We start from the raw sequence: 255,551 nt of genomic DNA, 5'->3' as shown, positions 1-255,551 counted from the left end.
CGATGTGTAACCAACGAAGAGGCAGATTACATCATGAGGGAGATACATGAAGGGATCTGTGGTAATCACTTCGCCACACGATCTCTCGCCAACGAAGTTGTTCGTCAAGGGTACTACTGGCCCCTAATCCAAGAAGACACCCACAACTTTGTCAAAAGGTGTGACAAGTGCCAACGGTTTGCGAACATACCGTGAGCTCCTTCCCACTAGCTGATAACCATGACCAGGCCCTAACCATTCTCCATGTGGGGAATCGATCTCATTGGTCCCATGTAAGTTGGTAAAAGAGGAGTCCAGTATGCCGTGGTCGAGGTGGATTACTTCACCAAGTGGGTTAAAGCAGAACCGTTAGCCGCGATCACGACCAAAAAGCTCAAGGACTTCGTTTTCAAAAATATTGTGTATCGCTATGGGATTCCTCATACTCTCATCTCAGACAATGGTAAGCAGTTCGACAATGAGGAGTTCAAGCAGTTTTGCGATGAGCTGGGTATTCACAAAAAAATTGTCTCAATCGCAAGACTGTAAGCAAATGGCCAAGTTGAAGCTATCAACAAAACCATCAAGCACACTCTTAAGGCCAAACTTGGCGCAGCCAAGGGGAATTAGGCCGACGACCTCCCCGAAGTCCTATGGGCATACATGACAACTTTGAGAACCTCTATCTCAGAAACCCCTTTTTCGCTAGCATATGGCTGCGAAGAGATGATCCCTGTGGAGGTAGGAACCAGTTCACTTCGGAGGGACCTGTATAGCGAAGCTAACAATGAAGCGCTTATGCGCGCAAGTCTGGATCTAGTTGAAGAACATCGCAGCAAGGCTCAGCTAAGAATAGTAGCCTATCAGCAATGCATGAGAAGGTTCTTCGACTCTAAGGTCAGAAGAAGAAACTTCTAGGTCGGCGACCTTGTTTTGAAGGAAGTTCTTCTCGGTGCTAGAGAACCAAGTGCGGGAGTTTTGAGACCGAACTGGGAAGGCCCATACTGCATCGCCAAAGTAATAAGACCAGGGACTTACCATCTCAAAATGCTGAATGGTTCTAAAGTACCCTGAGCTTGGAATACTTAGCATCTCCGACCATATTATCAGTAATTCCGAACTCAATTATTTCCTTGTAAAGGTCGATCTTAATTTTTGCAATCTTTGTAATAGCAAGTGTACAATTCTGTTCGTATAAACTTGTACCAAAATTATTGTAAATAGTTAGAATGCGATCTCATTTGTAAAGAATGCGGAAATTGTAAATACTCATGAAAGATTGTTAAAAAAAAAAAAAAAAAAAAAAGCAATATATTTATTTATGAAAAGGGAAATTACATAAGACTAAAGTGAGAAAACAAGAGAAGCGGATCACTGATCCTCATCCCCAGGTTGGTCGCCGGTCACCTGATCGGATGCGAGCTCCTCTGGAACGAACTTAGGTTGTTCCTCTTCCAGGTCAGGTCCCCAAGCCGCTTCCTCAGCTTCGGCCTGCGCTATGGAAGCAAGCTCGTTCCGACACTCGTCAGGGAGGTCAGACAGATTCATCTCAGGATTCCTCGAAAGAAGGGCAAAGATGGACTGAATCGTCCACTCTGCAGCCCTATTCTCGATCTCTGCCTCTTGCTGCTGCATTTTCGCAGTTAGTGAAGTGACGCGACCTCGAGTATAGTGGAGCTCGGCCTCAAGCGCTGACCGCTGCTTCTCAGTATTCTCCCATAGCTCGCCTCTTTCCTTCTCTATTCGCATGGCCCACTCAGAGGTCTTTTGCAACGATTGGTCTTTCTCGCCAACCTCCCTGGTGAGTCTGGCCACGGTCCTCTGGAGGTCCTTCACCTCCTCGCTGCACTTCTCCATCTCGGACTTCTGAAAGTCTATCGCACGAAGTGTAGCATCCCTTTCGGACAAATGTTGCTCCGCTTGAATGATGGACGAGTCCCTATCTGTTCGGGCGGCCTCTAGCTCCCGCTTAAGTTGTGCATTTTCTTCCCTCATCTCCACCAATCCCTTAACAGCCCCCAGCTGGACCTTCTGCAGGGACAGGTGCATGGAGAGCAGTGCTTGCATAGCGAAGAGAATAAAGTTATTTATATCACATAAGAAAATGTCATCGCTAAGGGTAGCTCGTTTACCTGGCTCAGGTGGTGGAAGGACGTGGTCATCAAGTCCATGGTACTGGAGGCCACGAACTGCTCGAAGGCCTTCACAAGCCCGCATTCGAGCAATGCAAAGACCATCGGCTGCAGATAGTCCGATAGCTGTCCTATTGACTTCAGGACGTGGGTGTCAATGCCCGTAGCGAGTAGGGTCCCCCTTGCCGGCTCTTTTCTCGACCTCCTCCCGGGGACTGCGGTAACCTGTTGACCCACGGGAGTGACGGAGATGCCGATCGAGCCCTTAGCTGGCCCTCCTGAGCGGAATGCTTGGTAAGCTTGCGATCTCTTGGGCTGAACGCCCAAACCTTTGGTTCGGACTCCGACTCTTCGGTCTGAATCTGCCTCCTTTTTGTAGGCCTCTGGGCCTTGGTTTTCTACTTAAGGGGAGCAGCGCCCTCAAGTCGGGCGAATCTACTGTCGGTGTGCCCCCGCCGAAGGGACCGCTGGGAGCCGCTCCAGCTGGTCTGGTGGTACCCCTTCGGGGGAAGGAAAATTACCTTGGTTGTGGTGACTTGGGCACTCTAGGAGGCATGGTCGTTGCACGTGAACGTCGTTAGTAAAACAGCTCACTGCATGTGAAGTCAAAAAAGATAAGGTCAAGAGGGTTACTCGGTATGGTCTCTAGGGTCGCCTCTGAATTGAAGAAACCGTATTTTCACAAATTCGCGGTTGTCACGAGCAACCTCACGTCACTACTTGCTTCGGGCAGAAAACCGAAGGTTGTGATTCTATCCAGGTTTACGAGCAGCTCTAAATTGGTCGTTTTGTTAACTGCCAAAAAAAAAAAAAAAAAAAAAATAGCTCGTTAGCGAAAGACAAAAATCAAGTCCACAAATTCGAAAGGAAAAAGAACCTACTTGGCTCCTAGAAGCGGCAAATGCCGTCATGACAAAAGAAAAAGAATTTCGTCTCATATGGTCCTACATTACTTGGGTAACTGTGTATCCCCGCTTCTATGGTAGTTCGCTTGGACGAGTAGTAGGAATCCTTGTCTTTGCTCTTTTTCAGAATATATGAGCAACCGAGCTCTACCGCGGTAAGCTCGGCTAGTCCGTTCTCATAGCAAGCGATGTACATGGCAACGACAATCATGTACGCGTTCGGTGTGAGCTACATTGGCGCGATCCCGAAATGATCAAGGACAGACCTGACAAAGGGGTGGAAAGGGTTCAACCCCCCACCCTTGAAAATGTCCTCGGAGATCACAGCCAATCCTCGTGGTGGATACCGAGCTGTGTGCGTCCTATCACGGAAGACCTCCATGCTGATAGCGTACTAGACTACCACCTTTTCAAGCTCTTCCTCGATAAGTACCGAGAAGATCTCTTGAGTGGGACCCGTAAGAGCATCCTGCATGGACGAGCTGGTCCCTTCCTCGGCTCTGGTCGTTGGGGGATCCATTCTCCTACGGTCTGCAAAAGCGACAAGCAGGGAACCATTCAGTCCTCGTACACTGTCTCGTACGATGATGTGGAGGAGAAAATAAATATTTCCTCCCTAAACCCTAGAAAAGCCCTAACAGAATACTTAAAGGGCCACCATCAATGGATCTAACCCAACGGAGGATATTTCATCTTCAATGAGCTACCGACGGATAGTCACCATGCGGCGACTGTCGAGATCAAAATCAAGCCAAAAATAGGAGATGGGAATCGTTTTTACCTCTTGAAATTAGAAAGATTGACTCTTTTGCTCCGAATATTAGACAAACACCACTCTGGAAGACAAAGAACCAAGATTCGCAAAAGTTTCTTGCTCTCTCTGAGAATGAAAGTACTATGACTTTGCCTGAAGAGAGCTTGGGGTTTATATAGTTGAGGAAGTGGCGCTTTGGTTTCCCCAAGTCAAACGACGTTTGGGCGAAAAACACATCTGACGGTTGGTCACGACCACGTGTCACGAATCAGTGAGGAAGAGTGACCGTCACGCCTCGAGAAATCAGATCGTCATCCCCTTCAGTTGAAACACTAAAACGAGTTTTCCCTCCTCCATATTTAATACGCCCACGTCCGCATTTAATGCTCTGATAAGGAATGTCATTTCAGCATGACTCACATTTAATGCGCATGGCTGGCACTTATTACGCTCAAGACACATCTGTCAGAGCAAAAGGTACTTCATTTAATGTATCCGCTGCAAAAGTGCAACGGATAATATCTTAAGAGGTCGCTATGAAAAACACTCTTTGTTTTTTAAGTAGCGAAGTAACGTAACTCTTCAATCTCGTCTCATGTCGGTTGTGTGATCCTTCAACCTCGACGGACATCAATTGCAAAGTAGCGACCGTTTATCCTCTTGAAAGCTGCTAAGTGTAAACAGGTCGAGGATTCTATCCAGGTCGGAATCATCATTATAGCACTAGATACCCAAATCCAGGTCGCTGATTGTAAGGGTAAAGATCACCCCAGGTCGCATGCGAGGAAATGTCCTTTCGACCTCCTTCGCAATCAGGTCGCTTCGACTAACATCTGTTCAAACAAGTCAGATCAAGACATTTATAATTTCCAAGGTTCGATTCTCAAACCTTAAAAATTAGGGGACTTCTGTTATGCCTGAAAAAGTAGGGCTGATGCAGAGCCCAGTCAGCATAAATGGTCAGAGTCTAGGCAGATCCTATAGCCATTCAGGCGCAGCCACATTGCATGCTGGCGTGAGCAGCATGTTGCTACCAGTGCAGTGGGTGCGCGCCAGACTGATGAGAGGCTAGAGGACATCCACGTGTCCAATCCCTACATGAATTGAGGAAATCACTCGAGTAGGTGAACAACGGGATGCAAAGAAGGATTCGCACGGTACCTGACCCCTTTTTATGGATTTAGTAATCATTACCTCAATGTATCCCACTATAAATAGAGAGCTTCTCTCCCGTTTGTGGGATTCGTTCATTTTTACCCTTGATTAGCTATCTTCTCTCTGTAATAGCTTAGTCTTTCTCTCATTTGTATTCTCAATACTCTAAAAGTCAGCTCGCTAAGTCGCGACCTAATCCTTCAAATATAAATAGGATTCGCTTGTTTAAGCATCCGAACCACTTTAAACATTGTCTTTCCACCATTTACATTCTCAATCCCTCATTCATGTGTATCTCCTGAGTCAGCTCAGCGTTTCCCACGTGCGAGTTGTTGGTGTCAAAATCAAGCATCAACACGTTTAAAGGTTTTTTTTAATAAAATCTTTCCGTTATTGTTAAATTCATTCACAACTTCTTGTATAGGGTGGCCCATTTATGGAAAATTCATCAATATTCCCAGTTTTGATTAGGGTAATAGTTAATGGTCAGAATCAACCATAGAAACAAAATCCCCATAGAAAAAAATATAAGAAGAATATTATTAAAGTTTCAATGAATATTAGGAAAAAAAAAATTAACATGTAATCCTTTTTTTAGAGTAAAATAAAATGTAGTGGAGGTTGAATCCTTATTTTAGAAAGGGATTAAAATGTAGTGGAGGTTGAATCCAAATACTCTCATAATCTGATTCTGATATTTTGATCAAACCATAAGGTTGTGGACACAAGTGATCAAACCATAAACAACATTTTCTTCTCCAAAATTTCAAATTCAACCATCTTCTTCTCTGAAAAATCAACCCGAAAAACAACACAACTTTCATCATATTCATAATTATATGTTAATAAAACATTCCCATCCGACTCAATTAGTCTACAACGTTAGAATATTTTCCATGAGGGAATTGCAAAAGAGAGAACATCAATTGGATCAAGAACGATTTTTTGCTCTTTTGCTATAACCTCAATGGAAATTAACCAAATGTTTTCACCTTCAAATATACGGCTAATACTAGCACAATATAAGACTCCATCCACACAAGCCAAACTAAGAATATCTCCTCCAAAATCTTCTAAACAATAATCAAGAGTCCACCTTGTATCTCCAGCCCTATATGTGTATATTTTCATGCATTCCTAATATTTATCTCTCAATACCACAAATATCACACACTCTCTGGAAGTTGGATTGCCTGAGAATATTACCTGACTACTCCCAATGTATAGATGAATTTCCAATGCTGAGAGTTTTATTGTTTCATCAGTAAAATGATTATAGAAGAAGAAGAGTAAACTACCAGGACGATACAAATAAACATTCTCTTCTAGTTTGGATATAAGAATCCAACCATATTTTGAATCATGAAAATTTGATCCAAATGGTAACTTCTTTTTAATCTCATACTTTGTTTTGTTAGAAGGGTTGTAGAGATAACAAAAGCTACTAACCTTATCATATCGATTGTACTCGTAAGCAAACATCCAAGGCAATTGATCTGCAGATTTGATAGCATAAGTATTCTATCGCCAACTTTTGTAGACGGCCCAAAAATGGATTTGATCGTTGAAATATAGATGTCTCATTATCTCGCTTTGTATATCAATTGGAAGATAAGACCATGACTTGATGCCACTGTCATGGTTCATGTTGGATGTAATTATGTGAAGAACTTTGTTAAAGACAAGTGGCAATGGGAGTATATTGAAAGAAAAACAATTCAATCTAATAATATTCAACTATATATATATATATATATATATAAGGATTAATTATTAAGGAGAGTTGTTATTGAATTGGAAAACTGAAATAAAAAGAATGATGTAAGTAATACAAAATTAGGGTTTGCAATTCATCACCTTATTTTCCTAGTATTCTAATGATGTATATACAGCTAAGAGTTAGAGTTAGAGTTAAAATATGTTAACTAATGTGACTTGTTGATAATTGAAAATTGTATTGTAATTTGATGTAAAAACTAAAAACTAATAAATGAGTATTAGGAAAATAAACTGAAATACGATTCAAAATTTTGAATTGTATCATATAATATTTAAAATTGTTTTCAGATTAAAATCTATAGAAAACAGTTTTTACCCATTACACAAGTTTTTGTGATTGCATTCCAAAACCGTTTTTGAAAACAATTCAACTCATTCCTTGTATCTTTTTTTTTTTTTTTTTGAAAACAAAATCTAATTGTAAATTCTATATCAAACATGTGTTTTCTTTTTTAAAGAAAAAGAATAAGAGTTTACAGTTATAGAGTTGTTTTTAAATTAGAAAAATAAATAGAAAGAATGTTGTGAAAAAAAATTAGGATTTTTTATAAAAAAAGTATGAGTTATTTTCTTAATATTATTACTAAATCTTACAACCTCGACATGACAGCTTGTAATTGGTTAGCTGCAATTTATCAGGTAGGACCTATTACGAGTTGACCAATTGCGAGCTATCACGTCGAGATTTTGAGAGGAAATTTGTGAGAAGAGGTTGTGGGTATAACATTTTCCTTCCCGAATATAGAAAACTTAGAATGTAAAACAGTCAACAGTTTGTTAACTAACCTCCTGACTATAGAGTTTGTCGGGTTTGGGCTTTTTATTTTGGACTCCTTTGTCTGAGTCTTGAAGCTCTCTTTATTGGGCTTTTATCGGTATCCAACAACAAGTATTTGAGGTATTTTATAGTTATTTGCTGATTAAAAGGGCTTTTCCAATGCGTTTTTAGTTGTAGGTACTAGGTTGATTAGGGAGGGGCACAAAACCTGGTCCTGCAGGGACCTGTCCTGAACGGGTCAGATTTTCCCTGAATCATTCGGGCTTTGGGCCAGATCGGGCCCAAAAGTAGTCCCGAAATTCGGGGATGGGCTAGGGCCAAGATAGGTCTTGCCTTGGCCCACCCCAACCTCGTTTTGTTCCCGCCCCAAAATCCCGGGCCCAGCCCATATATTTTATATATTAAAAAGTCAATCATATATATCAATATATCATATATACCTATGTTAATTTTAATAATTAAAAATCAATCATATATACCTATATTAATTTTAATATTTGAAAATCAATCATATATTATACAATGACAAATTATAATTGTGTAAGTATTTTAGGAAACCATATACAAATAGGTAGTAAATAAAACTAAATTAAATATAATAAATCATTATAAATATTTGTAGTATATCATTTGGTGTTTTGATTGATTATAATAAATCAATAAATCATTATAATTTTTTTTTGTCTCTCATTGAATCATTATTTCAATTCTATTACCTAATTGCCCTTGTTATATTACGATAGCTATTTATTTAGAATTTATTATAATATATATGTATAATGTACCATATGTAATACATTATATATTAAAGAGACATTAAAATATATATGGTAATCTCTATATAGAATTTATTATAATACATTATACAAAATGTGTTATAAAACAAAAATTATACATTATATATAATATGCTATTATCCGTAATCATAATATCATATGTTAATACTTATTACTTAATACAATAATACATAATATTCCCCGAACAGGCTTCGGGCCGGGATCGGGGAATCCCCGAATGGGTTTTGGGTTGGGATCGGGGAATCCCCTTAGGCTTCCTGCTCTGGCCCCCGCCCCCGCCCGTGCCCATCCCTAAGGTTGATACATAAGAGGTGCATTTATTTTCTGAAGTACAATTGTTTTCTATTTTTGTGATCATTTTAATATTGTGTTATCTGTTCTAGATTAGTAGATTATGAACTTATGAGGTAATTTCAGGTTTATCTGCTTGAAACCATGCTCTTTAATTGATTAACTTTGAATGTTTTTTTTTTTTGTTACCGAAGGTGTCCAAGCCAGTTTACGTGCACCTTGACTAGTCCTCAGACCCATAACAAGGCTTCCAAAACAAGGTAAGCTCTGCGGTCTGTGGCCAACAATATTAACAACCGTTCTTGTGATTTGAACCTAAGACCATAGGGAGAGCAAATCCCTTGGCCCCAAGCCTTTACCACTCGGCTAACCCATTGTTGGTTATTGACTTTGAATGTTGTCGTAGCTGTGTCACTTTGGGATGCTATAGTACGCTATAGTACCTACCAAAGAATCTGCCAAGTTTTCCATTCACACCTCTAACAAGTACCGTTTCATTGATCAGGTATGCCATCCTAATGAATTGTGTTTACCATTCTGTCTAACCAATATTCATAAGTGAATTTGATTCTCATATTTCCCGTTTCCTTTTCCAATGCAGGGACACAATCTCTGGGGTAAAGAATTCAACTTGACATTGCACTGGCATGTCATGTCGAAGACAAACAAGATGTTTGCCGATAAAATAGTCATGTCTGGATACCGCTTGCCAAATGAGAAATATCTTGAGTGTATGATCTTGCTATAACTTAGTCTTTCTGTAAGGGGATATTGAGGATCAGCTTAACTAGAAAACTAGAAACAGGAAACATTTCTTGTCATTGTTTTGCTCTCAATAACTTTAAATCTCTGTTGCAAAATCATGGATTATGATTCTTTACTTGGAAGAAATTTTTGGCCCTTCTTTTTTCACCAGATTTGCCTGAAACCATGACCATGATCTTTATAAATGTTGTTTACGCTTAAGATTTATGGCCAAACTAGTTGAGAAAACGTTGCAACCAAGAAACAGATGTATGGCTATTCTCTACTTGAGTAGAAGAACCTTAATGCCTTATCGAGTGTTTGTTATTCAATAAGAGGTGTTGATTTTCTTCTTATTTTATCAATTTGAGACCGAGTTGGAAGAGAGATTCGTGAAACTCTGAACCCAAAGTACTGTAACTAGCAGAACCTACACGGTGGCCTTGGGTTCAGCAGTAGAGGAAGCACAACTGAAGGTTTCAAAATTTACTAAGACTTCCTTCAACAACTGTCCTTAATTGTTGATCTGCATTGCTTAGTTACTTACGTCTATATTCATTTCAACATGCATTCAACTTCGTATATAAACCTAAATATTTTTATATCTATATTTTAAAAAATTAAATTCAACAACTGAAGGTTGTTTTTTTTTTTTTTTNAACGGTAACTTCTTTTTAATCTCATACTTTGTTTTGTTAGAAGGGTTGTAGAGATAACAAAAGCTACTAATCTTATCATATCGATTGTACTCGTAAGCAAACATCCAAGGCAATTGATCTACAGATTTGATAGCATAAGTATTATATCGCCAACTTTTGTAGACGGCCTGAAAACAAATTTGATCATTGAAATATAAATGTTCCATTATCACGCGTAGTATATCAACTGGAAGATCGGACTATGACTTGATGGCACTGTCATGGCTCATGGATGTGATTATGTGAAGAACTTTGTTAAAGACAAGTGGGAATTGGAGTATTTTATTTATTTATTTTCAAAGAATAAGAGTTTACAGCTATAGAGTTGTTTTTAAATTAGAAAAATAAATAGAAAGAATGTTATAAAAAAAATTAGGATTTTTTATAAAAAAAGTATGAGTTATTTTCGTAATATTATTAATAAATTTTATTTATTTTAAAAATATTAGTATTTGTGTTTATAATGACACTTGTTTATAGTTCATACTAATTAATAAATATGGTTCCGACCTAGTAATGTTACACCCATATCATTTTCTTACAACCTCGACATGGCAGTTCGTAATTGATGAATCGCAATTTATCAGCTAGGACCCAAGTAAGATCCATTATGAGTTGACCAATTACAAGCTATCACGTCGAGATTGTGAGAAGAAGTTGTGGGTATAACATTTTCCTTCCCGAATATAGAAAAAAATATAAAATCTTTATGTAATGGTAATGTAAAATAATGATTATAAAAATATCAATTATAATATTTAATTCATTAACTAACGACTTCTTGTAATATAGGGTTGCCTAAATTATGGAAAATTCATCAATTTTCCTAGTTTTAATTAAATAGGGCAATAGCGTACGGGTCAAAATCAACCATAGAAATAAAATCCCACAAATATTATTAAAGTTTCAATGAATATTGAAAAAAAAAAAAAACAATTAACATATAATCCCTTTTTTTAAAATAACAACCTTCTCAATATAATGATAATAAAATAAAATAAAATAAAAACTGAAATAACCAAACTTGGTGAAGGAGGTTGAATCCTTATTGAAACTCTGATAGATCCGATCATAACGCTGTTAACAGGAGTAGTGATTTTTCTGAAACCTTGTAACATGTAATGGAGGTTGAATCCAATTACTCTCATACTCTGATTTCTCTGGTTTCTTAATCCAGTCATAAGGTTGTGGAGTACAAAAGTGAGTTTTTGGTGCCTTATAAAAATGAGAGTCAAACTTGATGAAGCAATTATGATGTACAGTATTGGCTAATTCAATTGCAGCCTCCATTAACGGAACTAATGTATATTTTCCCGAACCTTTACACAACATTTTCTTCTCCAAATTTCCGAATTCAACCAACTTCTTCTCTGAAAAATCAACCCTAAAAACAACACAAGAATCATCATCATCTTCAGGATATGTTAATAAAAGATTCCCATCTGACTCTATTAGTTTACAACGGTAGATTGCCCTTGAGGGAATTGCAAAAGAGAGAACGTCAATTGGATCAAAAACGATTTTCTGCTGTTTTGCTATAATCTTAAAGGAACTCAACCAAATTTTTTCACCTCCAAATCTACTAGCACTATAAGCACAATATAAGACTCCATCAACACAAGCCAAACTAAGAATATCTCGTCCAAAATATTCTAAACAATAATGGCGAGTCCATCTTGTATCTCCAGGCCTACATGTGTAGAGTTCCATCGATATCCCATGACCAAATATCACACACTCTTTGGAAGTTGGATTGCCTGAGAATATTAACCAAGAATCATGAATGTCAAGAGGACGTTCCGGTACCGGGAGTTTTATTGTTTCATCAGTAAAAGGATTATAGAAGACGAAGAGTAATCTATGAGCAGAGTAACAATGAACATTCTTGTTTACTTTGGATATAAGAATCCAACCATATTTTGAATCATGAAACCTTGATCCAAACGGTAACTTCTTTTTAATCTCATACTTTGTTTTCTTAGAAGGATTGTAGAGATAACAAAAGCCACTAACCTTATCATCTTGGTTGTAATCGTAAGTAAATAACCAAGGCAATTGATCTGCAGATTTGATAGCATAAGTATTACATTGCCAACTTTTGCAGACGGCCCGAAAACGGATTTGATCATCGAAATATAGATGTTCCATTATCACGCTTTGTATATCAACTGGAAAATCGGACCATGACTTGATGGCACTTTCATGGTTCATGTTGGATGTGATTATGTGAAGGGCTTTGTTATAGACAAGTGACAATAGTAGTATATTGAAAGAATAACAATTCAATGTAATAATATTTGACTATATATATATTACGTTTATGATGAATCCTATTTGTAAAAGGATTAATTAATAAGGAAAGTTGTTATTGAATTAGAAAACTGAAAAAAGAAAAAGATCTAAGTAATACAAAATTAGGGTTTCTAATCCATCACCTTATTTTCCTATTACAAAAAAAAAAAAATAAAATAAAATAAAATAAAATAAAATATTCCTAATTTCGGAAATGTTCCTGCATTATTGCTTTTCATCACAATTTTACAATTTTAGAATATAATTTCTAAATTATAAACAAAAATACTAATGTTCGTATTTNTTCTCAATATATGATAATAAAATAAAATAAAAACTGAAATAACCAAACTTAGTGAAGGAGGTTGAATCCTTATTGGAGCTTTGATAGATCCGATCATAATGCTGTTAACAGGAGTAGTGATTTTTCTGAAACCTTGTAAAATGTAGTGGAGGTTGAATCCAATACTCTCGTAATCTGATTTCTCTGGTTTCTTGATCCAGTCATAAGTTTGTGGAGTACAAAAGTGAATTTTTGGTGCCTTATAAAAATAAGAGTCAAACTTAATGAAGCAATTATGATGCACAGTATTGGCTAATTCAATTGCAGCCTCCACTAACGGAACTATTGTACATTTTCCCGAACCTTTACACAACATTTTCTTCTCCAAATTTTCAAATTCAACCAACTTCTTCTCTGAAAAATCAACCCTAAAAACAACACAAGAATCATCATCATCATCTTCAGGATATGTTAATAAAAGATTCCCATCTGACTCTATTAGTTTACAACGGTAGATTGCCCTTGAGGGAATTGCAAATGAGAGAACGTCAATTGGATCAAAAACGATTTTCTGCTGTTTTGCTATAATCTTAAAGGAACTTAACCAAATTTTTTCACCTCCAAATCTACTAGCACTATAAGCACAATATAAGACTCCATCAACACAAGCCAAACTAAGAATATCTCGTCCAAAATATTCTAAACAATAATGGCAAGTCCATCTTGTATCTCCAGGCCTACATGTGTAGAGTTCCATCGATATCCCATGACCAAATATCACACACTCTTTTGAAGTTGGATTGCCTGAGAATATTAACCGAGAGTCATGAATGTCAAGAGGACGTTCCGGTACCGGGAGTTTTATTGTTTCATCAGTAAAAGGATTATAGAAGACGAAGAGTAATCTATGAGCAGGGTAACAATGAACATTCTTGTCTACTTTGGATATAAGAATCCAACCATATTTTGAATCATGAAACCTTGATCCAAATGGTAACTTCTTTTTAATCTCATACTTTGTTTTGTTAGAAGGATTGTAGAGATAACAAAAGCCACTGACCTTATCATCTTGGTTGTACTTGTAAGCAAATAACCAAGGCAATTGATATGCAAATTTGATAGCATAAGTATTCCATCGCCAACTTTTGCAGACGGCCCGAAAACGGATTTGATCGTCGAAATATAGATGTTCCATTATCACGCTTTGTATATCAATTGAAAGATCGGACCATGACTTGATGGCACTGTCATGGTTCATGTTGGATGTGTTTATGTGAAGGGCTTTGTTATAGACAAGTGATAATAGTAGCATATTGAAAGAATAACAATTCAATGTAATAATATTCGACTATATATATATATATTAGGTTTATGATGAATCCTATTTGTAAAAGGATAAATTAATAAGGAAAGTTGTTATTGAATTAGAAAACTGAAAAAAGAAAAAGACGTAAGTAATACAAAATTAGGGTTTCTAATCCATCACCTTATTTTCCTATTACAAAAAAAAAAAAATAAAATAAAATAAAATAAAATAAAATATTCCTAATTTCGGAAATGTTCCTGCATTATTGCTTTTCATCACAATTTTACAATTTTAGAATATAATTTCTAAATTATAAACAAAAATACTAATGTTCGTATTTTCTTAATAAATTAAAATTTCTTAATATTATTACTAAATTTTGTTTAGTTTAAGAATATTAGAAAACTTACCATGCAAAATATAGTTTGTTGACAAACCTCCAGGCTATAGAGTTTACCGGGTTTGGGCTTTTTATTTTGGACTCCTTGTCTGACTCTTTGGGCTTTTATGGTTTTGTCCATATCCAACAACAAGTATTTGAGGTATTTTACAGGTAGGGTTACTTATGTAAACCTAGTGTGTTTGACATTTTTCTGTGAGCACCTGATGGATACATAAATATGACATTAATCCTGAGTGTTTGGTCTTTTTTTGTATTGAGAACCTGTTCGTTACATAAATGCGACTTTAATCCTGTGTTTTTCACATTTTTTGTGGTGAACGTGTGCCGGTTTTGGTTTTGGAAATACGACCTTAACCTTTATTATTGACGGATCGTTAGGTTATTCTTTTTAAATTTGAAGGAAATTATGTTTTACTATTCACCCAAATTCAATTATTCTAAAATGCTTTATATGTCAATAATATTGAGAGGTTTGTATACGTTATGGAGGTTAAATTAATAAAATTGTTGATAAATTTAAAAAATGTATTAATGACATTTTTGAAACTAGCCGAGCACTAATTAAAAAAGGCTAACACTTAGGAGTAGGTTGTATTTTTTAAATAGTCTCTCCTTAATGTGCACCATCGCTTCTCTTTCTAACAACCTTGACATTCCTTTTCCGACTACTAAAATCTAGGTCAACTTATGACATTTTTTTAAGATCCGTCTTTGATTCGTGTTAGAATTAAGAGAACCCAATTATTATTATTTTTTTATTTTTTTTGTGATTTTGACTGGTTTTTGTTTCTGGGTTTGTGTTTTTTGTGAGTGTAGGTATTGAATATTTTGGCTTTAGAAGCGGACGCATGGAAACGATGAGGTAATTCTTCAATATTTGTGATTTTTAGTATTGATTGTTTTTGTAGTTTGTAGAAGCTTTGTTAGATTTATGGGGTTTTGATTATAAAATTATGTGTATGATTAATTTATTAGTTTGATAAGTAGAAGCTTTAATTGATGATTGTATTGTTTTGTTTATGCTAGTTTAATTGTTTGAGAGTTATAGTTTAATACATGATAAGGTTTTTGCTTTGGTATATACATGATAAGGTTTATCTATTTGAAAGAGATTTTTAGCCATTTTTTCTTAAATTAAAAATAAAAGCTTTCGGCAATGGTAATATAAAACAATGATTATAAAAATATCAATTATATAATTAAATTCATTAACGAAGCCCATATAGGGTTGCCAAATTTATGGAAAATTCATCAATTTCCAAGTTTTAAATAGGGCAATAACCTAAGGATCAGAATCAACCACAGAAATAAAATCCTTACAGAAAACATATATGAAGAATATTATTAAAGTTTTAATGAATATTATTGGGTTAAAAAAAAAACAATTAACATATAATCCCTTTTTTAAAATAACAACCTTCTCAAAGTATAAAAATAATTAAAAATAAAAAACAAAAAAAATGAAGTAAAATTACCAACTTGGTTGAGGAGGTTGAATCCTTATTGGAACTCTGATAGATCCGATCATAATGCTGTGGACAGGAGTAGTGATTTTCTGATACCTTGTAAAATGTAGTGGAGGTTGAATCCAAATACTCTCATAATTTGGTATCTCTGATTTATTGATCCAGCCACAAGGTCGTAGACACAACCAAAAATGAGTTTCTGGTGGCTTATAAAAATAAGGGTTAAACTTCATGAGACGATTCTGACGTACAATATTGGCTACTTCACTTGCTGCAACCTTCTCTGGCGGAACTAATATACATTTTCCCCCAGGCATACACAATATTTTCTTCTCCGAATTTTCAAATGCAACCAACTTCTTCTCTGAAAAATTAACCTTAAAAGCAACATAACAATGATCATATTCAGGATATGTTAATAAAACATTCCCATCTGACTCAATTAGTCTACAAGCGTAGATTGCCCTTGAGGGAATTGTAAACGAGAGAACGTCAGTTGGGTCGAGAACGATTTTCTTTTCTTTTGCTATAATCTGAAAGGAACTTAACAAAATTTTTCCACCTTCTAATCTACTAGCACAATATAAGACTCCATCCATACAAGCCAAACTAAAAATATCTCGTCCAAAATCTTCTAAACAGCAATGAAGAGACCATTTTGTATCTCCAGGCCTACATGTGTAAATCCTCATCGATTCCCATTCATTCCAACCATGATCTATCAATACTACAAATATCACACACTCTTTAGAAGTTGGATCGCCTGAGAATATTACCTGACTCCTAACAAAGTATAGAGGAATTTCCAATACCGAGAGTTTTATTGTTTCATCAGTAAAAGGATTATAGAAGAAGAGTAAACTACGAGCATAATCATTCTCTTCTACTTTGGATATAAGAATCCAACCATATCTTGAATCATGAAACCTTGATTCAAATGGTAACTTCTGTTTAATCTTATACTTTGTTTTGTTAGAAGGGTTGTAGAGATAACAAAAGCCACTTACCCAATCATATCGGTTGTACTCATAAGCAAATAACCAAGGCAATTGATCTGCAGATTTGAAAGCATAAGTATTCTGTCGCCAACCTTTACAGACAGCCCGAAAACGGATTTGATCGTTGAAATATAGATGTCTCGTTATCTCGCTTTGTATATCAATTGGAAGATCAGACCATGACTTGATGTCACTGTCATGGTTCATGTTGGATGTAATTATGTGAAGAACTTTGTTAAAGACAAGTGGCAATGGGAGTATATTGAAAGAAAAACAATTTTAAATCTAATAATATTCAAGTATATATATGATGAATCCTGTTTGTAAAAGGATTGATTATTAAGGAGAGTTGTTATTGAATTGGAAAACTGAAATAAAAAGAATGATGTAAATAATACAAAATTAGCCAAGAGTTAGAGTTAGAGTTAAAATATATTAATTAATGTGACTTGAAGATAATTGAAAATTGTATGGTAATTTGACGTAAAAACTAAAAACAGTAAATGAGCATTACGAAAATAAAAAAATCTGAATAATAATATTAATCCCTTTCTAAAGTAATAATCTTCTTAATTATTATAGTAATTTAAAAAAAAAAAAAAAAGAGTAGGAGCAAACAAAATCAATGAAGGGAACTTTTAGGTTATTTGTGGTGTGTTCTATTATTTCGTTCGTAGTAGTTTGAAGTATGAAACCTTGATCCAAGTAGAAACTCATTTTTTATTTGTGATTCAAAAATATCTTTCAAGAACTAAAATAGGATTCAAAATTTTGAATTGTATAACGTAGTATTTTAAATTGTTTTCAAATTAAAATCTATAGAAAAAACAAATTTTACCTGTTTTCTATTTTTACACAAGTTTTTACGGTTTGTATTCAAAAACCGTTTTTGAAAACAATTCAACTCATTCGTTGTATCTTTTGTTTAAAAAAAAAAAAAAAACCAATTTTAAATTTTATATAAAACATGCATTTAAGAAAAGAAAAAGAATAAGAGTTTGCAGCTATAGAGTCCTTATTTAAATTAGAAAACTAAATAGAAAGAATAATGTCCTACAAAATTAGGATTATTTTCTTAATATTATTACTAAATTTTGTTTAGTTTAAGAAGTATTTGATAAATGGTCCGAAAATAGAAAACTTACCTACAGGGTATAGAGTTTACCGGGTTTGGGCTTTTTATTTTGGAGTCCTTTTTCTGAGTCTTTGGGCTCTCTTTATTGGGCTTTTCCTCCATGTCCAGCAACAAGAATTTGAGGTATTTTACAAGTAGGGTTATTTATGTAAATCCAATGTGTTTGACATTTTTCTGTGAGCACTGTTGGTTACACAATTATGCCCCTGATCCTGGGTGTTTGGTCTTTTCCGTAGTAAGCACTTATTGGCTACCTTGTGTGTTTGATATTTTCCAACTCGTTAGATTATTCAATTAATCCAATATCCAAAATATATGAACAATGTTGAGAGGTTAGTATACCTTTTGGAGGTCACATTAATGAAGTTGTTAATAAACTTAAAAGGATGAATTAATGACATTTTCGAAACTAGCGAATGTCAATTACAAAAAAGAAACGAGGAAGAAGTAAACGCATGCCGCGATACAAACGTGTCTTAATGAAAAAAAGAAAGAAAGAAAACTGCAGCAAAATGATGAAGAAGGCAAGACGACCGATCGTTGCAGCGAGCGCTGAGAAGCAGCACTGAACGTGAAGAAGAATGACAGCTGCGGCGATGGAGATGGTGGCCGCGGCGAGCGTCCTGGACCGCAAAGTTTCAGCTTTATTCTTTTTCTGGTTTTCTAGTATTCTAGTTTTAGAATAACTCTTATTCATAAGAGATTTGGTTGAGTCAAATTAGGGAAATAGAACTTGATTAGGAATATTAGTTCATAAGAGTTTTGCTTGTATCTAATTAGGAAAGTAGAATCTGTTTTGAAGTAGAAGTAGTATTTCCTTTGTTGTATAAAATTAGTTAAACATTAATGAAAAATTATGAGAGTTCGTTGTTTCCTACAGTAAAAGTGTTAACGTTTATTGCTTCCAATTCCAACAAACTTAACTAGGAAACTAGAAATAGGGAACGTTTCTTGTCATTGTTTTGCCATCAAAAACTTTAAATCTCTATTGCAAAATCAGGGATTATAATTCTTTCCTTGGAGGAATTTTTTTTTTACTAGTTTTGCCTGCAATCCTCATTGAGTCTCTACTCACAAAAACTGAAACCATGACCATGATTTTTATAAATGTTTTTTTTCATTTGAGATTTATGGATGGCGTTGGGAAAACTCTGCAACTAAGAAAAAAGAAGTATGGCTATTCTCTACTTGAGCGGAAGAACCTTGATGCCTCATGGGTAGTGTTTTTTAATAATCACTAGTACCTTGATTCTCGTATTTTTTATCTATTTGAGACTGAGTTTGAAGAGAGATATGTGAAACTCAGAACCCAAATACTGTAACTGGCAAAACCTGCACGGTGGTCTTGGCTTCAGCAGCGAAGGGAGCACAACTAAAGGACGTCTAATTAATTTATATCAATATGCATTCAACTTCATATTAGAAGGATAATAATCTTAATAGAAAACCTAAATAGTTTTATATCTATATTTTAAAAAAAAGCTATTACCTTTATTTTAATTCTTGCTTAAAGTTTTTTTTTTTAAATAAAAATAAAGCTTTCCGTAATGCTAATAAAAATAAGTATATATTATTAAATTCTTAACGACTTCTTGTAATATAGGGTTGCCAAATTTATGAAAATTAAAATTCATCAATTTCCCAATTTTAAATAGGGTAATAGCTAGGATCAGAATCACCATAATGAAAAAAATATATGAAGATTATTTAAAGTTCTAATGAATATCATATAATTCCTTTTTCAAAATACACACCTTCTCAAAGTATCAAATTTAAAATAAAAAAATTAAATAAAATTACTGACTTGGTGGAGGAAGTTGAATCCTATTGGAACTCTGATAGATCCGATCATAAAGCTGTGGACAGAAGAGTATTTTCTGATGCCTTGTAAATGTATGTAGGTTGAATCCAAATACTCTGATAAACTGATGTATTTGCTTCCTTGATCCAGCCATAGGTTGTGGACACAAGTGGTTTTTGGTGCCTTATAAAAACAGAGAGTCAAACGCCATGAAGCATTACGATGTACATTGCGCTAATTCACTTGCAGCCCCCACCGCCGGAGCTAATATCCATTTTTCAAACTCTAAACAACATTTTCTTCTCCAAATTTTCAATTTCAACCAACTTCTTCCCTGAAAAATCAACCCTAAAACAACGCAACTTTCATCATATTCATAATTATACGTTAATAAACATTCCCATCTGACTCAATTAGTCTACAATGTTAGAGCTTTTCCATGGGGGAATTGCAAGAGAGACACAATTGATCAAGAACGATTTTCTGCTCTTTTATATAACTGAAAGGAACATAAAGAAATTTTTTATCTTCAGATATACCGTCACGACTAACGTAGCACAATATAAGACCCATCCCACACAGCCAAACTAAGAATATCTCGTCCAAAATCTTCTAAACAATAATGACTATCCATCTTGTATCTCCAGGCCTACATGTGTAGATTATTTTCCTTATCATCCCCAACCATTCGCAACATGAAAAATATCACACACTCGTTGGAAGTTGGATTGCCTGAGAATATTACCTGAGAACTATCAATGTATAGAGGATTGGTTCAATTTGAGGATCTTCCAATACCAGGAGTTTTATTGTTTCATCAGTACCGGATTATAGAAGTAGAGTAAGTTACAGCAGGTGAAAGAAACATTCTCTTCTGGTTTGGATATAAGAATCCAACCAATTTTGAATCATAAACCTTGATCCAAATGGTAACTTCTTTTTAATCTCATACTTTTTTTTGTTAGAAGGGTTGTAGAGATAAGAAAAGCCATGTCATCTGTTTGTACTTGTAAGCAATATCCAAGGCAATTGATCTGCAGATTTAATAGCATAAGTTATCCACCGCCAACTTTTGCAGACGCTCGAAAACGATTAGATCATCGAATATAGATGCTCCATTATCACGCTTTGTATATCAACTGGAAGATCGGACCATGACTTGACGATAGTATCATGGCTCATATTGGTGTGAAGGATGTTGCTAACGAAAAGTGATAAGGGATTATATGTGAAGAAGAAAAATTCAATGTTATTATTTCAACTACATTATATATTATAATATATATATTATATATATATTATATATAATATATATATATATTATATATTATAATATTTGCATTTACGAGAATCTTGTTTTAAAAGGATTAATTATAGAAGTTGTTATTGAATTTAAAACTAATAAAGAAATGATAATCCTGTTTCCGATTCATCACCTTATTTTCCTAGTATTCTATTAACGTATATAGAGTTAGTGTTAGATACTTTGATTTACATATAATTTAGAGCCCAGTTAAATATATTAATTAATGTGACTTTATGATAATTGAAAATTGTATTTTAATTGCTATAAAAACAGAAATGAGTTATACCAAGAGGCAAAATTTACTATGCATTACGTATTTGACGATTCACTATTGAAGTCAAATCCCACCGAAAAATTATTATACAAGAAGAATATATTTATATAAAATGGCGAAAAATCTCTTTCAAACAGATAACCTTATCATGTATATACCAAAGCAAAACCTTATCATGTATTAACTGACCTAATCTCGGAACAAAATAAATGAGGGATTAATAGTCGAGTCATAAAAATAAAAAAAAAAAATTATTCCTAATCTCAGATTAACAATTTTTAATAATTATTTTTATGCATTTTATTTATGATAATAAATTACAATTTTTATGCTTTTATTTATGATTTATCTCTCCTATTATGTTTTCTTCTTGAAAAAATATATCTCTCTCCTAAATTAAAAAGTCTATTGGATTTGAATAAAAAATTATTTTTATATTTAAAAATCAATGAAGATACTCTTTATTTATAGGAAAATGCTCTTTAAAATAAACACCATTAGAGATACTCTAACCTTTGTGTTTGACGTTTTTCTGTGAGCACCTGATGGTTACTAATTTGACATTGATCCTGGGTGTTTGGTCTTTTTCTGTATTGAGCACCTGCTCGTAACATAAATGCGACTCTAATCCTGTGTTTTTGACATTTTCTGTGGTGAACACCTGCTGCTTTAAATACCACCCTAACCTTCATTGTTGACGGATCATTAGGTTATTCTTTTTAAATTTGAAGAAATTATGTTTTACTATTCACCCAAATTCAATTAATCTAAAATGCAATATATGTCAATAATGTTAGAAGTTTATATACGTTTAGGAGGTTAAATTAAAAGATTGTTGATAAATTTAAAAAATGTATTAATGACATTTTCGAAACTAGCCGAGCACTAATTAAAAAAAAGGCTAACACTTGGGAGCAGATCGTATTTTTTAATAGTCTCGCCTAATGTGCGCCATCGCTTCTCTTTCTAACGACCTTGACACTCATTTTCTGACTGCTAAAATCTAGGTCAACTTACGATGTCTTTCGTTGCATTTTTTTAAGATCCGTCTTTGATTCGTGTTAAATTAAGAGAACCCAGTTGTGTTTTTTTTTGGGTAATTTTGATTGGTTTTTTGTTTTTGGGTTTGTGTTTTTTATGAGTGTAGGTATTGAATATTTTGGCTTTAGAAGCGACGCATGGAACGATGAATAATTTCTTCAATTTTGTGATTTTTAGGATTGATTGTTTTTGTATATTTGTAGAAGCTTTATTAGATTTATGGGGTTTTAATTATAAATTACGTGTATGATTAATTTATTAGTTTGATAAGTAGAAGCTTTAATTGATGATTGTTTATTTCTGTTTATGCTAGTTTAATTGTTTGAGAGTTCAGTTTAATACATGATAAGGTTTTGCTTTGGTATATACAGATAAGGTTTATCTATTTGAAAGAGATTTTTAGCCATTTTTTCTTAAATTAAAAATAAAGCTTTCGGCAATGGTAATATAAAACAATGATTATAAAATATCAATTATATAATTAATTCATTAACGAAGCCCTATAGGATTGCCAAATTTATGGAAAATTCATCATTTCCAAGTTTTAAAAAGGGCAATATCAAAGGATCAGAATCAACCACAGAAATAAAATCCTTACGAGAACATATGAAGAATATTATTAACGTTTTAATGAATATTAGGGGAAAAAAAAAACAATTAACATATAATCCCTTTTTTAAAATAAACCATCTCAAAGTATAATAATTAAACAAAAAAATGAAGTAAATTACCAACTTGGTGGAGAGGTTGAATCCTTATTGGAACTCTGATAGATCCGATCATAATGCTGTGGATAGAAGTAGTGATTTTCTGATACCTTGTAAAATGTAGTGGAGGTTGAATCCAAACTCTCATAATTTGGTATCTCTGATTTATTGATCCAGCCACAAGGTCGTAGACACAACCAAAAATGAGTTTCTGGTGGCTTATAAAAATAAGGGTTAAACTTCATGAGGCATTTTGACGTACAATATTGGCTACTTCACTTGCTGCAACCTTCTCTGGCGGAACTAATATACATTTTCCCCCAGGCGTACACATATTTTCTTCTCCAAATTTTCAAATGCAACCAACTTCTTCTCTGAAAAATCAACCTTAAAAGCACATAACAATGATCATATTCAGGATAGTTAATAACATTCCCATCTGACTCATTAGTCTACTCGTAGATTGCCCTTGAGGAATTGTAAACGAGAGAACGTCAGTTGGGTCGGAACGATTTTCTTTTCTTTTGCTATAATCTGAAGGAACTTACACAAATTTTTCCACCTTCTAATCTACTAGCACAATATAACTCCATCCATACAAGCCAAACTAAAATACTCGTCCAAAATCTTCTAAACAACAATGAAGAGTCCATCTTGTATCTCTAGGCCTACATGTGTAATCCTCATCGATTCCCATTCATTCCAACCATGATCTGTCAATACTCAAATTCACACACTCTTTAGAAGTTGGATCGCCTGAGAATATTACCTGACTCCTAACAAAGTATAGAGGAATTTCCAATACCGAGAGTTTTATTGTTTCATCGGTAAAAGGATTTAGAAGAAGATTAAACTACAGCATAATCATTCTCTTATACTTTGGATATAAAATCCAACCATATCTTGAATCATGAAACCTTGATTCAAATGGTAACTTCTTTTAATCTTATACTTTTTTTTGTTAGAAGGGTTATAGAGATACAAAAGCCACTTACCCAATCATATCGGTTGTACTCATAAGCAAATAACCAAGGCAATTGATCTGCAGATTTGAAAGCATAAGTATTCAATCGCCAACCTTTGCAGACAGCCCGAAAACGGATTTGATCGTTGAAATATAGATGTCTCTTATCTCGCTTTGTATATCAATTGGAAGATCAGACCATGACTTGATGTCACTGTCATGGTTCATGTTGGATGTAATTAGTGAAGAACTTTGTTAAAGACAAGTCGCAATGGGAGTATATTGAAGAAAAACAATTAAATCTAATAATAATCAACTATATATATGTGAATCCTGTTTGTAAAGGATTGATTATTAAGGAGAGTTGTTATTGAATTGGAAAACTGAAATAAAAAGAATGATGTAAAATGCAAAATTAGCCAAGAGTTAGTTAGAGTTAAAATATATTAATTAATGTGACTTAAAGATAATTGAAAATTGTATTGTAATTTGATGTAAAAACTAAAAACAGTAAATGAGCATTACGAAATAAAAAATCTGAATAATAATATTAATCCCTTTCTAAAGTAATAATCTTCTTAATTATTATAGTAATTTAAAAAAAAAAAAAAAAGTAGGAGCAACAAATCAATGAAGGAACTTTTAGGTTATTTGTGGTGTGTTCTATTGTTCGTTGGTAGTATTTTGAAGTATGAAACCTTGATCCAAATAGAACCTCCTTTTTTATTTGTGATTCAATATCTTTCGGAACTAAAATAGGATTCAAAATTTTGAATTGTATAACGTAGTATTTTAAATTGTTTTCAAATTAAAATCTATAGAAAAAACAAATTTTACCTGTTTTCTATTTTTACACAGTTTTTCGGTTGTATTCAAAACCGTTTTTGAAAACAATTCAACTCATTCGTTGTATCTTTTGTTTAAAAATTACAAAAAAAAAAACCAATTAAATTTATATAAAACATGCATTTAAAAAAAAGAAAAAGAATAAGAGTTTGCACCTATACGTCCTTATTAAAATTAGAAAACTAAATAGAAAGAATATGTCCTCCAAAATTAGGATGGCTTCGTTTGATTCAAAATTTTGGGTTTTTGGGAAAAGTTTTTTGAAAAAAGTTAAAAAAAAGTTGAATTGGGGCGGTATTACGATGTAAGATTTATAAATTAATAAATATCCTCTATGTTTATTTTTTTACAAAACACCCCCTATAATAAAACATTAAAAGTTAACAAAAATACCTCCAACCCACCTTCAATACGGACAGCCGCCCACCACGCCGAGGGTGGCCGGAGTCGCTGTAACAAAAACATTAAAAATATTAGGGGTATTTAATTAAATTAACAAATTTAGGGGGTTTAAAAAATTTAATAAGTTGAATAATATTGAGTTTTTGGGTATTTTACTGTTTAACTTTTTTGGGAATACTAAAAAGTATTCCCAAATCCAACCAAACGAGCCGATTATTTTCTTAATATTTACTAAATTTTGTTTAGTTAGAAGTATTTGATAAATGGTCCGAAAGAAACTTACCTACAGGTATAGAGTTTACCGGGTTTGGGCTTTTTATTTTGGAGTCCTTTTTCTGAGTCTTTGGGCTCTCTTTATTGGCTTTTCCTCCATGTCCAGCAACAAGAATTTGAGGTATTTTACAAGTAGGTTTATTTATGTAAATCCAATGTGTTTGACATTTTTCTGTGACACTGTTGTTACACAATTATGCCCCTGATCCTGGGTGTTTGGTCTTTTCGCGTAGTAAGCACTTATTGGCTACCTTGTGTGTTTGATATTTCCAACTCGTTAGATTATTAAATTAATCCAATATCCAAAATATATGAACAATGTTGAGAGTTTAGTATACCTTTGGAGGTCACATTAATGAGTTGTAATAACCTTAAAAGGATGAATTAATGACATTTTCGAAACTAGCGAATGTCAATTACAAAAAGAAACGAGGAAGAAGTAACGCATGCCGCGACACAAACGTGTCTTAATGAAAAAAGAAAGAAAGAAAACTGCAGCAAATGATGAAGAAGCAAGATGACCGATCGCTGCAGCGAGCGCTGAGAACAGCACTTAACGTGAAGAAGAACGACAGCTGCGGCGAGCGTCCTGGATCGCAAAGTTTCAGCTTTATTTTTTTTTCTATTTTCTAGTATTCTATTTTAGAATAACTCTTATTCATAAGAATTTGGTTGAGTCAAATTAGGGAAGTAGACTTGATTAGGGATATTAGTTTCATAAGAGTTTTGCTTGCATCTAACTAGGAAAGTAAAGAGTGTAAACATTAATGAAAAATTATGAGAGTTCATTGTTTCCTACAGTAAAAGTGTTAACGTTTATTGCTTCCAATTCCAACAAACTTAACTAGAAACTAGAAATAGGGAACGTTTCTTGTCATTGTTTGTGCCATCAAAACTTTAAATCTCATATGCAAAATCAGGGATTATAATTCTTCCCTTGGAGGAATTTTTTTTTTACTAGTTTTGCCTGCAATCCTCATTGAGTCTCTACTCACAAAACTGAAACCATGACCATGATTTTTATAAATGTTTTTTTCATTTGAGATTTATGGATGGCGTTGGGAAAACTCTGCAACTAAGAAAAAGAAGTATGGCTATTCTCTACTTGAGCGGAAGAACCTTGATGCCTCATGGGTAGTGTTTTATAATCACTAGTACCTTGATTCTCGTATTTTTTATCTATTTGAGACTGAGTTTGAAGAGAGATATGTGAAACTCAGAACCCAATACTGTAACTGGCAAAACCTGCACGGTGGTCTTGGTTTCAGCAGCGAAGGGAGCACAACTAAAGGACGTCTAATTATTTTATATCAATAGCATTCAACTTCATATTAGAAGGATAATAATCTAATAGAAAACCTAAATAGTTTTATATCTATATTTTAAAAAAAGCATATTCTTTTTTTAATTCTTGCCTTTAAAGTTTTTTTTTTTTAATAAAATAAAAGCTTTCCGTAATGCTAATAAAATAATGATATATTATTAAATTCATTACGACTTCTTGTAATATAGGGTTGCCAAATTTATGAAAATTAAATTCATCATTTCCCAATTTTAATAGGGTACTAGCTTAAGGATCAGAATCAACCATAGATGAAAAAAATATAAGAATATATTAAAGTTCTAATGAATATCATATATTCCTTTTTCAAAATAACAACCTTCTCAAAGTATCAAAATTTAAAAAAAATAATAAATAAAATTACTGACTTGGTGGAGGAAGTTGAATCCTTATTGGAACTCTGATAGATCCGATCATAAAGCTGTGGACAGGAGTGATTTTCTGATGCCTGTAAAATGTAGTGGAGGTTGAATCCAAATACTCTGATAAACGAGTATTTGCTTCCTTGATCCACATAGGTTGTGGACACAAGTGAGTTTTTGGTGCCTTATAAAAACAAGAGTCAAACGCATGAAGCAATTACATGTACGTATGTCTAATTCACTTGCAGCCCCCACCGCCGGAGCTAATATCCATTTTTCCAAACCTCTAAACAACATTTTCTTCTCCAAATTTTCAATTTCAACCAACTTCTTCCTCTGAAAAATCAACCCTAAAACACACGCAACTTTCATCATATTCTAATATACGTTAATAAAACATTCCCATCTGACTCAATTAGTCTACATGTATAGAGCATTTTCCATGGGGGAATTGCAAAAGAGAGAACATCAATTGGATCAAGAACGATTTTCTGCTCTTTTACTATAATCTGAAAGGAACTAAAGAAAAATTTTATCTTCAGATATACCGTCACGACAACAGTAGCACAATATAAGACTCATCCACACAAGCCAAACTAAGAATACTCGTCCAAAATCTTCTACAATAATGACTAGTCCATCTGTATCTCCAGCCTACATGTGTAGATTATTTTCTTATAAATCCCCAACCATTCGCAACAGGAAGAATCACACACTCGTTGGAAGTTGGATGCCTGGAATATTACCTGAGAACTATCAAGTATAGAGGATGTTGTTCAATGTGAGGATCTTCCAATACCGAAGTTTTTTTTGTTTCATCAGTAAAAGGATTATAGAAGTAGAGTAAGTTACAAGCAAGTGAAAAGAAACATTCTCTTCTGGTTTGGATATAAGATAAACCATATTTTGAATCATGAAACCTTGATCCAATGGTAACTTCTTTTTAATCTCATACTTTTTTTGTTAGAAGGGTTGTAGATAAGAAAAGCCACTGTCACTTGTTTGTACTTGTAAGCAAATATCCAAGGCATTGATCTGCAGATTTAATAGCTAAGTATTCCACCGCCAACTTTTGCAGACAGCTCGAAAGCGGATTTGATCATCAAATATAGATTCCATTATCACGCTTTGTATCAACTGGAAGATCGGACCATGACTTGACGATAGTATCATGGCTCATATTGGATGTGAAGGATGTTGCACAAAAGTGATAGGAGATTATTTGAAAGAAGAAAAATTTAATGTTATTATATTCAACTACATTTATATATATATATTGCATTTACGAAGAATCTTGTTTTTAAAAGGATTAATTAATAGGAAGAGTTGTTTATGATTAAAAAACTAAATAAAGAGAATGATAATCCTGTTTCTGATTCATCACCTTATTTCCTAGTATTCTATTAACGTATATAGAGTTAGTGTTAGATACTTGATCTACATATAATTTAGAGCCCAATAAATATATTAATTAATGTGACTTATGATAATTGAAATTGTATTTTAATTTGCTATAAAAACAGTAAATGAGTTACCCAAGAGGCAAATTTCTATGCATTGGTAATTTGACGATTCACTATTGAAGTCAAATCCACCGAAAAAAATATTTATAAAGAAGAATATATTTAATATAAAAGGCGAAAATCTCTTTCAAACAGTAAACCTTATCATGTATAACCAAAGCAAAACCTTATCATGTATTAAACTGACCTAATCTCGGAACAAATAAATGAAGGGAATTAATAAGTCGAGTCATAAAAAAAAATAAAAAATTATTCCTAATCTCGAAATGTTCCGCATTATGCTTTTCATCCCAATTTTACAATTTTAGATATAATTTCTAAATTATAACACAAAAACTAATGTTCGTATTTTTTTAATAAATTAAATTTCTTAATATTATTACTAAATTTTTGTTTCGTTAAGATATTAGAAAACTTACCATGAAAAATAGTCAATGTTTGCACTGACCTCCACGCTATAGAGTTTCCGGGTTTGGGCTTTTTTGTTTGGACTCAGAAGGCTCTCTTTTAGGCCTTTTATGATTTTGTCCATATCAAACAAGTATTTGAGGTATTTTACAGGTGGTTTTTTATGTAAAATATCCCCGAATGACTATTTTATGACTTGAACTCTTTATTATAAAGAGTTTATCTATAAAACAGAGTCCACAGAATCTTTATTCTTTAAATAAAATAAAGACTGAGTTTAACTCTCCACATTTAGAGAGTTAAATTTCACTCTCTATCCTAATTTTAATAATAAATTACAAATGTTGAAGGGTTATAGAGATACAAAAGCCACTTACCCAATCATATCGGTTGTACTCATAAGCAATAACCAAGGCAATTGATCTGCAGATTTGAAAGCATAAGTATTCAATTGCCAACCTTTGCAGACAGCACGAAAACGGATTTGATCGTTGAAATATAGATGTCTCATTATCTCGCTTTGTATATCATTGGAAGATCAGACCATGACTTGATGTCACTGTCATGGTTCATGTTGGATGTAATTATGTGAGAACTTTGTTAAAGACAAGTGGCAATGGGAGTATATTGAAAGAAAACAATTTTAAATCTAATAATATTCAACTATACTATGATGATCCTGTTTGAAAAGATTAATATTAAGGGGAGTTGTTATTGAATTGGAAAGAAATAAAAAGAATGATGTAATAATCAAAATTAGCCAAGAGTTAGAGTTATAGTTAAAATATATAATAATGTGACTTGAAGATAATTGTATTGTAATTTGATGTAAAACTGAAACAGTAAATGAGCATTACGAAAATAAAAAATCTGAATAATAATATTAATCCCTTTCTAAAATAATAATTCTTCATTATTATAGTAATTAAAAAAAAAAAAAAAAGAGTAGGAGCAAACAAAATCAATAAAGGGAACTTTTGGTTATTTGTTGTGTGTTCTATTATTTCGTTTGTAGTATTTGAAGTATGAAACCTTGATCCAACTAAAACTCATTTTTTATTTGTGATTCAAATATCTTTCAAGAACTAAAATAGGATTCAAATTTTGAATTGTATAACGTAGTATTTTAATTTGTTTTCAAATTAAAATCTATAGAAAAAACAATTTTACCTGTTTTCATTTTTACACAAGTTTTTACGGTTTGTATTCAAAACCGTTTTTGAAACAATTCAACTCATTCGTTGTATCTTTGTTTAAAAAATTAAAAAAACCAATTTTAAATTTTATATAAAACATGCATTTAGAAAAAGAAAATGAATAAGGGTTTGCAACTATAGAGTCCTTATTAAAATTATAAAACTAAATAGAAAGAATGATGTCCTACAAAATTAGGATTTTTTTATTTTTAATATTATTACTAAATTTTGTTTACTTTAAGAAGTATTTAATAAATGTTCCGAAAATAGAAAACTTACCATGCAAAACGGGTCAACAGTTTGTTAACAAACCTACCGGGTATGGAGTTTACCGGGTTTGGGTTTTATTTTGGACTCCTTTTTCTGAGTCTTTGGGCTCTCTTTATTGGGCTTTTCCTCCATGTTCAGCAACAAGAATTTGAGGTATTTTACAAGTAGGGTTATTTATGTAAATCCAATGTGTTTGACATTTTTCTGTGAGGACTGTTGGTTACACAATTATGCCCCTGACCCTGGGTGTTTGGTCTTTTCCGTAGTAAGCACTTATTGGTTACCTTGTGTGTTTGGTCTTTTCCAAATCGTTAGATTATTTAATTAATCCAATATCCAAAATATATGAATAATGTTGAGAAGTTAGTATATCTTTTGGAGGTCACATTAATGAAATTGTTAATAAACTTAAAAGGACGATTTAATGACATTAAAGGCTAAATACACAAGATTTATTATTTATATCAATATGCATTCAACTTCATATTAGAAGGATAATAATCTTAATAGAAAACCTAAATAGTTTTATATCTATATTTTAAAAAACCATATTCTTTTTTTAATTCTTGCCTTTAAAGTTTTTTTTTTTTTTAAATAAAAATAAAAGCTTTCCGTAATGCTAATATAAAATAATGATATATTATTAAATTCATTAACGACTTTTTGTAATATAGGGTTGCCAAATTTATGAAAATTAAAATTCATCAATTTCCCAATTTTAAATAGGGTAATAGCTTAAGGATCAGAATCAACCATAGATGAAAAAAATATATGAAGAATGTTATTAAAGTTTTAATGAATATCATATAATCCCTTTTTCAAAATAACAACCTTCTCAAAGTATCAAAATTTAAAAAAAATAAAAAAAATTAAATAAAATTACTGAGTTGGTGGAGGAAGTTGAATCCTTATTGGAACTCTGATAGATCCGATCATAAAGCTCTGGACAGAAGGAGTGATTTTCTGATACCTTGTAAAATGTCGTGGAGGTTGAATCCAAATACTCTGATAAACTGATGTATCTGTTTCCTTGATCCAGCCATAAGGTTGTGGACACAAGTGAGTTTTTGGTGCCTTATAAAAACAAGAGTCAAACTCCATGAAGCAATTACGATGTACAGTATTGGCTAATTCACTTGCAGGCCCCACCGCCGGAGCTAATATCCATTTTTCCAAACCTCTAAACAACATTTTCTTCTCCAAATTTTCAATTTCAACCAACTTCTTCTCTGAAAAATCAACCCTAAAAACAACACAACTTTCATCATATTCATAATTATACGTTAATAAAACATTCCCATCTGACTCAATTAGTCTACAATGGTAGAGCATTTTCCATGGGGGAATTGCAAAAGAGAGAACATCAACTGGATCAAGAATGATTTTCTGCTCTTTTACTATAATCTGAAAGGAACATAAAGAAAAATTTTTATCTTCAGATATATCGTCACGACTAACAGTAGCACAATATAAGACTCCATCCACACAAGCCAAACTAAGAATATCTCGTCCAAAATCTTCTAAACAATAATGACTAGTCCATCTTGTATCTCCAGGCCTACATGTGTAGATTATTTTCCTTATCAATCCCCAACCATTCGCAACATGAAGAAATATCACACACTCGTTGGAAGTTGGATTGCCTGAGAATATTACCTGAGAACTATCAATGTATAGAGGATGTTGTTCAATGTGAGGATCTTCCAATACCGAGAGTTTTATTGTTTCATCAGTAAAAGGATTATAGAAGTAGAGTAAATTACAAGCAAGGTGAAAAGAAACATTCTCTTCTGGTTTGGATATAAGAATCCAACCATATTTTGAATCATGAAACCTTGATCCAAATGGTAACTTCTTTTTAATCTCATACTTCTTTTTGTTAGAAGGGTTGTAGAGATAACAAAAGCCACTGTCATCTTGTTTGTACTTGTAAGCAAATATCCAAGGCAATTGATCTGCAGATTTAATAGCATAAGTATTCCACCGCCAACTTTTGCAGACAGCTCGAAAATGTATTTGATCATTGAAATATAGATGCTCCATTATCATGCTTTGTATCTCAACTGGAAGATCGGACCATGACTTGACAGCACTGTCATGGCTCATATTGGATGTGAAGGAGGAGAGTTTATTGAAAGAAGAATAATTCAATGTTATTATATTCATATATATATATATATATATATATATATATATATTGCATTTATGAAGAATCCTGTTTTTAAAAGGATTAATTAATAGGAAGAGTTGTTATTGAATTAGAAAACTAAATAAAGAGAATGATAATCCTGTTTCCGATTCATCACCTTATTTTCCTAGTATTCTAATTAACGTATATAGAGTTAGTGTTAGATACTTTGGTCTACAATATAATTTAGAGCCCAGTTAAATATATTAATTAATGTGACTTTATGATAATTGAAAATTGTATTTTAATTTGCTATAAAAACAGTAAATGAGTTGCACCGAGAGGCAAAATTTACTATGCGTTACGTAATTTGACGATTCACTATTGAAGTCAAATCCCACCGAAAAAAAATATTTATACAAGAAGAATATATCTAATATAAAATCGCAAAAAATCTCTTTCAAACAGATAAACCTTATCATGTATATACCAAAGCAAAAACCTTATCATGTATTAAACTCACCTAATCTGGGAAACAAAATAAATGAAGGGAATTAATAAGCCGAGTCATAAAAAAAAAAAAAATTATTCCTAATCTCGGAAATGTTCCTGCATTATTGCTTTTCATCACAATTTTACAATTTTAGAATATAATTTCTAAATTATAAACACAAATACTAATGTTCGTATTTTCTTAATAAATTAAAATTTCTTAATATTATTACTAAATTTTGTTTAGTTTAAGAATATTAGAAAACTTACCATGCAAAATAGTCAATTGTTTGCTAACTGACCTCCACGCTATAGAGTTTTCCGGGTTTGGGCTTTTTATTTTGGACTCAGAAGGCTCTCTTTTTGGCCTTTTATGATTTTGTCCATATCCAACAAGTATTTGAGGTATTTTACAGGTAGGGTTATTTATGTAAGAGTATCTCCGAATGACTCTTTATATGATTCCAACTCTTTATTATAAAGAGTGTATCCATAGAAATAAGAGTTCAACGGACTCTTTATTCTTTAAATATAAATTAAAGAGTGAGTTTAACTCTCCACATTTAGAGAGTCAAATTTCACTCGCTATCCTAATTTTAAATAATAAATTGCAAGTTTCTATGCATTTTATTTATGATTTATATCTCCTATTAAGTTTTCTTCTTGAAAAAATATATTCTCTCTCCTAAAATTTAAAGAGCCTATTGGATTTAAATAAAAATTTTGTTCTTCATATTTAAAAATCAATGAAGATACTCTTTATTTATATGAAAGATGTTCTTTAAAATAAAAAACACCATTAATTAGAGATCCTCTAAACCCTGCGTGTTTGACATTTTTCTGTGAGCACCTGATGGTTACATAAATATGACATTAATCCTGGGTGTTTGGTCTTTTTCTGTATTGAGCACCTGCTCGTAACATAAATGCGACTCTAATCCTGTGTTTTTGACATTTTTTGTGGTGAACGCGTGCTGGTTTTGGTTTTGGAAATGCGACCTTAACCTTCATTATTGACAGATCGTTAGGTTATTCTTTTTAAATTTGAAGGAAATTATGTTTTACTATTCACCCAAATTCAATTATTCTAAACTACAGTATATGTCAATAATGTTGAGAGGTTTGTATACGCTGTGGAGGTTAAATTAATAAAATTGTTGATAAATTTAAAAAAATGTATTAATGACATTTTCGAAACTAGCTGAGCACTAATTAAAAAAAAAAGCTAACACTCGAGAGTAGGTCGTATTTTTTAAATAGCCTCGCCTTAATGTGCGCCATCGCTTCTCTTTCTAACGACTTTAGCACTCCTTTTCCGACAGCTAAAATCCAGGTCAACTTATGAGTGTCTTTCGTTGCATTTTTTTCAGATCCGTCTTTGATTTCTGTTAAACTTGAGAGAACCCAGTTGTGTTTTTTTTCTTTTTTGTGATTTTGATTGGTTTTTGTTTTTGGGTTTGTGGTTTTTGTGAGTGTAGGTATTGAATATCTTGGCTTTAGAAGCAGATGCATGGAAACGATGAGGTAATTCTTCAATATTTGTGATTTTTAGTATTGATTGTTGTTGATGCGTGATTTTGACACCAACGAAACGCACGTGTGAAATGTTGAGTTGGCCCAAAAGACACACACGAATGGAAAGGAAAATGACAGTAAATGCTGTGAGAAATGAGTTTTAAAGTGGTTCAGATGCTAACGAAGCAAATCCTATATCCACTGATGTTTTTATTAATGATAAAGGTGAGGTCGTGTTAGACGACTGACTTTACACTAGTGATATAAGGTATCAAAGGCTGTCTATTCTAGAGTGAGAGAGAGATTGGTCAAGAGTAAATGTGCGAATCCCTTTAATGAGAGAGGAGCTCTCAACTTATAGTGGGATGCCTTGAGGTAATGATCGCTGAATCTATAAGTTGGTGGGATGATCCGTGCAAATCCTTCTTTTAGAGTAATTCACATGATTTGCTGCAGGGATTGGACACGCGGGATCATCACAACTCCTGGCTGGCCTGACGTGTACCCATTATTCTGACGGAAGCAAGCTGTGGGTGTAACCATGATCACACGACGCGGCTGTGCCAGAATGCCAGTAAACTCTTCCCGAGGTCTGACCTTTCGCACTTAACTGGGCACCACGTCAGCCCTATTTTGCCAGGCATAATAGAAGTCCCCTAGTTTTTAAGGTTTGAGAATCGAACCTTGGAAACTACAAGTCATGCCGCAATTGGATGATTCCTGGAAATTTTGGAAATTCTGGTGATTCCGACCTATCTGAAAGTAGGTCGGAGAGACACTTTTTTGCAAATACGACCTCGCATGATCATTGTTTGCAGAGGACGAGCGACCTGATTTCGTCAGACGTCACTTGTTGTGCTTTTGATATGGGCGCATTTAATGAAACATTCTTTGCGCTGATAGATGTGCCTTGTGCGTGATAAGTGCCAGCCAGATGCATTAAATGCGTTGTACGCTGACACAGTACGCCTTATGAGGACATTAAATGCATTATACGTTGGAACGACGCCCCTTATTAGAGCATTAAATGTGGATTTGAGACGCAATTAATGCTCTGAGAAAGAGAAATGGCCGTCGTTTGAGCTTTTAACTAAAAAGATGAAGGTTTGACTTTATCTAGTCGTGACGCTCACTCTTCCCCGTTGATGCATGACACGTGGCCGTAATCAACGGTGAGAAACCTTTGTTGCCCAAACGTCGTTTCGATTCTAAGAAATCCAAACCCCGATTCATACGCTATAAAAACCTTGAGTCTTTCTCAGGCAATGTCACCAGAGCCTTTTTCTTAGAGAGTAAAAGATTTTCGTAAACCTGGAACATCTGCCTTTCAAACCAGCATTTTTCCAGTATTCGAAGCCGAGAGGTAAGAGTTTCTCCCTGTTTTTGTTTCATTATTTTCCATGGTTGAATGGCGTCTGTCTTCCGGGAGCCTATCGGAGACGAGATGCTTAGGTTGGGTTCGAGCCATGAATGACGGATCGAATCATGCCGTTAGGGTTTCCTTTGGGATTTAGGGAGTTTGTTTCCTCCCACGTCATCGTACAAAATAGCGTACGGCGGCTAAATGACGTTTCTGTTTGTCGCTTTTGCAGACCAGCGAAATGGACCCCTTTACAACCAGATCCGAACAGGGAACCGGTTCATCTCCACAGGGTGCTCCAAGCATCCCTATCGAGGTTTTCTTGATACTTACCAGGGATGAGCTCGAGAGGGTAATAAAATAGTACAGTATCGAGGTAGACGCTTTCCTTGACGTAGCACACTCATCGCGATACCCGCGAAGTGGTCTGGTCGCAGTCTTCGAGGAGATCATCAAGGGTGGGGGACTGATCCCCTTCCACCCTTTCATCAGGTCGCTTTTGGACCACTTCGAGGTCACGCTGATGCAGCTGACTTCGAATGCCTATGTCATTGCCGTTGCAATATACATCGCGTGCCATGAAAATGGGCTGGGCGAGCTGACCGTGATGGAGGTCGGCTGCTCGTATTTTTTGAAAAAGAGCAAGGACAATGACTCTTACTACTTGTCCAAACGACCTATTATCACTGATGGGAGACACAGTTACCCGAGCAACGCAGGGCCTATGAAACGAAGTTTTTCTTCTTTCATTATGACGGCCATTGCCGCTTCCAGGAGCCAAGTAGGCCTCTCTTCTTGTTTTTTTTTTTTTTTTTTGATAAATTCATTACATTCGAAATGTGTTCTTTCTAACGACTTGATTCCTTTCTGAAAGTTAACAAGACGACCGACTTAGGGCTGCTCTTTGATAGAAGTAGGATTGTGCACTTCGACTCCCTACCCGAGGACAAGCGCGACGCAAAGAAACTCGTGACGACCGCGAATTTGTGGAAATACGGTTTCTTCAACGCAAACGCATCGTTAGAGCCCCTATTGAGTAAGTCCTGCTAACTGGTCCCTTTTTGGTCATGAAATGAGATATCTTTGCTAATGATGCTTTGCATGCAGCGATCATGCCTCCGAAGGAGTCAGAGTAATCGCGACGAAGGCCGCTCAATTTCCCTCAGACAAGAAAAGCCAAAGCGACCGATGTTGCTCCGACCATTCCCCCAGCTGAAGGCGCAACATCGGGCCCACTGGCGCGACCTTCCAGAACTTCTCAGGCACAACCATCAGAGGACGTACCAATATGAACCACGAAGGTCTCCTAGCTGTCGGCTGGTCGCCCGATGCTGAAGACAACGGCCCAGCGAAAGAAGAAGAGACAGATTCAGGTCGAAGAGTCAGAGACTGAATCTGAGGGCGATCAATTAAAGAGGTCGCGGCCAGACATGAGGAGGTCAGGTAAGGAACCGATGGATGACACAACCACTGCTGAAGCCGCAAAGAAGGATACTCCAGTGTTGGACTCGCTAGGGAATCTGTCGGAGTACCTGCAGCTAGTGGTCTACGCCTTATTGGAATACGGGCTCTCGGAATCATTTGAGAAGTTTGTAGATTCCAACGACGTGGACCTGATGTCCACATCGGTCCAACACTTAAGCAAGGTGAACGAACTGTCCTCGGCGAGGACTACCCTTAGCTTCTTTTGATTAGCTAACTCTATCTTTCTTTGTTCTCAGGCTCTTCTTTCCATGTGAATGTCCCTGGAGAAGGTTTAGCTGGGAGCCGCAAAGGGAGGCGTTGCTCTGAAGGAAGAGAACACAACGCTCAAGCGAAGCTTAGAAGCCGTCGAAACAGAGAGAAACCTGTCTTCTGAGTCGGTGAATTAGTACCTGAACGAAAGAGATGCGACTCTTCGTATGGTGGACTTCCAAAAAGCGCAGCTCGAGAAGCATGAAGAGGAAATAAAGGAGCTACAAAGGACCATAGCCAGACTTTCCAAGGAGGCCGGGGAGAAGGACCAGGAGCTCAAAGCGACCTTTCTGTAGGCCTCGTGAATAGAACAAGAGAGGGACGCCTTTGAGAAGCGAAGGCAAGCTCTCGAAGTTGAACTTCAAGCAACTCAAGGAAAAGTGGCTTCCTTGACACAAGAGATGCAGAATCAGGCAACGGAGGTCGAGGAGAAGGCTGCCGAATGGGCGATCGAATCTATTTATGCCTTGCGACTGAAGAATCCTCGACTTGATATGTCCGACCTCCCGGAAGACTGGCAAGATACACTTATGTCCATGGCACAGGAGGATGATGAAGCGGCGGCCTCCCGAGTAGGAGGTTCGGGACACGCCTCGGATAAACCCTTAGCCGACCAGCCCTAGGATGATGAGGTCGGTCATCTAGGAGCCGTATTAGGGCTTATAGTCATGTCATTTTGCTTGTTGTACTCCACATTAATGAAATACATTTCTGCTTTTACAATTTCTGTTCGCTTTATTATTTATGAGTACTTCCTGATTGCTTATATTTACTGGAACAAGTGTGATAACATAACCCATTCACATGAATTAGATTACATGCGAAGATTGTTACAAGCGCACAAAATGACACTTTACAAGGAAATTATTTACATAAATCGCAAGTTAATTTACAAGGAAAACTGAGTTCGGAATTACTGATAGTATGGTCGAAGGTGCTTAACATTCCAAGCTCGGGGTACTTTGGAACCGTTCAGCCTTTTGAGATAATAAGTCCCCGGTCTTATCACTTTGTCGATGCGGTATGGACCTTCCCAGTTTGGTCCTAACACTCCTGCACTTGGTCCTTGGTACCGAGAAGAACTTTCTTTAAACAAGGTCGCTGACCTGGAAGTCTCTTCGCCTGACCTTTGAATCGAAGAACCTCTTTGCGCATTGCTGATAGGCTGCTATCCTTAGCGAAGCCTTGCTGCGATGTTCTTTAACAAGGTCTAGGCTTGCTCTCATAAGTGCTTCGTTGTCGGCCTTATTGTACAAGTCCCTCTGAAGTGAACCAGTTCCCGCCTCTACAGGGATCATCGCTACGCATCCGTATGCTAGCAAAAAAAGGTGTTTCTGAGGTGGAGGTTCTTGGAGTAGTTCTATACGCCCATAGGACTTCGGGGAGGTCGTCGACCCAATTCCCTTTGGCTGCGCTAAGTTTGGCCTTCAGAGGGTGCTTAATGGTCTTGTTGATAGCTTCAACTTGGTCATTTGCTTGTAACCTTGCGACCGAGGTGAATTTTTTATGGATGCCAAGCTCGTCGCAAAACTTTTTGAATTCCTCGTTGTCGAACTGTTTCCCATTATCCAAGATGAGGGTATGAGGAATTCCGTAGTGGCACACAATATTCTTAAAAACGAAGTCTTTGAGCTTCTTGGTCGTGATCCCGGCTAGCGGTTCGGCTTTCACCCATTTGGTGACGTAATCTACCACGACCACGACATATTTGACTCCCCCTTTATCGACTGGCATGGGGCCGATGAGATCGATCCCCCACATGGAAAAAGGCTAGGGGCTAGTCATGGTTATCAGTTCGTGGGAGGGAGCTCGCGGTATATTCATGAACCGCTGGCACTTGTCACACCTTTTGACAAAGTTGTAGGCGTCATCTTGGATTCGGGGCCAGTAGTACCCCTGACGAACAACCTTGTTGCAAGAGATCGTGGGGCAGTGTGATTACCACAGATCCCTTCATGTATCTTCCTTATGATGTAATCCCGTTTTCTCGCTGGTTACACACTGGAGGAGAGGGGCACTAAACCCTCGCTTGTACAGCTGGTCACCGATGAGGGTGTAGCGAGCAGATTTTGTTCGCAGAACCCTCGCCTCGACCTTATCTCCAGGCAAGATCCCGTCCTTGAGATATCGAGTAATGGGGGTCATCCATGAGTCTGGACCCGTTACATTCACGACTTGTTCGATTAGGCTGATACTGGGGATTTCGATGAATCAAACATGAATGTTCTCCAGTGCATCCGAGTCTAATGATGAGGCTACCTTGCCAAGGCGTCCGCCACAGAATTGTTTTCTCTGGGGATCTGAGTAACCGTGAAGTGTTTGAACGGCTCGAGTGCGGCCTTCGCTTTCTTCAGATAATTGATCATGTTATCTTCCTTGGCTTGATACTCTCCCAAAATCTGGTTAACGACCAGCATGGAGTCACTGTGGACGCTGATCGCGGTTGCGCCCATTTCCTTGACCAACCTAAGTCTAGCGAGCAGAGCTTCATACTCAACCTCATTATTAGTTGCTTTGAAACCGAACCGGAGAATGCCATGAATGTGGGCCCCTTCGGGACTCAACAAGAGAAGGCCTGCTCCGGCCCTCTTTCTATTCGATGAACCATCGACGTAGAGGGTCCAGGTCGAGAGATTTTGAATAGTTTCCTAGATGACTTCGTTGGGCTATTCCGACTCGCTCACTGGATGATGTGAGAACTCTGATATGAAGTCAGCAACATCCTGTCCTTTAATAGTTGCTCTTGGCTTGTAATGGAGATCGAACTGGCTGAGTTCCATGGTCCATTTGAGCAATTTTCCCGATGCCTCCGGTTTTTGGAGGACCTGCCTGAGCAGGTAATTAGTCAATACGTGAACTGTATGGGCATGGAAGTAAGGTCGAACTTTTGGGAAGCAATCAACAGAGCATAGGTCAATCGCTCCATTGCCGGATACCGCATCTTGGCATCCAACAGATGCTTGCTCGTGTAATATACTGGCCATTGCATTCTGTTCTCTTCCCGAACTAGAGCGGCACTGACCGCGAACTGCGAGACGGACAGGTACAAAAGGAGGATCTCTTGTGGGAGAGGTTTGGACAGAAGCGGTGGCTTCTCGAGGTGTTTCTTTATTCTCTGGAAGGCTTGTTCGCACTTGGGAGTCCATTCGAACTTCTTATTGGCCCTGAGTACATTGAAGAATGGCAAGCAGCGATCTGTTAGCCTCGATATCAAGCGACTTAGCGCCGCTATACGCCTGTTCAGGCTCATAACCTGTTTTTTGTTGGTCAGGCTCTTCATATCGAGGAGAGCTTGGATTTTTTTGGGGTTGATCTCAATTCCCCACTGGTTAACCATGTACCCTAGAAATTTTCATGAGGATACTCCGAATGAACATTTGAGGGGGTTCAACTTCATTCGGTACTGCTGGAGGATGCCGAACATCTCAGCGAGATGTGTTACATGATCTGAAGCGACATGCGACTTCACCAGCATGTCGTCTACGTAGACCTCCATTGATCTGCCTATCTGTTCGGAGAACATCCAGTTAACCAGTCGCTGGTAAGTTGCACCAACATTCTTGAGGCCGAAGGGCATAACTTTGTAGTAGTACAATCCCCAATCTGTAATAAAAGATGTATGCTCTTTGTCTAGCCCGTACATCAGAATTTGATTATATCCCGAGTATGCGTCCATAAAAATTACTAGTTCGTGCCCCGAGGTGGCATCCACCAGCTGGTCAATTCTTAGCAGGGGAAAACCATCTTTCAAACATGCCTTGTTGAGGTCGGTGAAGTCGACGCAGGTCCGTCATTTGCCGTTAGGCTTCTTTACTAGAATCAGGTTGGCAACTCAGGTCGGATAAAGTGCTTCTCGGATGGATCCATTTCGGAAGAGGTTATCCACCTCAAGCTTCAAGGCAGCATATCGCTCTAGGTCCATCGCTCTCCTCTTTTGGTAAACTGGCTTGGCTTCACTATCGATGTTTAATGAATGGCAAATAATATTCGGGCTGATCCCGACTGTATTTGCTTGCGACCATGCGAACACATCAATGTTTTCCCTGAGGAAGCTAGTCAGTTCGGTAGCGAGCTGGGGATTGAGATTTTTACTGATCCTTAGCACCCTGCTTGCTTCGGTCTGGTCGACTAGTACTTCAGTCAGGTCCTCAACTGGCCCACTGGAAGGGCAGTCCTGAATGCGAGGATCTATATTATCCTCAGGTAAGCCATACTATAGCTCAATCCAGCTAATCGCCATTTTCTAGTTGTGATCGCCGCGTGAGGTGCCTTTGCCTTTGCACGCCATCTGTATTGCTTTTACATAGCAGTCCCGAGCTGTGTGCTGAGACCCGCTAACTTCCCCAATCCCCGTCGGGGTGGGAAACTTCATCTTCAAATGGTATATTGAAGTGACCACCTTGAAGTGTCTCAGTAGAGGTCGCCCCAGGATTCCATTAAAGGCGGATGGACAATCCACTACCAAGAACTCAATTACTCTGGTCACCTCGTCGAAGTCACCCAATGTGACTGGGAGTGAGATCATGCCTTTGGGGAGCAGGTGGTCCCCTGTAAAGCCATATAAAGGGAACGAGGCAGGCTTCAGGTCTGTATCATCCAAATTCATTCTTTCGAAAGTTGAAGCGAATAGGATGTTCACAGCACTTTTGTTATCCACTAACATTCTCTGGATATTATGGCGCCCTATGAGGGGCGTGATCACAAGAGCATCATCATGCAGGTGATACAGCTGGGCAGCATCTTTTTCGGAGAAGGAAATTTCCTCCTCTCGGCGAACCTTCTGTGGTCGCTGTGCCACGCTCATCACTCTGATGGGCTCGTGATGTGTCTCGCGAGCATTCCTTTCTTGGGCACCTCGTGAGCATACCTTTCTTGGGCACCTCGTGAGTTTCCCGTGAAATGCAGTCCCCTGAAAACTAAATTGAGGGTGCACACTCCTTTCTGATCGCAACACTTCTTACCTGGCTCCCCTTGATTTTTATCTTGTGAGGGAGCAGAGTCATCAATATACTTCTTGAAATGTCCTTGCTTGATAAGGTTTTCGATTGCCTGCCTGAGAGCTCGGCATTCATCGGTATGGTGCCCATTGTCCCGATGATAGCGACAATATTTTTTATTATTTCTGGCTATCGCGGGAGTTTTCATAGGCTCGGGCTCTCCGAGTAGGCTAGCCTCCTCGGATTTATCGAGAATAGCCGATACAGATACGTTCAGTGGAGTATATTGGTTTTTGTCTCGATCGCGATGAGGGACGGGAGCATAGGACTTTTTGGGCTCATAACGAGGTTTCTTCCCTCTTTGTGGATCGTCTGCGTCCCCCCTACGATTAGCTCTTCTACCATCCCGCCGACCAGGTGTACTGCCCGAAGCGCCGTGGTCGCGACGGCGGAGTGCCGCCAATGAATTTTCTATCTGAAGGTACTTCTCCACAAGATTATAGAATCCGGTGAGGGAAACATCGTCCTCAGCCTGTAATTCTTTCCACAGGTTGGTCTATGGACGGACTCCGATTATGATGAGAGTCCGAACAGACTCTTCGGGAGTATGAGCCACCTTGTTGAGTTCTCTGTGGAAACGGTCAATGTAGGACTGGAGGGATTCATCCATTTCTTGCCTTATATTGCTGAGGTAGCTCAAAGGCATCGAGAACTTCTGATTTGCTTGAAAATGCCTTAGGAACATTGCGCTCATCTGAGGCCATGAACTGATCGATCCCGCTGGGAGTGACCTGAACCACCGTTTGGCATGAGAGGTCAAAGTCACTACCAAACAACGACATTTTGCTAGATCTGAGACCTGCTAAAGCTCCATCAGGTCATTAAATTCATACAATTGATCCTGTGGATCGGAGTTCTCATCAAACGCTCGCATGTCAGGCATCCTGAATCCTGGAGGGAGTGGAGTGGCCAACACTTCGGTAGAGAAGGGGGACGTAGATGCGACCTACCCCTGCTCGTTTTGCTGAGCTAGTATTCTGTCTAGAGCTTGCTGCAGCTCCTCAATTTGTAGCAATGGAGTCGCTTTGGGGATTGCTTTCACCCATGCGAGTTAGACCCTCGCGATTACGATTGAGGAAAGTCTAGAGGTCGGGTTCCTCTTCGGCTAGGCTGGCGATTCCGGCCATTCTCGACACACGCTAGCTAGAGGTGTGTGATGTCGATAAAAGGTGCGAGGTATTTTCACGACCTTCATAGTGGTAAGAACCGCCCCGCGAAGTGTGAGACCCTCTCGCACGATGATGATCAGGATCGTTTTGCTGGCGGTGATAGGAATTGCCCCGTCCAGCACTTTTATGGGTGTGCACTTGCGACGTGGCATGGGACAGCTCGGGCTGCGTCCTTTCACCGAGTCTCAACAAGATTGGTATTCTGTTTGGGACGCGGTCGGAGTTTGTTGGCCTTTTGGAGCCCGTGGGCTTGTTTTTTGCCACTTGCTTACCCTTTCGTCTACGCGCTACAGTGCTCGCGGCACGGGCTATTTCCTTTTGCCACGCTTCGCCCGACCTGTAGGCGTTTTTGACAGTTGCACAGCTGCAGCTGACTTGGATGACGCGCTTTGGTCCAACTTTCGATTGACCGTCTGGAGAGTATTGTCAAACCTTTCCAGGTAGCTTTTAATAACGGGTCAAGCTGTGAACTTGACGGGATATCTCCTGCAGCATTTTGTAGAGCTAAAGGTTTTTTTGGAAGAAGTGTCCCCCTAAACTTGGGGGAACCCCTCATCGCCCTGGTTGGTTTGCTCAGGCTCTGGTTGGCGGGCCATTTGTTGCTATAGGATTGGTAGGTTAGAGATTCTCTTGATGAAGGATGAACACTAAATCAGCACTCCTTCTAGCGTTAAACTGTTGATGCGTGATTTTGACACCAACGAAACACACGTGTGAAATGTTGAGTTGACCCAAAAGACACACGCGAATGGAAAGGAAAATGACAGTAAATGCAGTGAGAAAGGAGTTTTAAAGTGGTTTGGATGCTAAGAAAGCAAATCCTATGTCCACTGATGTTTTTATTAATGATAAGAGTTAGGTTGTTTTAGACGACTGACTTTACACTGGTGATACAAGGTATCAAAGGCTGTCTATTCTAGAGTGAGAGAGAGATTGGTCAAGAGTAAATGTGCAAATCCCTTTAATGAGAGAGGAACTCTCAACTTATAGTGGGATGCCTTGAGGTAATAATCACTGAATCTGTAAGTTGGAGTAATTCACGTGATTTGCTGCACGGATTGGACACGCGGGATCATCACAACTCCTGGCTAGCCTGACGTGCACCCATTATTCTGACGGAAGCAAGCTGTGGGTGTAACCATGATCACACGACGCGGCTGCGCCAGAATGCCAGTAAACTCTTCCTGAGGTCTGATCTTTCGCACTTAACTGGGTGCCACGTCAGCCCTATTTTCCCATGCATAACAATTGTTTTTGTAATTTGTAGAAGCTTTGTTAGATTTATGGGATTTTGATTATAAAATTATCCGTATGATTAATTTATTAGTTTGATAACTAGAAGCTTTAATTGATGATTGTATTATTCTGTTCATGCTAGTTTAATTGTTTGAGAGTTACAGTTTAATACATGATAAGGTTTTTGCTTTGGTATATACATGATAAGGTTTATCTATTTGAAAGAGATTTTTATCCATTTTTAACCTAAATAGTTTGTAACTATATTTTTAAAAGGCAAATTCTTTTTTTTCATTCTTGATTTTAATTTTTTTTTTCTTAAATTAAAAATAAAAGCTTTCGGCAATGGTAATTTAAAACAATGATTATAAAAATATCAATTATATAATTAAATTCAATAACGAAGCCCATATAGGGTTGCCAAGTTTATGGAAAATTCATCAATTTCCCAGTTTTAAATAGGGCGATAGCCTAAGGATAAGAATCAACCACAAAAATACAATCCCCACAGAAAACATATATGAAGAATATTATTAAAGTTTTAATGAATATTAGGGGAAAAAAACAATAATCCCTTTTTTAAAATAACAACCTTCTCAAAGTATTAAAAAAAAAAAAAAAGAAGTAAAATTACCAACTTGGTGGAGGAGGTTGAATCCTTATTGGAACTCTGATAGATCCGATCATAATGTTGTGGACAAGAGTAGTGATTTTCTGATACCTTGTAAAATGTAGTGGAGGTTGAATCCAAATACTCTCATAATTTGGTATCTCTGATTTATTGTTCCAGCCACAAGGTCGTAGACACAACCAAAAATGAGTTTCTGGTGGCTTATAAAAATAAGAGTTAAACTTCATGAAGCGATTCTGACGTATAATATTGGCTACTTAACTTGCTGTAGCCTTCTCTGGTGAAACTAATATACATTTTCCCCCAAGCGTACACAATATTTTCTTCTCCAAATTTTCAAATTCGACCAACTTCTTCTCTGAAAAATCAACCTTAAAAGCAACATAACAATGATCATATTCAGGATATGTTAATAAAACATTCCCATCTGACTCAATTAGTCTACAACCGTAGATTGCCCTCGAGGGAATTGTAAAGGAGAGAACATCAGTTGGGTCGAGAACGATTTTCTTCTCTTTTGCCATAATTTGAAAGGAACTTAACAAAAAAATTTCACCTTCTAATCTACTAGCGCAATATAAGACTTCATCCATACAAGCCAAACTAAAAATATCTCGTCCAAAATCTTCTAAACAACAATGAAGAGTCCATCTTGTATCTCCAAGCCTACATGTGTAGATCCTTATTGATTCCCATTCATTCCAACCATGATCTAACAATACTACAAATATCACATACTCGTTGGAAGTTGGATCGCCTAAGAATATTACCTAACTCCTAACAAAGTATAGAGGAATTTCCAATACCGAGAGTTTTATTGTTTCATCAGTAAAAGGATTATAAAAGAAGAGTAAACTACGAGCATAATCATTCTCTTCTACTTTGGATATAAGAATCCAACCATATCTTGAATCATGAAACCTTGATTCAAATGGTAAGTTCTGTTTAATCTTATACTTTTTTTTGTTAGAAGGGTTGTAGAGATAACAAAAGCCACTTACCCAATCATATCGGTTGTACTCATAAGCAAATAACCAAGGCAATTGATCTACAGATTTGAAAGCATAAGTATTCTGTCGCCAACCTTTACAGACAGCTCAGAAACAGATTTGATCATTGAAATATAGATATCTCATTATCTCGCTTTATATATCAATTGGAAGATCAGACCATGACTTGATGTCACTGTCATGGTAAGAATATCAATTCAATTTAATAATATTCAACTATATACATATTGCATTTATGAAGAATCCTGTTTTTAAAAGGATTAATTAATAGGAAGAGTTGTTATTGAATTAGAAAACTAAATAGAAAGAATAATGTCCTACAAAATTAGGATTATTTTCTTAATATTATTACTAAATTTTGTTTAGTTTAAGAAGTATTTGATAAATGGTCCGAAAATAGAAAACTTACCTACAGGGTATAGAGTTTACCGGGTTTGGGCTTTTTATTTTGGAGTCCTTTTTCTGAGTCTTTGGGCTCTCTTTATTGGGCTTTTCCTCCATGTCCAGCAACAAGAANGATGCTTGATTTTGGATGCCAACGACTCGCATGTGGGAAACGCTGAGCTGACTCAGGAGACACACGTGAATGGATTCAAGAGATTTGAATATGGAGTTAAGATTATATATGTTGCAGAAAAATAAATAAAAGATTGGCAAAAGGGGGTTTTTATAGTGGTTCAGATGCTCAACAAGCGACTCCTACATCCACCGTTATTTTATTTATATTTGACTATTTCTATGATTTTGCCCGTAAGGCATACAAAGATGAAGAAATACAATGTTTACAGATAGAGAATGAAATAAAGTTCAAATCTCAGCCCAGCCCCCTTCTTCGGGAAGAGGAGTGCCCATTTATTCACCTTTACACTCAATGTAATGAGTGTTTTGCAAGTTGCCTTGACACATGGAAGACTCTCGTCCATTCATCTCTTTGAAATGAGATAAAGTTGGTGAGAATATCTTTGGAGATATGGGCTTAGCAGCTGGTACAAGAAGACATTAAATGAGCTGACATAGGCGTGACTTTTTAGGCATAACAGAAGCCCTCTAGTTTTTGGAGTGCGTAATCACGCTTTAGAAACTAAGGTCTTTGATCTGAATGATTGCAGTCTCGAACTAAAGAGCTCGAACTGAAATCTATTAGGAGCTCGACTTGAAATCTGTACGAGCTCAATTGTAGCTAAACGAGCTCAACTTGAGAGCAAAACGAGCTCAACTTGAGAGCAAAATGAGCTCAATCTGAGATCATAACGAGCTCAATCTGGGCTTGACCTGAGCACGTAACGAGCATGACCTGAGCACATAACGAGCTCAACTTGGGCTTGACCTGAACTAGTATGTCCTGAGCACATAACGAGCTCAACTTGGGCTCAACCTGAACGAGCACGACCTGAGCATGTGATCAGCGATCTGGCCATGTGATCTGGGAGATCTGAACACGTGATCTAAACGGTCTTGAACGTGCGATTTGAGCGTGCGATCAGCGATCTGACCACGCAATTGGAGAATTCTAACATGTGCGATTTGCGATTTGGCCACGCGATCGGAGAACTCTGACGCATGTGATCTGCGATCTGGCCATGCGATTGGAGAGCTGATGCATGCGATCTACGACCTGGCCATGTGATCAGAGAACTCAGGCGCAGGTTTGAGAATCGGACCTGCATAGGCCACCAAACTGTTGACGCTTGATTTTGGACGCCAATGACTCGCACGTGAGAAATGCTAAGTTGACTCAGAAGACACACGTGAATGGATTCAAGAGATTTGAATATGGAGCTGAGATTATATATGTTGCAGAAAAATAAATAAAAGATTGGCAAGATAGGGTTTTTATAATGGTTCGGATGCTCAACAAGCAACTCCTACATCCACCGTTATTTTATTGATCTTTGACTATTTCTATGATTTTGCCTGTAAGACATACAAAGATGAAGAAATACAATGTTTACAGATAGAGAATGAAATGAAGTTCAAATCTCAGCCCAGGCCCCTTCTTCGAGAAAAGGAGTGTCCATTTATTCACCTTTGCACTCAATGTAATGAGTGTTTTGCAAGTTACCTTGACATATGGAAAGCTCTCGTCCATTCATCTCTTTGAAATGAGATAAAGTTAGTGAGAATATCTTTGGAGATATGGGTTTGGCAGCTGGTACAAGAAGACATTAAATGAACTAACATAGGCGTGACTTTTTAGGCATAACAATTATTAAGGAGAGTTGTTATTGAATTAGAAAACTGAAATAAAAAGAATGATGCAAGTAATACAAAATTAGGGTTTCCAATTCATCACCTTATTTTCATAGTATTCTAATGACATATATACAGCTAAGAGTTAGAGTTAGAGTTAAAATATATTAATTAATATGACTTGTTGATAATTGAAAATTGTATTGTAATTTGATGTAAAAACTAAAAACAGTAAATGAGCATCAGGAAAATAAAAAAAAATCTAAATAATAATATTAAATCCCTTTCTAAATTAATAATCTTCTTAATTATTATAGTAATTAAAAAAAAAGAGTAGGAGCAAACAAAATCAATGAAGGGAACTTTTAGGTTATTTGTGGTGTGTTCTATTATTTCGTTAATAGTGGTTTGAAGTAGAGGTGGGCAAGGGACCGGTCCCTTGCGGACATTGGCCTGGGCCTGTTTGGGACTGGTCCCAAATGGGACCAGTCACTTATCCCAGGCCCATGTGAAAAACCAGGACCCGGACCAGATCCTAAGCCTGGTCGGGACTGGTCCCATGGGCCCAGGACCGGTCCTATGGGTCTTGGATAATTTTATTTCCCCCTCTCAATTTTTTTATATTTCAGGGGCAAAACGAAATTTTATAGGGGGTTTTTAGTATTTTTTAGGGGTAAAATTTATAAAATTTATACATTTTTTAGACCTGGAAGGTTTTTGTTTTTATAAATTTTGTAAAATTTTATTTTAGCTCTCGTAATTTATATTTATTTTAAAATTAATAGGGGGTTTTATGTAATTTGGCAGGGGACTACATTGAAAAAATACAAAAAAAATTTGTCCCAGGCCCGGGCCTTGGAGGAGGGCCCAGTGGAGGGCCCGGGCCCTCCTCCTTAGGCCTGGTCCCAAAGGTCCGGTCCTCTCAAGGACCAGTGCTAGGACCGGGTTTTAGAGTTGGGCTTTTGGGTCCGATCCCAAATGCCCAGCTCTAGTTTGAAGTATGAAACCTTGGTCCAACTAGAAACTCTTTTTTTATTTGTGATTCAAAAATATCTTTCGGGAACTAAAATACGATTCAAAATTTTGAATTGTATAACGTAGTATTTTAAATTGTTTTCAAATTAAAATTTATAGAAAAAACAAATTTTACATGTTTTCTATTTTTACACAAGTTTTTACGGTTTGTATTCAAAAACCGTTTTTGAAAACAATTCAACTCATTCGTTGTATCTTTTGTTTAAAAAATTAAAAAAAAAAAACCAATTTTAAATTTTATATAAAACATGCATTTAAAAAAAGAAAAAGAATAAGAGTTTGCAGCTATAGAGTCCTTATTTAAATTAGAAAACTAAATAGAAAGAATGATGTCCTACAAAATTAGGATTATTTTCTTAATATTATTACTAAATTTTGTTTAGTTTAAGAACTATTTGATAAATGGTCCGAAAATAGAAAACTTACCTACAGGGTATAGAGTTTACCGGGTTTGGGCTTTTTATTTTGGACTCCTTCTTCTGAGTCTTTGGGCTCTCTTTTTTGGGCTTTTCCTCCATGTCCAGCAACAAGAATTTGAGGTATTTTACAAGTAGGGTTATTTATGTAAATCCAATGTGTTTGACATTTTTCTGTAAGCACTGTTGGTTACACAATTATGCCCCTGATCCTGGGTGTTTGGTCTTTTCCGTAGTAAGCACTTATTGGTTACCTTGTGTGTTTGATATTTTCCAACTCGTAGATTTTTCAATTAATCCAATATCCAAAATATATGAATAATGTTGAAAGGTTAGTATACCTTTTGGAGGTCACATTAATGAAGTTGTTAATAAACTTAAAAGGATGAATTAATGACATTTTCGAAACTAGCGAATGTCAATTACAAAAAAGGCTAACACACTAGGGACGTATTTTTTTAAATAGTTGATTTTTATTATAAAAAAGGCTAAATGCACAAGATTTATTATTTAAAAAAAAAAATACATAAGGTTTACTACGCCTCTAGAGATGTTGGGTATGAAACTTCGTGTAATTGGTAATTCCCAAAAAACTGATAAAATAGTTATGTCTGGATACTGCTTGCTAGAGGAATACAGATGAGAAATATTTTGAGTGTATGATCTTGCTGTAACTTAGTATTTCCATAAGGGGATATTAAGGATCAACTTAACTAGGAAACTAGAAATAGAGAACGTTTCTTGTCATTGTTTTGCTATCAACAACTTTAAATCTCTATTGCAAAATCAGGGATTATGATTCTTTCCTCGGAGGAAATTTTTGCCCCTTTTTTTTAGCAGTTTTGCCTGCAAGCGTAAGGATCAAAATCAACCATAGAAATAAAATCCCCACAGAAAACATATATGAAGAATATTATTAAAGTTTTAATGAATATCATATAATCCCTTTTCAAAATAACAACCTTCTCAAAGTATCAAAATTTAAAAATAAAAAAAATAAAATAAAATTATTGACTTGGTGGAGGAAGTTGAATCCTTATTGGAACTCTGATAGATCCGATCATAAAGCTGTGGACAGAAGGAGTGATTTTCTGATACCTTGTAAAATGTAGTGGAGGTTGAATCCAAATACTCTGATAAACTGATATATCTGCTTTCTTGATCCAGCCATAAGGTTGTGGACACAAGTGAGTTTCTGGTGCCTTATAAAAACAAGAGTCAAACTCCATGAAGCAATTACGATGTACGATATTGGCTAATTCAATTGCAACCCCTATTGCCGGAGCTAATATCCATTTTTCCAAACCTCTAAACAATATTTTCTTCTCCAAATTTTCAATTTCAACCAACTTCTTCCCTGAAAAATCAACCCTAAAAACAACGCAACTTTCATCATATTCATAATTATATGTTAATAAAACATTCCCATCTGACTCAATTAGTCTACAATGGTAGAGCATTTTCCATGGGGGAATTGCAAAAGAGAGAACATCAACTGGATCAAGAACGATTTTCTGCTCTTTTACTATAATCTGAAAGGAACATAAAGAAAATTTATTATCTTCAGATATACCGTCACAACTAATAGTAGCACAATATAAGACTCCATCCACACAAGCCAAACTAAGAGTATCTCGTTCAAAATCTTCTAAACAATAATGACTAGTCCATCTTGTATCTCTAGGCCTACATGTGTAGATTATTTTCCTTATCAATCCCCAACCATTCGCAACATGAAGAAATATCACACACTCGTTGGAAGTTGGATTGCCTGAGAATATTACCTGAGAACTATCAATGTATAGAGGATGTTGTTCAATGTGAGGATCTTCCAATACCGAGAGTTTTATTGTTTCATCAGTAAAAGGATTATAGAAGTAGAGTAAATTACAAGCAAGGTGAAAAGAAACATTCTCTTCTGGTTTGGATATAAGAATCCAACCATATTTTGAATCATGAAACCTTGATCCAAATGGTAACTTCTTTTTAATCTCATACTTTTTTTTGTTAGAAGGGTTGTAGAGATAAGAAAAGCCACTGTCATCTTGTTTGTACTTGTAAGCAAATATCCAAGGCAATTGATCTGCAGATTTAATAGCATAAGTATTCCACCGCCAACTTTTGCAGACAGCTTGAAAGCGGATTTGATCATCGAAATATAGATGTTCCATTATCACGCTTTGTATATCAACTGGAAGATCGGACCATGACTTGACGATAGTATCATGGCTCATAGTGGATGTGAAGGATGTTGCTAACGAAAAGTGATAAGGAGATTATATTGAAAGAAGAAAAATTTAATGTTATTATATTCAACTACATTTATATATATATATTGCATTTACGAAGAATCTTGTTTTTAAAAGGATTAATTAATAGGAAGAGTTGTTATTGAATTAAAAAACTAAATAAAGAGAATGATAATCCTGTTTCTGATTCATCACCTTATTTTCCTAGTATTCTATTAACGTATATAGAGTTAGTGTTAGATACTTTGATCTACAATATAATTTAGAGCCCAATAAAATATATTAATTAATGTGACTTTATGATAATTGAAAATTGTATTTTAATTTGCTATAAAAACAGTAAATGAGTTACACCAAGAGGCAAATTTTACTATGCATTAGGTAATTTGACGATTCACTATTGAAGTCAAATCCCACCGAAAAAATTATTTATACAAGAAGAATATATTTAATATAAAATGGCGAAAAATCTCTTTCAAACAGATAAACCTTATCATGTATATACCAAAGCAAAATCCTTATCATGTATTAAACTGACCTAATCTCGGAAACAAAATAAATGAAGGGAATTAATAAGTCGAGTCATAAAAATAAAAATAAAAAAAATTATTCCTAATCTCAGATTAACAATTTTTAAATAATTATTTTTATGCATTTTATTTATGATAATAAATTAACAATTTTTATGCATTTTATTTATGATTTATCTCTCCTATTATGTTTTCTTCTTGAAAAAATATATTCTCTCTCCTAAAATTTAAAAAGTCTATTGGATTTGAATAAAAAAATTATTTTTTATATTTAAAAATCAATGAAGATACTCTTTATTTATATGGAAAATGCTCTTTAAAATAAAGAGCACCATTAGAGATACTCTAAACCTTGTGTGTTTGACGTTTTTCTGTGAGCACCTGATGGTTACATAATTATGACATTGATCCTGGGTGTTTGGTCTTTTTCTGTATTGAGCACCTGCTCGTAACATAAATGCGACTCTAATCCTGTGTTTTTGACATTTTCTGTGGTGAACACCTGCTGCTTTAAATACCACCCTAACCTTCATTGTTGACGGATCATTAGGTTATTCTTTTTAAATTTGAAGAAAATTATGTTTTACTATTCACCCAAATTCAATTAATCTAAAATGCAATATATGTCAATAATGTTGAGAAGTTTATATACGTTTAGGAGGTTAAATTAATAAGATTGTTGATAAATTTAAAAAATGTATTAATGACATTTTCGAAACTAGCCGAGCACTAATTAAAAAAAAGGCTAACACTTGGGAGCAGATCGTATTTTTTAAATAGTCTCGCCTTAATGTGCGCCATCGCTTCTCTTTCTAACGACCTTGACACTCATTTTCTGACTGCTAAAATCTAGGTCAACTTACGAGTGTCTTTCGTTGCATTTTTTTAAGATCCGTCTTTGATTCGTGTTAGAATTAAGAGAACCCAGTTGTGTTTTTTTTTGGGTAATTTTGATTGGTTTTTGTTTTTGGGTTTGTGTTTTTTATGAGTGTAGGTATTGAATATTTTGGCTTTAGAAGCAGACGCATGGAAACGATGAGATAATATTCTTCAATTTTTGTGATTTTTAGGATTGATTGTTTTTGTAATTTGTAGAAGCTTTATTAGATTTATGGGGTTTTAATTATAAATTACGTGTATGATTAATTTATTAGTTTGATAAGTAGAAGCTTTAATTGATGATTGTATTATTCTGTTTATGCTAGTTTAATTGTTTGAGAGTTACAGTTTAATACATGATAAGGTTTTTGCTTTGGTATATACATGATAAGGTTTATCTATTTGAAAGAGATTTTTGAAGAGCCATTTTTTTCTTAAATTAAAATAAAGCTTTCGGCAATGGTAATATAAACAATGATTTATAAATATCAATTATATAATTAATTCATTAACGAAGCCCATATAGGATTGCCAACTTTATGGAAAATTCATCAATTTCCAGTTTAAAAAAGGGCAATAATCAAAGGAATCAGAATCACCACAGAATAAAATCCTTACCGAGACATAATGAAGAATATTATTACGTTTTAATGAATATTAGGGGAAAAAAAAATTAACATATAATCCCTTTTTTAAATAACAACCATCTCAAAGTATAAACATCAATAAAACAAAAATGAGTAAAATTACCAACTTGGTGGAGGAGGTTGAATCCTTATTGGAACTCTGATAGATCCGATCATAATGCTGTGGATAGAGTAGTGATTTTCTGATACCTTGTAAATGTTAGTGAGGTTGAATCCAAATACTCTCATAATTTGGTACTCTGATTTATTGATCCCGCCACAAGGTCGTAGACACAACCAAAAAGTGAGTTTCTGGTGCTTTATAAAAATAAGGGTTAACTTCATGAGGCGATTTTGACGTACAATTGGCTACTTCACTTGCTGCAACCTTCCTCTCTCGGCGGAACTAATAACATTTCCCCCAGGCTATACACAATATTTTCTTCTCCAAATTTTCAATGCAACCAACTTCTTCCGAAAAACTCAACCTTAAAAGCAACATAACAAGATCATATTCAGATAGTTATAAAACTTCCATCTGACTCAATTAGTCTACAAGCGTGATTGCCCTTGAGGGAATTGTAAACAGAGAACGTCAGTTGGGTCGAGAACGATTTTCTTTTTCTTTTGCTATAATCTGAAAGGAACTAACAAAATTTTTCCACCTTCTAATCTACTAGCACAATATAAGACTCCATCCATACAAGCCAAACTAAAAATATCTCTCGTCCAAAATCTTCTAAACAACAATGAAGGTCCATCTTGTATCTCTAGGCCTACATGTGTAGATCCTCATCGATTCCCATTCATTCCAACCATATCTGTCAATACTACAAAATCACACACTCTTAGAAGTTGGATCGCCTGAGAATATTACCTGACTCCTAACAAAGTATAGAGGAATTTCCAATACCGAGAGTTTTTATTGTTTCACATCGGTAAAAGGATTAGAAGAAGAGTAAACTACGAGCATAATCATCTCTATACTTTGGATATAAGAATCCAACCATACTTGAATCATGAAACCTTGATTCAAATGGTAACTACTTCTTTTTAATCTTATCTTTTTTTGTTAGAAGGGTTAAGAGATACACCAAAGCCACTTACCCAATCATATCGGTTGTACTCATAAGCAATAACCAAGGCATTGATCTGCAGATTTGAAAGCATAAGTATTCAATCGCCAACCTTTGCAGACAGCCCGAAAACGGATTTGATCGTTGAAATATAGATGTCTCTATATCTCGCTTGTATATCAATTGGAAGATCAGACCATGACTTGATGTCACTGTCATGGTTCATGTTGGATGTAATTATGTGAAGAACTTGTTAAAGACAAGTCGCAATGGGAGTATTGAAAGAAAAACAATTAAATCTAAATATATCAACTATATATATGATGATCCTGTTGTAAAGGATTGATTATAAGGAGAGTTGTTATTGAATTGGAAAACTGAAATAAAGAATGATGTAAATAATGCAAAATTAGCCAAGAGTTAGAGTTAGAGTTAAATATATTAATTAATGTGACTTAAGATAATTGAAAATTGATTGTAATTTGATGTAAAACTAAAAACAGTAAATGAGCATTACGAAAATAAAAAAATCTGAATAATAATATTAATCCTCTTTCTAAAGTAATAATCTTCTTAATTATATAGTAATTTAAAAAAAAAAAAAAAAAAGAGTAGAGCAAACAAATCAATGAAGGAACTTTTAGGTTATTTGTGGTGTGTTCTATTGTTTCGTTGTAGTATTTTGAAGTATGAAACCTGATCCAAATAGAAACTCCTTTTTTATTTGTGATTCAAAATATCTTTCAGGAACTAAAATAGGATTCAAAATTTTGAATTGTATACGTAGTATTTTAAATTGTTTTCAAATTAAATCTATAGAAAAACAAATTTTAACCTGTTTTCTATTTTTACACAAGTTTTTACGGTTGTATTCAAAACCGTTTTTTGAAAACAATTCAACTCATTCGTTGTATCTTTTGTTTAAAAAATTACAAAAAAAAAAACCAAATTTAAATTTTATATAAAACATGCATTTAAAAAAGAAAAAGAATAAAGTTTGCACCTATACAGTCCTTATTAAAATTAGAAAACTAAATAGAAAGAATAATGTCCTACAAAATTAGGATGGCTTCGTTTGATTCAAAATTTTGGTTTTTGGGAAAAGTTTTTTTGAAAAAAGTTAAAAAAAGTTGAATTGGCGGGTATTACGATGTAAATTTATAAATTAAAAATATCCTCTATGTTTATTTTTTTTACAAAACACCCCCTATAATAAAACATTAAAAGTAACAAAAATCCCTCCAACCACCTTCAAATACGGACAGCCGACCACACCCGCCGGAGGGTGGCCGGAGTCGCTGTAACAAAAACATTAAAAATATTTAGGGGTATTTATTAAATTAACAAATTTAGGGGTTTAAAAAGTTTAATAAGTGAATATATTATGAGTTTTTGGGTATTTTACTGTTTAACTTTTTTGGGAATACTAAATTAGTATTCCCAAAATCCAACCAAACGAAGCCGATTATTTTCTTATATTATTACTAAATTTTGTTTAGTTTAAGATATTTGATAAATGGTCCGAAAAATAGAAAACTTACCTACAGGGTATAGAGTTTACCGGGTTTGGGCTTTTTATTTTGAGTCCTTTTCTGAGTCTTTGGGCTCTCTTATTGGGCTTTTCCTCCATGTCCAGCAACAAGAATTTGAGGTATTTTACAAGTAGGGTTATTATGTAAATCCAATGTGTTGACATTTTCTGTGAGCACTGTTGGTTACACAATTATGCCCCTGATCCTGGGTGTGGTCTTTTCCGTAGTAAGCACTTATTGGCTACCTTGTGTGTTTGATATTTTCCAACTCTTAGATTATTCATTTAATCCAATATCCAAAATATGAACATGTTGAGAGGTTAGTATACCTTTTGGAGGTCACATTAATGAAGTTGTTAATAAACTTAAAAGGATGAATTAATGACATTTTCGAAACTAGCGAATGTCAATTACAAAAAAGAAACGAAAGAAGTAAACGCATGCCGCGACACAAACGTGTCTTAATGAAAAAAGAAAGAAAGAAAACTGCAGCAAATGATGAAGAAGCAAGATGACCGATCGCTGCAGCGAGCGCTGAGAAGCAGCACTTAACGTGAAGAAGAACGACAGCTGCGGCGAGCGTCCTGGATCGCAAAGTTTCAGCTTTATTTTTTTTTCTATTTTCTAGTATTCTAGTTTTAGAATAACTCTTATTCATAAGAGATTGGTTGAGTCAAATTAGGGAAGTAGAACTTGATTAGGGATTTAGTTCATAGAGTTTTGCTTGCATCTAACTAGGAAGTAGAAGTAGTTAAACATTAATGAAAAATTATGAGAGTTCTTGTTTCCTACAGTAAAAGTGTTAACGTTTATTGCTTCCAATTCCACAAACTTAACTAGGAAACATAAATAGGGAACGTTTCTTGTCATTGTTTGGCCATCAAAAACTTTAAATCTCTATTGCAAAATCAGGGATTATAATTCTTTCCTTGGAGGAATTTTTTTTTTACTAGTTTTGCCTGCAATCCTCTTGAGTCTCTACTCACAAAAACTGAAACCATGACCATGATTTTTATAAATGTTTTTTTCATTTGAGATTTATGGATGGCTTGGGAAAACTCTGCAACTAAAAAAAGAAGTATGGCTATGTCTCTACTTGAGCGGAAGAACCTGATGCCTCATGGTTAGTGTTTTTTAATAATCACTAGTACCTGATTTCGCGTATTTTTTATCTATTTGAGACTGAGTTTGAAGAGAGATATGTAAACTCAGAACCCAATACTGTAACTGGCAAACACCTGCACGGTGGTCTTGGCTTCACAGCCGAAGGGAGCACAACTAAAGGACGTCTATTATTATATCAATATGCATCAACTTCATATTAGAAGGATAATAATCTTTAGAAACCTAATAGTTTTTATCTATATTTTAAAAAAGCATATTCTTTTTTTAATTCTTGCCTTTAAGTTTTTTTTTTTTTTAATTAAAAATAAACTTTCCGTAATGCTAATATAAAAATATGATATATTATTAAATTCATTAACGACTTCTTGTATATGGGTTGCCAAATTTATGAAATTAAAATTCATCAATTTCCCAATTTTAAATAGGGTACTACTTAAGATCAGAATCAACCATAGATAAAAAAATATCGAAGATATTATTAAAGTTCTAATGAATATCATATAATTCCTTTTTCAAAATAACAACCTTCTCAAGTATCAAAATTTAAAATAAATAAATAAAATAAAATTACTGACTTGGTGGAGGAAGTTGAATCCTTTGGAACTCTGATAGATCCGTCATAAGCTGTGGACAGAAGAGGTGATTTTCTGATGCCTTGTAAAAGTAGTGGAGGTTGAATCCAATATACTCTGATAAACTGATGTTTTGCTTCCATTAGATCCGCCATACAGGTTTTTGTTGGCAAGTGACTTGGCTTATAAAAACAAGAGTCAAACGCTGAAGCAATTACGTTAGTTGTCAATTCATGATTAGCGCCCCTCAACTTGCGCGCCGGAGCTAATATCCATTTTTCCAAACCTCTAAACAACATTTTCTTCTCCAAATTTTCAATTTCAACCAACTTCTTCCCTGAAAAATCAACCCTAAAACAACGCAACTTTCATCATATTCATATTATACGTTAATAAAACATTCGCATCTGACTCAATTAGTCTACAATGATAGAGCATTTTCCATGGGGGAATTGCAAAAGAGAGAACATCAATTGGATCAAGAACGATTTTCTGCTCTTTAACTATAATCTGAAAGGAACATAAAGAAAAAATTTATCTTCAGATATACCGTCACGACTAACAGTAGCACATATAAGACTCCATCCACCCAAGCCAAACTAAGAATATCTCGTCCAAAATCTTCTAAACAATAATGACTAGTCCATCTTGTATCTCCAGGCCTACTTTGTAGATTATTTTCTTTATCATCCCAACCATTCGCAACATGAAGAATATCACACACTCGTTGGAAGTTGGATTGCCTGAGAATATTACCTGAGAACTATCAATGTATAGAGGATGTTGTTCAATGTGAGGATCTTCCATACCGAGAGTTTTTTGTTTCATCAGTAAGATTATAGAAGTAGAGTAGTTACAAGCAAGGTGAAAAGAAACATTCTCTTCTGGTTTGGATATAAGAATCCCATATTTTGAATCATGAAACCTTGATCCAAATGGTAACTTCTTTTTAATCTCATACTTTTTTTGTTAGAAGGGTTGTAATAAAAAAGCCACTGTCATCTTGTTTGTACTTGTAAGCAAATATCCAAGGCAATTGATCTGCAGATTTAATAGCATAAGTATTCCACCGCCAACTTTTGCAGACAGCTTGAAAGCGGATTTGATCATCGAATATAGATGTTCCATTATCACGCTTTGTATATCAACTGGAAGATCGGACCATGACTTGACGATAGTATGGCTCATAGTGGATGTGAGGATGTGCTAACGAAAGTGATAAGGAGATTATATTGAAAGAAGAAAATATTAATGTTATTATATTCAACTACATTTATATATATATATTGCATTTACGAAGAATCTTGTTTTTAAAAGGATTAATTAATAGGAGAGTGTTTTATTGAATTAAAAAACTAAATAAAGAGAATGATAATCCTGTTTCTGATTCATCACCTTATTTTCCTAGTATTCTATTAACGTATTAGAGTTAGTGTTAGATACTTTGATCTACAATATAATTTAGAGCCCAGTAAATATATTAATTATGTGACTTTATGATAATTGAAAATTGTATTTTAATTTGCTATAAAAACAGTAAATGAGTTACACCAAGAGGCAAATTTTACTATATTAGGTAATTTGACGATTCACTATTGAAGTCAAATCCCACCGAAAAATTATTTATATAAAGAATATATTAATATAAAATGCGAAAAATCTCTTTCAAACAGATAAACCTTATCATGTATATACCAAAGCAAAATTCTATCATGTATTAAACTGACCTAATCTCGGAAACAAAAAAATGAAGGGAATTAATAAGTCGGTCATAAAATAAAATAAAAAAAATTATTCCTAATCTCAGAAATGTTCCTGCATTATTGCTTTCATCCCAATTTTACAATTTTAGATATAATTTCTAAATAATAAACAAAACACTAATGTTCGTATTTTTTTAATAAATTAAAATTTCTTAATATTATTACTAATTTTGTTTCGTTTAAGAATATTAGAAAACTTACCATGAAAAATAGTCATAGTTTGCTAACTGACCTCACGCTATAGAGTTTACCGGGTTTGGGCTTTTTGTTTTGGACTCAGAAGGCTCTCTTTTAGGCCTTTTATGATTTTGTCCATATCCAACGTATTTGAGGTATTTTACAGGTGGGGTTTTTTTGTAAAAATATCCCCGAATGACTATTTATATACTTGAACTCTTTATTATAAAGAGTTTATCTATAGAACAAGAGTCAACAGACTTTATTTCTTTAAATATAAATTAAAGACTGAGTTTAACTCTCCACATTTAGAGATTAAATTTCACTCTCTATCACTAATTTTAAAATAATAATACAAATTGTTAGAAGGGTTTAGAGATAACAAAGCCACTTACCCAATCATATCGGTTGTACTCATAAGCAAATAACCAGGCAATTGATCTGCAGATTTGAAGCATAAGTATTCAATTGCCAACCTTTGCAGACAGCACGAAAACGGTTTGATCGTTGAAATATAGATGTCTCATTATCTCGCTTTGTATATCAATTGGAAGATCAGACCATGACTTGATGTCATGTCATGGTTCATGTTGGATGTAATTATGTGAAGAACTTTGTTAAGACAAGTGGCAATGGAGTATATTGAAAGAAAAACAATTTTAAATCTTAATATTCAACTATACATATGATGAATCCTGTTTGTAAAAGGATTAATTATTAAGGGGAGTTGTTATTGAATTGGAAAACTGAAATAAAAAGAATGATGTAAATAATACAAATTAGCCAAGAGTTAGAGTTATAGTTAAATATATTAATTATGTGACTTGAAGATAATTGTATTGTAATTTGATGTAAAACTGAAAACATAAATGAGCATTACGAAATAAAAAAATCTGAATAATAATATTAATCCCTTTCTAAAATAATAATCTTCTTAATTATTATAGTAATTAAAAAAAAAAAAAGAGTAGGAGCAAACAAAATCAATAAAGGGAACTTTTAGGTTATTTGTTGTGTGTTCTTTATTTTCGTTGTAGTATTTTGAAGTATGAAACCTTGATCCAACTAAAAACTCATTTTTTATTTGTGATTCAAAAATATCTTTCAAGAACTAAAATAGGATTCAAAATTTTGAATTTTAACGTAGTATTTTAAATTGTTTTCAAATATAAATCTATAGAAAAAACAAATTTTACCTGTTTTCTATTTTTACACAGTTTTTACGTGTTGTATCAAAAACCGTTTTGAAAACAATTCAACTCATTGTTGTATCTTTTGTTTAAAAAATTAAAAAAAAAAAACCAATTTTAATTTTATATAAAACATGCATTTAAAAAAGAAAAAGAATAGAGTTTGCAGCTATAGAGTCCTTATTTAAATTAGAAAACTAAATAGAAAGAATGATGTCCACTAAAAATAGGATTATTTTCTTATATTATTACTAAATTTTGTTTAGTTTAAGACTATTTGATAAATGGTCCGAAAATAGAAAACTTACCTACAGGGTATAGAGTTACCGGGTTTGGGCTTTTTATTTTGGACTCCTTCTTCTGAGTCTTTGGGCTCTCTTTTTTGGGCTTTTCCCTCATGTCCAGCACAAGAATTTGAGGTATTTTACAAGTGTTATTTATGAAATCCAATGTGTTTGACATTTTTCTGTAAGCACTGTTGGTTACACAATTATGCCCCTGATCCTGGGTGTTTGGTCTTTTCCGTAGTAAGCACTTATTGGTTACCTTGTGTGTTTGATATTTTCCAACTCGTAGATTTTTCAATTAATCCAATATCCAAAATATATGAATAATGTTGAAAGGTTAGTATACCTTTGGAGGTCACATTAATGAAGTTTGTAATAAACTTAAAAGGATGAATTAATGACATTTTCGAAACTAGCGAATGTCAATTCAAAAAAGGCTACACACTAGGGACGTATTTTTTAAATAGTTGATTTTTATTATAAAAAAGGCTAAATGCACAAGATTTATTATTTAAAAAAAAAATACATAAGGTTTACTACGCCTCTAGAGATGTTGGTATGAAACTTCGTGTAATTGGTAATTCCCAAAAAACTGATAAAATAGTTATGTCTGGATACTGCTTGCTAGAGGAATACAGATGAGAATATTTTGAGTGTATGATCTTGCTGTAACTTAGTATTTCCATAAGGGGTATTAAGGATCAACTTAACTAGGAAACTAGAAATAGAGAACGTTTCTTGTCATTGTTTTGCTATCAACAACTTTAAATCTCTATTGCAAAATCAGGGATTATGATTCTTTCCTCGAGGAAATTTTTGCCCCTTTTTTTTAGCAGTTTTGCCTGCAAGCGTAAGGATCAAAATCAACCATAGAAATAAAATCCCCACAGAAAACATATATGAAGAATATTATTAAAGTTTTAATGAATATCATATAATCCCTTTTCAAAATACAACCTTCTCAAAGTATCAAAATTTAAATAAAAAAAATAAAATAAAATTATTGACTTGGTGGAGAAGTTGATCCTTATTGGAACTCTGATAGATCCGATCATAAAGCTGTGGACAAGGAGTGATTTTCTGATACCTTTGTAAAAGTGAATGTGTATGAGTGATTAATCCAAATACCTGATAAACTGATATATCTGCTTCTTGATCCAGCCATAAGGTTGTGACACAAGTGAGTTTCTGGTGCTTATAAAAACAAGAGTCAAACTCCATGAAGCAATTCGATGTACGATATTGGCTAATTCTTGCACACCCCTATTGCCGAGCTAATATCCATTTTTCCAAACCTCTAAACAATATTTTCTTCTCCAAATTTTCAATTTCAACCAACTTTCTTCCTGAAAAATCAACCCTAAAAACAATGCACTTTCATCATATTCATATTATATTTAAAAAACATTCCATCTGACTCATTAGTCTACAATGGTAGAGCATTTTCCATGGGAGAATTGCAAAGAGAGAACATCAACGATCAAGAACGATTTTCGCTCTTTATACATATCTGAAAGGAACAAAAGAAAATTTATTATCTTCAGATATACCGTCACAACTAATAGTAGCACAATATAGACTACCATCCACACAAGCCAAATAAGAGTATCTCGTTCAAAATCTTCTAAACATAATGACTAGTCCATTTGTATCTCTAGGCCTACATGTGTAGATTATTTTCCTCACCAATCCCCAACCATTCGAAACATGAAGAAATATCACACACCGTTGGAAGTTGGATTGCCTGAGAATATTACATGAGAACTATCAATGTATAGAGGATGTTGTTCAATGTGAGGATCTTCCAAACCGAGAGTTTTATTGTTTCATCAGTAAAAGGATTATAGAAGTAGAGTAAATTACAAGCAAGGTGAAAAGAAACATTCTCTTCTAGTTTGGATATAAGAATCCAACCATATTTTGAATCATGAAACCTTGATCCAAATGGTAACAACTTTTTATCTCATACTTTTTTTGGTTAGAAGGTTTGTAGAGATACAAAAGCCACTGTCATCTTGTTGTACTTGTAAGCAAATATCCAAGGCAATTGATCTGCAGATTTATAGCATAAGTATTCCATTGCTAACTTTTGCATATAGCTCGAAAACGGTTTGATCATCGAATTAGATGTTCCTTCACGTCTCTTGTATATCAACTGGAGGATCGGACCATGACTTGATGGCATTGTCATGGCTCATATTGATGTGAAGGAGGAGAGTAATTGAAGAAGAACAATTCAATGTTATTATATTCAACTACATTAATATATATTGCATTTACGAAGAATCTGTTTTTAAAAGGATTAATTAATAGGAAGAGTTGTATTGAATTAGAAAACTAAATAAAGAGAATGATAATCCTGTTTCCGATTCATCACCTTATTTTCCTAGTATTCTATTGAGTATATAGAGTCGTGTTAGATACTTTGATCTACAATATAATTAGAGCCCAGTTAAATATATTAATTAATGTGACTTTTATAATTGAAAATATGTTTTAATTTGATATAAAAGCAGTAAATGAGTTACACCAAGAGGCAAAATTTACCATGCATTACGTAATTTGACAATTCACTATGAAGTAAAATCCCACCGAAAAATAATATATATACATAAGAATATATTTATTGAGTTTAAATGTACATTAGGAAAATGAAATAAAAATTTAAAATCTGAATAACAATATATCCCTTTCTAAAAGAATCTTCTTTATTCTTATAGTAATTAAAATAAATAAAAAAGTAAAAGGAACCAAAATCAATGAAAGACTATTGAGTATATTATTCAAGAGTCCTGAATTCAAGTCACTTGGTTGCTAACAGGATGACCATGGAGGTTATACTCGATTTTTAACTTCAGGGTCCCGAGAGATTAATCGAGGTGTACGCAAGCTAGCCCCACAAAAAAAAAAAAAAAAAAAAAAAAATCAATAAAGGGAGTTAATATGTCAAGTCATAAGAAAAAATAAATAAATTTATTCCTAATTCGAAAATACTCCTGCATTATTGCTTTTCATCACAATTTTACCTAGCCAGCAACAAAAATATAAATATAAATAAATCTTGTTTGTTTGGCCTTTTCTGTAGTGACCACCAGCTGGTTTTGGTTTTAGAAATACGACCCTAATCCTCATTGTTGACGGATCGTTAGGTCATACTTCTTAAGTTTGAAGGAAATTAATTTTTTTCTATTCACCCAAATTCACTTAATCTAACATGCGATATATGTCAATAATGTTGAGAGGTTTGTGTATATTTTGTTTAGGTTAAATTAATAAAATTGTTAAGAAATTTGAATGATGAATTAATGTCATTTCTGAAACTAGTGGGTGCTAATTATAGAAAAGACTAACATACATGGGTTAGGGTTGTATTTTTTAAATAGTGGATTCTTATTATAAAAAAGTAAAATATCACATTTTAAAAACCAACTGAGTGCTTAATATAAAAAGCCCGGACAAATAGGATTTATTAATTATTTTTATATTATTCTTTAATCTTTTAATTTTTGTGGTGAGAAACTTGGAGATATAAAGTAATTGCTTTCATCGTTTAACCATTCCTTTGGATCCTTGCTGGACCTTATAGTGGCACGTGTTCTTAACCATTCCTTTGGACCTTACAGTGACACGTGTTCTTAACCATTCCTTTGGACCTTATAGTGACACGTGTTCTTAACTTTTACTTTTTCATAGATATTTAATTGGATAAAAATTGGCTCACATAATAATTATACAAATTCTTTCACACAATCCCAACAACAATTTATAATTGGTTAGTTTCTAATCGGATAAACAGAACCTTTAACGTGTAGGTAAAACCCATTTATAAGCTGACCAATTACAAAATATCACATTAAAGTTATGAGTAAAAGTTTATGAGATTGGATTATAAGTATAGTGTTACTCATAAAGGATAATAAAGTTATAATTTTATTATTTAAAGAGTAATACTACACTCATAATCTCTTCTCATAAACTTTTTTTTACAACCTCGACGTGGCACGGTGACAACTCATAATTAGTTAATCGTAATTTATCAGGTGAGATCTAGATGATAACCATTACAAGCTAAATAATTGTGAGCTACCACGTTGTGTTGGAAGAGAAAGTCTGTAAAAAAAAGTTGTGGGTGTAACATTTTTCTTATTTAAATTTAGAATAAAGATAGATTATCAAACACTTCTCATAATTTTTTTTCTTAAACTTTAACGTAGCAGTTCGCAATTAGTCAGATGAAACCTATTGTTGGGTAACAAGACTCATTACGAGCTAATACATCGTGTTTGTGAGAGAAAGTTAGTGAAAATGGTTGGTTGGCGTAGTATTATTATTAAATTTAAAAAAAAGTAAGGATAATGACGTCATTTACCTACATTATGTCGTTCCAACAGTACGATAAAACACGCGTCGAGTTGTCGACTTATTAGCTAAATCTCTTGCGTACATTATTGATCTTGGCAGGAGATTCGCGGGATAATTTTTAGTCCCCATGGTTTCCCCTGCCTACCAACCAAGGACAGTCTTTTCAAATATTATAGTTTAATCCATACCCTTAGCAAAAATTCAAAGTAGGTGTCAAAAGACAATGTACTTCAACCCAAGGGGTTGGCTAGCTGTCAAGGAGGTTTGCTCTCTTCATTAAATTCCTGGGTTCGAACCTTATGGTCACTTATCATATTGTAACTTACCTAGTATTTTGGATTTGTAGGGTGTTCAATGGACCCCAAAGATTAGTTAAGGTGCACGCAAACTAGCCCGGATACTTCGGTTATAAAAAAAAAAAAAAATTATATGCTTTAAGGAAATTATTGTCTTTTAACACCTGTTTTTAAAGTGTGGGGACTAAAATGTAGTAATTCAAAATAAATGTCCTTATGAGGCAGGAGAAACTACAAGGACGAAATATACATATTCTCTCAAAGATTTGCCACTATTTAGCTTCACTTCACGCTTCACTTGACAGCTCTCTTCAACAAGCAATCACCTGAAGTTCCCTTAAACTATCTCCTACGGTTACCAGCACCGGAGCTGTAACCCTCACCGGCTAGGGGTAACATTATCCAACTTCTTTATTTCTTTGTCGAATTTTATCATTTTTTTTTTGAAGCTCAAACCGTTTATTATTACTTTCATTTGACTAAAATTATACATGAAATGTGAATGGTAGATGTAGGCTCTGTTCACTCTTTCTGATACGTTGTGTTAAGTGTGAGTTGTTAAAGTTTCAGTTGTTTTGAGGCATATATATACTTGGTGTTCTACTCATTGGATTGTCCGGGCCAGCTTATGAAATAGTCTTAAAGTTATCATAGACTGTTTCAAGTTCTTGCTATTCTTTACTTATGAATGTTTTTGCTTTTCAACAAGTATAGAAGGCTAAATATCTTTGGAGATGTATATAATCAGCTCTTCGTGGGGTTATATAAAGAAATAATTGTGTTTTTGGTGAGTCATTTTGCTTAGGGTTTTATTCTTTTTAGTTTGTATGTCTTTAAGTGGGAGGGTCTTTGGACTAACTTTGTATAGTTCCCCGTAATTTGGTTCAGGGAAGGGAAGATTAACTTGCAATGATGAGCGGGTGGAAGGGGAAAGAGACCAAGAGGCGGTCATGGGCTGTTCTTCATGTTGATATACTTGGGTTAATCATGAATCGTCTCTATTACTTGGATCAGAGGAATTTCCTGTTGGTATGCAAGAACTGGCGAAAAGTTAACACAGACAATGTTAAATCTGTTGATATACCGTGGATTATGGCCTTTAATCGGTGCCTCTTTTACCTTTACAACCCTTTATCCAGACGAATATACACCATTTTAAGTGCAAGAGAAAGAGGAATTCTTTTAACTGGAAGGCCTCTTGATACAAAACATGGTTGGGGGCTTTTCTTTAATTCAACAGAAGATCTTCGTAAAAACTATTGGAGGATGCTAACTGCTCTGTTCTTGTATAGTCCTTTTACTGATGAACTCATTGACCTACCAGATTTTTCTCATAAGCTCGGACAGTTGTCATCGTTCTCTTGCGTTAAAGGAACATTCTCCACAGCTCCAGCTTCATCAGATTGTATGATATTCTTGGTGATGTCATATACTGATAAGTATTGTATAGGAATATGTAGACCTGGAGACAGGAAGTGGACCGAGTTCTGGTTTGATTGTTCTAATCTAATGGTGTCGGATGTGGAGTATATGGATGGAGTGTTTTATGCTTCTTTTCCTGCAGAAGCAATAGGTGCATTCAACATTGAGCAGAAGGAGTGGAAAACGTACTCTTATCCTTTGATAAAGGATCAATGTGGTGAATACAATTGTGATTTCTTAACTGAGTCTGATGGAAAACTCTTACTTTCGGTTTATCTTTCTCAAGATTTTTGGCGTTTTCTCAGGCTCGATCAGTCACAGATGAACTGGTGTCCAATTGAGAGGTTTGATAATAAAGCACTGTTCTTGGGGGATGCATCCATGATGGTTCCAGTGGAGGAGGAGACCAAAGAATTGGCAAATACAGTAAGTTATTTTGAAGATGAGTATATCTCGCCATCGCAACTCCCACGGATGTACCAGTGCAATTGGGGCAGGACAATTTTGGAGCAGGTTTGGATTCGACCTCCATAATCAAAATGATGGTTTTTCTCTTTTTAATATCATTAGCTTAATGCTCTTAACTGTTATGTTTTAATCTTGTATTTGGTATGTACTTAAGTTTCCCATGTAATATAAGTACAGTACTAGTACTTTTGTGAATCCTTTGTTTCTAGTTCAGACTTGTTTCAAAACAAAATTACTTCATGCTTGTTGGAGTTGTCGACCACTTTATCAAATCTTAAGGTAAATTACTTTCATTTAGACAAGAGAAATGAGGTAATATTGTAATAATATTGACTCTATTGGATGTAGTCTGTTAATTGGGTGAACCAAGTTAAATCGCTCGTATATCTTTTTTCTCTTTCCTGTTTGTGGTTTGTGCGTGTTTACTATTTTTGATTTCGTATTACTCTCTATTCGTTCAATGCTAACATGAAACAAGGTGATATATAAATGCATTGATCATGAAAGAAATCAATATCAGATACAAATGTAACTTATTTGTTAAAAATCTATGACAAAATTGTATGATATAATTGTGAAAAATCTTGGGTGGAAGAAGATTAGTGCTTGCAGAAGAACAATGGAAGGGCAGGCTATTACAACCAGAGAATGTGATCCTTGCACTCATCAATGGAGTTTGATGTTTTCATTTCTTTAATTGGCTCAACGGAAAAAGCCAAAATCTTCATTTTCAATTTCTTTTCTTCATCAAGTTTATTAATTATATCTGAGCTTGATCCGGCACCTAGACAAAATACAAGTAAATTAATATTTCTGAATGGTATGAAACATGTTGATGAGGTCTTAATAAATTGTTATATGTACGTACTTAATTTAAGAGTAATACTATGCACACAACCCAATCTCACAATCTTATCTTATAACTCCAATGTGATCATTGTCAACATGTGACAGTTGAGTTGACAACGATCACGTCAGCTCTTTCTACACCCAAGGCACTAAATCACTTTAACAAGAGACAAACGACCGTTCTTTTATAAGGAATGACTGTTCCTTGTGAATGGAACAACAATTCCTTATGAATGAAACAATCATTCCTTATGAATAAATAGTTATTTTTCACAAAGGAATGACCGTTCGTCTCTAAGAAACGACCATTCATCTCTAAAGAATGATGGTTCATGTTTAGTCAAAGTCGTTAATTGACGTAATAGTACCAACTCTGTTGGTTGTAAGATTGAGTTGTAAACGTAGTATTTACGTAATCAATCCAATAAAGATTGACTCACAACCCAATTTCACAAACTCTCTCTTACAACTCTGACGTGACAGCTTGCAATTGGTTAGTTTGCAATTGGTCAGACAAGAAAATTTACCATAAACTAATTATTGAGGATATGAGCGAAAATTTGTGAGATTATGTTGTAAGTATAGTATTACCCTAATTAATCTGGTATATAACATTATCCTTAAAATTTGCCCTAAATTTTATTTTATTTATGTTAACGATAGGAGTTTTGAGCATTATATACACATCCACAATCTTACATTAATCTGATATATCTTCTAATTTTCTACTTTTATAAAACATAACCAAAATCATATAATATAACATGCAAGATAGTAGAAAACTATGTGGGAAAAAAAGGCCGAACCTCAGAACAAGTTAAATCTTGTTTTGAAGCTAAACCATGTTGTAATCATCTCCAATCGTTCTACATAAACTGTTCTCTAGCTAGATAACTCATCCATGTTGTTGATGCTCGGTTTAAGCACCAACGAATTCTCACGTGTGTAATGTTGATTGGTCGTTCAATACACGCAAAAATGAAATATATAAAAAGCGAAATAAATGTAAAGGGAGTTTTTTAAGTGGTTCGGATGCTAAGGTAGCAAGTCCTACGTCCACTGATTTGTATTGATATTAGTGTGGGTCAGGTCGCTGTTGCGAGCTGACTTACATAAGATGAAAAAGTCAAATAATAATTACAGGAGAGAGATCTCTTGGTATGAGAAAATGGCCGAATCCCCTTAATGAAGGGGTCCTCCTCATTTTATACTGGACTGAAGCGTATAATCATCACTAAATCTATGGTTTGGTGTGATTGTCAGGATGTAATCCGGCTTTACGTCCCATTTCCCATTTCCCAAGCTGACATCGCACGACTTGTTGCAGAAAAAAGGACGCGCGTGGGCTCCATATCACTTGGCAGGTCTGACGTGTGCGTGCTGCTCTGACGGGAGCAGGTCACCCTTCACGTGACTTTCCCTCGTCAGCCCTTTATTTTCTTGGGCATAACACATGTCAGTCCTATTCTCCATGGGCGGCTAATGGCTGTGCCGCCCTTGGCCGTTGGTTCACAAAAACCAAACGCTAGCAACACTATATATATATATATATATATATATATATTTGGACTTGGGCAGTCACAGAACACATCAAACTCCAGTAATTTAATTACACCTCAGGGAGCTCTCATAATATTCTTCTGCAAAGGACTTCATCGTTGGAGATCAATCCGGGTGGACAGTCGGGTTTGATTACCAAGCTTGGGCTAATGGCAAGGAGTTTCATGTAGGAGACAGACTTGGTAAGCTCCATCCTCGATCTGTTTACTAATGGTAAGGTCTAGTTTATTTGATCATTATCCTAATGTGAGAGATTTGATTGATATATGCAGTTTTCAAGTATCCTGCTGGAGCACACAATGTGTACAAAGTGAACGGAACTGATTTCCAAAGCTGCAGTGCGCCGCTGGAAGGGACGCCATTAACCAGTGGAGATGATACCATTGTTTTAGCAACTTCAGGGAAAAAATGGTACATTTGTGGCGTGGGCAACCACTGTGATCGAGGGCAAAAACTGGTTATAACAGTGCTGCCTTAAGCATTACCTCCAAGCATGGCACCTGCTCCTTCTCCTTGGTCATATTCAAAAGGGAGCAAGAGGCCATTTTTAAACTTTAACTTACCATGATCAATCAGTACTCAAGATTGTGACGATGGTCAAGGATAATCAAGATTATAATTAATTTAATTTGAAGGTTAAAATTAAATAAATGGTGACTGCAGGTAGTAACTGCATTGTAGTAAATTGATTAGAGTGGAGTCATTTTTAATTAGTTAAAGTTATGTTTGGTTTGATAGCCATGTACTAGTTATGAGAGAGCTCCCATTAATAAAATATTTATGAATTGTTCATACTTTTCTTCAGTGATTTAATAACCAACCCAAGGTGAAATTGGGCAAAGTGGCGAGCTCTTAGGTTGACCGGTTTAACTAGTTTGACTGACGGATAAAATCGGTGTCCAATAGTTTAAAATATTATAAAAACACCCTAAACACCACCACCGACGTTGACAAACCAGGGCAAATAGGGTTTGTTTCCGACAACGACAACACTTCCCATCACCACGAAAACACTCCCCTTAGCCAGTGATTTAGTTTTGTGATTTTCAGGCGATTCACTAATTGAAAATCACCTCCGTAGCTACCATTGCTCTCATCGACCTTTCCTTTTCAAAACCCTTAACATCCTGACTTTCAATTGTTCATCAATCATTGTCCAGTGAATATAAAAATTGGTAATTTGACCCGATGAAACCCTTGGGTCCTGGTTGAACAGTTTCAACCAATCGGGCTGGGCTAGGCCAGGTTGTAAAACATTGTTTTCTTTTGCTTGGTCTAAATTAGTTTATAAAAAAATTATAAGTGTAGTATTCCTCTTTATATAAACGGACAGAGTAAAAAACCTCAAAACAAAGTGATGCATATGGTCAACACTCAACATGTTAAAGAGATTAATGTCAGAAATATGCAACATCGATGCTCTCGAAGATTATCAAACAGGTTAGAAAGTGTAATTTAGCTTTACTTTTTCAAAGGTTATATAGATAGTTAAAATTTTCATTTATTGATCATACATTCATTGCAATCCTGTAAACTTCAGATAGAAGATGAAATTACGTTTTTTTTTTTTTTTTTTTAATCACCTCAAAAACTTGCAAATCAGTGGATTATTTCAATAGATGATTATAAATTAGTGTCACAAATTAAGTTCAATCAAATTTTTACATCAATATAATATAATTCATGTCTAATATTATATACTATATGCCCATTTGTTCAACAAAGAAGCAAATAAAAAAATATAACAAAGATATAATCAATCTGAATATTATTAGCTACTCGACTGCAAGACCCCTCGAATGCGTCTGTCTCGCTCCTTATTGTTGAAATGGTCGACAACTCCAATACTTTTATATGTACACTTTTATTCGCCTCGAGCCCGTAGGCGATTTAGGCCTATTTCATGAAGAGCTGTTGTAAGATTTGTTTAAGCAATTTAATTCTTAATTGGATTTGGGCTCAGGAAAAGACATCCTCGTAATATTAGGTTTTTCTGTTTAAACATAGTATATAAACTTATTATTCTCTTGTATGAGGGTGATAGTAAATCATAAGTAAGTACATTCATTATAATGAGAGAAGTGATAGAATATTTCAATATTCTCTTACAACTTTAATGTGATAGCAGAGTTGACACTACCATGTCAACTAATGATTTTGATTAAACATGAACGATCGTTCTTTAGAGATGAACAATCTTTCCTTAAAAACAAAAGATCGTTTATTCATAAAAAATGATTGTTCCATTCATAAGGAACAACCATTTCTTATGAATAAATGGTTGTCAGTTGTTCCTTCATAAGGGACAACTATTCTTTATGAATGAACTATAAGAAATGATCGTTCGTATTTATTTAAAGTCATTTAGTGTTTTAAGTGTGATGGAAGTTGATGTGATAGTTACCAATTTAACGGATCATTAGAATTGTAAGAGAAGATTGTAAGATTGAATTGTGGGCTTAATATTACTCATACGTTGAACCCATGAATATTGTTCTCAACCAAAAAAAAAACAGAAAAAAAAAAAGTGGAATCAAGAAAAATAACGACATAAGATAATCCCATTCCTGTATAGACATTTGTTAATCCTTCTAACCAAACGGACCCTTAGAGCGTTAGTTGCTGTTGGCTGGCTGGCTCCCCTCTACTTCCCAGAGTAGAGACTCGTAAAACCACAAAAGCGGCGTCGTCTTTAGCATTTCACCTTCGCGCGTTTGCAATTCGGAGGTATGAATCCCTAATTGTTCACTCGTAAAGTTCTGTTTGATTACGAGAAAATGTTGGAAAGGAAATGAAATTCACATTTCTCGATGATTCTCTTCATCTGAAATTTTCTTCTTAAAGAGAATTATTCGAAAGTCTTTTTTTTTTTTAATTTTTTTTCCTTTACTTTCCACATTGACAAACGAAGCTGTATAATTTCTCTTCTTTGCAAGTTTTAAGGTAGAGTTCGAGCTTCGCTTTAGTAATTTCTTCCAGTTATTTTCCTAATATTTCGTGTATCTTGATATAATGATTGACAAATTACTGAATTGCAAACATTAAATGTTACTGTTCAATTTCTGATTAACAACTTATGTCTCGCTTAACTTAAGTCAAGGGATATCAACCTGTAAAATATATTTAAATTTGAACACAATACAGGTTATGAAGTAATTAATGTTTGTAGCTATAAATTCCGAAGAATTTGTGTATTCTGCTAAGTTACTTGCAATTCAGTTCAAAACTTCAAATGTATAGTTATTTTCTGGAGGGGTGCAAATAGGTGCTGTATGATAAATGCATTTTGTTTTAAAACTTTGTATAGCTAGATATTTGTTGCATTGATGTGCTGAGCAATTTGTTGGACTGTTCTCTATGATCCCAATTTTGTAGGGGAAGGAATGGGAAGCCAAATCCCTATGATTAGTGATCGCACAAGGGTAATTTGGACAGCAGCTATGGAGCATTATTTTATTGATCTTATGTTGGATCAACTTCACAGGGGGAATAGATTGGGCCATACGTTCAACAAACAAGCTTGGACTGATATGATGACTTTGCTGAATGCGAAATTCGGGACTAGATATGATAGAGATACCTTGAAAAGTCATTATTCAATTTTGTGGAAGCAATATAATGATGTAAAGAATCTTCTCGAACAGAATGGATTTTATTGGGATGATACCCGTAAAATGGTGATAGCTGATGAACATGTTTGGGATGCTTATATCAAGGTTGGTTAATTGTACATAGTATTTACGTCCTTGTTTTTCTGTTTTGTCACTAAAGTAACTTGTTATATGCATATGCAGGCCAATCCTGATGTGCAAGCCTTTAGAAATAGAGCTTTGACATACTTTGATAATTTGTGCTATATTTATGGATATACACAAGCAGATGGAAGATACAGCCGCTCAAGTCATGATATAGACTTAGATGATGATGTTCAAGTAGTGCATACTGGTTAGTTTTGTGTCTGTTTGAGGACCTAAATCTATTGTTTCTCTTGATAATTCAATGCATCGTTAATGTTATAACATAAAGTAACAGGAAACTAAGTTCAGTAAGAATGAGTTTACATGATGTTTACTCTCTAGTAACTAATGTTTTATGCACAATTCAATACAGATTGTTATGAAACAATTTAAATGATTATTTTCTGAATTTTAGGTTTTGAAATAGGTAGCATTGCCCCTGAAAGTCGTGAGCCTGCCAAAAAAGCAGAGTGGACACTGGCAATGGACCAATATTTTATTGACCTTATGTTGGATCAAGTAAGAAAGGGCAGTACAAGAAAACATGGATTCTCCAAACAAGCATGGAAAGAGATGCTCATCTTGTTCAATGCAAAATTTTGTTCGCAATATCACAAAAGGTTTTTAAGGTACCGGTATAAGAAATTATTCAAGTATTATGCAGATCTAAGGACTTTACTTAATCAAAAAGGATTTTCTTGGGATGAAAAACGACAAATGATAGTTGCTGATGATAGTCTTTGGGATAAGTATGTCAAGGTATAAGATTGTTCCACATGATTTTTTAGTTTATAGTTATCAAGTATTCTGAAGCACTGTTCTGGATGTAGGCATATCCCCATGCATGTTCATACAGAAACAGGACGTTGCTGAACTATCAAGATTTGGAGTTGATATATGCATACGGGACCAAAAATGGTCCTTCAGTTCATATTTGCCAAGATAAAAATCTGAAGGACTATGTCTTTCAAGTCAAGACAGGTAAGTTCATTGTAATATCAGCAAGCTGGGAACTGTAGTTTGAAAAACATTTGCTTTTAGATTCTATTGTGGTGTTCAATTATTTAATAAAGTTAATAACATTATGTTTATAAGCCTCATGACAAATGATGATTGATGTGCTTCTAGTGTAATCTACAGTTTAAACCCTGATGCTGATGAACTATAGTGTACACTGACACATGGCTTCACCATGCATGTAGGTGAAGAGAAGGAAGGCTATTCATCTGCTGGAAGTGATGGTTTTGGAGCAGTTTGGACACCAATAATGGATTGTTATCTCCTTGACCTGTTGCTAGACCAAGCTCTTAGAGGGAATAAGATTGGTCTTTCATTCATAAGCGAGGCTTGGATGGAAATGGTTACTGTGTTTAATCATAAATTCAAATCTCATTATGATGTAGATGTTTTGAAGAAACGTCACAAACATTTAAGATGGCAGTATAACGACATAAAGATTCTTCTAGAACAGAATGGCTTTTTTTGGGATGATATGCAAGAAATGTTAATAGCTGAAGATTATGTTTGGGATTCTTATGTTGAGGTGAATTGACATGGACCTATTTTCTTGTATCTTAGATATGTGTTACTCTATCACTTACTCCTGGTTTATGCAGGCACATCCTGATGCTCAATTATACAGAAATAAATCCGTGCCAAGCTATCACAAGCTATGTGTTATATATGGCCAAGAAAGTTCCAATGGGAGGTCCGGGCATTTGGCTGACAGTGTAGATATAAGGAGCGCAGACCCAGATTTGATGATTGGTATGTTTCTTTTTTCAGCCATGAAGATTAGGATAAGATATTCTGTGGTGGATGGTCCAACGAGTATTATCTCAAGTTGTGACATGGGCAGGTAAAAGTTGAGTGGAAGTGTCTTTAGAATAAACTTGAACTGAGGCAATGGTGTATTCTGCTTTATGTAGTGTTAGCTACCAGGATTAGTTTAGTTATATTGTATCTTATTTAGACCGTTTGTCTTCTTGAATTCCTTACTAGATCTTAGGTTCGTTTTTTTTTTTTTTTTTTTTAAACTTGTTAAAGCAAAGCTTTTCAAATATTTGGGAAATTATGTGGCTTATACATTTTGTATATGTGACCATTTTTCACATATATAAAATAAACATTTATTTATTTATTTTTATTTTAGAACATTGTTTTTAATCTTTCAGTCTTGTTCCTTTTTAAAGTTCTGGGTGTCTTCAACTCTTGAGTTTTGTTGCCGAAAACTCTTTTTTTTTGTATGTTGCCTGCATATTAATGATATAAAGGAAAGAATTATACAATACTATTCTGTTGTCTGTTTTGTGTCTTGTGGAAAGCATTGGCTATAGTTTCTTTTTGGCTCTCCAAATTCAGATTTTCCAGCCCAAATGTAATTCACAAATGAATATTCACCATGTGAAGGATCTGTGGGAAGTAGGATACAGAACTTGATTTATTAAGTAGGGAAGCAGTAGCTTCTTTATCCCAGTAAGGGAGAAAACAAGGGTCATATGTTGTATTGATGTGTGTCTGGAATCATCATTTGTTAAAAGTTGAGTTACTGTCGTAATAATTTACAAGGTTCTTATATTGTAGGAGAAGACCTCCAATTCTATGTAGATAGAGATTGTTCAAGGACAGATTGGACACCATTGATGGACCGTCATCTTATTGACCTTATGTTAGAGCAAGTGCAGAGTGGGAATAGGATTGGTTACACTTTCAAGAATGAAGCATGGATAGATATGGCTGTCTCATTTGTTGAAAGATTTGGATTAAAGTATGACAAAGATCTTTTGAAGGTTCATCATAAAAGTTTAGAGAAGCAATATTATGCTATGAAAAATCTTCTTGAACACAGAGGGTTTTCTTGGGATGAAAGACGACAGATGGTCACAGCATATGGTGATGTATGGGATGCATATATCAAGGTACTCTACTCATTTATTGGAGCCTTACACATGTTCTCTGTTACAAAGGACTAACATACGTCACATGTAGGAACACCCAGATGCAAAATCATACAAAACCAAACCCACACCAAATTATTATGATTTGTGCTTGATTTATGGGAATTCAACTTCTAATGGAATGGCCAACCGATTTAGTCAAGATCTTGACTGTAATGGTCATGGTGAGTTTTCACTGTTTGGTGCTTATTAGCATTTGATGAAAATTTTGTGAGAAGACTATAATTAAATCGAGCGAGTTTGCTACATGTCTAATTGTTGGTATACTCTGACAAAATATGTTGTATCAGCCTATCAGGCATCTTTGACATTTTGTGATGTCATTTTCTATTATCTTTTATAGCATAAAACAGATTAATTTTGTTTAATATATATCAACTTTTTCATATTTGTTGAAGGAGCCAAATCAAACAATGGCTACTGCTCGAGGACTGATTGGACTCTTCCAATGGACCGTTATTTCATTGATCTAATGCTACAGCAAGTTCGTCAGGGGTCTCTGATTGATCAGAAATTCAGCAAACAAGCCTGGGCTGACATGGTCGCAAAGTTTAGGGCAGAATTCGGGTCTCAATATAGTAAAGATGTTTTAAAGAGTCGTTATATTAACTTGAGGAAGCGATTCATTGACATGAAAAATTTACTTGATCAGAGTGGATTTTGTTGGAATGAAATGCGACAGATGATAGTTGCCAATCGTGATTTGTGGGATGCTTATGTGAAGGTGCTTTTTTATTCTCTGGTGAATAAAATTTTTTAAGCTCCAAGTAGCTCACAAATTGTGTCTGCAGGTTTACCCTGATGCACAGCCATACCGCAATAGAACCCTCCCAAATTACAATGACTTGTTCTTGATATATGGAAATGCCAACACAGACATGGGGGAAAACCATTTTAGTCAGTCTATGGAAACTGACTATGCTGTAGGAGTAAAAATTGGTTTGTTTCTCTCTCTTTCTCTGGGTTATGCATGATCAAGATTGTTGCATTGACTTTGTACTTGGTGAAGATTTGCACTACAAGCCTGAAAATGGACTAGGACATTATTTGATAAGTGAAATAAATAAGAAAAAAGTTGAGCTAATGCAATCCCTTGGTGAGTTGGTGTGTGCTGATTGATGACAAGTCTCTTATTTAGATAGGAAACAAAATAAATGTTTTGATGATAAAAATGAGTTATAGCAGTGGACCAGATGTCCACAACACTCTTTTTAAGACACAGTTGTACAAGATGGGAATCAATCTATACGAAAACCCCAGGCCATATTAACAGTGTGCATCCACTAATATCTTTGATTTCTTTTGTTCATTTTGGCATAGTGTTGTAGGGTTATTTGGGTCAGTAAGCTAGCTCTATTATCTGAAAATCTTATGTCTCTTCACTGAAAAGAAAAATGTCAATCTGGAAGTACAGTATAAACACAATAGAGCAGTTTTACATCACATGTCACAGAGATGTAGATTTTGTTAAATGCTATGTTACGCAGTGTGGAATGGTTACATTTTTCTCCTTGTCATTGGCTCTGAGAATGCATTTGTTGGATTAACAGTTGTGTTGAATTTGTAGGCGAAGAGGATGATCAATACCCTGATAATAGTAGTTCTCCAAGAATACATTGGACAAAGACGATGGACAGATGCTTTATAGACCTTATGTTGGAGCAGGTGCATAGAGGGAATAAGATTGGTCACAGATTTAGTGATCAAGCTTGGGCCTGGATAGTTGCATCATTCAATGAACAATTTGGCTTTATATGTGACAGAGAAGTATTGGAAGAACGGTATTTTAGCTTGATGAATGAATGTAACAGCATCTCAAACCTTCTCAGTCCGAATTGCTTTATGTGGGATGACATTCAGCAAACAATGATTTCTGATGATGATGTTTGGGAAGCTCATATAAAGGTGCATTTCTTTCTCGAACCACAGCAGTAAGACTGGTCTTTTATATTTTCTGGTTATTGGTCGTGGTAACCACAGCATGGCATAGTGGAATTTCAAACACCATTTTTGAGTAGATATCAGATAAGGAATTAGGAAAGATTGTTCTATTATATTCTTAATATTGTTTACCATTGATCCTGACTAGCATTAATACTATAATGATTTGCAGGAGCATCCAGATGCTGTCACATACGAAGAGAGAAACTTAAGTAATTATAATGATTTGCATATGATTTATGGAAACAAAAGTTCCGATAGAAGATTAAGCAGTGCGGGTGTAAAAATTGAGAATGACGATAATATCTTTAGAGATTTATGTACTCCAGCTGCAGAGTTTGACATATCAGAGTGGAAGAAAAAGCGGAAATCTGCAAGTTCATCAACACGGGCTTGTCCAAGAAAAATTAAGAAACCCATGAAGGAGATACAAGAAACTCCGGATGAGATGCCCAGTTTGGTCAAGACATGGGCAGGTAACAAAGAGATCATCGGAGAATGTAGCTCAATCAAAAGCGTTGTTGATGCGCTTCAAGCCGTTCCAGGCATGGATGATGAGACCTTCCTCGAAGCGTGTCAACTTTTAGAAGATGAGAAAAAAGCCAAGATGTTTGTTCAAATGGATGTCAATCAGCGGAGGAAGTGGTTAATAAGAAAGCTCCGCAGGTAGCTTAGCCTTGGCCTTAGCTTTGTAGGTGTGTAGTATATAATTTTGTTGCACTCTAAAACTTCTGAAAATGTAATTGTTTCATATCTCGGTTCAATGTTGGTGCATTTTGTTCATGAATGATGCATATTAGTCCTAATGTTACTGCTAAGGTGTTCTCTAATCTCTTCAACACGAGAAATCAGGATCCTTTCTTGATGTAAGCTCTCTCGAGTTTTACAAATCTTATGATTCTTGTATGTATCAATAAGATTTGTTTTTTTTTTTTTTAAATTATAATTTTGTATCTTAATCATTAATCATTAATCTCAATTTTATATTTTGTTAAAATCTAAATATTAAATGCATAAATCTCTTATCATTCCTTTTATATTTTGTTAAAATCTAAATATTAAATGCATAAAAGATTATGATAGATCTTGTGATCGAGTCTCACTTTACTATGTTTGTGACTTATCTGATCTACCTATTATAAACTAGGGATTTTGAGGACAAGTCAGATCTCTTATTTTATCGTTAGGAATTGATTCTATTTCTTATCCATGATAGGAAATGATTCCGAAATTACAGTGAAAATAAAAAATAAAAAATAAATTTATTGTTTTGTTCTAATACATATATTTAGCTTCAGGTCGGCTGGCAAAACGCGTGAAGTTTGAAGAAAATCTTAATCAAAACAAGGCAAAACAGTATGCAAACAACTGCACAACACTGAAAGCTGAACTCAGTTTCTTCATAATAGCACCAGAGATCTGAAATAGAAACCAAACCCAACCGAAAACAGACAACAAAATCAAGATCCCATCGCCAATTAAACGTAAAACTTCTCGCACACTTCCATCTTTCCATGGCATGGTCACGGCCATGGCCATTTCCTTCACATCCTTTCTCAAAACCACTTCTCTAATCTTAACCCTCTTCTCCATTCTCCTCTTTTTCCTCTTCTCTCCTCGTTCGTCGCAGCTTCCTCGCAGATCACTCTTGGCCAGCAACTGTTCGACTAGTTTCCCCACCCAAAACCACCACTCAGATGGCCTGTTCGACTACTTTTATTTTCACTCTTGCCATTTCAATCAAAACCCTTTTCTCTCTATTCCCTCTCTCTCCCTCCTCGCCCTTCTTTTCTTCTACATTCTCATCAAAACGGCCCAATCCCACTTCTCTCTAGTTACCACTCAGCTTTCGACACTCTTGAATCTCTCCCCAAGTATGGCTGCTGTCACGCTTTTAGCGTTGGGTAATGGGTCTCCGGATATTTTTTCGTCCGTCGTTGCGCTTCGTAACGGTCAGTACCGAACTGGGTTCGGGGCGATTTTGTCGGCGGGGGCGTTTGTTTCGGCTTTTGTTGTCGGGTTTGTGGCGATTTATGCGGCTCCTTTTACTGTTGATGCTGGGTGTTTTGTGAGGGATGTGGGGTTTTATTTGGTGGCTGCTTTGTTTTTGTTTTATGTGTACTTGAGTGGGGAGATATTTGTGTGGCAAGCTGTTGGGTTTGTTATGTTTTATGTGTTCTTTGTTGGGATTGTGTTTTGGATGGATTTGGGAATGAATAGAGGTGAGAAAAAAGTTGATAAAGAAATGAGTATTAGGGGGCTGGATTGCGAGATTGGAGGAGAAGTTAAAGATTTAGAGGAGATAAAGATAAATGAAGGGTTTGGATTTGCTCAAGTTTATAATAAGGTATGCTTTGTCTGATACTTGTTTTCATTAGTAATATGCAATGCAAGTGTAATATGGTATATGGTGTTGATTTTTGAAGTAACTATGGAGTGCTAATTCTTAGTGTTATAATTTGGTGATCAAAGTTTATGGTTTTGATCAAGTTTACGGATTGGTATGTTTTTATTGAAGTTAGTGATATACAGAGTTAGTGTAATGTGGTTTATGGTGTCTGATTTGTGAACTGTGGGAAGCAAAATCTGAGTATTATTGTTTGATGGCCAAGTTTTTATGGTTTTGATCAAATTTAAGGAATGGTGTGTTTTGTTGGAGACTTGGAGTCTGAGTGTTACTACTTGGTGATAAAAGTTTATGCTTTAATCAAGTTTATGGAATGGTGTGTTTTATTTGAGGCTTGGATTATTTTTTCTGTTTTTTGTTTTTGTTGTAGTTAGTGATATTCAGGATTAGTGGAATATATGTTGGAGAGCCAAATCTGAGTGTTATTGTTTGGTGGCCAAATTCATGCTGGTTTCTGTGTGTGTGTGTGTTTTTTGAATATATGGTTATTGGTTAGAAGGGTAAAATGTAATTGTAAATTGTTGTTTGATGAAATGTGGATGTCTTGCTCAGTTTGGTTGTTTAATGTTTGAAATCTTTATTACTTGATTAATGTTTAAGAGACTATTTAGATAAGAGGTGGGAGGGAGATCCCTATGGGGAAGGTTCTGTGAAAGTGTTATTAGCTAAGGAGCTAGTCATAATTCTTAAACTATGTTAGACAGTCATGCTACTTGCCTTTGGAATATGATTTTTTATGCTCTCTTGTGTTAATCTCTAGTAGTTTTCCTGATGGGAGCTATGACTGGTAAACTGGATAAAAGTTAGTTTGGGTGGTGACAATTTCCTATTAACTGGTGATTTAGGAGTTAATTAAGTTGAAAGCAAGTTGTTTGAGAGCATAGATATGACACAGCTTGGATCTTGGGTTTTGCCTAATTGGTTTGTTTGTCCAGGTTCCTTAATTTAATAGGTCAATAAGCTTCTTTTTGTTACGAGGAAGCCTCAACATCCCATCTTGTCATATCTGGAGTGGTTAGTTGCCTGAAGTGCACTTGCCATTGTTATGTTATTGTTGCTATTTTGATTCCTTCTGGTTGCAAATGCCACTGGCTAAGATAATTTGGCTAAACTAAGGAAAATGCTGGAGTTAGTGACTTTTTTAGCTCATCAATGTTAGCATATGTTAAGTATGCACACCTGATACATATCTTGGGAATAAAATTTGAGCAACCTAATTAATCAAAATTCTATAAATTTTAATTAGGCTGTTGTAGTTCAGTTCCTTTTGCTTTATGAGGTGTTTTTGTGAAGCTAAATTTGAGAAGTTGCTCCTTGAGAAAAAAGCATTAAACTGATTAACCTATCAGTTCTCTCTTTCTGTCTCTTTTGATCAAATGTATCTGCCTTTTTATTTTGTTCAAACCATCAGTATTTTCAAGATCTCTCTGAATGAATATTTTTCAATAGAGTTTGCTATCTTTTTCAATGAGGACCATTTTCTATGCTAGCTTTACTCTTATGAATGGATTTTAGTCTTGGAGTGGTACAAGAACTGATGTAAAGTGAACAAATTCATTAGACTGTCCAATTTAGTTAGCCACGTGGTTTTGCAAGGAGGATGAATTCAGAATGATGTTAATCTTTGGAAATTACGAATAAGAGTTCAGCTAATATAAGAAGCATTAGTTTTGTGTAAGAATGAACTAAAGTTGCTTTCTTCTGGCGATGAATGCTTATTATAGTTTTTGACATGCATACAGGTATCAAAAGCATGGGAGCTTCCAATCACTTTTCTTCTGAAGCTCACAATTCCAGAAACTGATCCTTCTGAATGGAACCGGTTTTACTCATCTGCAAATATTGCTCTTTGCCCTTTATTGCTTTTGTATGCTTGCAACTCCTTCATGCCAATAGATCATCCTATAGCTTTCCTCCTTCCAAACATCCATTTCCCTCTCTGGTTTGTAGTACTCTTAGCAAGCACCTCACTTGCACTTCTTCATTTCATAGTGGAAACAGAACCCCCAAAGACTGAGCAATTGCCTGTGGTGGTCATAGCATTTGTAATGAGTGTATTTTGGATATCCATTGTTGCTGGGGAGCTGCTTAACTGTCTGGCTGCACTTGGGATAATCCTTGAATTGCCTCCAGCTATCCTTGGCCTCACAGTGCTTGCCTGGGGAAACTCTGTGGGAGATCTTGTTGCCGATGTTGCAGTTGCCAAAACCGGGCATCCAACAATGGCAATGGCTGGGTGCTTTGCAGGGCCAATGTTTAACATGCTTATAGGACTTGGATCAGCTTTGGTAATGCAAACGGCCAATGTTCATCCAGAAGCTTATCAGCTGCATTTCCACATCGGTATTGTTACTGCTTTTGTGTTCTTGCTCTTGAGTCTGATGGGATCTCTATTAGTCATAACGTGGTCTAGATTCCGGGTACCTAGGTTTTGGGGGTTTTGCCTGGTTGGACTTTATGTCGTTTTTACAGCAGTCAGCTTAATCATCGCCAAGTTTTCAGGGTGATTAGTATAACCCACAAAAATGACAGTATATTCAGTCATGCCATGCAAAGCAGAACTATACGGTTGCCAGGATATGCAAGATCTTATGGGAAAAATGAAAATGGAGCAAGAATATGCAATTTCTTATCCGAAAAAGAGAATGCAGCAAAGATCAATGATATGATATGCAAGCAAGCATTGTTGTCAAGAGTTGAAAGAAGCCATGATTGCAAAACTTTTAATCCGCAGATTGAATATAGGAAAAGCTTATTCCTTGGATAAATAGTGTTCTTATATTTTTTTTCCTCTAAAAAAATGATTGGAGGTAGAATTTTCTAAATTGTAATAGGAAAAATATTTGTATATTCTTTTATATACGTATACTAGTTTTTGCCAGAACAACTTGAGGATTAAGGAATTGTTTTCTTTTTTGTAAAAGTTCTTAGACCACTTTATAAAAGAGCATCCGTTTCTAGATTTTTCTGTTATCTTAAAATTTCTTTTTTATAAAATTGTATTTGTATGGGGAGAATTGATGTAAAAAGTACTTTTTACTTTTTGAAAACATTTTTGAAAAAGAACTTCCAAATACAATGGAGAAACTGAAAAATATAATTCCTCAATCAACAGACAAAGGGTAAGTTCGTCAAACAAAACAGCAAAAAAAAATGAAGGTTAATTTCATTAGACTCCCTGAAGTTTGTCACATTTCCATGACTAGAGTTTTAAAATAATACAAAAACCCCCATTCTATCATTTGGCTAATATTTCCCTAGTATTTCAAAAACAAAAGAATTACAACTAATGATGAAGGGCAGATACCGTCATCAGACAACGTTTGTCAACTATCTAAAATATTAGTTAATTAGGTAATCGTGTTTAGGTTGTAACTCATTTTTATTTGATACAAGATTGTAACATTCTCTCACATAGAATCACAATATATGCCCTTATCACTCTCAATATTTTTAGTCAATTCAATCATCTCTTGGTAGGTTTTAGGAGCCACATAACTACTTGACTCAGCGTTTGATTATCTTTGGTCGATTGGACAAATTATTAGTTGTTTTAAGGAGCCTATATGACAACTTTAACTCGCTCGTCAATTAGTTTGGGGAGCTTGCATAATAAATGAGAATATAAACCTACTTTTTGTACTACTTTTGTTATAAATTGGACTCTTGCGGACTATCTAGACAACTAACTCAGCCTCCGATGTGAATTGGGGTATCAACGTAATGTAAAATATTAAAGCCATAGGGGTTTGCAGTAATTATCCAAAGAGAAGACAAAAAAAAAAAATAATAAAAAAAGATAAAAGCACACAACGTAAAAGGTAAACCCCCCCTGACATAACAAGTCAGAATCAAAGACACAACACACACTCAGCTTTTGTTGTTTCCAAACTCAGGTTCGTTCCTATGAAACACAACACACAACACATCATTAATCATTACGAAAATCCATAGTCCCCAAAAAAAAAAAAAAAAATCCCTTGATTCTTTCCAAACCCTAAAAGGGTTATGTGTTATTCAAAATCAGATCTTTCACTGTTTGCTAAAAATATCCCACAAGGGAAAAAAAAAAAAAATATCTTTTCCAATTACTGTTAGATCTCCCCAAAACAACAAAAGCAAAAACAGGACGAAGTTGACTGAAATTTTCTCTTTTTTTGCTTTGTTTTCAGGGTTTTCAATCTGGGTTTTTGCTTTAGAAAGGAACAGAGAGAAGTTGAGAAAGAAAGGTATAAACTTTTTCTTCTCTTTTGCTCTCTTATACGTGTGTATATATGCATGTATATATGCACGTGTATGATTGTATGTGAACTTGGGTATGTAATTGTTTTTATTTTTGGATTTCATGAGTGACTTTTGGGTTCGATTTTTCAATCTTTTTATGGGTACGATCAGTTATTATTTATGTTTTTATTCCTTTTCTTTTTATCGGCTATGGTCTTGGGTCTTAACTGTTTGATATGATCTTTGAATATTATTTGTTTATTGGTTCTTTTTTTTTATTTAATGATTTAATTAGGTCATATGAGTTCATATATGAATTGGGCATAATTTATATTTTGCTTTATTTACTTGATTTTTGTTGAATTTCTTCTGTTCTTGTTGAACAAAGTATTGGAAAGAAATTTAAAGATAGATATAAGAAAAAAGTCAGCTTTTACGCAGTTTTAATGACGGTTAAATGAAAAGAGCTTATCTGTATTTTCCCGAGTCATATTACACGTGAATTGTTCTCGACTTGTTATGAACTTTAAAGACTGCAAGCCGTTTTCATTCGATGAAGATGCATACATATGACGGTATCAAAGTAAACATAGATTTTCTATTGAAGTTCTAGCATTTGTGGTTCTTACCTTTGTTGAAAAATTGGTTCTTTTGCGTATTTGCATGTATATTTAAAGAGCTATTGGTAATGGAGAGGACTTTACTGTATTTAGAAATTTAATCAATAGTACAGTTTTGGTTGTCGGTTCCTAGTTACATTTCTGGTTAGAATCTGTTGGGATATTACTTTTTTTGTATGGCTTTGCATGTCGTTGACACGTAGAGATGAAAGATGAAGCACCAAACATCTTTTGAAAAAAAATTATACTCAGCGGATTTGGAGGATTTTCATATGGGTTTCCTTTGTTTCCGTGGCAATAATATGATGACAAGGTTGTTCTCAGGCTTTCATAGTGATCTTCCTTGTTGAAATTATGGAGATCTACAAATCGATTTCAGTTTCATATGAAATTTTGAGGTCCAATTTGTCAAATACCCTTTTTTGTACAGCATATTCATATCTCATTTGGAATTCCCTAAATATAGCTATTTCTGTTTTACGTAGATCATATTAATTGATTCCGAATCACGTGATTAATTGATACCAAATCACATGAAAGTCATTACTAAGATAAGAGACATTCCAATATCTATATCTATATTTATCTCATTCAGAGTTTTCTTTATTAGTTTAATAAAATTAAAAATTTGTTCTTTACTGTATTTACTCTGTCCTGCACGGATTTGGATTGTTTGTTGTTATGGTTGTCAGAAGTTTGAACCATAGAGCGTTTAAGTTATATTTCTTGGGACAAGTGTCTTTGGAAAGCTGTACTTATTGGTCAAGACTTTTGTGAATACTTAAACTGTTTTTGGTTTAGATGGGCCTGCTCCCTCTCTCAGCACAAGTAGCAAATATGTTCAATATCAGACTCCTATATACGTGTCTCGTAAATTAGAGATGAATCACTAATAGAAGGAAAAAAGGAAGAAAAGGAAAGATTTTTAATTTTTCATAAAAATTTTCTCTGCGAATTAAAGTATAAGCTATATATATTTTTAAGGGGGTATTTGGAGTTGGAGATTGAGCCAGAACTAGAATTTATTTAGTGACAGTTCTGGTTTGGTGATTTTTTATGGCCCACTAAGGTCATTGTTTAATGGTTTGTCTATATTGTATGGTCCTTTATGACTCTACTGATAACTAGACAACTTCTAAGATGTTTGAATTTATTAATTTGGAATCCAATTGAATGAATAGCTTTTTTTTTTTTTTTTTTACTTTTTTGTTCAGTCATATTATGATGAATCTTTTCTCTTGCTTAGATAATTTCCCTTGTGCATTTGGTTTGGAATGAGATCTTTTCATATCTACTATGTAATCCTATGAACTTTGATTTAATTGTTCTTGTTCCTTTTCCTGTTTGCATTAGAACAGAGAAGTTCGTGTGTTTTTGATTCTATTGGATCAGAATGGATCGGCAAGGACATGGACAACCCGCTTCTATGGGAATGGTTGGTGGTGGAGCTCAGTTGCCATATGGCACGAACCCTTATCAGACTAATCAAATGAGTGGGGCCCCAAATGCTGGATCAGTGGTCACATCAATCGGGACAATGCAATCTCCTACTCAAGCAGCAGGTGCCCAGCTGGCACAGCACCAACTTGCCTATCAACAAATCCACCACCAGCAGCAACAGCAACTGCAGCAGCAACTCCAGTCTTTTTGGGCAAATCAGTACCAAGAAATAGAAAAAGTGAACGACTTCAAGAATCATAGCCTTCCCTTAGCAAGGATCAAGAAGATCATGAAAGCTGATGAGGATGTGAGAATGATATCAGCAGAGGCACCAGTCATATTTGCAAGGGCATGCGAAATGTTTATCTTGGAATTGACTCTGCGATCCTGGAATCACACAGAAGAGAACAAAAGGAGGACACTTCAAAAGAATGATATCGCAGCAGCAATTACTAGGACTGATATATTTGATTTTTTAGTTGATATTGTGCCTAGGGAGGATCTGAAAGATGAAGTACTTGCATCAATCCCTAGAGGAACTATGCCTGTTGCGGGACCTGCTGATACACTACCTTATTGCTATATGCCACCTCAACATGCTCCTCAGGTTGGGTCTACTGGTATGATCATGGGTAAGCCTGTGATGGATCCTGCAATGTATGCCCAGCAATCTCACCCTTACATGGCTCAACAGATGTGGCCACAGGGACCAGAGCAACAGCAATCACCCTCAGATCATTAATGGCTGTAGTCTGGAAGTTGAGGAATTGCGTAAGTTCTCACTTTAGTATATTTGTTGCTTGTTTGCCATTGATTGTTAAAATGCAATTAAATCATTGTGTTTTAGAGAGCTATCGTTGAGTAAGTTTTTGTGCTCAAGTTTCTTTGCTTTTTCATCCTAGCTGTCATTCCCTACTGCCCTTCACTTATAGACATTTTCCTGCAATGTTTGCAATGTGATTTTCTACATACTGTCTTAATATATAACGTATGCGTCATTTTCATCATTCCAGTACTAATCACCTGGATGATTCGAAACCTGCACTTTTGTGTTTGGTGTTTCATTCTTTTTCTTTTTGCGATTTGTATTTATTGAAAATTTCGGATCACAGTTTCTAATGGAATCATCTTGCTAACGTCAACAGGGGAGGACCAGAGGTCTCTAGCATCCAAAAGCTGCCCCTGAGATTTCAGCCGAAGACTAGCAGATTTTCTGTAAATAATATGTTGAAAAGAGTAGTTGATCTTGTTTGATCCCTTTTTTCACCTGGTTGTTATCTTTACATTTCTAGTCAGTTATATGATATTACTCAAAGAGATGTATAAGTAATATGTTTGGAAAGAATAGTTTTTTCTTGATTGAACCCATTTTGACCTGGGTGGTTATCAACTTATCATTCTCATTTCTAGTTAGGTATGGTTTACCTAAAGATGTATAAGTAGTAATTTAACTTTAAAGTGATGCTTCTACCTTTATTACCATGAAACTGAAATTCTATTCCTTCCCTCCACAATGAGTTTTGGTATTATTTATCATTCATAGAGGTCATGTGGGCACTTGGATTCCAGTGACTTGTGATGTTTAGGTTGAAAACAGGTAGAGGGAAGTTCTCAACATCTTGTGTCAGCAGGTTTTTGCTGTCACTTGTATGAAAAGAACACATGTTTCAGTTGCTGAAATTATTTGTAGAATGCAGTGCACAAGGCTTGGCTACTGAGAAGTCTATACAAAGGGCAAATAAAATGTTACGGCATGATTTCAAAATACAGTGTAATGGTAGTCTAAAGTCAACACATTTTTATCATCAAGTATGTTTTGTACATATCCTGAAAGTAAGCTTATCTTTATCTACCATTGTGATGAGTGAATCTGTGGCCCACCTTGCCAATTATCTAATTAATCAACATTCAACAGTTCCACTCCAAGGTTCTGTAACTGTGTCACACATGGCTACAAAAAAATGCCCACTGATTTAAAACTCTGGCTGGCCCAACCGGGTCAATCAGGACTTGGATCCTTCACTTGGTTGGGCTGCAAATTTTTCTATTAATTTAAAATCTTAGAAATTAGGATATTAATCCATGAACAGTTGAAGGTTGGAATGTTAGAGCTTTGGAAGAGAAACTGCTGGTAAGTGCAATGATGGCAACGACATTGATTTTTGGTGAGTAAATCGATCAAAAATCGCAAAACAATGTCGTTGGAAAAATCCCGTTGTTGTCGATGATTGGGAGGCAAACGAGGGAGGGTTGAGATAAGTTTTGGTCAAGAGGCTAAGTGAAATGTTTTCATGGTGATGGGAGGTTGTCTTCGTTAAAAACATGCCTTATTTGTCGACATCAACAGTGGTGTTTGAGGTGTTTTTGTAATATTTCAAGCCTATAGGGACTTACAGTAATTTTTAGGGGTATTTTTGTTAGATTTCAAACTTTTGGACACTGGTTTGACCCGTCAGTCAAACCGGTCAATCCAAAAACTGACCACTTTGTCGGGTTTTACCCCCGGCTGGGTTTTAAAACATTGTAAATGTCATCAGACCATCGTAATAGAAATGTCACCTGAAGTGTGGATTCACAATTAGTGGGTTTAAATTGAGATGTCGTGAGAATTAGATGGTCTATCTAAACTGGTCTTTTATTTGGTAGGTAATATCTATGAAGCTATTGCGAAGGTTACAAACTTAGAACATTTGTGAAGAAACCTTTTAGTATTATCTAAAGCGCCCATTTCTTTGGGAAGGTTACAAACCTAGAAATAGAGACCAATTTTGAAGAAATGACTCTTTGAATAGAGGCCACTTCTTTTCCACACTACGAGCGAAATGGAAAATGCCACAAATGGTTGTTGGGCATCCCATTTGACATCTACATATCTGAGGTTGAACCATACAATGTTAAACACAGACACGACTACACTACTAATAAAATCTCTTGAATTCTGCTTTAGCTAAAGTTAAGGGGACACTGCTTTATATTTATATGCTTGAAATTGGGAATTGTTTTTTTTTTCAAGAACAGCCATAAATGGGGTAACACAGAGGGCTGAACAAGAACCTTACTCATCTTTGCATCATTCGCAAACAAGAATGAACTTGTCTGGTCAATATCTGAATGAAAAAATACAATAAGCCAGGTCATTGTCTGGTCAACCTCAGGAAAAACTGATTAAAAGAGAGTAAATTCCATAAATTTCAATCTCATCATTTTAATACCATGGAGTTGGCTTTAGTAACTGAACATACAGTTACAAGTTCAAACAAGTGAGGTAAGACCTTTCTACAAGAAGCAATCTACTTATCAACTAATCTGTCTTTCTTTCTTCACAATTCCCTCCAGAATCCCATCAGTGCCAAAATTTCCAGTAAACTGTTGAGGATCAACTGGTCCTGGCAACTGAAATGTGATCGAAAAGTATCCTGGGGGGCAAAGGTTCCGACTTTGCATTTCAAACACTTGGGAGTACCTGTACACTGATTTCTCACCTGTTGTTGTCACTCCCCTTATTAGTACCTTCCCAGAGGTATCAACTTCGCAACTGAAATCCCCTGCAGCAAGGAAATATCATTGAAAATGAAACCCCGTTTTCCAGTAGCAAGATCAATAATGAAGCCAGTTATCAATCACCTTAGCTAAGATGTTCAAGTCATTACATCATTTTATCCTGCAATAAGTCTAAAACTTTAAGGAGAAATGATCTTGCTTTTGAATATGTATTACGAAAGCAGAAAGCAATGACTTTTATGCTAATCAGTAAAGAAATTGCCACTTTATATACTTCCCTTTACATCTTCAACATCATAATATACATGGTGGAGATGAGATGATAGAGAGAATTCATGAATAATAACTAAATAGATGATACTCACAGCAATCATGAAAAGCACCAATGGACTCAAGTGATGAACCTGAAGTAGTTATAATAAACTTACTTTCATTTCTTTTCACTCCTGGAAGAGCAACACGAAACAGATATGAGTCGTCAAACTCGCCAATGTCCATGAGTCCGACAATTGGTCCAACACGCCCCATGGCTGCAGTCCCAGTCAATGCAAATCCACTTTTAGTGGCAGCTGTTATATCAGCCCACTCTTGTTTGGTTGGGCGAGAAGAAAGAAATATCATTGCTGGACCAACAGCATCCAGAAATTTGGTGTCACCCTTGGTTGGCAATGGAGCCATACAAGGATACATCCTCTGCGCAACACCTGATGACATACTATTTACAGGTTCCACATCATGAATATCTTTTTCCTTGGATCTCATGGCATCGCCTATACGTCTTTTTCTCTGAGAAATATAAGATGACATAATGGGAGGAGAATCTTCATTGGATTCAGCTTCTTTAACTTGCACGTCATACAAAACACTATGGTCTTCCAAAATGTGGAACCTAGCAGCATCTCTGCGCAGAACCATATTCTCACTCCTAGTTAACCTTCTAAACCTTTCTACATCTTCTGGGTTATTGTAAGAGACATCTGGGTTGTTAATAAAAACAATGTTTTCAATGATTTTGTAATGATTTCTGAACTGTGAATGGGGATGTAGTTGGGGAGGAAAAAGATCAGGAAACTGAGGATGTATGACGGGCAAGTTACTACCAGATATTGGGAGATTTCCCTTAAAAAATTGGTTCAACCAAGGTAATCTAACAGTAAGAGATTGATCTGCATTCCTAAGTGCATAATAGTATATCCTTTCTACTTCTACAGCTTTCATGTGTGATCCAGCTAGTTGATCAGAAGTATATGGTGGAAGGCCCTCTGCCATTCTTTGAAAAACTGACTTCTGTGGTTCCCCTTTCAGATCAGGACCAAAATAGGTACTGAAAATGAAGTACAGGAGAAAACACTGATCTTCATTTGGTACTGCTCCACTTGCTACATTATTGGATTCTAACCTTGAAGCAGCAGGCAAAACTGTCACCTGAGATGGGCTATCCATAGAAATAGCTCATACAGTAAATCAAAATCTGCATGAGAAAACAATATTAATTAAGAAATTAACCATAGACTTTAAGGCAAAATGACATCTGTATATCACAGAAAGTGTAATTACAAGCATGACATAAACATAACATATACATGTATCCGGTAATCGTCTTGACTTTTGGCAATATAAGATATACCAAATTAAATAGTTGAAAGAAAGGGCATTTTCACAGTTGGCAGTAACTATAATAATATTGGCTTCAGCTTAAATTTTGGTTCCCTGTGCAAACAAGAGAATTCGAAAAAAGTACAAGAAATCACCCTTTAATATGCATATTGAACCTTTGCTATCCTTAAAAATGACCCAAAGTTTCATACTATCGACTGATTGAAAAATCTATCTAACCCATATCTATCTATCCCAATCTTTCCACATCCACACACATCAGCATGGAAACTTTCAGTAGAGGTTGAATCCATCCATTATGTAAACATGCAATTAACTATTCATCACCACGATAACTAAATAAAACAAAAAATCAAGCCATCTTACTGACATTTCCAGACACAGTTCTGGTAAAAACAACCCAAACAAACACAAAACAATGAGCAAAAATGTTTTAGATAAACAAATTCAGCGACAATCCCCTCAATACAAAACCCACTTCATCTCCAAGCAAAGTGAGTACCAAGTTGGCATGTTAGTTCATTTCCCAAATTAATGACACCAAAATTTAAAAACCCCATTAACATAACATAAACAATTAATTGATGATCAAAACATTCTATGCATGGACATAAACACAAGTAATTAAACTCATCAAGATTAAACCACATAGTGATGTAAATTTTGCACGTAAAGAACAAGAACAAGAACAAGAAGAAGATAAAGAAAAAGAAAAAGCTAACCGGTCGAGAGAGTCAAGGGAGCAGAGGCAATGAAGGAAAGCACAACCGGGTTTTGGCTACTATATGGACTATAGTTAGTGAAAACAAATATATCTGGTAACGCCGAATATTTTGCGGACTGTACGTGTAATCATGCGTACGTTTATTTAACCAATAAATAATGGACTTCCCGGCATTGCCGCAATATTACATCTGTAATTCAATCTTATAGANGCCTTCCTAAGTGCATAATAGTATATCCTTTCTACTTCTACAGCTTTCATGTGTGATCCAGCTAGTTGATCAGAAGTATATGGTGGAAGGCCCTCTGCCATTCTTTGAAAAACTGACTTCTGTGGTTCCCCTTTCAGATCAGGACCAAAATAGGTACTGAAAATGAAGTACAGGAGAAAACGCTGATCTTCATTTGGTACTGCTCCACTTGGTACATTATTGGATTCTAACCTTGGAGCAGCAGGCAAAACTGTCACCTGAGATGTGCTATCCATAGAAATAGCTCATACAGTAAATCAAAATCTGCATGAGAAAACAATATTAATTAAGAAATTAACCATAGACTTTAAGGCAAAATGACATCTGTATATCACAGAAAGTGTAATTACAAGCATGACATAAACATAACATATACATGTATCCGGTAATCGTCTTGACTTTTGGCAATATAAGATATACCAAATTAAATAGTTGAAAGAAAGGGCATTTTCACAGTTGGCAGTAACTATAATAATATTGGCTTCAGCTTAAATTTTGGTTCCCTGTGCAAACAAGAGAATTCGAAAAAAGTACAAGAAATCACCCTTTAATATGCATATTGAACCTTTGCTATCCTTAAAAATGACCCAAAGTTTCATACTATCGACTGATTGAAAAATCTATCTAACCCATATCTATCTATCCCAATCTTTCCACATCCACACACATCAGCATGGAAACTTTCAGTAGAGGTTGAATCCATCCATTATGTAAACATGCAATTAACTATTCATCACCACGATAACTAAATAAAACAAAAAATCAAGCCATCTTACTGACATTTCCAGACACAGTTCTGGTAAAAACAACCCAAACAAACACAAAACAATGAGCAAAAATGTTTTAGATAAACAAATTCAGCGACAATCCCCTCAATACAAAACCCACTTCATCTCCAAGCAAAGTGAGTACCAAGTTGGCATGTTAGTTCATTTCCCAAATTAATGACACCAAAATTTAAAAACCCCATTAACATAACATAAACAATTAATTGATGATCAAAACATTCTATGCATGGACATAAACACAAGTAATTAAACTCATCAAGATTAAACCACATAGTGATGTATATTTTGCACGTAAAGAACAAGAACAAGAACAAGAAGAAGATAAAGAAAAAGAAAAAGCTAACCGGTCGAGAGAGTCAAGGGAGCAGAGGCAATGAAGGAAAACACAACCGGGTTTTGGCTACTATATGGACTATAGTTAGTGAAAACAAATATATCTGGTAACGTCTGAATATTTTGCGGACTGTACGTGTAATTATGCTTACGTTTATTTAACCAATAAATAATGGACTTCCCGGCATTGCCGCAATATTACATCTGTAATTCAATCTTATAGATTTTTTTTTTTTCACAATTTTGATATAATAATTCGTAATTAATTAATTCATAATAAATTTTACTTATACAATTGTGAATTACCACATCAAAATTATGTGATAAAGTTTATAAGATTGGTTATAAACTCATCTTTATTGTCCTACATTTGTCATAAGGACAATCGGATATTTTTCTTGCCCCTAAATAGACTCAAGAAAAGAAAATCTTACGTACAACGAATGAATATAAACCCGACTAATTAATAAGAGTATGTCACATCAACGAGGATAATACATACGTTCGATTCTTATTGATTGATTACATGTGTATATATATTGTACATTAATTTTTTTCTTTAAAAGATATTTTTATACGAGTAAATTTTATTAATTAAAGATAATATTATCTCGATATTGTAATAGAAACCTCTAATATAATATTAATATAAAATTTGAATTTTTTAATATAATAGTTAATCTAAAATTTAGATTTAGACGTACCCATTACGAACTTATGTATACTTGGAATTTGGAAATGCATCACTGTTAGTTTTGGGAGTGTTATTGTTAGTTTTAGAAACTACAAGGAGCCAAGCAGAGTAAACTTTGGGGGTGTTAATGTAAATATCTGAAATACAAATACGCGGCTGACTGAACCAGATAGGCCCAATTCGATTGCGAGTTCATTAAATTTAAAATATGATTTGACGGGTCAACCCGACCCGGTTCTTGCTGTGCTTATAATGGTGGACTTCCGACAACCGATCATCCATTCTCTGGTGTCTCACTCAGTTAACTCACTGTTTCAACCCAGTCATGGCTTCTCCGTCCAGGTACAACTCACACATGCATGTAACATGTATGCATGAATTCTTTATTATGGAAACGATTTGAGGTGTGAATGTGTTTGAGTTTTGTTGCAAATTTCATGTCAGGTATCTGACTTTTATTTTTTAAATTGTAATTTCTGTGGTTGATTATTATTTTTTTTCTGGAGTATTGAAGTTTTATGGTTTGTTGTTGTGAAGAGGGAGGAAAAAGAAAAAGATTTTTGAAATTGTTTTATGTTTTTAAGAATGATTATAGAGGAAAGATCAAATGAAGTAAGAAAATGGATTTATTGATCAACTTAGAAGCTGATTCTTGGGGTTTGGAAAGTTTAATTTTTTTAACTTTATGGGGTTACTTCCCATGAAGTGTTGGGGTTTAACCAAGGTTTTTTTTTTTTTTTTTTTTTTTTTTTTTTGCTTCCCGATGGTTATAGCAAACACTAAAAGTTCGATAAGTGGGTTCAAGAGATTTATAGGTTATTTAAAAATATAAAAGTAGAGGAGTTTTTAGTTGTTTTGTTTATTTCTGGGCACTCCATGTTTACTCTTGGTTATTTCTCTTTTAGTGGTTTATGGGAGAGTTTGAAAGACTTTCTTTTCTGTTTGTTCATGAAGACTTTGTTGGAAACATCTAAAGGAGGATTGTGCCTTGGTGTTTGTTGCCAGTTATTGGAAATTTCAAGTTTCGGTTGTTATTTCCATTAGTCCTGATCAATCTCATTTGAAATTTGACCTCTTTTAGTGAGTGAATATAAAGAGTCTGTTAAAGTTAAATCTTAGTCTAAAATCTTTAGGTCCTCTTGAAAAGTTGTCGTGAAGTGTTATAATTTTTATGTTGACAAAGACAAAAAGTGTTTTTGCTAGTCTTTCATTAAGTCTATGGGTATAGAGAATTCTTTAAGTGTTGATGTTACTGTAGGCACGAAGGCATTTGTTTATAATGTGGGTTCTGGAAGCTAGGAAGCTAGAAAATAAAAGGGAAGGATGCTTATGAGAGGCATGATATTGATATAGTTGGACTGTCATTCTATCTAATGTATTATATAATCCATTTGGATTTATGTTTTAGGTTTTTGTATGGATAATTTTTTATTTGTAGGTACTTGAAGGCAGGCAGCTATGCTTTTCTAACACGTCTTCTTGAACGTCATTTCAATTGGGCTTTGTTTGGTCAAAGAGCCTTATGTTTAATTGGAGGAAATGATTGTTAATAAGCTTTTTGGGTTAAAGATCTCGATAGTGATTTGGACAAACAAAGGGTTGCTTGCTTGAACCTTTAATATCATAATTTCATGGACTTATTGAAGTAATTGGAGATCTTGTTAAAAGCTGTTCAAATTATACAATCAAAATGCCTTCTAGGTGCTATTAAATGAGAAACCTCCTCAAATTATGAAATCAGTGTTTCAGTTATTTTATTGTAGAACTCATTATGTGATATGTGCACGTCCTCTCATGTATGCATGTCAGGTGAGCAGATACACAAACCCACTCTAAACTTATTGGATGTGAACAGTCCTAGTTGCAATAACTTTCTTACTTGAAAATTTGTTTGCTATTGAGTAAGGAATCTATGTGGATTATACAATCGATGCTTTGAACATCTTTATTCTAGCAAACATTTCATTCATGTACCTCTAGTTTTCACACGTGTCTTTCACTTGCACATTCATGTATATTCACAAAGATGCAGGTGTGCATACACAGGAACAGAGCTTGACCTTTTCAGTTTTGGATGACACACGCATGTTGCATGTGCACTTCTAGTTTCGATAACTTCTATAAGTGAAAAAGTCATCTATCCTACTAGATAAGGAATCTCCTGGGTCTGTACAATCAATGTTTCCAGTACCTGTGTTCTGCAAAATTTCATTGTAGTTATGTACCATATATATAAAATGTGAAAATAAAGAAGGGATAGATGAGTAATTTGAGAAAGAAATACTAAATGAGGTTGTTGCGAAAAATTTCTCTCAATAACATCTTCAACATAAGGCAAGTTTGTATTGCCTGACAAAATTGATATGTATATGCCAAAACTAATTACCGACATCTGTCTCTTGGAAATCATACTTTTAAATTTGATGAAGTTTTGGGTTATGATTAACGAAGAAGACGGAGATGAGGATGAAGACGAGGATGGAATTTCTAGGATCATTTTCTATTATCAGATTAGTAACTCACCAGAAAGATTTTAAACCCACAGTCATCAGTTCAGTGTGTCTGAGGTCTGATATTTATTATTTTTTAAATTTGTTGATCTTTGTGTCATCTAGTGTTTGGTAATATGATGTGTTCGAATTTTAAACTGAACAGATCTCATTTAGTTTTTTTCAGTCTTAATTTTGTCTTTTTCCTTCTAATATCATGTTTCCAAAACAAACAGAGATGACTGTAGTATGTGTTGATGGTTTTGGAACTTCAGCTGCAGTTTTCTTGTATGTCCATTTTTTTTTTGAGAATTCTTCTTGTCCTACTGATGTAGAATTTCTTGGTAATGTGATAGAATAAATGTTAAGTAGTTGATATTATTAAATACCTTTATCTTTACTTGTTCTGTCTTTTTGATACTCAGTGTATGGTAACTGTAGTGGGTCTCCCTGCCACGCGTGTCTTAAAAGTGCAATTTTATATAGATTATGCTAAGGCATTAATTAAAGGTCTGAATTTCCTCAATGATTTAAAGACCAGTACAATTTCTGTTATATTATTTGATATTATTATACTGAAGAAGAATTAGTTTGAGATTACGCAGGTAGTTAATAAAACATGATCTAAGGCTGTTGTTTGCTCAATAGGACTTCAAATTGCTTGTTCAGAAAAGTTTCTACGTCTTTTATCTTTCCTGGGTTTTAAATGATCTATATTATAATTTGAACTATGGGATCCAGTTGGGAAGAAAAGCATCAAGACTTGGACATTAAATGGCTGGGGGTTCATGTCCAGGGTTAGGAAGTTTTTCTGATTGTAGTGTTTCAGTAAGTAATTTTACCTTACAAGACATGGTAAAAGACCCTCTTTAATCATTTAATTGCTTATTTATGAATTCACGTATCCACAATTACTGTTGACACAAGGACATTACCACGTTTTTCTTAATCAAGGAATATTCGGGCTTTTCTTGTTGTCATTTGTTTGTGTCATGAAGGAACATCAGTTTAGGTTGCTGAGCTTTGGAAAAACTTTTGCAAGCTCAGAACTCTTTAACCCCATGAACTACATTATAATGCAGATTTTAGCGTTACCATATCTTGGAATAAAGAATGAAAGGTATTTTGGCAGGTCTGAGAAAGCAAGTGGATACGCTGGGCCAGAGCATGTAAATCCTCAGCAGCATGTCCTTGATGTGGCTCCTCTCAATAGCATGCCATATATTGGTCCACCAACAACGCCTAACGAATCAACACCACCCAAAAGGAAAACTGAGGCTGTGGAAAAAGTTGGTCCAGCTATTGTATTTCTGCCTTCTCACTCAACTCGGGAGGAGTGGGATAATATCACGTTTGCAATGTCAAGTGGAGTTGCACTAACTGGCAGTGCTGCTATGGGGAAGGTGGGACCAATTTTAGGATTAGTTGACATTGGGGAATCTGTGGATTCCTACTTATTTCGGGTCTCCCTCCCTGGGGTAGCAAGGGATGAAAGTAAGTTTCATTGATTTTTAATATTTGATCAATTTGGTGTGTGTGTTTATCATAGCTTGCTAATAAATGTCATCTGACACTGAATGGTCATTTCTTTGTTGCATTGAGGCAGCCTTACTTCTCTATTTGGAGTTGTGTACTGTTCTTTGTTGTGTCCATGAAAATGGAGAAGTATGACTGCTTTTGTGATGTATGCAATTTCTTGTTGAGATAAGCACAACTGGTTGGAAACCTTCCTATGCTTTTTGTGCATATCATTTGTTCACTTAGTGCTGTTTAACCTTCGTTTTGTTTTATACCATGTGTCCCTACCTTAAAATGCTGATTTTGCTTCATGCATGTGTTTGATGAATTACTTTGTGGGTGCTGCAGAGGATTTCTTGTTTGACATCCAACCAGATGGAAAAATAAACATAAAGGGAGTAACGACAACTGGTGAGAAAATAGTCTGCAAGAACTCCCAAGTCTTTAAGATGCAAACACAACATCTTTGTCCACCTGGGCACTTCACCATCACATTCTGGCTACCAGGTCCGGTAAATACCCGACACTTTTCTGGTAACTTTGGTACTGATGGGATTCTTGAAGGTATTGTGAAGAAAAGGTTGATTGTTACCATCCAACTTTAAACTATCACGCCTTTGTTAAAGATCATCAATGATTTTTTCATGGACTAATTTATTTAAGCGAGGGCTTGACTGCGGCAAGAGGGTTCTGAGTATCATATGGTCATGTGGTTGTGGTAGATAAAAGAAGAGCAGCAGATAGTGACTTTGCAGAAGCAATAGCTTCTGATATTGCTAGATGCTGAAATGAAACACGAGTTGATCCTAGTTTTGCAACTTGAGAGACTATGTAGGTTTCATACTATGATAATTTCAGCAACTCGTAGCGCCGAAATAACTTTTTCCTGTAGTGTAAGACCTGTGTTCATATAGTGGGATCCTTTTGAGTTGTATATGAGTCAGTTTCGTATGTGGACTTGTACTTTTTTTTGGTTAAATTAATAATTATGGTTTCCCGAAGAAGGACCACGTGAAGAAGTTATAATTTGTTTTCCTTTTCTGGCCCTTATTTTGTTGACCTGGTTGTAGGTGCTTATTTATAATACATGTTTATGTATCTTGGCACATTGAAGAGTCATATGACTTTCAAATAAAATCATCAAAAAGTGCAAGCATCAAATCATTTCAACGCTAGGGGTGTGCAAAATGGTTACCCGAACTGGTTGGTGTTTTTTAACTGAACTGGAAATCTGGTTCAAGCATCAGCGAACCAAAACCAAACCGGTTGTGGCTGAAAGGTTTTGAAATGAACTGAAAATCCGGTTTGGTTCAAGCGGATATAATTCTGCCTCGCTGTTTGAAACTTAAATATATACTGACCAAAAAAAAAAAAAAAAAAACATAATTTGAACATCAATTGACAATCAACATTAACATCAATTTAAGAACAACTCTACTGCTCAATAGATCAAATTTATTAAGGGAAATAGAAGAGAAACAAATATCTGCCTAGAATCTGTTGTGGGAAATGGAAGAGAACAACATCATTGGGCAAGGGCTGCGTCATGAGCGGGTAAAAGGCCTGAGGCAAAGGGCATTAAGGCGTAGAAATGAGATAGATCGGGGTAGAGAACTAGGGTTATTGGATTTGAGAATTTGGGAATTAGACAAAATAGATTAGGATTTTAATTTTATGCCAAAAACTGGCTCGGCTCAGGTAACAGGTTTTTAGCACATCCGAACGGAATTCAAACGGAAATCCAGTTTTCACCAATAGTGTTACTTAAAACTGGATCAGATTTTGGTAACCGGTTTTTTCGTTCAGCTCAGTTTGCTTTCCAGTTCCAGTTCGGGTATCGGGTATTTTGTGAGCACCCAATATCAAGTTCACTGTGCTGGTTTTTTATAATCTTTCTGTTCGTAAACTCTTGGCCACATTACACATGCCACTACCCCCTGCATATATATTAGAAAGGGGCACACGAACTCAACTCGCAAGAGGTTCCAACTCTCCCAGCGACTTCTTACTAGTTTCCATTTTCATATATTTCACAGCCATTCAAGGAGCTTCCCATACTGCTGCATCTGGTTTGAATGGCATTTGATCTACTAATCTCTCTGCTTCTTCGAAGCGCCCGGCTCGACTCAAAAGATCAACCCTGCAACCATAGTGTTCTATTGAAGGCAATATGCCATAAATCTCACTCATTTCTGCAAAGTGTCTTTTACCCTCTTCAACCAGTCCATCATTGCGCAGGCACATAAAACCCCAATGTATGTGATTTGGTCAGGAGTACATTAGGGTCCTCTTGCATTCTCTTAAAAGTGCTCAGTGCCTTCCCCATGTCCATGCATAGCTAAGCCCATAATCATGCTAGTCCATGCGATGGCATCTTGGTCTGCAAATCTTGAAAAATTCGCCAAGCAGTTTTTGCATCTCCAATTTTAGCATACATATCCAGTAAAGCTGTCTTATAGCAACATCTTTTTCAAGCTCAGTTTTGATACATAAGCATGAAGACTTGTCCCAAGGCCAAAGCACCCAACTTGCAGGGGCGCCGATCACACTCAAGAAGGTAGCTTATCAGGATCAAACCCACAAAAACGCATTTCAGAGAGAATACCTAGTGCTTCTTCAGCTTGCCCGTACTGATTATAGGCAGCAATCATTGATTCCAAGCAACCAATTTTCTCGGGCAATTGTGAACAAATCCCTGGCAACTTTTAAGCAGCCACATTTAGCATACAGTTCAAAAATAGCAGTTGCGAGAATCGCATCACGGCTAGACCTTGACTCAAGGGATCATAACCAAGTTCACAAACAAGATTAGACCCATTTCCCGGTAGCTAAATCTCTACTCCTACTGGAAGCAATAAGAACATTAGTCAGTTATCTCATTAGGCTCTACATTAAATTCTCCATATCCTTGAACACTTTAATAGCCTCACAGCACAACACTATAACATACCCAGCTATCAAATGGTCCAAGCTACCACATTCCATTTAGGAATTTTATCGAACATTGTAATCCTGATTTCATATCTTCAAAGATACATACAAATTAAGCAAACAAGTAGATACATAAAACATTCCCTCAAACCCAGTTTTCAAAACGTGATTATGAATACACATCCCAAATCAACATCATAGACAATTGAACAAGCTTTAAGCACAAAGGGATATGTAAATGATCTGGTGGGTGACCCTTTGCAGCATTTCCCTATACAGAAAAAATGTCTCCTGTGGGGTGTCACTCTAGAGTACCCTTTGATCATAGAGTTCCAATTTGATACTAGGCTGATGAATTTGGCTAAAAACTGATTTTGCATAGTAAGATTGCCAGATTCACGAGTTGCACAAAAATCAATGAGTTTTCTCAAGGGGATTATATCTTTGATAACTGAGTAGTGATCATCAGACCATGTAATTGTTTCAATTCTCTCATGGTTCTACATGTTTCTAAGAGAGACAAGATGTTGTCGTAGGTTTGTTCACGTGTTTCATTTTAGGACTAAAGCACACAAAGAAATCGACAGTTTTGTAGTGATGGGGGAACGGCCGATGACCGAAAAAATTACAAACTAACCGCAACCCAAACACTTCAAACAGCAACACAGCAAATCAACACCAAAAATCCGGCTGTTTTCAGATGGTGGGGTTGCAAAAATGCGATGTCTCGCGGCGGCAAGCAGATGGCGGCAAACGGCGAGTTGGGGGAGTCAGAGGAGGCAGGTTGCAGAGAGGGAGGTGGGGTTCGTTTGGTGCCATCGGGGAGGATTTCCGATGTCAACAACGACCGGAAAATGGCCGTAAAGAGAGAAAATCGGGCGAAAACGCAGTGGGCGTTCGACGGCGATCGGTGAGTGCTGCGGTTAGGGTTGATAGGGGTTTTGTTACGGGGATGATTGTGAGGGTAGGGGTGGTGTCAATTGTGATTTGGGTCACCGGCCTCGGCCGGAAATCGGCAAAATGTGAAAAACCTTAATCTTGAATCTGGAATGGTTGGGTGGTTGGAGATGAAGCAGAAGATGAGGGGGCCTTTTGGTAATAACACCTGTCAGAACTTCACATCTGGAATAATAAAACCAAGGCCATTTCGCTAATTTTTGTGTGAGGACTATGTCGTTTACTCTAGTCTTGAATATTTGGATTTCAGTTTTGGATTACTCAAAGGTCTTTGTAGTCTAGGCCTTTTACCTTCACTTGAAAATTATGGAGAGTTGCAGAAACAGGAAATTGCATTGACATTTCCAAGATATGGCATTGCCTCATATCAAATCATTATCAATGTCTCAAAAATTTCTCATAATCCTTTGAAATTTGCATTACAATTATTTGACAATGAAATGAGCAAATTAATGAAAAAATCAGACTACATTGATAACTTTCTTTCTCTCTTCTCAGAGAAAACTCTTCACAAATCAAATAAAAGAATGAAAAAAATCTTTCGTTGCAATTGCTCTGCCATTGTTGTTCAACAAGCAATTATCTTCTGACCACTGGTTAATGCTTTCACCTTTTCTTTACCTCTTGCAGGAATTTCAACCATTGGATAACTTCTAAATTCATCAATCCATCTCATAACCATCCCAAACCCATCAAAACACCAAAACAACACATCCCAAAATCAAAGCTTTGACATTTCTCTTCAACCCCCGGATTAAAACAAACCCAAATGAGCCAAAACCCAGAACTTTTTCTGGTAATTTTGGTACTGGCGGGATTCTTGAAGGTATATGAGGAAAAAAGGTGATTGCTATCCATCCAACATTAAACTATAACTCCTTTGTTAAAGATCATAATGATTTTTCATGAAGAGGTAATGATTTAAGCCGAGGGCTTGACTGTGGCAAGAGGTATTCCGGTATCATATGGTTGTTGTAGATATAAAAAGAAGAGCAGATAAAGTGACTTTGCAGAAGCAACAGCTCCTGATATTGCTAGATGCTGAAATGAATCTGAGTTGATCCCTAGTTATTGCAACTTCTGACTATGTTGAGTTTCATACTTGATATTTCAGCAACTTGTAGCTCAGAAATAACTTTTTCCTGTTCTGAAACACCTGTGTTCATATCAGTGAGATCCTTTTGAGTTGTAAATAGAGCCACTTTCATATGGAACTTGGTACCTTTTTTTTGTATATTGAGTCACTTTTGTTACCGAAGAAAGGAACCACTTGGAAGAGGTTATAATTTACCTGTGGCTTGTAAAGGTGTTATAAAACATATTTTATGTATCTTGAAACATTGAAGAGTTATATGACTTCAAATAAAATCACCACAAAAGTGCAAGCATCAAAATACTCAGGTCATAATCATTTCAACCTACTGTGCCCAGGTTTTTTACAATCTTTCTGTTCTTTCAAACTCTCTGGCCATCTTTACATCTTGCCATCTACCAGCCCTAGCATATATATTAGAAAGAAGCAATGAACTCCACTCCCAAGAGGTTCGACCTCCCACGCGACTTCTTACTAGGTTTGCCAGTTTACATTTTCATATATTTCACAGCCATTCAAGAGAGCTCCCCATACTGCAGCATTTGGTTTGACTGGCATTTGCTACTAATCTTCTGCTTCTTCAAAGTGCCCGGCCGACTCAAAAGATCAACCATGAACCATAGTGTTCTATTGAAGGCAAATGCCATAAATCTCACCTCTTTCTGCAAAGTGTCTTTTACCCTCTTCAACCAGTCCAACATGGCTGCAGGCACATAACCCCAATGTATGTGATTTGGTCAGGAGTCACATTAGGTCCTCTGCATTCTCTTGAAAGTGCTCAGTGTCTCTTCCATGTCATGCATAGCTAAGCCTATATCATGCTAGTCATGCCATGGATCTTGGTCTGCAAATCATGAAAAATTGCCGAGCAGTTTTTGCATCCCAATTTTAGCATACATATCAGTAAAGCTGTTCCTATAGCAACATCTTTGTCAATGTCAGTTTTGATACATAAGCATGAAGACTTTGTCCCAAGGCCAAAGCACCCACTTAGCAGAGGCACCGATCACACTCAAGAAGGTAGCTATCAGGATCAAACCCAGAAAAAAGCATTTCAGGAAATACCTAGGCTTCTCAGCGGGCCCATATTGATTATAGCCAGCAATCATTGAATTCCAAGAACCAAGTTTCTTTGGGCATTTTGTTGAACAAATCCTGGCAACTTTTAAGCAGCCACATTTAGCATACATGGCAACATAGCAGTGCAAGAATCACATTAGTTAGACTTTGACTCAAAGGGGTCATAACCAAGTTCACATACACGATATGAGCCCATTTCCGGTAGCTAAATCTCTACTCTTACCGGAGCAACAAGAAAATTAGTCTAGTTATTTCATTAGGCTCTACATTAAAATTCCCATATCCTTGAACATCTAATAGCTTCACAGAAACAGTCACTATTAACATACCCAGCTATCAAATGGTCCAAGCTACCACATTCCACTTGGGAATTTTATCGAACACTTGTAATCGATTTCATATCTTCACAATACATACAAATTAAGCAAACAAGTAGATACGTAAACATTCACCTCAAACCCAGTTTTCAAAACGTGATTATGAATACACCTCCCAAACTCAATATCATAGACAATTGAACAAGCTTAAGCACAAAGGGATATGTAAATGATCTGGTGAGTGACCCCTTTGCAGCATTTCCCTATACAGGAAAAATGCCTCATGTGGGGTGTCCTATTAGAATACCCTTTGATCTAGAGTTCCAAATAAGACACGGCTGCGAATTTTTCTAAAAACTGATTTTGCATGGTTAAGATGCTAGATTCAGAAGTTGTACAAAATCAATGAGTTTGCTCAAGGGGATTATATCTTTGATAAAGATGTAGTGATCATCAGACCATGTAATGTTCAATTCTTCCATGGTTTACATGTTTCTAAGAGAGACAAGATGGTGCTGTAGTGTTTTCTAGTGTTTCATTTCTTAGACTAAAGCACCAAAGAAGTGGACAGTTTGTAATGTCTTGAACATTAGTGGCTTTGAGTTATATGAATTACTCAAAGGTCCTTTGTAGTCTTGGCTTTTTACCTTCACATGGAAAATAATGGTGAGTTGCAAGAAGCTTGTGCATAAACAGAAAATTGCATCGAAATTCAAATTGCATTGACATTTTCAAGATATTGCATTAGTCATATCAAATCATATTATCAATGTCTCAAAAAATCAATGAAATGAGCAAATTAATTAAAAAAAAATCAAACTACATTGATAACTTTCTTTCTCTCTTCTCTGACAAAACTCTCACAAACCAAATAAAAGAATGAAAAAATCTTTCGTTGCAATTTGCTCTGCCATTGTTCTTCAACAAGCAATCATCTTCGACCACTGGTTAATGCTCTTCTACCTTTTCTTTTACCTCTTGCAAGAATTTCAACCATTGGATAACTCCTAAATTCGTCAATCCATCTCGTAGCCTCCTCTCTCCTCCATCCCAAACCCATCAAACTACCAAAACAACACATCCCAAAAATCAAAGCTTTGACATTTCTCTTCAACCCCTGGATTAAAACAAACCCAGATGAGCCAATACCCAGAACTCCACAAAACACATCAGTCTTTAACTCTCCTCCAAAGAACAAATACAAAAAACCCAAAAACGCTAAAATCACTAAAACCCCCAAATTTCCTGTTTTTCTTTTTCTCCCCCAACCAAATCCTCCTCCTCTTAAACCCTTCAAAAACCATAGTCCTCCACCATCTCCACCAATAAATTCTTCAATCACAATATCCAACGGTTGTGGTATAATGTTGAGATTTGAAGCCAAAATTGAGATCAATTGAACCATAAATTTCCTTGACCTTTGAAACCCACGTCGCCTTTTACTCTTTTTCGCAAATGTGATTGGTTTCAGCAAATGAATTTGGCGAGAAAATGTAACTGATGAGTGAAAAGATGGAAATTTTGGTGCAAAATTGGTGTTTCGAAGTAAAATATTCGTTTCAACAACTGGGTTCATGAGAAGAAAGTGTTTTGAGAGGACAAATTGAGATTTCAAATCAAGAAATTGAGCCATTTTGTTAGTTTCTCTTGCTCCTGTGAAAAACTGAAGAATGAACAAATACAGGAAGACAGAGACTAGAGACCGTTACAAGTTTTTATTATTTATTTATTTATTTAATTGAGTGGGTCTAATCCCACACTCAAAGCAAGGCCTTTTTATTTAATTGATTTAAAAAAAAAAAATCATTTTTTAAGTTTATTTTAGACTATTTTGTAGGGATAAGCAGTCGGGCTACCCAGCCCAAACCCTGGGAACCGATGCCGAAACCAGAATCGACCAGTTACTGAAATTTAGGAATTGGAACCAAAACTGACACCCAAAACTGACACTTTGGATACTTGTCGATTCCGCTTCTATCGTACTGCTACTATTTTGTGCATATTATTAGTTTTATTATGAAAATTAAAATGCTAAGAAAAAAAATGAATGACATTATCAACCGGGAAAATCTAGCACAGAGAAGTGAGATTGAAATAAAAATAGAGTAATTAACTAACATATTTGTAAGCCATTTTATTCAGAATATAAGAAAGCTGGCATTATTTGGCAAATATTAACACACAGAACAGAAGGAATCAACATTCCAATTAAAAATGATCTTGAGCACAATCAGCTGGGTAAAACTGGATTGATCCATGGTCGAAATCAGTGGCGTGATGAATAATACGCATGTTTTGCATATGAAATAATCCAAGAACAGTCTGCGGCCCATCATTTCCAAGCAACGCAACACAGAAAAACCCTCCGCTGTAGTTAATATTCATAAATTTGGCATCGACCACGTAGTCTACTGATTTACGGAAATGGTAAGTTATCCACGCATAATCCGTAAAATTTTCTTTGTTCTTGTAACAAAGTTCATAATTTGTAGGATTATCAGGGCCAAGTAACGGCGAAAGATGCTGAAGCTGATAATAGTTCCTCAGTTTCGTGATCACCTTGTCATAAACATTTATACCAGTTTTTGTAGCGTTTTTGGTGAGCATCGTTATTGGACTGGTCGAGTCTAAGATGAAACCCTCACCAGGTGCAGGGTCAAAGGTTCCAAATACAAAGAAACAATGAGAATCTGCAACACTTATATCTCGTAAGTCTAGGTAATATTCATTCGCATCCAACACTTTGGCGTAGCTCACCTCCATTGGAATTTTTTTTGGAGGAAGAACAACATCATCTCCGAAGTCGAAAGGAAGAGCATGGACATCAAAGGGGAAATTTTCATCCCAAGGAATGACGCAATAAGCGAATTTGCCTTGAATGCGGTCTTTCAATTGGCTGTTGAGAGAGAGTGGAGATAAGTTTAATCCCATGACCCCGGAGATAATATTTTGAGGGTCAATAAACATGCTGAGATTTGTGGTGTAATTCGAGCAGCCGAAGAATAAGTTAAATTTTGTACTGCTGTATCCTGAAGTGTCGTCGTAAAAGTGGAAGTAATCCCTGGATGATGAGCCGATTGTAGAGCCGAGAAGGCTATTGTTGTAGGTCAAATTGTAGGTGCAATATCCACCAAGACATGTGAAATAGTCATTTTCATTACCGTAACTACAATGGTGGTCTCTACAGGGAACCCTGGAATAAGTCATGGAAGCTTTCGGATCAAAAATGGGAGCTTCTTGATCGAAACAGTGTACACAAGGCTCACATTGTGTCCAAATTAGATCAGCAGTAGTGTCAAGTACTAAATAAATAAGTTGACCAGGTATTCCCAGTTTCATCTCCGCGATATAGTAAAAAGCCTGACGTCTCAGAGCGACTATATACTTTTCATCATCGAACATAGATGAACTTGGAGAAGTATGCAATCTCATCCTGCGTAGCTCAGCTTTAGCTTTGGTGAAATCAATCAATCTTTCCATTTTTTCCAATTGTGTGAGGTTTCCAGGATACAAAGGGGATTTAGGAGAGTCCCTGGGGATGAGCTTAAGCCTGAATCCTGAAGAGTGCTTCGAACTACTGCCACCAAAACTCAGCTTGGAAAATATAATTAATACCAGATAAAGGAATACAGATCTTACAGGGAATTTCTGAATTCCTGCCATTTTTGTTAAAGTGCGAGGAATTGAGTATAATGGTTCAAATCTCTTACTCATTTATAATAAATTTCGGTTTCCTAAGTGGAACAAATTGGTAAGAACCAATTGGATTTTTAACAGATTTGTTTTCATTTAGTGATCTCTAATAAAGCAATTTAGATGTTTTAAAACAAACATATTGGTTTATAATTGATGTTATTAATAAGGGTATATACAACCCATGTTAACAAACCCATGTCTAAAAATGTTATATTCATTTTACACTAATTTCTTACTTTATTTTTATAGTTTTTTTAAACTAAAAACAATTTTTTTTTTCTTAAAAAGATTATTACAGTTAATTAAATTTATTGTGTGGATACGTGTTAGGAACCCAATTTGGGGATGATTGGGGAGATGTTTGAAAAGGGTATACGTTAAATATAATTAGACAATTAGAATATCTTGTAATTAGGATATCTTTTAGAATATGAATTATAATCCTTTTAGGAGTCATTTGGAGTTAAGTGAAAAACTATATAATAACCTAAATTTAGATCGTGATAAGGAATAAAGAATTTTATCAATGAATCTCTCTGTCACTTGTTCTTGGAGGTCTAGTTGTTCTTCATATAAATAAATCATTTCTCGAGCCTTATTAGTATGTTTATCTTTTCACATCAACAAAGCTCTTTCTATATATATATATAATTAAGATAGGTATTTTTTTTTTTTATTTGAAGCAATTTAATGTGCATCAACAAAATTAATGATTTTTTTTTCATTTAATGTATAATTAAGATTATTGTTGGTTCACCCAAAAACCTTAAGTTTGTAAGTGCAATTCATGAATTTATGACATAAATAATACATCACTAGAGCAAAAAAAAATTGAGAAATACTACTTCAAATACATGGTTTAATTAATACTACTCATCTTATTAATGTTATAATAAAATGATAAAAATAAAATAAATTTGAGAAATACTACTTTGACATACATGCATGGAATATGGTAACTCATTTTTAAAGATATATTTCTAATCTATATCTCTATTTTAATTAATTGTGTCCAACATATATATACACCAGTGACCCATCACTAATTTATAGTATAAGGGAAACTTTAAACTTATTATTTCATGTTGTAGCTATGGAAAATGCTTTATTAATACGAGACCTAAAACTTAAAAATTGGAATTGTTTTCTATTTTGTTTAGAAATAATATAATCATCTTTCAATTTAGGCATTTTCTTATGGTTCTTTAATTTTGTTAATTTTTTCTCCCAATTTGTAAAGTTTCAAAATTACACATTGATAACATTAAGATCTTTCTCTTTCTTGGTGATTAGTCGAGGGGTGCGTAAGTTAGTTTAAAAAAAAATCAAGATGTCTCTTCGCCACATACTAACTTACATTTTAATATGTAAAACTTCTATAATACTTTACTTTGATTTTGTGATAAGAATTTCAAGTTTGAGTCATTTAATTTGTTAAAATCTTTTATTAATATTATTATGAGTCTAAATGGAATTACAATCAATTATCATTTTACTTTCTTTATTAAATTCTTAGTAATCATATTAATTATTTGTTCATATTGATGATATAGAAATGAAGAAAAAAATCGTTTCATAAACNTCACCACATACTAACTTACATTTTAATATGTAAAACTTCTATAATACTTTACTTTGATTTTGTGATAAGAATTTCAAGTTTGAGTCATTTAATTTGTTAAAATCTTTTATTAATATTATTATGAGTCTAAATGGAATTACAATCAATTATCATTTTACTTTCTTTATTAAATTCTTAGTAATCATATTAATTATTTGTTCATATTGATCATATATAAATGAAGAGAAAATCATTTCATAAACAATTTTATGCTTTCTTTTGTTCATATTGTTGGAGTTGGCAACCACTTCAATAATAAGGAGTGAGGCAAATGCATACGGGGTCTCGTTGTGACAACTAGGGGCAATGGCCCCGAGCCCATAAACGATTTGGGTTTATAACATGAAAAGCCGTTGTAGAATTTTCTCTAATGAATTGAACTCCTAATAGGGTTTGATTTATGAATAAGAATCCTAGTAGTACCATGTTTTTCTTAGTAAACCTGGTATATAGAGACATTATTCATTATATGAGTGTATGAGAGTATGAGAGTAATTCATTAGCAAATACATTTATTGTAACAATGGTTTAGGGTTTATATTTTCAATAATATTGATTTTGTTCACGCATGTTCATTCTTTTTACTGTTGGTTATTTGTGTATGATTGTTTGTTTTCTTTGATACCGAATACTCTCTAGTTATTTCATGTATCATATTAGATTTATAATATAGAAAAGAGTAACATTAGTAAGCTAGAGAGCAAAGAACATAGACTCAAATTTAGAATAAAATAGTTCTAATTAAGCCATTTTATTTATTCTATATTATGGCAATACAAATATTAAAAGACATTATACTCTAAAAATGATCGTGACTACAATTAACAGGGTAAAAATGGATGGATTTGCTATAGCCTTCATGAACAATTCGCATGTCCTGCATGTGAAAGGCTCCAAGAACAGACGCCCCATCTCTTCCGATCAACGCAATGCAGAAGAAATTCCCTTGCGCGTAATGAACATTCATGAATTTGGCATCCACAAAGTAGTCCGCTCCCCGGAAATGGTACGTCATCGTTGCCCAATTGGTGAATCCTGGACGATTAAAATAGCAAAGTTCATACTTTTCAGGCCTCGATTTTTTCGGAACTCGCACAAGATTATCACCGTCGTAGTGCCCCATCAGTGCCAACATCACCAACTCGTAAACATTGAGGTTGTTCCAAGTTCTTGTGCTGATCACACTCACTGGAGTTGACGAGTCCAGGATCATCCCACTGCCTCGTTTCGCATCGAAAGTGCCCGCCGGCAGCCCCAGACTGAGACCTGCAATGCTGATGTCCACAAGATCTAGGTAGAAGAGATCATCACCCTTTACTATAGTGTAGTAAGTTGAGGAAACTTCACTGCTTGGAGGTAAAACAACTTGGTCTCCGAATCTGAGGGTGTGAGCGTGGATAAAGAATGGAAAATTTTCTTCAAAAGGGACAACACAGTAAGAGAATTTGCCCTGGATTTTGTCATACAATTGCTTGTATAATGAGAGTGGAGATAAGTTTAATCCCAGGATCCCGGAAAGTTTATTTCCCTCTTCAAGAAATATATGGTCCAAATTCCTGACGTAAGTAGAGCAGCCGAAGACGATTGCAAGATCAATTCTGTTGTAACCCGCAGTGTCATTGATAAAATTGCATGAATCCGTGGAGAGGATGCCCATTGATGGGCCCTCGAAACCGTAGTAATATGTGTATGAGCAATTGCCACTAACGCAATGGAAGAACTTGGGGTCTTGACCCTTTCGCAGGGGACAAAGGGGGTCGTTACAGTGAAGCCTGGAGTAACTGGTGGAGCTATTTGGTTCAAAATAGGGCGTTTGTTGAGGATAGCACCCCGAACCTTGATCGCAAGGCTCACATTGTGTCCAAACTAGTCCGGCAGAAGTGTCGACGACCAGATAGACTCTCTGGAATGGCGTTCCTATTTTCATCTCGGCAACATAGTAGTAAGCCTGACGTTCTAGAGGCTCTACGAATTTTCCATCATCCCAGGATGATGATTTCTTATGAGAAGAACGCAAGGTCAATACTTGGTGTCTAGCCATGGAGATATCAGAGAGTTTTTCCATTCTTTCCAAGTGTGTCAGATTGTGACGATAAATAGGGGACTCTTGGGAGTCCGCCGGGATAACCCTGAGGCTGAATCCTAACGATTCTGAAGCCACCAAATTTGAAAATATAATTACGAGAAAAAGAAATACAGCCCCAGGGAATTTCTGAGCAATTCCTGCCATTTTATTAGAGAAAATGAATTGAGTCCCGTTGAAGAATGGGAGCGGGTGGATATTAATTTATAATGGTTCCAGGAAACATAAATAGCTTTCAACTGATTCCATTTCATTTACTGATGGCCATTCAAGTGATTTAACAGCTGATTTTATTAACAAGATACAACCCATGTTAACAAATCTGTCTAAAGATGCTATAAGATGTTTTAAAATTTTTACTTTAAATTATATTATTTGATATTTTTATCGAAAACTAATAAAAACTAAATGATGTTAGCCAAAAATATTGTTGTTTCTGGTAAATTAAAACCATCGAAATAACTAAATAGGTTTTGTATTAATTGCCTCTTATATGTGGTATATTGTTATATATTTAGTGGTGGGATGTGACATCGTAATTTTTTTTTTTTTTAATAATTCATGCTATTATTTTATCTTTTTATTTAATTTATTTAAGTATTTGCTGAATAAACCTTTTATATTCCTTTTATGCTACATCAATTCTCTCTTTTTCTTAATTAAATTAAACATTATGTTGTGCAGTAAATCCTTGAGGCATGTATTCACGTGTCATTTGTTTAAGTTAACTTTATTTATAAGTTTGTCACTGTAGTGTAATAATATACTCCATCTGTTCCGAAATAAAAGTCGTTTTAAGCAATAATACACTTTTTAATAAACTAATTTTTTAATGTAAATTTTTTTCTCTCCTACTTTATCTCTTATTCGCTCCTCCCTGAAAGTGCGGTGGGAAATACAATGAAGAAAAAGCAATGATGGGAAATTTATGTTAAATGGCATTTGAAAGAGAGAGAGAGGAGATGAGGGGAGAGGAGATGTCATAGACAAGACAACTGACACTTAATTTGAAAAAAAATTAAATCCTCAAAATGTCATTTATTAAAAAATAGGGAGAGTATAAGTATACTTTTTACCCAAATTAGTGATAGAATTTCATTCATACTCTATAAGCCGTTCTTGTGCACAGAGAAAACACAAAAACCAATATAAGAACAGTAGATATAGTCTTTGCATTGAGCGTTCGAACCACTTTAAGAATTCTTTCTGTGCCATTGTTTGATTTACCATTTATCCATCGGTTCAACATAGAAATTATGGGTTTTATACAAACTTTTACGTACTTCTCATTGGTTGTAAATCCAAATCATAGTATCAACACATTGTATATGAGTTTTTCCGACTATGAGTAGAAAACCAATTAGCCTTAACTGCAAATCACGTACCTGCTATCTACACATGAAAAACAGAATCCTAGCTAATTAAAACAGTCTCATGATAATGAAAACAGTTCTTTGTCTCAAAACACACTTTAATTTGATACAGCATAACGAAGAACTTCCAGTCTTAAGTTGAAAAACATGAAAAATATAATCCTAGCTAATTAGTTTTGTCACCATGCATGTAAAGCCTAAGTACGAGCAGGATGAGTAAAAGTCACGCTTATACACATTTTGTCTTTATGTTTTAACACCAGAAAATTCTTTAGTTTTGTTATGTCTAAAAAGTCACGTTGGTGTCAGTTCAATAAGTGCCTCAAAGATAAATTGTATTTCCTGACAAACCCATATCGCCTCAAAGATATCTTATATCAACTCTATTTCATTTTAAGAGAAGAACGGATGAGAGTCTTCTATGTGTCAAGGTAACTTACAAAACACTCATTACATTAACCTCAAAGGTGTATAAATTGACACTTCTCTTCACCAAAAGGGAGGTTGGACATATGAGAGTTAGACATAGATTTGAGCTTCATTATTTTTCTCTGTAAACAAAATATTTCTCCATCTTTGTATGTCTTACGGGCAATATCATAGAAATAGCCAAAGATCAATAAAATAATAGTGGATGTAGGATTTGTTTTAAGTATCCGAACCACTGTAAAAACCTCTCTTGTCAGCCTATTATTTATGTTTTCTGCAACATATATAATCTCAGCTCCATATTCAAATCTCATGGATCCATCACGTATAATTTCTAAGACTCTTTTAGTACTTTACACGTGCGAGTCGTTGATATCCAAAATCAAGCGTCAACAAGTTTTATGGTTAAGAAATTGGAGGCTGGTTACTGAAAGATTAAACGACCGACTTGATTTAACAAAGTAACTATGATCATTGATATATACCCTTTTTTAGTTATTTTAAACCATTTTTTGTTATAAGAGTTGTGATTTTCAAGAACTTGAATATGATATTAATTTTTGTGTTCTAGTGAAGCATTTGGATTCAAAACTTTTTTTTTTTTTTTTTAAATTATGGAGAGTATCCGGACTAGCTTGTGCACACCCCAATTAATAATTTGGGGCCTTAGAACTACCGGTCAGGTAAGAGCCCGAATGATCATTCTTATTAGGACTTGGAGGGACTCGAATTCAAGAGCTCATAAAACTCTTTTACCATCAGACCACCCAATGGTGGAATCAACATTGATGATAAATGGTTAGCTCTTAATTCGGAGATTTCAATCAATTTCTCAAATCTTTTAGTTGGGTGAGCTTTCAAAGATATGAAGCAAATGCAATTGGGAAAATTAAAAGATAAAGATATATATAAGTTTAACACTATATATAATCCTGTGAATTCTGAAGTGAATTGATTTATGGAGAGCCTTGTGAAATGAGCAAACAAATAGGACAAGTACATGGCAGTGTTTTTTATTGAAAATTTGAAACATGGCTATTGTGTGTGACTTTCCCATTAAGCTTGGGGAGTTGCGAGGTAGTAGCTTGACCCATAATTAGTCCGACTTTACTGGTTGTCCGACTGGACATAAGCTCGTCGAAATATGGCTTGACCCAACACAAGCTAGTCGCAAACAATCCGAATGATCATTCAACAAATTCCCACATAACTTCAGATCTCAAATATTTTGGGAATGATCAAATTGGTAGCAATCCTTACGTAATCACAGCGCCTAATCACAAGAATATCAGAGTTACATTTCAATTTAATTGTAATCCCTTTAATTTCGCTCTTTCCTTTTGTACAAACTTTGTACATAAACCCCCTCAAATGATGAAAAAGGGGTTAGAAAATTTTCATAGAACTTATATTGTAAGCTCACATAGCAAATACAAAGCACAGTGGACGTAGGCTTAATCGGACCACTTTAAAAATCTATGTGTCATCTTCTTCTTTACATTCTTTATTTGTACATTGTTGATTATTCGTAATTACGAACACACCGGTTTCGATCCCACCAAGGTTGCTCGAATCACTTTAGTTGGTGCAGATTTCTGTATCAACAATGACATTTTACAAATAGGGTTACTGTCTCACAACCAACCCCTAAGATTTTCTTAATATACGATAAACCCCTGATGTATAACTAATAGTTCACAACTGGTTGTAGAATCTCCCACCTACTTTTCTTGGCGAGGGCCAGCATCAAAGCATACAACGACACATGGCTTATGTGTTGGTGAAATTGAACTCCAAGAAGCCTGGCCCGACAAGTTTCTGGTCTAGTGTCGAAGTTTGAGATTGCTAATGTGAATTTGCATATGCCTCAACGCAGTTTTGGTGTCGAGGTTTTGGGAGCTTTCCTATAATGACCCCTATGACTAGGATTGTCAACCAAGTTGAGCTGCTCACGAGCAGCTTAGACTCGGTTCGATTGATACTCGAACTCAACTCGTTTTATAGTGAGCCGAGTTCATTCACGAACGGCTCGCTATATGCAACGAGCTGAGATCAATTAAGGGGTGACTCGATTTGTTAGGCTCGCAAGCCGAGTTCAGCTCGAGTACCATATTTCTTTTTTGGTTAAGTAACCATCACATTTTCACATCATCCTCTTTTATTACCTTTTCTCATTATCATCGTTTTCTTTATCTAATTTCTCAAACTTTGATTATCTTCTTTCAAATTCGTTTTCCCTCCCTTTTTATCCTTTGGCTTGGGTTTTCTTTGTGTCCGTGCGTCTCCTTGACACATTTTCAAGTTTGATTGAATCTTCTTCCTTTGTTTGGGTGTTTCTCTCTAGAAGTATGAAACTTTGGTCACCGGAATAGTGGCTGCTGGCGTTCTTTCAGGCTGGTGGAGTTGTTCTTCGGGTCTTGCTACTTGGTTGAATTTGTTTTTGAATTTCCCTCCACTTATCTTCTTAGATTTCCCTTTGTTCTCATAGGCCAACTTGGTTTTTGTTTTATCCTTTAAAGCTTTGGACCGTTAATAAGGTGTTCCATATGTGAATTTCCCTCCTAACCTTATCACCTCAAATCACCTTTCCACGTGGCTTGTTCCTAGTAACTCATTGGATTTCCTTATCCAGTCTTTTTGAACTCAGCTACAATAATTGAGACCGAGTCGAGCCGGCTCGAGCTCGAGTTCGAACGGAAGCTCATTACTTCGGCTTTAACATGGGAGATAAGAATTATTCTTTTGATTCGTTCATGTCAAGTGAGATTACTGGAATATAAAGGGGATTCCGGGGAGTCTATTGGGATGAGGCGACGGCTGAATCCTGTAGAAATATAACTGGAACCGCCAAAATAGAGTTTGGAAAATATAAGTACTTGACAAATGGATACAGGAATCGCTGGAAAGCACTTAATTCCTGCCATTTTGTAAGAGCTAGACCGAAATTGAACTCCAGTGGAAAATTTATGTAGCACGGTTATTATGTAGGGTTTCAAGAACCTTATCTCTAACCTGTTTAAAATATGGACAAGGGATATTACATAATTTTAGTTGTTTGATTTAATTTGCTTAGATGCATTGATTACAGTACTGGAATATGGAGGAGACAGTGATGTTGAAAGGCAGTTCACTGTCTCTTAGTAAGTGGATGAGAATGTAGCAACATATATTATCATATTCCTGGCTCCAATCTGTCCATGCCTCGTCTTAATTACCACAACAACATATGATTGCAACATGCAACAAACCCTCTTTATGGCAAACCTGCTACTTACCAAGCATTCAGGATCTGCCACATTGCACTCTTTATGTCCATCAACAAATGATCCAGGACCAAAAATTCAACATAAAAAATGTTACTTCTTCATCTTTCTTTCTGCACATTTCAGTGAGTATCAGTAAAGTTTTACAGGAAGAATGAAGAACAGGTTTGCAAGTCCTGGACATGAGAAGACTTCCATGGGAAGGAAGAGTGTCGACAGAGAAAATACTGCTCGTTTTTCAGTACCTGGTGGGAAGCCTAACCGGTGTATTATATTTCCAGCCAATGTGAGTATGGTTGCTGAAGCTCTGGAAAGAAGAAACAAAAAATGGTAAGAGCTCTGTATATAGTTTTGTAGGAATGTTAACAAGTTCCTTTTGTGAGAATGAGCACTAATGGTTAATTTTCTGCAGGATTGTTCGAATGAAAACTGCAAGTGATTTGATAATACAAGTTGGGGATTCCAGCTTTTACTTGCATAAGGTATGCTGATCAATTACATTACTTTGCAGTGTTGATGACAATGATTAATGATTTCATACATTTTGGTTGGGTGTTCAGCTTGCTATGGTGTCGAAAAGCGAATACTTAAACAGACTTGTGTTCCAGAGAAGAAGCAATGGAGCGAAAGGAAACAGCTGCAAGATTCATATAGAAAATCTTCCAGGTGGAAGTGAGACTTTTGAATTAGTAGTGAAATTTTGTTATGGATGGAAGGTTGATGTAACAGCAGTCAATGTAGCTGCATTATATTGTGCTGCACATTTCTTGGAAATGAGTGATGATCTTGACCAAGGAAATCTCATTTCCAAAACAGAGGCTTTCTTAAGTTTTGTGATATTTTCATCTTGGAAAGACATATTTCAGATACTGAAAGGCTGTGAATCTTTGCCATCATGGGCGAAAGATTTGCAGATCTTGAAACGGTGCTCTGAAGCCATTGCTTGGAAGGTTTGCATAAACCCGAAAGCTTTTGCATTTGATGATGATGATATACAGGGCTTGGAATGTCTCGTAAATAGTATAAACGACATGAAACAAGAAGGCCTAGTTGAGAATTGGTGGTTTGAAGATGTTTCGTCCCTTCGGATAGATCATTTCATTGAAGTAATTGAATCAATTAAAAGAAAGGGAATGAGATCAGAGCTTGTAGGATTATGTCTGGCTAAATGGACAGCGAAATGGCTTTCGCAGATCACTATTGGACTTCATGGTATGACCCCCAAGAGCCTGACTCACAGGCTGCGCAGAGTTATGACTAAAAGTTTGATTAGAGTACTACCTGAGGAGGAAAATTCAGTTTCCTGCAAATTTCTTCTTCACCTTCTAAATTTAGGATTGATGATGAAAATTAATGGTGAATTATTGGATAAGCTTAAAAGAAGAATAGCTTCCATGTTGGAGTAATGTTGTCTGCCAGATATCTTGGTTAAAAATTATAGAGAAAATGAAACTATATATGATGTAATTATGTTTCTTTTGTTTTAAGAAATCCCGCTCCAAGAATATTAGTTGTTGGAAGATTAATGGATGGCTATCTTACTCTAATTGCTAGGGACAACAATCTTACAGCTAAAAATTTCCAGTTACTTGCAGAAGCAGTGCCAAAAAGTGCTAGACATTGCGACGATAACCTCTACCAAGCCATTGACATATATCTGAAGGTATGCAAGTTATTTGTAGTCTGTTCTTGTACTTCTAGATCTTTAACAAATGTCAGGAATAGGTGAATAACTTACATAGTTAACTTTCATGTTATCTGTAATTCTCGACCAATTTCGGCACATCCTAACCTGACAGAAGAAGAAAGGTCAAGTGTATGCAAAGCTATAGAATATCATAAACTATCACAAGAAGCGTGTCAACACATGATGAAAAATGACCGGTTGCCATTGAAATTGAGAACGCAACTTATCCTTCTTGAACAAGTGAACATGACAAGGTCAATGACAGCTGCAGGATCAAATTACCAGCGAACAAAGACTCCGGCCATTATTTGAGTAAGTAAAGGGTTACAGAAAGGATGTTCTTTAACATCCCAGAAGGAGAAATGATGAAAAAAGAGGTTGACTATGAAAATGAAACTCAATCAATTGCACAGGTGAAAGCTGCAGCTTCAGAATCAAGCAAAGAGATGTCGTTGGTCAGAAGATAAACAATTTTTTGTTTACCATCAGAACTATAGCCATTTATGTCAATCATATCATGTTGAATTCCTGTTAAAGCAGTTTGCTATTAGAAAGAAAATCCAAGTGATAATCCTCGATTTTATTGCGAAAAAACATTTAGTTTTAGTCCATCGCTGCAGTTACAGTTAAAGTTATAACCGATCCAGTTATCAGAATGGAGATCAAATAAAGATGACAATCCTCAATCTGATTCTACTTAGCATAATTTTTGAAGCTCTGGAATCAGGAAACTGACATTAACACAATCTATGCAACTGGCCTAACCTATAACACCTCAATAAATTTTAAGAGGGATGAGCACTGAAGTAACAAAGTGTCAGAAACATCTGGTTTTATCAATCTTTAAAGATTTCCCTAATTCTCTTGACAGGTTAGATCCAAGAAAAAATTACCAAAATTTCATTTTCATTTAGGTAACAGCTATGAGCTAACCATAACTTTGTTGTCATGTATATAATAATAAATATCATTGTTGGATTAGTGCAAACTATACATGTACTTATGGTAATCACAGAACAGTTAATTTGCATAGAAGGCAAAACATTAAAAAAGGAAATTTCCAGTAAAGGAAATGGTGAGGAGATTTCACATATTAAACCAGGTTTTGCATAAGTACATATCATAAACTTATTCTCTTTACATAATGCAAAAACCATTGAGAAATGAAGATATGATCGAAAAAGGAACCGGGTTATATCACAGTGTGAGAGAAGCTACCAAATTATGGCTATTCAGGTTGAAGCTTATAACAGATATATTCGTTGGGATAGCCTAAGATTTCACCTTCACAGGAATTGAAGATCACATTTTAAGAAAACTTGTGAAGCTAGCCGCAAGGTTTTGGACGCATGGATTCCTATTGAAATACACATCATTGTACTGTTATTCAGGAAACTTACAGAGTAAAATTGGCGAAGAAAAAGTCCTTTTGGTTTGAGCCATTGCCTGGTGTGAAACAGAAAAAGAAAAATAATTTTTCTTTCTAGGCCAGGAATGAATATTATATCTTTGGAGCCATTCAAGCGCATTGTTAAGAGAGGAATCTTAGTGTGATAAGAGATTGGATTGTGCTGGTCTGGTAACAGAACTATCATCAAATTTGATTTCTCAGTTGTGTATTCACCAGGTTGGAACGCACAACATTAGCATTTGAGAGGTAAGTTGATTTATCGCAAACATGGCTTATGAGTTATGATTGCAACAAAAGCCATCTTTGTTGACTAGGCTACCGTGACGCACCTGGGTTGCTTGTTTTTTTATAGGAGGAAGATGTTGAAATTTTTGTGCATCACATAGTTGGTATGGTTGATTCATTTTTGAGGAGGTAATATTCAGTGTTGCTTGCATCTTAAATTTATGGAAATTGATTTGAAATTTCTATCAATTGAATCAAGCAAAACAAGAAGACTTTAAGGCTCTAGTCTCTGATGCGGCAAGAACAGATCGATTTGTGAACGAAATGGAACTTTTTCTTGCTTCTGGGTTGAACATTGAAGCCCATGATGCAGTCTACATGCAACGGTTGGGTTGGAACAGTCCCAGAGCAACTATCGAGCCCACGGAAAGGGAATCCAGTGGGCAAGCCCCTGTAATAGTCCCATACTTGTATGTCTTTGATGAGGATTCGGATGGAACTGATTGAATGTTTTCTCGCTATTGCTGAAGTTTGCATTGACTTCATTTTATGAGTTGGTACTTTGTTGCCAGTTCTTGATATTTGAAGTCAGAAGAGGATCCCTGCCTTGAATCAATTGAGCCAAGGTCCCATGGTTATCTGAGTTTTCCATTCAATAGCTTGTTATATAAAAATAAATATTATTGTTATATGATCCTATTTATATTTGTTTCTTACATAAAGATGGTATAGATAATAATAAAAAAGAAGATGTAATGAAGATAAGATCCAATATATAATCCTAATAACTGTACTCTCCATGCCAGTCGGTTACAACGGAAGAACTCCTCTATCTCTATCTCCTACTATATATCCCAGTATACCTAAGTCACTCCTCTCAGCTTATCACATTATGCTTTTATCTCTGAACCAATATCCCAGTTTTATTAAAAAAACCAAAACCCCAGTTTTCTTGGTGCACAGCGGCAAGATTTTCTTGGAGAATTGTTCGTAGTGGTTTTAGAGATCTTTGACCAACCAAAGTTACAATGGAAAAGCGATTTATTGTTCGTTATGATCAAACTCTGGACTCAAATTTCTACATGTGTCGTGGATGTCGTACCCACATTGCTTTGATTAATGATAGCATCTTGACAGTAAGTATATCTCTCTCTGATCTTCTTATTATGCATTTGCTTTATTGTTATTCAAATTTGTTTCTGATTTTAAAAGGGTAAAGCCTATTAAGAAGGTTGAAGTTCTGGGTTCTTGATTTTATCTGTCAAACAGTTTTTACTTTCTTGAAACTACTAAAATATTGACGTGCATATATTATTCTGCATATTCCACTATAGTGTTTGATGTGAAAATTGGTCATCTCTGAATGCTCTTTCTGTTCAGAATTTCTCAGTTATCATCTATATTTTTAACTTGAAGATAATTTATCAGCTCTTTCTGTACTTTGCAAAACATTCAGAAAAGAGTCTAAGAAAGTGTCTGCTGATTTATAAGAAAAGTATTCAACTGTACAGCAAGATATTGTTTCAGATGAATTCTGTAAAGCATTTAGGATATATTGTTTAATACATATAGCATCACTTACTCTTATCTTAACTATTTCAATGCATTTGGCAGCATAAACGGTTTGGGGCAGTTCTCCTAAAACATGCGTAAGACATTCATGAACTCCAAATTGATTACTATCATTGCTATCAGAGATAGTGACTTTGTAAGTTTTGCTCTATGGCAGTGACAACTTGGTGATTGAAAACCCAGAAGATTATGTCGACATTGTCTGTATCACAGTAGCATTTGTCTATTGTGGCGAATGCACCATGTACTTGGGCTGGAAATGTGTAAGATTTTGTCTGCAGTATTTAGCCACCTCTAAAATTTCTCTTTTACTCCATCAAATGAAATAATTTAGAATATTCTATATTCTTCAGGTTGACATAGTGGATGGTCCCAGTGATCTGTTCCAAGAAGGAAAAATTGCCCTCTATTTGTAGGTGTTTGACATAGTTCCAGTACAGTTTTTTTTTTTTTGGTTGTGAATTTAGTGAAACAATCTGAAACTGAAACGGAAACTGAATGTAGGCATAACCTGTTGTTCTGGAATGGAAAGGAAGTAGTAGAAGCAGACACAATGAAACCAGCTGAGAAAATGTTAGTTTCCAGGGAAATGATGGTTCACTGAAGGACTCAATGACAAGCATTTCAGCACAGAATACCATTTTTATTCTTCTGATATACATTTGACTCAGTACTCTCAATATGAGAACCCAGAAATTTTGTTCTTGTTATTACAAAACTATTTGAGACACTTGGGAAAATTTATCATTCAAGTGTCTAAAGTCCTATGCAAAAATAATTTCCTCTCATCATCATATAATTCAAACAACTTTTACTTATATTAATATATCATTTTGTTGAAAAATCTAAATTATATGACAAATTCAACTAACAGCAAGATGGGTTTAGCTAACTATCTCTGGTTGATCGTTTGGCTTGATAGAGACTTTTGAATGTATTAGTCAAGAGATTCTGAGTTCGAGTCCCTCCTCGGTTGCTAATAGGGGTATATACTAACGGTCGATAGTTTCAGGGTCTCAGAGGATTAGTTAACGTGCGTGTAAACTGGTTCAGACACTCTCGGTCAAAAAAAAAAAAAAAAAAAAAAACACTGATGGGCTTAGCTATAGATACTTCATTACCACGTTTGGTTGTCAAATAATATAAGATTTTGTTAATCTTCCAATACCAATAATATTATTGGTAATATAGGAGGTAATCTGATTACCTCTATTTTCTTATGTATTTTAAGATTATTTGGTAATCTTATTTTTGTTACAATTTTATCTCTTATTAATAAAATTTTAGGATAATAATACTCTTGTTTTAAAAAAAATTTACAAAAATACCAATAGATTTTTTTATTCTTATATACAAAGTTTTTAGAACATAAATACCCCTAGAATTTAAAAAATTATTCAAGGGTGGTGGCCAGATCCAATCATCGGCCACCACTGCATGCGGCGACAGAATGGCGAGCAACCAGCCATATTTGGTTAGTTGAAAACAGTCAAATCTAGCCTTTCATGGCCAGATCTCCACTGTCATTGCCGCCGATGGTGGTGGCAAGCTACCAACAGTGGCTTGGAATAGGTATGGATGTTTTTGTTAAGTTTTAAACATTTTTATTACTGTGGTGTTTTAACTAAATCTAAAATATATGGGGTTAAAAGAGATTTTTCAAAAAATGATAATATATTAATATTAAAAAAGAGAGACAATTTAATAATTTATATAATAAACAAATATTCCGATATATAATTTATCTTTCCATCAAAATCCGTTCACACTAATACAAGACCCTAAATCATAACAAGACTAGTCTTCTTCTCAGTTTTTCACATTCCACAACCAACACCACTCTCCACCAAGCTGAAATAAACCGAAGTTACATGTTGTTGGAATTAAAAGCGTAGTTTTAAGTACTTCAGTCACAACGTCTAAAGAAGATTTTGAATCCTAAAATGGCAAAAAGACTCAGCTCCAATCTTTTCGTTAGCCGTAACCTCTCTCTAAAACCCTTCTTATCTACTTAAGTAATTATGTGGGGGGGTTTTGATGATTGATTGATTTTATTTGTAGATTTGTCTTCTTATACAACCAAACAAGCACTGAAGGGATTGTTTTCGCGATTTGGCGTTGTTACAGAAGGTGATTTTAGCATTATATAACATCATATGTTTCATTTGAACCCTTTTTTTTTTTTTTTTTTTTTAAGCTTACAACTAATTTGTTATTAATTTTGGGCTGCTGAATTGTGTGTATAGCTAGGCTAGTTTTAGACCCAACAACTCAAAGGCCAAAAGGGTTCGGTTTTGTCTCTTTTGAATCAGAGGTTGAGGCGCAGAAAGCGTTAAAGGCTATGAATGGCAGGGTAATTCTCAACTTCGTGTCCACTTTAGGATTTAATGTTTTTTTTCCCAGTATGCATATAATAGAGTTCGATTATGAAGGTTCTAAGAAATTGTTGTGTAATCATGACTATTGGATTAAATAATCTCTGTTCTAATGCATTGCCTATTTCAATTTGGTTTTAAGTACAGATAGTTTTGTTTCTTTAGTCAATTTTGTTGAATATTTGAGTTGAGTGTAATAACTTTAGTGATTGTTTTGAGCTAAGTATCACAGAAGCTTCTAAATGGAAGCTGTATCATGTATTGATCAATCATATACAGAGTCGGAGACTAAATATTTAAATTTTAGAAGTGAATCAGATACTTTCAAAATATTATCTTTTTTATTATTTCATCCTTGCATACCTTATCCAGATCGTTTAGAATTTTGCAAACTTCCACATCCATATTACATCGTATACCCATATCTGTGTTTGTATTCTGTGTATGCATGTTGTTCATACCTTTTTATTATTCCTTGACAGCATATCATTTGCAATTGCATGATGTCCTACCATATTTTTGTTCTATCAAGAAAGAAAGCATTTCTTATTACACTTCATGTACTTCATTAGTCTTCAAATTATGAAGTGAATTGAGAAAATGGTGGGCTATTGACCTTTTACCTCAAAAGAAAGTATCTTTCTCGCTTTGCGGTTGACGCCAGCAAGTTGGAAAACATATTTCTAGCACTGTTTATATTGTGCCAAGTAGGACTAAAGCAAAAGCGAATAGGGATAATAGAGAGCAAGACAGTGGTGATGTGGCACGCTTGTGGCTTTAGTTTTCAATTTTCAATTTCATTGGGAAATGGAGAATACTGCTATTAAAGGGTAGTAATGTTCTCAACATTTAGGCCTTTATGTATAAACAGTGTTATATAGTCATCAAAAGTATAAGGCATCTTATGTTTCAGAAATGCCAAAGTTAAATAGACGGTTTATTCTACTATTGTCAACCATTCTTAGTAATTTTAAGTTTAGATGATTCATCTAGTCAGAATAAAGGGAGAAAAAGAAAAGTGACTCTGTATATTTAAACTAAATGGTTTATATGTTGTCTCCTATCAGTTATTAAACCATTGTAACAGGCAACTTAGGTTCAAGCCTGAACCATTTAATTGATATGGATGTTATTTCTTTCGAACCTAGGTTGATTGATTATTGATATTTATTATGAGAAGTTAGATTTTATTGCACTTCTCTTTCTCTCTAGAATATTTTTATGGCGGATATTTGAGGCTGACCTGCCAACCAGCTTGAAGTTGGCATATTTGGTTGAGCTACATTTTGATAGGGATTTTTAATCTCTCTTTCAATGGATTTTTCAGCTTGAGTCAGTGTTGACAGTGTTAGTTTAGCTGGATTATTGAATAGATTAGTTCCAACTTGAGCTGTTGGATATGCTTGGCCCAAGACTAAGTTGTTTCAAGTTATCCTTAAAACTGTTCTCTCTGTCCTGTGCAATTTATCGGGCTGACAGTTGGCTGGTTGTATTAGAATACATGTACTGATGGATGTGTCGATTATTAATTTGTCAACCTACTTACAGGTAATTCAATAAACTGACCTTCCACATCTTACTCAGTGTAAGCCATAAGGGTGAACAGTATGAAGGCAGTCTTTGTTGTATTTGATATGTTGTGGCTCTTTGTCAATATACTCTATTCGCTGGTTTTTTTAATACCAAATTCAGGGGTTTTTCACATTTGATCGTTAATCAATATTTTAGGCTGCGTGCACTTTTCTTCCTTCACTTCTCCAACATAAGCTTCAAAATGTGAAACCTTTTACTGTATTTCCTTGATGATTGTAATTACCTGTTTGTAGATGTTATAAAACTTATATCTAAAAACACCTCCAGTCTACTTGTTTGAGTTTTTGTTGTTTTGTGCAGATTGTTAATGGGAGGCTGATCTTTGTTGAAGTTGCAAAGAAAGAAGATCCTGGAGAGGGTCCTAGCTCCTGACTGAAAAAAATGGCAGTTTTCGAAATGTTTCTGAATCACATTGCTTTTCATGAAAAAATACCGATTGGAGGGTTTTAAGTATTTAATCAAATGACATTGAGCGTTTTTCCCATTGCGTCTCAAGAAACAGGTGGGTTATTTCCTTGCAAAATTGTGCTCAATTTCATATGTGGCAATTCTATCAAGATCGCTTTTGTTAGTTGGGAAAAGAATCTGCACGATACAGTGTTGTTCTTAGAAGTTTTCCTCTTGAGAAACCTAAATATATTTTTAATTTATGTGAATGTGTAGCATCATACTCACAAGCTTGAGATCTGATTAACCCGTTAATATATACGCTGCTGTTAACTGAGAATCCTGGGATATGCTGCTTATAATGTTCCAATTTGAATACTGGAATCATAGCAGTGAAGTTAATATTTACCTTGTTAGAAATTATAAAGCAACTTTTCCGTTTTTGGCTTTTGATGAGGACTTTAATACACCTAGATGTCCAGATTTCCTCTGTAAGTTTCAAAACAGGAGCACAGAATGCAATCTTTCACAATCTGGCTGTTAATATTTTTGTTCCAGTACATGGATCATGATGTGGTACTCATTCCAGGTTAGTAGTTACTACCATTGAAAATTATTGGAGTGAGCATCTTGGCTTCACTAAAATCCTGGCAATTTTCTTATCTTAGAGACCAAGTTTCATTGTCTCCATACACAATTTAGGGTACCAAAGAAGTCCTACATATCATGAATTCCTAGCATCTTCGGTAGCCGATTAACGAATGTGCTTGACTCATTTCCTCTTGACATGTTCAATACGATGACATTCCGGGCACAGAATCAGAATTCTCTTTGTGTCCTGGATGTCAGAACCACATTTCTTCACTTCAAGACGCCTTTCATTATGCTTTTCAATGTGCAACGGTTTTGTCTGTAACATAAACTGAGTCTCTTGCTATGTAACAGAATCTCATCTAGATGTGACCACAGTCACATAGTTTTAATTCCCAGACCACCATTGATGTACATTAATATAGTTCATCATCAATGACAAGTGTACCAGCAACAGTGAGAGTGTCAGCCATTTGTTTCATTTTAAGTACATTGAGGAGATGGATTAGAAATTGAAGCAGAGTATTCATCCCCTGATTTGGACTGTTTGCGTTGCGTTACGAAGAATTGAAAGTCTCCAATGATTGAAGAAACGTTGAGGCACAATCTAAACTATAACACAGTAAAGTTTTATTTACCCTCATTCTAGAAGTTGATTTCTTAGCTTATACTACAATTACATCAAAGCTAAAATACGGCAATTAACGATAGTGAAATAATTCCAAAAACACTCTTATTAAAAATGTAAAATTTTAATGTCTTTTCAAGCATTGCTATCTCCAGATCTCTGGTGAAAAAATGCCGTCTTGTGTAGCGTAATGTACATGGTTGTGAAAAAAATAGTCATATCACACTTTGAATAGAGGATATTTGGCTGCAATACACCTTTTTAAAGATTGCCTTGGTATGGTTCCAATGATTGTTATAATGGTTTACTCAAAAGTCAAAACTTTATTCAAATCCCTTTTATTTGGAAAATTAAATAGAAATAACCTTTCTTGTGGCTAGTTTACCAAGGTTGAAGTTGATCAAACTTGACGATTGAAAGGGTAAATAAGCACCCATGAATCTCACCAAGAGATGATAAATATATTTTTCTTCTAAATTGAAGTATAGTATATTAGTTTCTAGCTACAAATCTTTATGTGCTTGGAAATATACAGCAAACATATATTATTACGATGACGAAGCTTCAGAGGGTGAGTACATTCTGATCCTTATGAAGCGGGTGAAGAAGAAGTTAATGAAGTATTGGACAGCTACGAGGTAGTGAAATGAACCTCAAAGGAAAATTAAAGGTGAGATTTCATAAGAGTACTATAATTAAACCTTAGCTTATTGCCTCAAACCCAAATGATGAATTGCAGAAAGATTTTTAGGCACTTGGTGTTTGTTGTGGCCAGGCTTTATAAAAATTACACACCTGGAGATGATAAGCATTCTTATTGTATTAAGAATTTAGAAATGATGGAAGATATTACATTGAAAAACTATTAGAATAACAAACTTCCAAAACGCAATATTACACCTACAGGTATTACATAATTTGCTTCACAGAACATATGGTTTGAATGAGAGTGAGCAACGCAATCCCAGCTCCTGTAACAGTGGCGGTGCCTCGCCAAAGATCCTTGAAGTACACACTTTTTAACGTTGCTTTGGTATGATTCCAAGGATTGTTATAGTGTGCTTTCAATTCCATGCTGGTTTTATAATAACATGACCTACTTCTATGAATTTGTAAGCTAAGTTTGTTGAACAAATTCACTACAGAAATATTATCCCCCAGACGATTTCTAATTATCCCCTTTCCAACAAGCAAATCCACGTCTTTCTCACTATTAATAAGATAATCCATTAACCTCACGTAATTGCAAACTCGAGTATTCGATGGATAATGACACTGCTCCAAAGCCTTTATGTTTCGAAGCAAACGTTCTGTCCCATAATCAGCCACTACCAAATGAGGTATTTGCAATTCATGAACTTCAAAGTATGAAATCAGCCGCTTTCGCTTCTTAAATCTTATGTCGAGTAACGATGTTCTTGCAATACCCTTAAACTTCACTCCCGACTCGTGCAACTTTACTGCACAAGGTAAATCTGAAATGAACCCTTGCTCTAACTCCTTTCTCCGTGGGAAATTTTTGAAGAGAGTACTTCTTCTCAAATCAGTGAAATGTTTAACCACCATCTCAGTGGGTAAGGTATTGGATAAACATAAGAATTTATGAGAAAGATCCCTGAAGGTAGGAGTTTCAAAAGCTAAATTGTATAATTCCTCGAGGACAAAGAATGGAAGTTGATTTTCAAGTAGCTGCAAATCCATCTTTAGGGAAAACCTTGTTGTTGGAATCTTTAACAAAAAATTGTCACTTCTATCGTTATGGTAACTCCTTAGGAAAAGCTCGAGGATGAAGATAGCATCATGTTGAATCATGGTTATAAATGCATCACTCTCCATTTTAATGACCTCTGCATAACAAGTACGAATTCGCTGTTCGTTGTTTTCTATGAAGCTTAAAAGTTCGTCACATTTCTCAACTGTTATTCGCTTGAGAAAACTTTCCATATACTTTATTTTCTGTCTTTCCATGAAAGCTAATTCTTCTTTACCGTGGTGAAGAGGACCTATTGAAACAAACCGAGGAGTGTAGGCTTCTTCATTTATTCTGCGAATGCTCTTAGGAACCCTGCAAATATAACACTGAAGAGTAGGCTCAGGATCTGATAAGTTTTCTTCAATGATATCAATTAGCAAATCTTTGCTCTGGTCCTCATCTTTACAGGCGGCAGTACTACTCATCTTCAAACCCATATTCCTACATTAAAAAAAAAAAAAGATTTGTGAGTAATGTTCCTCCTCTCTAATTCTAGACTGGGATGTGTTAATAATATTTATGGTTAGTATCTCTGACTCTTCAAAATTCTATATATTCTTGTTCATCACCTTGATATCGTGTGTTTCCTCTATATTCTGTGCAGATTTCAGAAATTAAGACTATAGTTTTGTGTATGAGCTTATTTACTTAAAATTGCCTCGAGTTCCTAACTTATATGCATGTATTAGTTTCTCATATATTACAAATATTTATTCATATACGATACTACACCATCTCTCATATCCCCAACACTTGGATGCTAATTAAGGGCTTCTTTTTTGTTTATAATCCTAAAATAATTCTAAAACAAAAATAAATAAATTGTAAACAAATATTATGTTGAGTTGCTACTTACTAGTTTATGCATGTTTTTAGGTGAAATGACATCTAATATACGTTAAAATGAGTTGATAGATATAACATCTTAAACTATTCTCAGAGTTAGAAACTATAGAAACATAGAACAAATTTTGTTCGTTTTCTTTGTAAGCATATACTTTGATATTCATAATGAAATGAATATTCATTCCATGTTATTTATGCACACTTTATTAATTTTTTAAACCAAACATCGGAATAACTAGGAATAATTTCTTTTGGACTAGAATGATAAACAGAAATAACATGAATATATAATTAAAAATAATGAAACAGATGCAAATTTGAACCTGAATATTTTGGCCAAAAAATTAATAAGTAGTTGACAGCACCAGAGCTCCTCCTCTCAAATATATATTTTAATCGCAGAGAAATGCCCCATAAACTAATGGTATCCCACTCCCACAGTCCCTCTCTTCTCGACAGGTCCACTATATATATAAGAAGACTAATAGCTAATTGAGTCAACTTTTCTCCCACCTGTTGGTCAATAATTAAATAGATACCAAATGGGTAACAACCATTTGCAAGAAATAAATGCTTCTATAGAGGTTTATCTGATTATCTGGTCATACCCAAGATATAATAAATAGAAGAGAGTTATAGTTAAAATGGTAAAGAGGGTAACAGACAGGCAATCAAATTTTTTCAAAATTTAAAGAAAAAATAGAAAAAGAAATTGAATGAACAAGAAGACTTGGGCCAAGTCTTTTACCCAGTGTACAGGCCTCAAGCGACAGAGCTAAAAGATGAAATGTATTTGCCGATCAATAAATATATATGGAAGTGGTTGGCTTGTCATGCATGATAGAGTTAGTTGTCTTACATGAACAATAATTATTTGGTGATAGCAACTATCATGCATGATTCACGTTGTAGCAAATAATCAAGAGCAAAAAAATCCTAGAAGATAATATTGTAGAGTGATTTGAGATCGAGTAACTATTTTTTTTAAGATAATGTTCTACAGTATAATACCATATATTCCATCCGTTCTAAACCTCTTGGTTAAGAAAAAACAAAAAACAAAAAAAAAACAGAATAAAATGAGAGTTGTAGCAACCAAATATTACATGGAAATCATAAGCATTGTAGGAATTAATATAGTCAATTAAACATACTATACATATTATATACTGAAGCAATCCTATTAATTAATTGTAGACGACAAAATCTACGGTTATGAAGATAGAGTATGATCTTGCGAGTTTAAGGCCACCAGCAATTTGTTGCACATGCGCACACAAGAAAACAAGCGTGAAGCTTACGGAAAGCACCGGGGTGGTGTTTGCCTAGGCACTCTGACGCTCAAGTCAGCAAGGCTGGGTGAGGCTAATTTAGAGAGGGTAAGGGAAAGAAAAGGTTACTAGGAATCTAGCCGGAGATTAGGACTATGGCGGTGATGTAAGGCTCTCAAGAGTGAGACTATGGGGCTAGTAGGCGTAGTATTCTGTGCCTGTGTAGGATGTTTGAGTCCTAGTAGGACTGTGAGTCCTTGGAAGTTGAGGTTTAGTGAAAAAGAAAGGCTTTGACTCCCTTACCTTAGTGGGAGAGGGAGTCCCAACGGGTCTAAGATACGAATGTTAGACAAATTAGGATAGTAATTAATCTCTTCAGTAGAATCCGAATAGTTCCGGAGTAAGTAGGCAACCTTGGGATCCAAGTAGACACTAAGTTCCACAGGTGGTCTTGGATCAATGGGCCCAGACCCAGACAAGCTAATGGTGAGGTCTAAACGAATTGGGGCCTTTATTGGTTGGGCTCAAGCAGTAAGCAACATGGTAGGTGTAATGAGCAGGCCCAATATGCAAACCCTATATGGGCCTAATCGGAATTGGGCCATGACTCCAAGCTTTGTTAAAGGTGTCTTCGCCTTGGGCCTATTGAGGCCGAGGACATTTTTTGGCCCTAACATTAATTATCATAAAACAAATTAAGAACATGAATAAGTGAATTAATTAGAACCTGAATATTTTAGTAGAAAATGCAACAATAATAGTGTGGTTGAGAGCAGCAGTTTCTCGATCCTGAGATCCTCCTCTTGAATACTGTCACAACTCACAGGGATTTGTTATTGCCAGTAATACGTTTTCTCTTCTGCTTCCATTATTTGCCTTACTATGTGTTATATATAAACAAGTTCATCTTCTCAATTTAACGATTAAATAAAGACTGCAGTAATGTTAACCAGCAGACCTATACACACAGGTTGTCACCTGTTTCCTCGGCTTCTGCACATATTTCCTATATAAAAAATGCTAATTAATTGAATGACCAGAGAAAAGACTAAGTGAAGTCAATGTAAATTAATTAACTGGGGCTTACTACATAATTTACAAAGACGATGTACCTAACACCTATGTTGTAAACTTGAGTTAATCTTATCCTAATCAAGATTCAACACAATCAAACAAAGATCAAATACAGAAAAGGAACAACATGCAATCTTTTTACCGTGGTTCACTTGTTCAACATTGAACAAGCTACGTCCATGTTGAGCTCCAGAATATGCAGACTCGCTGCACTATTATTATTGTCACCAAAGATTACAACATACCACTCAATCTTCCCTTCAAGACCTTACTAACAAGAATCACACAGACTTCACTTCTATACCCATAAATCTATAACCCTAATGAGAATTCTAACCCTGATTCTCTACACCACAAAGAAACACAACTTTGATTGTTGAATCAACCACTGATTTACACAAAAGCAAAGTACTATACAAAGAACCCTAGTAGAGCAGTTTAGATTGAGCGATTTTGATCGAAAAAGACTGTTGAGAATGAGGAAAGACTTCAGCTTTTATATGATTGACCACTAGTAAGTCTTCAGCCGTTAGATTGCTTAGAGATCAATGGCTAGAAATGCAAGATGTATTAAAGCTAAAATGATAGCATAAAGGCTTCACTCATTAACAATCTCCACCTTGAAGCCTTGTTCTTTCTCCAGACAGTAACAAATTTTTGTAGCAAGCTTCTCACATACTCCTTCTCAGCTCTATAAGATCAGTTGATGTGCAGTAGGTTCAAGCAATGCTTGAACTTTGCAAGAGTTACCACTTTTGTTCCCATATTAGCTGGGTTCTTTTCAGTTGGTATTTTTAGCAGATTCAAATTCCCTTTTGTGATTTGGTCTCGAACAAAATGATACTTCACATCCACGTGTTTCGTCCTCTAATGATATACAAGGTTTTTACTTAGATGAATGACACTTTGACTATCAGAATACATAGTCACAAGTCCATCCATCAAACTTGCTTCTTTCAAGATCTCTTGCAACCTTATTGCCTCCTTAAATGCATCAGTCACTATCACATATTCAGCTTCTATTGTGGATAGTGCAACCAATGGTTGTAGTTGTGATTTCCAATTGATGCAGTTTCCTCCTAAGGTGAAGCAATAGGCTGTAGTGGATTTCCTTGAGTCTCGATCACCTGCAAAATCAGAGTCTACATACCCAACAAGATCAAGTGTAGAGTTTCTTTTGCAAAAGTCTAATCCAACATGCATTGTGCTATTAATGTATCTAAGCAGCCATTTTAATGCAACCCAACGTTCTAATCCTGGATTTGACATAAACCTACTTAGTAATGATATTGCAAATGAAAGATTGGGTCTTGTGCTTATCATGGAGTACATGACAGATCTTATGGCACTTGAGTAGGGGATAATTTCCATTTTTAACCTTTCAACATCAATTTTGGGGCACTGCAATTTACTCAATGTAAAGTGACTTGCTAAGGGTATGTTAACAGGTTTAGATTCAGTCATTCTAAACCTAGAAGTCAGTTTTTGCAGGTATGGTAATTGGTGAAGTTTCAGCCTATTTAATTTTGAAATACACATCATTGACACTGATATTCAAGAAACTTATAGAGTAAAGTTGGCAAAGAAAAAATCCTTTTGGTTTGAGCCATTGCCTGATGTGAAACAGAAAAAGAAAAATAATTTTTCTTTTCACAGAGACAAGGCCGGGAATGAATTTTACTATTCTTTGGAGCCATTCAAGCACATTGTTAAGAGAAGGAATTTGAGTTGTGATAAAGAGCTTGGATTGTGCTGGTCTGGTAACAGACCTATCATCAAATTTGATTTCCCAGTTGTGCATTCACCAAGGTTGGAACTACACAACATTAGCATTTGAGAGGTAAGTTGATTTATCACAAAAGATTTTAGGCTAGCTTGCCACAATACACATATTGTGACATGTCAGGCAATGTGCAGGATGATCAGGTAAAGCAAAGAATCCATGCCGCCAATAATTTATACTTGAAGAAGCCATATCAAATGTATTCTTTGATTAAAATTTAGTACTTGACATTGATTTTGAGAATTTGCACATGTGTTTTTGTGGCTAAATGATGAATTTTCAAACGCTTCCCTTCTATGTAACAAAATTTAATTGTGGTATAATCCGAAATTCTTATAATAAAAATGATGTAAAAGGTGCACGGTCTTAGGTTCGATTCTTCATATAAGTATTCGCAATTTAAGTGGAAACTGTGACTGTAGGTTGCTACGCTAGTCTCTCCCAACAATTAATTGAGATGCAGGTAACCTTACTCGATTAAGGTTAAAGAAAAAATAATGTAAAAGTGATAAGAGTAAACAACATATTCCCACCTAAGGTTTGACGAAATCCCAGTTAGTACCATAGGTTTCATTTATTCCAGATTCCCACCCTTAAAGTGACAGAAAAACATTTGATATACCGGTAAAGGGGTAAATTGGTCATTTTACATGGGCGGCGCACGTTAGCAGACCACCGACTGTAACAGTCCTCTAGCGCACATTAGCAGCCGGCGTTCCCGACATTTTTCGCTCTTTTTCCGGCGATTCTTCCACCCAAAATCACCCTTGTCACCACCATTTGACTCCTATCCTCCCCTACAAAACCCCTAACCTTTCTTGCCACGGCAGCTCACCGTTTGCTGTCCACCACTTCATCGAAAAACGGTTGATGAACACGAACTCTCGGTCGGTGAATGACGACAAAACGGTTGTTGGGGACATAGGGGTTTTATAGATTTGGAGACGGTGGTTGCATTGGTGTTGCCCAATTGGATTTTCGCCGCTGGAATCGACCGGAATCCGGTGAAGAACACTAAAACACTAAGCCTAACGGCGCCGACGATTGGAGGGGTAAATGAGTCGGGATCGAAAGGGGTTTTGGACGACGGACTATGTGGAAGGTGATGGAGGTGACCAGGGGGTTCGACGTCGTTGGAAACAACCCATATCGGGCTGTTTCCGACGAGGGCGTATAGTGACCAAGAGTGTTTTTGATATAAGTTGAAAATAAAAAGGTAAGTTATAATTCTATTAATTTAGGGGTTAAACCATAATTTATTAATTTAGGGTTAAGGGCATTATGGTAATTGCACCCTCTAAAACCTAAAAATTCATAACACTATTACTTTAAGGGTGGGAATCTGGAATAAATGGAACCTATGGTACTAACTCGGATTTCTTCAAACCTTGGGTGGGAATATGTCGTTTACTCAAGTGATAAATATTAACATCAACCCGCCCCATAAACTCTCGCTTGTATTGTCATGGATATAAAATAGCAGCTGCTAAGCCTACCATACACGAGATTAGAGAAGGAATTATGGAGAGCAATGTTAAAAGCGGGTCGTCAGCTTCCTCAGGAGATCCGAACCCGTGCCCCATCTGTCTCGGACCCATGGTTCAAGACTCCTATCTTGATAAATGCTACCGTATGTTCACTCTAACCCTTTGTTTGGTTGCCTAGAAAATTACTGGAAAAGAAAATAAAATAAATAAAATTGGGTTTATCTTTTGTTTCTTCTAGGATATGTTTTTGACATTTTCATGAGTTGGGTTTCTCCAAAACATTAATTTAAGAAAGCCCTTTATGTCGAAACAGTGGAAGATATCGCTTATGTATTCATTAAATTTGTTTATTGGTAAAGTGACGATTTTATATAGAATCGAAGAGAAATTAATTGCGGCAAAAATGAATTTAACGTTAAAGATTAGATTTTTAATTTGTTGATATTTCTTGTTTCGATAACGTACTGGAATTGTGCTCGCAATCGACATTGTTGTACTTTGCGTTATTTACTTGTTATTTATTTATTTATTTTTGGGGGATTACATCTGTGAAAGTTAAGTGTGATTTCAAATTTTTATTTTGAAAAATATTCTGCCTGCATGTGCATTTAGTTACAAGTTAGAATATATTGATTAAGAAGAAAGTGGAATTTATCGGTTTTGATCATTTGTGAAGGCTTTGGATTTGCATTGCTGTGGTGCAGATAAGTTTTGTTATAACTGTATTATACAATGGACTAAAGTGGTTGCTAGCAAGCATTCGAGCCTGCTTTCTTCGGTAAAGTGTCCTTTATGCAAGGTTAGTGTTGTTTAGCATCTTCACGACATCTGCTAATATGATTTTCTAGTTGGGTGGGCTGGCAAGCCATGACAAGATGTAAATTTGAAAAGTTTTACTGATTATGCTATGTTTATACCAAGATGCAGACTGAGAACTTTTCAATCATCTAGGGATACGATGGAACTCATTTTCAAAGGCATTATATTGGTCAAAATTCTGGGGATAGGTAACTCTTTTCTTCAAAATTTTCTTTTCATGTTCATTAGATGTCTTTTTTCACTCTTTTACTTTTGCTAATTGCAGGTTTATCTTTTCAAAAGCCCGTAAGTATAGACTGCAATGCTATTACACAGAATCAGGTCTTAATCAGCGTTTCATTTGATTCTTTGACTTTAAATTTCTTGCCGTCATTTTGCTAATTTATCTTCTGACAAATCACTCGTACCCTGTATATGTTTTTTAGTCAATTATGTGTTCAATCAGGTATCTTAAATGACATATTCAATGTTTCTCGGTACTGGAAGTCTGGTAAGTATCATCAGTCAAATCAGTGGCTGCATGGTTGGTTGAGAAGGGAAATCCAAGCTCTGATGCAGGTATGATGTTCATCAGTCTCTTGGTTCTTGCAATTTCTTGCCCTTCTTTACTTAGAGCATGGTTGGACATCCAGTGAAAAGTTAAATTTCTCTATTTGCCCTACAGTAAATCCTCTGAAACTAAAAGGAGATTCCCTAATTGCCGTGCCGAATATTGGTTATATATCTTTTACTTGAGCCATCCTTTTTATGTAGTAAAGCATTGTTTGTAATCATGGCACCTATATCTGCAAATGTTTTTTTCCAATGGAGTGAGTTGGCCCACTTATATGTAAGACACTGAGATCTATTTTGGCTGTCAGAAATTTTATTTTGAAGTTCATCCAGTGGCGATTATTATACCATTTTCTCATTTTCAGCTGGAATATAACCCATAAGTTGGTGATGCTTGTAATGTTTATCTCATTTACCTTTAGAAGAAGCCCTATGTTTTTCTCCAAATTGGAGGAAAACGGTTTGACTATATTTTACTGTCTGAATTGCTTTCTGGAACATAAGCTGGTGATGCTTTTCTTGTCGAATTCAGATTATGAATCTACTTCATTGGGATAGCAAGATTACTAGACAATTTGGATCTGTTTTCTTGTGAGGATAAATGATAATTGACTAGATTTTTGGGGAACATATTGAAAAGTTCCTGTTGTTGACCGTAAATTTTAGCATTTTGGAGCTGAATCTAATAGCAGTAATTCTGTCTTTAATTTGTTTTTCACCAGAACAACCTGATTTCTAGTCTTCTGTGGCTCTTTTGAACTATGAAACAAAACTTTTTGCATTGGCAAGTTTAGGACCACCTGTATTATCGATATTGTCTATAATTGTGCTGTTTACAGGAGCTGACCATGCACTTACCTCTTCCAAACTTGTTATATGTTATATTACTAGTAAAATTCCTCTATATTTTGTTGACTATTGAAGACTGGTTTGCTTGCTTTTTTATAGGAGGAAGATGTTGAAATTGTTGTGCATCACATAGTTGGTGTGGTTGATTCATTTTTGAGGAGGTAATATTCAGTGTTGCTTGCATCTTAAATTTATGGAAATTGATTTGAAGTTTCTATCAATTGAAACCCCGTTTTTGTTTCCAGTTTTTTGGTTATGTATGATGAAACTTGTAATTTAACTTACCCAAATTTGCTATGATTTCCAGAAACGAGCATATGAGACGAGTAGAAAAACCTGAAGCAAAACAACAAGACTTGAAGGCTCTAGTCTCTGATGCGGCAAGACCTTTTCTAATGGCAAGAACAGATCGATTTGTGAACGAGATGGAACCTTTTCTTGCTTCTGGGTTTAACATTGAAGCCTATGATGCAGTCTACATGCAACGGTTGGGTTGGAACACTCCCAGAGTAACTATCGAGTCCACGGAAAGGGAATCCAGTGGGCAGGCCCCTGTAATAGTCCCATACTTGTATATCTTCGATGAGGATTCGGATGGAACTGATTGAATGTTTTCTTACTATTTCTGAAGTTTGTATTGACTTCCATTATTATGAGTTGATACTTTGTTGCCAGTTCTTGATATTTGAAGTCAGAAGAGGATCCTTGCCTTGAATCAATTGAGCCAAGGTCCCATGGTTAACTGAGTTTTCCATTGAATAGCTTTAGTTGTGAAGAAGACTATGATCTTTTTGAGGTTCCTAATTTCACTCAACTGGATTTAAATTTTTAAGTTGTGAAAATGCATCTAGTAATTCTCTTTCATGTCATATTATGGTGGGTGACAGGTCTTCTATTTTAGGTTATGTTTGAGAGGTGGGATTATGGGGTGGAAATTTGGAATTGGACTATTTTTTCCCATGTTTGGGTATTATTTTAGGAGACTGAGATTCGATGTATCCCAGTCTCCTTTATTTATCCTAAATCAATGGGATAAGAAATACCATGGGGAGCCACAGGAGCTCTTATGGGGTAACCAATTATTTGTTTTTCTTTCAGTAATTATACTCATTAAATTTATATATAATTTGAAATTATTATTAGTAATATTTTAGCTAATAATACTTTTTAAATAATATATATTTAAAAAATAATACTATTAAAATATTTTAATTAACTTTTATATGCAATATAATTTTATATTTAAAATTATAGATATTATATTGAACGATTATAGTATTAAAATAACTAGTTATTGGTTCAGGATATTGTGATTTAATTTGACACTCCTTGTGAACCGTTCACAAGGAGTGTAAAAAAATTAAGTCACAGTATTCTAACCCTGAAAATAATTAATATTATGTTTCATTCAAGTTTCTTATAAATATCACAATTATTAATATAAATAATTTAAATTCTGCAAATTGCACGGGCTTCGGAAAATTTTCAAAGGAACAGGGTACATCTTATTTTAGTCAAATAAATAGGGTTCTTTATGATATTAGTCAAATGAACACGGATCTTTCTGATACTAGTCAACTGATCAGGGTTCCTGTGTCGTAGGTGAAATGAACAGGGGACTTTCTGATATTAGTCAAATGCGCTGACCATTGGGTCATTATTATTCAAATGAACAAAGACTTTCTGCCGCCGTCCAATGGCGAGTAGCCACAAAGTCACTACATGTCTTGCGGTCCATTGTTGGCTGAAAGAAGTTTTATTGGCGGGATGTCTACCTCTGTTTATGATAACATCAAGGATAAAGCTGAGCTAACCATATACTGTGAGAACAATGGCAGTGGAAGTAATGGCGAGAGAAACAAATTATGGGGCTTTCGTGAAAAAAATTATTCTCCAGCCAGTCCCTTCACGTCATCCACTTTTGCAATTAAAGACATGCAAGTAATCACCATTCTGTTCTATGGGACGTACTTGTAAGTTTCCAACAAATTTATAGTACGGATACCTTATTCATAGTAAGGGTACTATACGGTACTAAACTTGCCCTCACTTATTTAATGTTCTAGTTCCCGCTTTGCTCCAACTTATTAAAATTCCTCGTTCCAGCTTTGCCCTAACACTCTTGCTACTACACTCCCTCAGCGACACCCACTTCTTCTTTTTCATCGGGTACGGCAACGACGACGATAACGACGACTGGCGACGACGAACGACGATACGACGACTGTGACAAAGAACGGTGACGACGATACGACGATAACGACGACCTGTTACGACGACGAAGAACGAACGACGATAACGACACTGGCGACGACAACGAACACGATAACGACGAACGGCGAACGCATCTCTTAATCACTCCCCGTCTCAGAACGACGTTAACGAACTGAGTTGCAAGATTTTCGAGTTCACAAAAGGTGCGTTTCTTTTTGTTTTAATTGGATTTTTTTTAATGATAGTGGTGCATTGTCTCTAATTATATTAATGTATCTTGTTGGTTTTGAATCTCTTGATTCGTTTTGGTGGTTGGTTTGAACTTCGCTGAAAGTTTTACTCATCTCTATAGATGGCTGCTGATCGTGATGTTAGTCTTTCTGGAGGCACTGATCATATGGAACTGCTAAAGGATTGGAGATTGGATGATAGAGTGAAGTCTTTTCTTTGTAATTCTAGAATTTATAAGTATATTAGCGAATTAGATGCTGTTAGGGTAGATACAAAATTAGTTTCATTTCTTTGTAATTCCTATGAGGATGGCCATTTTCATATAGGTAATCATAGGTTATATTTAGGATTACAAGATATTTTTTATCTAACTGGACTACCCATTGATGGGAAACCAGTTATATCAAATTCACAAGATATAGATGGGCTGTGTGAGAGGCTTTTAGGAAGAATCCCACCGAAGAAAAATGTTGTAAAATCTGGGTATGTGGGACTGAAATGGTTGAAGGAGGAGTTTGAAGAGGTTAATGTCCCAGCTGATAGCCCTGACATTCACAGATATGTCAGGGCTTATTTGTTGTTTGTCTTAGGTTGTGTAGTTTTTCCCGGGCTGCCGAGACATCAAGTACCAGGAGATTATCTTCATCTCTTCGACGATCTTTCTGCCATTGATGATTTTGCATGGGGGTCAGCCATGTTGGCTCACCTCCATGTAGCTTTGAAGAGGGTGAGAGACAAAAATAGCAAGGGGAAAAACTTATCAGCTAGCTGTTTTATACTCCAGGTAAGGGTTAATGTTACCGTTTAATACTGCATAATTGTTAAGTATACTGTGCATTCTCTATCATAATATTTTTATGTTTTTCATTGTTTAATAGATTTTTGCTTTGGAGCACCTTCCAAAGCTGGTTACTTCATATTTTGGTGGTGACTTCGAGTTGCCAAAAGCTATACCGCTTGCTGGGGGTTGGTCAAAACTTCTGGCACGCTATTCTAGAAACAACAATAAGAAGTTTAATATGGCGGAAGCAGATGAGGTTTGAATTCTTTCATTCTTTCAAGCTTCAAGTTGTTATGTTTATGCTTTGTATTTTTTATTAATATTTTTGTTTGTTGATCAACTCTCTCTCTCTCTTCACTGTGCAGATTTCATTGACGCCGTACAACCGAGTCTTGATTTCTGATCCTAACTTCTTGGATCAATTTAAGTTGTGCGGCGGTCGTTTCTATTCGATCTGCTTAGATCGAATATGGTTTTATAGCTATGAGGATTGTGCTGATCAGTTGGGTCTCCCTCCTGTGGATAATCCCTTGCCGAAGATGGATGTTGGCACGCTACCAAAGTGTAGGAAGGGAGAGCAGAGAGATTGGGAAAAGTATTATGAAGGATATGTAGCACATTGGAACGATAGGCAGTCCACATGTGTCGATCTATCCCTGCCTGCTATTGTAGAGGATGAAATGGAGTTTATGCCTTCTCCTGGTATCTTCACAGGGGTTTCTCCTTCCTCTGCATTAGTAGCGGATGGAGCGGATCAGCCTCTTCAAGAGCACACAACAGAAATGCCTTCTCCAGTGATTGAAGAGGGGCCATCTTTGCCTTCTTCCCATATCCTCCCAGGAGGCGACTCTGTGCTGGCAGTGGATCAGCCTCCTCAAAAATACCAAACAAAAAGGCGGTTGAGAAAATGGTGCCGAAAGAAATATTATACCTTTATGGTGAAACCAAAGCGATCGAGGCACCCAGTGTTAAACTTGTTTCTGTAGAACAGAACTTTCAACCGAAGAATTCAAAGCAATGAGACTGAGGTATAAACTTCACATAAGCTTTTTATTTCTTCCTCAATAATACACACAACAATTTGGGCTGCTGGTTTTCTAAATTGGATTTAGTTGTTGCTTTTCCATGAACTTGTGGCTGCAACTTGGTTTAACGGATTTAGTTGCTGTGTGTGCTTTTGTGTTAGGGTGATGGGGTGTATACTTGATTTTGAATTCTGAAATAGGGCTGTGTGTGCTTTTGTGTTATAGCGATTGGGTGTATACTTTATTGGCGGGATGTCTACCTGTACAACGACTTCGCTGTTTATGATAACATCAAGGATAAAGCTGAGCTAACCATATACTGTGAGAACAATGGCAGTGGAAGTAATGGCGAGAGACACGGATTATGGGGCTAACCATTTTCACTTTTTCTCTTCATAACACCTTTTTAAACATCTCTTTCTGCAGGTGCCATGGAGGCTTGTATAAAAAAATAAAAATGTAGAATGTTGAAATGTACTTGTTCAGGGGCCAGTATCCTCTTCATTTCCTACAAAAATTCAGGGAATACATAGATATATGTTTCCTCTATGGGAAAAATAGTTGGAAATTCAAGATCTTAAGACCATTTGTCCCTGTTCAGCTGTTGTAAAAAAGTATGTACATCTTGCTGCAAGAAGAGAATGGGGTGTGTCTCATGTCAATAAATTTTGCAGCCACCATTTCTCTCAAATAATTTTACCTTATCCAATTTAAAAATTACTCATCTGAATTATATTCTATCAGGATAGTGGTATCTTTGTTTACCCTACAGTTCGAGGTCCTCCACCGAAACTAAAAATGGATGCAGCTGCATTTGAAGTTGATATGGCCAAGGCTTTTAGCTTGCTTGCCATTGCTGGAGNAAATATTCTACCCGAAGGGCAAGCAGTTTATGTACAAACAGATGGGAACTTGTTCGGGTATGAAAGCTATACCTTTGTACTAAAAGAGGATTTTAAAAGAATTCTTAATATGAAAGAGTTGACAGCATCAGCCGTAACCGTTTATATAATGTGAGTTGTTTGCTATATTATTGATTATGATTTAATTTTCTTTGGGTGTTATGTTGCACATGACTATTATTTTCGTATTTTTTGAATTGGGACAGGGCTTTATATGAGAGGCTGAAGGGCAATCATGGTAATAATAGTGGATTTGATTTTATGAGCCCCAGCTCACTGTCAATAGCAGGCAATATTGATGCCACGCAAACAAGACCAGCACGGGAAAAATTGCTTGCCAATCGGTTGGCTATGGTTAAGAAGGAAAATTTAATTATAGTGCCATACAACCCAGGGTTAGTAATTTATTGATTTCTTACCTTTATTCTTGTTTGAATAATAATTTTTTAGATTTAAAAACAATGTCTATCCTAATTTGTTAATTGCGATCAAATGATTTTAGTAGGTTGTTATTTGGTTATGATAATCTACTGTGACTCAAATATACTGTCTTCATGCTTCTTTCTTATTTCGTTTTTGTTTTAGGCTAATTAACTCTTGCTGTGTAATTATTCTTTTGCTTCTTTATGGTTGTCGTATTGGGTGCTTATCAGATTTCTTAACAGGTTTCATTGGGTTCTTGTTGCCATTGACATGAAGACTTTAACGGTGTACTATCTTGACTCCTTAAGGAATGATATTGCAACGGATTTAAAAGAAGTAGTGCAAAAGTTAGTAATTCTACTTTTGTCATTTTTAATGCTCTATATAATATCAAATACTGCGTGTTAATTTCAGAAGTTGTTTTAACTTTCACAGTGGCATTATTATTCATTCCGCCGATGAGGTCTCTAATATCACATGGCAACAAGTATTGGTGCGTACAATTGTTATTATCAATAGCCATTAATTTTCCATTGTAATATTGTTTTACCTTTGAATAATGCTTACTTCTAAATTAATTTTGTGTAGGCACCAATTCAACCGGGCGCCTATGAGTGTGGCTATTACATCATGGCATACATGAAGGATATAGTTGAGAATGGCCTGACATCACTAAAAAACAATGTAAGTTTTCTTTTTTCTTTGCACTTTTGAATTATAATAAGATATAGCTGATATAGTTTGTTGATAAGACTTATTGTGTTTACTTTTATAGTTCATGGGGAAAGAAAGATATACAGAAGCAGAGATAGTTGAAATCAGACGAGAATGGGCAATGTATATATCAAAATGTTTTTAGGTATTTTTGTTTTAGTGATGTCAGAGGCCATTGAAGGCAAAAACTAGGTACCAAATTTGTAATATATTGAATTGATTACTTTTCATTTGTTATAGTTGTAAACTTTATATTATTGTTCAATTTTGTTTACTCAGAGCAACAGTAATATAAGTAAACAGAAATATATTTTAGGATTGGTTTGACTTTCTATCATTGAGACAAAAAGTTATACTGCCTTTTGATGTTATAAACAAGAATACAATCCGGGTGTTCTTATTTTGCTGGGGTTTTACTGATTATGGAGTTGGCTTTTTCGGGTGTTCTTATTTTGCTGTTATAGCCTGGGCTGAAAATGCACTTCCTTCTTTTTTCTTTGCATGGAAAGTTCTTTGTGCTTGCTGTGTGTTGGAAGAGGCATCTGTTTATTAGCTGAGGATGGTTATGGTGTTGGCCATGATCTCTTTATGTGGGAAGGAAATTGCAATTTTAGGTGTTTCTTGTGATGTTTTTTTTACTTTTCCCAGTGGAGCTACGTTGCCTATGTTAAAACAATAATATTACGTGTTGTAAATGTAAAGCATAGTACGGCATAGTACGGGTACGATACGTATGTTACGGGTACCAAATATAATTTTAACAATGATTATAGTACGGGTACGATACGTATGGTACGGGTACCAAATGTAATTTTAACAATGGTTAGTAAGATCCGTGAGTACGCATAGCATTACTCATATTTTCTCAAAAAAAGCTATCGGAACTAGAACTGAAACCTAATGTTTAATTAGTACAATACTTAATTAGGAACTGAAACCCTTATAACTTTGACATTTTATGCATTTAAAAAAGCCAAAAAATTGGGCAATCTTGTCTTTACTTTGTAAAAATTTAAATAAATATATAATTATATATAATCCAAATCAAAGTGTATCGGTATGTGAAGTTTTTAATTATAAAAATTTGATATAAGGGCCAAAGCCCAAAATTGATTTAGGATTTGAAGCCCAAAAGGAAATTGACAAATTGGTGGCATCGGAATTAACAAATATTGATCATGAATGTCGTTATTATTCAAATAAAATCCAAATCAATCAACACTAAATAAGGCAATCTTGTAGGATCCAATCTCATCCAAAGAGAATCCTCACACAGGATTATAAAGTCTTCACAATATACCACCGCTGTGTCCATGAAATATTTTTCTTGAGTTCTAGTTAATTCTTTACCTTACTATAATTTATTGTAGACATTTTGGTCATATTGTATCATACTGAATGAGATGTCAAATGGTTTCATTTGTCTGTTTATCAAGGCAAGTATTACCATTCTCTATTAAAATCTAGCTTCCAAGGAGCATAGATTGTCAAAAACTAAAACAAAACAAAATATACAAATCTTAGAAGACTAAATTCCATTGAAGCAAGAGTACATAATCCTTTAGAAAACCATTAATTTGGTATTATAACATACATTAGACTTATAGCATTCTGTTTGGATTATTCTTGCCCAAATACATATTTTACTGCTTTGGTGGTTGAAGCTAATTTCTATCCCGATTTTAGATTGTTAATACCATTCAATGTATCTTCAAGCATCTTAGCTCTCTCATCACAAACATCCCTTTGTTGTGTAACTGTTTGGACCTCTGCCTCCAGAGCTTTGCATCTCTCTGCTAGAGCTAGAATAATGGTTGATGATGAGCTAGAACTACTCATGCCTAGCCCACCGTTACACTTTTTCTCTCTCATATCCTCAACATAAGTCACATCACCACAATCCTAATGATTAACAGTAAAAGTGAATCAAATTCAATCATGCAAGAAAAAAACCAAAAATATTGTTAATAATATAATTAATATCCGCATAATTTGATTCTCATTCCCTCTTACAAATGATAATAATGCTTACTGTACAAAAATAGTAGTGCTTCCCAATGGTCTCCCTTTTATTTGAAACCATGAGTTTCTGCTTCTTTCCGCAAGATTCACAAGGAAGGATGAGTTTCTTCACATAAAGATGAAAAATTGTCAATCTTATATATTTAGCCTATAAGCATATTGTGACAAGAAAGAGAATGAAGAATGAGTCTTACTCCTTCCAACCAATTTCTTTCTTCTATAAATGCTTCAAAAGTAGAGACAGCATCATGAGTTGAAAGGAAAGAACAATGCACAGCATTTGAAACTCCTTGAACTTGAGATTTGCATTCATCCCAACTTTTATATATGCCAGGCTCAACCCCAACATAAACTACATAAAGTTTATTCATTTGCACCAAAAAAAAAGAAAAAATGAGATTGAATAGGCGCAATAAAATAAGGGAAAGAAAAAACAAACCTAGCGTAACACCCCATATTTTTTTTTGGTATAGAAGACTTATTGTGTTTACTTTTATAGTTCAAGAGGGGTAAAACTTTGAGAACAGATTACATATTATTGTTCTCCAATTTAATTTAGACAACTTGGTTTTGATAGAACAAACCTCACAATAATCATTGAAATACTAGTATTTCCATAAGAAGTTTAAGCCTGGAGCCTCAATTCATGTTTGTTTGCGTCACCACAACTAGAAAATCACAAAGCTAGCCACCAGAGTCGCTGACCTCACAGGCCAAATACATATAGCAAACACTATCCCACAAGTTCACTTCTAACTAACCAAAAGCAACAAAAGAAACACCTAATAATAGTATAAAGCTTCTACCTTGGCAAAAGTATAGCCAAAATCACCACATTTCAAGTGTCAACAATCAATAGTTTAAAAAATGGATTAATTCCAGAAGCTGCAGAGCCAAGTTGTTAACATTAGAAGACAGTGAGGTAATTTGAATAACAACCTTCATATATTTACTAAACTCATGATAAACAACTACTACATAGTCAAATACTGCTAAATACATGCTAATTTACAAGTTAATTCATCTGCTATCTCAAATTAGAGTTAGCTTTAAGCAGTACAGATTATTGTTTCCAACTTTAATGTTAAATGCTTCAGCAATTGATCACAACTTTGTTGCTGAAGAAGTTGCATTAGATGTTTAAAGGATCTCGACGGATAATATAGAGCGATCAAGGTGTGGGTAACATTGAAGTTGACTATGTAGTAGTTGCCAACGAAAATAACTCACAAACTTGATTTCAATCTTTAACAGTTTCCAGCAAAATATCACACAATTTAACAAGGGATGGGTGTCTGAAATTTAAAGCCTATGCCGTTTGCACTACCTAATATTTGGAAAGATAAAGCCAACAAACTGATAACCTACACTGAATCATCATTTCCTAATCATCAAAGCAAAGAAATGCATATAATCTAAAACATAGTTTTTAGAATTATGATAATACCCATAGTGAGTCTTTGCGTTAACTGGAAAATCAATTTCAAACTCATATTTTCCTACTGTCTTTTCAAGTAAATAGCATCTGAGAACTGAATAATATTAGTAACACTTAAGAACTCCCCTTCACCATATATCTAGACTGACAAAGATACTAAAAGATCATCAATTTTTAAATAGCATGATTTATAAAACTTAAAAGAAATAATTCTTATAGAATATGAACTTTGTTTTAATTTTTTTAGTTTATTTGTTTTACATTAATTTTGGAATTGAATAAATTAATAAATATTAAGAAGATATTTTTAATAATCCTTTATTTTCAAGAAAATATTAATAAATGCTATAATTACAAAGTCAGGTGTTAGGCTGACTCATGCTTTAGGCCCACATTTGCAATAAGCAAACAAAAGGCAATTGCAAAGAGCCCATAAAAAAAGATTAAATTAAAGGAATTAAAAACGTGAAAAAGAATTAGAACTTGCATTACTGAAAATGAAGAAGATGAAAGATGGCCCTTTAATCATCTCACTTAACATAAGGAACATGAGCTGCAAAGAAACTTAATGTGAAAGAGTCGCTGCAAAGTAATGCCTTAACCAATATACGAAAATGAAATTGAATTTAGTTTCTTAAGATTTGAGACGTTTTTTGATTTCTGAAAGTGCATTCCAGGATGCTCGACTCATGAAGATGAACTTCGTAAACTACAGGCTTCCAACTCAGGTTTCTCAGAACACTTATCCACAGTAAATTACTACTTTCTGAGCAATAATATCAATACTTCCCCTGTCACCTGTTGAAACAAACAGAACCTAAACTTAGCACACGATGTCGATTGATAAATTAACTGAAAATAAATAAAGGATATATGGTTAGGAATCTATTCTGGAAAAGTAGAAGTTGAACACTCAGTAGTCAATTCACAAACTTGCAGTTTCTTAATAACCTTTAGAGATTTGTCAAGATTTCCTGAGAGAGCCCTCAAAAGGGAAGTCTTCCCACAACTTAGGGAATCAAGCAGAAGAGTTATCCTGAAATAATAAAAGAGGAGACAATGAGGTAAATAGAAATACAGGAATTAGCAAGAAAGTATTATTTAACTTCTAGAATCACACTCCAAAGGAAAATGAGTTAAAAACAGAATTATATATTATACAATTGACAAAAGTATCCTAAGGAATGAAATCAATTAACCTTTTGGACTGATATGGCTCCATGGTTGTGAATGAGTCCAGCAGGTTTACAGATTACATCTACAATGTAGTCTCCGATATCTTTTAGTGTTGCCAGCAACCTGTAGAAAGACATATCCCAATCAAAAGAAGATTTGTACAAAACGCTTATTTCCCAAGTCATAGTGGAGGAAGAGCAGAGATAAAGAATAGATACAATAGCAGAAATAGAGAAAATATCAAAACCAAAACTTAATGGAAAGTGATACCTGGTATGTGTTCCTTGCTTCAAGCAGTAGCCAAGAAACAAGCTTTCAATTTGATTTTCTTAGTGATTGAGGATAATGAAGTCAACATTTACACATAGCAAGATTTCCTAGTGACATTTAAAAAATGAAATGAGATGTTTTTGTAGACAAAGATAAAACTAAATATGTTGTATAAAGAAGCAAATATATCATCATATCATTATCAGCAACTCAATTGTTTACTAGGAGATGGAAGAAAATTTAAATTGATGTTATTGGAGAATGAAAGTCTAAGAGCATGCACAATAACTAATTGAAAAAATACAACAAAATTTCAGTTGTTGGGTTTTGGCCAAAGAGGCATGAAAATTATCCATGCTATCCCTTAAAGACTTATGAAAAACTAACTTTAGTAAAGCCTATCATTCGAAGTTCAGCATAGCCTCTATTCGATTTCAAAAAGCTTCCTGTGGCTGAATGAGCTAAGAATCTCTGTGGCAATTGCCATATTGGGCAATGTCATAAACCAGTTATGTTTTCTCTCCCAAGGTAAGTAGGCTGCATTTGTCAGGATCAAGTACAATTCCTAAAAGCAACAAATCAATATATTAGCGGCCAAAGTTTGAACTTCAGACACCTATGAGCACATATAGTAAAGTTGAGCATTGGCTAAATAATGTTTGTTCAAAAGAATCCATATAGGACAAAGGTGATAAAGTTCAAAAATCTCAACTACAAACTTCAATTAGTGACTGATGGCATGCAAGAAACATAAAAAAGTAGCAACCAGAACCCCAAAGACTTATACTAGGATGGCTAAGAGATAAGCATATTAATTGATTTACATATTTCTTCTGAATAACGCACTTGCAGCGTATTCAAGCACACCATTGGTCCATTTTAACATTCTCACAATCATGTGTACCTTACGTTATGATTTTCTCACTTCTACCCTTCATACTTTTATCTATTGTACTCTATTAATTTTTAAACAATTTTTACCATAGCTCCTTATTGCCACTGTTGAGACTTATGACCAAAATGAAGAAACCAGCAACACAAAATTACTTGTTGGCAATAATCCAAAATTTATAATCATGCCATTGCTCCCCTCCAACATCTTCGCCCCCACTACATTCAGTAGTCAATTCAAAAACTTGCAGTTTCTTAATAACCAAAAACTCTGCTTTGCTAGTCATGGTCAGCCTCACCCAATCATAAATTCATACAGTAGTTAATTCCAACAGTTAATGAAGATCCCTAAACTTTAATGTTACATACCCTAAAGGGTTTCACTTTCACTACCACTACACATCAAAGCACCAAACCATGCAGAACCCAAACCACCAAAAACACTTTAAAACAGTTGTACATTGTATATGAATATAAGATCACCATGTAACACGCATTTCCATTTCTAGCTTTTTGAACCACAAAGGCGTTGACCGAAATGAACAAAAAAAAAAAAAAAAAAAAAAAAAAAAGCTTTAAAAAGGAATAAGACTACAAGAGAAAGACAAGCTTTAAACATACATTGAGTCCCTGGCCGAATGCCTCTCCTCTGCTTGGCTCATAACTGCCTAAACCTAAAAACCCAACAAAAACAAGACTTTTATAAGTTGAGGTATCCATCATTATATCAACGAGTCTTATATATGAATAGTCTTAAAACCAAGTCCATCAAAATCATCTAATCATTAAGTGAATAGTCTCACGAGTTTCAATCATGCAACCTTAACATTACTCGTACTTAGCCAAACCCAACGCACATATGCTTAAAATTCTACAGTTATCAATTTCAAAACCACCAGCTACGTTTTCTACTTATTGGTATAATTATTTTTATAGCAAATTATTAGAACTTACAATATATTCCAAAGCAAATTACTAAAAATATAAACAATTTCAATACACTATCAAATTATACTTGCACAAGTTGAAATACAATTTACACCGTACCAGATTTCTTTCCGGATAAATATATTCAGGAGCCATTCAATGTATTTGCACTTCATGATCCTTGCTGAACGTCTCCTAAATCGGGTACTACCTTTCGCACGACCCTGCAAGTAATATAGCAACGAAACACAAAACTCATACTTTCAAACAACATTTCAATTAAATCATGTTTTAAAACTACAGCTTCATATATGATCACATTGTGTTCACCTATCGCCTAGAGCCCAGACAAATGTGACGCCGATTTTCAACTTCTAATGCTTGAAGCGTAACCGACATCATTTGGCACTAATTTCGCCGATCGTTGCGACAGGTTGAGGAACAAATTGACAATCACATCTGCAAAATTAAAAAATTAACAAATATTAATACATATGTTGTATTAGTTTTAATAATAAGTATTTGAAACGATGAAAATGACCTAAATTGTCGGGGGTTGAACTAGTGGGACCGTCAACAATTTTAAATGAGTTATGGAGAACAGAAGGGAGAGGACGCGCGTGGTCGATACGACTCGTTTGTAATTGACTGTAAACTGAAGCCACACAGTCGGATACTTGAGAGGACTTGACTGTAGCTGGATATCGCCGTTAGGCACCAAGGAAAGAGACCTAACTCTGTTGTAGAGCGCCTGATATCACCATCATTAGTTTTTCTTAATATAAATTTATAGGATTGGATACTATCACTAAAGTCCCTCATATGGTTAAATCATTTTGTTTGGTCTCAAATGTGACGCCGATTTTCAACTTCTAATGCTTGAAGCGTAACCGACATCATTTGGCACTAATTTCGCCGATCGTTGCGACAGGTTGAGGAACAAATTGACAATCACATCTGCAAAATTAAAAAATTAACAAATATTAATACATATGTTGTATTAGTTTTAATAATAAGTATTTGAAACGATGAAAATGACCTAAATTGTCGGGGGTTGAACTAGTGGGACCGTCAACAATTTTAAATGAGTTATGGAGAACAGAAGGGAGAGGACGCGCGTGGTCGATACGACTCGTTTGTAATTGACTGTAAACTGAAGCCACACAGTCGGATACTTGAGAGGACTTGACTGTAGCTAGATATCGCCGTTAGGCACCAAGGAAAGAGACCTAACCCTGTTGTAGAGCGCCTGATATCACCATCATTAGTTTTTTTTAATATAAATTTATAGGATTGGATACTATCACTAAAGTCCCTCATATGTCATATGGTTAAATCATTTTAATTTGGTCTCAAATGTTTAATCAATATCATATTTAACCTTATAATTTCTTAAATCTATATAATCAATTGAATTTCCGAAGACAACTTATATATATTCTTTTGAATTATGTTTAAGAAGAAATGTCAACTCATCTAATACCACATACTTACCACATGACTTTGTTGTGTGTTGATGAACATTACAGTTTTCTATCTAACTAAAACTCTGAATCTTCTTCTTCTGGAAATCTTTCATAGATTTTTGAACAATCTGTAATCATAAAGAACAACACATTAGTAGTAAAAGAAAAACCTGTAGAGAATGCTATTTTCAGACTCTAAATAGATCATAGTTTATCAATTAAACAAGAAAATGAGGAATTTTCTCAACAACTACTCTAATATATGCTTCAAAAGCACGTATAAATTAACTTTAAGGAAACATAAATTGTAATATTATATTGCAGCTTCTCTGTATATATTTGATAGTCTATAATTGACCCATAGAGGATTTTAATTAAAGACAAAATCTATAATAAAGACAATAGAGGATTGACTAGTATTAATTCAATGAAGGAGAACGAAGAAGTCTACAGTTAAGTAAATGAATACTTACCATTTTGTAATTGTTGTATGATCATATTAATGTCACTCTCCGAACAATCTCTCTCGTTCAACTCTTGTAACTTTGGCATGCTTAAGCCTCCTCCAAAGAAAGTCTTCATCTTGGAGCATCGACTCACATATAAGCTTTTCAATAATGGGAAATTGAAAAAGTAATTCCCAAAGCAGAAACATGTAAGACTTTCTAAATTATACAATTTCAAATTCTTTAGTTTCTCAAAAACAATATCACCTTTCTCTGTATCTCCCTCGTTTGATAATACTTCTATCATCATTTCACATCTTTCTATTGACAAGTATTCTAGTCGCACTAGACTTTTGGCTGTTGAGGATGACATTAAGTTTTGCATTCCATTGCAATAGGTTACAGTCAAAGTCCTTAGATTTTCAAAAGATGCTAAAGATGGCAACAGAGTAGTCAAATTGTGACAATATTGCACCTTCAAAAAATCAAGATCTTGAAGAATTGAGTTCAATCGGGAGCTTTGTTTCCAAATACACTTTAAATTAGAGAGTGCCCAAAATTCTAAACTTTTTAATTTTGTGAGTACTCCAATGTGTTCATTATCCTCTTCGAATGAGAATATCTCTTCGTATGAACTGACTTTCAATATGAGTTTTTCAAGCCTGTTAAATTTCTGAAGGATTTGAATTGGAATGTTTGCATATTCATCCTTGATCAATTGAAGAGTTTTTACTTTGCCAAAGTTCTCTTGAAACTCTCCTTGCCAAATCGACTTGATATCCCTTCCACTTAATGTTAATGTCAATTTCTTCAAATTGGAATCAACCTAAAGAAAAATAATGTCAATCAAATTAAAATTAATATTTCCACTTAATGTTAATAATTTTTTATATATTTAATAGGAAGCAAGGAGAAAAATAAAATATGATGAAGTATTAATGGTTGTTAGAAATAATCTTATAAAATAGTGTAGTTTTTGAAATTTCTTAAAAAAAATATAGACGGAGTTTGTTGTATCCTAGTAGTGAAGTGAGGTGTCTAAGTGTGTGTTGGCCACTAGTTCAACAATAATGCTGAGCCTATACAAAAACTAACTTTAAATTAAAAAATAAATATTTAAATTAATAAATTGAATACATATACCTTTTTTTTGTGTTCTTGTTGTATTGTTGTATTAAGCTCAATCCCCCCATTCTCTAAATCCTTCTCCTCCCATTCATATGTGATTTTGGATAACTTTGGTGTGCTTGAGATTCCTTGAGAGAAAGTTTTCATATTGGGGCATTCTTCTATAATTAACTCTTCAAAAGATGGGAAATTGAAAGAGTAATTCCCAGAGCAAAAGCAGGTGAGACTTTCTAAACGTATAAGTGACAACTTCTTCAAATTTTCAAAAACAATTTCAGTTGTTGTTTCATCTCCCTCATTTTCTACTATTTCTATCATCATTCCACAATATCCTATGCTCAATTCTCTCAACTGCACCAAGCTTCTTGTTGTTGAAGGTATTATTAACTTCATCAACCATTCGCAACAACTTACATTCAAAACTTTAAGATTTTGGAAAGAAGCTGAGGATGGCATTAGACTCGTCAATCTATTACACCAAATTACATGTAGAACTTCAAGATTTGGAAGATCAGATAGGCACTTAATTTCTTTGTATTCATCACATATATCTAGTCGAAGCTCTTTCGTATTTTCAAATCTTTGAAGGAGTCCAAGTGGAAAATTTGCTGATTTATCATTGGAGATTTTAAGGGCTTTAGATTGACTCTGCCATTTAATCTCTCTGTTGGTATTCTTTAATTCCATTTTCTCCAAATTAGAGTTGATCTGCATATTCATCAAAACAAAATCAAATTAGTTGAGTCCAAGTGGAATATTTGGTGAGTTATCGCTAGAGATTTTAAGAGCTTTTGATTGACTCATCCATCTAATTTCTATGTAATCATTATTGCTTAATTCAAATACCTCCAAATCTGGGTTGATCTATAAGATCCATTAAAACAAATGATTGCTTAATTATTTGTTATTAAGAGTTGATTTAGAATTTGACTCCAAACTGGCCCATCCTAACTATAAGTTGGACTTCAGACATTTTTTATTTATACCAATTTAGTTGAAGCTCTTCTAGATTTTCAAATCTATGAAGGAGTTCAAATGGAATATTTGTTGACTTATTATATTCAATCTCAAAAGTTTTAGATCCATTTAATCTATCTCAAGTTATTATTTAATCTCAATTCCTCCAAATCAGAATTGATCTACACACCTTATTATTTTTAAGTTAATTTTCTTTCTCAATAAACAATGAAATAATTAAAGACTCATACCTTATCATTCAAGAATAGGGATTTTGGCTCTGAAAAATGAGGTTCACACTCCTCGTTATTTTCTTGGAAGCTCAGATATTTTGAAGTCATGAATTTGGCACAATCTTTCAACACCAACTCTTGTAACATTGGCCATTCAAAAGTATGATAGAAAGCTTTAAATTCTGGTAGATTTTCAAGGACCAATGAGGTTACATGCGGAAAGACAAAATTGTCATCTTTATTTGCTCCTTCTTCTTTTGCAACAATCTCCTCTAGAACCTTACAATTATGTATCTTTAGGTGTTGGAGTTGGTGGAGGCTTCTGGCAATGGAAGATGGAAATGCATAATTTATGTTTCCACAACTCGACAAAATCAAGTGTGTCAAATTTTGATAGAAGGAATTTGGATGTTGGTTATAGCAAATTTCTGTAGAATTGATATCTTGGAATGCCTTGTACTTCAAATCAACGGAAATGTCCTGCAATAAAAGTTAATAGTTGTTTCAATATAAAGTAATTAAAAAAATAATAATTATTGTTTCTAATGGATTTGAAAAATGTGTCTTTTTGTAACTCTTAATAATTTTTGAAAGCCTAGGCCCAAACTAAACAAATAATAATATCAAGTTGCATTCTCCATCTTGCTTTATAGAGCTAATGCCATCCCCTAATTTGTAGCCGCTTATTCAACTTGGGTCAATGCTTAAAATTGTCTTCTTGTGATTTAGTGTTATACACTTGTATTAATAAACTAATAAAACTTGCTTCATCCTACTGTTATTGTAATCTTGTAGCTAAAACATTATATTATTAAAATATATCAAAAAAATGTAAAAGTAAGTAAATATTCAAACAAATTACTTGAATACATACCTGTTTTCTGCACGCTCCTTGTATGGTTTTATTAAGATCATTCCCCTCATTCTTTACTTCCATTTTCTCCCACGTCCATGAATCCTTAGCCAAGCTCTCATAATTGATTTTGTGTAACTTTGGTGTACTTAAGATTCCTTGAGAGAAAGTCTTCATATTGGGGCATTCTCTTATAATTATCTCTTCCAAAGATGGGAAATTGAAAGAGTAATTCCCAGAACAGAAGCATGTGAGACTTTCTAGGCTTCTAAGAGACAACTTCTTCAAATTATCAAAAACAATTCTAATACTCGTTGTTGCATCTCTTTCTCCCTCATTTTCTATTATTTCAATTAGCATTCCACAAGATTCTATGCTCATTTCTCTCAACTGCACCAAGTTTCTAGCTGTTGAAGGTGTTATTAACTTCATCAACTCTCTGCACCAACTTACCTTAAGAACTTTAAGATTTTGGAAAGAAGTTGAGGATGGGCCTAGAGTGATTTGCATCTGTTTCTCATCCTTTCCACATGAGAATATTTCTTTGTATCCACACGACTCTAGTTGAAGCTCTTTCAAATTTTCAAATATCTGAAGGAGTCCAAGTGGAATATTTGTTGACTTATCACATTTGATCTCAAGAGTTTTAGATTTACTCTGCCAACTAATCCATCTCAACTTATTATTTAATTCCAATTTCTCCAAATCAGAGTTGATCTACATATCAATTGAAATAAAATATAATTAGTTTTTTATTTTCTTAAAAGAAAAGTTTAATTGTTGGCTCAAAATTCACAGGTCAAACACAAATTACAAAGGCATTGTTTTTTTTTTTTTTTTTTTTTTTAAATCTAACTGTTTTTTATAATTCAACTACAATATATTTTAAAACTAGTAAATTACATTTTATTATTATTTTAAACTTCAAATAAATATTAAATTTACAATAAAAAACTATTTTTTGAAAACTACTAATTAAACATAATATTTTTAAAAAAATTAATTAAATTAATTCCAATATATTATATAATTAATTAAACACTTTTTTTTCTGGCATGTATAGAAAAAAGGTATCCATTTTTGTCATTCTCCCTTTTATTATATGGGTATTTATGTCTTATATTTTTTCCCTTAAATTTAATAGGAATAAATGAAGTTTTGTATTTCTTTTTTGGATATTTTAAAACTTGTTTCTATTTCCTTATAGTTTTACAAAAAGTTGTCTTCCAATTGATGATAATCTAATATAAAATTATATTTATGATTTCTATAAACATTTGATGATTTCTAGAATTATTTTTCTAAATTTTTGTTAAAAGAGAGAGAGAGAGTGTTAAGAATCACATTATTAATTTCTAATTTATATAATGTATTAAAGAATTTTTTTTTTTTTTTTTCAATAAAGAAGTAAATAAGAGACTTGTACCTTATTATCCAACCAAATGAATTTTGGCTCAGAATTATGGAGTGAATTTTCATGGAAGCCGAGATATTTTGAAGTGAATTTTTCACATTCCTCCACCACCAACCTTTTTAACATCGGCAATTCCCAAGTATCTATTCCATGATAGAAAGTTGTAAGTTTTGGTAAATTTTCAAGTGTCAAAAAGGTTACCTGCGGAAAGGCAAAATTATTTGCTCCTTCTGCTTCTGCAACAATCTCCTCTAAAACCTCACAATCCCTTATCTCAAGGTGTTGCAGAGTCTGGAGGCTTTTGGCTATGCTAAATGAAAACACATATTTTATTTTTCTACATCTCTTCAAGTTCAAGTGTGTCAAGGAAGACATGAATGTTGGAGGTTGGCTATCCCAAATCTTTCGAGAACTAGTAACTTTCAGTTCCAAGGCCATCAAATTGGAGAAAATAACCTGAAGTCAAAGATAATTGATGTTTCAATATTTACTCATATGAAAAAACTAAAAAAAGTAATAATTGATAATTATGGATTAATTATAGTTGACATGCCATCGGAATTAACGATCTGTCTTTTGTCTCTCTAATAATTTTCAACATGAAAACAAGCATGAATTAATGAAATCAATTTGACAGAAAATACAAAGTATAGTTATTGAAGAGAAGTACTTAGTAATGAAAATTAACCGAAAATTTAAATCACAAGGAAAAAAAAGGCAAAAAGGGAAGAACAAATAATTCAATATCACAATTATGTGTTAACAAATGAGAATAAGCATAAGAAAAGATAAGAATATATAAGTGCAAGAGGTTAATGTCAACCAAACCTTTTCGTTAAAAATTGGCTTGAGATTGTTATCATCATCGGAAAATTCGACCAACCGTAAGAGTTCAACATTCTTGAGAATTCGCAATTCTTCTAAAGAAATGGTAGAATCATAATTAAATTCCAATATTCTTGAAAATTCGTAATTGGGCCAATCATAAAAGTTCCACCGTTCATTTCTTATTGATATGTTGTACCTTTTAAGCTCTCTGTAAAAGAAGCCTTGAGGCAAAACTATGTCATTTGTAACATCTAATGTTAAAGTGGTCAATTGAGTCAAGTGCTTCAACTCCTTTAGTACTTCAACCTTCCACTGAATACAACATCCCTTTATATACAATTCTTCTAGTTGGGATAGTTTTGGTATCAGATTTGGTGCAATAACTTTTAATTGCCTACAATCGCTTAGATCTAATAACCTTATCTGAGTCAATTGACCAAATTCTGAAGGCAACTCTTTAATATTAGAATATTGCAAACTAAGGACTTTTAGTTGCTTTAGGTTTCTGATAATAGCAACATCTTCAATTTTGCTATGATCTAAACACAATGTTTGAAGGTTTGTCAAAAGATCAAGTGACGATGGCAATGATGATTGTTGCATTCCAAATAAATTTAAAACTTTGAGCTTTGGCATCACTGTGAAAAAGTCCTCAGGGATTTCGTAAGAAGAAGCCCACGTATTAGTCATATAGAAATACTCAAGATTTGGACAATCCAGATCTTTAGGCCAAAGCTGACTAATAATGGTACTATTACCAGGTAAGGAGATTTTTGTGCATTTCTTGAGTTTATCTTTATTCTTCCATTCCCTTTCAATGTCATTTCTCCTTGTAAAAACATGGTGGTCTGTATATGCAATTGTTACGGCAACAGCACGGATGGCATCATGCATAGCAAATTGTCCGCTTTCGAAACTGTCAAGTAACAAACAAGAGTCTTTGAGCTCGCGTACCAATTTATCTAGTCTATCTCTTGCATCTTCCATTGTCAAATTAGCTCCTTCAAGTATATCCAAACCCACAACATGTCTGAACAAGTCTGAAATGGAAGTATTATTTTTCATTAGACTAGAAATTAAAAAAGTTTTCTTGAGCTCATCATCTCTTAAATATGTGTAACTCAAGGCGATCTTCACATATTCCTTTTCCAGTAATCCTATGAACTTTGTCGGTGAAGGCGCCTTTAATTCTCGCAAGGCAACTTTCCAATCAGATGGACTACTCTTGTTCTTTAATGCTTTTGCTATTGTACAAATGACAATAGGCAAACCACCACATTCTTTGCATACATCTTGTGGCAAAGAATTCAATCCACGTGTTTGAATTACACCACCTGCATAGGAAGTTAGGATTATACTAATTGCATTTCCAGATATTATCTTATTGGACTATTTTATAAATAAAACCATCAACTTTTCTGTTTTTTAAATATTTTAAGTAATACTCCTCATTGTTATTTTTCTTTCCACTCTTCATTCTAAAATCATAGAAATACATTTGTCTTATCAAGAGCTCTAAAACAATATTAATAGAAAAGAAAAATAAGCTGATGAGAAATAAGGAAATGTAAAATGAAGCTGCCAAGTCAATTCTCATTATTGTGAACTTAAAATAACTTCATCTAAGAGCTATAATTAACTAACGGCATCTAATAAAAGTAATTCAAATATTAAGAATTAATTTAAAGCATGCATCTTAATGAATATACTTTAAATTTCATGTTCGTCATTTTAAAAAGAAGTGTAACAAATTTCAAAATAGAAGATTGAAGATGTGTAAATAGAAATAGAAATTAAGAGGATCTAAGGTGTAACAACATCTTAAAAGCAAAACAGTGTCATTTATTAGTACACGAAATTTGTATATTCAAGTTTAAAAATTTACACTATTAAATTTATATTATGTTGTATTGTAACTATAGAAAAATTTAAAATATTATATGGTTGTGTAATATATATAGAAAAAAAAATACTGTTGTTAGATTTAAAAAAATAAAAATAAAAAACAGATTAAATATAAATGAGTTGCACTCAAAAAATAAAATAAGATTTAATATTTGGAATTACCTTTCCAGCCCATTTATATTTTAAAGAAAAGGGGCAATTAAGTCTTTCCCTTTCATGCCATGTTTTTCAAGGGCAAAGATGGGACTCCATTGCTATATCATTGTCAGGTGTCAAAAGTTATGATGGCTAACCGATGACTAATGTCAAGGGCTTTTTTATTTATAATATCACAGGGGGGTATTTGTAATCTTAGGGAACAAAAAAATCCAAAAAAAAATTCAAAGGCAAAATATTACAAAATAAAATATTAGAAAAAATTAAAAAGTTCCTGGCCAAACCGCGCCCAGCAGCCCCAACCCCTTGGCAAGCCGCAACCAAATCCCAACCCCAAAGAGTGTAGGTGATTTTTATGATAACCTTTATCTTTTTCTTTCACTTTTTTTTCCTCAAATTTCTTAAAAAAAAAAAAAAAAAATATATATATATATATATATATATAATGTTGGTGTGATGATTGGAAATTCGCGGATTATGGCTGCTTTTGGTGATGGTGGGTTTGAAAAGTGGCAGCAGTGATGTCGTGTGTTCGGAAGGTGGTTGTGATTTTTAAAGAGATGGTAGTGAAGAGGCAGTGGTGATGTTTTGGTTACAGAAGGTTGTAAGAGATGGTAGTGGATTGGGGTGGTTGACAGTGGTAGCGAAAGACATATTGTCTTGTGGTCACAGCCCGTGGGTTGTGAAGGCACAATTGCGGCGGCCTGTTTGAGTGTTTGTTGAAGACGGGATAATTGGCTTTTTTATTATTTTTATAATATAAATTATCACATTATAAAAAAAAAAAAAAAAAAAAATACTCTTATCCTTTTTATATTAACATAACGATTGTTAATCGATAAAGGACCTAACCTTTACTTTCTAATCTTACTGGACCAAATGTTACTTTCGCTAAACCTCAGGACCAAAGATGGGTTAGAAAGTCAGTTTGAACAAAATCTCAATAGCATGTAATTAGAAAATAACCCTAAGTTAGAATTGTTTCAGCATATGGAAATTAAACATAGAAATTTGATTTTCACAATATTTAATTAGAGAATAAATAAAAGTTATGTCTAAGGAATTTTCAAAAAAAAAAAATTAGATTTCTTGTTTTTAATGTGATGCTATATAGATGCCCTAAGCCACCACTATTATTCTATCAATTGAATAATTATATAGATTTTGAAAAATATTTCATGTTATTACTTCTTTTAACTCTTTATTTATTCACATTAAACCATTATTTACTAGAAGAGACAAGACTATTTTATGAGTTATTTATTTTTAGGTGAACAATTTAGACAAGGAAATCAAAGATAGAAAGTTGATGTTTAGAATAGAATATGAATATATTATTATAAAATAAATAAAATATATTTCAATGGAAATGTTGACAAAATAATTAAATTGAATTAATAATTATTAATGTGATCTTAGAGGGAAAAGGCAATTCCTTGCCCTTAAACTGGGCATGGTTTTATGTCAAGAATAGAAGCCAAATTAAACTTTAAAGTTTGAAATGTGTTCGTGTTTAAAATTTACTTTAATCTTTTATTTATTCACACCAAACCATAGCAAATAATTGAAAAAAAAAAAAGAATTACCTGCCATCTTCATGAACAGATTCCAAGCTTCTTCTTCTTGTAAAATACTCATCCCGAAATTTTTTTGGGAATCCATCTTCTGCAACACATCTAAGTTTCTTGTTGTTAGCAGTAGTTTACATCCCCCATGATCCATTTTAGAAGGAATGCCCATAGTCTTGAGATCAAGATCTTCCCAAACATTGTCTAAAATTAAAAGGATCTTCTTACCGCTCTTCAATCTCTCATATAACTTACTTGCTCTTTCACTCTCGTTATTGAATTTTAGGCCTAACTTATCTGCAATTTCTGTTTGAACCTTTTTTACATCCAAAGTTTCTGTTACCTTTAAGACGAGAAATATTATAGTTAGGTCAAGAACAATATATTAAAGAAATTACTCTATATATATGTGTGCTGTGTTGTTTTAAGGTATTCATCTGCCTTATATAAGAAGTAAGAAGCAAACCTTAACAAATAAACTGAACTAAAATATATAAAATTACAAATAAAATAAGGAAAATACGGATGTCTTCATTAATTTAAAAATGAAAAAACAATGTTTTATTGAGTGTTTATTTCTCCTTAATTATTAACGTAAACATTCATTGCATCCTTATATATATAGATGTGTAAAGTCTAATTAATTTCACTCAAATAAAATTAATCATATAAATCATTTATACTAATAATTATCACTCTAAATATATAATTAAGATAAAACAACATTCTTAATATAACAAAATGAAACATTACCTCTACAAAAACAATCTCCTCAAAGAGCTTATCCTTCTCGGCTTGTCTCCCAACTTCCTGCACAAGAGTGGTCTTCCCAAGACCACCCATCCCATAAACACCCATCATGTAGATATTCTCATCATTTAATGCACCCCATACATCCTTCACAGTGGAGTTTCTCGATTCAAAAGCCAAATAATCTTCATTAGATCTAAGCCATATCTCCTTGTGAATAGTAGGATAGGAAACTTTATCTTCTTGCGGCAGGAATCGATGAATATTCTTATCTAGGAGTTGACTGATATCATCCTGCTTTAATTTGAATGCTTTCTTGCTACGTTTGTAGCGGATGATCCAGTTGGGGCACAATCCCTTGAAACATCGAGGGTTGTTTTCTTTCTCTTCAATCAACTTCTCTGCTTCAGTAATGGTATTGTTCGCTTTACTCTGCCAGTCCTTAACACTCTGTTTGATCTCTTCCACGTTTCTTTCAGCAGCAACCACGTTAACCTGCACTTCTTCACTTGTATTCTTCAGGTTCTTAACTCCATCTTGGAGATTGTCAATGTTCTTCTTGTAGTTGTACAAGTACTTAAACGGACGCCCAATCGGAGCAGCCAAGCACTTGACAACATCCAGAACAAAACTCCCGGCACCCGCGATACTCCCAATAAGTTCTACAGCCATTTTAAACCTTTTTTTTCTCCTTCAATTCTTCAAGTTTGAAAAATATAAAAATAAAATAAAACAGAGATAATAACAGGTGTAAACTCAAATAACCCTCCACAACAGCACTTAAGTTCGTTCCCCCCTTTTTCAACACTTTTTAAAAAAAAAAACAAAACTGAAAACACAAAGACAGCAAAGTCACAGATCTTTAAACGACTTCAAACAGGACAAGTGGGGTGGCAACTTCCCCCTTGCAAACAACCCAAACAAACAAAAACAAAAAAGGTCAAAAACGATAACGCAACACCCCACAGTTCCATCGCCTAACCAGGCAAGACCTTATCACCCTGAGCAAACCAAACAAAGGCCGAGGTCTAGCTGTGAGGACAAACACTGAACATGCTGAAATAATTTATTTTTTTTAAATCAGGACCAAGGGGGACAAAATAGGAAGCAAATAAACCGACCAAGTCACGGGCAACTGCACTCACACTGAAGAACATAACGATCTTGACACTGTTTTTTTTTTTCTTCGTCTTTTCTTAGAGGACCTACGTCCACTGGGGGCCCGGCGTTTCTTTTGCACCTCCTTTTGATGTGCGCTGAGTACCGGCCGTGCTTGTTGTATGGTGTGTAGCTCGGTCAGCGTATCCCGGGGGGGGTCGAGATGAGAGTGGGCCATCCCTTCGGTCTAGTCTCTGGATGGTTGGTTCCCGTTATCCTCGAGCGGCTACCGGGGTGGTACGAGATGGCCAGGAGGCGGAGGGATTTTCAGTGTGCGGAGGTTCTCTGCTGCTTGTGGGGTTGTTGGTGGGTGTTTGAGAGAGGTCAGAGTTGAAGTATTTTGGAGTGTTAAGTGAAAGTGGGGGAGGGAAAGGGATGAAGCGATGCTTTAAAAATCAGAACAAAAAGAAGGATGTGACAAATCAAAAAATAACTAAACAAAGCATAAGCCTAAATATTAAACTCACGCAATATTTTAATGAAATGATCGATTCTGGTATTATTTGTGAGTTTATCGATTCCTTACTTTAATTTTTATTTAAATTTTTTTCCCGGTATCCTACTCGTACTGCGAATAAGGTAGTGGCAAATATATTCACAAATTATTTGAGCATCAATATAAAAATAAAGTTAAAAGACTTAAGAGTATAAAGATGAAGGATCAAGAAAAAAGAATAATGAAAAAAGCACTAGCTTTCCAGATCGCGAGGCTGGTAGAGAGTGGCATTCCTTATGGAAGTAAGCCTTCTGATGTAAGATCCGGACCAAATACAAATCAAATATTATGCCGGGTTTGTTTGGTCAGAGGTTTCTTTCCATTATAAAGTAATATCAATATTCAGTAATCTTTTAAAAATCAAGTACTTACGTGGTTATATAGTAGTAATCTAAATACTTTTATTTTCTTAAGTATTTTAAGATTATGTAATAAATCTTAATTTTGTTATATTTTACTTTTTAACTATTAAAGTTTTGAACAATAGTGCCCTTGTTTTTTTAAAAACAACTTACCAATTTAAAATTTTAAATGGGATTATTTATATTATATGTTAAGTTTTTAGGACTATAAATACCCTTGAACTTAAAAAATTATCCGAGACTATCCTTATATATTAAAGTAAAACACAGTTTGATGCAGTAAAATTAACCTTGAGATTAGTTGCACAACTGTATCGGTAGTGCTGTATATAATCGGTCTGATGGTTGGCCAGATATCATTCATCAATGGAATTGTGGTGAAAAATCAATGAGTGGGTAGGAGAATAAGTAATCGATTATTGAAAGTAATAGATTTGTGAAAGTAAGTTAACTCAATTTTTTTTCAAGTTACACCCTTACTTTGTTGAACATCTCACTTTTAAAGCAATTGCAAGACGTTTTAAGTTTATTGTGAAATACGTCCAAAAACAAGTTAGGTCTAGCATAGAAGCATATGGCCTAACTATAAACTCAGCTAATTCAGGGGTACGACCGTTCTTTATTAATTTCAACATTATACTCAAATAACAGAACAAGAGTAGATCGGAAAATGCGAAATATTTTTTTTTTTAAAATAATCCAGAAGGGAAAAGAAAAAAAAAAAACAAGAAAATAAAGAAATCAGAATATGAAGTTACTGGACACCAACAGCGTTCTTGATGGAGTATAAAGACCACATAAGACAAGAATATGAGTTTACTGACCCCAAACAAACACAACTTTTAAAAACAAAGCATTGCCCTAACTATAAATTCACCGCATACTTCAGTCTGTATTATTTTATTATTTGATTCTTTTTGTTTTTTTTGGGTTCTTTACTCTAGTGGGGAGAGTGTTATTAATGGCACATATATACCAAAGTAGATGAGTCATCAATAAAAGTAGAAAAGTAAAGAAGAAGAAAGGCAAAAAGAAAACAGCACAGCTTCCAGCTTCGGACGTCAAGCGGCCCAAATATTATTAAAAATAAACAAGTTGTGATGTGGTAGAATTGATCCAATTGCACCTTTAATCATCTTGAATTGGCCCAAGATTATTATCCCTGGAATTTGTCGTGAATAATTCAATGAGGGCAGGGCATAATTAGATGTAAATCGAATTAACAGATTAGGTCAGAATTTTAACGCAAAATTTATTCTATTCAATTCAACCATTGCATCTGTTGGAACAATATACTTTAAAAAAATACAAAGACTCCTTTAATATTGTCTAATGTTGAAAATACTTATGACATCGCCTTTTTCCCTTCGTTTGATTTTTCAATTGAGAAAAATAAAAGAACAAATATCATATAGATCTTTTAACCTAAATAAAAACTTCCCACTACCTTTAATTCAGTGATTGATTGATCATTTATTTCATATATCAATTAAATTAATCATGTCGACGCACATAAAAGGGAGGACGGACTCATATCTTACTTAAAGTATTCATTAGGCAATGGAAATCTCAATGAGAGCAATATAAGCTGAGGGACCAAGATTTCTTCAGCTGCGACCATAATTCATGTGATTGTTTGTTAGTGATTTGACCATCTCGAGTTTATTCTATTAGACTTTCCACCTAACGCAATTTTCGTTCGTCTGCTAGACTACCTTCTTCGAGACTGTTATCAATCCTCCCGGGGTTTCAAAGGTACCCCCTCGCATTTTCTGTCTTGATTAAAAACCCGATGTTCTTTCTCGTCCTTTTTTCTTTTTTCCTTTAAATCCCGTCATTCCTCCAGACCTCTTCATCTACAAATGTAGTTAGGGCAATAATGAAGGACTATGATTATGTTAACAGCAGTTACATTGTGGAGATTTTATGACCGAAGAAGATCAAGTAGAATATTATAACAATTTTTGATAATTTCACAAATTTTTTCAACCTTGTTATATCAGAGACCATACGATGTTTGATACTTTCATATTGAGGACGATTAAACTAACATTTCCATATATAAACTCTTAAGAAAAAAATTCCATCAAAGGATAAGGTTTACTTTTTATCACAAACCATAACCATTTTCTTCAATTTTAATCATTTCTACTTCCAGAAAATGAAAATCATTTTATTCACAGGAATATACACAGGGTAATTTAGTAATTGACGTGGATCAGGATCTTAAATTTAAAAAATAAATAAAATAAGCTCGGAATAAGAAATAAATCAGCAATAACAAATATGAAAACTTGAATAGAATTTTTACTGTACAAAAACATAAAGCCTATGGGAAGGAGAAGGTGCAAGTATAAATAAACACTTTACAGTGGAACAGACCCAAAATAAATAAAACAAAAGGCTGTTTTTGACTACATAAACAGAAGGCCTGGAACAATGACCATTTTCATTCCAAACAACCATTAATGATTACACATCATATAAGGAAAACCTTCTAAAGTGTCACAAATCAGCTTGTGGCAGGGGTGTTTCAGTTTCTGATAAAAGTTTCTTCTCTAGAATTTCACGTAGCAAAACAGCCACGGAAAAACGATTTACAACAGTATAGCAGGCATGATTTAGAGGAAGTGATAGAGCAAAAAAAGTGAAAAGGTGATGTTCAAAAAGAAAGAAAAAATGTGCAGCTCAATGTGTCTATAATCCTTGTGGACTACCTTTTCATCTAGCCCGGCAGTTACCTGGTGGGGTGCTCGGATGGTTGACCACTCAAGAAGGATTTGACGAATTAGAAGGGAGGGACCATTGTCTTGGGAGGGTGTGCCACCCCACTTCAGCTCTGCATCAGAAGGCTCGACTACATGCACTGCTCCGTCACTCATGCCAAGAGCGATATATAGGCTCAGATGGTGAGTGCTATGACAAAAGGATAGGTGGTATGTGTGGCTGCAGAATATATATCGTCAATGAGTGATGGATTTTATGGGCTTGACATTTTGATCAATGAAATTAGAAAAAATGCCTTGAAAATCGAACCTATATATAATAACTGAATGTTCAGAACTCGCCAAATAAAAGGTCTACTTACTTGACAGAGAAGGAAGGTATGTAAGCAGAAGCTGCTATTCTACATCTGAGCCTTAAATTATCCGCATCAAAAACTCCCACAGCACCGTCACAAAAAACGCATAACCAGTAAACCATCACATGAATTATTGCACTTGAAATGGGAGCAGGGAGTGTATCTTTTGGAGACCACTACAAGTTCAAAAATCATAGCATAAGGACCATTATAAGAGAGATTGAAAATAACAGTTTAAATAAATTATACGGAACATGTACAAATAGCCAGTATCATGAAATTCACATTGACTGGTTTAACCTCTTAATTAAAACATCTTATTAATTCTCCATTTACTTGGAAATGTAAAAGAAATAGTAAGATTTGCGAACATGTATGCAGCACCATCAATAAATCTTCCAAGAAAGAGCTCAGAGCGAGAAGCCACACATAGGCAAGGCTTCTAACATGCTATCCATAAAAAAGCATTGAAGTAGTAAATTTACTCTAGCAAGTCAAGGTGGAAAGAGAACAATTGATGTACAACTATAATCTTTTGCGAACAACAATATGTGATTTGGGGTCTCATTGACCTTAATTATGTGACGCTACGTTTCCCACTAATAGAAATGAGATCATGGTCAGTAAGTTATTTAGAGAGAGAGAGAGAACTGAAGAAAAAAAAAAAAAAAACATGATGACATGGTAGCAAACTTACTGAACGTGAACATTCTAGCTTGCTGTCATAAATGGAAATTTGGCTATCATGAACCACCAACAGATGTGTTTGATCATTATGAAACTGGACTTTAGTTTCGCCACCAAAGGCATTGACGGCCAGCTGGGCTTGTATGAACCTTGATTCACTTCTCCATTTACAATACTCCACATACATAGCTGCAACAATATAAATAGAACGGAAAGTAAAAAACCCAGAGATAACAAAAAAGAAAAGCTTCAACTTGATTTTTGGGACCTTGATGAAATTCAATAGCATTTAGAAGTGACTCGGGGAAGCCATGTTTGAAACTTGTAGTAAATTAGGTCTTTCCTCATTGTATAATTGACTATTCTTTTCAGTGTAGTAAGTGATAGCAACGCTGGAATAGAATATTTCCTTCTTCTGTCTTGATCTCATTGTAAATCTAGAATAATAAATTTTTTTCTACCCACAACTTGTTTTGAATTACATCAGCACGGATTTGAACTCAAATTACTTGTCACTGGCCTATCATCATGTAAATAACCAGTGATCTAAAAGCCATATCAAAAGCTCAGCTTATAGATAAGAGCCCAATAATGTATTAAGCATGACACTAACCAAGATAACCAGATTGATGTTCAAAAATAATTCTAAAAGAGCATTTCTGGAAAGATCTTCACATTAGAGATCCCGTCAAAACAATTTGATTCTTCAACTCACCTATTCAAACGTCAACAGTTATATTGGGCACTTCTCAAACCATTGCTGAGAAGGTAACATCCAAGAAGAATATTTACATGGTAATTCAACTATGGTTTGAAATTTTACCAAAGAAAGGGTCATCATATGAGACATTAATTACCTAAATGACTTAGATTAATCGCAAATTGCGACTTTGATTTCAAAAAGTAATTTGCTCCCCAGAAAGCAAAGTTGTAGAGCAAAACCTAATGGTGTAAATGTGCTAGGTTTTTACTCTGACAAAAAAATTATAGCATCCCATTAAATAAGTAAACATAACATAGCCATAAACATTAAAATATTAAATTTATATTAGTCAGAACTAACCGAGCTCAGCCCTGAAGAACACAGTGATTTAAAGTTTGGGAAAATGCAAGCCCTGTGATTCGATTTGGTGACCCTTAAGTTTGGTTTTGACCTGCAACAACATCCAACATTAGTTAGCTTCCACTTATATGTCACCAATAATTGTTGATGATTAGATTATAAGATAGCTATACTTGAGCTTGACAATTTTGAGCAGTTTTTTCTATTGTGGTGGACTCATGTTTGCCTTTTTGTACTTTTGTTGCATCTCTTGTGTGTTCAGGAAGGATATGTTCATTTAAAAATAAATAAATAGAAAAATGATTTCAGTGGGAATAATCTAACCATCAATTCCTTAAAACAAGATGGTAACAACAAGACTTTCCCTCAATGAACAGAGACGAAGCATAATCAGATTGTATGGGATAGGTAATGATTCAGCCAAACAGAATAAGATTTACATTAACAATCTCAAATATCATCGTTATCAACCTTAAATTAACACTAACTACAAATGGAGCAAAATTCAATTTAACATATCCTTTGACCAGTTAAACATAAAACTAGCTTCAAAATTAAGAAAAAACGACAAATCAACTGAGAAACTTCACCTATCAACTCTGACATTGTAATCAATGTGTAGAATCCTCCATCCAATGGCAATAATATTATCTTGAGGATGAATGCCAAATAGGTAGCTGCTGGAGGTGGGGGCATAAACATTGTCATGACCTGAGACACAGTAAGCAATCTTATTCGGTCATGTGGAATCTCAAAATATTGCAAAGCATTATCTCAAGGAAATATTGGGAACATGTATGAAATAAGAGTTCAAATTTGGAGAGGTGCAATAACTTACCTTGAATGTCATCATGTTGAAAAGGAAACCTTTCCACCAGAGGCAGACATAACGTAAAATCAATTTTGGATAAAGCAATGCATGCAGCAGACTCTTCAGCTGGTTTACCATCATTGTCATGCATAAGTGTTCATGGGAGGTTGCCACAACTGGGGCGCACGTATGCAGTAGCTGACAGTTTGCAACAGACATAGAAAGGTCAAAATTAAAACAAAAGAATTGCAATAGATGATAGTAAATAAACCTTTCCCCAAGGGATTCCTTTCACTACGCTGCCATTCCACAGTTGTGAACAGCGCTGCAGTAAGGGCCAATAGAGATAGACCAGAGTTGGTGTAATCACAACCGAACAAACTGAATTTTTTTTTCTTATTTACTTAAATCAAATAAACATCTGCAAAAATAGAAAAAAACATATATATTTTTCCAGGCCTAATGGAGGGAAATTACAATGTATTTCACATTGTGGATAATGTTTTATTTGGCTAATATATATGATGTATTAAGCTTTGTGATGAACTTGATACATTCTTTCGTGTCTTTTGTAAAAAGTCATTAGTTTATATTATATCGTCAGTCCTCTCCTACTTTGTTAATCGATGAAACCGCACTACATGCAAAGAAGGTGTATTATGCCTTAACTTCACAACTGAGGTGGCATTAACATGTGAATTGGCCAGCACATACCATCATCCTCAGGGCATGTCAGGATATTTAAAAAAGGACAGGAAAAATTCGAAAAGAAAGGTTAACACATCAGACGAGAGGTTTAAATAGCATCCAGCATTTGATTAACATTCGGAGTTCCTATCGCTATGCATCCAATTCTTTTAGAATATCGGTTGGGAATATAACAAGTAAGTGCATATGATTGCATAGCTTTATAATAGTAAAATATTCATAATAAGACCGGCACACAAGGCAGAAATAACTACAAAGAAAATATCCAGCACCATAGAAGCAAGGGATTCTTCCTAACTGAATAACACGCAAATACTTGATTCTTTACCACTACTGCTTGGTGCTATAGAATCAGGTAAGGCAAGCTTTCATCTGTTGAGGATCTGAAACTCAGAATGTTCCAGTCTATAACTTGTCTCTCATCGGCAATGTATGGTTTGAATCAACAAGTATGCTGTACATAGGACCTGCAGTGGCACTCGTATGAGTTTGTGGACCAAGGTAAGCACAACAACTCATTGTATAAGAAATGCTAAACTTACAAGACTGTTGATAGATACAAAACCATCACTGTTGGCTAAAATTTTGATACCATTGTCACTCGTTGTAACTGCGAGCAGGATCCTTCCTTATGAATCTCAGTCTAGGACAACCTGCAAAGAATAGAATTGAATGAACAAATGTACGTATCTACTGTTAAATACCATTGGTGTACAAGTAAATACTATGACTACAAACGGCAATCACACCATCTGCATCAACAGCCGTCAACATATTTGTATTGTCCATATCCCAGAATTAATTTGAAATTCATCCCAACAGCAAGAACGTTCCGTGTTGTATCAAAAATGGACAACACCTAAAGAGCGCTTTCTGAAACCAGAATATGTCCTTTTGATAGCACCTTCACTCTCATTCCACTCAACTAAATAGAATCGCCTTTTTACTGTTCCCATGAGAAGAGCCTGCAACAAAAAATATAGAAGTCTTTTCTTATGATACAATATAAGTTATCATTTAATGAGAACGATTACAAAATAATGGGCACATCAAAGGCAGAGAAGTGCCTAAAAAGTCCGGCACAAAGAATCCTTGGACAGCTAATAATTACATCCTTTGTAAAACAAGATATTATCAGAAACTTCAATGAGTTATTAAAGAGTATTCATGTACAACAAACAATATGAAAATCAGCAAATTATCTAGCCTGTGTCCATCTTAAAAACATCAAGCTTTACCTGGTCCTCAGCACTATACCATATGGTGCACCAGTGTCAGGAGCATCATAGTCCACTCTAGATTCAAGCAATCATAGTGCCAACTATTATCTTTCCATCCAATGGCCGTAGAGGAAAAAAGACTGACACAGTTAAAGTAGATTCAAAGTGATGGTAGCCATCTTATTCCATCAGACTAGTTAGCATATAGAAAAAGATAACTCAGATCACCGAATCCCAACAAGATGAGTTAAATAAATATTGACCTGAATATTTCTTGTGGTGAGGCAGCAGACTGAATACACAGGAGCTTTATGGCCTTCAAAAGTATACTGCCTGCGTCCAGCGACAGCATCCCATACCTGTCACAGGAGAAACTTACTCTAATATCCCAAAAAGTCAAACTTTTAATAGAGAGAAGTTACAAAGGATATCAATTAGTTTTCCCTAGAGAAAGCAGGTACACCCTTTTGATAATACCTTAATAGTCTTATCATCTCCACATGTAACTATACACGGTTGTCGTTGGGATAGCAAACGCAATGTCTTAACTCCCCAACATGGGCATCAATCTAAAAAGAGACAAAGTGGTCAATAAACGTACCTAGCCATTTTTAAGGAAGAACTGATATTTAGGATACAAAATTACCTCTAAGTGCTGTCTTAGTTCTCCAGTTGGATGTAAGTATATATCTGAACTATATGTTTGGAAAATGCAACACCTAGACAAATCACAATTTGATTAAGAGAAAAGATAAATATAATGAATAGGAATAACTTCATATTACAAGCAAAGAATGCATATACATACCAAGCATAAGTCCATCTGGCCCCCAAACACACCGATTCACCGATAGCATCATTCAACAAAAGCCGTTGTCATAGTACAAGTTGATAATGAAGAGAAATATCAGTCCATGTTATATTCCTAAATGTTGGCCATGGTATTATAAGTGTTTGCCAGTCAAGCCAGAAAGTAACCAACTGAAGTCAAACTTTTGCTATCCATATGTAAAATTCATTGTCAAGATCAAACTGATAAAGATGAAGGTTTTATGCATTGTACTCTTGGAAGTAAGATGGGAATACCTGCAATGGCTGTAGCAGCTAGATAAATCCCAAACCTTAGAAGTTTATGTGCCAGCCTTCCGGATCCCACCTCCCAAAGGCTAATGTCACCAAATTTGTCCCCACTACAGACCGAAACAGAAATTTTAATCAATAAAATAATCTCTGAAAAAAGTTTATAAATTTTCAGTGACACAGACATAAACAGTGGTTTTTTCTAATTTTTACTAGAAGAATAGTTTGCTGCTGTGGATGGAAGTCCAGCTCATGACATAGATCCTTGATTAGGGTTTGCACAACGGTTTTTAGGTAAGGTTCAGGGAATACGAGAGCAAAAGACACCTAGAAAACAAAAGATATAAGAGGTGAAAGGAACAAGAGGTGGGAGTATGAACTCACTTTCAATATTATTAAAAATAAATATTTAAACTAATAATTGAACATATACCTTTTCGTCGTGTGCTTGTTGTATGAGTGTATTAAGTCTTTGGTCCCTTTCTGACTTGGTATAACTTGGGTGTGCTAAGATCCTCGAGAGAAAGTTTCATAATAGGGCATTTTCATCATTTAATCTTCCAAAATGGGAAATTGAAAGATAATTCCCAGAGCAAAAGCATGTATAGACTTTCTAATTTTCAGTGACAACTGTCTTCAATTGTTAAAAACAATTTCAGTACGTTGTTGCATCTCCCCTCATTTACTACTGTCATATCAGCATTCACAATCTTTACTCATTTCTCTCAACTGCACTAACTCTAGCCATTAAGGTGTATTAACTTCATACAAGCATTGAACAGTAAACTCTCCAGAACTTTAGATCTGGAGAGAGTTGAGGATGGCACAAAATCATCAATTTTACAGATCTTTATCTAGAACTTCAAGATTTGGAAGAGTGGAAAGAATAGCTTCATTATACATATTGTCTTCTAGTTAGGACTCTTTCAGATTTTCAAATCTTGAAGGATCGGAGTGGAATATTAGCTAACTCATCACCTCCGATCATAAGAGTTTATATGACTTCCCATCTAAATCGTCCCACCCATTCCTTAATTCAACACCTCCAAATCATGATTGATCTACAGATCCATCAAACAAAATCCAACAACTTTATTATATACTTAAAAATAAAAGAAGTAACAGAGGCTCATACCTTACGCTCTGAGCAGGGGACTTTGGCTCTGGAATATGAAAGAATTTTCTGTGAAGCTAGACATTTTGAAGTGAATTTTCACACTTCTTGATCCCACTTTTTAACATTGGCCCTTCCAAGTATGTATTCCAAGATAGAAACTTTAAGTTTTGGTAAATTCTCAAGCTTCAAATAGGTAAACTGCGGAAAGGCAAAAATATAGCAGGTTTGCTCCTTCTTCCGCAACAATCCTCTAAAAACCTCACAACTTATTCCAAGGTTTGTAGAGCTTCAGCCTTTGGCAATGAAAGATGGAAAACCATATTTTATTTCCACATCTCTCAAGATAAAACGCTGTCAAAATCTGATAGGGGAGGACATATGTGTGGAATTGCTATCCCAAATCTTTCCAAACTAATATTCTCAATTCAAGGCCATCAAATTGGTGAAAATAACCGCAATCAAGTATTGGGTTTCAATATTACGAACTCATTAGAAAAATTTAAAAAAGAAATAATTATTTGATGATATAGTGACATGCCATTAAAATTACGATTGTTTTTTTTTTTTTTCTCTAAAATTCATCATGAATCAAGCATGAATATGAAACCAATTCGACATAAATTATGCAGTATCGAGATTGAAAGAAAGTATTTACTAGTGAAATTTAACTGAATATGTTAAATTACCATAAAAAAGTGCAAACAAAAGAGAAGAAAACAACAATCAACACGATAACTATGTGGTACAAATGAGGAAAAGGTAATAGAGAAGAAAATAAGAATTATATAATAGACAAGTACAAGAAGTTATAGTCAATCAAACCTTTCATTAAAATTGGCGTGAGAGTGACAAAATCATAAAACTATTTCAACACTGAAAATGGCTAAACGTAAGAGTTAACATTCCTGATTCTCGTATTCTTCCAAGGAGATGGTTAGAAAAGTTCCAATTCGAATCATCAAAGATCATCTTCGTATCTAACATATAAAGTTTAAAACAACCAATTCCTACGATATTTTGTACCTTTTAAGCTCTTGGAAAAGAAGTCTTCAAATATGTCATATCTGCACTATCTAATTCTAAATGGCCAATAGACAAGAGCTTCCATCCTGAGTAATTCAACCTGTCCACTGAATAAACATCCTTTATATACAATTCTAGTGGGATAATTTTGATATCAGTGCAATAACTTTTAATTGCACAATTGCTAAATCCAATAATCCTTAGTTGAGTAATTGACCAATTCTTGGCATTCCTTTAATAATGAATTTGCAACTAGACTTTTAGTTCTTTAGTTCCGAATAATAGCAACATCTTCATTGCTATCATTAAACACAAGTTGAGAGTTGTGTAAAGATCAAGTGACGACAATGATGTTGGCATTAAAATAAATTAAAACTTTGAGCTTTGGCATCACTGTGAAAAATCTCAGGGATTTTGAAGAGCAGATTACCATAGAAATATTAAGATTTGGAATCCGATTTAGCCAACTACTAATAAGTACTACTATCAGTAAGGAGATTTTTGTGCATTTTGAGTTTATCTTATCTTCCATTCCCTTTCAATCATTTCTCCCTGTAAAACTGGTGGTGTATAATATGTATCGGCAACAGCACGGAACATCATGCATAGCAAATTGTTCGCCGTTGAACTTCAGTAACAAACAAGAGTCTTTAGGTCCGACCAATTTACTATTACTCTTGCTCTTCCATTTTCATTAGCTCCTTCAAGTATATCCAACCACAACATGTTGAACAAGTCTGAAATGGAAGATATTTTCATTAGACTAGAAATTAAAAAAGTTTTCTTGAGCTCATCATCTCTTAAATATTTGTAACTCAAGGCATCTTCTATTTTTCCTAGTAATCCTATGAACTTTGTCGTGAAGGGCTCCTTAATTCTCGCCAAGGCAACTTTCCAATCAGATGGAGACTCTTGTTCTTAATGCTTTTGCTATGTACAAATGACAATAGGCAAACCACATTCCCATACATCTTGTGGCAAAGAATTCAATCCACGGGTTTGAATTACACCACCTCACAGGAAGTAGGATTATAACTAATGCATTGATTTTACATGCTTTGGATTTAAAAATAAAAAAAAAGTTCAAGTGTGTATTTTCCCTCTAGCATCTTATTTATCTTTTCTAAATAAAACCATAAAAAATTTGAAAATAAAAATAAACTGCATTATCCAAATAGTATTCTTTAACTCTCATCTCTAAAATGTCTAATCAAAGCTTATTAAGACTGTGTTATAATAGTAGTGCATAAGCACTATAATACTAAATGATATCTATTAAAACTAATTCAAATATAAGAATTAGTTAAAACATGTCTTAATGAATATACTTTAAATTTCTGTCTATTTTAAAGAAGTGTAACAAATTAAAATAGAAGATTGAAGATGTGTAAATGAATAGAAAATTAAGAGGATCTAAGGTGTACAAACATCTTAAAGCAAAACAGTGCCATTTATTAGTACACGAAATTTGATTTCAAGTTTTTAAAAAATTTACATTATGTACACTATATATGGTTGGGTGATATATATAGAAAAAATACGGTTTAGATTAAAAAAAATAAAAATAAACTAAATATAAATAGTTGCACTTAAAAATAAAAAGATTTAATATTTGAACACCCTTTCTAACCGTTTATTTTTATAAAAGGGACAAGTAGTCGTCATTCTGTGCTTGTGGTCAACGGCAAATATGGGATTATGGCCATGAAAATGATACAATTACGGAAAAAAAATATATCTAATTCAACACCGAAAAAACGTGACATCTCAAACTGTCTATTAATTATAAATAATTTTTTTTAAAAAAGAGATGGTGCCACGTCTATCGATTCATGAATCGGTATCATTTTTTCGGTATCGGTTTAACATTGCTCCTTTGCATATATCAGTGAGATGTCAAAAGTTATAATAACAATTAACGTCAGGGCCTTTTTTTTTTTTTTTTTTTTTTTGTATTTAGAATATCAGAAGGAGATTTTATAAATTAGCTTCAATCTCTGTGGGGATGACTAAACCCAAAAATTAATTATTACAAAATAAAATATCAGAAAAATTAATAAGATCCCGCACCCACTTCCCTGCCAAAAACCCACCTAGAAGCCCAAACCGTGGGCAACCGAACCAAATCCCCACCCCAAAGAGTGCAGGTGATTTGTTGATAAACCTTTATTTTTCTTTCACGTTTTTTTTCCTCCAAATTCTTAAAGAAAAAATATAGATATTTGGGAGGATGATTAGAAATTTGTGATTATAATTATGGTTATAACTGTGAATGGTGGGATAGGTTTGAAAAGTGGTAGCAGTGATGTGTGTATGTTCGGAAGGTTGATTGTTTTAAAGGATGGTAGTAGGCTAGTGGTGATGTTTCGGGTTGAATAATGTTATATTCCACCACGCTTTTACTGATTTTCATACATATGATATGGCATTCATACAAATCACATAAAATTTTAATTATTTTGAATTTTATAGTTATAAAAAATTTGTGTAGTTGTGGATATTGCCACATCATGATGTAATGAAAATGTGTAAAAGAGTGATGATAAATGTAGCATATTATTTGGATATAACTTTTTTCAAACAAGAAAAATTCTAAATGTTGTTATTTCCTCAAGCAATTATTAGACTTTTTCCTAAACAGCCATAAAAAAAATTGGAAAATAAAATTAACTGCACTAAACCAAATAAAATTCTTTCCACTCGCATCTCTAAAAAAATAGAAATATATTGTCGTTATCAAGAGCTTTAAGACATATTTATCGAAAAGAAAAATAAAAGTGATGAGAAAACGAGGGGAAATGTAAATAAACGCTGCCAAGTCATCTCACACTGTAAATTTAGGCTGAAAATAATTAACTAACGCCATCTAATAAAATAATCTTAAATATTAATTATATACTTTAAATTTAAGTCAGAAAGTAATGTTACGGACAGCCATGATAAACCCTGAAAAACTAGAGTGAAGGGCAGAGCAAGATTTACAGAGTGTATTAACCAGTTAAGATAACATAAAACCCTAAAAATCTTATTCCTAACCCTTCACTCTTCTTACCGCCACACCCCCACCCCCATTCCCCTTAAACCCATCTTCTTCCTCGAGAAAACTCAACGAACACCTTGGGTGTTTTTTTATGCATCAATTTGGGCTAGGGAGGTTGTTTTAAACTGGGTGGTGTTGTTGGTTGATTTGTGAAGTTGATTGATTGTGATCTGGTTTTGTTGTGGCTGATGTGGTGGTGGGTTTAAGGTGGGGTGTTCTGGGGGTGGCGCAATGGGGAGTGTTGTGGTGTGGGTGCAAGGGAGATATGCTGTGGTGGTAATTGAAAATAGCCCTATGTTAGAACTGGTTTCTGATATGGAATTAACATAGAAATTTAATTTTCGAAGTTAATTAGAGGGCAATGCATCCCGAACATTCTTCAAAGTGGAAGTTCTGGATTCCAAAGCCACGTAATCTTTGTTAGATCTAAGCCATATCTCTGGTGGATTAGTAGGATAAGAAACTTCATTGAATTCCTTATCTAGGAGTTGACTGATATCATTCTCCTTTAACTTGAATGCTTTCTTGCTATGTTTGTATTGGTTGATCCAGTTGGGGCACAATCCCTTGAAACAATGCGGGTTGTTTGCTTTCTCCTGAATCAACTGCTCTGCTTCACCAATGATGGAATCGACATCCTTCTGCCACTTCTCCACAGTCTCTTCAATCTCTTCCACGTTGTTTATAGCAGCATCAACCTTACGCTGCACTTTGACTCTTGCATCCTTCAGCTTATCAACTTCTTTTTCGAGATTTATGAAGTTGGTGTTGTAATTCCACAAGTACTTAAATGGACGCCCAATCGGAGCAGCCAAGCACCTGACAAGATCCAGAACAAAACTCCCGGCACCCGCGGTACTCCCAATAATTTCTACAGCCATTTTAACACTTTTTTTTCTCCTTCACTTCTTCCTCAAGTTTGAAAAATATAAAAAATAAGTAAAAAATAAAACAGAAACAATAACAGGTGCAAAATCAAATAACAGAACAAGAATAGGGGAAAAGTATTTTAAGTGGTATCTGAAGGGGTGAGAGAGGTTTGAGTGAGAGTGTTTTTGAGTGATTTCTGAAAATTGAGGGATAGAAGAAAACTGAAGAAGAAGAAGAGAGTGTTTTGATTTTTAAATTTAATGTGAATAGTTGATTACAGTGGAGACCCACCACGTGAACACGAATAAAAGTAAAAGTAAAAGAAGATTGAAGGAGGAAAAGACGAAGAAAGCACTTGAGTACTTGCTAATTCCAGGTGGATCCAAAGTCGTTTCTATAAAGTTTCCAAGCACCAAAACGGCAAAACGTGTTTGTAAAAGCATTTTCTTGTATTCCCAATTTCATTTTCAATAAAAGTGGACCCCACCGCTTGGGCATCAATAATTGACCTGCATTTGATATGATATGATACATAAAAGTATTTCATGTTTGAACTTTTTTACTTATTCTAATATAAAATAAAATTAAAATTAAAGTTTAAACTAAAGACCACGTGTCTAAAAAGAAAATAATTACAGAAAACATCAATGCATTGATTTTAAGATGGAGACCCACCACTTGAGCCATCAACAAAAGTCCAAATATTAAAAGGGCAAGGAAAACAAAAGATGGAGAAATCGAGACTATGATAAGATGTTGTTCAAACTATGATAAGGTGGAGAAATTCAAAAGGTGCCAATTGTTGTAAAAATTATGCCTTGATTGTTAAAGAGAAAGGTACATGAAAAATTGGATGCATGTGAAAGAGAATTCTCTCCAAATTAATTATTTTCTACCAACGACAATTGGGGTTGGCCCAGGATTTTTATTCATGGAATTTATTTATTTGTCTAGACCAGTTTACTTATACCTCAATTAATTTTTTAGGATCCTAAAATTAATGGTTAGATAAATACTCTTAGTGACAACCCTTATTAACAAATCAAGTGGATCGAATTCAAGACATCTTGAATAGTATACTAAGAGTCCAATTAATCTCTTAGGATTCTGAAGTTGATGGTCAGATAAATCCTCTTAGTGGCAACCCTTATTAACAAACTAAGTGGATTGAATTCAAGACATCTTGAATAATATACTAAGAGTCCAATTCATCTCTTAGGATCCTGAAGTTGATGATTGGATAAATCCTCTTAATGGCAACCCTTATTAACAAACCAAGTGGATCAAATTCAAGACATCTTGAATAATATACTAAGAGTCTTAGTTGATCGCTGAGTCTGATAGAATTTGAGATGGGTCTAACTCCTTACCCAGTAAGACCTTGTTAAATAGGAGAATTACCCTCTCTTATAAACCATTAGGCTTGAGTGTGTTTAGTCAATGTGAGACTCTAATAGAGTCACCCAGTAGTGATTATTATCCATGGAATTTTGTGGTGGAAATTCAATGAGATTGGAAAAAAAAAAAAAAAAGTTGAGAGATAATTCAAAATATTAGAACGTTTGACGATAATTAATTGAATTTATGAGATTCTCTTTTGATTAATATATATTTATAAAATAATTATTAATCTCGACTGCTTGCACAATATAAAATATATTTACATGACATGAAGTGGATGTAATGTAAGTGAAATTTTAATATTTATACCTCTACTAACTCGACTTATAAAAATAATCGTTATGGTTGAGATTGATTTGACATAACAGGAACCGGATACCCCAAATTTGTTGCTTTTTCTACCAACAAATTTAATTAAGTTTTGTATAATTCATAGTTTTATGATCACAGTGCATTTTATCTATTGAAATAATTTTACTCAAAAACAATTCGGTCAATTACAACGGATTTGCCCATATTGGAAAATATCCCTTTAAAATCGACTGCGACTCTTTTATGCAAGCCTTGGAAGTTGTCAAATGTAGTACATTACATGTGTAATATAATACGAAATTTAATCACTTATCTCTCGCTATATTGTTCAAGTGTTATAGAAAGTCAAGCTTGAATGATTTGTGAGTGAGTGTTTGAGAGATGTTTTCTAGCCTATGTCTCCAAAACCTTTTTTGTTTTTGCGATATCTCTTTGATGGAGAAGATGATATTCTTATAAATGACTTGGCTAAAAACCAAGGAACTCTCATCAAATCAACTGCTTTTAACCTCCCATCAAAGATCAAGAGAGGCAATTGAATAACTCATTTAAATCATCATAAACTACATCATCGTGGTATGTGGCCACATCAAGTCTTACAGGAACACAAATATTTATTAAAATAAGAAAAATAAGTTTGATATAGTAGAATATTTTACCATTCACCTGACTAAAACCCTTTCATTTCCTTCTTGTACATAAACAAATTAATATTTTATATTTTTGATCTTACTGTTTTTATGTTTTGTGGATTAACAATCTTTCATTTTGGTTTGGTTTGGTATATATTCAATTTTATTTGAAATTTCATAGCTTTGAGGAAGTTAATTCATTGAGAATAATTTTAAAATATTAGAAGAAGATAATATTAATTCTTGAAGGTGGTGTGCATATAACTTTATTTAATGAATTTTATTTATTATGGTTTTTTTTTTTTTTTTTTAATGGGTTCAAACAACAAACAATAAATGAAAACCAGTTAGTTAAATCAGGCCCATCAGGTAGATAAGTTTACGACCGTCGGTTTGGTTAACGGAACAGTTTCCGTTAGAGACGGAGGAGTTACTTCCGTTACTTGATATTTTGGCGAATAAAGTGAAGGCTGTGCGACGGTTGAGTGAACTGTTGACAACTAAGTTCCCGTCCGGGACTTTCCCGGTTAAGGTAAGGGCATTTTTGGAAATTAAATAAATTTAGTTTAAAATTGTGGGGTCATGTGGGGTCCAGTGTTTTGCTTTGCTTTAATTATGTACTTTTGATGCTTTTGCTTGATACTCTTCTCTGATTAGAGGAGAAGCTTTGGGGTTGGTCTATGTTTGTTTTATGATGCGACGTGGAAGTCTTTGGACGGTGTGATAGGTGTGTGGGACCCAGATGATCTTCCGAGGTTTCTTTTTTGGGGTATGACGACTGGGTCCTAAATGTTACCCCTGTCGTGGGCCACGGGGAAAAGAAACATCGTGATTCCGCCACGTCATCAGAACCTTTTGTCAAACGAAGTGGGACCAGGGGGTGGATGGTTAAATTTTGACAAAATAGAGTAGCGGTTAGCTTTTACTTTTTTTTGACATAGCTTTGAATCTGAACGGATTGATGTAGGAATTGATTTGCCGGCAAAAGTTTGATCAAAGGGTGATTTGATTTGATTTGGTTGTTTGTCTGTTTGTGTGGGTCAGGTGGCGATTCCGGTGGTCCCTACGGTGAAGGTGGTGGTGACATTTACAAAATTTGTTGAGCCACAATCAACAGAACAATTCTTCACTCCACTCTCAAGTCCTAGACATTTCCATAGAGGCTCATCCGAGGATGATAAAAAATCAGACACACATTATTCATCATTCCCATCATCATCATGGTCGTCATCGTCTTCTTCATCGTCATGGCTAAGGAGAAGCAGCAGCCAATCGGCGAGCAAGCAGCAGCAGCAGCGGTGTTCATCGTCATCAACGACAGGAGGGGTGCAACAACATTGGGAGACAGACTCTTTTGCAATACCAAGTGGGTATACATGGACAAGCATTGAAGATAAGTCTAGCTACAAAATGAAAAGGTCAAAGTCTACAAGGAAGTCCAAGTAAAAATTTTAGACTAAATTTGTTGTTCAATTGTGCATTGTTTTTCTTGGCTTGGAAAAATTATAGTGTAGATATTTCATCAAATCTTGTAATTGGCAACAATTAGGAAAAGAGAATTGCGCTCACCATCTGTTTGACTGCTGAAATGTTGCTTACAATTTTGTTTTAATGTAATGGTTACTCACCTGTCTGGATCGAGCTAAAACAATCACAAACTAAGTCTTAGTTTCTTTTCACCCTTAATTTGATTACCTAAAATCATGTTTTGGGAAGAAGTATGATATTGAGGCAAATACTATTTGAAAAAGATTTAAAGGGTGTCTTAAGGATATAGGTTCTTTTTAACTTTATTGTGAAAGCCAATAAAACCAATTCAAAAATTAATTAAAACTTCTACATCCATATCCATTCACCACTGGAAAAACTTATTTCTAAGAGCTTAGAAAATTTGACTAACATTCAATTAAAAAATAGCCTTAGCCCTGTAAGTCGATTTTGTTATCTATAAGTATACTAGTGAAGTTATAAACTTTTCTAAAGATCTAGATTTGTATTTATTCACATCAAACCACAACCCAGCACGAAGAAATTATGTGTGAACAAATTAAAATTGAATAAAACTTTTATAAAGATATAAAAGAGCCAAGACTATAAAAATAAGTGATAAAATGTTGAAAGCCAAAAACGAAAAGTAAAAATTCTATGATTTAATTACTTGTAATCTTCTTAAATAGTCTTCAAGCTTCTTCTTTAGTTACAAAACCCATCTCAAAAATTTTAATTGTGCAATCCATAGTCTCTAACACGTCTACTTCTACTTTTCTTGTTATGAGCAGTAGTTTACAACCCCCACGGTCAGATCCGAAAGGAATCCCCGATAGTCCTCAAATCGAGATCTTCCCAAATATTATCTAGAATTAAAAGGATTTTGTTATTGTTCTTCAATCTTTTATATAACTTACTTACTTTTGCACTCTCTTTATCATATTGTAGACCTAATTTATCTGTAATTTCTGTTTGAATCTTATTTACATTCGGAGTTTCTGTTACCTTTAGGAAAACCATTTCGTCAAAGAACTTGTGTTTCTTGGCCTGCCAACCAACTTCCTGCACCAGCATGGTTTTGCCAAGACCATGCATCCCATGAACCCCAATCATGTCTATTTTTGCATCATTTAAAGCAACCCATATATTCTTCACAGTGGAATTTCTTGATTCGAAAGCCAAATAATCTTTGTTCAAAGCCAGCCGTGTCTCATGTAGATTATTAGGATAGCCAAATCCTTCAAAGTTGATTTCGTGCCAAAGCATTGATTCGACACCAGTCCACCTAATTTTATATGCTTTCTTGCCGTCCTTGTAGCGGGTTATCAAGTTGGAGCACAACTTGTTGAACCGTCGCGTGTCGTTTTCTTGCTTTTGAATCAATTTCTCTGCTTCAAGAATGACGGAGTTCACATCTGCTAGCCAATCGATAACATCCTGATTGATCTTTTCCAGGTTTCTTTCAGCATAAACGACCCTAGCTTCCACTTCGTCTCTTGCATCCTTCAGCCTCCTAACTTGTACTTCGAGAATTTAGATGTTCCTTTTGTACTTGAACAAGTACATAAACGGACTGCCGATCGGAGCAACCAGCAACTTGCCAACCTCCCAAACAAGAACTGTGATAGGGGTTACGATTGCCTCGGCCATTTTCAACCTTTGTTTTTTGTTTTTTTATTAGTCTGAAAACAGAAGGGACCGAAAGTAAAATAAAAATAAAACAGAGATAATAACAGGACAACTAGGAAATGGTGAAACTAAGAAATAAGGGGAAGATAGAAATAAGCCAAGCGTTTCCTGGAGGAGTAAATGGTTGCAAAGAGTGATGGCAAAAGTCATTGGGTCTCATAAATAGTAAGTTATGTTTTGTTAAAGCGAAAAAGGTATTGGATACTGAATTAAAATAAGGTTTTATAATGTAAAATGACCATTAACACATACGAAGTCCATGAATCCGGCCATCAACAGACACAACTCCGTGAATCCGGCCACCAACCTATACAACTCCATCAATCACCACAAATTCGCAAACAAAAACCCAAAAATCTTCAATATCCATCCTTATGAGCTCACGGTTGGGAGAAAAGAGAATCAAATAGAAAGAGGGGAAAGAGAGAAAGGGGAATAGGGAGAAGGAAGGGAGAATCTTTTTTTTTTTTTTTTAATTTCAAAAAGACCATAATACCTCTTTATTCAAGGGGTTAATATTTTGAAATGACGCAAATAACCCTGTTTAGTTTACTTCAATTGACCCTTTTTAATACCATTTTAAGTTATTAACGTCAGGGCAGGGGTGTACTTTTGTGGGGGGGTTAAATTTAGCTCTCTCTCTCAGGGGCTAAATGAAATTAACACAAATTGTAGATCTGAAATTCTGCATATCTATAACGGATCAGTTACTTCTTAAAATCAGGTGGACAATCCACGGCTACCAAAATAACCATTTTCCTTGTGATAAAGAAACTAGAAGATCAGCTTCTTGATTTAAAAATTGGAGATGAGCAAGTGAAGTCAAGAGTATCTCAGTACATCAAGAAGCTAAAAGAGTCGCTGAAAATCTTCGAAGGTTCAGGGGATGACCAAGGAAGTCTTCTGAAAATTGATGACTGGAAGATCAACTTTCTGGAAAATGTTTATCTGGCAGACCGTAGACACCTTCCGCCTCCGAACAGGATTGGAGACAAAGAAGGATTTCATTAAGTCTTTTCGGTCTATCATCAACTTGTTGAGGTTATCAAAACTGAAAATTCGTTTCAGCTTAGAGATTCGCTTTTTCATGAATCAGCTAATCATCACGGTGCCGACAACTGTTGGAAAAATGGCTCATTTAGCAAATCACATGGGGGTAGAAGTATAATAGAAAAAAGTTTAGGAACTTATATGTAATAGGCCAAAATGTTAGTTTTTCCCACATTGCTTGGGAATGAAAAGTGAGAAACTTTTGTGGCCTATATATAAGGACCTAAATCATTGTTATTTGTATCCTAAGTTGTAATTCATTATACTTCTTTTGTTTAGGGTTCTTTCTTTAAGGACCATTTAGTTTGCAAGTTTTGTTGTATCTCCCCTTTGTTTTGGGTATTTGTTGTATTGCCCAAATATTTGTAATATTGTTTGGAGATAGTGGAGTTTTCTTTTGCAGCGCCCGAGGACGTAGGTTTCAATACCGAACCTCGTTAATTCCTAGTATTCTTTATTTTTGCATTTAATTTAGGCTATTTATTTATGCTTTATTACTTGTTATTATTATATTCAATAGCTAGCGTTAGAGTTTATATTTCCGTTGCATAACAAGTGGTATCAGAGCCTAGGTTTAGGACAGTGAGTAGCTATTTTTATGGTTATATGCATGTCTAGGAAAATTCTGTCAAAAAGACGATAAAAGTCCAAGGAGATTGGATTTTAAGTGGGACCATTTATGACCCCTCCATTGTTTCCTAGGAATTTTTCTGGTGCTTATTTAATTATTTCAGCACTTACTACTACCTAGGGCTATTGTTGATTTGTTGGTTAGCTATTAAATATAATAATTTGTGGAGCTTGGTTATTGGGAACTTTGTTTACCAAGCCAATTGAGCAAGGCATAAATGGCATCATTGTCCGAGGATTCATTGTCCGAGGCATTACCGCCCGCGGCACCACCATCTGCACCAGTAAAGATGATAACGATTTCAAATGTAAAAATTGATGTTGAAAAATTTGATGGCCAAAATAATTTTGGCTTGTGCCAGAGTGAGGTAATGAATAGTTTGTATCAGCAGGATCTAGATATCGTTCTGGAGGAAGAAAAACTAGAAGATGTCTATGAGAAAGACTGGGTGAGGTTGAATGTAAAAGCGTGTAAGATGATTCGCTCATGTCTTTGTAGAGAGAAGAAATATCCATTCATGAAAGAGACATCTGCCAATAAGTTATGGAAGGCGCTGGAAAACAAATACATGAAGAGAAGTAATGAGAATCAGTTCTATTTGATGAAAAAACTGTTTCATCTTTAGTTGAGACCAGGTACGAATGTCAGTAGCCATATTGATACATTTAATAGATTAATTGCTGATTTGTTAAATTTGGATGAAACATTCAAAGATGAACATAAGGCTATGTTGTTAATTGGAGCTCTTCCAGATGAGTTGGATTATCTTAGTATTACACTTCTTTATGGGAAAGAAAAATTGTCCTTTGAAGAAGTTTGTTCTGCTCTGTCCAATTATGAAATTCGGAAGAAGGATCAGAAGGAGAATAGAGATGAGTCAGCAGAAGCTCTTGTAGCAAGAAGGCGGAGTCAAAATCAGAGTCGTAAGAAGGAGAGAAGAGGGAGATCTCGTTCAAAGGGAAAACTCAATAGGGATCAATGTGCCTTTTGTCGTGAGAAAGGGCATTGGAAGAAAGATTGTCCGAAGTTGCAAAAGAAAGAGGGCAAAGCTACTTCTGATGCATACGTTGTTGAGCGTGAAAAGGATGAGTCAGATTTCTGTCTAGTTAGCCTACCATCCACCTCTGGAACAAATGAGTGGATTATAGATTCAGGTTATACCTATCATATGTGTCCCCACAAGGAGTGGTTCTTTAATTTTGAAGAACTTGATGGTGGAGTTGTTTATATGGGCAATGATGATGCTTGTAAAACAATTGGGATAGGTTCAATTCGGTTGAAGAATCATGATGGCTCAACTAGAACTCTGACAGATGTTCAGTATGTACCGAAGTTGAAAAAGAATCTCATCTCTTGGGAGCCTTGGAATCTAAAGGCTTCACGGTGAATATGCGAGACGGAATTCTAAAAGTTTCTTCAGGCACTCTTGTGGTAATGAAAGACACAAGGAGAAACAACTTGTATTACTATAATGGTAGTACAGTTATTGGAACGACAACTGCAGTCGTACAAGAGGATGCAGATTCAGAAATGCTCAAACTGTGGCATATGTGTATGGAGCATACTCGGCAGCAGGTGGAGTTTGAAACAACAGTTGAACTAGATAGTGTCCACGAGACAGAAAGTGATTCTGAGGTGACTAATGTGGATACTATGGATGAAAAGGAGATTTTACCCCAAGAATCTCCTCAGCAACAGGAATCGATGGCATACAATAGGCCACGACGAGAAATTTGCAAGCTTGCTCGTTTCGCTAAGATGATGGCTTATTCACTTCCAATCGTAGGTGATGATATTCCTACTACTTATAAAGAAGTAATTAGGAGTTCAAATTGTAAATCATGGAAACCAGCCATGAATGATGAAATGTGATCCCTACATAAGAAGGCAATTTGGTGCAAATGAGTGTAAGCAAAGAAGAAGGGATTTCCTAATAGAGAAGATGTTCGGCACAAGGTTAGATTGGTAGTAAAGGGATACGCTCAAATGGAAGGATTTGATTACAGTGAAGTGTTTTCTCCTGTGATAAAGTATTCTTCCATTCTAATTTTGCTAACCTTGGTGGCATAGTTTGATTTTGAACTAGTTCAATTGGATGTGAAAATCGTGTTTTCACATGGTAGTTTGGAAGAGGAAATCTACAAGACTCAGCTAGATGATTATAGGGTTGTTGGAAAGAAAACTTGGGTTTGCAGATTGAAGAAATCGTTATATAGTTTGAAGCAGTCACCAAGACAGTGGTATAAGCGATTTGATCAATGTATGATGGGCAATGGGTACACAAGGCCTGATATTTCATAAGCAGTTAGTATGGTGAGTAGACATATGCATGATCCTGGTAAAGGACATTTGCAAGTTGTGAAATGGTTTCTACAGTATATTTTATGTACTATAGATATTGGTTTAGTTTTTGTGTGGGATTATATTGATATTGTGAAAATGATTTTTTAGAAGATTGGTATAGAAGATAATCCTACAGACATTTTGACTTCAGTAGTGACAAGGGTCAAGTTCATTTATTGTTTGAACTTGATCAATATCTTTCGAGCTTGACTGTTTCTTTTGGTGCATTTGAAGGTGTTGCAAAATTTGACAGAAGAATACAAAACTTTGAAGGTTTGCTAATTCGCCAAGTGGAGATTTGTTGGAAAAATGGCTCATTTAGCAAATTACATGGGGTAGAAGTGATAATGGAAAAAGGTTTAGGGACTTATATATAATATGCCAAATGTTAGTTTGTCCCACATTGCTTGGGAATGAAAAATGAGAAACTTTTGGGGCCTATATATAAGGACTTAAATCATTGTTATTTGTATCTCAAGTTGCAATTCCATTATACTTATTTTGTTTAGGGTTCTTTCTTTAAGGACCCTTTAGTTTGCAAGTTTTGTTGTATCTCCACTCTGTTTTGGGTATTTGTTGTATTGCCCAAAAGTTTGTAATGTTTTGGAGATAGTGGAGTTTTCTTTTGTAGCGCCCGAGGACGTAAGTTTCAATACCGAACCTCGTTAATTCCTGGTATTCTTTATTTTTGCATTTAATTTTGGCGATTTATTTATGTTTAACTACTTGTTATTATCATATTCAATAGCTAGCATTAGAGTTTATGTTTCCGTTGCATAACAACAACTTCTAGTGCTGGTACCGGGGATATACCAAAGACTAAAGAGCAGTTAAAAAAGTTAATCCTTGACCGAGATTCGTCACTTTTTCTCATGAGGGACGTTGCCTTAGTCCCTCGCAATATAAGTCGGCTATGGAAGATTTACAGCAGTGTAGATGTCAAGAAGCAATTTTAGTGCCATGTCAGGATTGACGTTTCTAAATTGACTGGAGAAACAGAACTTCCCACCAAAATGATGGAAAGTTTTATCGGAGCAAATGAGGAATGGTGGTTGGCTCAAACATCAATATGACAAAAGCTTCACAATTTCTTAATTTGGAAGAGATATCTAGTGGTTTTGTTCAATCCTAAGACACCTAATATTTGGAAATCTTGTCAGGTTTGTTTTACCAAATTCATTAAATGGTAGTCGGGTGATTCTCACTTTTTCTGAAGCTGATAACAGAAAGCTAGGGAGTCCTCCTGTTCCAAATGCAACGTCCTGTGGGAATTTATCTGCAATGCAGCAAGAGTCAACAGTCCAAAGCCAAGATTTCAGTGATGATATCACTGGACCAGAAGTTTCAGATGAAGAAGATATTGTTGGTTTCTGTTATGAAGTAACAGATTTAAGAACATTACTTGCTACTGGTGACAAGCACAGCCAAGATTTTATTGATGGTACTGAGATCACTGGACCAGAAGTTTCAGTTAAAGACGAAATTGTTGGTTGCTCTTCTGAAGTTTCGGATTTAAGAATATCGGTTCCTACTGGTGACAAGCAAAGCCAATATTTCACTGATGGTATTGAGACCACAGTACCAGAAGTTTCAGATGAAGAGGATGTTGTTGGTTTCTATTCTGAACGTTCGCATTTAAGAACATTAATTCTTACTGGTGACAAGCCTCTGATGTCAGTGGTGGGTGTGGCAGGCTCTGGCAAGACAACTCTAGTGAAAAATGTTTACAACCATTAGGAAATAAAGAAAAAGTTCTTGGGTTTCTGTTTCTAAATTGTTTAAAGAGAAAAATGTCTTAGTTAAGATATTGGAGCAGGTTACGCAGATTGAGGATGAAGAGAAATTGGCACTTGCACATTGCAGGAAAAGCTTGCTAATTTACTGAATACCCAAACGTATCTGATCGTCTTGGATGATGTTCATACATCTGATATTTGGGAGAAACTCAAAGTCGTCTTTCTAACCGCATCAAATGGTAGCATGGTGATCCTAATTTTCCACGACCCCAATGTAACTGCCGTGACCCAAATATAGCCTCCCCTATCAGTCCATCGATTCATCTTCTCCCACAAAGCCCACTAACTGACGAAGAGAGTTGGAGCTTTTTCTTAAAGAAGGTCAGCAGAGACGAAAGAAGGAAAGTATTTTCTCAGGAAGAGCTCTAGAAGAAAATCTTGCGAAATGTGGTGGTCTACCTCTTTCAATATGTGTGGTGGCTGGTTTGTTGTCTACTAGAAAATACAACGCTGCTTCATGGTTAAGGGTGATTGAGGATCTAGAGCAAAAGAAAAAAGAAGAAGAAGGCACGGTGGTTAATGATGATATCCAGCTAACGGAAGAAGAGGCAGCTGGAATTAGTGAGCATACTCTTGGTGTTAGTGATCACTTGAACGCGTAAAAATTGTACAATCCTATCACCAATAAAATTGTCATTAGCCGTGATGTTGTATTTGATGAAGATAGAACCTGGTCGGCAAAACTCCAATTTTGGCCATTTGTTTCAGAATAAAAGTTTGATATACTTCCAGTATCATTAAGAGTACGATTTGTAGGAAGAGTGCAGATCACGTTGCAGCAACCAGCAACATTTTGATTACGATTGCAAGTACAAAAAGACTGACAGTAGTATTTAAATTATTCTGACATTAGTACAATTGTGTCCAGCAATTAGTCTGGCTATTAGTATAAGGTGGGGTTCTTATATATATCTTCAGCAGTGTTTATTATTTGCAAAATAAAGCTGAAATGCTCAGAAGCATCAGAGATTTTCTTGGTGTTACATTTGACGTTAGACCTGATCCATCAACAGGGAAAGTTAGATGTGTGGGATGCGTATATGAAAACCTAGCTAGAAAGGTTTCATGATTATTTCACATAGCAGAAGATGTCGTTGATTCTATAGAGCAGATGGTATGCTTCTTGCTGTGGAAAGTTATTTCCAGTGGCTCTAGATGCTTCAATTGGTGAGATTACTATCGAATTTTGTTTCGATAAAATTGTACTATAGAATCATGCTCTGAGATAAATAACTTAACCAAATTCTTTTGTGGGCTGTCTTTTTCACAAGCTTGAATGGAACTTACGAAATATAAATAAGTGAAAAGATTATATTGATGTAATTTACAACTCTGTTTCTTCCACCTGAGGTAATTTACAGCTTTGTTTCTTCCACCTGAGATATCTGAAAAGAGTGGTGCTATACATTTTAATAGTTTCATCTGAAAATTGATTTTTATGGGACAGGTACGCATTTGATACCCAACCAATTGGCAAAGAGGCAACCGCAGTTCCAATACAGGGTCCCATTGGCCCTAGTTCAACCTCTCTTCATCTCCAAACCTCTTCAGATATTTTAGAATCACTATTTGATGAACAATGGTAATCCCAAAGATCCCTGAATTGATTGCTTATTAATTTGTATAAGTTGATTGTTGAGTTTGCTCATTCATTGTTTTGATGAAATCAGTTTTGTTAATAACCCTATTTTTTACTACACCTGTCTTAAAATGGGATAGGATTGATATAAATGCTCTTAGGTCAGTTTGGTCTTGACAACTAAGATTATTTTGTTTTTTAGCTCTTGCTAAATTTTGATTGATGGAAATGCTTGTTTTACAGAGAAAAATAATGGTTGAAGCTCAAAAATATGCCTAGCTCGTATATATTTAGCCCCTCGTTCTCATGAGGAGAGGTGTCCATTTATACTTGTGAATTCAATGTAATGAGTGTTTTTGCAAATTGTTTTGATATGTTGAGACCATTCCTTAATTCATATCTTAAAACGGGATATGATTGATATAAATGCTCTTAGGTCGATTTGGTCTTGAAAGCTAAGGTTATTTTATCCTTTAGCTCTTGCTAAACTTTGATTGATGAAACTGACAGCTCATTTTGATTGGTGGTGCTGATATCAGTGCAATTTTACCCATATATAATATATATGTAAAAGAAAAGTTATGAAATAGAACTAAAACAAAATGTACTATTTCATGAACCATGTGTTGGTCCTATGTAATGCTTTTTAATTTAAAGCATCAATTTTTTTTCAAGAATATATATTTTTCTTCCTAACTTTCTTTTCTATGTTCCCTACTACGTACTCAATTCAGTCACTTTTGAAACAACAACTAAAAATTTAATAAAAGATATTTGACCCTAGCTAATCTATTATTATTAGAACTCGGGTCTAATTTACTATTATCATACCTAAAATTAAAGGTTTTGCCACCTTGGCTATTCCATGAAATTATAGGGGGATAATCTTGTTGTTGATTGCCCTGAGTATAACAAAATGAACATTTGGAATTACACCACATTAACCAACAAATGATTATGAGCAGCCAATTCGTCTCTTTATTTTTTCATCATTACAATAAATAAAAATGAGTAGTGTGCTAAGTATATTGTCGATAAATATTACCAAATTATTTTCTTACCGTTTATTTAAACACTTAAAACTTAATTATAGAGGGATTTCTAACATTTTATAAACCTCAAAAGGATTTTGTTATTATACCATACCTCAGGGGGATTATTGTCATTCACTCAAATATAAACCAAAAGTGATTCATAAATTGTAATAGTATTTGTAGTTGTATTCTAATCTTTCAATTGTGCTTGCTGCTTGCTATTGGAAACCTCAAACAAAAATGCTTCTTGTTTGTTTAGTACGAGATAGCTCAACACTAACTAAGAAAATTGAGAGAAGATTGTTCAAAGAGAATGGTACTATTGATTTGTCAATTTTGGCTTGTACAAAAAGGCAAGGGGTCATTCCTTTTTATAATGCTTATGGTTTTTATAATGCTCATGGGAGCTTTTCATCTATCACCTTCCGCAACAAATATTTATCTAACATCGCCTTGATAAATGAGCCATTTTTATAAGTTTAATTTAGATACAGGACGTAATATTTGGGCTAAATACTTGGGCTAATATATATGGACTAGAAAGAAGATGTTAGGCTAGTAATATATGTGGGTCTAAGTCATTAACCCGAAAAGACTTGAGCCCAAAGAAGTTTATCATTCAATCAGTTGCCTTGTCACAAATAACATCACAGAAATAGGTAGCAACGCAAGACTCCAATCAGTTGGACAAGCTGAAAGTGAAAACCAAAAACCCAATGCGCTTATTTTCTTGCATACAACCATTGGTTTATTGGCTATTGTATGGGCAGTTATTAAATTTGCTTGTACCATGAAAGTTATACTTACAATCTGATCAAAAATCTCATTACTGAACTTTATAATCACGAAACAACTTTACTAGTTAATAAATGATACAAGTAAAATATATTGCAGAAATAACAAAAATATACTCAGAGAATGAAATACATGATAAAAAAAACTATTCCCTCTGTTTAACACTTCTTAGAAATCAGAGGGTCAACATCTAAAGTGACACTGTTTAAAAATGATCCAGTACTACTCAAAGATGAACCAGTTGCGTAGGGACATGTTATCTCATTATCAACAAAATCAATCTCATCATAGTTTTGTTGCAAGACTGAAGCTCCATTCGATGCTCTAATATTCCCCACTAATTCAAATGCTACTTCTCTCATTGTAGGTCTCTTCTTTCCATTTAAATTCAAACATCTTCTTGTGACATCTGCAACACTCATAATCTCTTCTTTTTCCCCTTCCTTCAAAACTCGAGCATCAAGGATTTTGAATAGACTATTCTCTTCCATTGCTCGAAGAAAATATGTGACTAAACTTCTATCTTCTTCAAAGTCATTGGTTGAACGGATCGGCTTTTGTCCTGTTAAAAGTTCAGCAAGAACTACTCCAAAACTGTAAACATCACTTTTATCAGTAAACTGACTTGATTGAAAATACTCTGGATCTACATATCCAAAAGTCCCTTGTACTTGAGTGGTCAAATGAGTTTGATCAATTGTAACAGATCTTGAAGTCCCAAAATCTGATACTTTTGCTCGATATTTATCATCCAAAAGTATGTTTGTTGACTTGATATCTCGATGATATATTGGTATAGAAGCAGCTGAATGTAGATAGGATAGAGCTTCTGCAACTTCTATGGCTATGCGTCTGCGTAGCTCCCATGTGATTGGAAACTCTTCATTGTGGTCATGTATATATTGAAAGAGAGTTCCATTAGGAATGAATTCATACACCAAAATAGGAACTTCTGTCTCTAAGCAACATCCTAGTAATTGAACCACATTTCTATGATTTATTTGAGATATAATCACCACTTCATTAATGAATTCCTCAACTTTACTTTCATCCACTACTTTGGACTTTTTAATAGCTACGATTTTTCCATCTGCCAACATTCCCTTGTACACTGTCCCTTGGCCTCCTTGACCCAAGATTCGATTTGCATTGTAGTTGTCAGTGGCCTTAACCAATTCCTTTGAAGTAAACAATCTTGTTTTCTCAATGTTACCTTCATTGGAAGATAGTTGTTGTTGTAGTAATAAACCGCCGTTTCTTTTAAAGAATTTCTGCTTCAACTTGATTGCTTTTCTTCTTTTTATCAACTTGTACAACCACCATATTCCAATGACGAGTAACAATGTACCAAGCCCAGCACAACATCCTGCATAACTTAAGGATATATAAGTATATAGTACCAAGTTTTTCATTGCACATGCATGAAACTATTTAAAAGAAAAGATAATTGAATATAGAGTTAACGGCGATAACTCCTTTAAGGTTTATGAAATATAAAAAACTCCACTGTTAAGTTTTAGGTGTTAAAATAAACAGTCAGAGTAGAATTAAATAAATATTCATTAACTCATAATAATATAATTCCTAACGATTTCGTTAATGAAATTTTTTTGTTATTACAAAAATCTAATGCAAAGAATTTCTGTGTATATTATTATAGTAATTTAATTTTGTACTATAGCTTTGTTTTTCATTGTTATTATTTTTTAAGGGTTAATAACAATACTCCCCTTAAGGTATGATTAGCTATAAAATATCCCCCTCTGATAGAAATAATAGAAATCCTTTTACCATTATTTTTTTTTTTTTTTTTTTTTTTTTGTGTGTGTGTGTGTGTGTTAAAATAAGCAGTAAAGGGGGTAATCAGGTAAATATTCATTAACAATTATGTTATAAATTCTAACAATATACTAACAGCTCGCTAACAATAGAACGATTTTTGTTATTTCTAAAATATCATAGAGACCTTTGTTATTTGATTAAACTCAGGGGTCAAGAAAAGCCACTTATTTTTATAACAAAAGATAAAAGATTTAAATATATAATGAAAACAAAAGGGACACAATAGGCGTATGCCGCGTACCTATGATAGTAAATAATTTGACCCGGGATTTCTTTATCCATATGTCAGTAAAGCTTCTTGATGAATAGCATCTAGTGTCTTGACTGTCATAAGAATAAGATGTATAGCCAGCAGGACATTTTGCTGAGCAATTGTAGCCGCTCTTAGTATTACAAATCAAGTCACCTGCAATACAAACAGAAAACAATTATATCAAATTGTAGCATGCCACCAATCTTCCCCTACTGCAATTTTCCGTAGTTCCTTAGGGTTTGAATTAATAGATATATGTACCTGTACATCCTTGGAATCTGTCGGACATTTGATTATCGCAAACACAAATATGGTTTGAGCTTAACTGTATTATGCAGTAATCATCTGCATTACAACTTGTATTGTGTGAACTATACAGTTCCACACATGTCCCTTTATATATTCCCCATTCCAGCCTAGCAGGAGTTGGTTCTTTACCTCTCAAAACAGATGGATTTGTTAGGTAGTTTGACTGGAGCCATTCTTGGTCCACCATGAAGGCAAAACTGCAATTCTGGCCAATTCTTTCAGAATAAAAGTTTGATATACTTGCAGTATTATTAAATGTACGATTTGTAGGAAGGGTGCAGATCACGTCACAGCAACCAGCAACATTTTGATTAGGATCGCAAGTACAAAAAGACTGACATGCAGTAGTATTCAAATTATTCTGGTTGCCACTCCCATAGCTGTCACAACCAACCGAAATGAAGCTATTTTTCATAGTTGAAAAAGAAAAGGGGCTTCCTGACAGATCAATGCCTCTTGTCACAGTACTATTCAAAGAAACTTCAGGAAACTTGACGCCAATCGTATAGCTTGGATAATAAAAACCTTCCGATAGTTCGAGACTGATGCTACTTAAATAAGGTTTTCCATTGTCGCAAGTTACTTCGAACCCCTTATCCATGTAGCAGCCATCTCCGATTCCAAAGGGATACTTTATGCTGACGTTACCACAAAACCGTGGACATAATGTTGAAGCTTTGATTGGTAAGAGTAAGAAACTGATCTGCAACAACACCAGAACCAGATGATGAACATCCATTGTTTGCTATCTGATATTTTTCTTTGGGTATTAAGCAGTATATAATAAAGTACCATCGGCCAGCACATGCAGTTACCTGGAAAGTGTATCGGCCACTTTTCATCAATCCCATTTCTCTTCAAAAGAAAAAAGAACTGATCAATAATTAAATAAGAACTTGAAAGGGACAGAACCATTTTCGTTACACTAGCCTAGTTGAAGAAGAGTTCAAATAAAAATTGCTGGAAGATTCTTGTTCACAAATTAAAAATCAAACAAGGGAAAAAGTCAGTTTATTATAATAAGTCTATAATTGAAAAAATATTTTAATTTGATTTTAAGGACTCCAAGGCTATACCTTTGGTCCACACTCCACACACTCATTTTGACCAGTTTGTTTTCTTTGGTCCACACACTAATTTTTCAGGGAAAAGTAAGCAAGAAATTTTATATCTTTAAAAAATCAAAAGTTGTTGTGAGACAATTCACAAATCCCTATACAAAATCACAATGACTTGAAAAGTCTTTGGTGTAGGTGCTAATTATTCTACGTTGAATGAATTTTCCGTTTATTGTAGTAAAAAATGCATATCACTCCCAAGAAACACTAAATTGATTAACTAATTGTACTGCTTGCTGACCTTGACATTATAACAAACATATGAAAGACTTATACTGTTACTCCTAACATCCATACCAGAAATTTATACTATTTGTCTGTAGAAATTTATGTTAGGGTAAACAAATTATATTGTACTTAACAGTTATATATATATATATGAGAGGGAAGTATTAAAAAAAAAAAATGATGGGTCTAACAGCAGCCATGAGTTGAAGCAGCAACTAATTGAAACTGCTTGCTGAGCTTGACATTATAACAAACATATGAAAGACTTATAATGTTACTACTAACATCAATACCTTACACATACTCTTTCTCCAGCAAGTGACTTTGCTTATTTAGTAGCTATTCCTGCTTTAACTTGACCATCAGCCACTTCAGCTATCTGTAACTCTTAAAAAAAAAAATCCTTTTACTCTTCAATGCTCAAGAATAAATAAAATTTGGAAAATTAAAACAACTTACATAGAACTCTTTCTGTATTAATTTCACGTTACAATAACTAGTAAAGGACTTCTGTAGTCAATAATTAGTTAATGATCAAAATTTCTAGAGTTTAAACATTTCCAATTTTTTCTCCACTCTCATTGAATTCCCTTTCAAGAGTAAAAACAAACAAGTGCTAGGCTACAAAAAGGTTGAAAGGGCCAAACCATTTTTGTCACAATAGATTAGTTGAAGAAGAGTCTACGGCATACTAAATGAAAATTCCTGTTCAACTTCACTAAAATATAAGAATAGTTGCGTGTACTCCTTTGCTTGGAAGCTCACATCTCTTTTGCTCCTTTGCTGGAAAAGGATTTGAAGAAAATAAATATTGCCCTTGTTCTAACGATGCCGTAGGAGATATAAATGCTTGCTTTTTTTTATTTTTTCTTCTTTTAATTAATTCCCTTGACCTATCAATAGTATTTCTATGTAATTAATGAATGAATTATGATCATCTTCTTATCTCTCTTGAGCTTTTTTAAAAATTTCATGATACCCGCATTAATAATAATATATGGTTATGATTTTTTTTAATATATTTTTTATTAACCATTAACAATGACAGATATAGGAAATGAGTTACACTTAAAAAATAAAACAAGATTGAAAATTTGGACTTACCTTTCTAGTATTTTATATTTTATATAAAAAGGGCAATTAAGTCTTTATGTTTTTATGCCAGGTTTTCAAGGGTAAATATGGGATTACATTGGTATATCATTGTTAGGGTCAAAAGTTATAATGGCTGACTAAGGTTAGGGTTTTTCTCCTTTTTTTTTTTTTTGGTTATTTATAACATCATAGGGAGATTTTTGTAATTAGGTTTTATCTTAGGGGACAGAAAAACCCAAAAATTAAATTAAAATTAAAAATATTAGAAAAAATTACAAAGATTGCACACTGCACTTTCCCCAGCCAAACCCCACCCAGCAGCCCCAACCTCGAGGGTGATTTGTATGATAACCTTTTTCTTTTTTTTTTTTCAATTTTTTTCCTCAAAATTCTTTAATAAAAAAAAACAACATATTATCCTCGTGAAAAAGGACAGTGTTCGTTGAGAGTTTGGTTAGAAAGATCAGTTTAAATAAAATTAGACTAGCCCTAAGTTAGAATTGTTTTTGCGTATCAGAATTAAACATGGAACTCTGATTTTCAAGATATTTAATTAGGGAATAAATAAAACTTATGTCAAAGGAATATTTAAATAAACACGTATAATACTAATATATATATATATATTTTTTTTTTATACTTACAGAATTTATCAGATTTTTAAATTACTCTATTTCTTTATTTGACTATACCTATATATAAATAGCAATGAGAAAAAAACTTATGAAGAAAATATTAATGGGGAAGAAGATATACATTTAAGTCTTTGTTAGAGTTTTATTTTTATATTTTTTATTATATTAGAAAAATTAGTTTAATAAAAATCTGATTTAACATTTAATTAGAAATAGCCCTAAGTTAGAATTTCTTTTTGCATAAGGAAAATTAACATAGAAAATTGAGTTTAAGAATAGATGACAAATATTTAATAGAGAATAAATAAAACTTATTTCCAAGGAATATTCAACAAAATAAAATTGAATTAGATTAATAATTATTAATGTGATGTTCTTAATATATAAAAGGTTAGTTCACTATAAGTTAGCTTTTAAATTTATATTGAAATTAAAAAATAATACCCATTACAAATCCAAATTAAATAAGCAAATAACAAATTAGAATTAAAGAAACGCATTATACATTACAAATTGAAATATATAAACACATTACACATTAGAAAGTCAAAGTTAAATAAATGTGTTGAATTTGTAGAGTGTAATTTGTTTATTAGAGTATTGTTTGTATAAGTAATTTTCAAATTTTAATGGGGTATTTTTGTTATTTTAATACAAATTTTAAGATAAATAAAAATCAATTAACATTTTTATTAAGTCAAAGTACAAAAAGAAAAAGAGTCGTATATGAAATGGGAAAGACCCAAATTATTGTTCTTAAATGTTAATAGACTCAAGCCACAATTATCTCTGCTAACCTTAGTTGCCTTTTGGATAAAAATGCCAATATATTTTAACTTTCGAGTTTAAAATGTTACTTGTTTGAACCTATAAACAAGCGTGGTCTTGCCGTTCTTCCATGGCTTTTCTACCAACTTCCTGCACAAGCGTGGTCTTGCCGAGACCACCCATCCCATAAACACCGATCATGTAGACATCCTCATCATTTAAGGCATCCCATACATTCTTCACAGTGGAGTTTCTTGATTCGAAAGCCAAATAATCTTTGTTAGATCTGAGCCATATCTCTGGTGGATTAGCGGGATAAGAAACTTCATTGAATTCCTTATCTAGAAGTTGACTGATATCATCCTGCTTTAATTTGAATGCTTTCTTGCTATGTTTGTAACGGGTGATCAAGTTGGGGCACAATCCCTTGAAACATCGAGGGTTGTTTCCTTTCTCTTGAATCAACTTCTCTGCTTCAGTAATGGTCTTCCCTGCTTCCTTCTGCCACTTCTCCAGAGTCTTTTCAATCTCTTCCACGTTGTTTATAGCAGCATCAACCTTACGCTGCACTTTGACTCTTGCATCCTTCAGCTTATCAACTTCTTTTTCGCGATTTATGAAGTTGGTGTTGTAATTCCACAAGTACTTAAATGGACGCCCAATCGGAGCAGCCAAGCACTTGACAACATCCAGAACAAAACTCGCGATTTCGACCATTTTCTACACTTTTTCCTTTCTACTTCGCTGGTAGATTTGAAAAAAATAATGAGCGAAAGAAAGTAAATGATATTAAAACAGAGTTAAAACCAGGACAACTAGGGTGCAAACTTTCAAATTTGAAAAACACACAAAAACAAGGTAAGAAAAATACAGAAATAACTGCAAGACAACAAAAGAAGAAAATGCTGAAAAGAAGAGGAGTGCGGACCAACACTGAAAATGCTGAAATAATTTAAAAAAAAAAAAAAAGAAATAAGGAAAAGGGAAAAAATAGAAGAAAATAAAACAGAGAAAGTAACAGTGCAACTGCAAACTGAAGAAAATAAAGATCTTATTGTTCTTTTTTCTAAACGAAAAAAATAAGGGAACGGGAGATGAGTGAAAAATCAAGCGATCTGGTTTCAGAGTAACAGAAAGGGGGGAGAGAGGTTTATGAGTTAAAAGTATTTTTTTAGTGGTTTAAGTGAAACAGGAGAGGAGAGGGATGAAGAGATGGCTGTAAAAATCAGAAGAACAATAAGGATGATGACAGCCAGACGATTCTTGATGGAGTATTATAAGATTCGATTCTTTATTATTTTACAAGTTCTTAACTTAAATATCAATCATTATATATTTCCGAGTAGAGGTAGAAAATGTATTCACAGTGAATAGATATGAGAAGTAAAGAGAACCATTTTTTTTTTTTCAGTTTACTAGTTTAACAGTCAAATTTTAATTGTATTATTTAACAATATATCCCTTATTTAAATAAACAAATGATTTTATAAGTTGAATGGTATTGGTATCCCTTAGGTATTTCAATCATCAGCCATTAATTTTAAACTCTTATTATAAGCCTAAGTAAGTTTACTTTTATTGTTTCTTTATTAAATTACAATCCATCTTCAAACTTTTTCTAATGCTAATGTTTTTTAATCGATATAAATTCTCATTAATTAACTGTTATTCTTTATTTTTATTCTTTTTATTATTATTAGGCCGAAGGGCTTATACCTACCCAAGATTTGGCGAAACGAGATTGGTACTCAAAAAGTTTTAAAACGACAAACAAGTACCTTCTGTTAATGAAAAGACTAGAATGTCATTTGAGAAATATTATTCTATATTTTAATTACTTTTAGACCCCTTAAGTTTATTAATTCCACAAATACCCCTAGAAAAAAGTTTAAAAATTAACAAAAACACCCCCACCCATCCATACTTATCAGATTCCCGCGGCCACCACCGGTGATAGCTAGAATCTGTCACAATGGTCTACGCCACCATCGTAAATGGCCAGTAATTCACTGATCTGGCCTTTCCGGCCAGATCTACAGTGGATCTGGCTGGAAAAGGCCAAATCTGACGTGAAAATGCCAAATCTGGCTAGAAAGTGATGGCTAAAGAAATGGCCGTCGTTGACTATCAACAACGGCCACATCTTTGGCCATCGCTGGAGTGTTGCGGCCGTCGATGGCCAGATCTGGCCTTTTTCGGTTTGAAATTTCATAGCTTTGAGGAAGTTAATTGATTGAGAATAATTTTAAAAGATTAGAAGAAGATAAGATTAATTCTTTGAAGATGATGTGCATATAACTTTATTTAATGAATTTTATTTATTATGGTTTTTTTTTCTTTTTTTTTTTAATGGGTTCAAACAACAAATGAAAACCAGTTAATTAAAATCAGGCGCCATCAGGTGGATAAGTCATGCTCGCCTGTCTGGATCGTGCTGGAGCCCAAGTACAACCAATAATATGGGGCCTCACAAGGCTTGGTCCTTGATTAAAAGCCTTCAGTCTCGTTTCAGGAAATCAGAAAACTGGCATCCACATTCCCACAAGCTGTGAAGCTGTGTTTAATTCAACAAATTTCTACTACAACACACCATCATACCAGCCAGATGGCATTCCATAATACTAATTCAATTATTTAGAGGTTCAATGATGAGAATTATGTGGTTTTTGCCTAAGAGAATCTAAGGTCAAGTCCAACAAAATTATGCTACTTCTAAATTCTAATCATAATTTGCCTGCCTGTACTTGAGGGTTGAAAACGCAGGCTTCTTTGGAATAATGTATTGGTATATTGTAGTATTACTTAGTAATGCATCCTTTAACATGACTTTGTTTAAAATTTTTTATCATACTTCACGCTGCACAACTGTTAGATGACTCTTTAAGGAAACAATATTTATGTCTCATTGTAATTTTGAGTGTTTCAGGAAGGGAGGGTAAGTTTTCATTTACAATTCAGAAAAGTCAATTAGTGTGGAAGCAAAATAAATCTAACCTCATAATTTTAATATTTGGGTTAAACATTAGAGTACTTTTTCTAAGATAATTATTACCATTATTTTACTATTTAAGAAAAAGAAGTTTAAGCATGTAGGGTAATTCTATCCCACCTATAAATAAAGATCATTGGATCACTTAAATGGTAAAAGAGCCGATAATCTTTAGAATGATTTGATTATCTGTCACCCACAACAACAAAATATATATATCTTTTACTAAAGATATCATATGAGTTTTATCTAAATAATTTATCTCTAACCTTCCATACTTAATAATTTTTATTTTATTTAGAAATTAAAACATTAACTGTCTGAATGAAAGAGTTATACACTTTAATTTCTAGCTTATTTGCAAACTGAAGTGTTGGGCCGACTCATGCTCTAAACCCAAACCTAAAAACAAAAGCCCATGTTTGAAATATCTAAACAAAAAGGAAGTGGAGAGAGCTAATTACAACCAACAAAGAAGAAAAGAAATTTAAAAAAAATTAAAAAAAATGAGAGAGTTGGGGTTGGATTTTCAACTTGATTATCGGATGGCTACATAAACTCTATTTTATGTCGAGAATGATAAAAACTTAATAGTTTTTCAATAATTTAGAATTGTATGTATGTTTCTATTCTCTTTTTAGTTGTAATGGATTTAACAATTCAATTAGTTTATGTTTGAAACAGAGATATAAGGTTAACCAACTCTAGAAAAAATTACTTGATTGATCGGTATTGTTTCTATATTAATGATGATGTATAGTTATGACCTATCGATCATGTATTTATATTTTTTTAAGGTAAAAATCAAGATAATTAACACAAATATTATATTTTGTATCATTAGCCCGTATTTTTTACCCAAGTATTATGTTTTGTGTATAGGAAATTCACACATGAATATAATAGATGTAATTTATCAAGAGTTGGTAGATAGAAGTTAGGATATAAAGGTCAATTGCACACTGAAGGGGATAACCCTTGTTCTTTAATTTATACAAGCAGGTTTATTCTGATGGTAACAAGAGAGCAAAAATAGAAATGCCGACCACCAGCATGTGTTAACTTCAATGAAAATGATCAATTTGTTTGATGAAAGAATAATGTTTGGCCATGGTCTAATGAAGCAGTGTCTTTTCAAGAGACACAAGGAAGAAAAGGATTTTTCAAGTTCATATGCCCCATATAAATATGAAGTCCAATTCTGGATGGTTGTCATCCAATACCAAGACAACTTAATAAACAGAACCACATCAAACAAAACTATGCCATATAACTCAAATAAATTTATGTTTTTTGTCAAATTATTATTCACAAATATTTGCTGAGGCACAAAATTCTATCTTTGTTAAAAAAAAAAAAAAAAAAAAAAAAAAAAAAAAAAATCTATAAAACTCAAAGGTAGGAACCTTAACTCAAAACAATAACAACTTGATAAAGTGTTCATCTCTTTATAAAAATGAAAGAACAAATAATTAAGACATTTGCATCAGAGAATTTTACTATATATATAATGGGCTTATAATTTCTTAAATCTCGGGTGTCAAGAAAAGCCCCTTATTTTTATAACAAAAGATAAAAGATATGCATAAATAATGAAAACAAAAGGGACACAATGGGCGTACCTATGATAGTAAATAATTTGACCCGGGATTTCTTTATCCATATATCAGTAAAGCTTCTTGATGAATAGCATCTACTGTCTTGACTGTCATAAGACTAAGATATATAAGCAGAAGGACATTTCGCTGAGCAGTTGTAGCCGCTCTTGGTATTACAAATCAAGGCACCTGCAGTACAATTAAAACAGAAAACAACAATATCAAATTGTATCATGCTACCAATCTTCCCTTACTGCAATTTGCAGTAGTTCCTTAGGGTTTGAATTAATAGATATGTGTACCTATACATCCTTGGAATCTGTCGGATATTTGATTATCGCAAACACAGATATGGCTTGAGCTTAACTGTATTATGCAGTCAGCATCTGCATTACAACTTGTATAGTGTGAACTATACAGTTCCACACATGTCCCTTTATATATTCCCCATTCTAGCCTAGCAGGAATTGGTTCTTTACCTCTCAAAACAGATGGATTTGTTCGGTAGTTTGACTGGAGCCATTCTTGGTTCACCATGAAGGCAAAACTGCAATTCTGGCCAATTCTTTCAGAATAAAAGTTTGATATATTTGCAGTATTATTAAAAGTACGATTTGTAGGAAGGGTGCAGATCACGTCGCAGCTACCAGCAACATTTTGATTAGGATCGCAAGTACAAAAAGAGTGACATGCAGTAGTACAAAAAGACTCTCATAGCTGTTACAACCAACCGAAATGAAGCTATTTTTCATATTTGAAAAGGAAAAGCGGCTTCCTGACAGATCAATGCCTCTCGTCATAGTACTATTCAAAGAAACTTCAGGAAACTTGACGCCAATCGTATAGCTTGGATAATAAAAACCTTCCGATAGTTCGAGATTGATGCTAATTAAAAAAGGTTTTCCATTGTCGCAAGTTACTTCGAACCCCTTATCCATGAAGCAGCCATCTCCGATTCCAAAGGAATACTTTATGCTGACAGTAACACAAAAACGATGGGTCTAACAGCAGCCATGAATTGAAACAGTAACTAATTGTAACTGGTTGCTGAGCTTGACATTATAACAAACATATGAAAGACTTATACTGTTACTACTAACATCAATACCTTACACTCTTTCTCCAGCAAATGACTTTTCTTATTCAGTAGCTATTCCTGCGTTAACTTGGCCATCAGCTACTTCAGATAGCTGTAACTCTTCAAAAAAAAATCAGTTCTAATTTTTTCTCCGCTCTCATTGAATTCCCTTTCAAGAGTAACATAATAGATAAATAGAAACAAACAAAAGCTAGTCTACAAAAATGTTGAAACTTGAAAGGGCCCAACCATTTTTGTCACAATAGATTAGCTGAAGAAGAGTCTACGGATATTAAATGAAAATTCACGGTTATAATCCATTGATTTTACTTGAAATTATTTCCATGTAATTAATTAATGAATTATGATCATCTTCTTTATCTCTCTTGAGCTTTTAAAGATCTCATGATACCTGTATTAAAGATAATATATGGTTATTATTTATTTATTTTTTAATATATTTTTTATTAACCATTAATCATGTATTTAAAAATCAGATTTCTAGCCGTTGATAACTAACAAAAAGTTATGAGTTCAACTTATTAATTATCTCTTAAGATGTAAACTTGATTTTAGCCCATGTAAATTTGGACTTTCTATTCATATTAGATACGATCATATGAATTATGTTTTCGACCCAAGTATTATGTATTGCATCATTAGCCCGTATTTTTTGCCCAAATATTATGTTTTGTATATGGGAAATTTACACAAGAATGTGATAGATGTAATTTATCAAGAGTTAGTAGATAGAAGTTGGTATAGAAACCTCGATATTCTGAGACAAATAATGATGAGAAGGAGGAGTTGATGCCGCCGAAGAATGTTGGCGAGGAAATAGTTTTAGTTCTTCTTGAAGAGATACAGAAAGGTGGAGTTGTAGACTTGACACACTAGGTTTGTGTTATAAATTACTCTAGTATTTGTACGTCTTTTGATTTTCCTCATTATTTTGATGAAATATTCTGAAGGATCTCTTTCCATTTCTGGGTTTTGCCTTTTGACTGGAATTGAATGATTCGAATTTAACTTAGGAATTTAACACCGTAAGTCATCATTTATGACGTTGGGCTTATTCTCAGCTTCTTTCATCCCTTCAGTCCTGTGGTCTTTTAATGGGAACCGTTTGGTTTATATGACATGCCTTTTTAAATCTCATTTATGTTGTCTCCCCTCAACCTTGATAACTAGTTTTTTTTCCAAATTTTGGCTCCATAGCATTCCAAGAAGCAAGGTTAATGGGATGTAATGCACCCACCCCACCCCCACCCCGCTTCAATTTTTATTCTAATAACTTTTCAGCTTGTCTTGATTATTTTGATTATTGGAGGACTTCCCTTGAAGAATGCGATAGTAAGAACATAAACCTTCCTTTCCCATTATATAATGTGGAATAGCTTTATCCTCTCAAAATGTTGGGAATAGCCATATTGCCAAACTATTATTCTCTCAAAATATTGGGAGTATCCATATTGCCAAACTATCTACCTTTGTAGTAGAAGTGCACCCTATTTTCGGAGGCAATACAAGGGTTTTTCCCTCAACTTCTTTTTTCATAAACTGAGTTCTTTCATAAAAATCTATACCTTAAAATAATTGTGTTTAGCTTGACAATTACTATGGCTATTAGTATAAGGTGGGGTTCTTGTATATATCTTCAGCAGTGTTTGTTATTTGCCAAACAAAGCTGACATACTATCTTAGTTAAGCTAGCATTTTAATACTTATATATTTGGTGCCTTCAACATCTTAGCAATGCGGTATAAGGCTTGCATTAATTTGTAGGATTTGCTCACATTTTAGCTCTGATTCCTATTATTGATACAATGGAGAGGGAAAAAAGAGAAAACAAGTGGAAAAAGAAATGAACTGTTGTGTCTCAATAATGTGTTTCGTTAGTTATATTTCCGTTATATCACCTGACATTAATAGCTGTTATGTTCTGTTTGTAGGGTTTGTTATTTCTTCTTTGTGCATTGTGTGAACCAAATGTTTCGAAGGTTTGTGTTGGAAGGCTATAGCCATATGGAATAGAAACACTCAGAAGCATCAGAGATTTTCTTGGTGTTACATTTGACATCAGGCCAAATCCATCAATAGGGATAGTTATACTTAGATGTGTGGGATTGGATATAAGAACCTAGCTAGAAAGGTTTCATGATTATTTCACATAGCAGAAGACTTGGCAAAGCACAAATACATTGAATACCAAAGTGTCATTCACGTTCATATGTATATGAAATATTGATTTACCATAGATTTGTAAGATTAAGAGGATTATCTGGTAAAAAGCTTGAGCAAGAAGATTCCTCAACATCACATTTGTAATCAGTTTCGGGGTTTGATTCACATGTGGTTTCTCCATGAGCTCATTGGTTGGCTTCTCGGCAACAAGAGCTAGAGCACGTAAAGTGCTCATGATCAAGCTTACCCACAATAATTGGATGGCTGTAAAAGGAGTTTCCCGACCAAAACTTCCAGCAAAAAGTTGACCATAAGAGCAACAATAGTTACTGTAAGCTGGAATGGAATGAATTTCTGGATGTTGGTATAGACACATCTTCCCCATCTCAAAACCTTGGCGATATAAGCAAAATTATCATCCATGATGACAATATCCGAGCTTTGCTTTGCCACTTCAGTCTTTTGAATTCCCATGGATAGTCCTATATCTGCTTCCTTCAGAGCTGAAGTATCTTCTGTTTCATTCCCAATGACAGTGACCACATGACCTCTCTGTTTTACACATTGTAGCTTGAGCTGTTTATCAAAAGGAGAGGATCTCACCATCAGACAATCCCATCAAACTTTCTCCATTCTCTCTTGCGATGTGTAGTTTCTAAATACTTCTGCTTTTACCACTGCTCCAATGGACTTGTTTTTATTTTTCTCAGAAAGATCTTCATGGTATCATTATCAAAGCCGTAGGAGATATAAATGCTTGCTTTGTTTTATTAATTCACTTGACCTATCAATATTAATTCTATGTAATGATTAATGAATGAGTTATGATCATCTTCTTATCTCTCTTGAGTTTTTAGAGATTTCATGACACCTGTATTAATGATAATATATGGTTATGATTTATTTTTTTCCTTTCAATAGATTTTTTATTAACCACCAGTCATGTATTGATATTAGACACGATAATATGAATTGTATTTTTTGCCCAAGTATTATGTTTTGTATCATTAGCTCTTATTTTTTGCCCAAATATTTTGTATGTGGGAAATTTACAAATGAATGTGATGGATGTAATTATCAAGAGTTAGTATAGAAAGCTCAATTGCACACTGAATCAATAGCAGGTTTCTCTTGAAACACAAATGTCCCATCTTAGTTTTCCTAGTTAGTCTTTAGAGTTGAAAACATTCTCTTCCAGCTTTATTGAAGTATTGAACGACCCGCACTTTACTACTATAATACAGGGAACTTGATAATTCTGATGGTTTAAAAGGGGTGGGTAACAAAATGATCTGCAATAAAACCAGAACCAGATGTTGAATGATGAGCAGCATAAATAAAAACAAGTATCCAAGTATTGAATCTCATTGATGAAAGGAAGAAGACCGTTGATAAGAAGTTAACAACTAGAACTAATTAATAAAGCTCAATTAATTAAATTAACCAGTGTCCTTTCAAGAGACGCTACGAAGAAAAGGATTTTCAAGTTCACATGCCCCATATGAATATGATGTCCTATTTTGGATGGATGTCATCCGATACCAAGACAAGTTAATGAACAAAACCACAACAAACAAACCTATGCCATATAGCTCAAATAAAATTATGTTTTTTTACCAAATTATTATTCAGAAATATTTGCTGAAGCACAAAATTCTATCTTTGTATTACATAGTATTAATAAGTCTGATTAATAGCCAAATAACTTTTATCACCACAATAATTTTTGCCTGTCACAATAAAGCTTATTCCAACAGTACTAGAAACAACATCAGTAGAAAAGCCTTGTTTCAACACCAAGGTTGCATTGGAATGCGTATTTCAGGTTACCTAGTGATACATATATATTGTATAAAATTTTACTTGTATAGAATGAAATACAAATAAAAACACTTTTTCTCTTTTCATTCAACACTACTTTGAATTCAGAGGATAGGCATAAATAACACCATCAAATAAACAAATGATCTAAAACTAAAAGATGAACTAGCTGTAAAGATGAACTTTGGTTTAAATGCTTGTAAACTAAAATTATCAAAGTCTCAACTGATAAGTTCACGTCTCACTTGTTTAAGTCGTTGTGTATCTGTGTTTAATTGAATAGTGATGCTTTATGTTTACAGCTTTATGCTCTCAATCTTCACTACTATTTGCAAACATTTTTAATTGAAACATGACTGGAATTAAATGTTTACTAGAGCAAGGCTCAAGCAATTCTTAGTAATGAACAAACTCAAGAAAATAGCTTTTAGGGTAACGTCTTAAAGGACTTTTTATCTAAAATTAAGTTCATTATGATTCAATGAGTGCCTCTTTATTCTGGTTGTGTGATGTTCATAAACCTACCATCAAAGTCATCAGTCACTCATTCTCTATTACTTTCAAATCAGGTAATTGCCGAGTTCTTGACCTTGGAGGAAGTTGTTGGCATAAAGGAGGGATTCCAATTGATGGATACTGCAAATAAGGGTGATATAAAACATTGAAGAGCTCAGAGTTGTGTTATACAAGCTTGGCCATCATATCCCTAAATAAATCTTCAAATTCTAATGGATGCAGTCAGTATTACCTAGAACCTAGTCTCGTGTAGGCTTTGATCTTAAATTGAAAGTCTCTTTTATCTTTATGGGGCAGAAAAAGAATGCCTATAATAATACCACATTTCCAATCTTTAGCCATTTGAATGACACTTTGAAAACACTGAATTTAATGGAAATGGACTCTAATTACTCTTCTCGTTGCTCTATATTCATTTTGTCCAATAATAATAATAATTAGTTGGAGCTCTCATCAGAAACTGTCAAATATGATTTCTGCTTCATCAAAAACCAAATGCGTAACAGGTTGCAAGATTGTAATCAATTTGGAAAAAAAATTAATACTTGATAGTAAATAAGTAATTTACTTGAGCTGTTCTATTCCCTTCCCGTAGAAAGATAATCCAAATTTTTGGGTGGCCAAAAACCCCCAAGCCAAGTATGGTGATGTTTATGACCTGTTACTTCAGGAAAAAGTAGCAGGTCATAAACATCTCTATTTGGTTAAACTACTAGATTTAAATTTTTTTATGAGTGCCATCTAATGAGCTTCTATATATGCTCATTTGATGAGGTCAATCCCTCTCTATTTGGTTTAACAGAATCAAATGTTTACTTTTTGTGTGGCTTGCAATCAATCTGCACTGAGAGGTTTGTTGGATTTTTTTTTTTTTGGGTATTATGGAAGTGGTTTGATATGATTGAATGTTCATGGGTAGGTTCGAAAATGAAGTACAAACCGGGAACGTTGATGGGAGGGAGAAATTTAGTGCATGACTGTGGTGTTAGTAGTTTGTTGGGTATTTCTTGAAGCCCCTGATTGTAATTGGGTTGTTTGCGAAGAAATCGATTTCAATAAGGCTTGAAGGTGTTCATTTTGCCTATTTTGTTTTTGAATGTTTGTTATGCTTGTGATTTAATTGTTATTCTTATTTTAGATTTGTAGCACTATATCAGACTACTTTTTTGTGATAGAAATATGTGGGTTTATGAAAGGCCCTCTATAGTGTTAAATTCACTCAATATTAGAAAGAATGCAAAGGTTACTTTGGAGTTGGGAACTTTTGCTTTGATTTATAGGGTGATAGAACATAAGGAAAAAGTGATTTATTGGGTGACAGAAGAATGAAAGTGTTAAAGTGGAAGCATGAAACAGTGTCGTTTTGAGTAAAGAAGGACGACGTTGTTTTAGACAAACTACCAGATGAATCCTGACCGCAGGATACACTTCAGATCCAACGGCCAGAATCCTGTCACTAAGTCAACCATATATAAAATCAATTTTCGTAGTAACAAAGGATCGAATCACTGTTGGGTTTTTTCTTTGTGCGATTGAGGAATTAGGGTTTGAGAAGTTTTCTTGCTGTTGTTTGTGTAATCTGATTAGAGTGGTTAGGGGTATTAATCATTTTGGTGAGAGTTTTGTTCTCTCGGGTTAGGGATTCTCAGTGGGTTTCTCTTTGGGCTGATTACAGGATAGATTGTACGGGTTCTGTGTTAATTGGTTTGAGGTGTTGTAATCGTGATTCTTGTGGTAATAGTAAGTGCAGCGAGCTCATACCTTTCCTGAGCTCAACGTGGATGGAGCTTATCCATTAAAGGATAAGTGAACCACGGTAATCTCTGTGTTCTTTGAGTTCTTGTTTGGTTGATTGTGTGTTTTAGAATATGTGTTTGTGCTTAGTGGCGTAATAGTGGTATTAGAGCCATTTCTTGGAGTCTAGATCTGGTGATTAACGAATCGGAGTCCCGTTAGGAGAGATTTTGAGAAATTAGGGTTTTACAAAATTAGGGTTTCGTGAGATTAGGGTTTCGGGAAATTTGGGACTTTTCTAATCATTAATTTCTTTAAGTCTCCAAATAGATCTAAGGAGTCAAATCTTGGGTAAAGATTAGGATTCCAGAAATCACAGAAAGATCAAGGCAAGAGAATCTAGGGTTTACAATTTGGGGCTTTTATAAAACCAATCCAAAATGACCATAAACACCACCACACGATTAGAAATAAACCAATACGATGGGAAAAGCTGGAAGAAGAAGATGAAAGTCTTCCTTTCACATAACAAGGTTGCAATCGCACTGAAAAAGGATCCCAAGAAATGGTCAGAGGAAAGACTGAAGAAGAAGGAAGAGATTGACAAAGAAGCATACAACTTGATCGTGATGAATCTCTCAGACAGTGCACTTCGAAAAGTAGATGGATTTTTTTAAACTCCACTTAGTTTATAGGGTAAGTTAGAATCTTCATATGCCTTACAATCTGCACCAAATCTGGCTTTCTTAAAGGGAGCCTTATTCTCTTATAAAATGGACAATTCAAAGTCTATTGAGGAGAATTTAGATGAATTCCTTAAGATGAATCTAATATTGAAAGGCATAGACCAAGAACTAGGAGAGACAAGTCGTGCCATGATACTGCTAAACTCTTTAACGGATGACTACCAAGTAGTCAAGAATGCCCTACAGTACTCTGGTACTTTACCCAGTGTAGACTTGATTGTTGCCGAACTTAAGGCTAGGGAGTTAGAGCTTAAAACCCTTAAGAGGAACAACAATACCCTGTTTATGAATGGTAAATTAGAAACTGGTCAACCTAGTACAGGATACCAGCCTAGTCAGGGGGGTGAGAATAAGAAGAAATGGAAATGGAACAATAAAACCAAGACTAAAACTAGGAAGTGTTACTACTGTAACAAGACAGACCATCTAAAGAAAAATAGTTTGACTAGAAGAAGAAACAGAAATTAGGAAATACAAAGATCAACCTGGCCACCACTAGTAACCAAACAGATGAATCAGAAGTCCTAACAGTGTCAGTATCTGACACTACAAAGGAATGGGTATTAGATTCAGGCTGTACTTTCCATATGAGCCCTAATAGGAGTTGGTTCCAAGACTTTGAAAATTCTGAACATGAGATTGTTTACATGGGGAACAACCAAGCATGTAGGGTTAAGGGAATAGGCTGTATAACCCTTAGGTTAAGTGGGGGAAAGTTGATCAGGCTAACCAAAGTGAGGTATATCCTTGACCTAAAAAGAAATCTCATCTCCCTAGGTACCCTAGATGAAGCAGGTTGCTACTATAAGGCTAACAATGGGTGGTTAAATGTCTATAAGAATGAGAAACTAGTTTTAACAGGAGAAAAGAAAAATGGCCTCTATATACTCTGTGGGAGTTTCTACTCTAATTGTAACATTACAACACCTGTTTCTCCAAATCTAACTGTAATTGAAAAGTGGCATTTGAGGTTAAGTCATATGAGTCATAAGGGAATAGATGTCCTAAATAGGCAATGGTAGTTTGGGAAAGATATTGTCACTAGTTTAGAGTTATGTGAGAACTGTGTCCTTGGTAAACAACATAGGAATAACTTCTCTAAGGGAGTTCATCTTGTAAATAACTGTCTGGATTACTTACATTCTGATTTATGGGGGCTAGAAAAGGTGAAATCTCATGGTGGAAATAGTTACTTTCTCTCAATCGTAGATGATTACAATAGGAAAGTCTAGGTCTTCCTACTGAAGTCCAAAGATCAAGCCCTAGCTAAGTTTAGAAACTGAAAGACTTTAGTTGAAAACCAGATTAGTAGAAAGGTCAAAGCCCTTAGGACAGACAATGGGCTTGAATTCTGTAACCTAGAGTTTGATAAGTTTTGTAGTGAACAGGGGATCTTGAGGCATAAGATTGTCAGAAATACCCCTCAGCAAAACGGGGTTGCTGAGAGAATGAATAGGACTCTCTTAGATAAAGTCAAGTGTTTACTAATCACATCAAACCTCCCAAAAACATTCTGGGGAGAGGCCCTCTCCACAGCTGCCTATTTAGTGAATAGGAGCCCTTTTACAACCATAGGTCTAACCTGTCCAGAAGAGAGATGGTCTGGAAGAAGGCCAGAACTAGGTCACCTAAAAGTGTTTGGCTGTACAGCTTATGCACACACAGTAGGGGGCAAACTTGAACCTAGATCCACTAGGTGTGTGTTCCTTGGATATCCTAAGGGCACAAAAGGGTACAGATTATAGGATAGAGAGTTACCAGGGGTCAGGATCATAATAAGCAGGGATGTTGTGATTAATGAGGGAGTTTTCCCATGCAAAGGAACTAACCCTGATGCATGCACCACCAAAAGCACAGAAACAGCCACCATTCAGACTAGTGCTAATCAGATTGAGGTGGAGCCCACAACCCAACAACCAAATCCACCTCAAGTTTTAAGGACAAGCACCATAGCAACCTGAAATTGACACAGCACCTGAGGAACCTGATCAAGGTGCAGATGAAGAAACTAAAGAGTTCCTGGAACCATAACAAAATGAACTGACAGATTACCACTTGGCCAGAGACAGAACAATGAGAGAGGTAAGACCACCCATAAGATACTCATATGCAGAACTAATTTACACTGCTCTTCTTGTAGGTACTGAGGTGTTAATGTCTGAACCTGAGACATATCAAGAGGCCATGGAATCCAGAGATAGAGACAAATAAAGAACAACTATGGAGGAGGAAATGTAGTCCTTAAAGGTAAATGAAACATGGTCACTGGTTCCAAAACTAAGAAACCAGAAACTAACCCAATGTGAGTGGTTTTTCAAACTTAAAGATGGCATTTCCATAATTGACCCACCTAGGTATAAAGCCAGACTTGTGGTAAAGGGGTATACCCAAAGGGAGGGGATAGACTTCAATGAAGTCTTCTCCCCTGTGGTCAAATACAAAATAATTAGGATGATGTTGTCAGTAGTTGCATGCCAAGATCTGGAACTTGAGCAGTTGGATGTCACCACTGCTTTCTTTCATGGAAACCTTGAGGAGAAAATCTATATGAGCCAGCCTATGGGGTTTATTGACCCTGAGCATCCAGAGCATGCATGCCTCCTTAAAAAGTCATTATATGGGTTAAAAAAGTCTCCTAGGCAGTGGTACAAAAGGTTTGACACATTTATAATAGGTATAGGATTCACTAGAAGTCAATATGACAGTTGCTTTTATTTTAAAATGGACAATGACATGCCTATTTACTTACTTCTATACGTTGATGATATGTTGTTGATTAGCAAGTCAAAATCCCATATTAGTGACTTAAAGAAGAAATTAAACTCTGAATTCAGTATGAAAAACCTAGGGAATGCCAAGAAAATTCTAAGCATGGAGATAAATAGGGATAGAAGAAGGTGTGAACTTAGGCTGCAGCAACAATCCTATTTACTGAAATTAGTCACAAAGTTTGGTATGGCTAGTGCCAAATTGGTCTCAATGCCCCTAACCAACCAATTTATACTCAGTAAGTCCCAATGCCCCAAAACTGAATCAGAATTGTTGAGAATGGAGTCTGTCCCGTATGCTAATGTTGTGGGGTCACTGATGTATGCCATGATTAGTACTAGGCCAGACTTAGCCTTTGCCATTTCCATGTTGAGTAGATATATGTCTAACCCTGGCATGGAGCATTGGACTATCTTAAAATGGATGCTGAAATATATAAACAGTACTGCATGTGTTGGCCTTAAATATTGTAAAAGAAATGCTGCATTTGATCTGGTTGGGTTTGTAGATGCTGATTTTGCAGGAGATAAGGATACTAGGAAATCTACTACAGCATATTTCTTTACATTGGGTGGAAATTGTATAAGCTGGAAGTCGCAACTGCAGCCTATAGTAGCCTTGTCCACAATAGAATCAGAGCATATTGCAGTAACTGATGCAGTTAAAGAAGCTTTATGGTTAAAAGGAATCCTGACAAAGGCAAATTTAATTAGTGGAAAGGTGACAGTGTACTCCGACAGTCAGAGTGCGATCTATCTAAGCAGAAATTCAGTGTATCACGAAAGAACTAAACACGTGGATATCCGCTATCATTTTGTGAGATATCAAGTTACAAATGGAATCATTGAACTTAAGAAGGTATAAAGCACCAAGATAATCACTCCAACCAAGTTCAAGCACTGCCTAAACTTGTTATATATCAAATAGTCTGGAGTGACAAAGAGCCATGACGGAATGGAACTGAGCAAGCTACACAGAGAAACTATTTCCAGTGCTTCCAAGGTGGAGATTGTTAAAGTGGAAGCCTGAAACAGTGCCGTTTTGAGTAAAGAAGGACGATGTCGTTTTAGACAAACTACCAGATGAATCCTGACTGCAGGATACACTTCAGATCCAACGGCCAAAATCCTGTCACTAAGTCAACCATATATAAACTCAGTTTTCGCAGTAGCAAAGGATCGAATCACTGTTGGGTTTTTTCTTTGTGCGATTGAGGAATTAGGGTTTTAGAAGTTTTCTTGCTATTGTTTGTGTAATCAGATTAGAGTGGTTAGGGGTATTAATCATTCTGGTGAGAGTTTTGTTCTCTCGGGTTAGGGATTCTCAGTGGGTTTCTCTTTGGGCTGATTACGGGATAGATTGTATGGGTTCTGTGTTAATTGGTTTGAGGTGTTGTAATCGTGATTCTTGTGGTAATAGTAAGTGCAGTGAGCTCATAACTTTCCTGAGCTCAACGTGGATGTAGCTTATCCATAAAAGGATAAGTGAACCACGGTAATCTCTGTGTTCTTTGCATTCTTGTTTGGTTGATTGTGTGTTTCAGAATCTGTGTTTGTGCTTAGTGGCGTAACAGAAAGGAAAAACTAATTTACTTCCATATGTTTGTGTACAAGGAATTATATATAGCTTGCCCTGCTGTTTACTCAAACCTTAGTCCTAGAGTTCCAAACATGGTGAAGTTTAGTTACTGCCTAGGAGGAAGAAGTTCAATTATGATGGATTTTTTTAGGCAATTTTTTTAAGTTTAAACTCTATTCTTTTCTTTGTTGTGAAATTTTACAATTTACTAATTATTTGTGTAAAATATAATGAGTGAAAGAGATAGATACTGCATTAAATTCGATAAATTCTGTGAACAGCAGATTGTTCCATGATTTTTTTAAGACATTGATTCCATGTAAATCATGATCTTTGGACAATCCTAAGGCGTTTAAGAACTATAAACACATGATTTTTTATGAAATTAGAGATTTTGCAGGTGTCTATATTGTATTTTATTTTTGTAATATTTTTTGTTGAACAAATTTCTAGATGTTGCTTCATATGTCAAGGTTAACTTACAAATATCCACCCTAGACTTTGTGTTAGTTATGGATGCAGTAATCATATCTTTTTAACTTAATATTCTGACACAAATAATCATACGCTATAAAGTTTGTCTAAAAGTAACAGATAGAGTTTAAACTTACATAAATTTCAAGACTTAAAGCACCGTTTATATTAGAAGCTTCTGCTCTTAGTCTTTACATGGAACTTGAATCAATGTGTTGATATTTCCGTTCAACTACCTTACCTATGTTGAAGCGCTTTAGAGTTCCTTCTGAGGATTGGGGCTGAAAATAGAGAGTTGTGGATCTCCACCTCATGGTGGGGGACAAGTTATTGTGACTATTCCAATTGTTGATAAGTTAACGGTAAGCCTTTGAATTTTAATGTAGTACACTGTATATAAAATGTTTTCCAAAAGATTACAAGGTATAACCTTGGTGCACAGTGCATTGAAAATTGTAACAGCAAAAGATAAGATAAAAGAGAAATCAAAGCTTTAGGATCGAATATTTTCTAGAAATTGGGCATTTTTATCACCAGAAATTGCAGAGAAATCGAAGGGTCTGTTTGTTTTGTTATTTTAGATAGGATTTTGGAAATAATATTGGATAGTTAAATAGGATGAGTATTATGAGGTAAAATTTAAAAATTAACAAAAAAATCTCCTAGGTTTACTAATTTAACTAAATACCCCAATGTATAAAATTTTTATAAAATGACAAAAACACCCCCATCCATCCACAGTGCCAGATTCCGGCCACCACCGTTGGAATCTGGCCGAAAAATGGCGTTACGACGCAGACCGGTCAGATCTGACTGGTCGTGCATCGATATGGCCTTTTCCAGCTAGATCCACCACGGATCTTGTCGGAAAAGGCCGAAAAAGGCAGATTTGGCCGTTAGCGATGGCCAAAGATATGGCCATCGTTGTCGGTCAACGACGGCCATTTTTTTTGCTGTGGCTGACGGCCAGATCGGCGAATTACTGACCAGTTCCAGTCGTTTCTACGTCGTTGTGACAGATTCTGGCAACCACCGTCTAGCAACTATGGGTGGGTGGCGGTGTTTTTGTTAATTTTTAAACTTTTTTTTCTATGGGTGTTTAATTAAATTAATAAACTTAAGGGGTCTAAAAATAATTAAAAAATAGAATAGTATTTCCAAAATAATTAAACAAACAAGTATTTTAGGAATAGAATAGGGAATAGGGTATGAAATATTAAAACAAACGGACTCCAAGGTGTTTGTCGGTCGTTTTTTTTTTTTTTATATTGCTCGATTAAGCGATTTTGAAGGGTGGGGTCGTTTTTAATTTTCAAAATTTAAATAAACTTTCGTTAATTATAGTATGACCCACATATGTTTAAATTTTTTCAGTTTAACCTGTTTTACATGGTTAATGAATCCTAAGTATGCCACGTCAATTTTTCTAACTTAAAAAAAAAAAATTACAAAATATTTTCGTGTTACTTTTTTAAATACAAACTTAGGAGGTCTGGCATTTAAATTATAGGACTTTTTAGACGTCCTTGATTTCTTCTTGAAACTTAACTGGAGATAAGTGAAGTCAACTGGAACAGAAGTCTTTACACCGACTTGGACTTCACTTATTACTAGATTTAGAGCTAGTATTGGTTCATGCAGTATGTTATCATCAGCTACAGTTTCAGTGTTACTTTGCTTGTGCGTGAATTGGGTTTTCTTGATCCTTCTCGTACTTCTTGTTGCTCAAACTGAAGCTCAAGCTACTACAGCTCCTATTGAAGGTCTGCTTCTAAGTTTTATCTTGTTTTTTTATTATTAAGTTCTATCTCATTCTTCTTCTGATATCAGTGAGAGCATTGAATATAATTTTTGAAAAATGGGGGATTTCTGCAAATCAAAATCAATGGAATATAAGTGGAGATCCATGTAGTGGAGCGGCCATTGACGACTCCATTGCGGTTGATGCCGATGGTTACAACCCATTTATCAAATGTGATTGTTCTTACAACAAAAACATTCTTTGCCACATTATCGAGATGCAAGTAGAAAAAGACAGAATAACTCGAGCCTTTTTTTAATTTCAGGTTTGCTTACTTTTACAATTTCTTAAATTATAGGAGAGTTTACGCACTGGAAGTTGCTGGTGTGATCCCAGAGGAGCTATGGAGTTTGAATTTCCTCATAAAAATGTATGGTTTTGTATAAATTTATTTCAATTGTGTATTATTTAGACCATTGGATGAGGAATTAATTACTTTTATTTTAATTCAATCTTGTTAAATCCCTTGTCCCCAATCTGGATCAGCATCAAAAATAATTTGGACTTTGTGTTCTTAAATATTCATCTTACCTATTTTCTCTGTTTTTTACAGGGACGTGGGACAAAATCTCTTGTCTGGTCCACTGTCTCCATCTGTAAGAAATCTAAGAGAAATAAAATACCTGTAAGTTGATGTCAAATTTTTATTTTGAAACTCATACGAGATTTTCTGTTTATGATGTTTAGTTCTCACTCTGATCAGGGACTTGGGCATTAATTTATTATCTGAGCAGCTTCCAAAAGAGCTTGGCATGCTTTCTGAGTTAGTGTCACTGTAAGTTTTAAGTTTATCCCCTTCTTAACTGTATCATAATTTATCTAAAGGAACACTGTTGTGTAACTGCGTTGCAATTTAGTATCTAAAGAAAGAAATTTTTGGGGATTTAGAAGTATTGGCCGAAACAACTTCTCTGGTCCTGTGCCACCTGAGCTTGGTAATCTGTCAAAATTAGAGCATTTGTATATGGGAACAAACAGCTTCTCTGGTCCTTTGCCATCTGAGCTTGGTCATTTGATGAAATTAAAGACATTGTAAGTTGTTACAGACTTTTGGGTTTCCTGTTCAATATAATTTTGCTTATATTGAGCATATATCCTACTCTATAATGTTTCGCCAAGAATGCAAAAGGTGAAATTCTCGACTGGCTTTAGTCTTATTGTAGACCAGTCACTAGATTCTGATGGAATTCATGAAAAAATGTTGCCTTGGCAGAAATATTGACAGTTCTGGAATTAGTGGTGAGATTCCTTCAAGCTTTGCTAATCTAAGGAACCTGGAAACAGTGTAAGAACTTTTTCGCTTTGTTAATTTGCTAATGGAAATTTTCGATGGTGATGAAAAATGGATTGGATCAGATCTTAAACTAATTCTTTGATTGTGCTCAGGTGGGCATTTGACATTGAACTAACAGGAAGGATTCCTGACTTCATAGGAAATTGGTCAAACCTTACTACCTTGTGAGAAAACTTTTGTCTTTATTTTATTTTCAATCAAGCTTCTTCACTGTGAATTTAATTTAAAGCACTGTTATTACAGTGTTTGAGACTGAGAATAGTCTAGTACTTAAATGTAATGTTATGTCGGTACAGTTCATAACTTTAGTGTCCTAAATTTTGTTGTAGGAGGTTTCAAGGAAACTCATTTGAAGGGCCGATACCATCATCCTTTTCCAATCTTACCTCTCTAAAAGAGTTGTGAGTGTTGGCATGCAACATTTATTTGATCATGTTTTAATTATGCAATAATCAATGCTAACTATATAGTGAAAAAAGAAATGTAGGAGAATAAGACTTATTCAATGGGAGCTCATCGTTGGCATTTATAAGGAATATGAAATCTTTAACCATCTTGTAAGACAACACTATCAAAGTTATAATATCACGTGTTGAATAACCTCATATATACTTCAGGGTTTTTCTTCCTCTTATTTCTTTGATCTAGAATGTTGGGTTCATATGTGGCAGAGAACTAAGGAATAACAAAATTTCTGGCTCAATTCCCTCTGATATTAACCACTACTGGAGTTTGCAGTATCTGTTAGTTAATTATATCCTTTCCTCTTTTCTATTTTTCCCTCCTTAACTCTTTGGTTGTTTTTTTCCCTCCGTAAATTTTTTGTTGTTAGGTAGTTTCTTCATCTTATAATTGTGTAATTCTAATATTTTTTTTCTTCAGGGATCTTAGTTTCAACAATATACGTGGACAGATTCCTAGATCGCTTTTCCAGTCGTTTATGTTGACTCACCTGTAATCTATCATTTCTGCTCTGTTGTGTCCTTTACCTCCCAGAATGTTCTCATTATAATAAAACATGTATTGCTGCTCTTGTACTCAGGTTTCTTGGAAATAATAGGTTAACTGGCACCCTGCCTACCTATAAAAGTGGGAAACTTCTCAATATGTAAGCACTTTTAACATATTTGCATTAATCTCATTACTAATTATCATATCAATTGATAGGGTAATTTTATCAGCAACATTTTTAAATTTGACCAAGCCATTTGATCAATAGGCTAAACTTGCATTCTAGTTTCTCTGTTTAGTGGCTTCCCAATATGAAATTGAAGATGTAAAGCATGTTCCTATTATCAATACCTGTATATTGATTTGAATAATGCTTGAAGACTGACTAGCAGCTGTAGTGTGTGGCTAAAATTTTTCTTACCCTGTGCTTGCAGAGATGTGTCATACAATAATTTATCAGGCAGCATTCCTTCTTGGATAAACAGACAAAAATTACAACTGTAATTCTTGAAATTCTTCTAAATTTAAATTTCATACTATATTTCATATTCTCTTTGTTAATTTTTTTTTTCTTGTTTAATGTTCTAATTACTTTACAAAGCAACATATTCTGTTAGCTCCTTGGTAAAATTTCATTCAGAACTTTCATTTCTAACAGAGATTTGTATTCTACATATGGGATGAAGCTAACATTAGGATTTTTATGGGTGCAATGTGCAGAAATTTAGTTGCCAATAACTTCACTCTTGAAAGTAACAACAGGTGATTATCTCATTTCTAATTTTCTACGATTCATTCAAATGCTTGAAACTCTCTATAACAATTGTGAGCAAGAATAGGTGCCTACTTAAGTTGTTGATGGTACATTTGAGGATTCTTTTAGCATGTTAACCTGTACTGTGAATTTTTTAGAAATATGTTTTATGTATGAAAGAGCAATTATTACATTGAAATAAAAGGTTACTGAGATCAGGCTTTTAGAAATAACCTGATGAAAACGTTATCTTTGAGCAAGAAGTATTTTTTCTATCTTGGGTAGCATGCCTAACCGGAATGTTTTCTTCTGCCTTCATATACTGTTCATTTGAGCTTTTAAGTGTGATTCTTGGAAGTTTTGTTAAGTTGTTTTAATACTTATGTTAATTGGACATGAAAATCTAATGGATAAACTAGTAGAACATGGGTGCTTTAGTGGCTGGTTTTTGTTCTGTCATAATTAAGTTCATTCCTCATATAAGAGTATTCTTCTTTTTCCCTCAGTTTTTTGCCATATGGTCTAAAATGTCTCCAACGCAGTTTTCCTTGCAATCGAGGTTCTCCAATCTGTAAGTGTAACTCCATTCTTTGGTTTCAGAGTTAAAGGTATATATATATGGTCAAAAGAGAAAGGAAGGATCTATTTTGGGGTGTGGACTTGATCTAGGACAAGTAACATGGATATTATAGATCAAACTTTTGGACATATTCTTACTTTTGTAGATTGGGAAACCTTTTCTGAAATTACCTTTATAAGTGGCTATATTGGTATGCAGATTCTAGCTTCGCTATTAAGTGTGGTGGGCCACAAATTACATCTAATAATATTTTTTATGAGATGGATGATGAGATTCTTGGTCCAGCTACATACTATGTGACTGAAACAAACAGATGGGGAATTAGTAATGTTGGATATTTTACTGGGACCGATAATCCGCGGTTTACAATTTCCTCTCAGTTTCAATTCACAAATACTCTAGACTCAGAACTTTTCCAGACAGCACGGATTGCCGCTTCATCTCTAAGATACTATGGTTTAGGACTTGAAAATGGAAACTACACTGTAACTCTCAAGTTTGCGGAAATAGCTGATCTGGATACTACTGGGAGGAGAAGTTTTGGGAGGCGTGTTTTTGATATATACATTCAGGTATGTCTTACATCTTCAGATTACTTTAGCCAGAAAAGCCTCAACTATACATCACACAAGTTTATGCTGAGGTTAAAGCATGATCAAATGACCGTAAATGTATTATGTTTCCCAATATACTCCTATAACTGTTACTAGTTTTCGTCTCAACCTTTGAATCTGTTTAATCTAGGGAAATCGTGTTGAAAAGGACTTTGACATAAAAAGGGTAGCAGGTGGAGTCCCTAGAAGAGCAGTTCAGAGAGAATATACTGCTAAGATATCTGAAAACTACTTGGAAATCCACTTTTTCTGGGCAGGGAAAGGGACTTGCTGTATTCCTACCGATGGTACATATGGACCTTTAATTTCTGCCATCAGTGCTACCCCAGGTTAAAGAAATAGCAACTTTTATTTTTCTCCTTTTTCCTCTTTTGGTTGATTTCCTTAAATTAGATAAGATATTGAGTTAACTACTGAGCTTTGATACAGATTTCAAACCTACTGTAAGACCTCCAAGTGGACCAAGTCCAACCACTAAGAAGAATCTAATAGTGGGGATTATTGTTGGTGTTGGGGTTGTATCTCTGTTACTTCTTGCAGTTTTCTTTATTGTCCAAAGAAGAAGGCAACAGACTAATGATGATGGTAAATCAATAGATCTTTGCTATCACTAATGTCTTATCTATCTTATTTCCTAGAGAAAAAGGGAACAATGGATTTAACAAATGCTTGTTCAATTTATAAAGCAGAGGTGCATTTGTGAGTTCTGAAATGCAGTGCAAGTTAATATGATTCAACACGGATAAGAAATTAAATCTCAGCTATTTTATTTCAATAGCATCTTAAAAGAACTAATATACATCAGTTTATATCCACAAGCAGTTTGGTCAACTACGTTTTGCTTAATTGCCATTACTTTTTACCGAATTGCTTTCTGGCCCTTTCATGTCACACAAAAATCTTACTATGCCTCCATTAGACAATTGCAAATGTTCTTTCCAGCTTTTTCTCAGCTTTAATATGACAAAATATTCCCAGAAGTATTTGATTAGACTAACAAATTCACAACAGTAAGCTATGTTAGTTGTTGAATTTTCAGAGCTTCTAGGGATAGATGTTAGACCATACACTTTCAGTTATGCTGAACTAAGGACTGCTACAGGAGGCTTCATTCCTGCAAATAAGCTTGGAGAGGGAGGATTTGGACCAGTTTATAAGGTATGTCATTGTTCTAATCAAATGCCAAACAGGGTGCTATGCACATTTTAGTGCCTTATGATTAATTGCTTTTCCAGAACAAAATACAGGTTGCAGCATTACTTTTTGTCATAGATTCAAAGGAAAACACAATCTTTTCACTTTATCTAGCTAGGAAACTTTTGATTTATGTTCTCTTTGGTCCATCTATTGTTTTATTTGGTTCATGAATTGGGCCTTTTAATAATTGGAGCATTGAAAAAATAAATAATAAATACAAAAAGTTGATCAACTTTTTACTGATTTCTCTAACCAATTAACTTAAACGATCAACTTTTTACTGATTTCTCTAACCAATTAACTTAAACTATTTACTCAATAGGGAACACTTCGTGATGGAAGGGTCACTGCTGTGAAGCAATTGTCTATAGCATCCAACCATGGGAAGAGCCAGTTTGTTGCAGAAATTGCTACTATATCTGCTGTGCAGCACCGTAACCTAGTAAAACTTCATGGATGTTGTTACGAGGGAACACAACGAATCCTTATTTATGAACATCTTGAAAACAACAGTCTTGATTAAGCACTATTTGGTATGTGGATAGCATATAAGTCTGTACTATGTTTTTCATGTGAGTCCTAGCAATATTGGGCATGGAAATCATGGTTCAAACTTTATATGACATTTGTGAGCAGGAAAAGGAAGTTTGGATCTTAACTGGTCGATGCGTTATGATATTTGTTTGGGAGTAGCAAGAGGTCTGGCTTATCTTCATGAAGAGTCGAGGCTTCGAATCATACACAGAGATGTGAAGGCCAGTAATATTTTGCTTGATGGTAATCTCATCCCAAAAATATCAGATTTTGGTTTGGCCAAACTTTATGATGATAAGAAGACCCACATAAGCACCCGTGTTGCAGGGACAATGTAAGTTTTTTTCTGAAGATTTATATAGTCATTCTTCTTACATTTGTTAATATCACCATCTTTTTTCATTCATTGAGTATATGGTAATGAATATTTCTTTTGTTGCATTGACATAGTGGATATCTTGCACCGGAATATGCCATGCGTGGACATCTAACAGAGAAGACTGATGTGTTTGCCTTTGGAGTTGTGGCTCTTGAGGTTGTTAGTGGGAGGCCAAACTCAGATTCAAGCTTGGAAGAAGAGAAGATGTATCTTCTTGATTGGGTATGAATGACATTTCTGTACTATAGTGCACATCAATTCTCTTCTTTTATTGGAGTCCAAAATGATTTCTAGCCTTGTGTTTTGGTTTGCATCATCATGATAACCACACCAATGAATATTTTATTATTGCCAGTTCATGAAAGCTCAGGTATATGTTAACTGTGAATTCTAAAGTCCCAGGAAAGAAAATAGAAGAATTCCAGCAGTCTAGATGAGTCTAGTTTGTCACTTTTCTAAGATACAAGTCAAACTTGATGTGTATGCTAATGCCTTTTTAACCTCCTGATCCAATCACTCATGACAAAATTCGTATCTTTCCTGCTTCCCAGGCTTGGCACCTATACGAGAACAATCGCCAACTCGAACTAGTGGATTCCAAATTATCAATATTCAGTGAGGAAGAAGTAATACGCCTAATAGGGGTAGCTCTTTTGTGCACTCAGACATTGCCCTCATCGAGGCCATCGATGTCCCGTGTGATTGCAATGCTTTGTGGAGATATTGAAGTGAGTACAGTGAATTCCAAGCCAGGATACTTGACTGAATGGACATTTGATGATGCGGCCACCTATGTTACTGATGATACAGCTGAGGAATTTGATGATACAGGTGAAGAATGTGATGATACTAGCAATTACATCTCCTCAACAAACTTAAGTACAGTGGATAAATCTCCCCAAAGAAGTGCTACTAAAGCCCTTCTCCATTGATTGGCTTTCAGTTTAGATTCCATTTCTGTTTCATGTTAGTTCGCCACAAGATAATGCTTAAAAATGTAACACAAATAAACTCAAGTCAAATATATATACATGTACGTAGGGCATTGATTTTTAAATACGTGTGAAACTCTGCCAGAACTATTCTGATTGGCACTATCAATGTTGAAAACTTTGGTTGATCTTTAGTTTATTTTTGAGGAATATAAAAAAATTGCAGAAACTTCAATGTCAGGATACTTGACTACCTGGAAATTTGATGATGTAACCACATTTGTTTATGCAACTAAAGCAAGCGATTCTCCCAGCCGTAACACTTCTTCAAGTAAAGGGGCTAAAGCTTCACTATCCACCCCTTTTTTATTAATATATATTTCATTCCCCATTCACATGGGTATCGCTCTTTATATAGGTTCTTGGACTCAGGAATTTATATTTGAGTAAACGACTTTTCCCACTCAAGGTTTGCCTTAATGACACTTTTCCACTCAAAAAGTTTCAAAATACCACTTTCCCATCTAACGTTTATATTCTATTATTACTCAAAATACACTTCACTTTCTAACCGATGTTCGGTGAGTTATCAAGAGTCAAGGTAGAGGATTTTTGTAAAGTGGAGGTCGGTGGATTGAATGGTGGTGATTGATTGAATATTCGTCGTCGAAATCAGTCAGAAATCAACTAAGAACAGGAAACCCTAGCTTTACTGTGGTTGACAATCAGCAAGAAATCAGGCGTCGGGATGAGAAAAGTTTTATAGAGAGGAGATTGGAGGTTCAAATGGTGGTGACAAGTTTTCGCTATTGTAATCGGCTTTGAGTAGTAACGGAATATTAACTTTGAGTGGCAAAGTTATATTTTGAAATTTTTTGAGTGAAAAGTGTATTAAGGAAAATAGTCTTTTACTCTTTATAAATTTAAGATTTGGGTTAAGTGAATAATACTCGTCTAATAAAACTCAAAACAATCTTTTGCAATCCCGTGACCCGGGATTTGACAAAAATATATAATAAGACTAAAACAATAACGTGCCATGTGTTCCATTGGCTAAATTTTTGTTCCCCCTTGAGAGATTGTTCAATTACAATTACCCCTACTGTTATCAGAAAGTCTCCAAATTAATGCTCCCAATCAGGCTCAAGCTGACTTACGTTCTGCTTAGTTGCCATTAATTTTTACCGAATTGCTTTCTGGCCCTTCAATGTCACACAGAATCTTACTATGCCTCGATTAGACAATCGCAAATGTTCTTTCCAGCTTTTTCTCAGCTTTAATATGACAAAATATTCCCAAAAGTATTTGATATGACTGATAAGTCACAGCTGTTAGCTATGTTAATTGTTGTTGAATTACATTACCAATCTATCTCTTGAATTATAAAGTGATGTGGTAGTTATTTTGAATTACAATTATGTATTATCTCTTGGATATATCTTGATCTCTTGAGTAATATACTTAAAAGTTTTTGTCTAATCATTCGATCACCCAGGAGTGATTAGTATGATTTTAATACTTGAAAAGCTAGAATTGAATGAATTTCTAGATGTTGGGCATCTTCCCCACCTCAAAACCTTGGCGATAAAAGCAAAATTATCCTCCATGATGACGATATCCGAGCGCTACTTCACCACTTCAGTCCCTTAAATTCTCATGGATAGTCCTATATCCGCTTCCTTCAAAGCTGGTGTATCTTCTGTTTCATTTCTAGTGACGACAACCACATGACCTCTCTGTTTTATGCACTGTAGCTTGTGCAGTTTATGAGAAGGAGAGGACCTCGCCATCAGACAAATCCTGTTAAACTTTCACCATTCTGTCTTGCAGTGTGTAGTTTCTAAATATGTCTGCTACAGAACCCCAGCAAACGAAACTATGCTAGAAACAGCATCAGTAGAAAAGCCTTGTTTTAACACTAAGGCTGCGTCGAAATACATATTTATTGCAGTACAAGTTTACTTACATAGAATGAAACACAAATGAATGATCAAATAACACCATCAAATAAACAATCTAGAACTAAAAGATGAACTTTGATTTAAATGCTTGCATTGTTTTCTAACTTTCTTGTCTGAAATTTTGTTCTCTTTCTATGTACAAACTGAACTGGGCGTTGAACAGGCAATTATTTGGTCTGTTATAGATTTTAAGCGGGATCCTTGGCCTAAAGTTTCTGATATTGCAAAAGACCTCGTTCGGAAGCTGCTTGAACCTGATCCGAAGAAACGGGTTACTGATTAACAAGTGCTAGAAAACATTCGGTTTAATTGAATAGTGATGCTTTATGTTTACAGCCTTATGCTCTGCAACTTCACTACTATTTGCAAACATTTTTAATTGAAATATGAGAATTAAATGTTTACTACTGTTTGCTCCTTAAATGCAGAACATCCTTGGTTACAAAATGCCAGCCATGGTGAACGCTAGCCTTCACACGCAACTATTTATCAAAATGCTTTCTTGTTAAGTGTTAAACTGCTAGATTTAAATTTTTTGATGAGTGTCATCTAATGAGCTTCCATATATGCTCATTTGATGAGGTCAATCCCTCTCTATTTGGTTTAACGGAATTGAACTACAAGGAATTGAATGTTTACTTTTTGTATGGCTTGCAATCAACTTATAGGACAAGAGCCGGGAAACAATGAGGAAATTCAGGAAGTTTATTTGCCCCCTCGATATGGCCAGTAGTTTTTCTTCCCGCCATACAATCTAGTAAGAGTGGATTTTCCAGCTCCACTAACACCCATTAATGCTGTGTGAACACCAGGCCTTAATGCACTGGTAACATCAGAAAGTAGTTGGAGTTTCTTCTTCTCCTAAAACCAAAGGGATGTAAAGGAAAGTTAAAGACAAAAAAAATTCAGAAAAGAATGCGTGAGATCTTATGCCTTCAAATATCATGCAATGCAAATAATTGTGAATGCAGATCGGTTAACAAGGAGTACCCAGGGACGTCAACATAGTACTTCACATCCTGAAATGTTACTGATAAGGTGGTTCAAAAAGTAAGACCATCCCACCTATTAATTAAAATAAGACAGTACAGAAAATACTGTCAAACATTAAACAAATACAACTGGAACAAAAATGGACAACAATCTGAACTGAAAGTAAGAAATTAAAGTCACCTTTCATTGGAGAATTCTTAGACCTTTCTTCCACAAGTTTATCTTCATTGGAATCTCGACTTCCTTGAATCTTAGCCAACTTTTCTTGCAAAGATGATCCAGGAGCTGCATTTGCATTCAGCTGGGTGAATAAACCAGAGTAGCATTTACTCTTCCTAAGTTAATACAAGATAACCAGATGAACTTACACGTTAAGAAACTGGAGGCCAAGATAAAACCCATGTTGAAAAGTAAAGCAAAACCAAACAAGGCGCCCAGTGCTGCCCAGAAATAATATTCATCAAAGTTTAATCCACGACTTTTCAAGTATTTGTGTCCCTATGGTACTGTTTGTGGGCAGCTTCTACAATAACATTAAGAAACACACACAGGAAATGAGTTACTTTCTCTACATTTTAACATAGCTAAAAGTACCATCTAGCTATCAACATAAGAAATAGTAAAAAGAACTAATAGTTTCATTACTTACAAGATTGTTGCATAGTTTTCTTGATTAGAGGAACCAAAAAGTGTTCCTATGAGAGCTCACCTTTTGCCACCGAGGAGCAAGAAATTCATTTACAGAAAGGCCTATCTCTCCATATGGAAGAGGTGAAACCAAAAAGCCCACTTCAACCACCCAGGCATTGGAGGCTGCAACCAATAACAGAAGCATAAGTTTATCCTTCCGGATGATGATTCTGAAATCAATTGGAGAAGGTCCCAATAGCCTTACAATGTGTGATAACGAAACCACAAAAAAGTAGGACTATTAATACTGCAAAACCACGGCTGTCATGGCAGCACCCAGAGTCTGGCAGACTGATTCTAAAAACCAAAACATAGATATAGAGGTACGGTGCACGGCGAAAAGTAGAATGAGCTGATGGAAAAACCTAAAATCACAGCAATCAATTAAATATCAGAACCTCAGCCACCAGAAAATGAGAAGCTTTCTAAAGCAACTACTTTTAAATAATTTGAAGAGTGAATTTACGCATATTGTTGAGGAATTTATATCCTGAGTATGTAATCATTTTCTTTTACTTTGCTACACAAGATTAACAAAGCAAATCCTGAGAATTCAGTATACTGTCATTTTGGAGAATGCTTGATGATAAGCTTTAGATATTGGGGCACTGATTGATGATTGAAAATAGGTGATGCAACGTAATAAATGGATAAAATAAGATAAAAATAGACAGAGAAAATGCATACTTCAGTAGGAAAGGATACAATGCATTAATAAACATGGCCTTTGGAATTGAAACTCACCTCTCGGCCTCAAGGCTGTACCCAATGACATAATAAGGCATGTCCTTGTCACAGATTCAGTTACTAAAAGAGGAATTTTAAAAAGAGATGCTGGAATTGCATAAGCCCTAGCTGTGTAAAAGCACAATTCTTTCTGTTTAAAGAACACTGGAAGTCTTGCTGTAGTCAGAGACAACTCTAGAATACAATCAACAAGAAGTATAATGAGTCCAAAGAATAGGGCACCCATGTAGCAAGTTGCATGAAAATCATCAATATCGAAGTCCGCAAAAATACAGTCATGGTAATAGTTGCATGATAATAATCTGTAACAAGTTCCTTTACACGTTTCAAATTTTTCAAGCCTTTGAACAACAATTTAAGAATACAAAATATTGACCCAAAAAAAAAAAAAAATCACTGAACAGAAGAAAAAAAAAGAGAAAGGAAAATTAATAGAATGTTTAGAAGAACCTGGGTTGTTTTGAACACATAGATAAAAGAATTGCTCTTCAAGAGAAGATATTCCCTCGACATGCAAGCTTGGTTGCCACTCAGAAAGAGAATACACATTGAAGGAAAGAGCATCCTTTTGGCTTTTGGATTTACCAGACGGCAATTAAAGATCCTCATCAAGCTTCTACCCAAGAGGAGATTCCTTGAATTCTAACAGAAACATAATGGTAAGCATCTTCAGTGCAGTACCAGCATTGTGCTTGATCTTTTCTAGATGTTAGCTGATAGGAAAAAAAAAAGGAACTAAGATAAAAGCTGAACCACTAACATTTGAGCACGGAAAAGAAATGATTGTAAGCTATAATATAATTACCTACTGAAGAAAGTCAGCTACACCTTTTCTTTGAGGACACCTGAATCCACAGTCCTTGAAAAATTCTACATCTTGATCATGTGATCCTTGATACACAACCTTCCCTTCTGCCATCAAAATGATGTCATCAAAGAGTTCAAAGGTTTCTGGAGCTGGCTGAAGAAGTGAAATCAATAAGGTAGCATCTGTGATATGCACCAGCTGCTGCAGACAAGCAACAATCTGATATGCAGTTGAACTGTCCAAACAATTTGATATTTCATCCATAAATAGGGCCTTTGTGGGAACAACAACCATCTCCCCTGCATAATTTAATGAAAAATTGATCTTCTAAGGTTTATAATAGAATCTTCTAGTCTGTTGAATTACTTACTTCATAAACATTACTACCAAGTGATGGCATGAAGCAGATGCATTGTACAGAATGCTAAAACTTTCAACGCTTCCACAAAAAATTACCTGTAGTTAGTCTCCTTTTTTGACCTCTAGAGATGCCTCTTCTCATATCATCTCCCACCATTGTGTCAGCATAGACATCAATCCAAGGACCTGAGAAGCCACAAAGAGAGTTAACATATAATCTTAAAGCATTTGTACAGATACAAATTAACCAAAAAAAGTATGGTTACAGCTTCAATAAAGAGAAATACCGTTAGAACATGATCTGTTAGAAGGGTTGTTTTTTGTCCTTTTGCAAAAATTGCCTGTTAAAACAACCATTGTCATGAGCACTTCATACATGTACCAACAACATTTAGAACAAAACATCAGACTGAAACTAGACAAATATGCTAAATATACCTTCATGTAAGTATCTACATCTGGATGTGGAACAATTCCTGCCTCCTCTTTTTTACTGACCTCCATCATCATATCTGCACAGGCAGAAAAAAAATACTTCTCTACCCATTAAGTACTTGTGGGAATTGATACAGCCGCTACAACTAAAACTTTGAATTAAATTTAAGGAAGCCTACCTCCTATGTTTCCAACACCAAGACATCAGGCAGAAAAATCAAGTGTTTCCCTCACAGTCATTGCTGCTATATGCAGATCTTCTTGGCTTATATAAGCTGGCGTTTTCTGGTGAACAAACTTGTCCAACTGGTAACCGTTGTAGGAAACTTCCCCTGTCACCTTTGAAGATAACAGAGGCAAAACTGAGTACATTAGGACACCTAACTAAGATAGCACACAATGGATTAATAAATTAACTGATAATATTATTTACTTGTTTTCATCTTGCATCAAACTAAGAATAAATAAACATATGGTTAGGAATAGACTTGATCCTGCTTGAAAAAGTAACAGGGTAATCTGAAAAAAAGTAGGCTAGATTCTCTCTGTGATATAAAGGAGAGGAACCTTTGGTTTGTGCAGCAGAATACAACTGTAAAGTAGAAGAGTGAGGTGTAATCAAATACAAAATTAAGAAACCTATCAAATATGTGCACAATGACATCATACTAGCAGAAATTGAAATGCAATTTAAACTGTTCGATCAATCGACTTAATTAATCTCATCAAATATAACTAATCTAACATGCATAATTAATGAATATGGTTTGAATTTCAATCAAAAGAAACAAACATACCTGGTTACTGTAAGGATTAAAATATTGAAGAGCATTTCCATGTATTTGCACTTCATGATCCTTATTGTACCTCTCCCAAATCAATAAAAAGCATTTCACCCAAACACATTTTAAGACTGGATCTTCATGATATAGACCCTCACTGAAAATTCCTGAAATCACATTGTGTCCACCTGTCGCCTTGACTCTAGACCAAAACAACATCGTCTTTATTTTATAACCATAATTCAGTATCACTCTTACAATTTAAGTATAATTATTTAGGTATAAATTGAGAAAAAATAAACATCACTAAATAGTTGTAACGTTAAAATAAAGAGGTATTGATTGAGCATATTCTCATATATCTTAAAATTGATTATGCTGCAAAGAAAATTAATGTGAAAGAGTTGCTGCTAAGGAAGAATATTCAAAGGCAAATTACTAAAAATATAAAGAGTTTATTTCCATATCAACACACTATCAAATTATACTTGCACAAGTTAAAATACAACTTAAACTGTACCACATTTCTTTCCGGATAAATATATTCAGGAGTCATCCAATGTATTTGCAATTCATGATCCTTGCTGAACCTCTCCTTCGCAAGATCCTGCAAGTAATCTAGAAACGAAACACAAAAATCAGATTTCCAAACAACATTTCCAGCGAATCACGTTTTAAAAATACAGCTTCATATACGATCACATTGTGTTTAACCTGTCGCCTAGAGCCTAGACAAATACGACGCTGATTTTTAACTTCTAATCTGCTTGAAGCATAATCGGCATCATTTGGCACTAATTTCGTCGATCGTTGCGAACAAATTCGAGAACAACTTGACAATCTCATCTGTGAAATTAAAAAAATTAACAAATATAATACATATGTTCTATTAGTTTTACTGATAAGTATTTGAAACGATGAAAATAACCTAAATTGCCGACGGTTGAACTGACAGGGACATCAACGATTTTGAAAGGGTTAAGGAGAACGGAAGGGAGAGGACGCGCGTGGTCGATACGACTCGTTCGAAATTGACCGTAAACTGAAGCCACGCAGCCAAATACTAGAGAGGACTTGACTTAAGCCGGATATCGACATTAGCCACCAAGAGAAGAGACACCTAACTCTGTTGCAGAGCACCTGATATCACAACCGTTACATACTCTTCACATAAATTTATATGTTTGGATAATATATTTGAAGTCCCTCATATGCTTAAATCATTTTAATTTTGTCCTGACAGAATATTAAAACGTCCCTTAAATGTTTAATTAATATCATATTTAACCCTATAATTTCTTAAATATATACCCCGAAATCTATATAATCAATTGAATTTGCGAAGTCAACTTACATAGATTTTGAATTATGTTTAAAAGAAATGTCAACTCAACTAATACCACACACTTACCACATGATTGCGTCGTGGGTTGATGGACATTACACTTTCTGTCTAACTAAAACTCTTAATATACTTCAGATGGGAATCTTTCCCATAACTCTGAACAATCTGCAATCATAAAGAACAATACATTAATAGTAAAAGCAAAAATTGTAGAGGATGTTATTTTTAGACTATAAATTTATCATAATTTATCAATTAAACAAGAAAATAAAGAATTTCCTCAACAACTACTTCAATATATACTTTAAAAACATGTATAAATTAACTTTAAAGAAACATAAATTGTAATATTGTAGGTTTTTTATTATATACTTAATAGTGTATAATTGATTCACTTAGAGGATTTTAACTAAAGACAAAATCAATAATAAAGATCATTGAGAATTGACTAGTATTAATTCAATGAAGGAGAACGAAAAAATCTATAGAAAAGGTATATTGTTAAGTAAATGAATACTTACCATCTTGTAACTGTTGTATGATTGTATCAATGTCACACTTTGAACAATCTTTATCATTCAACTCTTGTAATTTTGGCATGCTTAAGTCTCCTCCAAAGAAAGTCTTCATCTTGGAGCATTCATGTACATTTAATTCTTTCAAGAATGGGAATTTTAAGGTGTAATTCCCAGAGCAGAAGCATGTGAGACTTTCTAAATCATACAATGTCAACTTCTCCAATTTCTCAAAAACAATTTCACCTTTCTCTATGTCTCCTTCATTTGCCAATACTTCAATCATCATTTCGCAATATGCTATACCCAACTCTTCTAGTTGCACTAGACTTTGGGCTGTTGAAGATGACATTAAGTTTTGCATTCCCTTACAACAAGCTAAGCCTAAAATCCTCAGATTTTCGAAAGACAATAAAGGTGGCAACAAAGTAGTCAAATTGTGACAATGCATCACCGCTAGATGATCAAGATTTTGCAAAATTGAGTTCAATCGGGAGTCTTGTTTTGAAATGCACTTTAAATTAAAAAGTCCCAACAGTTTTAAAACTTTTAAATTTGTGAGTGCTCCATCGTATTCCTCATCCTCTCTAGATGAGAATATCTCTTGGTATGAACTCATTTTTAATATAAGTTTTTCAAGACTGTTAAATTTGTGAAGAATTTGAATTGGAATGTTTGGATATTCATCCTTAATCAATTCAAGAGTTTTTACTTCGCCAAAGCTCTCTTGAAACTCTCCTTCCCAAATCGGCATGATGTCCCTTCCGCTTAATGTTAATCTCAATTCCTTCAAATTGGAGTCAGCCTAAAAAAAATCATGTCAATCAAATTAAAATTAATATTTCCCTTAAAAAATATAATAATATTTAACAAGAACCAAGGAGAAAAAATAAAATATGATGAATAAATGGTTGTTTGAAATAATTTTATAAAACAGTGTAGTTTTAGGAATTTCTTAGAAAAATATAAATGAAGTTTGTTGTACCGTAGTACAAAAGTGAGGTGTCTAAATGTGTGTTGGCCACTAGTTAAACAATAGTGCTCAGCCTATACACAATCTGACTTTAAAAAATAATTTATTATAATTAACGCTAAAAAATAATATTATTAAAAATTAAATAATTAAACTAATTAATTGAATACATATACCTTTTTTTTGTGTGCTTCTTGTATGGTTGTGTTGAGCTCACTCCCCCCATTCTCTAAATCCTTCTCCTCCCCATCATACTTGACTTTGGGTAACTTTGGTGTGGTTAAGATTCCTTGGGAGAAAGTTTTCATATTGGGACACTCCCTTATAATTAAGTCTTCCAAAGATGGGAAATTGAAAGAGTAATTCCCAGAGCAAAAACATGTGAGACTTTTCAACTTTTCAAGTGACAACTTCTTCAAATTGTTAAAAACAATTTCAGTACTTATTGTTGCATCTCCCTCATTTTCTACTATTTCTGTTATCATCATACAATCTTTTATGCTCATTTCTCTCAATTGCACCAAACTTATAGCCATTGAAGGTGTTATTAACTTCATCACAAGCCCGATGCAATCACTTACTTTTAGAACTTTAAGATTCTGGAAAGAAGTTGAGGATGACACTAGAGACATCAATTCCATACACTCTATTACTTCTAGAACTTCAAGATTTGGAAGATCAAGTAGGCACTTAATTTCTTTGTATTGATTATTTCCATATAGTTTGAGCTCTTTCAGATTTTCAAATCTTTGAAGGAGTCCAAGTGAAATATTTGCTGACTTATCATGAGTGATCTTAAGATATTTAGTTTGACTCTCCCATATAATATGTCTCAACTTATTCTTTAATTCCAATGCCTCCAAATCACAGTTGATCTACAAATCCATTGAAACAAAAACTAATTAGCTTTTTATTTTCTTAAAACAAAAGTTTAACTGTTGGCTTAGAATTCACAAGCCAAATACAAATTATGGAGGTATTTTTTTTCTTAAAATAAAATTTAATTAATTATTTTTGATAATTCAACTACAATATATTTTAAAACTTGTAAACAACATTTTATTTTTATTTTAGATTTCAAATCAATATTATAATTACATTATTTATGAAAACTACTAATTAAACATAATTTTTTTTTTTAAATTAATTATTTAATTCCAATACCTTCAAATCCAACCTGATCTGCAAGTCCATCCATACAAAATCCAATTAGTTTGTTATTTTCTTAAAACAAAACTTTAATTATTGGCATAGAAGTCATGGGCCAAAGACAAATGACCTATTTTGTTAAAAGTTGTTTTAGATTCCAACTCTTATCCGGTTCAGTCTAACAATAAGTTGGACTTTGGACAAATTACATTAATTTTTAATTAAATTTTTTAATGTAACTAAAAGGTGTGATTTATTACCTATAACATTATAGACATATAATATTATATTAGATAATGTGTTACCATAACATAACACTGCCAACTAATGTTTTTTGTATAACGTTTCCAATAATAAGAAAGTTCATTTGTTAAGACATATTTCTAGTAAAAATAAAAAGAATATTATCAATTGAGTGATAATGTTAAGAAACTATATGAAAAGAGAGACATGTTCTGAAATAGTTTCAAAAAGGGCTAAATATTACCAGCAATGGTTGGATTTAACATTTTGTAAGGGCAAAAGTGGTATTGACTATTTTATAATTTTATATCTCTTTAAAATATTTTAGTTCATAAGTAATTTATAGTTAAATACTAATAATTCAAAATTTTAAATAATTAAAAAATAAAAAAAGGAAGAGAAAACCAAAAAAACAATAATAAATTAAGTACGGGCCTTGGCAATCAATAATTAACAATTAATGTTGATGAAAGAATATTAAAGTTGGGTTCCCAATTAATAAATTATTGTATAAGAAATTAATAATTAAATAAAAATATTTTAATATACTGTTGAGATGTTTTCAAATTGAATTCCAAACAAATTTGTAATAATTAACGTAACTTTCAATGAAAACAAAATATTTATGATGAAAAAATTTGCCACTCAAACACAATATTTAACATATCTCTTAAACAAAATTTTAAAAATAATTTTCAAACATCACCTGTAGTTGTATTTTAATATTGTAAAGAAAATGAATTGTATTTTAATATTTAAGAAATTAAATATTAAATATGGAACTTGTATGAAATTCTGTTTTGATTTTTATATATTTTTTAAATTGAGTAAAGATTTAAAAATAGATTGAAATATATAAAAATGTGGTTTTTGATGACAGTTTCGGCAATATTTTTAAAGATTTTAATTTATAATAAATTTTTAAAAATTAACCAAAAAAAAAAAAAGGTTCCATGAAAATTAATTGTTTTTTGTTAAATTTTTAGAGGATTTATTTTTTGGTTTTCTTTTTTTTTAAGTTTTTTAGTAATCTTAATTTCCTTAGAACATATTTTCAATAAATATTATTAAAGGGAGACTGACAAAAAGAGGATATTATTTCATAAATCCCAAAAAAAGGACACGTGTTCTTGAAATAGAAAAAAAATAAAAATAAAAAACGGACACGTAACCTTTAAAATCTGTTTAATTTAAGTATGCGAGGGACAAGTGGTAATTGCATATGAATCTTTAAATTTAGGATCATAAGAGACACTACTACCCTATCAAAACCAAATATGTGGCATGACTTGCATCTAAATGAAATCAAATTGGAAATCAAGCTCCGTTTATCCATTTATTACTCTTGGCTGCTAACAAATCATGTTAAAATAATTTTGAATTTATGATCCTGTTTAATAAGCTTTCAAGTTGCAAAATTTTTGTAAATAATTTTATCAATAATAAAATAAATCACCAAATAGACAAATTTCTAGTAAAAATAAAATTTTATTGTTGATTTCAAGAATTATATTGGATGATTTTTATTTTATTTTAAATCTAGTACGTAAATGAGTTTAAATGATAAGATCCTAAAGTAAAATTGTTCAAATTAAATAACCATTAATTTTTTTAAATTTTCTTTCCAAGGAAAAGTAGAGATATTAAGAATTCCATAATAAAAGTTTTGAAATAAATGTAATATATATGAAAAAAGTTAATTTTCTTTTTTAATAAACAATGAAATAATTAAAGACTCATACCTTATCATTCAAGCAGAGGAATTTTGGCTCTGAAAAATGAAGTTCCTCCTCCTCCTTATTTTCTTGGAAGCTCAGATATTTTGAAGTCATGAACTTGTCACAATCTTTCACCACCAACTTTTTTAACATTGGCCATTCAAAAGTATGATAGAAAGCTTTAAATTCGGGTAGATTTTGAAGCTTCAAGAAAGTTACATGAGGAAAGACAAAATTGACATCTTCATTTGCTCCTTCTTTTGCAACAATCTCCTCTAAAACCTTACAATTTTGTATTTTTAGTTGTTGGAGTTGGTAGAGACTTTTGGCTACGGAAGATGGAAACGCATATTTTATGTTTCCACAATTCCAAAAGAACAATTGTGTCAAATTTTGATAGAAAGAAGTTGGATGTTTGTTGTAGCAAATCTCTATTGAATTATCATCTTGGAATGCCTTGTACTTCAAATCAAGGGAGATGTCCTGCAGTAAAAGTTGATAATTATTTCAATATGAAGTAATTAAAAAATAATAATTATTGTTTCTAATAAATTAGAAAAATGTGTCTACTTTTAACTCTAATAATTTCTCAAAGACCCAAGCCCAGGCCCAAACTAAACAAATAATAACATAAAGTTGTGTTAACTCTCTCTTGCTTTATAGAGCTTATGCCTTCCTAACATGTAGATTGGTATCTCATCACAGCCGTTCATTCAAGTAGGCTTAACACTGGAAACTCATCTTTGATGTGAGTGTGCCAAAGTAAAAATACTTAAAAGTGTCTTCTTAGTGTTGTACACTTGTATTCATAAACTAACAAAACCTACTTCATCCTACCATTACTTGTGATCTTCTATCTAAAACATAAGATTTTTAAAATAATTATTGGAATACATACCTGTTTTCTGTCTGCTCCTTGTATGATTTTATTAAGCTCACTCCCTCCACTTTCTAAATCCTTTGTTTCCCCCTCACAAGAAACTTTGTGTAACTTTGGTGTGTTTAAGATTCCTTTAGAGAAAGTCTTCATAGTGGGACATTCTCTTATATTTAAATGTTCCAAAGATGGAAAACTCAAAGAGTAATTCCCACTGCAAAAGCATATAAGACTTTCTAAGTCTTCAAGTGACAAAAACACCAATTTATCCAAAACAATTGCAGTACAGCTCATTGTTGCATCTCCCTCATTTCCTACAATTTCCATCAGCATTTCACAACCAGATATTGTCATTTCTCTTAATTGCACCAAGCTTCTAGCCGTTGAAGGTGTTATTAACTTCAAGACATTGCAACCGTAAACTCTTAGAATTTTAAGATTCAAGAAAGAAGTTGAGAATAACACCAAAGTCATCAATTTGCTACAATGGTCTACGTTTAGAATTTCAAGACTTGGAAGATCTGGTAGGCACTTAATTTCTTTGTATTGATCATTTCCAACTTGATCCAACTTGATCTACAAAACCATCAAAACAAAATTTAGTTAGTTTGTTATTTTCTTAAAACAAAATGCTTAGAAGTGGTAGGCCAAAGACAAATTTGTTTTAGATTCCAACTCCTATCCGGCTTATTCTAACAATAAGTTGGATTTTGGACAAATTTCTTTTTTAACGTAATAAAAACGTGTGATTTATAATTAATAACATTATAGACATATAATATTACATTAGATACTATCTTACCATAACATAACTCTGCAGACACTTATTTATTGACATTTATCTTAATATAATTTGTTTCAAATTTGAACTGATTTTTTACTCTTGTCCTCTAATTTTATCCTAATATAATTATTTTAATATACTGTTGAGATTTTTTCTTATTGAATTCCATTCACACTTGTAACAATTAACGTAATTTTCAATGAAAAAAAAATATATGTACATGACGATAAAATTTACCACTCAAACACAATATTTTAATATATTTCTTAAACAAAATTTTAAAATAATTTTCAAATATCATACTGTAGCTATATTTTATTATTGTAAATAAAATGAATTGTATTTCAATATTTAAAAAATTAAATATTAAATACGAAACCTATATGAAAATTCTGTTTTGATTTATATATTTTCTTAAATTGAGTAAAGATTTAAAACTAGATTGACATATCTAAAAATGAGGTTTTTGATGAATTTGATGACAATTTCAACAATATTTGTAAAGATTTTAAGGAAGATTTATGATAAATATTTAAAAATTAAAAAAAAAAATTTCCTTGAAAATTAATTTTTTTGGTAAATTTTTACAGGATTTTTTTTTTTTTTAAAGTTTTTTTGGTAATCTTAATTTCCTTAGACCATATTTTCAATAAATATTATTATAGGGAGGATGACAAAAGGGCGATTTTTTTTTTATAAATCCCAAAAAAGGACAAATTTTCATGTAAATCATTTTAAATTAACGGTGAGAGGGACAAATGGTAATTGTATATGATTCTTTAAATTTACCATCATAAGAGACAGCACTACCCTATGAAAACTAAAAATGTGGCAAGACTTGAATCTAAAAAAAATCAAATTGGATATCAGGCTCGATTTATCCAATTATTTTGAGGCTTTAATACTTGAATATTGGAACAGGTTAAGGTTTGGATGGTATTGTAAATTTGTAGAGAAGATACATTCACAAATCTGTTTCACATTGATCAGCTTTTGGGTTTGTCAAAATCGTATAGGTTATGGGTTTGGCCAACTTGATGTGTTTAGTACCTATTGGTTTTTAGCCAAATCTATGTCGTCTTCATTAGTTTTTATCCCATCCTAGTACGTGATTTGTTTTGAAGATACTTTTTTATTGATAATATCAGATTAAACACAAAAGTATGACTTTGTAAGTAATTAGAGTAGATATATTTGCAAATTAGTTCAAAAGGATGAAGACAAACTTGTAAGGGAAACAATCTGTATGTGTGTTGGATCAACAAGGAACTTCCTTTCATTGGCACTTCATTAAACAAGTTTGATATTTCATTTGCACATTAAAGGTTAAATTGTCTTTTTATCTTTTAAATGTTATCTAAATCATATCTCATCATAAAATAAGGATATTTTTTTTAAAAAAATTTTATATGCCTAAATCTTTTTCGGGTTAATTTAAACGTATTCTTCTTTTTGTTGTTTTAAAAACTAATGTCTTTTTTTTTTTTTTGGCGTTTATAGAAAAAGTGTCATTTTTTTATATGCTTCCTATTATTATAAGGATATTTATGTCTTTTAATTTTCCCGTTAAATTGAATGATAACTAATAATATTTTGTTCTTTTTTATTTAGTATTTTAAAACTTGTCTTTTTTCTTATAATTTCACAAAACGTTGTCATCCAATTAATAATATCTAAAAATAAATTATATTATTGTTTCTAATTAATATTTTAATTATTTCTAGAATTGTATTGGATGATTTTAAACCTAGTTGTTTTGATTATTTCTAATAAATCATATTGAATGATTATTTCTAATAAATTATATTAATTATTTCTAATAAACAATGAAATAAGAGATTCGTACCTTATCATCCAACAAGATGGATTTTGGCCTGGGAATATGTTCACCCTCCTCACTATTTTCTTGGAAGCTCATATGTTTTGAAGTGAATTTGTCACAATTTTTCACCACCAACTCTTTCAACTTTGGCCATTCGGAAGTGTGTATTTCAGGATAGAAAGCTGTAAGTTCTGGTAGATTTTTAAGCCTTAATGAGGTTACATGTGGAAAGACAAAATTGACAATTGCATTTGCTCCTTCTTCCTTTGCAACAATCTCCTCTAAAACCTCACAATTTATTATCTCAAGGAATTGGAGTTGCATGAGGCTTTTGACAATGAAAGATGGAAATACATATTTTATATTTTCACATCCATTCAATATCAACCAAGTCAAATTTTGATAAGAGGAAGACACGAACATTGGAAGTTGGTTATCCCAAAGATTTCTAGAACAAATATCTTGCAGGTCCAAGCCCTTCAAATTGGAGAAAATAACCTGAAATCAAAGTTGATTGTAATTGCAATAGTTACTCATATGAAAAAAATTGAAAAAAGAAAGGAGTAATTCCTTCTTATGGATTTAAAGATGAATATGCCATTGATACAAACAATGTGTCTTTTATCTCTCTAAAAAATTACATCATGAAATCAAACATGAATTCATGAAACCGATTTGACAAAAATTACAAAGTATAATTATTGAAGAGAAGTACTTGGTAATGAAATTTAAAAGAAAATTTAAATCACTAGAAAAAAAAAAGGCAAAAGAGAAGAACAAATAATTCAATATCACAACTATGTGTTTACAAATGAGACTAAGCATAAAAAAAGATAAGAATATATAATAGAGAAGTGCAAGAAGTGTATGTTAACCAAACCTTTTCATTAAAAAGTGTCATGACATTGTTATCGTGATTTGAAACTTTGGCCAATCGTAAGAATTCAACGTTCTTCACAATTCGTAGTTCTTCTAAAGAGATGGTAGAATCACATTTAAATTCCAATATTCTTGAAGGTTCGTAATTGGGCACAAAGTAAAACAAAATATCTCCTATGAATATTTTATACCAATCAAGCTCTTTAGAAAAGAAGTCTTTAGGCAACATCTTGTTATCTTTAACATGTATTTCTAAACGAGTCAATCGAGACAAGCCCATCAACTCTTCAAGTACTTCAACATTCCACCGAATACAGCATCCCTTTGTATAGAATTCCTCTAGTTGGGATAATTTTGATATCACATTTGGTGCGATAACCTCCAATCTCCTACAATTGCTTAAATCCAATAACCTTAGCTGAGTCAATTCACCCATTCTTGTAGGCAGCTTCATGATATTAGAATTTTTCATGCTAAGGACTTTTAGCTCCTTAAGATTTCCAATAACAGCAACATCTTCAATTTTGCTCTCATCTAAACACAATGTTTGAAGGTTTTTCAAAACATCAAGTGACGATGGCAATGACAATTGTTGTATTCTACATAAATTTAAAACCTTAAGCTTTGGCATCAATGTGGAAAACCCCTCAAGGAATCTGAAAAAAGAACCAGGGTTCCTAATATAAAAAAATTCAACTTCTGGATAGTCTAATCCGTCAAGCAAAATTTGAGTAGTAATATTATCACCAACTAAAGAGAAAATTGTGCATTTTCTAAGTTTATCTTCATCCTTCCATTCTCTTTCAGTGTCATTTTTCTCTGTAAATACATGGTGATCTGTATATGCACATGTTAAAGCAATAGCGCGAACAACGTCATGCATAGAAAAACTTCCTTTGGTTCTACCATCAAGTAACAAGCAAGAGTCTTTGAGTTCCTTGATCACTGAATCTAGTCTATTCCGTGCTTGTTCTATTGTAAGATTAGCTCCTTCAAGTATACCCAAACAAACGATACTCTTGAACAAGTCTAATATGGAAGTATCATTTTTCATTAGACTAGAAATTATGAAAGTTTTCTTGAGCTCATCATATTCTAAATAATCATAACTCAACTTAATCTTATAATATTCCTCTTCCAAAAGTCTTGGGAACTGTGCTGGGGAAGGCATTTTTAGTACTCGCAAGGCATCTTTCCATTGAGATTCTTGTGTCCTGTTCCTTAATGCTTTTGCTATTGTACAAATGACAATGGGCAACCCTCCACATTCTTTACATACATCATTTGGTAAAGAATTCAATTCAGGTGTTTGAATAACATTACCTGCACAAGAAGTTAGGATTATACTAATTGCATTTTCTATTCACATGCTTTTGATTTAAAAACAAAAAATGTTTTAAGTGTTGTTATTTTCCCTCCAGCTATCTTATTAGACTCTTTTCTAAAGAAAACCATAAAAAATATTTGAAAATATAAATATGTTACACTTAACTCCAAATTATATTGCCTTTTTTTTTTTTTTTTCCTTTCCAAATACATTTGTCTTATCAAGAGCTTTAAGACTTTAAGACAATTTTTATAGAAAAGAAAAATAAGCTGATGAGAAATGAGGAAACGTAAAATGAAACTGTCAAGTCAGTTCTCATTATTGAGAATTTAGGCTGAAAATAATAGGAATTACACTAAGCACTTTTTTTTTCTGTTAAGTTGAAAAAAAAAAAAAGTGCTTTTTGTAATTCCCATTATTTTTAACTAATTTTAAATTTGAAGATTGAAGATGTCGTAATAAAAATTAAGAGAATCTGAGATGAAACAAATTTTGCTGAAGAGTCGATAAAATCGTAATTATGTAAAAATTTATAATAAAATCGTAATTATGTAAAAATTTATAATTGGAGGCCAGTAAGATAAAGATAAGTAATCAACTAGTATCACTCAAAGAAGCAAAATATTGCTATTTATTAGTACGCCAAATTTGTATATTGAAGCTTAAAAATTTACGCTATTAAATTTATTGATTAGTAGAAAAAAAATTATATTATGTTATATATATACTTACACAATTTATCAGATTTTTAAATTACTATTTTTATTTTTTATTTAAATAATCCTATATATAGCAATGAGATGAACAAAATTATGAAAAGAAAAATAAATAAAAGGGGAAAAAGAGACGTAACCACATTTTGGTCCTAGTAAGTTAGGTCCAGTAAAGTCAGAGAGCAATGTTTGGGTCCATAACTATTAACTGTCGTTTAATGAATTTTTGTGTGGCCCAAGAATTTTGAAATTTCTGTTAAACTAGAGGAGTGAAGCCGCCTCACCTTCAAACCCCGATAACGACGCCTTGGGTGGTTTTTTTATTATCAATTTGGGCTAGGGAGCTTGTTTTTTAAACCTGGATGGTGTTGCTGTAGAACTTGTGAAGTTGATTTGAGTGGTGATCTGGTTTCGTTGTGGCTGATGTGGTGGTGGTGGTGGTTGTCTAAGGGGTAATGGGTTGTGGTGTGGGTGCAAGGGAGATGTGTTGTGGTGTGAGTGCAATGGAAATGTGTTGCACTTTGCATGTTGTGGTGGTGCGCTGGAGGCCAGTGGGTGCGGCAATGGTTGTCATCTGGTTTGCTACGGTTGTGGTGGTCTAAAGGGTGGCTGTGTTGTGGGTGCAATGGCGATGGTTGTAGTGTGGACGCAATGGAGGAGATGGCAACGATTTGGGTGCGGTGGTGGTGCACGGGAGGCTAATGGGAGCGACGATAGTTGTCAATGGCTGCCGATTGGGCCTTGGGGTGGGGCACGGTGTGGGCGAGGTTTGTAATCGCTGGGTTTTAACAGGAATGGAGGTTACGAAATTAAAAATGAGAAGGAAAAAAAATGGGTTATTAGGTTATTTTTCAAAAGACTCAGATTTTTAAAAGTTACGAATTTAAAAGAAAAAAATTACAGTTATTAAATTACTTTTTAATAAATCAGATTAAAAAATACGGTTATTAGATTAAGAAAATAAAATATAAATGAGTTACACTTAAAAAGATAAAACAAGATTTAATATTTAGAATTACCTTTCTAACCCTTTATATTTTATATAAAAGGAGCAATTAAGTCTTCTCCTATTTTATGCCCCGTTTGCAAGGGCAAATATGGGATTCCATTGCTATATCATTGTTCGGTGTCAAAAGTTATAATGGCTAACTAATGTTAGGGCTTTTTTGTTATTTATAATAGGATGGGGAGATTTTGTAATTAACTTTAATCTTAGGGAATGACAAAAACCCAAAAATAAAATTAAAACTAAAACTAAAATAAAATATTAGAAAAAATTAAAAAGATCCCACACCCCACTTTCCCCAGCCAAACCCTCCAACCCCTTGGCAAGCCGCAAACAAATCCCCACCCGAAAGAAATTTGATTTTCAGAATATTTAATTAGATAATAAATAAAACTTATGCCAAAGGAATTTAAAAAAAAAAAAACAATTAAATTAGATTTCTTGTTTTCAATGTGATGTTATAGAGATGCCCCTAAGCCAGCAGGCCCAGCACTACTATCCTATCAATCGATTAATTATACAGATTTTGAAAATATTTTATGTTATTACTACTTTTTAACTTTTTATTTATTTACATTAAACCATAACATAAATTTTAGGTGTTATCAAATTAAAATGTGTTATAACAATTACCTGCCATTTTCTTGAATAGACTCCAAGCTTCTTCTTCATTTAAAATGCCCATCCCGAAATTATTTGTGGAACCCATCTTTGCCAATACATCTTCTTTCCTTGTTGTCATCAACATTTTACTTTTTCCACGATCAGCTCCGGAAGGAATTCCAACTGTCTTCAAATTTAGCTCTTCCCAAATATTATCTATGATTAAAAGGATATTTTTATCCTTCATTCTAGAATATAATTTATTTGCTCTTTGACTCTCATCATCATTCTCTTCGAACTCAAGACCTAACTTTTTTGCAATGGTTGTTCGAATTGTTTTGGTATCAGGAGTTTCTGTTACCTGCAATAGAAAAAAAAAATATGGCCTGTCAAGAACCACAAAATAAAGAAAATATAATAACAAAAGAAAGTTAAACTATTAACTGTGTTTTTTATTAAAAACGAAAATAAAGAAAATAAGGATGTCTTTATTAAAAAAGAAGAAACAATATTTTATTAAAGCTTACTTCTTCTTCGTTATAAACACAACCATACATCCTTGTATAGAAGCCTAAAGTCTAAATAAGTGCAGTCAAATATATAAATATAAATATTATAAATAAATACTACTATTACTTATAACTTTAAATAAGATAATATTAGCAATCCTACTAATAAAATGAAACCTCTTAACTATTTACCTCAACAAAAACAAAGTCGTCGAATAGCTTATCCTTCTCCGCTTTCTTACCAACTTCCTGCACAAGCGTGGTCTTCCCAAGACCACCCATCCCATAAACACCGATCATGTAGATATTCTCATCATTTAGTGCATCCCATACATTCGTCTCAGTGGAGGCCCTTGATTCGAAAGCCAAATAATCTTCATTAGATCTAAGCCAGATCTCCCGAGGAATAGTAGGATGGGCAACTTTATCTTCTTGCGGCAGGAATGGATATTTATTCTTATCTAGGAGTTGACTGATATCATTCTCCTTTAACTTGAATGCTTTCTTGCTATCTTTGTAGTGGGTGATCCAGTTGGGGCACAATCCCTTGAAACATCGAGGATTGTTTTCTTTCTCTTCAATCAAATTCTCTGCGTCAGTAATGGTCTTCTCAACATCCTTCTGCCAGTCTTTAACACTCTGGTTGATCTCTTCCACGTTTCTTTCAGCAGCAGTAACCTTAACCTGCACTTCCTCTCTTGTGTTCTTCAGCTTCCTAACTGCACCTTGAAGGTTGGTCAATGTTCTTCTTGTAATTGTACAAGTACTGAAATGGACGCCCAATCGGAGCAACCAAGCACTGGCCAAGTTGGAGAACAAAACTCCCGATACCCGCGATAGATGCAGCAAGTTCGGCCATTTTTAAATTTGTTTTTCTCCTTCACTTCTTCTTGCTCAAGTTTGAAAAATATAAAAATAGTAAAAAATAAAACAGAGATAAAAACAGGTGCAAAATCAAATAACGGAACAAGGTAAGGGAAATGCTTAAATAATTTTTTTTTTTTTTTTTTTAAAAAGAGATAAGAAAGGGAAAAATAGAAAGAAATAAAAAAGAGAAAGTAAAGGGCAACTGCAAATGAAATAAAGTTAGGTGAAAAAAATGTTGAAATAAAGAAGATTTTTTTGGTTTGTTTTCTAAACCAAAAATAAGGAAATGGGAAAGGATTCTTTTAGGAAACAAGAAATAAGGAAAATGGATTTTTTTTTTTTTGGGGGGGGGGGGGGGGGGGGGGGGGGGGGGGGGAGGTATATCAGCAAGAAATAAGGGAACAGGAGAGGAGTGAAAAATCAAGCGATCTGGTTTCAGAGTAAAGTATTTCAAGTGGTATCTGAAGGGTATGAGGAGGTTTATGAGTGAAAGTGTTTTTGAGTGTTTCTGAAAGAGTGAGAGATAGAAGAAAACTGAAGAAGAAGAGAGATTACAGTGAATAATTGATTACATGGAGACCCACCACGTCAACATGGATAAAAGTAATAAAAGTCTAAAAGATTGAAGGGAGGAAGAAAGAATAGAAAAGACGAAAAAAAAACACTCGAGTACGCATTCCAGGTGGATCCGTGATCCAACGCGTTACATACAGTTTCCGAGTAAATATTTGTTGTAATTGACCAATACTTGTTTCATGGTTTGTAAAAGCATTTCTTTTAGCTTTCTCTTTCCCAATATATTTCCATAAAGGTAGTATGAGTTTGATTTTAACCCCATAATTTTGTACAGCAAAACGTTAAGAGTCACATGTGCAAAACGTAGCAGTGGATTGACAGTTGTCTTGCAGGATAATTTATTGAGGACGTGTCTCATTCTGGATGGTTACGGTTCCATAAAGTCTGATTGATATGTTAACATCATCCATAAACCATAATCAGTCCTTAATTTAGTCACAACAAGTGAAACCCACCACTTGGGCATCACATAATGACCTGCATCCAGTAGATAAAAGTTATTTTATCCAGTAGAAATTGATTTTCTGTATATTTACGTGGTTGCATTAAATGTTCATGATTTTTTCTCAAAGAAAAGGAGGGGTAGACTGTGAGTTAATTAACTTTACTTATTATTCACAAAAAATGTGAGAAGGACTGGTCGTACACTTGGAGGGAACATTAAAGGAGGAGAGAAGGAAAGATAATGAAGGCATTCAAGTTTAGCTGACTCAGACTGATTTCCAGCTGGAGTGAGATGTGACAAGACGTTGTTCAGACAAAATGGGAAGGTGAAGAAGACTTAAAAGTTAAAAGTCGGGCCTGTAATAACAAAAAATTCCTCACTTTTTATCTGGATTTAATTCAGAAAATTAAGGATACGTTGGTGGGTTATTTTAAATAGTTTTTAGAATAATATTTTAAATTAGATTAATTAAGTAGGTAAGTAAATTTAAAAATAATAAAAATATGATGTTTATTTACTAAAAATATGATCTTTTTCTTGTTCGTTTCCTAAACGAAAAATAAGAAAATGAGAAAGGATCTTTTTGGTGAACAAGAAAAAGGAAAATGGATTTTTTTTTGGGGTATATAAACAAGAGATAAGGGAACAGGAGAGGAGTGAAAAATCAAGCGATCCGGTTTCAGAGTAACAGGAATTTTATGGTATCTGAAGGGGTGAGAGAGGTTGTGAGTGAAAGTGTTTTTGAGTGATTTCTGAAAGATTGAGAGGTGGAAGAAGAAGAAGAGATTACAGTGAATATCAATCATTTGATTTCAATTTTTACTGTGAAAAAATGATTACTGTGTAGACCCACCACGTGAACATCAACCATAAAAGTAGAAAGTCTAAAAGATTGAAGGGGGAAAGAAAAAATGAAAAGACGAAGAAAACACTTGAGTACTGCCTTCCAGGTGGCTTCAAAAGCGTTACGCGTTTCGCATAAAGTTTCCGAGTAAATATTGTTATCATTGACCAAAACGTGTTCATGGTTTGTAAAAGCATTTTCATACATGAATCTCTCCCATTCCCAATTTTTTTTCCAAAGAGTGGTATCGATGTTTGATTTTTTTTTTGTATAACAAGTGAAAACCCACCACTTGGGCATCAATAATTGACCTCCATCCAGTAGATAAAAGTTAAATTATCCAGCAGAAATTGATTATTTTGTATATTTCGGTGGTTGCATTAAATGTTCATGATTTTTTCTCAAAGAAAAGGAGGGGTAGACTATAGAGTTAATTAATTATACTTCTATTGTTCAACAAAAAATGTGAGAAGAGATTGATTGTACACTTGGAGGAAACATCAAAGGAGGAAGAGAAGGAAAGATGATGAAGGCATTTAAGTTTAGCTGACTCAGACTGATTTCCAGCTGGAGTGAGATGTGATGTGAGGGTGTACATTTTGAGCAGAAGAGACTATGACAAGAAGTTGTTCAGACACAACAGAATGGGAAGGTGAAGAAGACTTAAAAGTCATCGGGCACGTAATAACAAAAATCCTCATCATTTGTTAGCGTTTATTTGGTTAAAGCAATATTGGATTAAAGATAATGGAGTATTAGATTAATAGAAAGTTAAACTATATATTATTGAAAATCTTTAAAAAAATATGTTGGATTGATTTAAATTAATCGGCGTGTATGATATATTAATATTTTTTGTTGGAAGGAATAGATTGATGGATATGTTATTTAAATTATTAAATTATCTTTTTATTAAATATTATTATTTAGGCTATCTATAACCCCCAACATTTAAAAACTTAACAAAAATAATCCCATAATAAAAGTTTAAAACTCAACAAAAATACCTTCACCCCACCTTAAGCCACTGTCGGCAATCAACCACCACCGTCGGCCAACAACGATAGCAGGTAGTGCCAAAGATCTAGTTGTGAAATAGCCAGATTTGTGTTTTTCCGAAAAAGGCCTTATTGGTGCACGACGGCCATATCCGACTGGTTGTGTGTCGATAAGGCTACTTCTGACAGTCGTCGATGGTGGTGGCCGACGGTTGGCGATGGTGGCCCATGGGTATTTTCGTCCTAAAAATGTTGTTTATAAGGATAAAATAGTCCTCAATTTTTTTTTTGTAAATTTTATTCAAATCAAGGGCATTATTGTCTAAAAATTTTATTAATAAGGAGTAAAATAGTAAACAAAAATAAAATTACCAAGTAATCTTAAAATACCTAAGAAAATTGAGATAATCAGATTATCTCCTATATTACCAACAGTAATTACTATGGGTTGTGGAAGATTACCGGAATCTTATATTACTTGATAACAAAACATGGTAACCAAGTAATATAAGATGAGATTACCTCAATAATCTTTAAAAAACCCCAACCAAATGCACCCTTATAGTCATTATTTATAACACTATTGTGGAAAGTAATAAATAATGAGTAATGCTACAGTTACCGAATGATGTGCATCGAATTCGTGCACAGAATGACTTAGCTCAATCCTGACCGTTGATTCATTATAAGTTAATATTAATCAACGATTAGGATTTTGCCACATTATTCGGTGCATAGATTCGGTGTGTAATTTTCGATAACTCTATTATTTTTCATAAATAATCACTATTAACCCAAAAAGTTACCTTAACTAGTCACGATAATATTATGACTTATATGATCTTTTAAACTTGTAGGGTGTTCAATAGATTCTGAAAATTAATTAAAGTATGTACAAATTAACCCAAATACCTTGGTTATAAAAATAAAATAAAANATAATCCCATAATAAAAGTTTAAAACTCAACAAAAATACCTTCACCCCACCTTAAGCCACTGTCGGCAATCAACCACCACCGTCGGCCAACAACGATAGCAGGTAGTGCCAAAGATCTAGTTGTGAAATAGCCAGATTTGTGTTTTTCCGAAAAAGGCCTTATTGGTGCACGACGGCCATATCCGACTGGTTGTGTGTCGATAAGGCTACTTCTGAC

The 255,551-nt window shown here is 34.4% G+C and overlaps 25 protein-coding genes, 2 long non-coding RNA genes and 3 pseudogenes across 44 annotated transcripts; 14 read left to right on the top strand and 16 right to left on the bottom strand.

The window, feature by feature from the left end:
* Positions 1 to 11,092: 11,092 nt before the first annotated feature.
* LOC116113450 (F-box protein At3g56470-like) lies at positions 11,093 to 12,223 on the bottom strand. The gene has a single exon (XM_031399606.1). The coding sequence runs from the start codon at positions 12,221 to 12,223 to the stop codon at positions 11,093 to 11,095; it is 1,131 nt and encodes a 376-aa protein (XP_031255466.1).
* Positions 12,224 to 15,767: 3,544 nt separating this feature from the next.
* Positions 15,768 to 16,967, bottom strand: LOC116113449 (F-box protein At3g56470-like). The gene has a single exon (XM_031399605.1). The coding sequence runs from the start codon at positions 16,965 to 16,967 to the stop codon at positions 15,768 to 15,770; it is 1,200 nt and encodes a 399-aa protein (XP_031255465.1).
* A 14,522-nt stretch (positions 16,968 to 31,489) lies between these two features.
* On the bottom strand, positions 31,490 to 32,716 carry LOC116113448 (F-box/kelch-repeat protein At1g57790-like). The gene has a single exon (XM_031399604.1). It carries the CDS (start codon positions 32,714 to 32,716, stop codon positions 31,490 to 31,492), a length of 1,227 nt encoding a protein of 408 aa, XP_031255464.1.
* A 34,767-nt stretch (positions 32,717 to 67,483) lies between these two features.
* LOC116113457 (F-box/kelch-repeat protein At1g57790-like) lies at positions 67,484 to 69,163 on the top strand. 2 transcript variants are annotated; one of them, XM_031399619.1, is made up of 4 exons: positions 67,484 to 67,579; positions 67,902 to 67,974; positions 68,076 to 68,826; positions 68,915 to 69,163. In XM_031399619.1, exons 3-4 carry the CDS (start codon positions 68,097 to 68,099, stop codon positions 68,932 to 68,934), a joined length of 750 nt encoding a protein of 249 aa, XP_031255479.1. In that variant the 5' UTR covers positions 67,484 to 67,579; positions 67,902 to 67,974; positions 68,076 to 68,096; the 3' UTR covers positions 68,935 to 69,163. The 2 variants fall into 2 exon arrangements, with proteins under 2 accessions (XP_031255479.1, XP_031255478.1); XM_031399618.1 differs by lacking the exon at positions 67,902 to 67,974.
* Positions 69,164 to 71,562: 2,399 nt separating this feature from the next.
* LOC116113447 (stellacyanin-like) lies at positions 71,563 to 72,131 on the top strand (the record flags this gene model as incomplete). Its single annotated transcript, XM_031399603.1, has 2 exons — positions 71,563 to 71,668; positions 71,759 to 72,131. Coding segments are annotated over 2 exons (312 nt in total), but the record flags the coding sequence as incomplete, so codon positions are not given.
* Positions 72,132 to 74,136: 2,005 nt separating this feature from the next.
* On the top strand, positions 74,137 to 81,497 carry LOC116113397. Of its 3 annotated transcripts, none has more exons than XM_031399549.1 (14): positions 74,137 to 74,213; positions 74,862 to 75,202; positions 75,281 to 75,431; positions 75,639 to 75,982; positions 76,054 to 76,204; positions 76,426 to 76,766; positions 76,840 to 76,990; positions 77,807 to 78,141; positions 78,212 to 78,344; positions 78,579 to 78,904; positions 78,972 to 79,119; positions 79,748 to 80,085; positions 80,294 to 80,787; positions 81,420 to 81,497. In XM_031399549.1, exons 2-14 carry the CDS (start codon positions 74,870 to 74,872, stop codon positions 81,445 to 81,447), a joined length of 3,273 nt encoding a protein of 1,090 aa, XP_031255409.1. In that variant the 5' UTR covers positions 74,137 to 74,213; positions 74,862 to 74,869; the 3' UTR covers positions 81,448 to 81,497. The 3 variants fall into 3 exon arrangements, with proteins under 3 accessions (XP_031255409.1, XP_031255408.1, XP_031255410.1); XM_031399548.1 differs by having other exon boundaries at positions 81,414 to 81,486; XM_031399550.1 differs by lacking the exon at positions 81,420 to 81,497 and having other exon boundaries at positions 80,294 to 80,969.
* A 110-nt stretch (positions 81,498 to 81,607) lies between these two features.
* LOC116113398 (cation/calcium exchanger 5) lies at positions 81,608 to 85,467 on the top strand. Its single transcript, XM_031399551.1, has 2 exons — positions 81,608 to 82,468; positions 84,271 to 85,467. The coding sequence occupies exons 1-2, from the start codon at positions 81,641 to 81,643 to the stop codon at positions 85,033 to 85,035; spliced, it is 1,593 nt and encodes a 530-aa protein (XP_031255411.1). The 5' UTR covers positions 81,608 to 81,640; the 3' UTR covers positions 85,036 to 85,467.
* Positions 85,468 to 86,354: 887 nt separating this feature from the next.
* LOC116113415 (nuclear transcription factor Y subunit C-9) lies at positions 86,355 to 90,299 on the top strand. 5 transcript variants are annotated; one of them, XM_031399574.1, is made up of 4 exons: positions 86,355 to 86,424; positions 86,701 to 86,757; positions 88,731 to 89,583; positions 89,958 to 90,299. In XM_031399574.1, the coding sequence occupies exon 3, from the start codon at positions 88,766 to 88,768 to the stop codon at positions 89,552 to 89,554; it is 789 nt and encodes a 262-aa protein (XP_031255434.1). In that variant the 5' UTR covers positions 86,355 to 86,424; positions 86,701 to 86,757; positions 88,731 to 88,765; the 3' UTR covers positions 89,555 to 89,583; positions 89,958 to 90,299. The 5 variants fall into 5 exon arrangements, with proteins under 5 accessions (XP_031255434.1, XP_031255432.1, XP_031255436.1 ...); XM_031399572.1 differs by having other exon boundaries at positions 86,368 to 86,424; positions 88,726 to 89,583; XM_031399576.1 differs by having other exon boundaries at positions 86,368 to 86,424; positions 88,726 to 89,583; positions 89,925 to 90,299.
* A 1,560-nt stretch (positions 90,300 to 91,859) lies between these two features.
* Positions 91,860 to 94,707, bottom strand: LOC116113458 (increased DNA methylation 2). The gene is made up of 3 exons (XM_031399620.1): positions 94,653 to 94,707; positions 92,742 to 93,784; positions 91,860 to 92,357 (listed from the first exon to the last, which is right to left on the bottom strand). The coding sequence occupies exons 2-3, from the start codon at positions 93,754 to 93,756 to the stop codon at positions 92,110 to 92,112; spliced, it is 1,263 nt and encodes a 420-aa protein (XP_031255480.1). The 5' UTR covers positions 93,757 to 93,784; positions 94,653 to 94,707; the 3' UTR covers positions 91,860 to 92,109.
* Positions 94,708 to 99,406: 4,699 nt separating this feature from the next.
* Positions 99,407 to 101,695, top strand: LOC116113388 (alpha-crystallin domain-containing protein 22.3). The gene is made up of 2 exons (XM_031399538.1): positions 99,407 to 100,702; positions 101,075 to 101,695. Exons 1-2 carry the CDS (start codon positions 100,201 to 100,203, stop codon positions 101,329 to 101,331), a joined length of 759 nt encoding a protein of 252 aa, XP_031255398.1. The 5' UTR covers positions 99,407 to 100,200; the 3' UTR covers positions 101,332 to 101,695.
* Positions 101,696 to 107,941: 6,246 nt separating this feature from the next.
* On the bottom strand, positions 107,942 to 108,742 carry LOC116113393. Its single transcript, XM_031399545.1, has one exon. It carries the CDS (start codon positions 108,735 to 108,737, stop codon positions 108,036 to 108,038), a length of 702 nt encoding a protein of 233 aa, XP_031255405.1. The 5' UTR covers positions 108,738 to 108,742; the 3' UTR covers positions 107,942 to 108,035.
* A 570-nt stretch (positions 108,743 to 109,312) lies between these two features.
* Positions 109,313 to 110,767, bottom strand: LOC116113446 (aspartic proteinase CDR1-like). The gene has a single exon (XM_031399602.1). The coding sequence runs from the start codon at positions 110,765 to 110,767 to the stop codon at positions 109,313 to 109,315; it is 1,455 nt and encodes a 484-aa protein (XP_031255462.1).
* Positions 110,768 to 113,220: 2,453 nt separating this feature from the next.
* On the bottom strand, positions 113,221 to 114,651 carry LOC116113445 (aspartic proteinase CDR1-like). Its single transcript, XM_031399601.1, has one exon. It carries the CDS (start codon positions 114,649 to 114,651, stop codon positions 113,221 to 113,223), a length of 1,431 nt encoding a protein of 476 aa, XP_031255461.1.
* Positions 114,652 to 119,624: 4,973 nt separating this feature from the next.
* On the top strand, positions 119,625 to 123,399 carry LOC116113444 (annotated as a pseudogene).
* A 2,828-nt stretch (positions 123,400 to 126,227) lies between these two features.
* LOC116113423 (small RNA-binding protein 11, chloroplastic) lies at positions 126,228 to 129,270 on the top strand. Its single transcript, XM_031399584.1, has 4 exons — positions 126,228 to 126,444; positions 126,526 to 126,594; positions 126,711 to 126,817; positions 128,733 to 129,270. Exons 1-4 carry the CDS (start codon positions 126,408 to 126,410, stop codon positions 128,802 to 128,804), a joined length of 285 nt encoding a protein of 94 aa, XP_031255444.1. The 5' UTR covers positions 126,228 to 126,407; the 3' UTR covers positions 128,805 to 129,270.
* A 1,567-nt stretch (positions 129,271 to 130,837) lies between these two features.
* On the bottom strand, positions 130,838 to 133,068 carry LOC116113422 (UPF0481 protein At3g47200-like). The gene is made up of 2 exons (XM_031399583.1): positions 132,961 to 133,068; positions 130,838 to 132,232 (listed from the first exon to the last, which is right to left on the bottom strand). The coding sequence occupies exon 2, from the start codon at positions 132,226 to 132,228 to the stop codon at positions 130,948 to 130,950; it is 1,281 nt and encodes a 426-aa protein (XP_031255443.1). The 5' UTR covers positions 132,229 to 132,232; positions 132,961 to 133,068; the 3' UTR covers positions 130,838 to 130,947.
* Positions 133,069 to 135,849: 2,781 nt separating this feature from the next.
* Positions 135,850 to 136,353, bottom strand: LOC116113443 (secreted RxLR effector protein 161-like). Its single transcript, XM_031399600.1, has one exon. It carries the CDS (start codon positions 136,351 to 136,353, stop codon positions 135,850 to 135,852), a length of 504 nt encoding a protein of 167 aa, XP_031255460.1.
* Positions 136,354 to 138,203: 1,850 nt separating this feature from the next.
* Positions 138,204 to 139,202, top strand: LOC116113424. The gene is made up of 3 exons (XR_004125410.1): positions 138,204 to 138,395; positions 138,957 to 139,051; positions 139,180 to 139,202. It is a non-coding gene; the product is annotated as an uncharacterized LOC116113424 (long non-coding RNA).
* Positions 139,203 to 139,210: 8 nt separating this feature from the next.
* On the top strand, positions 139,211 to 141,195 carry LOC116113442. Its single transcript, XM_031399599.1, has 5 exons — positions 139,211 to 139,229; positions 139,300 to 139,392; positions 139,517 to 139,629; positions 140,572 to 140,633; positions 140,780 to 141,195. The coding sequence occupies exons 1-5, from the start codon at positions 139,211 to 139,213 to the stop codon at positions 141,078 to 141,080; spliced, it is 588 nt and encodes a 195-aa protein (XP_031255459.1). The 3' UTR covers positions 141,081 to 141,195.
* A 1,843-nt stretch (positions 141,196 to 143,038) lies between these two features.
* On the top strand, positions 143,039 to 145,457 carry LOC116113441 (protein MAINTENANCE OF MERISTEMS-like). The gene is made up of 4 exons (XM_031399598.1): positions 143,039 to 143,701; positions 143,796 to 143,954; positions 144,064 to 144,726; positions 144,949 to 145,457. The coding sequence occupies exons 1-3, from the start codon at positions 143,039 to 143,041 to the stop codon at positions 144,682 to 144,684; spliced, it is 1,443 nt and encodes a 480-aa protein (XP_031255458.1). The 3' UTR covers positions 144,685 to 144,726; positions 144,949 to 145,457.
* A 64-nt stretch (positions 145,458 to 145,521) lies between these two features.
* Positions 145,522 to 147,185, top strand: LOC116113440. The gene is made up of 7 exons (XM_031399597.1): positions 145,522 to 145,736; positions 145,832 to 146,020; positions 146,291 to 146,395; positions 146,484 to 146,541; positions 146,637 to 146,732; positions 146,824 to 146,907; positions 147,089 to 147,185. The coding sequence occupies exons 1-6, from the start codon at positions 145,522 to 145,524 to the stop codon at positions 146,905 to 146,907; spliced, it is 747 nt and encodes a 248-aa protein (XP_031255457.1). The 3' UTR covers positions 147,089 to 147,185.
* Positions 147,186 to 148,181: 996 nt separating this feature from the next.
* Positions 148,182 to 150,410, bottom strand: LOC116113462. Of its 2 annotated transcripts, none has more exons than XM_031399623.1 (4): positions 149,301 to 150,410; positions 148,979 to 149,201; positions 148,795 to 148,890; positions 148,182 to 148,664 (listed from the first exon to the last, which is right to left on the bottom strand). In XM_031399623.1, exons 2-4 carry the CDS (start codon positions 149,153 to 149,155, stop codon positions 148,434 to 148,436), a joined length of 504 nt encoding a protein of 167 aa, XP_031255483.1. In that variant the 5' UTR covers positions 149,156 to 149,201; positions 149,301 to 150,410; the 3' UTR covers positions 148,182 to 148,433. The 2 variants fall into 2 exon arrangements, with proteins under 2 accessions (XP_031255483.1, XP_031255484.1); XM_031399624.1 differs by having other exon boundaries at positions 148,979 to 149,155; positions 149,369 to 150,410.
* A 283-nt stretch (positions 150,411 to 150,693) lies between these two features.
* Positions 150,694 to 165,949, bottom strand: LOC116113456 (probable disease resistance protein At4g27220). Of its 7 annotated transcripts, none has more exons than XM_031399614.1 (19): positions 165,194 to 165,949; positions 164,459 to 164,783; positions 160,812 to 162,145; positions 159,996 to 160,439; positions 158,591 to 159,286; positions 157,735 to 158,196; positions 156,542 to 157,234; positions 155,426 to 156,224; positions 154,981 to 155,080; positions 154,526 to 154,735; positions 154,028 to 154,443; positions 153,817 to 153,945; positions 153,600 to 153,710; positions 153,181 to 153,233; positions 152,056 to 152,233; positions 151,669 to 151,775; positions 151,422 to 151,521; positions 151,174 to 151,258; positions 150,694 to 151,020 (listed from the first exon to the last, which is right to left on the bottom strand). In XM_031399614.1, exons 1-9 carry the CDS (start codon positions 165,860 to 165,862, stop codon positions 155,028 to 155,030), a joined length of 5,475 nt encoding a protein of 1,824 aa, XP_031255474.1. In that variant the 5' UTR covers positions 165,863 to 165,949; the 3' UTR covers positions 150,694 to 151,020; positions 151,174 to 151,258; positions 151,422 to 151,521; positions 151,669 to 151,775; positions 152,056 to 152,233; positions 153,181 to 153,233; positions 153,600 to 153,710; positions 153,817 to 153,945; positions 154,028 to 154,443; positions 154,526 to 154,735; positions 154,981 to 155,027. The 7 variants fall into 7 exon arrangements, with proteins under 7 accessions (XP_031255474.1, XP_031255471.1, XP_031255477.1 ...); XM_031399611.1 differs by having other exon boundaries at positions 153,607 to 153,710; XM_031399617.1 differs by having other exon boundaries at positions 153,607 to 153,710; positions 155,426 to 155,534.
* Positions 165,950 to 169,943: 3,994 nt separating this feature from the next.
* LOC116113439 lies at positions 169,944 to 175,634 on the bottom strand (annotated as a pseudogene).
* A 7,625-nt stretch (positions 175,635 to 183,259) lies between these two features.
* Positions 183,260 to 185,843, top strand: LOC116113438 (uncharacterized protein DDB_G0271670-like). The gene is made up of 3 exons (XM_031399596.1): positions 183,260 to 183,280; positions 184,626 to 184,784; positions 185,297 to 185,843. The coding sequence occupies exons 1-3, from the start codon at positions 183,260 to 183,262 to the stop codon at positions 185,696 to 185,698; spliced, it is 582 nt and encodes a 193-aa protein (XP_031255456.1). The 3' UTR covers positions 185,699 to 185,843.
* A 10,869-nt stretch (positions 185,844 to 196,712) lies between these two features.
* LOC116113459 (putative wall-associated receptor kinase-like 11) lies at positions 196,713 to 200,787 on the bottom strand. Its single transcript, XM_031399621.1, has 5 exons — positions 200,701 to 200,787; positions 199,877 to 199,916; positions 199,014 to 199,764; positions 198,741 to 198,905; positions 196,713 to 198,023 (listed from the first exon to the last, which is right to left on the bottom strand). The coding sequence occupies exons 2-5, from the start codon at positions 199,910 to 199,912 to the stop codon at positions 196,816 to 196,818; spliced, it is 2,160 nt and encodes a 719-aa protein (XP_031255481.1). The 5' UTR covers positions 199,913 to 199,916; positions 200,701 to 200,787; the 3' UTR covers positions 196,713 to 196,815.
* A 21,247-nt stretch (positions 200,788 to 222,034) lies between these two features.
* On the top strand, positions 222,035 to 229,428 carry LOC116113437 (probable LRR receptor-like serine/threonine-protein kinase At1g56140). The gene is given in 24 exon segments (XM_031399595.1): positions 222,035 to 222,155; positions 222,223 to 222,412; positions 222,492 to 222,563; positions 222,747 to 222,818; positions 222,897 to 222,968; positions 223,082 to 223,153; positions 223,407 to 223,478; positions 223,580 to 223,651; positions 223,817 to 223,888; positions 223,967 to 224,044; positions 224,159 to 224,230; positions 224,370 to 224,441; positions 224,530 to 224,595; positions 224,873 to 224,938; positions 225,159 to 225,200; positions 225,699 to 225,763; positions 225,971 to 226,344; positions 226,517 to 226,715; positions 226,816 to 226,971; positions 227,426 to 227,544; positions 227,906 to 228,116; positions 228,220 to 228,451; positions 228,568 to 228,718; positions 229,048 to 229,428. Coding segments are annotated over 24 exon segments (3,099 nt in total).
* Positions 229,429 to 231,343: 1,915 nt separating this feature from the next.
* Positions 231,344 to 232,654, bottom strand: LOC116113402. Of its 2 annotated transcripts, XR_004125408.1 has the most exons (4): positions 232,563 to 232,654; positions 232,380 to 232,454; positions 232,029 to 232,250; positions 231,344 to 231,643 (listed from the first exon to the last, which is right to left on the bottom strand). It is a non-coding gene; the product is annotated as an uncharacterized LOC116113402 (long non-coding RNA). The 2 variants fall into 2 exon arrangements; XR_004125407.1 differs by lacking the exon at positions 231,344 to 231,643 and having other exon boundaries at positions 231,667 to 232,250.
* Positions 232,655 to 232,769: 115 nt separating this feature from the next.
* On the bottom strand, positions 232,770 to 234,258 carry LOC116113401 (annotated as a pseudogene).
* Positions 234,259 to 235,088: 830 nt separating this feature from the next.
* On the bottom strand, positions 235,089 to 251,638 carry LOC116113399. Of its 3 annotated transcripts, none has more exons than XM_031399553.1 (17): positions 250,860 to 251,638; positions 250,189 to 250,519; positions 246,511 to 247,832; positions 245,655 to 246,128; positions 243,046 to 243,600; positions 242,172 to 242,630; positions 239,214 to 239,912; positions 238,071 to 238,869; positions 237,616 to 237,714; positions 237,133 to 237,344; positions 236,907 to 237,050; positions 236,725 to 236,822; positions 236,220 to 236,406; positions 235,602 to 235,761; positions 235,426 to 235,499; positions 235,275 to 235,328; positions 235,089 to 235,173 (listed from the first exon to the last, which is right to left on the bottom strand). In XM_031399553.1, exons 1-9 carry the CDS (start codon positions 250,965 to 250,967, stop codon positions 237,671 to 237,673), a joined length of 4,791 nt encoding a protein of 1,596 aa, XP_031255413.1. In that variant the 5' UTR covers positions 250,968 to 251,638; the 3' UTR covers positions 235,089 to 235,173; positions 235,275 to 235,328; positions 235,426 to 235,499; positions 235,602 to 235,761; positions 236,220 to 236,406; positions 236,725 to 236,822; positions 236,907 to 237,050; positions 237,133 to 237,344; positions 237,616 to 237,670. The 3 variants fall into 3 exon arrangements, with proteins under 3 accessions (XP_031255413.1, XP_031255412.1, XP_031255414.1); XM_031399552.1 differs by having other exon boundaries at positions 236,919 to 237,050; XM_031399554.1 differs by having other exon boundaries at positions 235,602 to 235,754; positions 236,919 to 237,050.
* Between the last annotated feature and the right edge of the window lie 3,913 nt (positions 251,639 to 255,551).

Source organism: Pistacia vera, unplaced genomic scaffold (genome assembly GCF_008641045.1).
Source record: "Pistacia vera cultivar Batoury unplaced genomic scaffold, PisVer_v2 Contig679, whole genome shotgun sequence".
NCBI lineage: Eukaryota > Viridiplantae > Streptophyta > Magnoliopsida > Sapindales > Anacardiaceae > Pistacia > Pistacia vera.
This window is presented reverse-complemented; position numbering and strand designations above follow the sequence as displayed.

Coding starts and splice junctions, on each gene's coding strand:
- LOC116113448 (XM_031399604.1), bottom strand. CDS start 32,716: ATGAGCCATGACAGTGCTGTCAAGTCATGGTCCGATCTTCCAGTTGAG.
- LOC116113457 (XM_031399618.1), top strand. CDS start 68,097: ATGATGAGCGGGTGGAAGGGGAAAGAGACCAAGAGGCGGTCATGGGCT. Junction 68,827..68,914: donor TTTGATAAAGGATCAATGTG/GTGAATACAATT, acceptor GCGTTTTCTCAG/GCTCGATCAGTCACAGATGA.
- LOC116113441 (XM_031399598.1), top strand. CDS start 143,039: ATGGCTGCTGATCGTGATGTTAGTCTTTCTGGAGGCACTGATCATATG. Junction 143,702..143,795: donor CTAGCTGTTTTATACTCCAG/GTAAGGGTTAAT, acceptor ATTGTTTAATAG/ATTTTTGCTTTGGAGCACCT. Junction 143,955..144,063: donor ATATGGCGGAAGCAGATGAG/GTTTGAATTCTT, acceptor TTCACTGTGCAG/ATTTCATTGACGCCGTACAA.
- LOC116113445 (XM_031399601.1), bottom strand. CDS start 114,651: ATGGCAGGAATTGCTCAGAAATTCCCTGGGGCTGTATTTCTTTTTCTC.
- LOC116113438 (XM_031399596.1), top strand. CDS start 183,260: ATGGGTCTAACTCCTTACCCA. Junction 183,281..184,625: donor TGGGTCTAACTCCTTACCCA/GTAAGACCTTGT, acceptor CCCATCAGGTAG/ATAAGTTTACGACCGTCGGT. Junction 184,785..185,296: donor CCGGGACTTTCCCGGTTAAG/GTAAGGGCATTT, acceptor TGTGTGGGTCAG/GTGGCGATTCCGGTGGTCCC.
- LOC116113398 (XM_031399551.1), top strand. CDS start 81,641: ATGGTCACGGCCATGGCCATTTCCTTCACATCCTTTCTCAAAACCACT. Junction 82,469..84,270: donor TTGCTCAAGTTTATAATAAG/GTATGCTTTGTC, acceptor ACATGCATACAG/GTATCAAAAGCATGGGAGCT.
- LOC116113456 (XM_031399614.1), bottom strand. CDS start 165,862: ATGGCTGTAGAACTTATTGGGAGTATCGCGGGTGCCGGGAGTTTTGTT. Junction 160,440..160,811: donor AGCCAATTTTTAACGAAAAG/GTTTGGTTGACA, acceptor CTTTGACTTCAG/GTTATTTTCTCCAATTTGAT. Junction 159,287..159,995: donor TCATTTGGTTGGATAATAAG/GTACAAGTCTCT, acceptor ATTGATATGTAG/ATCAACTCTGATTTGGAGAA.
- LOC116113388 (XM_031399538.1), top strand. CDS start 100,201: ATGAAGGAACATCAGTTTAGGTTGCTGAGCTTTGGAAAAACTTTTGCA. Junction 100,703..101,074: donor TGGGGTAGCAAGGGATGAAA/GTAAGTTTCATT, acceptor TGGGTGCTGCAG/AGGATTTCTTGTTTGACATC.
- LOC116113399 (XM_031399553.1), bottom strand. CDS start 250,967: ATGATCGGTGTTTATGGGATGGGTGGTCTTGGGAAGACCACGCTTGTG. Junction 246,129..246,510: donor TGACACTTTTTAATGAAAAG/GTTTGGTTAACA, acceptor CTTTGATTTCAG/GTTATTTTCTCCAATTTGAA. Junction 243,601..245,654: donor CCATCTTGTTGGATGATAAG/GTACGAATCTCT, acceptor ATGGTTTTGTAG/ATCAAGTTGGATCAAGTTGG.
- LOC116113397 (XM_031399548.1), top strand. CDS start 74,870: ATGGGAAGCCAAATCCCTATGATTAGTGATCGCACAAGGGTAATTTGG. Junction 78,142..78,211: donor TATGGGATGCATATATCAAG/GTACTCTACTCA, acceptor CGTCACATGTAG/GAACACCCAGATGCAAAATC. Junction 78,345..78,578: donor TCTTGACTGTAATGGTCATG/GTGAGTTTTCAC, acceptor TATTTGTTGAAG/GAGCCAAATCAAACAATGGC.
- LOC116113458 (XM_031399620.1), bottom strand. CDS start 93,756: ATGGATAGCCCATCTCAGGTGACAGTTTTGCCTGCTGCTTCAAGGTTA. Junction 92,358..92,741: donor AGGAGTGAAAAGAAATGAAA/GTAAGTTTATTA, acceptor TCCTTGCTGCAG/GGGATTTCAGTTGCGAAGTT.
- LOC116113459 (XM_031399621.1), bottom strand. CDS start 199,912: ATGGGATTGATGAAAAGTGGCCGATACACTTTCCAG. Junction 199,765..199,876: donor GTGGCCGATACACTTTCCAG/GTAACTGCATGT, acceptor GTGTTGTTGCAG/ATCAGTTTCTTACTCTTACC. Junction 198,906..199,013: donor CAGATTCCAAGGATGTACAG/GTACATATATCT, acceptor TTTGTATTGCAG/GTGACTTGATTTGTAATACT.
- LOC116113415 (XM_031399574.1), top strand. CDS start 88,766: ATGGATCGGCAAGGACATGGACAACCCGCTTCTATGGGAATGGTTGGT.
- LOC116113423 (XM_031399584.1), top strand. CDS start 126,408: ATGGCAAAAAGACTCAGCTCCAATCTTTTCGTTAGCC. Junction 126,595..126,710: donor ATTTGGCGTTGTTACAGAAG/GTGATTTTAGCA, acceptor TTGTGTGTATAG/CTAGGCTAGTTTTAGACCCA. Junction 126,818..128,732: donor TAAAGGCTATGAATGGCAGG/GTAATTCTCAAC, acceptor TGTTTTGTGCAG/ATTGTTAATGGGAGGCTGAT.
- LOC116113422 (XM_031399583.1), bottom strand. CDS start 132,228: ATGGGTTTGAAGATGAGTAGTACTGCCGCCTGTAAAGATGAGGACCAG.
- LOC116113450 (XM_031399606.1), bottom strand. CDS start 12,223: ATGAACCATGAAAGTGCCATCAAGTCATGGTCCGATTTTCCAGTTGAT.
- LOC116113393 (XM_031399545.1), bottom strand. CDS start 108,737: ATGGCTCAATTTCTTGATTTGAAATCTCAATTTGTCCTCTCAAAACAC.
- LOC116113442 (XM_031399599.1), top strand. Junction 139,393..139,516: donor ATGCTATTACACAGAATCAG/GTCTTAATCAGC, acceptor GTGTTCAATCAG/GTATCTTAAATGACATATTC. Junction 140,634..140,779: donor GTTGATTCATTTTTGAGGAG/GTAATATTCAGT, acceptor TATGATTTCCAG/AAACGAGCATATGAGACGAG.
- LOC116113443 (XM_031399600.1), bottom strand. CDS start 136,353: ATGGAAATTATCCCCTACTCAAGTGCCATAAGATCTGTCATGTACTCC.
- LOC116113446 (XM_031399602.1), bottom strand. CDS start 110,767: ATGGCAGGAATTCAGAAATTCCCTGTAAGATCTGTATTCCTTTATCTG.
- LOC116113462 (XM_031399623.1), bottom strand. CDS start 149,155: ATGAATAAACTTTATGTAGTTTATGTTGGGGTTGAGCCTGGCATATAT. Junction 148,891..148,978: donor AAAGAAATTGGTTGGAAGGA/GTAAGACTCATT, acceptor CTTTATGTGAAG/AAACTCATCCTTCCTTGTGA. Junction 148,665..148,794: donor AGCACTACTATTTTTGTACA/GTAAGCATTATT, acceptor GTTAATCATTAG/GATTGTGGTGATGTGACTTA.
- LOC116113449 (XM_031399605.1), bottom strand. CDS start 16,967: ATGAACCATGACAGTGACATCAAGTCATGGTCTGATCTTCCAATTGAT.